The sequence below is a fragment of the Apteryx mantelli genome, chromosome 5, assembly GCF_036417845.1.
Source record: "Apteryx mantelli isolate bAptMan1 chromosome 5, bAptMan1.hap1, whole genome shotgun sequence".
NCBI classification, from domain to species: Eukaryota; Metazoa; Chordata; class Aves; order Apterygiformes; family Apterygidae; genus Apteryx; species Apteryx mantelli.
In genome coordinates, this window is record NC_089982.1 from 50836286 (window position 1) to 51124643 (window position 288358).

A 288358-nucleotide genomic window follows, 5' to 3' on the forward strand; every position below is an offset into this window, starting at 1 on the left:
GCAGGAACACAAAACTTAAAAGCACACAGCCATTATTTGTTGGCTAATACACACAGCAGTTAGCTGGGACTAATGTGGCACTCAGCGGAGCATTAATGTCCTCACCATACCCCATGCAGGCGCCTGATGAGCCCCTAAGGGCCATGCAATCAGTCAGGAGGAAAAGTGTTGGTGACTATTGCTCCTTGAAACAGGTTAAGCCTTGATTTTGCTGAGTTGCCATCTTCCTATTCTCTACTTTTTTGTTTTTAGGTTTTTCACACAGTATTTACCTCTTAGAGCCTTGAGTTGCCAGCTATTACCATCTTGACAACTTTACTTCTGTCCATGTTTTTACTTTCCTTATCTTGCTTAGCTTTAGATCACGTATTTTCTCACAGTGCAGCAGCAGCAGTTTTCTCAATAAAACCAGGCCAGGGTCACACAACTGTGCTGCACTTCAGGTCAGCTGAACCCTGAGGCCATCAATACACCAGTGTCCACAAGAAGGAGAGATGGACTCACAGCGAGCTATCACTGGTCCCTAGTCCGGTGGGACAATAACAGGTCCAGGACCAGACCTTGGTACAAACATTGCCCTGGAGACTAGGGCAATATTGGTGTGCTACCACCAGAATTGCTGTCTTTCAAATCTTTCTGCAGTTCAGTTTCTCAGGACCAGACCCCCTCTGAAACAGATTTCTTATGAAAATACTGCCTATCTTATCTTTTTCCTGGTGTGCGGGAATCTTCAAAAATATTGACCAAACTGGGAGAGACTTCACTGCTCCCAAAAGTGTGAGCATGCCAGCGAAATGCAGCACATCCAGTCCCAAACGCCAGAGACGAGGAGCTTGGCTTGCCACAAGCATGGATGTGAACACACATGATTAAAAAGTTTAGCTTTCTTTGGCAACTCTTTTTGAGCTTGTTCTATGTACTTCTGTCATATGTTTAGATTTTTTTCCCCAAAAAACCATGATGGCTAGAAACTTGCAATTTCTTTCAACCGAGGCAGGTATTAACACATCATTTAACTTCAGCAGCTGGGATTTGAAGGAAAACACTCAGATTATGCAACTTGAGATACAAGCCACAAGACTGGGTGACCCTGGCAGCTGAGCTGTATTTTGCCAAGGTCCCAGTCTGTGCAAGGCTGCCGCTGCTGCGATGGCCTGGGGAAGATGTTGCAGCTGCGTGCCTTAGCTGGCAGCCGATGTGAGGGGCTGGTGGGCAGTTGCCCACCTGCAGGGCTGCACCATGCTGTACATCAAGCCTACAGAGAGCTGCTGCCTTCTGTGGTGTCTCCAGGCACCCTATGAACTCTCCTCACTCTGCCTCTTCACCTACCTCATGAAATGAATTTGCATATCCTGCTTCCGCTGTCTGTGGGCAATCCTTTCAATCAGCACAAGGGCAGGCCAGGAGATGGCCAGTCCGGGAGAACCTCAGAGAAAACATTTCTACTAGCGTTTACTAAGGATTTTTGCTATAGCAGAAGCTGCATGTGATGGACTTGGAGCTTCCTGTAACAGTGTGTCTTCACCAAGCTACTATGATAATTCACTATATACATATCTAGGTTAAATGAATTCAGAAATGTGTCAAGGAATGTGGAGGGAGATATTATTATACATCTCTGAGCAAACCCTTGAGGACATTCACTTTGATGTCTTGGCTTGTCCTCTAATAGGTGGTCTCTGGGCTTGCCAGCACGTCTCAGTGGCAGCAGCTGCTCACAAAGGGCTGGAGTGATAATCAAGGGAGCCAAAGGGAATGGCAGCCAGAGTTCAAGCTGGAAACCCACCTTGAAATGATGGCCAGGTGTTTGAGGTTGCTAGGCCAAGAAGCCAGGCATCCATCATGAGATGGTACAAAGACATGTATTTTTATTATTTTATAGCATTAAGAAATAATAACTCAATTTCAAGAGGGTTACAACCTACAGGTCAACAGCTCCTAAGGGAAAGCTCTACCTGAACCAACCTAGTGGAACGAGGGATGACTGGCACAAGGCACCAGCGCCTGAGGTCTGTTTTAAGAGTTGGAAATTCACAGGTTTCCACTCAACAAATAACAAGAGCATAACGCCTGAGAGGGGTTAAAGGAGTATTGAGCCATGTAACCATGACACCGTACAATACGAAATTGTGTTTTGGCAGACAATCCCCCTGAAGAGTGGGACTGGAGCCAAGCAGTCTAGCTTGGCAGGGACAGACCCTAGCAGTGCATTTCGTCCCTGCCAAGCAATGCTGATTTGCTTTGGTTCACATTCATTTCTGAGCACCCTGTCTGCACAATGCCCCCAGATGGCCTTGGAGACTCAAGCACAACAACATTTTGATACAGATGCTCTTACAAAAGCTATCAGAGCCTGAGCTGGAGTCTGGGGACAACAGTTCTCACAAGTTAGCAATAAGACTGTGCTTAGGAAGAAGCATGAATAAAATAAGTAAATCCCTAACCTCAATATTGTACATGAGGAGATACCCCACTGATCAAAACTTCATTTGAGACAAGATTCTCATCACTTAGATTGCTCAACAAATCCTCTTGGCAAAAAGCAATTTTCCATTTTTGGAAAACTGATTCCAGTGTCCTTGAATCTCTTATATCTTTTTAATCTGCAGAAATCACAAGGACAACAATAGAAATGAAAGAAAATTATCCAGCTCATGCTGAAGGTTCAGTTTGGCTTGTAAGATGTATCAGCTTCCCCCACAAGCAGCTCAGTCTGTGTCCTTAGGTCCAGGAGCATACACAAGAACAAAAGCTGCTAAAAGCAAAAGATGGTTTCCTTTTTCCCCAGTGAAACAGAGTATCTAAAGGGGAAACTTGTCCTTCTTTTTCTTCTGGAAAAAAGACAAGAAAGAATAACATGACTCATTGTCAGCTTGCAGTTCCTCTTTATTTCCTGTTCTTCTTCCATGCAATAACAGTTAAACACCAGGGCAAACACAGCTTGACTTACTTGTTTTTTTTTTCTCTCTCTCATTAGAGAAGAAGGCATGGCCATCTTTAGACAAAAAAAGCCTTGAGGGGAAAGGTAAGTTGCTTGTGTTTCTTTGAAGAAGAGGAGGAGGATTTGTGTCAGTCTGAAGTTTTAAGGGCAGAATTCAACTGGACTAAGTTTCTTCTTCCTCCCTTTCCCACCAAATCCAAACCAAAAACATCACAGATTGTGCCAGCCCTTCTGCTGACTCCCGCAGAAAACCTCTGGCGCTGTACTGACAGAAGGTCTTATGATGGTAGAAGTCATCTGCTGCAGAAGTTTGATAGTATTGATTGCAAGCCTAATAATTTTGCATTGCTTTGTATGTTCAAAGGTTTAAGTCAGCATTAACAGCATCTCTGCTTCTTTTCTGCATGTTCTTATCAATGTTTCTGTATGGAGGGGCTCATTAGGCAAAGCACCTGCAGCTCCATCAGATCTTCTGGGTAATATTTAAGTTAAATTCAGTTAATTCTGCAACCTATTAGCATGCATTAGTTCAATCATGAGGAATTCAAGACATAGGAGATGTATTGCTTTTGCTGTCAATCATGTATGGATGTATACAACAAAGGAAATCACAAGTTTGTCGGTTACAGAGCATTTCAAAGGTAGAAACTACAGCTTTCCTGGACAAAAAGGGTAATTTTTCTCAGCTTCTTGACCCAAAGGTTTCCTTTAACATACCTGACTGAGATAAGACTTGCCTTACTGGAAGTGTCTACATGCCAGGTAGTGAGTACCTCAAACTGGGACAGTGGTGGCCCTTCTGGACAGTCAGGCTGGTTAAACATTCTTTGGAGCTTCTCAGTCTGGGTAGCTGTACTGTTTGGGGAGTAGCTCTCCAGATCCCTTACTCCCTCCTTCGCTGGAGCAGTCAAAAGTCACACAATAACTTTGCTGTTGGAGAAAAATCTAGTGAAGATGAAGAAACTTAACAAACCAGTGGAGATCCCTGCGGTGGTTTCTAGTTCCCTTGCAAGAGCTCAAGGATCCTCAGTGGCTCAGTGACACATTGCCAGCGCTGCCCTTCCCTTAGATGCACCCGTGATGCCTCTCTTCCCTTGAGGAACAGGTTGTGCTTCTATGAAATTAAATTAAATCAGCAGTGGCAGGTTCAAAACAAACAAAAGGAGGTGGCTTTTCACACCAAAGTGCCACTCAGGTGTGGACTACCTTGTCACTGGAGACAGTGACTGTTAAAATCATACATGGGACAAATTCACAGAAAAAAAGTGCATCAAGGGCTGAGAGGCACAAAAGGCCCAGGCAATGGTGGAGAAGTCCCTGAGATGCAAATTGCTGCAGGCAGCAAGAGAGTGCTGGGGACGCACCCATATGCACCTGCCCTGGTCTCATGCTTGTCCTCAGGCTGTCCCCGCCGCCTGCTGCTGATGGCAGGATACTGGTCTGGGTAGACCTTTGGTCTAATCCAGTACAGCCATCTTAGTGTTTTATGTTCTTATGAAGGGTTAAGAACAGGAATATTTATTTAGCAAGAAAACCTTCTAAGCACTTTGATTGGTGCCTCTCTCAACCCAGCTGTTACATGACCAGCACTCTTAGTGACTTTTCTCAGGGAATAACTACCACTTATTCTCCTCCTTTCAAAAACACATAAATCATCCAAACTGCTGCTGACAAAGTTCACAGCAGAGAAGGAAGAGAGCTGGGTGGAAGGCAGCAGGGAGCAACATCTCTCCAATGGGACCAGACAGGGTCACCTATGCCCTAAAGCCACCAGCTGCTACTGCTCGGGAAGAGGGGCCGCACATCTGCAGGGCTGAGGTGAGGAGCAGGCTGGATATAGTTCAGCATCTTGCGGAATAACCCCAAAACATGCGTGTGAGGAAAAGAATGTTTCGTAGAGCTAATGTGGGTTGAAATAGTGATTTTAACCTGAGCCCTGCAGAGCCGTGGAGGTCTGTGAATCAGTGCTTGTAGATCTATGAAAGGTAACCAAGAAGAATAAGCCAGTGGGCTTAAACTCACTGCACAGCAGGCCTGCTGAATTCGGCACAGGAGCTCCTCCTGCATAGCACAGCAGCTAGCCAGGCTGAGCACACGGCTGTCCAGCTTGGAGAGGAGATATCACCGTCTTGGGCCGAAACTGCTCTTCTGCAGCTTGTTCCTTCCAGAAGGTCTGAGTTTTGCTTGGAAATCAACCCATCTCCACCTCCAGTAACTCTCCAGCCATTTCTAACTCATGTCCCTGCAATATTATTGCTTACTTTATTAGCTCAAGACCGTGCTTGCCTGGACTCCAGTGTCTTGCAATGCAGGATTTTTTACTTCAGAGGGATTGAGGAACCCTGACACAATACATCTCTGTTGAAATCACTCTGTCAAGTTTGCTAGATGGCAAAAACAGATAGCTACTTCTAAACAACTGGCTGTTGCCTTCTCCGCTTTGTCTCTCCTGCCTGGTCGTTTCCCTGTATGGCAGAGGACTGTGATAGAGGATTTTACCGCTGCTCTAGAAACAGGGGTCAACATGCAACCTTTCTAGTAGGGGTGCAAACCTGGAAAGCTAAGCAAGTTGATCAAGATTAGTTAATTTATTCAGTATAAAAAGTAAAAACATAATCAGCAAGATAAAGTATATGCTACTTTAAAGTAAAGTATGTATCCTGCTGTCACACATACTTTTGTATCCCAGGTGGCTTCTCCAGAGAGCAACAGAATATTCTGTCCATCCACCAGCACCCTGCAAAACAGTTTCTGCCAGTTTATTACCCCATTGAAGCAACAGCCTTAAAAGATGAAAGTATAAGTTTAAAGCTTTAACAATCTCACAGCCACCTAGTACTAGTCAAATATAGACCCAATTCAGCAAAGTATTTAAATTTCAAGTTTTCCCATTAAATGAGTGGCAATTTGAGAGCCCAAATATTTGGTTAATCAGTGCCCCTGTGCCTACTTTGCACAAATAAAATAATAATCTCTGTTTGAGCTTTCTGGTACACTTCTGCATTGAGTACAAAAGAGACTTACGGTGTTGGTTTGAAATTAGTACAGGTTCAAAATAAATCATACAGGGCTAGCATAAAATGTTATTTTAAAACTCCTGAGTTTTTTGCACTTGGCATCTTTTACAGTGCTGAGGTTATACAGAGTTCAGCTATAACTTCTGACATCGGTGCTTAAGAACCATGGGAGCTTAGCTCACAGCGTGACATAGTAAAGAAAAAAGCCTGTATTCTGGCAGTAGTTATTTAAGCTAACCTGAGAATATTCCTGATTAGTCTACAAAGCCTGGCCTCTACCAGGCTGCCTGCAGTTCGCGTGGCCTTTATTCTCGAGTTTCCTCCCTGCAAGTTGCTGCCGGCAGTTGTCATTGCTTTTGTCATGTGCCACTTCACTATGCTCATTTGGACTTTCATATTTTTGATGTCATCGGTCCTGACTTTTAATTACCGTAACTCATTCTTCAGGAGGCATAACCTGGAGGTGAAAACACTCACCTAGAAGATACAGATTAAAGGCTTGGCTCTGCCCACTTTGCAGCAATGAGGAGTTTCTGTTTCTTATCTCATTGACTGGTGAGTCAGCTTTGGAGAATTTGCTTTCACAGAGAAGAGATGGTTGTTTTACAACACAACCTGTTTTGGGGCAGAGCAAAATCTCCATAATATCTATTTCCCAGCTTTGGGTGTTTCCTCATCAGCAAGTTATAAATTCTCAAAGCTGGTTTTTCTTTTGACAAGTGAGTGCCTCCTCTCCTCCTTGAGCATCAGATTTTCCTTTAAATACAGTCACAACCCTGTCCAAACACCATCAGTAAGAACATACTCTATATGATGGCAAGGTCATACCTTAACATCAGGGTCAGCATTACTGTCTGTCACGAGCTGAATGCTCAAGTTAGGAAATCCTAACATACCACTTTCGGCTTGTGCCACTCTCAATAACTGCAGGAAAAAGTCCAGGACTGGATCTTTTATCTGAGAACAGGATCTATGACAGTCCTCAGATTTGAGAGAAGCTGACCAGATTTTTCTACCCAGGTATTTCCGAGGTCCGTGTTCAAGATAAATTGCTCTCATTCCTGTCTCTTTTATCTCTGACTTAATGCATCCCATTCAGAGTCTACTTCGAATTCACCATGCCACGTCCGCATCCTGTTTCTGAATTTTCCCTACTTAGTGGTTTTAGATCATTGCTATTTTGCCACAGTCTTGAGATTTATAATCATATCTTCTAATTCCAGCAGTGGAGACTATCCATGATTTGACCATCTGCTCTTCACTTTTAAGTGGCTTCTTACACACCTGAATGAAATCATGTTTTTTTTTTTTCCTGAAATCTGTCCCATAAATACCGAGGGTGGTGGTTTCTCTTTAATACTCCTGCTTTAGTCAATATAAAAATGTTCTTCTCTTCATATGGACAACTTCAACCAAATATGTTTGCAACTGATCCCACCTTTCCTAAAAATACCTAAAGCTCTCTCCTCCACTTCCAATTTATGTGAAAAATTAGAAACACTGTGTTTCTGCCCACCCCGTTTCCTCTTCCTCTGTGAACAACCGGAGACTGCTCCAACAGCCAAACCAGCTACACAGGCCATCAAAACCATCCCTTAGCCCCGCACTCAGGGCTTTTTTGAAAGAGACAGGAAAAAACGAATCACTTGTTTACACTGATTTTTTTTCATTTTGGATTCATATTTTGTATCTCTTTTTATGTTCTTTATGTACCTGTGACTCCAGCTGACCGGCTGTGACTCAGCCGGGCTGAAACACAAGCTCCCTCAGCCTTGCACTGATCTGCCTCTGAAAGCTGGTGGTTTTTCTTCCACATAGGTGGTTGAAGGTGTCTCAGCTGGGTGCAGTTTCTGTGCCATCTGTGGGAAGCTGGACCCTCTGCCAGGCAGACGTCCTTCTCATTTCTGCAGCTCCCTCTCCATGAAAACAGCTTCTGCTTCCAGAGCTGGGCTATGGGCTGGCACAGCTTTCCCTCCAGGAGAGCAGAGCCAGTCTTCATACATGGAAACAAGTGGACAAAAAGTGTATTTAAAGCATGACTGTCATTGTATGCTGTTGCCCTTTTAGCCTGAGCAGTCAGCCACTACAGTGTGCTACTTGAGTTGTTTCCTTTAGGAGAAATTACTTAGAGGAGTTAAGGATGTAGGTAGTTTTGGGTGGCACTCCAGTTTATTTGTGAAGAAGCTAAATAAAGCTCTGATGCCTGAACTGAAGAGAAATAAACACTCAGAAGGTCTCCTCCTCCTTGAGCAAACCACCTCCCCAGCAAGTCCCAGGACCCAGAGGGCTTTGGTTGCTTTCTAGCTTCAAGACACTTTCCTCAGCATATGCTTTTTTTCAGAGTCTCCTCCAACCTCAGCTACCTGATTGACAGAGATTTTAAAATCTCCCTTTGGGCAGGGGGAAGGCTGTCATGAACCCAAATCAATGAATGGATTTGGTTTCACATACTGCCCTGCGGCAGCTATGCCAGCAGGTCCAAGGTTGGCGCAGGACAGGAACAAGTGGCCAAGGGCTGGGTGTCACCAAACTGGCACTGCCAAAAGTGTTCACCCACCAGAGACGGCTTATCTGTGTTCCTGCAGCTCCCTGTGAGCAACGAATCCCATGGAAATCCTTCAGCCCATCACCTCTCTACAGGGTCTGTTCTGCTGACTACTGCCTTGAGCAGTGACATTTGTTGCATTTGGTCATCACTTGCCAAAGGAGTATTTTATCCACCCTTTTCATTTAGTCTGAATGAAACGCTTGGCCTCTGAGCGTTCCTGAGCCACCGGACTATAAACTCAGGAACTGTAGCCAAGAACCCAGCCCACTTTACACAGACTTTTAGCTGAGAGGTGCTTTGCATGGCCCATTTAAAGCTGCTGGGCACAGCATTGTTTTTAAGGAGGAAAATAAATTACTGGAAAATTAGCTACTGCTAGAATAAGGGCCTCACTTTAAAAAAAGGAAACTTTCAAAGTTCTTCAGCTCAGTGTAAGACAACTGAATTTTAATACGACAAGCTGCCTTGACCAAATTTCTTCAGGTTTCAGGCTTTTGTTTTCAATATGCCCATACAGTTTTTTACAAAACACTCTAAAAAAAATAACGTGTAGCTCTGGCTCTAACAGTTGAGAAGCTCACACTTAATTTGCTTTTTGAGTCTAAGCCCTGTTCATTTTCTAGATTTCCCCTGTTCTTCAAAATGTAAAATACAGTGAAGAGTGACAAAGATGTACATCAAAATCATTAGTCACATACTACTAAAAATAGTCAAAACATTTAACGACATTTCTCTCCTCCCTAATTCTTTCCCTTCAGTGGAAGATGAGGTCACCCATGAGGCTCATGGGTGCCTCAAACCCAGAAACTTCCTGCTTACATCATTCCTCTTTTAGCAACAAAACAAATAGCATATGAAAAGCAAACATCCTGACCAGATCCAAACCACTTGCCATTTACTCTCAGCAGCCACCATGGAAAGGCATGGTAAAGTGGTGATTATTCTGCATTAAATATGAAATCTTTGCTGTCTGAGCGGCCAAAACTAAGTAGAACAGCAGCCCTGTTGCCTCCCCAACCACTGCCCTTACGTGGTCTCCCTCCTCTTCGATCCAAAGCCTCATAGCCAGGGGCTCCACTCTGCAGAGAGGTTCATGCTTCCCTGCACACCTTTTCACCTTGTTTCCAGGGAAACATGGGCTGTGTCTGTAAACGCTGCGGACCACCACTGTCTCCTCTGATGATATAATATCAGAAGTGAATTTACACCTTGCTTGGGTTCCAGCGGCTGAGACTGAGCTGCAAGAGCAGAATAAGACATAAAAAAGAGAGAGAGATCCCAACCAGACATATGGTCAAGGTTTATGTTGTCTATATTCTTGGGAAACAGAGCAATTCCCAGCAGGATGCAACACTGAACATCTTAATGTCTCCTCTTCCATGCAAGACCACACCATCTCCTTGCTATCCCTGCACATCCTGCTCAGTGTGCTGCTCTGTTAGAAACTGGGCAGAGAGCACCAGGGAGCTCAAGTTGCTCTCTAGCCTATAGACATGAGCTACCAATTAGTCACTGCCACTGCCAGATGGATGAAACCTATGGGTGCATCTGCAGTCATCAGCCAGTGCAGGCTCCTATGCCTCCTTGACACTTCTGGGGAAAACTGAGTTGAATGTCTAAGCTGGAGCCATGGCACCCCTTTCCACAATCCCCATGGTCCCTGCAGCTGGAGAAGGACCCACAGGCAAGTCAGCACCTCAGTCGCATGAATGGATTATGGTGGGAAGAGCTGCTAGTTGCTGTATCAAAGCTGGGACCAGGGCCACCTGCATGAGTTCATCTCTGCCATCCCCTTCCGCATAGGGAGGACTTAGCTTGAACCACAGCTCCCTGGTATTTTGGAGTCCAAACCTCACTTGAAAAAATTGTCAGTCTGCTTCTTGCTCGCCCTGGACCCTGCAGCACCTGCCTCACCGTGGCCAGGCTGCAGGCACCTCCAGCCGCTTAGGGCCGACACGGGTGTGCTTTCGGGCTCTGTAGTGCATCTTATTTTGGCACATTCCTGGCAACCAACAGCAAACTGGAGTGGAAGAGCAATGTGGCCTAGGTCACATAGGCCAAGCAGATACAACTCAGTGACGCTGAAGTGAAAAACACAGGCTGTTCTTCCATAACCTTCCTGAGGCATCTAGATGCCAGCAAAGCTCTCTGTTTAATCTATTTTAATAAAAAGCAGTTCATAATATTTTCTATGTTTTCCCTCCCAACATTACACTGATGTGCTAATCCACTGCATGGCAGCAAAAAAAGCTCAATTTTTTACAGTGCTGTCAGCTGCTGGAAATCAACACACTGTAATAACCTCCAGGGCCAATGGCCCAGTGCCTCTAACTCCCAGTAAGGAATTATTTTTCTTGGCACAGCCAACACACACAAAACCCTGCTCTGATAGTTTTATAAAGGAGAAAATAGGTGGCAAAATACTTAGCTCTTTCAAGGAAGTTTGGAAATGATGGAAAGTAACCTCATACCATGTGGAGCATTGAGTGTGGGAGCATTGAGTTTTTGCTTTCAGCAAAAAAAAAAGCAGTAAATCATTCTCTGAATGCTTGTCACAAGCACCAGGAACACCACAAAGAAGCTATTTTTCTTTCATCATGACTGCCTATTCAAGATACAGCACTGCTGCTAATGCGTTTAGCCGGTGCAAGAAACATTTGAAAATGGATATCTTTTTCTGAGAAATATGGTTAAGGGCTTGTCTGCTCTGCTGGTCTGGAGTTCAGCATTTTTGTTACCCATGGATGCCGTTTCCCTCACATGCCCATTGCATCCCACCCAGAGACAGCAGAGTCTCAGGGTAAACAGCAACATTTCAAGTACTCCAGGCATGAATTTATGAGGTGATTTAACGGGCCTGTAGAAAATCCGCCCCATTTCTGTCCGCTCAGCCCAAAAGCACCAGTGATCCTTGTCAGCAGACCCAAGGTAATGTCACAGTGCTGTCGTCCCTCCCTCCCCACGGTGCTGGTGGGAGCTGGACCCAGCTCCACAGTTACTGGTGGGAGCGCAAGGGGTGTGGCAGAGGTGTCCCATCCTGCCATCTTCATTCGAGCGGTGGATATGTTTTGGAGGAAGGAACTCAGAAACTGGCCCTATCTATGATATTATACACAAATTACAAAGTTTGATGTTCTCATCAGTGGGCACCAGGTTTTTGCCCCCAAGCAGGTGCTGCAGCCTCCACCACTGAAAAGCCGCACGGCCTTAAGAGAGGCACTTTGCCTCCGTGCCACTCCAGCTTTCTGCCAGCGCCAGGGGACAAGGCCTGCCGGGGCTGCCGGAGGCTGGCTGGGGCCGTGTTGGAGCATGAGACCTGTCTCCTGCATGCCCGTGGCAGCTGATCAGCCCCCGCTCTCCAGTGCAGGCTGGAAACCGCTCTCCGGCAGCGCTCTCCTTGCTTTCCAGGCTGCACGTCCCCAGCTCCCAAACCACTTCCAAGTTTTACGGCTGTTCAGGGACAGCACCTGCCAGGGGAAGCGGCCGCAGCTCACTGTCTTCACCGCGTCCTGCTGCCCTTCAGGAAAGCGGGACCAGCCGCATTTCCCTCGCGCCTGGGCGCAAAGCTGAAAACCATCGCCAAGCTCTAGCAGGAGGCAACGACCACGAGATGGTGCTGTATTGCCAGAACTATTGCGTTTTCTGAGCTACTTTCTGAGCTCTGTTTATGGTTACCCGTTTTTCCCCCCCCCCCCCCCCGAGAAGCCGGTGGCCACGCAAATCCAAGAATATCCCTTGTGTGCAGCATTTTCAGCATCCTGCATGATGCTCCCAGATCCCACAGGTAAATGACTACAGGAATGTGGGAACCAGCTGAGTTACAGAAAATTCACAGCCTTACAGGGCTATAAAGGATATCAGCTTCTGGTAGACAGTCGCAGAGACATAGTGTTTGGTGTTGCACTGTGTAGCATTACACCCAGCAAACCCCACCAATGTCCCAGCTGCACATGAGGCCACACTCTGCATCCGCTCCCCTTCCCTTCTCCTCTAGTTTCTGCAGGAAAAATGAGCTCTCACTCCCAGAGAGGCAGCATCCCTCCCTCCTCCTCTCCATCTTCCCAGACCCTGCAGCAAATCCTCCCAGCTCTGCCTGTTTCGGGAGGGTTTGAATGCAGGAGAAAACCCTAATAGGGCATAGCTGGCTTCTTGGGGTCACCAGTCTTTCCCATCAGAGCTCTTCCAGTTTGTGCTAGTCATTAGACCAGAGAAATAAAGCAAACCTGATACATGAGATTTCATACACACATTTTCAGAGCACTGACTGGGGGTTGCCTGGCCATGCCAATGCATAGAAATGCAGGTAGCAGCTGAGCCCTGGTTTTGAGGAGGTGAGAAGAACGTCCTTATTTTTAAAATTAAGGTTTGGCTTGATGGTCCATTTGTTTTGCAAATCCCTGGATAAACTGGTGTTAATGCCTATGGTGATGAGGAGGGTGGAGATGGTTAAATGGCTTAGAAATCTAGTCCAAGCTTAACTGAGCTGCAGAACCTTCAGGGGTTTCTGACACAGGCAAATACTGGGCATTTTAGAAGAAAAAAACTCTCATAATGTTCTTCATCGCTAGAGGTAGGATGGAGATACCTTCTTAATTCCAGCTCCTATTCAAGTTATGGTCTCAGACACAAGAATAAATAGTTAACTGAAGGCCAGCCTCACAGTTCCTTATTAAGTGCAGTTATTACCATTTAGCAGTCAGTGGGAAGGACGGCACATGCTTTCTTCTCTTGTCTGGAAAACCTCAAAGATTGCAAGGCATGGCCTTTTCCACCCATGACAACATACGTAGGCTTTAAATCATGCACCTGCATAGAAAAAGCATTGGACCACTGCCAGTGCTCGCATATCTTACAGCCATATTGTTGTTCATATCATCAGCCCCTGAGGTCCCCAAAGGAGCCCTCTCATCCCACATCCCAGCAGATTAAAGCAGCATGGTCTTGGCATGAAAGTTAGGACTCCAGGGGCTTCCTCTTTAGCACAGGAAGCAGAAGGAAGACAGCTGTATCTAATTATCAATAAAAAAAAGACTGCCGTAAAGAAAACTATCTCTCCAGGGAAGGGATTGCTTGGGGAAATGGCTGTTCTGGTCTGCTGAAGTAGTCAGGTTGCCTCATGAAGCCTTTTATTCTGTGTGCATTTCTGCTTATTTATGGTTGTGAGTCAGCTGCTAAGAGACCCAGAGAAGCGTTGAGGGCAGCACTGGGTTGGTGTTCCTAACCTGACCCAGCAGACAAGGTCTTGGTGAGTGATGACGTCTTTCCCCTCTTCCTTCTCAGGAACCTCTCTAGCTTTAGACTGAGAGGAGCAGAGCAACCGGCTGACTGCAGGGAAAAAGTTCATGGCACAGAGAGGGGAAAATGTCCCTCTCTAGAAATTTCCAGGATTTTCCTCTGCACCTTGTAGCATTACTGTGGGGTTCTCCCATTTTGAGAGGTACTCATGGTTCAGAGGAAGGGAAAAGGTTTTCAGCTAAAGTGGCTAAAATCTGAAGCATATGTTGCTGGATGAATGTTTTGAGATATATGTGTTCTGCCTGAACCAGTCTTTTCACCCTGACATAGCTGGGCAAACTAGGAAGCTGATTTTTTTCTCATTTGAGAATTAGTATTGCACAGGGGAGAGGCACATCCCTTGGGATTGACTTGGGATCAGCTGCCTTTCCCTGCTCATTCAGTCCTTGCCAGCAATAGTACTGCTGCCATGGTGAAATATGTGACAGGAGGAACCTGTTAGAGGAAAATTGGACCAATACTTCTTAAAGATAAATTACCAGTGCATTATTTTAAAACATATGACATGAGCATCTGCCAGGAAGAAACTGGATGAATAGTAATTAAAGATATATTGCATGAGCCATTAAACACTGTCCTAGTGACAGCGCTTCGAGCACATCCGAAGCTGAACTTGGTAACCTGGAGGGGAAATGCTGTTCATACCCCAGCGAGGAGTTGTTTCCTTAGAAACTCTCCATGCGGAGGGTCCCCAATACAACAGAGCTGCTACACAAGCCAAAAGCCAAGAGTCAAAAGTGCCTTGGGAACAAGTCGCCATCTCACAGCAGCTGAAAGGCTGGGCTGAGCAGCTTCAGCCACATGATGCTCATCAGAAGAGCCAGGAAACCTTTCTTCAGGTGACAAGTTTCAGTGAGGGAGCAGCAGACCTATTGTGGCAGGTGGCCCCAGGAAAAGCAGCCACCTGAGCCAGGTGCTGAGGCTCTTCGCATCGCGAGGGGGAGGGAGGAAGCGTGGCAAGAAACTCAGACACCAGCGCTGCCGCTCTCTGTGAAACCGGGGTGGCCGCCTTTGTTTTTAGCTGAAAAGCTCCATTCCAGCCATGCTGGTAAAGGAAAAGGGAAACAGCAGTTTTTGAGCCATACTTTCATTCTGGATAGCTCATAAGCAGAAACCTGTGGCTACTGGTGAAAACTGTGTTTTATGTGGCCACTGTGCATCTGTTAGTATCCCTTTCCTCAAAACCAAAGCATTGTACTGTTTTAATAGGTGTGAAACCAATGGTGTTTTGTAGCAATTACTCTAAAAGCATACATTTTAATAGAGAAGTGTTTTTGCCTAAATTTTTTGAGCCAGTGCACTGGATCTTATAGGTTAGGTGTGCTTTCAGATAGACCCTCCTGTCATGGCTTGCCTTTGCAGATGAAATTTGTCCAAGCTGGCACTTCTAAATACAGCTGTCTGGTGACAGAGCTCCTCGGAAAGAAGGGTTTCGTCTCTAATTCTTCAAGTACTAACAGGGCCTTTAGAATATGGCAGTCCCTGAAATAAGCCTGGGGAAACGTTTCTTTTCAGGTTTTGGCCCACAGTTGTATGTGCCTAGAACTTTTTGATGTAATGGAAGAGGATTATAAAAACCCCAAACCCTTGATCTGAAAGTATATTATTCATGCTCTGTCAGACCCTTTTCTCAGTAGGGGATCCACCATCATAATAACATATCCTTAAACATGGTGTCTGAAACGGAGGGAGGTCTGTTGATAATGAGTGCTTTCGATAACTGTAGCAGTGGGTGTAGGGCTGGTTCCCTTCCAGACCTTTGCTTGTAATGGCCATTTCTATATGCCAAGATCAATTCTCTGCTACTTTGGCTTTACATTGGGGAAGGGGATTGCAAACAACATGACAGCAGCAAAGAAAAATATTATTAATGTGGTGGTGAAGAAGAAGAGAGGCACTGGATCAAATATAAACTGTGACCAGACATGTAGACATGTATATATTTGGGCACTGCATGAAGTAAAATATACTATAGTTAAAACAATATGAGGGAATACTTTATCCTTAAATGGTTCACAGTTATATAAAGTATCCTCATGTACTTCCCAAAGTTCAAGTGTGTGTACAGAGCAAATATTTTCTGGTTGAATAAGGTTCCCTGCACCATCTGAACTTAACTACGAGTTCCCTGTTTGTCTGAAACTCCTGCTTGATGGGGAAACTGAAAGGAAAGCATTTAAAGGAGTGTTTAAAGACTAAATAGTGGTAGCAAACTTCCTGAATGTGAACCTTTAACAGCAGGGTGCCTGCGTGTCACTGGGACTAGAGCTGCTCTGTGACTTCATCTGCACCCTTTCAGAGCGCCAAAAAGACAACCCCTGCGTAAACACTGCGGACTTTGACTAACAGCTCTTGAGAAGTCCGCTTGCACAAGTGTCCCTCCCGGTTACACAGGGAAACTCTAGCACTAACACGTTTTCCTGTTCCTTCGCATGTCCATAAGCTTCAAACCCATTTCTGTGGTTCCTCTTTGGATAAACGCTCATTAAGTTTGGAAGGAAAGCTGCCCAAGAAAAAGGGGGTGAGGAGCAGAGAGGGGGACCATCTCTCAGGGTCTTCACATGGGGCACAGTTACCATTAGTCCAATAACAGTGCCCAAGGCTGTTCCTGAGACCTTGACCCAGTTGCATCAGGCACGCAGCATAAACATAAGGAAAGTCCCTGGCCTTTATCTTTGCGAGAGATAAGGCGAAGGGTTTGGGAGGCACTGTTCACGTCACCACGGAAAAATGAGGCACATGGCGATGAGGCAGCCCCAGAAAGTTCACACAGGCTGTTAGGCAAAGCCGAAGCCAGATCTGATTTCCCTGACAATGACTAAATATGGGGGCAGGATATGATTTTCTGAGCAAAGTGGCAACATTCCTGCCGATAACATCATGGAAAAATAAAAGCACACTTCCCAAACAGAGTTGTCCTATGTCCCTCTCTCCTCTCCCCCTTTTGTAGAATTTGGCAATCCCAAAGAGAGTATCTGGCTCTCAAGGTGGGGACACGGGTAAAGCTATATTTAAGAAAGAGCCAAAAACGTTTTTGCTTTGCAAAAGTACTCTTTTCTGCCTGTGCAACCTGGAAGCGAGATGAAGGCATTAGAACAGAAGGTCATGTTAGAGCGGATCTAGATCAAAAATAGAAAAGCATAGGTAAGTGGTGAGAGGGGTCATACCAGTATGGCCATTCGGGATCAAACCAAAGATTCATCTGTAGCCCAGCATCCTCTCTCTGACAATGGCCAAAGCCAGATGCCTAGGACACAGTATCAAAATGGGGTAAACACATAATGACATTTCTCCCAGATACTTTCCCAGCCTGCAACAATTCAGGGACTTTCTGAGCCAGAGATGGTATTTTTGCATTTAATAATCCTCAGCTAGTATCTTTTCCTTGAACTTGTTTGGTCATTCCTTAAGCCTTTAACATCCAAAGCATCTTTCAGGAAATATTTTCACAGTTAAGCTACATGATTTTCCAGTTCGTGTTTGGATATAAGATTTTGAGGGGTCTTGAGCACCCATATGAGCAGTTTTTCTCTTTCTCCTTCTGCCAGGCGAGCACAGCATTGCCCATCCCTGTCACACTCCACATGTCTGAGGGGCTGAGTCCATTACTGGCTTCCAAAAAACACTAAAGGTCTTGGATGAAAGTACCCCTGGAGTGAAACAGTAATATGGTGAACTGATTTGAACTTGCTCACTGGCTTTTGTGGAAAGATCTTCCAACTGGATGAGGGAAGGATGAGAGGGATTAGCCCACATGAGATGTGGCTGGCAAGCATGCAGTGACACATCAAGGCATCAGCAGTGCAGTTTACTGAAGCTCAACATACTGAATGCTTTTGATGGGATAAGTGCCTTGAAATCATATCCTACCATTAAAGAGTACAGCATGAAGTATCTTTCTCCCTGCAGCCTCTAGTGCTCAAGAGCAGCTGCTAGTTTCTGTGATGCTTCAAAATGGGGAGACAATAGCATACCTAAGCAATCCTAGCTGTTTTTGTGACTTCCAGGCCTAAAACCATTTGTTCACTTGTATTTTGATTGTCACATTATTATTTTCCTCTATAGTTCATCTATAACGGATTCTCACAGCTGATGAATCAGATCTCTAACAAACTTAGTAGGGGCACTAAGGCCAAGCAATGTCATCTTCCTTTCTCCTTGTGGGTCACCATTAACATGTTGGGAGAAATGAGTCAGTTGGTTTCCCAGCCTCATCCACGGCTGACACTAGATGTCAGCCCAAACACACAAGTGCTTCTGCGCCGAACTACAAACAGGTTTATGCAAATCCCTCGACAAATTGCCTGGGCAAGTGTTCAACTATGCTTACAATCTTGACCCCTAAGGGAAGGTGAGTCGTTAGGAAAAATCTGCAAAGTGGCCGAGCTTGTTTCTCTAGCTTTTGCACACGGCTTTGATGCTCCAGTTCTTAAATACCAGCAGGACACCTGAAATAAAGGACCCACCTTCCCTCTTACACTTGCTGCACTTAAATGGCAGCTCTGCATGCATAATAGCAACGAGCTGGATCTGACAGAAAAAAAGAGGAGGGTCTCACATCTTTATACAAAGTCCCTATGTAAGAACAGGTTTTTACATAAGCCGAAGGGAGCAAGATTTTTATGGGGTGGGAACCCCCGTGTGAACTTCTGTTCTTGTGTCAGAAAGTGCTGGAAGGGGATTAACACTTCACGGGAAAGATTAGCAAAAGCATCCCTCCTCCCCAAGGGCTGCTTTTCCAGCAGGTCGAGGCTGAAGTGGGGGCCCTAGTCCCACCAGGAAACACTGAGGACTTCTGGAGCTTTCTGCTATTAAAACTGAAAACAGCTATGGCTTTTACCACAACGAAGCTACTAGCTGTGAGCTGTCATGTGCTAAAACGATGGGGAAGACTGGGCACTTTTGGTTTTACTGTGAAGTGAAACTGCTGGCAGGGAACCAGGACTGACCAGAGCACTTTTTGTAATATGGATAATTTTAACTTTTAGTTAAAAGTTCAGCTCAGGTGTTTTCTCCTCATTGCATTCCTGTCTCGGGGAGTTTAGCTCACAGCCACTAGTTACTATGGCTTGTGTGTTGACTGAAAGCCCTGTAAAGACAACAGAGGCTCCCTGGGAGAGAAACAGCATTTCCTCTTATTTCCGCCCTGCCTGGGGACAAATGCAATTTCCCCTTCCCTTGTTTAGAAGACAGTCTTCCTGCTGTGCTTCGCCCCGATCCTCGATCCTCGAGGCGGGCCCCGCCACGGGCAGCCTGGAGGCAGGCTCGGGACGCAGGGGCGAGGTGCCCGGCTCCCAGCCGGGGGGTTAAGGTTTTCCAGGTTTGCTGGAAGTTATTAGTGAGCACCTGCTCCCACTTCTCTACTCCTGCAGTTTGACCTTCTCTCTTTTTTTTCTTTTTTTTTGTTAATGCTTTTCTTCATTTCCAGGCATGGAGGCCTTTAGTGGAAACCCTGGCTTTTCCTTGAGTGGTCCCTGCACACGCGGTGCGACGATGTAGGGTGCCGAGGCTCAGCAGCCAAAGCTGGCCGCGGCGCACTGCCAATACGTAAGCTTGGCAGCTGTCCAGCTGTGTCTGTGGGATGCCGCCTGGCCCGGGAAGTCCTCACTGTGGCAGGGATACTGTTTCTGAATCCCAGCTGGCTCACGCAGGAGGGGCGACGCTGCCCCAGCGCTTCTGACCCCTGCATTAATTCGCCATTAGCGGAGACACGTTTGCAGAGGTTTTGCAGGACTGTGTGTTTCAGAGAGCCCAGATGTCCCCCTAAGCAAAAGACTGGTAGAAGCGTGACTGTGGTATTCACCCGGCGTTTGTAGCTCTGCCCCCGCACGGGGCTTTGCACCCTGCAGGTGGGTCCCCGCCAGGTCCCCGGGGTCGCCCCACGCCGGGCCAGTGCCGCCCGAGCAGCCCCGGCCCTGCTGCCGGGCCTTGGCTGCTTCCAAAGACTCCCGGGTTTGGGAGGCAGCGCTTTTAAAAACACCTCCGTGCCTCGGTGGAGGGTTTTCCCGCAAGGCAAATGCAAACCACTCTGGCTGAGAGTAATCGCTGTTTTGCTCCAGCGTGGCATCCCACAATGTGCAGTCCGTTCGGTCGGCCGGGCCGCTTCATTATATATATTTCATTGTCTGAACCACTTCCTTAAAGAACAGTCAGACGAGCAGTGGATACAGTCTGTCCTTGTTTACCCGGGGGGGGGGGGGGGGAGGAAAGGGCAGCGCAGGCAAGCGCGCCGGCCGCTTGGCACGAGTGACTCTTCCATCCCCGAGGCCGGGGGGCAGCAGCACCCAGGCTGGTGCGCCAGGGGCCAACGGCGTTAAACAGCACACGTCATGCCATGCAGGAGGGGTGCTTGAATTTCAATGACTTGACATCATGCCTTTCGCAGTATTTATTCTATTTATTTATTTATTTATTTATCTATCCCCCCCCCCCCGCCTCCCCTTTCCTTCTCGCGCCGCCTTGCTCCTGGCTCGGATCCTAGCAACTCTTCATTACCCAACAACCGTTGCCTTGGCCACGAGAGGGGAAGCAGCAAACAAAAGCTGAGCGGGGCTCTGGGGAGCAGCGGCGGCCTCCCTGGACAGCCGCCGCGGGGCTCCCGGCAGCCCGCTCCTCACGCGCTACGCCCGCCGCCCGCAAGGCACCACCGGCCCGGGGGAGACGCTCCCCTGCAAGCGCGGCATGTATCTGACATGTGGCGGGAGCTGCAACTTTCTGCTCTAGAAATGGAAAAGAGCGCTAGAAAGCGAGAAAGCGGAGCGGCGGTGATCTTGCACCCCAGCTGGCGCCTGCGCAACGTGGAAGTTGCCACTGCATCCAGAATTCGTCCCCTCAGGACGGGTAGCTGCAGACATCTGTGTTCCGAAAGCTCTCTGTGCACGTGCGAGTCATGCACACGACGAGCAAAACCCAGCACCCAGCCATCCACGGAGGAGGACACGGGCTTTCCCGCAGAGGTGTCTGCACTTCTTGCTGTTCTTTCCTGCGCGTGTGCTGTGCTTGTGGCCCGGCTGGCAGATGAGCCCTGGCCCCGCCAGCGGCAGCCCCATGCACGGTGCGGCAGGACCTGCCCCGCTGATGAAGCATCTCTCAGGCTCTAGATCTGCTCGGACGGGGCAGGGATCAGCCAGCTGCTTGAGATCCCTCCCAGCTCAGTTTGCTGTGGCTCTGCGACTTACTGCACCACGAACGCTGGCACGCAAGTCCCCACTGCCAAATAGCTGGTGCGCTCGAAACGGGCCCCGTTTCGGGGTAATGTGTTCCCATCCCAGATTCCCTACAAGCAGTCCCAATACGGACCTGTATGTGAGCACACTAAACATAACAGCTGATGGGGTAAGTGACTCCCATCAGCTACTGGCCATGTAATTTTAAGTAACAAAGTCATGAACAGTGTGTACTGGAGTCTGCTCATAGATAGCTCCCATGCAGAAACGGGGATTTCCAGCGTGGTGCATCCACTCCAGCAAGGTGTAAGGTTGCATCACCCACCAACGGCTTTAATCAGGCCCCTGGCAGGGAAGCTGTGCGCAGTGCTGGGGCCGTCGAGGAAGTTACCAGCTGCAGAGGCTTGTGTCACACAGCAGCAGGTCTTGTGAGCTTCCTGCCCGTTGAACCTCTCTGCTAACCGCGTGCTGACCTGCCCCGGGAGACGGGAGCGCCTTGGTGTTGCAGATCCATCTGGATGCCACAGCGCGCTACGCACACGTGGCAGCCCCACAGGAACACCCTTCGCTCCCCACCTACTGCTGTGCTGGCGACTAAAGTTAAAAACGGGCAAGTTGGTCCAAGGACTTCCTGCTGGGGTAGTCGTGGAAATTGCCACCCACAGTTGTCTCTCTTGTCCCTTTGCTGCTGGGGATACTGGAGCAGGAGCAATGGAAACAGATCTGTCCCAGCTACCCAAGTTCACTGTAGGCATATACTTTTAACCTGGCATCAGTGACAGCTTAAATTTGCTGGTGGAGGGGAGGATATATGGCCTGCTCTGCTGCTGCCTCAGTTGTGCCAGAGGTGCAGGAGAAAAGACTGCTAACTTAAATCAGTGCAGCTAAATCAGCTAGTATTCATTTGCCAGAGCCCTTAGCTGCTCGTGCTATGTTCATTTTGATTATACTCTCTTCCGTAGAACTAAGTAGTTCTCTTCTCTTGCTGGCTTTACGCTCTAGCATATTTCCCATCCCTAATTTTACATTTGCTTGCTTGCTTCTCAAGTCAGTGCTTCCAGTGTTTCTTAAATCATGTCTGCTATTGTTTGAATCCCTTCCAGTTTCCTGCCATCTGTGCAATACCAAAGCGAACACAGTGTTCGAAATGTAATACCCGCTATGACACAGGGAAGGGAGCTCTGTGCCTCCGAAGCTTAGGGCTTCCCCAGTCAAAGAACATCAACACAAATGCACTCATCTTTGCGTCTCTGGTCATTGCACCTTTCTTCCTATGCTTTTAATATACAAAAAGGACATAGGATTTCCACTGGTGAGCTTTTAGGCCTTTTTTTTTTGACCTCTTCCCAGAATCCAGGGTTTGCACCTGCAGAAACCTCACTCCTCTTGAGTTAGGCATCCTACAGCCCATGAAGGCCAACCTTCAGACCTAAGCTAATCACCCTTTGTGCCATCTGTGATCTCTGCAGCATGATGACTGATTTTGAATAGCGTTTCTGTGCCTTGAGTTTCCTTAATTGCAACATTACTTCATGGCATCAGCCAAAAATGCCCTGAAATTGATCTTTGACCTCTGTGGCTCCAGAAATCCCAGACAGACCTCTCAGTTGTTCTGGACTCAGCTGGGGTCCTGGCTTATCGCAGCTGGTCTTTATTTTGCTTTCAGAGTGCCATGAGTAGCTGCACCCCTTACGAAATCCTGAGCTGTATGTGTCTCCTAGCAAACCACTGTTTTGATGGATCATCAATAACATTTTGCTATTCCCAGATGTTAATAAAATAATGTCCACAAAAATCAAGACAGCTAATCTTACTATTCACCATTAATTCCTGGAAATTGGGGAAACCACATGTTTTCTTTAATCCTACAGAAATAATTCTCACCAGGCCCTCTTCTTACATTTTTAATTGCTTATGTGCTTGTTGTAAACACGTAAGATTTCTATTGGTTAGCTTTTAGACCTTTTTTTCTTGACATCTCTCATTATGCATCTTCTTCACATCCAAAACAATACAGTTGATTATCAGGTACATGATTCACAAATCAGTTTTTCTCTGGGAAAGTGATACGCAAGCCTTCAGACTTCACAGCCGCTCACATCAGTTAGTTAGGTGATCCTCCCAGTTTATAAATGAATATATGCAACCACTCCAACTTTCTCAATACAGAATCAGCTTTTGCCACATCTTCCAGCAGGGCAAGATTCCTTCCCTCCAAAGGCAGTGTTGATTCTCAAGCCTGTCCCTCACTTAGCCACAGAGCTTCCCCCCTTTGTTGCTCGATATGTGGCATTTTTCTCTGAGATAGGTCATTTTACAGCCCTGTTGGCTAACTTCGGTTAAACCCCTTTCCCAGAAAAGTTTCATCATGATTCTCTGGCATTTTCCAGAACACAGATTCTCCTGTTTAAGCAGCTCACACGATATTATCAGCGGTGTGTTTTAACACAAAAAAATTGCTGAGTGATGACAAGCCTGAAAAGGACTGGTGGGATGCACTGGCAGGGCAAAGGATTTTTCTATTACGTTGTCTTTAGTGTATCTGTTCTGGATGCACAGCTGTAGATCTAGTGAGGCTCCTTTTCTCACCACTAAGATCATAAAAAAGAGTATCAATCAGAATTATGGAAAAAAGACAAAAACTATATTGCAGAGCAGGGTATCGGAAGAAGTTTGCTATATCTTCAAGTGAACTTCTGCATTTGGGTCATTAGTAATTTGAACTCGTGTTCAGATTTTGCAGTCTTCTACTTGTGTTTCCTCCTGTTTTTAGCTCGGCAAATGAAAGTAAGGTTGATGAGGTTAGGTGTAAACATCAGACTCTCTCTTTGTTCCAGATATAACTTAGCATGTAGGTGGGGAACGGGCCAGGGCTGAACTGCTTCTCTTTTAGTTTCTATAAACAACCTGAACATCTTGCAGCTGTCAGAGTGGGCCATAATGTCTCATAAACCACCTGTGAATCTTTATATGCTGATGAATATAAAAGGTACACAAAACAGGCCGTGTCTGAGACTTGTGCTCATTAAACCATCTGATAGCCAACATCCAATTCAAACTGCAATTTTTCCAACTGAATGCTGGTTTGGGGATATAGCAATGAATCATTAGACAGTCTTATGTTCATATTGTGAAAATGTACTTAAAGATTAATTTCTTGTGATGACATTCCTTATAAGAGTGACCTTAACATTCCTTGGCCTTCTGGTAAAAGCAAAGTGTATTGGTTTACTGTAACACGAGTCCTAAGACTATGAACAGATAACTTGGTTTTCTGGGAAAGCATATCCTGCTCCACAGCAGAGGAGACTAAATTCCCTTCTGCTCTCACTAGTGTTTCTTTAACACCTTGGAGTGGTTGGACTTTGTTATCCTTTCAAGTGCCAACAGTACCCTCAGCATGGCATGGCTCTCGCCCAAGGAGAAATGTGTCCCAAGCACAGCAAGCTGATGGACAGCAACTGATCATCGCAAAACTGGTGTAAAGTGGCATCAGCCATGGACTTTTTATGGATTAAGCTGGATCTTACCAGCTGGACTGCCCAGCACACAACTGCATTTCTCCATATCACAACAGATCTGAAACCTTCAGTCTGAAATCTTAGAAACAGTGAAAACATTTCACAGTGAAGGAAAATGGAGGTGCTTCCCGTTCAGCATGGCTGTATGCATTTCTTCTTCTGCAGTCGTCCCGCAGCCCCCTCGCGCCTCCTTGGGGTGCTTCCCGTCCGCCGCCACTGCTGCCTGCCACCCCACCACCCGCTGCGCAACGGCCAGCACCAGGGGAGGGGCTGTCGCTGCTAGGACTGCGTCTCGTCATCTCTGCCACCCGACCCGTTCCCTGATCCGACACTCCAGAGAGTGATGTATTCACAGGGGAGGCCCAGCGGTCCAAATGCTTTTCGTCAAAGAGCTCAGAGCCGTGCAGGTCCCAGGATTTCTTCGCACCCTGTTGTTGCAGGCAGCAGTTTTCAATTTCACACTCCTGGTGAAGCTCATGCACTGCAGTGCATTTCCTGGCATCCTCTGAAATGTCTGTCGCAACTAATTAGAAACAATTACTCAGTTCATATTTTGTTGGGCAATGTTCTTGAATGTTAGCCATTGTTGGCTGAAGCTGAGTCATAAAATCCACTGCTTCCCCGTGCGTCTCAGGCAGCAGGACAGAGCAGCAGGGCTCTGCTGCAGCCGAAAACCGATTTTAAATGGCACGTGGTTCTCAGGATCTGAGCTTCGGGAAATCAGAATGAGTCTCCATAAATTATTATTGGTGTTTTATGGCATAAAGCCAGTGAGAATGAGACTGACACCAGTCCTTCAGTTGATTTCCTCCCGTGAGTGGGACTTGTCGGACTGCGGGCACGGCATGTGCAGGATCGGACAAACAACTCCACGAAGCCCCTGTGTGCTGCCTTCTGTGTGTGTAGGGAGACTGGAGCTTGGACTCAAACCAAGAAAGCTATTTTTAAACCAGCTCTGTTGCATAATGCAATACGCGATTAAATTGCATCATGGTTACTGTTTGCTTACACTGAAACTGCAAGAGGCCGGATGGGTTGGAGCCAAGGGTAGCTGGGGAAGAAAGGCCACGCTGCCGCAGCCCTGGTCCCCAGGCAGCGCCGCAGCCCGCCCACCCCGGCTCCCCGCCGGCACCTCGGGGCTAAACAGCAGCTTTAGCACGGGCCCTTGAGCTGTGATAGCAAATTGTTCCACTGCGTGTTTCGGGGCCTGCCTACAGCCAGCTTTTCACTTTCTAATATGTGCAGTGACTTTTCAGAAAGCTTTTCAGCATGGCTTCTACTTTCTAAGAAGTGAGCTGAAAGGCAGCACAGCAGCCAGCCCGTCACTCAGAGCCTGTTTACCTGCCCCGGGGGCACCGCGTGCTGGCTGTGCACAGGGGAAAAATCCCTGCAGACCAGAAGGAGATGTAAAAATCCTGGCAGACCACTTGAGAGAGGGGCACGTGTTTTACAAGAACAATTTGATGAGCTCTCTTTTAAATTTTAGATAAAATGACAGGAGGTTGGGGGTTTTTTATTGCTACTAGGATTATTTTTCAGTTTGACCTAGAAATGACAAGAATCTCCAGCCTCAAAGGCTGGATTTAAAGAAACCCCTGTGTGGGGAGGGAGAAGTTATTCCTCAGTCAACAGGCAGAAGTGGACCCAGGGGCAATGGACAGTGCTCCTGTCTCCTTAGGTACAAAGTAGATGGAATTGCTTTTTATAACTACACCAAAGAGTAAATATTTGGGGTGTGAGACATTTATGTTGAAGAACAATGCCCATAAACTAACTAAAAATAAACTGGGTTTGGACTTTAGAAAATTTCAAATGCTAGAGATTTAGGATCAATCTTCCAGCAAGATCAGTAAAGGCAAAATTTCTAACTGCTTTTTTAGATGAAGCTTTATAAATTTATGAAAAAGATGATCTGGAGCATGGCTGGGAAATTAAGGGAATGGGTCTGATTGATAGGTCTCTTAGCCAGTCCTACAAGGATGTGGAGACCACTAGGAAGACAAAAGATGTGGGGGACAGATCACCATGGATTTACCTTTGCTCCGATCCCAGCTGCGCTTCCGCAAGGATGAAGGACCAGGTTGTGGAGAAAAAACAGTGGCTAGCTAGAAACTTTGATCATTTGCTAAGTGCTCTTTCGACACAACTGCATTTCTTGAGGACCTTAAGACATCCTGCTTGTGCTTATATCCACTCCTTTTCCTTTCATCTTTCTAGAACACTTTATAATTTTTAAAAGGTCAAAAGAATTACATGTGGAAGAGGAACACAAAGCTTTATGCTCCCTGCATCTCGTTTTGGGTGTTTTCCTCACAGAGGAGCCTGGTTGAGATGTTTTCTTTTCTGTCCACTGTGGACCTCAATTAGCAGGAACACAAACGACGACCTACCCGGGCTGCCTCCCTCTTGCTTCTCGTGTATGCTGCAACTCTGCAGCTGATGGGCAGGCTCAGCTCCAGAGCTCCACTTCAACACTGCAGCCTCGGCATGGGCTGGCTGGCTGGCTGTCCCACTCTCCCATCTGTGCCCACCTCTACAGATGTGCTCCAGCTATGGAAAGGGGTCTACACTAATGTCTGTTCCTGTGTGTTTCTTCGTCCCACTGGCGCCTCTTTCCACCCATTCCCACAAAACCTTACAGTTTTGCCCTGGAATTAAAAAGCTGTTTCTTAATGCATTGCCGCACTGGAGCCCTTTAACCACTTTCTCTGGCAGCTGCCTCCAGGAGCGAGGTCATGCAGTGCCTCGCATCCTGCCAGCAACGCCTGTAAAGCAGCACACAGCACACAGGACTCACTTTGCAGTGACCTGCCGAGAGTGCTGGCGAGGGCCGTGCACCTGCACGGGGCGGCGCGGCAGCACGGCGCGGCGCAGGGGGCAAAGTGGCAGGCCGCGGAGCAGGCGGGTGGCGGGTCGCCCCTCCGCGAGGCACAGAAGCCGTCTGCTCACGTGGGTGGCGATGCCTGCGCACGCAGCGGCCGCGGCCTGGCTCCGCTGGGGAATAGCTCTCACTGCATTTCTGCTGCGTTTCTCCAGGGAGCATCACTGACCGATCCAGCAACTGCGGCTAAGCCCGTGGGCTTCAGTTGTGTTGCAACAGGATCTTCACAACTTTTCTGTTGATGTTTCGGGTTGGTTTGGGAATTTTCTTTTTTTCCAGTTTCTCTTTAAGCAGATAGGCTGCAACAAAGTAGGACTGTGTGGGAAAGGGAGCTGTTCCTCGTCAGAAAGGGGTGAAAGTTAACCTTGGCCAGCCTCAGCCTGTCGCTTTTACAGCTGGGATGAGGCACCTTATTTCTTTGCTGACGCCTGCCGCGTGCATTGCTGTGCCGTGGCGATACGATAGCGCCACTTGCCGAGATGCCATGTGGAAACGCGGCTCGTGAACGCGCTGGCGTGGGGCGAGCAGAGCGCCAGGTGCACCAAGCACGTCCCGGCCTCTCAGCTGCGCCCCCCCAGCTATTTGGCGGCCCGTGTGCCCCGGCCCCAGCTGCTCCACGCTCGGGACCGGCACACCAAGATGCCCTTTTTGGTCCCAGGCCAGGAAAGGATGAGAAGTTTTTAGCTAACGTTTTTCAGAGGGAATTATATCTTCAAAATTCTCATCCTATAGAGGAAGAACAGCCCTCCAAAAAGTAGCCCTCCAGACCTCCCACCACCCACCCGTGGCTTTGGTTGCAGGGGGCACTGTCAGTTCAATGAAGGAGTTTAATTCATTCTTATAACCGCGCTCCTGCCACCCTGGTGCCCCCACCCCGAACAGTGGCCGCTGAGGTTCTCTCTTGCCCTTGTGCAAGTGGTCTCCCCACTGCCACCGCTTTCATTGCTGTGAGGCAGCAGAAAGGGCTTAGCCGTCTGCATACTGGAAACTATCTTATCTTCGACAAGGTGAATTAGCCCTCCTAATTATGAAATTTCCAGAGTTGTATTATGCGGCCGATCCTCTGTTTGTTTTTCATTTACTACGTACTCAGCGTAATGCAAGTATATCTAATAAGCTAGTTTAATATGATTCAGATGTAGTCCAATACTAATTCAAGTACATACTAGGGTATCTCAGGGATTTTAGAATGAGTTGTACAGGAGCCTTTTACAGCATAAAATAAAATATATGTCTGATAAGGATTTAATCTTATAACTGTCTTGGAGGAAAGCATAGCATGTAATATTCTGGTCTGAATCAGCAGCTCCTCAAGCGCCCATTGCTCACGCATCAATACCAGTGTCACCTGCACTGGCCCACTTTCAACAGTGGTTCCTGTTCCAATAAGCCAATATCCAACCAAGCACAAAGGTGCATATTTAATTCTCAACGCATGAACATTTCCATCAGTCCAAAGACATGCTGAAGATACTTGGTGCACTGGGCCAAATTTTGGTGGAAGGCATATAAAGTACATTAATTTAATAGATACACATTTTTAACTGGCAGCTTGACAATTATATATTATGGTTTGGTATTTGTACCTCTTTCAGTAATAGATAGCTAATTTCAAATCTTTGCTCTGATTTTCACTTTTTTTTTTTACATTGGTTCACATAAATGGACAGAATGTTTAAATGAGTCTTGGTTCCTGTACAAAGATGTTATGGTTGACCTTGCTTAATATAAAATCAATTATAAATTAGAGGATTTGGACTGACATATGATAATGCCTATACCTTTTACAATGCCAAGAGTTTCAGGATCATTTTTAGCACTGATGAAAATAATCCAGCACCATTTTTCACTCATACTTTCATTTAAACATGAAACTTTTTCCAGAAGAAAAACTGAATTTTTTTCTGATGCTTCTTTTTAAAAATAGTTCTACTGAAAAAAAATCATAGTGGCATATATATGTCACATTTATTGTGTGTATAATATATATTTTAAATAAAAATGCATTAGAACCTGCCTGGATCCATCTGAACCAACTCCAACCTGTGCACTTTCTGGATGATCATTTTTTACTCGGCTTTAACATGCGTCTTTTCACAAATGGCTTGTAGTTGAAGAACAGGAAAGTAGATCTATTGTCTATTTTTCTGAACTTCCTTCTGGATGCATCACCATTGCCTTGCATTTAACAAGGCTAATACTGAATTCATGAGATCTTGAAGTATTTCTCCAACCCTTTATTCTGTGACACTTTTGATTATAGGGTCTAGAAGTAATCATTTTTAAACCAGATTAAGCCTGGTTACATTGGATAAAAGAGTAAGTAAGGATCTGGATGGGAAGATCATGGGCCTGCTTTGTAGTCATTTTCTTTGGTTTTCAAAGGCAATGAGATATATTCAATTATACTCTGTGCATGTGTATATGGAGTTGTGCGTAGGTGAATGTCTACTTATCTGTCAGTTATGCCCTCAGGTTTTGAGCCTACAAGGCAATTTCAACAAAATTCAGCGAAGGAATATAGACCACAGAGCTATTCAATGCTCATGAAAAGAGGTATTTCAACTAAGGGGAGAGAGCCTGTTCATGCTCCTACCAAGGGAAAGCTTATATATATCCTGAATTCAACCATTATTGAGCATCAGAAAATCTTTATAGAAGGATCTCCTTGCCCAAGCAGATCAGAAAGCACCTGGCAATCCTCCCCAGCTAAGGTTTCTTTCCCAGACTGGGAAATCTGGGCCATTTCCAACCAAAAGCATTTTCTCTTTGGTTGGATATTAAAAAGGGAAAGCAGTGTGCCTGCGGAGGGTTTCCAGCCGACCATGCAACACAATCCCCAGGGAGATGCTGAGGCAAAGAGGGCGACTATGAGCTCCATACAGTGCATACCAGGAAGGTATTTTTATCCCTGCATGCACTGCTTGGAGAGCAGGTCCTGGAGCACTCCATCCCTTTGTCGTGGGGGAGGAACCCCACGCACACCCCAAAGAGAGGGCTCAGGACGCGGCATGGACGAGGTGCCCCAGCAGAGGCGCAGAAGAGGCTCAGAAGAACAGTCCCAGAGGGGAAACCGTGTGGCAGAGCAAGGTTCCAAATTTCCTCACACATGACAGTGGCCTGGTAAAAGCCAGGCCGGCATGGTCAGGCAGTTGGACGTTTTGCTGATCCATTAGGGGGATTGGTTGCCTGAATGCGAAGCAGGCAAGGGGGGGTCTTCTGTGAGCATTGGTCCCAGAGTAGGAGGGGGCAAACTGCCATTACGCTCACAGAGGCATCTTTATCTCTGCAATGTTTGGTTGCCCATCCCTGCATCTCCCTGTGTTAAGAAGTTTAAATTGCCATTTAAATTCATCTGTGAGTCTGATTTTCCCAGAGTTTTTGCATGCTTGGTTTTGACAGGTAATTGCAGCATTCCTGTAATATGTTTTACTCAGAGTTTATTAATCTGTTCCCGGCTGTAATTCTATCTTAGCCTAGTTTTGCCCGAGGAGTATGAAATACTCTCTTATTCTGTGAGCAACAGATGCAAATATTATCTGAAGGATGGGAAGCTTATCAAATGTCCAATACAATATATTGGCTAATATTTCAAGAAATGCTTTTTCCTGCATTTCTTCAAGTAGTCACACTGATTTTTGATGTGTGGATCAAAATAAAGTTTTAGCTTATTTATGGAAGCTGTGGGGAGCATGTCAGAATTTTCATTCACTTTCCTAAAGAAATGGAAATTACAGTGCATGTTTTTATAGATTTGTCACACACATTACAGAATAACAGTTGTTTTTAATCCCATTTTTTTCCCCTTATGCAGTCTGCAGTGTTTCCTCTTCTGATCGAAACTAATGTGGACTATACCTGGGAAATGCAGTGATCAAAACCAAAGAAACTGGAGCAGAGTCGGAGAGTGCCCTGCAAAATCTCCGAGGCCACAGGAGAGCCCAGCTCTGCCGCCTTGTCCCACACTGGTGGGCGATCACAACGGTCAGCGAACGCAGCGATGCAGCTCCCAGGCTTTCTGTTCACTGGGTATGTGCAAAATTACGCACATTACCAACAGGTTTTCTTTCTGGAGAAATCCTAATAAGGATTTCAGGCCAGATTTTCCGAATAGCTAGATGTCAAAAGATTCCTGACTTGTGAAGGCCTCCTGTGAAAATGTCACTGGGATTCTAGCATCTACCAGCTTCTCACTCTATGAAAGTTTCCACTATGCTGGTGTCTGCCTTCGCAAGTGCCTGCATTCATATGAAGATCAGGCCTGTGTTACTATTGTGTCAGGTGTTTTTGAGGGAAATTTCGGTTGCAAAATGTGATTTCACAGCCATAAATTTGGCCTCTGTGCATTTTCCTTCCTTTCTTTCTTCCTTCCTTCTATTCTTTCTTTCTTTCTTTCTCTTTTGATATCATTTCTATTTCTGATCTCTAATGCAGACACAGAAATAGTAAAAGGGCTATTTCTTTTTATGCTGAGACAAGTATATCATACTAACAATAGCAGGTGTATGAAGCTGAACCTTCCTTAATATAATGTTTTATTAATACCTCAACTCAGAACGCTAAGGTTTAAACAGTTTTGTAGTTTGGTTAAATTTCACTAAAGAGAGAGTCAGTGATTCTCCTGTCCATGGGAAAATACTAGGTGAATGTTTCATGTAATTTTAGCTGGTGTTTAACACAACTTAGCAACTGGAAATAAGCAGCTGAAACCGTTCTACTGAATCCAGCCATTTCTCCATAGACCGCAGCATGGGAACTGCCCACTGTAAGATTAGCAAGTTTACCATATTTTACTAAAAACTGTTGCTTTCATCTAAATTTCGCTTCTTCTCTCAGTTTTGTGATGATATAGTTCCAAAAAGAAGTTCCCGTTTCTTTTCTTTCTTTCCCTTCTGTTTTGTAGGGCCTGTGTAAAGCATCACTAGAGCGAGGTATCTGAGCACAGTGTTTTCCCCCTGCTCTGGCCATGTCCAAGGAGCCACTGCATTGAGCAATACCAGACATCTGCAAAAGAAGGGAAGTGGCTGCCACAAGCAAGTAACACAATACAGTGGCAATTTTAAAGAGAAAAGTCTTCATGGATTACACATCTAAATCTAATATAGAATACCTTCACAGGCTGATTTCTTTCTGCTGAATGCCCAGGTAGTACACTGATTTTTCAGATGAAAATAGGGCAGGATTTCAGCGTGCTAAAGCTTCTCTTGCCTGTGCACAAAGTGAGCTGTACCAGAAAGAACAAGCAAGGTCTTCAAGAACTCAGCTATGCATTGCATGGCACTTATGAGAAGCGATAAACTCTCATGGGGTGCAGCTACCCATTCCTGAAGCATCGAGAACATGCAGAGCCAGCATGAGATAGTCTCCATTAGATAGGTGAACAGGCTTAAAATACAGGGGATGATGTGTTCATTGTGGATTAGAGACTGCTGTGTTTTAGACTACTGTCTTAGCACCGTCCGGCTCTGCCCAGTCTCTCAAAAGGAGATGGCAGCTGATACATTCACCATATATCCTGTTCTGAAGCATTTTGAAATTGTCTCACTGCTGCTGGGGAAAAAAAAAAAAAACAATTTAGGCCTAAGCATGTCCTCCATTTTACGAACTCCAGATTTGTGGTGTGGCAAAGTAAAAATAAGGGAGTAACTCACAGTATTTTCTGGAGGTGCCATCGACAGCACAAAAACATCTGAGCCCAGTGGCTGTTTTCATCCAAGTTTGCAAGAAAGGGTAGAAGCCTACACACGGGGGGAAGGAGAGAGAAACAGCCCCTGCCATCCTTCTCTCCTCCCCCCTTCCCTTCCCTTCCCTTCCCTTCCCTTCCCTTCCCTTCCCTTCCCTTCCCTTCCCTTCCCGTTTACATCTAGGCTCTGTAGCTGAAGTTTGCAAGAATACTTAAGGTGCAAAAGGCAATACACGGCCACTGAGTGACAGTGACACTTGTTTTCAGCTCAGATAGCTCTGTCACCCTAGAAACTCATCTTTTGTCTCTGCTTTTTATCAGATAGAAGAGGGAAAGGCAGCTTGCTCCCTTCAGCTGGCTCTCCCCGGCTTGCGGTGAGCAAGGAGCAGTGTGGCCAGCCTCTGCGCGGATGCGCTCCTGGGCACCCCGGGACAGTGGCGGCATATGCGGTGGCGCGCCTCGCACAGGGAGCTTTGGAGGGGGCCCGGCGCAAGCAGCCGCCGCCGAGGACACGGCTTTCTGCCGGGGGGGCCGAGGCTTGCAAGCTAAGGCAATTCGTCCTGCAGCCGCCCCCCCACACACATGCACACCCGCCCACCGCAATATGTCTGCAAAAAAACAAATCCTCTGTGCACCTGCTTCCTCTGCAAAACAGAGAAAGTAACGCTCTTCACTGAAAACCAAACACCCACTGAAACACAAGCTTTCTAAAACCCCTCCGAAAGCGGTTTGTTCATTGCATGCCACGCAGGGGATTTGCACGCGCTGCTTCCCTCGCCGGGGCTGCATGCCTCGAGGCCGCGCAGGTGGCATAAGGAGTCCTCACTCACTCCGGCCGCCGGGAATGGCGGCGGTGCAACATGACGGGCAGAGCAGCTTGTGGGGAGCCAGCAATGCCCACGCACTCGCTGTCACTCGCCGCAGAGACTCGAAAGCTTCCCTGGCACAGGCAGGCGTTCGGGCATTTCCAGTGCTGCTTCTAGTGCACCTTTTGTGCAAACCCACATGCACTCGCTGCATCACAGTGCAGCTGGCCCTTATTTTCAGTCGCTCAGTACAGTTACTGCACAGGACTTCAGCTGCAATTGCACATCTCCGCTCGCTGACCCATTAAACTTAATTTTCACAGGTCACCGCCTGGCCTCCGACAAATGGGAGACCAGCTGAGTGTGCCTGAAGAGTCTTATTGAAGGTTTTCATTTGCTAATGCATTTATTAAGATCATCCCGGAAATTCACATGTGCACAAATTGTGCATGTAGTTACAGAAAATCGGAGCAGATGTGGCCTGTTTTCACTTCCATAGCCTTTATATCTAAAGGTCTCAGAATGATTGCTTTATAATGAAATTATCAGGCAATTGCTCTAAAGCAGTTGAATGACAGTACTTTTTCACACAGCATATAGCTGGACAGTGAAACTCCTTACCACAAGATAGCGCATTGGCTAAAAGCACAAACAGTTTCAAAACAGGAATTAGCCAACTTTATGAATGGTATGTCCGTCAGGACTATTAAGTACAGTCATGCAGCTGCAATCTGCAGCTCATAACTTCTCTAAATTGTTTCATTAATAAATGCTGGGAGGATTTACCAAGGAAAAATTCACTCTAAGCTTGCCCTGGTTCCAATAAACTTGTCCTAAAAACCTGTCCCAAGTCATTGCTGGAGACAAGATACTGAGCCAGTCGGACCAGTGCTCTGATGCATTTTTGCCCGTTCCTGTGTTGTAAAAGCTACTGGACTACTGTGTGGCTGTAATAACTAATCAGCTGGAAACAGCCCAGAACAAAAGAACAACACCATGGCAGTGAGCACGTGTTTACTTAGGAGGGGAAGAAGCAAAGAGAGGAGTTTCACTCCAGCTAGTGCCGAAACACCTACTTGGATAAATGAGAGAGGGGTGAGAGCACAGTCCCTATGGAAGATGTGGTAATATCCCCCCAACTGCAAAACTGCTCTCCGAGGTCGCTCAGAAAATGGAGCTGGGCCCAAAGCTCTTGAGCAGTTCTGGCCAGTGCATCGTAAACACACCTGTACCTGCGGGTGACACTTAGCTAGAAGTGGAGGCCAGAGAGGAATCATCTGGGTCACTTGAGAGCAGCGAGCCCTCCTGAGAAAATGCACTTTAATAAATAAATACATATATAAAAATTATATGTACAGCTTTAGTTTTAAGTGCAAAGTTAGGCAGCTTGGAAACAAGGCAGGCAGGCTCTGCCCTGGATCCTGGAAAGCAGCAATGATATAAGACGTGGGGTTTGCACAGGAGAAAGTATTGAATGCAAGTTTCCAGTGGGGTGCTCTGGCAGAAAGAGGTGCCGTACTCTTTTGGTGTGGACGGAGGTGTACAGGCTGCCAGATGAAAGGCAGAACTGAGTGACTGAATGATTCCTATCTCTGTAAAAGTGACTAGTACTAGAATAAGGGACATATAAAAGACCTTCAGCTCAAACTGAAGGTCAGAGGGAATTCCTAACAGTGAGGTCCTCACCAATTTGGTCTCTGTCAGTAATGCAGAAGAATTGGTCTTGGCTGGGAGTCTTTTCATGCAGATAAACTTCTGGGCATAAACTAGACATAAATTTTTAACCAACAGCATGATTTGCCCTTAGAATAACCCTACCAAGAAAGTAAGATGGTCCCGCTCTTTTCAAAGCAAGACCACATTCAGAAAGGGCCCAGGCTTTGGCCAAGCTCAGCTATTGCTGCTGCAGGGAGAGGCGCTGAGGTGAAATGTAGCTGGCTCATGACCTACAGGAGTAGGTGCCATAACGGCTCCCAAATGTGCTCTCAACAGGCCAGCTCGGGCAGCTGCTCACCAGCGCCCTGTGCCGTACGTGTACGCCTGAAGGATGGCGCTCTTCTCCAGCCCAGCTCCCACCAGGATGTCTTGGCATAGCCTAATGCTGGTTCACCAATGAAAGCGATCTTAGAAACGTTCTGCTCAGTCCTGTTAGCATCCTCCAGTCCCTTGTCTTTGAATCTTCCCTGACGTGTTTTTTTTTCATGTGTGGGAGTGCTGTGTTTCAAGAAGAAAGGAAGCTTTTGATGGGGCTTTCACTGAAAGAGCAGAGAAGAAGGAAGACGCTGACAGGAGAGAAGCGACTGTGATTGACTAAGGTTTGGTCAAAAAGCCATTCCTGAACTAAAAGTCTTCAGTCTCCTCAAGTCAACCCTCAATCTGGTTTGAAAACTGCTCGACCTCGGCCGAATGCCACCGAAGAGGCCAGCAGAGCTGTATTGGCTCCAGTTTGGGAACATGCCTGTGGACCTGTATAACCTTGTGTGTATCCATACTCCCACTGTACCACAAGGTACTTCGCTTACTCACGGCCTGCGTTCACAGGCTTGCTTGGAAATCCTCGCTTTAAAATCGCGCTCTGTCACAGCGCAAACAAGCAGAGGGAACTGATTGGGGGGTGGCACCTTGCTTGCTTTTCTTCATACCAGTCCTGAAAACTGAAGACTATCTTTGTGTCAACTTCTTTGAAGTTAACATAAGAAGAAATATTCAAAGGATGACAAAAATAAACTAGTTAGACGTACACCATAGAGCCTGGGCTTTCCTTTGTAAGGCAATCTGAGAGTCCGGTGTTGCTAGTCGCTTGTGTTACTTGTCATTTAGCACTGCGCTGCACTGTAAAAAAATACTCTGTTTACATCTCCATTGCTGATGGACAGCATGCATCTGGCAGCGGATCCTGTTTCCTGGTGAGTAGCTGAGGTTGTTTTTGCCGCTGCTGAGGGAAGGGAAGTCAACGCATATCCTGCTGGTTTTACCTGAAGTGACCCATCTGGAATGTTTTTTTTAGCTTGGCTGGTCTACAGGCACAGTGTGTATTTATGTGTATGGACAGGGAAAAGGGTAATAATCCCAACAAAATTGCTATGGATACAGCAGTGAAAGGAGGGGGGCTGAGAGAGGGCTGGGCCTGAACACCCTCCATCCCCTGGAGCGGTGAGAAGCTGCTTACACAAGGAGATTGTGTTCATTTAATTAAAGCATCTAAATAAAAATATTGTCACTCTGACCTACTGGGATGCATGTTCCTTTAGCTAATTCCCTTTGCAATTTTTTTCTCTTTCATCAAGGCTACATTACCTCAAATTAGCATTTGCTGCAGACAGTTAGAGCAGATCAGTGAGATGGGGAAACCTGTTCCAGTAGCTCAGCTTTCCGTGAACTTGATTTAGTATCATCTGTCTGCTTTTAAAGTCTTTGTTCAGACAGAAACCTAACAGATTTAAGTAAAACTATTTAGAATCACATTAACCAGTTTTCTGTGAATTAATGTGGACTTACCATAACCATAATTCCACACTATCTAATGCACTGTCCGGTTTTGGTTCTCTTCCATCTGATCTGAAGTCTGAAATTGTATAAAACCCTCAAATGAATGGACTGTGGTGATGGTAACTATTAATTAGAGTCTGACACATGGGCTGTGCGAAGGAACACACGCTGTTACAATATCTTGAGCTTTCACATGGTCTAAAGCTGAGGTTCTCACAACTTCTGAATTTATCTGCAAACCAACCACAGAAGCTAGGTTAACCTCACCAGCTCATGTTTTCCAGTCGCTGTTCCAGGCAGGGACCAGCGCATTGCTGTTCCCTCAGGAGACCAGCTCCAGCACGGGATGCTCTGCTGCACCCAGTGCCTGACTGCTGAGGGACTCGGCAGGGCGCTGAGCACACCTATTCCCAGTCAGCTTCCCAATGCAGCCAGAGGGGGCTGAGGATGGCAGAGCAGACCATCTATCTCTGGATAATTGATCCTAAATAGATCTTTTCTTTTTATTTTTTTTTAAGAAGGTCACACCGATATTTGTTTCATTTCTGAAGAGCCCTTTGAAAGACTACTGAAGAGGTCATATATCAGCTTTGCTTATGATCATCATTTACATTTTTCCTGTAAGTTTTGCTCTGCCAAAAAAAAGCAAGCTCATAAAGTCTCCCTGCAGTACCAAAAAACTTGTGTTTCCAAACAACAGTTGCTAGAGACATAGCAACATTCTCCCAAAATGCACCGCGCTGTGGCATCATCAGGCCTTAAGGCTAAACAGAAATCTTTTAATTCTCCTCTCGTGAAGTTTGGCAAATGCAAAGGAAGCCATGAAAAGTGAGTTCCTTTACAAATATCAGCATGAGTCATCCTGCATGTGCCAGGGCAGCAGAAACCTTTGGAGAAGCAGCCTTTAGGGAAAGATGTCTTAAACGACACCGTGTGCAGGGGACTCCTCCCTTGCGCAGGCGCTCGTGTCCCTGCGACACCTAGACGCGGTTCATAAGCCAGACTTACCAGCCAGGCTTCCCGTTACTATCCGTTGGGAGGAAAGGGAGCGGGCAGCAAGACGGGGAAACGCTGGTCTCCGCGCTGGGAGCAGGGCAACATCTCCCCCACGGTGAGGAACAAGGAGTCCGGCAGGGATTTCGTCTTTACCCAGGGGATGCCGGACACTCACGGCGATGCCATCATTCACCGCGAGGGAGAAGGTGATGGCTTTAACGTGGGCTTTTCCCCACGGGAGAAGAGACTTAAGAGAGGGGAAGGAGCCCAGGGCAGAGGAGCTAGCAGGTGCTCCCTTCCCCACAGCCGCTGGCCAGCGCTGCTTTTCCCACACTTCCCCTGCTTTCCCTGCTCCTGCCAGCTAATAAATGCTGGCCAGGGTCGGGAAAAGCTCCCAGCTGTTCCCTACTCTTGCCCCGCTCCCCATCTAAATGAAAACCTCCAGCCGATTCCCAGCACATCGGGAGCCCCTGAAGAGCCCCCCGGCGGCTCGGTCGCGGGGTGGCCAGGGCTCGGCCTCTAACTGCAGTGAGGGCCCGGCCGCCGCACGGGGAGGTGAAAAGAGATGGAAAACAAAAACCAATGCAGAAGCAATTCAGGTTAATGCTATGGCAGCTCTATGGACCCCTCCTTTGCAAGCCAGTTTGTAAGCTTGTCGTTTTTCTGCTGTAAGGGAAAAATACAAAAATTAAGATGATTAACATGGTAGCTGGATGACTATTTTATTTACATACTTCCTGTGCTTGTATCTAAGGATTTTAAGACGATGTTGAGGAGGCAGAATATGAATGTTGCGACTTCCCGCGAGCTCGAATGGCGACTCCTTCACCAGTTTGTTTTTAAGGTTAAGCGAAGCAGCCGAGACGCAGCGAGACGCAGAGAGGTGAGTTCAGCACAGCCCTGTGCGGTGAGAATGACTCCTCCACCACAGACTTTATAGCAAACATATTTTAATGTTTATTAGGCCTCCAGGGCTTGCATCAGAAACAAATCTGCATCAATATTTACATGTCAATATTTTCCTGCCCTTAGGAGAACTGTGTTCAGAAAGGTATCCAGACTGCTGCATCTGCCAGGTATTCGCCTTGTCACATGTGACAGGAATGAAAAATAGGCTTTAAAATATTACAGTGGGTTGGGTGGGGTTTTTTTAGTTCTTTGAAAAAAAAAAACAAATTTGCCTGAGAGCAAAAATACTACCGAAAACTGAAACCTGAAAACACTGACTGTGAGAGATAACATCTTTAATGGGGCACATGCGAAAGCATGTGCTGCAGCAAACACTCGCAGCACCCAGCAGGTTTCCTGCTGCTCTGCTAAGCTTCACCAGCAAAAGCATCAAGGGGTTAATAACGCAGCACCCTAGCAAAGCCACAGCACGCGCTCTGACTTTGAATGTGTCAAAAGTGATATTCTCCAAAGAAAGAGTCAGAAAAAACATATGCAAAGGCACTAAGTTTTCAAAACCTATCCCTATTTTAAAGAGCATAATAATGTGCATAAATCAACTGAGAAATCATACATTAAATAAACAGTGGAATTGAATGCAACACTATCAGGTATCCTCCAGAAACAAACTATAGCACTGGGGTCTGAAAGATGTTAGTCATTACAAAATTTAAGTAAAAATAATAAATCCAATTCTTCTCCACCAGCTCTAGACCAATATTATCCTGTGTAAGAAAAAAAGGAACTGCTTTCCATCAATGTTTCACCTCTTTATGCTAGTATAAAATTAGCTCCACACAAAAATGTAACTAGGAGGTCAAACAGCGCTCTGAGCTGCAACTGTGTGCAGCTCCGCCATGCACCTTTTAACTGCTGCTGAATTATTTAGACTACAGTCGTGTAATTGAGAGCAGAACTGGCCCAAAGGATCTACATATCATCAGCTACTCATCAAAAAATAACAAACTGAACTTGAATAGGACTTCCTCTGCCTTTGCTGATTTATTTAAAGCTGCCGCGCAAAGAAAAGCTCAGACAAACCTCTGTAATGTCCACTAGCTGAATTTTATGAAGCCCAAATGTGGCATTGCTGCAACTATCTACATCTCCTTAGAAAAAACAGGGCATCGGACAAAACGCTGCCTGTAGTAGAAGTAGCTGTTGGCCCCTGTGGTTTCCTTCCTCCCAAGAACGATATTCATTATTGTTGACAGAAAAATCCTGCACCTGTTCGTATTACCACAAAGGAGGAAACCCTCCTTCAAGCTTGCGTTGAAAAGGTCATTGGGCTGTTTCTTCTTCAGAAAGATCAGCAATGAAAAAGCGAAGCACACCGCTACCTCATACTCTGGCAGAAGAAACTCCAGCACGAGTGTGCGCAAGCCTCGACTACCAGTCCTTGGTTATGCAATCCAATGCGCCAAAACGGAGAGCAAAAGTAATTACCTGCAGTAGCAGGGATGGCTCTAACCCGGCCCATTGCCCACGTTACACCGCAGCGCCAGATGGGAGGCGTCACTGGTTATGGGGACCACCTTGCCAGGGTCCCACACCCAGAGGCCGCCAATGAGATGTAGGGCGAGAGCTCCTGAGGAGCAACGCCGCACCTCACTTGGGGGCTTTTGGACACTTGCTGGAAGCCAACTGCCCCAGTGAGGTGCCCAGGCGTCCCGTAGCAGGCAGGAGGTGCATAGGAACAATTTTGGGAGGCAGGGTGGGTCATGCTGGGTTCCCCTCCCTTTGCCCCACCAAGAGGTGAAGCGGCCGAAGGGGAGAGGCCGCATGGGAGGAGGCGGCAGTGCAGGTTTGCTGTCACTGGAGGAAGCCAGAGCTGTGAGCAGAATGAAAGAGAAAGAGGCACCTTTTCTCGTGAGTGGGAAAGCAGCTAACGGCAAAGTCATCAAAACGAAAGCAAGCTCTGGTGGCCGAGGCAGAAACCCGACAGCAAACCCTGCAAGCTGCGGGGGCAGAGCTCCGGCTTTCTCTGAAACTGAACTCCGAAGAGCCCTGAGGAAACTCAAAGCATGGACAGGCACAGACAGTCTTCAGTTTCTGCAGATGTGCCTTTCTCCTGAGTAAATATATTTCGCAATCCTGTGCCAAATGTGTGTGCATGCTATGTAAAACTGCATTCCCTGTGGGAATTAACCCGTAATCCCACGATAGCCAAAGGCTGGGCTTAGAGACGGGTTTCGGCTGAAAGGGAATGGGGCGCAGTCAGCTGGGTCCCGTCTGCACAAAGAGACAACTGTCTGGGAGAGCCGTGCCAGAGGTGCGAGGAGGCTGAAAGCCACCCAGATAAAAGGAGCTTTGACACAAAGGAGCAGTGTGTCGGGACAAAACCGAGCATCACAGCATGCCCAGCAGGCCCACTGCTACTTAGCACGTGTGTGTGCCGGGGAGGGAGGAGGACAGCCAGGTAATTACAAATAAGCAGGAACCAAGGTCATTGCTATGCACTGAAATAAAATAAGGATCCAATGCCGGGAGGTTTTGAGCTGACTCGCCTACCATCATTTTGAATGGTTTTGAATATGTTTGTATACAAGGATCTTGCTGTGCTCCAGGAGGAAGTCAATAGCAGCAGTCCCAAACCTCAGGAAGAATCTGGTTTATAACATTATATGACTCATAAACACACCTGGATAAATTTATGCTCGGGGTAATTATTTCATTTTTTCATGTACTCATTCATTTTTTCCATTATTTCAGCTGAGTTACAGAAAGGATGATTCTGCCTTGATGGGAGGCTTAAAGCGTCTCTCTCTGCCATTCCAAAACCAAGAAAAATCCATTTGCGTTCTTTAACTCACTTGCAAAACTGCATGAGAAATGGATGTGCCCAGGCTTAGCATCCTGGGCAAAGGAGCAGACCCCATTCAAATAGACTGGATCTAGCTTCCCTTACTTGGTTAGTCTATAATTCATCTTCCATGTACAAGTATATATTTCCCTTATGGAAGTGCCATCAGTGTCATCACACTGTACGCATCACCATCAATCAATCAGCTCTGAAAGAAGGGGACATGTTTTATAGATAAGAAGTTCCTACAAGTTTGTAAAAACAGAAAAACAGCTCTCACTAGCTCCTCGCTGAGGAAGAGGCTGCTGTGTAACTAACCCATTAGCTACTAGAGACTAGAAAATTTGTAGGGAGACAAGGTGGGAAGAGATATGCAGGCTGTAGGAATGCCCTAATCATAAGGAAAACTTCAGCATTACACCCCACTCCAGGAAATACCACCAAACGCAACCCAAATTCCAAGCAAATCAGTCTTCTCCCATTGGCAGCGTCCCTGGAGTGGGGCCAGCCGGCCTTCGCACAGGCCAGTGCGGCCCCGGGCTCAGCATGCTGGCTGCCAGGTCGCTTGGGCGCTATGCAGGCAAAACTTGCCCGTTAGCGCCTTCCCTGCCTCCACTCACAGGGATTTCTTCAGGCTTGTCTGCTGACCATGTCACAAAAATCGCACAAAGAGATTAAATTAATATTACTTACCAACAAACTGTCATGCTTTTAGATTCAAATTGGTGGTTGCATTATGAAAGGCTGGAGAGCTTTTTATGACCCTGCATAGCTTTGCAAGTGTGGATAACAAAAGGAGTCAAACATCATATTTCAAAATAAATGTCTGACTTCCTAGCCCCTAAGAAATCCTCCTTTGCATTTACATTATTCTGCAGTTGGCCAACTGCTTTTGGTCTGAGCAAGTTACAAGCACATTGCCGCCTTCCGAGCCACCACGAATATTCTCTTTGATGGATCAGTGTTATGGATACGTACAGTAACTCCCATGCTTGAGTATCACTTGGAAGAGCTTCAAACATAGGAGCCCTGGGAAGAGGAGAATTTACCAGGTATGTACACCATTCCCAGCAGTATGCATGTGCCTCCTACTGCACAGCCTGGGGGTTAGTGCTTTTGCAGTAAGTAAGCCGCGTTGCCTTCCTCACAGAAACGAGGGCAGATCAAGCCAAGTTGTCTGACCATCAGTGGCTGGTACTGACTCCTGCATGTAATGACCAGAGGTGAGATGTGACCACATAACTTGCTTTAGCTACATAAAGGCTAATAGATAGTTTAAACTGGAGCTCCCGTTCTCCACCAACTACTAATTTTCAGATGACTGAAGTTAAGAGCAGCAAATCCTTCTCCTGGCTAGTGACAGTTTACTTTGGAGACAAACATTTATATACCTAGAGAAACGCAGACAGCCCTTCTGGCACTCCGCTCCGTACCCAAGTGATAAGCAGAGCTTGCTGAAGCCAAGAGAGGCTGCGACTCTCACCTGCCGTCACGCAGGACACACGGCTCAGTTCTCACTCCTCTCCTCCTGCAGCCACGCTGGACGCCAGTCCTGCCGGGGTGTCAGCCATGCCCTGGCCCCATGAGCTCCCACTGGGCACCCTAGTGACCCCAGGAGACCGAGAAAGCTGCAACGTTTTGCACTAAAGGACAAGTGATGCAGGTGAGGGGCAGGGAGCTTAAATCACTCCTACAGATGAGGATAGCCCACATCTCTTTTCAAAGTATAATCCACAGGATACCATCATCTAATTTGCTTGTAGGACTGCCGAGATGTGCCAACATTTTACACAGACAAACTTAATGGTGAGGGGAAAGTAGGCCACCACTGAGGTAAACAGAAACCCTGCTGTCAGAAGAGCAGAAATCTAAAGTAAACAAAGAGCTGACTCTAGAAGATGCTTTCCAGCCCCCACACTACTGTATCTCTGGGCTTTCTCTCAACCTTAACTCTAAATCATAACACTAAATCCAGGCTGAGCCAGAAGCAAGAGAGCCCACTCCGTCCAGAGACTAAATATTCCTCAGAGGAGAATTCAAATGTCAGCTCTTCGTTTACATTACATGATACTTTCCAGCCCCATTCAACTGGGCTTTCTCTTAGCCCTAACCCTAACCCTAGGCTCAGTCCCACTGTAGGCCCTTCTTTTCTCACAATAAACCTTCCCAAGAAGAGAATTTGAGCATCAGCCCTCTGTTTACTTTGGCACCCCCTTCCCAGCCCCGATACAACTGTAACTATGGACTTTCTCCTCTCCTTAACCCTAATCCTAGGGTGAGCCTTGGATAAGGCACCCCAAATCTTTCTTCCCCACAATAAAATTTCTTTGAGGATATTCTTCTTCCAGCCCCAATTTTCCCTTGACAAATGCTTTCCAGCCACACTCCAGTTGCATCTCCCAAGCCTAATCCTAACTGTAACCCTACCTGAGGGTGAGTTACAGGCCAGGAACCCCACTCTGTCCAAAGATTCAATATTCTTCAAAGGATAACTCTAACGTCAGTCCTCAGTTTACTTTTGTAGACAGTAAGTATATTTTTTGACTTTTCTGGTAAAAAAATATAGGCTTTGAATGGACCTGGTGGCACAGGTTCTCTGGACTTGCACCTGGCTTTGTCTTCACCTGAGCTGGGTTTAGCTTTTTTCCCCACTGTGATAACCAAAGTTGGGTGGTCAAGTGCAGCTGTATATGGAAAAGACCTAGCAATGCTAGAAAGTCCAGTTTTGGTCCCCCCAGATCAACAGAAAGCTGAACAACTGGAGAGAGTCCAATGGAGGGCCACCGAGATGATTTGAGAGCTTGAGAACTTGACACATGAGGGAAGGTTGAAGGAAAGGGGTTGGTGCAACCTAGAGAAGGCTCAGGAGGGAGCTGATGAGTTTCCCAGTACCTGAACCATGGTCACAGAGAAGGTGGCTGCTCTCTTCTCATGGGTGAATGGAGACAGAAACAAGAAGCAACGGGCATAAGTTGCTTAAGGGGAAATTCTGTCTGGATATAAAGAAATAATTCTTCTGCTGTGGAAACAGTTAAACATCAGAATAGGTTGCCCAGAGAAGTGGTGGGAGTCTGCCTTGCTGGAAATATTCAAGACTCAGCATGACCTGAGGCCTTGTTTTCAACAGTTTGGACCCGATGAGCTCCAGGGGTCCTTTCCAACCCTGGCTTTTTTGTGATTCTGCAATCCTATGAAGTCATTGCCTGACAAACAACAGCCCCTTATGTGAAAAGGGGCTGGGAGAGGCTTTAGAGCAACTTTTAAGCTTCAGCTGGAAAGTTAGAAAACAGACTGTGTTAAGAAGGCGTAAAAATAACCCCAGGAGAACCTCAGGACTAAGGAAGATGAGACCTGCCATAACACCTCTGATGGCAAAGGACTCAGGATGCTGTAGGCTCATTGTAAAACCCCCACATACACAAATGCATGCACACACAAATGCACACACACAATCATCTTGAGGAAGACTGAACCTTTTGGCCTTTGGACCCATTGGAATGATGAGCACACAACCAAAGAAAAGGGGCAGAGACAATAAAGTTTATGCCTAACAGCTTTAACTGCTATGAGTTTTTCTTACATTAATTAAGTAATGTGGATTATTAGACTGTTAAAAAACATTAATTAGATTATCACAAATTCTTAGCACCATGTATGTTGTGTTCCCTTTTGTCTACAACAGTATTTTGAGTGCAACACTTCAGCAGCCCCTTTCGAGCCTCACTTCAAATATTGCTATGGGTTTTCTCTTCCTCCCAAGCCTAACCAAAAATCTAACCCACAGTGAGCCAGAGGACAATGGACCCTGGTCTGCCTGGAGACAAAATATTCCTCACAGGCAAAATTGAGCCTCTGTGTTCCCAAGCCACTGAGCAGTGGGTTTGTAACACAAAATTGCAAATTTCAGATGGACTTGTGATAAAATTTGGAGTTGTGATACGATAGCAGGTTAACGACACAGCAAAATCCTAGTGGCCAAAACCTTACCTGTGTGGTTTCACCGTTTAACAGCCAGTTAGCATGTCTCCCTCTGATACAGACATTTTTGTGCCTGTTACAGCTTACCAGTCAAACATACGTGCCACTTGATATGCAGCTTGCCTATCAGTCTAGTTAGTATTAGAATGATAATCGCATCTGAAGAACACTTTAAGTACAAGTGTTTTGCATACCTTGATCAATCCTTTTAACTACCAACAGCTTGAAAAACTGCAAGATGCTAAGTGGTCTCAACTTCTAACAATGCCAATGGCATGGCCGGCCCACCACCACCACACAAGCCACTACACACCCTTATTTGGATACTCAACAGCTTCCCTCAAAGACCCAGAGGAATCAGAACTTGCCATCATGTGCTGGATGCTGAAAGCCTTGGGGAATGCTTACTCGAAGCATGTTTACTTGACTTCTGATTCATTCCATTAATAAGGAGTTATTGCTTGGAACTCCGTAAAAAGAGAATCTTACAGACAAGGAAACTGAGAGCAAGCTAAACAAATATCTACCAGGAAAGGGGCAAGTACAGCTGAACCTGCTTTGGGCTGCAAATGGACTAAACGGTTTCTTGAGATCCCTTCCATGAAGTGACTTGCCCAAGACCCAACCATAGAGTAAGAGCAGAAGAGGTTCCCTGACTCCCAGCCTGCTGCACTTGAGGCCAAACTTGAGTATGTCACCTTTAAGCTCTAGTTCCTCTTTCCATCTCTGGCAAGCTGCCTCAAGCACAGTACTTCCCATTTTGTTAGATGGGTACTGTAGAAACTGTAAAGAAGGCTCATGCTAATTGTTCACTCTGAGAGGTCACATTCACCTATCAAACCCATGCCAGCTGGGGCTTCTGTAAGATTAAAAAAGAGAGACAAACAAGAGGATTATTAAAAATTTAACTATATACCATATTTATTATCAATCCACAGGATAATCTGATTGCTACATGAGCTCATAAAAGCTATTTCACCTTTACAAAATTAAAAAAAAATGTGCCACAAGGATGTAATAACTGCTGATAACCAAGGACTGAATCTTAAAATTATAAATTTGCTGTAGAAAAGATTAAAAAAAATTATATTCACTTTAGAATTTTACTTTGAATAAAATATTCCCCTGTATAAAAAATAAAAAAGCTTGCTCTGGTTAGAATTAGAGTATTTTTCTTCTTCTTTTTTAAATCTGGGAATTTGCATAATATCTCTGTAATAGTTTTTTTTTTCTTTTCTTCCTATTGTACCACGCGGCATTCAAGCATAGCAGATTAGAAACAAACATGAGAAAAGCAGTCTTAAAATGTATGAAATCCACATGGGAAGTTCTACCTTCCTTTCCTTTCCTCTATTCTTTGAAGACACTTTAGCAAGAATAGCCTTGGAAAAGAATACAGGTGGGGAGGGACCTTCAATGTGCCATTAATTAGAGCAAGGTAATAAAAGGCTTTTCGTAAGTGCTTTCTTAATAAGGTGCAGAAGCAGACTGCAACGTTGCTAGTACTGCACTATGTACAATATTCACAATAGATTTTTTTTATTTAAAAATATTCCAGCTAGTTCACATTTTCTCTTCCATTCTGAGGCTTTCAGTTCCATCACAGCCTTGACAGCAAGAAGCGCAGCAGCACCACTTCCCTTGTGGTCAGTTGGTCCTCTTATGAAGCACTGGAACCTGCAAGTGGGCCAAAGTTCTTGGTTTTTTTCCTACGTAGTAACCTTGGAAGTCCGTCTGGATTCAGGTGTACATACTGACGGCTGGAGTCCTGAGTTAAAAACACTCCGGCCCCGGAGTCGGACACAGCAATGTTTTATATTGCCAAGGCTTTACCTTAGATTTGTCTAATGTGCGTCAAGGGATGAACCTCTCCTAGAGAAACATAAAATACAAAACCAAACAAAATAAAGCTAAAAAACACACCGTCAAAGGCTTAGCAGCTCTTGACTCTCGACTGGGTGATGTCTGACGTTTTCTTGATGACGCTAGCCCGTGTCTCGCGGTCTGGTCGGCTGCTGCTAGTGGAGGCTGTGGACACTACTTGTGGCAGAGGGAGGTCTGGGAAGGGGGGCCAGGAGCTGTTGTAAGGCAGTGGGCAGCTTTCTTCTTTGATGGTGACCTGGAGGTCAGGCTTGTTGGCTACAAAAGTAGCCATGCTGGGAAGCATATGAGAAGTGTTCCTCATTCCCAGATTGCTCAGATATTGTTTGCCTTCAATGTTTTTCTTCTGCCAATGAAGTCGTCCCTAAAAAAGGGAGAGAAAAAGAAGGAAGAAAGATTATGTGAGTGAATGTGACTTGGTGAAGTGCTCCAAGGAACAAGATGAATGCAGGAACATCCACAAACTGCACAGGAGTTACCCTGTCACTACAGCCAGAGTCTATAGCTGCTGGCTTTGCATGTCTTTGCTCTCAGCCATTTCTCCCTTTCTGAAGTTCTGTGTCTTAACTATGTTGGCTCTCCAGCACTCAAGAGACTCTGCCTACTCTCCTGATGGAAAATGAAGGCCTTTTTCTCAGTATGTTGAGGACAAAAATGGGCACAGATGCAAAAAAGCTCAGAACTTCAAATGGAAAGGTTTCCTCCATTACCAGAGAGAACACCCTCCTGCCAATGGGCAGCCCACAGAGACTTCACACCTCTCAAACAGCACCACCTAAAACTGTCAGCACAAAGTCCAACAGCAGCAGGTAAGGCTGCCAGGAAAACCAGTGTCACCTGATAGTGTGTCCACTGTGACAGCGTGAGGTTTGCCAAGCGAAGAAGAGCATCTGCTTCTTTCCCCAGCACACATGTCACAACGGCATGTTCTGTCAAAGGAGGGTCCTTGCTGCACGTGTGGAGGCGGGGGACTCACTGCCTCTGCCACGACCGGCCAAGCAAGCTAGAAGATTCCCGCTCCCCCACTCTCCTCCTGGCTATACAAAACCTCCTGGGGAGTCTCACTGAGCTTGTTTTTCAAATGCCCATGGAAGCAGGGAAAAATTACAGCCCATACAGCCCTCTGGTACAGGGCAGGGGAAGAACTGCTGTTAAAACCGCACTAGTAGCAGGTAGCAGATGCCAAGTGCTAACCTAGCCCCTCTATCCTGCAAAGACCTATTTTTCTGTCCCTTGCAGAATTTCAGTGATGTGACAGTCATTGAAAAAGCCATTAGTGGCAGTCTGCATGCCAGCTTCACCCTAACCAAGACATGACTGATAAACCCAAGAGAGTTAGCCATGCAGTTACACAACTGTGCAACCTGCAGTTCTCCAAGGAGGAGGATTCAGAGGGGTTTCTGGGGAACACAGCAAGAGAGGGATTTGCAAGAGGCCTTTTGCAAAAATGCAGTTGACGCACAGGGAGCCTGAGGGCTGAAGTCCAGTCTTCAGTGAGCCTCCCCCAGCCTCTAAATACTCATGCAGATTGACAGGTCCAGTCACTTGATGGCAGCCACAAAAGAAAAGGTGGCTGCTGTTTTTGCAAAGGCACAGCTCAAAAAACATCCAGGGGGTGAGTACTTTCTCCATGGATCCCTTTCATTCAGCAATACCCAACTGATTCCTCAGGAAAGCTTTTTGCCTCACATACCTCATTCAAGTTGCATTCTATCACACATGTAGCCATTTCCTCCCATTGTGTGAGTCTACATGCCATTTAAGGAAAACAAAAGGAGTATGCTTGCAACAGACAAAATGCTCACTACCCAACAAGGTCAACGCATAAAGGGCACACACGTATACACGCTTACATGCACATGACAAAGCCCCCGGTTTGCTCCATATTAACAAACTAGCTGGCACTGCTGATAGTTCTGGTTCTCCAGAATATGATATATTTTCTCATGTGAATTAATCTGCTTGTAGTTTTGATAGATCAGGAGGAAGTCATATAGACATCAATTCCACTAGACAATCATTCAAACATTTGTCTCCCTTGAACCTTCCTAGTTTGTTTTTCTCCCCCAGCTATTACTAAAACGAAAAGAATAAAGAATAACTCAGGACACTGTTTTTGAGAATTTGCTCAGAAGTGCTAACAATCCAAAAAGCACTTACCTCTGCATTTTCTTCATCGCTTGGAACACTATCAGTCGTTTCACTTTCTGTCAAACAAAATAGAAGTAAAAAGGAAACTCATGTAATTCTATCTACAATAGCAAAATCCAGCTAAAGAGGCCCGATCCACTTCAAACAAGTACAATCAGAGTCAAGCCAAATAATCAGAAAACAACAGAAAAGCACGGACCCTCTGCCACAGTAATCTAAGGGCTAGGTAACACAGCTTCATTGAACAATTAGGGTAAGTTCACCTGGTTAGCACAGTCAATATGGATACACCCTGGAAAAGAGAGCAGTGGAGGCAGGAGAAGTGGATCTGTATTACAGCTTATATTTCTGGGTGGATGGGAGATCCCTGTCCTGGGCAGAGTCCCACAGGCAGGGAATGCCCTCTCTCCCTTACCCTCTCTTGGTAGCTTGAGGCCTGGCTAAAAGTAAAGTCCTTTCCAAATCCGTATTTTTATCTCCCTGCAAAATGAGCAACAACTAAACCCCAGAGGAGATAACAGTGTTTTTGTTTCATAAACTGTTATCTCAGCCTGCTGCCTCAAGGGCTTGTTGTCACTTCTTGTGTTTTATTACTGTTGTTATACCTTGCTCTCATTTTGTTTTCCGTCACCCTTGCCCAGCTTCCCAGCATATTTCTCAACCCTCCATTCCACTCAAGCACATATAGATGCTGTTATCTCCTGAGTACCATAGCCCTATCACGCACCTCTGTGCACACTGTTCACCATTTCCACCAGAGCACAACCACACACACACGCACACTCTTTTTCCCAAATAAGGGCCCATCCACAGCTAGTGCTCACTGTCCCCAGCAGCCTCCCAGCAACACCTCCACCCCATGCTCCTGCCCAACGCACCTCATTCCCACCTTCACAGGCTCACAGAATGCTTGAGGTTGGCAGGGACCTCTGGAGATCATCTAGTCCAACTTCCCTGCTCAAACAGGGTCAGCTAGAGCAGGCTGCCCAAGACCATGTCCAGATGGCTTTTAAATATCTCCAAGGATGGAGACTCCACAGCCTCTCTGGGCAACCTGTTCCAGTGCTCAGTCACCCTCACAGTAAAATAGTTTGTTCTTATATTCAAATGGAATTTCCTGTGTTTCAATTTGTGCTTATTGCTTCTTCTCCTGTCACTGGGCACCACTGAGAAGAGTCCAGCTCCATCTTCTTTATGCCCTCCCTTCAGATATTTATACACATTGATAAGATCCCTCCTGAGCCTTCTCTTCCCCAGGTAAAACAGTCCCAGCTCTCTCAGCCTCTCCTCATATGAGGGACACTCCAGCCCTTTAATCATCTTCATGGCCCTTCACTGACCTCACTCCAGTATGTCCATGTCTCTCTTGCACTGGGGAGCCCAGCACTGAACCCAGGACTCCAGATGTGGCCCCACCAGGGCTAAGTAGAGGGGAAGGATCACCTCCCTCGACCTGCTGGCAACGCTCTTCCTAAGGTAGCCCAGGATGCCATTGGTGTTCTTTGCTGCGAGGGCACATTGATGGCTCATGGTTGACTCGTCCACCAGCTCAACTACTAAAGACTATTGCTTCCGAACCTAGCACCTCCCCTATTCAGAGTCTCAGTTATAGCATGCAGTAAGCAGACGAGCTGCCTGAAACATTAAATCTAACTGTGAAGCCCTATAAAGTTAATACTGTGCAGGGCTTCTCATTCAGTGGCCTAGATAGAGATGTGACAAGGTGATAAAGTTGGCTAAATTAGCCAAACTAGGAGGAGGGAGGGAGAAGGCAGAAAAGTAATCTGTACAAAAGGAGAAATGGCCCTGGAGATAGAATCAATAGAAGGAATCCACAGAGAAACAAGAAGCAGATATTCCCTGACATGAAGAAACATGTGGTGACAAAAAAGGGTGATGCAGATGAAAAGGAATCCATCCTTGATGTTTATACATAACAAAATGCTGAGCAAGAGATAGCACTATAGTTAGCAAAGACAGGGAAGCTGGCCACTAGGGTATGGAAAGTTAGAGACGTTATTTGAATAACTGTCAAACACAAGATGAAGTTGACAAGAACAGCCTTGGCACTAAAAAAATTGGATTTCATAGACATCAGTGGAAATATGAGGAAACTCACAAAGGCCATTCATATCGTTTGCCTGAGCAACATCAGAAAGGAACAAGAGGTGTTTCTGAAATAAAACAGATTTATGTAGGACAGCTGATACCTCAGGCTACTTTTTTGTTGTTGTTTCAGAAGAGCTAAACTAACTGTTCCTGCACAGCTGTTATGGTCAAACTCTTTTCTCCCATTCAGCAATAGCACCTGACAGAGTAAGCAACTCTACCCAGCAAATGCATGAGCACAGAGTCAGGGCTCCTGTGGTTCTCCTATTGGATTTGCATGGAGCAAGATAAAGCCAGAAACAGCCACAAATGTGTTACAAATTTCAGGCTTCTATCAAACTGCAGACCCTTACCCTCACTCCTGCCCTGACTCCTAAAGTCAAATGCTTTAAAAAAAGAAGTTCATAGATCACTTCAGGTGGGAAGGGATCTCTGGAGGTCTCTAATACAACCTCCTGCTCAAAGCAGGGCCAGCTGTGAGATCAGACTAGATTGCTCAGGGCCTTATCCAAGTCAGGTCTTGCAAATCTCCGAGAATGGAGACAGCACAAACTCTCTGGGCAACTTGTTCCACTGCCTGACTGTCCTTGTGGTGAAAAAGCTTTTCCTTCCATCCTGTTGGACCTTCTCTTCTTTCAATTTACACCTGTTGTTTCTCATACTCTCACTGTACACCACTGTGAAGAGCCTGACTGTCTTCCGGATAACCTCCCTGTAGGTTTGGGCAGGCTGCTGTTAGGTCCCCTCGAAGCTGTCTCTCCTCGAGGCTGAACAAGTCCCAGGTCCCTCAGCCTCTCCTCACAGGGCGAGTGTTCCAGCGCCACCATCCTGGTGGCCCTCGCCTGAACTTGCTCCAGTTTGTTGATGTCTTTCTTGTAATAGGGGGCCCAAAACTGGATGCAGTATTCCAGATGTGGTCTAACAAGTGTTGAGTAGAGGGGGATAATAGCTTCCCTCCATCTACTGGTTGTGCTCCTGCTAATACAGCCCAGGAGGCTGTTGGCCTTTGCTGCCAGGGCACATTGCTGGCTCGCATTCAGCTCGCTGCCAACCAGGACCCCCAGAACTTTCTCCTGCAGAGCTGCTCCCCAGCCAGTCAGTCCCAGCCTGTATCGCTGCATGGGGCTCTCCCTTCCCAGGCACAGGCCTTTGCATTTGTCCTTGATGAATTTCATAATGTTCCTGCTGGCCCATTCCTGCAGCCTCCCCAGGTCCCTCTGGAAGGCAGCCCTGCCCTTGAGCATATCAACTGGTGCCTCCAATCTGGTGTCAACTGCAAACTTCGTAAGCGTGCACTCCACCACCTCCTACAGCCATTAATAAAGACATTAAACAGAACATGTCCCAGGATAGACTCTTTGCAGTACTCCACTTCTTATTGGCCTCCAGCTAGAGTTACCAGGATCCTCAAGAACTGTCTTGAAATGCTTTCAAAGGCATGTCAGTGGCATAAAATCATGTCTGTTCTATCCTAGTTATGGGTTAGCAGCTCCTGACATAAATTAGGTCAGCTGAAGGCCAGCAAAATAGTAAGACAACATCAAAGGATAACAGAAATACTTCAGTCGTTTCATTTCCCTTACGTAAGTTTGTTGCATTGACTGCAGCGGAGGCAGCACAGGACTCGTGCATGTCAGGGTGTTTCTCCTGTCACCAGATCACCCCCCTTTATTGTTACAGCCCAAGCAACAACTACCCCAACTCCCAGACCTTGATATTGACTTTTGTTTGCATTCCAAGTACTTAGATCCTTTAGCTGAGCTTAACACACCATTGTTGTGTTCACATATACATGAAAAGTTTTGCAAGAAGCATTTGGAAAAAACCCAAATGTTTCAAAGGCTGCATCTCCCACTGCTAATAAGTTAAAGCATCCCCCACCTCCTACCCCACCCTGCCTTACTCTGCAAACCCTTCTAAATGCTCTGGCCATTACAGACTAAATACATTGGGAAGCATGATCATATATCAACATATGTCAGACTAACACTGGAGGCAATTCAGAAGAACATCATACTATTCACCCTGGCCCAAAGATAAAATTCTTATATACATATTTTATAACAATGTGTCTGGAAGTAATTTGAGCATAATGATTCAAAGGCAAAAACATGTGTAAAATAATAAATCTCACAAGGAACAATTTAATATTCAAGTTTGCCTAAAAAGATGACATTTCTGCTTCTATCCCAGTCTCCTGAGCAACATGTTAAAAAAAAGGAAGGACAGGTTGGATCTGAAATTTCTTCTACTTTCAAATGTGGTTTTGCCTTGCTTCCTATGGAAATAAAGCTTATATGATTGCAGGGGCTCTATATGGTGCACCCATGTGAACACTTTGTGTTCAGCTTGTGAACACATTGTCAGACTTGAATGAGGGACAAATATGTGCCAAAAACTAACTTCTTACCAGTTCTATGAAAATAAGGGAACAGATAAAGAAGAAAACCCATTAGTACTCTGACTTGGGGAAAGGCTTGTTATCTCACCGCTTTTTAGATATCAGAGAATCCAGATGGGAGACAGACGTTAGAAGCCAGACTTCCACAGTTCTGCTGTTCACGGGACCACTTGTTATCAGTCACTACGTGGCTGTTCTAGTCTGCAGACTATTTGTAATACACAGATCCACTCCTCCAGGGCCCTCAGCTCCACATTTGCATCATGTATCATTAGTGCAACCCTTAGTACTCTGCACCCATGGTGCTAGGCACCAAGGAAATATATAGCAGAGATGATCTTTCATCTTTAATAATTCAGGGTGCAAGGGGGACACAACATATTTGCAGCATACCATTTGTACCATCGAAAATGCCCCTCTAATAAAAGATGCAAAGACCTCTCTGCATTATATCTAAAAAAAGGTTTCTTTTTCCATTAGTCACAGGCTAAAAACTGCAGCATACGTTTCCATCTTCAGATCATGTACTGCTGAATCGTTTCCAGAGTAAAATGGAGAAAGAGGACTACGAGTTTTCAAGCTTCATTAAAAATAAGGAAGGCAGCAGACTAGACATTTCTGAATCTTTGCCAGCTACCCTGGAATATCCCCCTTTTCCCCAGTGGTGACCTCTGCCTCCTAGCTTGGCACTCCCTATCAAGCCAAGTGCCTTCCAAACCTTTCCCAGAAGGCGTGTAAAGAAAAATCAGGATGCTTACCTTCATAGGACGAGACAGGGGAGATCTGTAGGGGGTAGAGCTGGCTCATGCTGAGGGGTTGTTCATCACTTTCTGTTGTCACCTCTACCACCTGGCAAACATCAGGAGGATTGGCAACTATCACCTGCTCCTCGCTGCTGCCATCAAGGTGCGGCTGTCCTACAACTTGGGGTTAGAAAAAAAAAAAAAACCACCACATTGCTCATAATACCTTGACCCTGCTGAACCTCTGATTGCTTATCCTTAGGGACTGGGTGGTATTTGAATAACCTGGAGCCTTTAATTCAGTCTCAGCACTTTTTTCCATGGCCATCTGCTTTCGGTGGGACTTCTAAAGGAAACCTGTGTGATTTATTTAGTTTCCAACACCTTCAAAGAAATTTCCTTTCCACTTGTGACCACTGGAAATGCCTAACTCTCCCCTGCCTCTCCTGGGAAATGTGTCCTTTGACATGACACACCAGCTGTCCAGATGCTTTCACAGGGAAGGACTTATAGACCTTGGCAAGCCAAGCTCCAGACTGACCAGAACATCACTTGCTCGGACCAGTGAGGCTCTGAACTAGTGTAAAAGTGGCTGCAGATTTCCCCTCCAAATCTCAGAGAGCATCACCACCCAGCAGGTTGCCAACATCCCATGGACTCTGGGTGCTCTGAGGTGAATTAGGCACTGTAAGAGTAAATGGGTCAGAACTGGCATGCAAACAACTGGCCACGTAATACCTAGTGGAACTCTGATTTACATATGACATGAATCTGCCAAGAATTTTCCTCCAATTAGATGTTTGTTGTCACAAATCCTTGCAGTGCCAGTGATGGCATATAGAAAAATACGGTCATACCTGTAGTCTGTAATGCTCAGGGTCTGTGACTGGAAGCTACAGTCTGGTTAGCTGTTAACAGAGGATTTTCCTATTCTGCCAGGCACATGATGTTTAGGACCAAATTAACACTATTTATTTCAATGGAGTGAAGGCAGCATGGGTGCTTTGCAAGTGTTCCAAAACACTTTCCAGACATTAATCATGCTACACAACACCGTTCTGAAACAGTGGAATAACCTGAGGTACCAGCAGGTTAATGGACAAACAAAACTGTGTTGAAAGCCAGAACCTCAGATCTCTACAGCTGCTTGAGACAATTTCCTCTGTGTTGTACAGCTCCATTTTTTACTTCAGCCATACGAACACAGGACAACTGCATTAATCCAGTGCTGAGCTGAAAGCCACTAACTAAACAGGAACAGCACACAGGCATGGTGCCATCTCACAGGATGACTAACCAGAATACACAGCTATCCAAGAGAAAAGGAAGAGCTACAGAGATTCTTTCACTGGAACATAAAGCACCAAGAGGAGCAATCTTCATACAGGCAAATTCCTACCAATTTCAACCAGCGTTTGGAAGGATTTTGTGTTACAGAAACTGGTTCAGATGCATTTGCGTGTTATGAACTGCTGTTAGTCTTAAAAGAACTACGCAATGATGAATGCAGTTGCCTATTTTAAGTTTTATGTAGGACCTATTCTACTAGAGTTTTGAGGCACCAACAGTCCATCCCACTTGGTAATACAATTCTGGAAATGGCCAATATTGGATGTTTCAAAGCACAGGATAGTTAATTTACCAAGTTACAAAGGACTGAGTCATTAGAAATTCAGACAGAATATTCTTTCTTGGACCCATGATGTACAAAAATGCAGGCAATGAAACACAATAGCTCTTGAAATTCTTCTATTAAGTGACCTAATTATTCTGATTATTAATAAAAAGATTTCATGAAAAGCAAAAGATAAAATCTTTTCCTGGATGAACTAAGGTACATATACATGAATACACATGCTTATGTACACAAACTATTCCTGCCTTGTTATCTTTAGACTAGGCTAGAACAAAACTTCTTGAAAAAAAAAGTAGCAGGTTTTTCTCCCAGGGAAAAACTGCATTTCATTTTGTTTTGTGAAGTGCTGAGTAACTCCCCCAAACTTGGATGTGTATTTCATGAGGCAATTCCAACAAATAGAAAATTACATAAATACTTGACAGTCTTTTTTTTTTTTTTTTTTTTAAGAAGCCTAATCACTACAATTACTACCATTTTGCTCTAGACATTTTATCTCCACTGTAACCAAACCTTTCCTGATTCTGAAACAATCGCTTTTTACTGAGCGGGGGAGGAAACACAGCCTCCCACCCCTCTACCCCTGTTCATTTTTATCAGGGAGAAAACAGTATTGTGCAACACCATCATGATAAAAGCAGACCATCCTTTTATCTTTCTCCTCAGTACCTGAAGAATTCCTACCCACCCCAAGAGATAAATTCAATGCAGCAAAAAATATTGCTCACTTGGGCAAAACGCAACTGCTTTACCTTGAGCTGTACTATGTCAGAAAACATTGCTGGTGCTGTTTCTGTTCTTCCTCCCTCCAGCTGACTTTCCTCATTTCTGCAGAATTAATCTATTCCCCCCCCCCATTTATATTAAAAACCTGCTTGGGGTGCTAAATAAGGATTTCTCTCTTCAGTTTGGATAAGCACCACACTTCATAAGCTATTAATTATGCAACAGAGGATCACAGTTACACACCCAAACCTTGTTGTTCTGCTTCTGAAAGTGGATTTGGAGCCTATTGACAGGGCAAAGGGAGAAGAAGCTAGCCAGAGATATCCCCTGTGAGTCCAAGGGAAAATGAAAGTCTGTAATGTGCAAATTCAGTTCTGCTCCTCTGAACATGTTGCTTGGTTTTCACGGTACACCTTTGACTACTCTCGTATGTTGATGCTGCTGTTATGGGTCCTGTCCTGTAAATTATTGAGGTCTCCTAAGGTGTAACATGCATTCATCTCATAATAAAATTTAAAAAAAAGTTCAGGATATGCTGTACTGCAGAAAACCAAGCTGTCTGCAGCAAAATGACTCTCAACTGACACTAGTGGATTTTGGATAACATCAGATACATTCTAAAGACTGTTTTAATTGTTCCCTGTTTGCTTCCAGTAAAACAAAGCATCAGGGAATGAAGCTTCTTCCCTGGGACTGTGTATCAGCCTTGGGCTATTTCAGATTTATTTATGAGTTAGTCAGGAAATATACTTCACTATTCCTTCAAGTTATAAAACCCTCTTTAATAGCAAGAGCAAAACCCATGTCCTAATATTCTTAGGAAAGCAAGGGCTGGTTAAATAAATTGCCATAAAGAGAGAAAAAGTACTCATAAATGCCTCAACCATAAAAATACTTGAGGGGATTGACTTTACACAAAGCCCTGTGACCTAAGAAATGGACATCAAAAATAGTCACTGCACATAATATCTGCCATTTCTGCAAACACAAGATTAACATATTTTTCAAACACCTTCTCTGTATGCAGAAAAGTGGAATTCTAGAGAAAGTGGTATATGGGTCACATTTCTAGGAGCCCGCATTGCAATGACGACCTTAGCCAAAAAAAAAGCTGTCAAAAAACAGCCCAATTATTCTACCAAGAACCAATTATTCACACTCTGAGATGACAGCTAATTCCTAGTGTACGAGTTTCTAAATACAGTCTTCAGTGATCTCTGTTGTTAGCTCTGTGATGTTAAGAACTAACTCTGCTACTGAGGTACCAGTAAAAAGAACTGAGTTCCTCCATTTCATACATACATTTAAAGTCACAAATAAAATGGCACCCTACACACAGCCTTTCCCGGAGCAATGGGAAACAGTGATCCAAATCCAGTGTAACTCCCCTGTGACACTAGCTAAAGTCCCCTCATAGCTAAGCAGCACTCTGTGGAGCGAGTTAATCCCAGGAAAGGCCACCTGAATGAAAAGGCTGGCAAGGCCTTGGCTCTCGGGAGATGCACTGTGCCACAGCAGCACCACTCACCACCTCTGTGAGGCCGTGGGGCTGGCCTGCAACCAGCACCTCATATGGGCTGGGCTAGCAAAAAAAGCATGGGTGTGATTATAACCGTGTTGTTTCTTGAAGTGCAAAATGATGCTGGAAAGGTCAGTTTGGCACAGCCAAAAGGCTTATTCTGGTATCACCTGTTTCACAAAATTGCATTTTAAGTCACCTGTATGCCTAGCACATATGAAAAGCACAGGAGTACTTACCTACAATGTTCACTGTACTGTCAACTTCATTTTTTATACTGGAGGACAGGAAATAGTCAGAAGTGACATCATTTAGCCCATTAATCCCAAAAGATGATTCAACTGGCTCTTGCTAGAATGAAAACAAAACAGTTGGGTCAGGTTTATTTTAGGAGCCTGGACTCAATTCATCTCTTTGTTCTGAGATGATAACAAATCAAAACACTTCTGCCTGACACGTACCCACTGCTCCCTGTTAAACACAGTACTAAGATGAACATTTTGGTTCTCTGAGAAGAAGCCAGAGTTTATTTCATTTCCAAATCTTCCCCTCTGAAACTAAAGTTATTTTTAATTTTCAGATTTAAAGTGATCCTTCAGAGAGCAAGAAATTAGTGTGCTATTTACTACAAGAAATTAACATTTGGAACAAACAAGGAAGAAACATTGCTTTAAAACAGTGTTCTATTTAATATTCATCCTCTTTCCCTTCCAAACACACTGCATCTCTCATCACTCTTTGAAAGGAAGCCTTAGCTTCTGTGTAGTAATTACTAAATTCTAGCCTTAATTTTTCTCTGCAGCAAGCCTGAAAGCAAACCAAAGTGTTTACACTAAAAACAGCCTTTTAGATCACATCATAAACATTACCATAGGGCAATAGTGTTGGGAAAACACCACCTGTTCTACATACACTGAGCTGCCCACAAGATGCATTTCTACACATCTGTTACATTCAGATGGGGATCTAAGAAACTCCCTTCAGAACAGACTGCAAAAGTTCTAATTCCATAATTTCAGGATTTCTTTAAAAAGCTATGAACACTTTTAAAGGATTAACTACAAAACCAACCTCCTCCCTTTTACTGGTTCCCTGACAAGGACTATCAGGTACAAAGTGTAAAGTCTTCCGCTCTTATTCTGGGCCAACAATGCCAACGTTGAAGTCCTGCATTGCTGTTGACCTAGAGACATCTGCAGAGAGCGCCATAACTGCCAGTCTGATCTGATGGTGTGTCGTGCCCATTTTTACTGGCCTAAAACACTTCAGCAAGTGTAGGGCAAAGGCAAGCCTCAAGCCTTGTGGTGTCAGCCCTTCACTGTACTAACCCCATAAACTTTTCTCATGGGGACAAAAGCTGTGGGGACAGTGTGACAGTTCTTTTCTGGATGCCACATGCTGCAACTGCAATCAATTCAATAAGAGCTGTCCCTTTGACACAAGTGTCTGCTTGTCCAGCCATTAAGCAAGGCCAAAATACACATACCCCGTTCCAAGGCCCCTTTGCAAACCAGAAGAGTGCAAAGAAGCTTTAGAAGAATGGCAGCTAGGTCTCTGATAAGCCACACCGGTTGTGTCAACCCACAAGTCAAAGAATTGGAGTATCCAATACAAAGCTGGAAAAGATAAAATTAGCTCCTACTGATCCATCAAGGATCATAGACTGCAGAGACAGATTAGGACTGTACAGAGGGGTCCTGAGCCTCCAGTGTTGTACAGTGCTCCTGAAAACCCTTGGCCAATACAGCAGCCCCCATGGGAATGCAGCAGGCAGAGCAACTTGCTCAGCTTTACTAAGGCTTAGTTATAAAACTATTTTGGTAGCCCCTTTAGAGCTGTAGAAATAAAAATACATCTTAGAACTCAGGTGATGGTGCCAGATCCACAAAGGGACTTGGACACCGCCACAGTCAGTGTTAAATCACCTAACTTTGCCGTGTCCAAATGCCTGATGGAAGACTAAGCTAAATGCATAGGGAAAGGTGCCACTTAGATTAAAAAAGGTCTGAATGGGGAGCTGCACGCACAGTCAACATGCAGCATCTCAGCTCTAAACTTTGTTTCAAAGGAAAGCACCTATTTTTATTTGAACTACTCAAATACTTACGGCCTCTTCCCATTGCTAAGTATTCATGTTCCAACAGAAAGGCCCCATCTGACCAAAAGCCCAGTGGCTAGGACACTTACCTGCAAGGTGGGAGACACTTATCTGCAAGGGGGACTGCCCTTGTCTAATGTAGAAGAGGAATTTGGTACAGCCTAGGTCTCACCTCCGCAGAGGAGACAGGCAGGGAAGTGCCCTGACTGAGCATCCTGCTCAAACCCAGCATCACCACTCTGCTCAGCAAGATCTGGCAGCATTGTTCACCCCAAGAGTGGTCACCTTAGGGCCTTGGGTGCCCACAGGGTCTGGCAGCAGCTACACGAGGGAGCTTAATGTTAGGCTTTGTTATGCTAGTGCCTTTGTAGATCTGCCCTCTGATCCTTAGCTTCTCCCTCTGTTTATGTTACCCCACAGAATTTAACAGGTAGATCATGGAACAGCCTCCCACTTACCTTCACTGAATAGAGCTTTTCAAGATAACTGCAAGGCTTTCAGTAAAAAATGGAGATTCAGATTGCAGGAATCCACATCACCAACCAAAGAAATTGTTAAGTAGGTTTCAGTGTTCAAAAATGGATATTTGCATTAACTCAACCATCACCTTTCCTCACTATTACTGCCTTCAATATTCAATAGCCTATCTAATAGTAGCTGAGCATAGAACAAGTATGTATTTTAAAATCTATGCATATTTGGAAGTCAGCTCATGTATACATTTGTTAGAATAATGGAGAACAGACAGGAATACCACTGGGCCCCAGATCAAAAACTGCAAGAGCTAACTGGCCATAACATAATTAGTGCTTGGCATATGCTCCTAGGTACCATTCGCAGGCGTATATATATATATATATATATATATATATGTACTAGAAGCATAGCGAGGTCAGCTTACTACTGCCATAACATTTGTGTGCAGTTCAGGGCAATTGAGCTGCAAGAAGGTGCTCCCAAAAGTTGAGAGCATCTCCCTGCAGACATCTACTCCCAGGCATAATGCCAAGAGTAATAATCTCCAGACATCACTGGAACTCCCTCAGTAATGAGTATTTGTGAGATTAATCTTAATGAAGAGGACAAGATTGTTCAAGCACCTCTATGGCTCTTCAGGTATTTAATACTTCGACTAAAAGAAAGATTACAAAGGAAGGGAACAGCAATGTGCTGCTGCCAGCTTTGAAAGGCATCATCTGCTGCTCTGCTCTGACAAACAGAGTGTACTGGCTCCCTTTGAGTGCAGGTTATGATCGGAGTCACATTATAACAAACAAATGTGATGATAAAATCAAGATACCATGGTTAAAAAGTGGTTCCTTAAAGTCAGTTTAAAATTACAGACAAATAAAGCAGTATTCTGATATGTAATTATACAAATCACGATTGCCAGAAGAGTTCCTTCCTTTCAAATCCAATTTTAATATAGGAATTTTTTCAAAAATGGCCTCAGCATTCATCTGGCCTAGACTACCTGCTGGCCACAGCATTCAGCAATGCCTTCATGGGCTGCATCACACAGACATGAGAACCACAGTCCTTGACAAGCAAATAGCAGAGGACTGAGCTTCTGTTCTGTCACCACACACACTGCTACATGCTACTACAGGCTGTGGGTTCAGTAATCAAATCCCAGATTTCAGTGAAAGATCCAAGAACACAAACTTTATTGAAGCTTGAAAGTCTGAAAGCTTTGGAATTTATTTTTGAAAAGCTGAAGCAAGTTCAAGTATTTAATACTGACCATTTCAAAGAGGCCCTCAGCAGAACTGCTAAAGCTAGGAAATGCCATGCTTTGTATGCAAATGTGAGTTTGGGTCCATGCTCTGAATAAGCAGAAACCTCAGATGACTGATGAGATTTACAACTGAGTTATCCTAACTTACAAAACATGAGCAGAACATGAAGCTGTGACAGAACTTCCCCCCTTGCCTAAATGAAAATGAATTTCCAACGCACTATGAACACAAATTAATTGGTCCAAAAGGTAGTTCCATTGTTCAGAAGCATTCCTTCCATAATTACTTTACTTCTACTTACACAGACAAACAAACGGCAAATGTTTTGCCAAGGCTGTCAGTTTTCCAACCTCCAGGCATTGCAACACAAGGGCTGTGTCAGCTGATGACGTCAGTCATGGCTGCAACAGGCTTCACGTTTTAGAAAAAAAAAAATCAAACATCCAATGTAACTGAAGCTACTTAAGGAAACCACAAGCATGGGAGATCTGCAAATATCCACCACAAAATACTGTTGGGTCTATTAAAAAAATTTGCAACAGATTGTTTTCACAAGCTCTCACATGATTAAACAGCCACTTCTTACCTTAATTTGTTTGAATTTGTCATCCTTCTCGGACTTTGTTTTTTTTCCTGCAACAACAGAAAGATTTCTTACAGTCCTCTGTACAATGAGATATTCTCCACTCCTTCTATATGTGCTAGGAAATAGCACAATGTGCCTCAAAATGGCAGCATCTCATAGGAAAAAGAGAAGTCATTTGGCTTAATTTTAAACCTGCTTTAAGGCCTGGGCAGTCAAAAATTCATCTTGAACATTTTGGCTTTGTGTTTCATTTTAGAAGGGCTACAAAAAAGGAGCACTGATAGGACTGATGGAAGCAATTTCAGTCAGAAAATAAGATGAAAAAATTGGAACTCAGAGTGACAAACTAAGAGACAAAGCCTAAAAAGGAGAAGGAAGGGGGAGAAAAATACTCCTAATGAAAAAAATCAAAATATATGTCTCATCACATTTGAGAGATGCTCTCACTGTAATTACAGTAAAAGGGAGATGGTTCTTTGATTTAACATGTAAAAAGAGATCACAGTTAATTTCAACAAATATTTTTGTAAATAGTTGCAACCTGGGGTGGAAGGGGGGGAGTACATATTATAATTAATGCAAAGTGGTTTATGCAACCATGCTGGATTTGAGAATCCAGAAAAAAAAACAAAAAAAACACATATAGCCCTCACAAAACCTCATGCTCCTTGGCAGGCCTTGACATTGCTGCCCCTGCTCTGACCTGAGCAGGCCCTGCCGTGGAAGCTGAGACCAGCTGATGGAAGCTGAGCTCTTCCCACTGTTTGTGCAGATGTGTCCCATGCATTTCCCCCATCCCTACTACAAGGTAGCACTGCGAATTAGAAATATTTGCAGACAAATTCTTTTGCTCTCACTCATACATGAACTTAGCCATATGGCATGCAGAAAGGGTGAGGAAGAATATATACAAGGCCCCAAATATGCCACAGATATACAGCAACTGGTGACTTGCTGCAGAATCCTCTCCTGCTACAGCTCCAGAATCTCAGCTTTCATTCTCAACTTTTCTAGTTCTTACAGCTATGAGAGGAACTGACCACAATGGAACAGAATACGGTTTAGGGAAATATGCCTGAATGTACAAAATACATCATAGACCAGAGATCAGAAACAATTTTAAAGCAAAATTTTTCATGCTTTTTCTAGATTGATCTTCCTTTCATAGCCTAGTTCTGCCCCATAAATGCTGGAGTTCCTTATCTTCATTTCCAAACACTTTTACTTAAGATGTTTCTTTTCAATCTGAGTTTAAGAAAGCAGCAAATTGAGCTATGGGTGAAATGAATCGGATGTTACAGCAAGACTGTGCATTTGGACTGCACGTTATCTTTTCATCCAAAATTCCTAGGCACTGTGGTCTAGAAGAATAAGTCAATGTTTCTAACTCATAAGCAACCAAATATTCATGAGGTTGACCTGGTGGTTGGGACCTCTCCTGGCATGTGGGAGACTTAATCCCTAAACTAAAGTTGGGGATTTAAACACAAGTCTTACCTGCTTTACCAAGTATTGTTCTGTGGGGGCAAACAGGACAGTCCTTGTCACTCATTCTGGTGGCCTAGTTTAGTTACTTAAGAAATGGTTTCATGGTTTAATGTTCTGAGGGAGAGATATATCCCCACGATGTCAAACTTGGGAGTTTGTTCCTTGTATGGAAAACCAGGATGCTGAATTTGCACTCCCAACTCCACGCAGCAGCTTCATCCCTATGTCCTTCTACAGAATCAGCTTTTCTACATTTGCTGTTCAGCTACATCAATATCTGCCACAGCTATGCTTAAATGTGCACTCCTCCCACTCAGTTCAAAAACACATGAGTTTATTTCTACCCTTGTTTGAAAACAGACAGCAGGATGTCTGCCTCCAGATTCTGAATGAGCTTTACTTTGTTAAATACACCGAGTTCTAAAATCCCCCTAATCTGCATCCTTGACTGAAGGGGTACTGTAAATGAGACCCAGTTCTCCCATGAGAGCTAGGGAATAGGCAGATATGGCTCTATGCTGCCTTTGTTCTTTAGGATACCTCATGGGGACTGTGATTTTGGAAGTGCTACCACAGATAAATGTAAAGGAGCTCTTCTCCATGGTATTCTCAGCCTCCTGAACCCGTGCTTTAATTCAGTACTCACATTAACACCTCCTTCAGAAAAAAATTTCTCCTGATTCAGGTTAAGGGTGTTTGTCACACTGCAAATTTTCAGCTGTTTACACTGTATCTCTGTCTCGTATTAAATCCTGGCCATTTGGCAGCATTTCCTTGGAACCCCAGAATTTAAACAAGCTAGGTACCTGGGTTGGAATCTAAACACAACACCACTGGCTTTAATAGAACTAAGACAATTTACATGAGATCACCAGTTTTGGGGGATCATATCTTGTTGATCCTCTCTCAAAGTATCTTGTTCTGTTAATGGAACATAGTCCATTTTTCACAGAGAAGTTCCGAACTTCTGGGAAATGTCTGGATAAAAGTGTCTGACATTACAGCAGCTGAAGGAAAACTGGCACATTTTGCAGACCCCAGTATCCTCAGTAGTTTTCACTGACAAAATCGTAACAATGTACCCAACACCCTTTGGATATTCACAAGCTCTCTTGTCTACCTTTTTTGGATGGTCTTTCAGATAATGGCAACATCCGGTACACCCTGAAGGCATTGTTTCCTTTCTTTATACTTTTGTCCTTCACTTCTTCTATATCAGGCAAAGAGTTCATAGCACATCGGAAGTTTGCCTTCCACGTTTTTGGATCAGGTTTATCTACTCCTGACTGGTATTTTCCTAAGCAAGAAAAGAAAGTTAGGTACATATGATGTATAACTGAAAACCCAAGGCAAATTAACAACATGAGTTAACTTCAGGGTATTAGCCTTCAGTTCTCAAGACAAGGATTCAAACAATAGTTTAGGTTGCAAGAGAAAATGAATGCTGTGATCTCATTCTCATGCACATTTTTAGAACACGATTAACAGTTTCTGCTCAAGAAAGACCTAGGGCACTGCAGATCAGATGCAACTCTACAACTGCGTGGAAAAGCTTGCACAGCATTTACCTTTATTATTCCTGGCTCAAATCCATAGAAACACATAAAGAGCCTAAGGGTCCAAGTCTACAAAGCACTGAGCATGCTCTACTCTCGGCAATTTTGAATCCAATCTTGTTAACGTTTAAATCAATTAAGCTTTACTGTGTTACACAATGCAAATGAGTTATGGCCCCTCAATAAAGCTGGAGAGTACGGACTTTGAAAGAAGCATTTAACCTCCCACAGATTTGGAAACTTAAATTCACTCTCTGTGTTACTAAAGCAAGGATATGAAAGAAAGATATCTTTAAAAGGGAAAAACAAAGTGAAGTCTGTCCTGAAAACAGAGTTCCGATACCTGTGTGAATTGCCCAGTTTCTAAATAAAGGAGCATCTTTTTCAACATCCCACCCGTGTCTTGCAGCATGCATCCAGGGAATCTGAAAAATCTTCTTCTCCTAGAAAGGAAAACAAACAGGAAATGCCAACACTGACTGACTTGAGGAATTTTCTGATGACTTTAAGTCACTTACTTAAAAACATACTTCCCACATCTGCAAGTGTTTTGCTTCCTTCTAACAGTGCTGCTGTCACTGAACTCAATAGGAAAATATCCACTGGCATCCATGAAGGCAGAATACAACTCTAAGAATATGAAACACTCAGATGCCCCTTCATGGACTATGAGGCTGGCAGCTTTCCAAGCTGACACATGGACAAAACATGCAGTGCTGCACATTTCTAAACATTCAAATGAAGGCTGGTTTTGGCAGCACAGACACTTTTATGATTAGAAAAATCAAATATGAAAATAAACAACCATAGGAACAGAGCTAATTCAAGGGATTTAGAATTCGGCCAGTAAAATACTAGCACAGTGAAGGAAAAGGATCTCTAAAATTAATAAGCCGAGCATATGGGTCATCTGAATACATCAAATATAGATATCTTTCAAGTGAAGATAAAAACCACAGGACTCCCATGTGCAGGCATGGGTTTAAAGGTAGGTGAACTTAGTTTGGAAACTTTGGGACAAGCTCTGCAAATATTGAAATGTGGATTTAAAACAATCCAAAGGAAGAATTTTTTCACACAACAGGTAGTTAAATCAGGGCATGCCTTATGTGGTGGAAGTATAAACTGATTCAGAAAGTGATCAGAAACTCATGGAAGATAATCCATTGGTGACTATTAAAGATGATAGTTCTGGGATGCAACTCCAGCTCAGGGAGCCCAGCAGTTTCCAGAGCTCGAACAGCACAGGAAGGGGAAGAATCCTATTACACCTGTCATATTTCTTATACTCCTTCCATAAGCATTTAGCACAGGCCATCATCAAAAACGGGCTATTGGACCAGATGGATCCTGGGTCAGATGTGTTTTATGTCATACAACACAGGAATTAATTCCTATGTACTGACCTAAAGGGTTACCTAAGAACACATTATGTTAATTTCTGCAAAGCCATGTAAAATGAATTTGTTCTGCAGTCTTGGTTTTTCCTCCTTCTTGGGAAGGTGATACATCTTATCTGACTTCAAATGCAGGCAACTTGCACTGTAAATATCATCACAGTTTGTCTAGATTCCCTTCATAATCAACAAGAGAAAAGCATTTTAAGGGCACAATTTGCCTCTTCCTAAGGCAGCCACCCGAACTCTGTCAACTGAACCACATCCCAAAAATGCCTATTTCTCTCCATTGACTACAAAGGACTCTAGTCAGGCAGCTCTCATTTCAGCACCTGTATTGCAGATGTCTAAGGTCAGGTGAGATGAATCCTTTGCCCTTTCCCCTTCCTTCAACAACTGCTATTCTTCCTTGTCTGTCTGGTTAATATTTCACTAAATGCCAAGGTTGGGTTTATTTTCCTTCCTTTCTCTGTGATCTTTTCTTTTTTTGAGCCTGCATTTTATGTCAACCTTCAGCTCTTTTCTTCAAACTTTTCTGTCGCTTACATTCACTTGTTTAGAACTGCATTATTCTCTTCTCACCTCCCCTCCTCTTTTCTTCAGTTTGGTGAAAGCACAGATTTAACATGTTCCTCCCCATTCCATCTCCAGCTCTCACACCCTCATTCTTCCTCTTACTCTATTCCCATCACTTCTCTCATGTCCTTTTTGCCTCTTCATTCCTCCTCCTCTCTATACTTGATCGTCCTACAGAGATGCTCTCCTCTTTCCCCAAGTAGAAGTTGCGGGTGGACAATGAGGGTGGAACAGAGCTCCACAGAAAACAATTTCTATCAACAAGAACTTCAAGAACTGAATAGATTAAAAAGTTTTCTCATGTTTGGGTATGGGGAGAGGCTTGAACCATCCTACACAATGCTATAGAGGCTACACTATTGATTTCATATTCTGCATGATAATTCAAAAAGTCCTATAGAGACTTCCAAACTGAACAAGACTCCCAGATATATCAAGTTTAGCACCCTGTCACTGTCAACAGTACTCAGTGCTTCAAAGGAATGTGCAAGGACCCTTTCAATAGCAGTCTAAATGTCTGTTTATTACAGAAAGTTCTCCCTAACTCCAGATGTCTTGAAGCACAAGGATTTATAGCAAACTATAATATAAATAAAAAATTGTAATATCTACCTGTATTATAACTTTTTAATATATACATAATTGTATATACATAAAAACTATAGATTTTGTCATCAGCTATAAAAATATCTAATCTCTTCGAAATCCCACAAGGCTGCTGACCACACCACCACCACATGGCCATGAACTCCACAGCCTAAACATGTGTTCTGCTCTAGTTTACCTAGATTCTTTTTATTTAACAAATTACTTCTCAATTTCACCAAAAGCTCTTCTCAGCAAGTGACTTCACCTATCTGTACTAACACAAAAAACACACACTATCAAACATTTACCCATATCCTTCTTGGGTCTGTGCTTATTAATAATGGCATTAATAGGAAAAGGTTCGTCACTGCTTTTCCTTAGACTCAGCTGCACCTGCAGAGCCCTATTTCAGCACTGTTCAGCCCCCTCCATCCTCACTCAGGGAATCACTGCTGCAAGTCACAGAGCTGTTTTGGTGAATCACTGAACTCAACATCACCTGTTGCAGCCAGGATCTGCCCCAGGTCAAGCTAATACGATAGCCCTGGAACAGTCTCCTTGTTGTCCTACTATCAGAAAGCACTTTCTGTCCTTACTGCCGCTGTATTTTCGATACATCACTGAATCCTTTAATCAACAACCACCCACAACACGAGGAGTCTCTTCCCTCTCTGGCCATATGGAAGTGTCTCCATGCCTTGGCAGGTTTCCATAACCAGCTGTGAACCCCCTACGACATCTTTCTTTATCCCAAAAGAACAAACTGAGGAACCCCAATTTATGTACAGGCTCTATTTTGCCTCTGCTATTTTCTAAACTATTCCTCCTACATTCTGGCTCTGGCTGTTGTTTTGTCTGCTACCGAGCAAAGCTTTTCCCTCCATTTTCCAGAATGCCTGGCTACTTTCAAACCCTGAAGTTTAAGATTTTCCATTAAGTTCTGTGCAGCTGTCCATACTGGAAGTGATGATTTCCCATTTGTTTTGAGAATACTACAAGATACAGAACAGCATTAGACCTGCTCAACTGTGTGCTGCCTTATACAGCACTTTATCATTGGACATTTGTGCAGAAGTCTGCATTTCTTTGAAAATCAGGCTCATTTAAAGTTGAAAAGCACAACCCACAAAACTAGTGCAGCAAAACAGGAATTGCTACCAGATTCCAGTGGGGACATCAAAAGGAAAAGGTGTCACATTCTTAGAAGCAAGCAGGAAGAGGAAAACAATACTGAACACTTGCAACTCTAACACTGCAAAATCCCCCAAGCAGGAGAGTGAGCATGAGACCACACACTAGCTAGAAAGTCATAGTGTTTTAAGTAGTGACATCGTCTTGATGGTAATAGTCCAAACAGCCAAAGCAGCAGGTTCCCTCTCTGCACCTCTTACAGCTACTCTGAATGCTTCCACTCAAATTTCCTTCTGCAGATCCATGAGGGACACTGACCTCCCATCATCCCCCTCCTCACACCACCTCTACCCTCTCCTCAACTGTGTAATTTCCCTCATGCCTCCCAGTTGTGTCTCTCTGGGAAGGTAAACAAATTCCCTTCGTCCTTCATGCCATTCAGCAGGATAAAATTTTCACCAGGGAGGCGCACAAATATTCATCTATTTTTTTCCAGCCTTATACAGAGGAGTGTGTTCTGTAGGGGAAAACATTAACAATGCAGTGCAGAACAAAGCAGGAAGAATAATGTGATCAGCTGAAAGTAGAGGAAGGGATTAGATAAGTCAGCCATTACCTGACTTGTCATTTTAACTGAGAGGTTTAATTCCTTCCTCTAGTATAGGAAAATCCCCAAGAAAAAAAATCCCCAAGAAAAGACAGCCCATGAGAAACCTAGAATATTACTTCCTGTAGTATTTAAATTTTATTTCTTCAAAAGCTGTGCACAAAAATGCCATTCTCTTCCTAATCTGACACACATTCTTTTTTACTGCAAACTGATTTACACCAAGTTCTGATTTAAAAATATAAGTCCTGAAATCCTACTACTTTCAGAGTCAGTTCTGTGTGTACACAAAGCTGTGATGCATATGATACTTTCTCACAGATTCCATGCATGGCCTTGTTTATGATCAGGACTTGCAGTAAAAATAGAAATATTTTTGGTTTAATGATTCATTGCTGGAACAAACGTTTAAACATTTTTAAACAGAAGCACTCAGAAATGAAATTAGCTTGTTGAGCACAATAAAGGCAACTCAGACGGGTTGTCAAATCTGAAGGTGGGAGTAGGGAATCAGTTTAATTAACCTCAATGCAGGCCATTTGGCCTGGTATCCTCCCTCTGGTAGGAGCCAGGACTTTGTTTTAGAAAAAAATCCAATTTCAAAATACTGTATTTGTAAGACGAGCATTGGTCAATATAGAGTATACTAACTAAGGACAAAACTTTCCAACCAGCTCTTGCATGCAAAAAGTTCAGGCCAGAAGAACCAGGCAGAAACTGCTGTAACAACATGATCAGGATAGTGGTAAACATTACATGACACGATATGCCTTGCAAAATGCCTTTATACACTGGTGGGCTGAACTTGAAGAATGAATCCCTTAGCACAGTGGCAACCTTTTCACACTGCAGAGCAAAGGAAGCAAGTATGTTTCTGGGGTGTACTGAGAAAGGTTAAGTGAGAGTAATCTACAAAAAAGGACAATTAATTTAACAGTAAGACTGAATCTGAAATACTGTGTCCTATCAGGCACAGAGAAACCATTTCAGAATCAAATAGAAATGTCCAGGGAAGGACACTAGAGATGGGCTGTCAGCAGGAGACAACTGACATAGAGGTAGAGATGGCAAAGGAGAAGAATCGGTAGGGACCTGAATGTGGTATTCAGATTACAAAGACAACAGTTAAAACCGGTCTCTTCCCTCCTTTTTAACTGTGACCCCATTATGCAAGAACAAGGACCTACTCAAATTCACAGGGCAGCTAACTTGGGAATGGATAAAGCAATATTTATTTACCCAGCCACAGCATGTGAGAGTCATTGATGCAGGAAGTTCCTGAGAAACAAAATGTGTAGCTGAAATTTAAAGGGCTCCTGATAATTTTATGGCCACTAACACTTCTAGCTTGGAAAGCTGAAATAAAAAAATATCTTAATGTCATTCCTCAGTTCTGAAAATGATCACCTGAGCATTGCTAATACTAGTGGAGAGAAGATACTAGACTAACTGGACCAGTGTCTTATCCAGATTGGCTATTCCTATGGTTCTGCACTTACTTTTGTACATTTCTACCATTTCAATAATAAAGTTGCCTTTTGTAGCTAGAACTGCTTCATTCTTTTCAGTGTGGTGAATTAATCTTTTACATACTATAGAGTACGTGTAATATTTCCAGGGTTTATTACTGTTCAAAGTCTCAAATACACTCTGTTCTATTGAGCCAATTAAAAAAAAAAATCTCATTAGCGCTGACATTTTGGAGCCCATGCTTATGTTCTCTGCATGTCTAACACTCTCAGTAAGAGTTCCAGACATGAAATATTAGGTTTGGGTCTGGTACAGGAAAAGTTATCCTGTTTTCTCACAGGTCCACTACTTTGAGAAGTATCAGAGAATTCACATGTGACTGAAAGAGGAGATCATCACTTCAACTCAGAGGTTAATGAAAAATATACTATTCCACCTCAGAAGAGCATTTGTTCAAATCCTTCTGACACTACTTGGTGAGCAATTTGTTCCCAGCTTAAAAACCTAACAGAGTCTTCAGAACAGTTGTTCTAACAACAGATAGTTGGAGAAGGAAAAATGCTTTCAAACGAGCCACAAATCTAACAGGCAAATACAAAGAGCTTCAAATCTTGAAGGTAAGGCCAGAAGAACAGGTTCAGCAGGAAGCATTCAGCTTTGCCCTTCTTCCCTACATAGCCCCTTTGAAAATCAGAAACACTTATTTACTTAACCCAAACTCAGACCCTGCTATAGACTATCCATGTAGCAAACACACGCTCACACACAGGCGCATGGACCTTACCTTATTTAGCCATTTCAGCCCTGGTATTGTGTTAGAATTTATTTGTTCTTCCAGCCACGGGCGCATCCGCATTCTTTCGACAGGCATTATTACCTGTGTTAGAAGGAGCTGAAGACAACAGGGGAGAATGTTACTTGTTTTCTAGGCACAACTGCAGTTCCCCCAGCTCAGCCCAAGAGACAGACAGACATACTTATTGAAGATTTGCAGCCATGTAATAACCATATACATAATACTGACTTTAACTTTGCGGGGGAGCCTCCCACAAGAGCAACTGAGATAATAAAGCCCTCTCTACCATAGAAAATGGTCTTCCAGTATACCTCTATTAGTAAACCCTTTTAACTGAAGACTCATCAAAATGGCAAAAGTTCTTCTGCTGATGGAGGCAGCCTACCAGAGGCACAAAGGAAATCAACTAAGCTCCTAAAGAGACCTCTTTTTGGCCCATGTACTTGCATTTGCACAGGAGGGTATTTTTTGCCAAGGAAAAAAAATGTAAAAAAAAAAAAAAGCGCAAGAGACATCACTGTACCAGTGCTGTATCTACTAACTATAGTGTCTTCAAATGGCTGTTTCTGTCCCATGAACTTGACTAAGATTATGAAAAAGTATTTTACGTTCCAGTAATTTATGAGACAACTTTGGTTCTAGCTGAGTAGGAGTGCCCTCCTCAGCTTTCTCTGATCAACCCAATCACTGGGTTTTTTAGCTGCTCTTTTACATTTCGATACTGCTTAGCTAGGAAGTGAGTGGTCTACAGCCATCTCTGCCGCACCAGGACACGTTATATTATTCAGTTAAGACTCAGACTAACTTCTTTCTCTCTCACACACACGGACACACACGTGACCCTGATGCCATTTCCCTGTTCAGACCTGTAAATTATTGACATTAGAGTCCAAAGTCTTGAACCTGAGACAGAAAATTTTAAAAACATTAACCTATCTCAGGCACCTCTTTGAAAGTGCCAACCACCACTATGTGCAGATCAAAGCACCACATTAAACTCCTGTTAAGCAGCCAACAGTGAATCATTTCCACATTCAAGTACTTGCATTTAGGCTTCTTCTTTTCTCCCCACTACACCAGGTTGGGCTCCTTCCTCTCGCCTTTCTTCTTTACATCTGTGTTCTCTGCATCATTCTGTACTTCTCTGCTCTGCTATTCTTGTCACCTTTGATCTTAAAAAAAAAAAAACAGAAAAAAAAAAGACTAGGCCGTATATTTGAAAGCACACAGCAATGACACAAATGTAAAGGGGTTTGTTCTTTTTTCCTATGGGAGTACAGGCTTTAGACAGACTAACAATTAGGCAGTACCAAGTCCACACCCAGCACGAGAGGAAGAAAGCGTTCGAAGTTTCCTCTCATTGCTCTGAGGACATGTATTTCCTGAAACTAATAGGGAATTAAAACCTGAGTACAACAATAAGGCTCTTTGACATATTCAGAGAATTTAACAGCAATTGTGCTCACACTAATTTCTCAGCAAATATAATGGCATTTTCCTTATCACTGTGGAGCTGGTCACTAGAGTTTCAGCCTCAACCTTTTCCACAGTTACCCCCTCCAATGACTAAGAATTTCTACAATAACTCAGAAAACAGTTGCAATTGCTCAGGTCCCTTTCAGATGAGGTTCAGATGCAAAAAAATAAACCTGACAATAGCTGAATCCTTGTGCAAAGCCCCAGTGCGTGTGAGCCCCGTGAGTGAAGTTGTTCTCTGAGTCATGGCAAAGTGGGCTCCGCTTTTCGCTAGAAACCCCTATGTACTAGCTGTCTTTTCTCAATCACTCAGTACCGTCACCCTCCTACTAGAAGCAGGTCAAAGCTGGAAAATGCAAATGGCAATGTACTAAAAACAAAAGTAAATTTCTATTCATCTGTCAAGGAAGACACATGTACAAGCAACTATCATTTTAGATATATTTAAAGAAATTATATGAAGAAATGTATGTGCACTTTGACACGGTTCCTGGAAACACTACGTATAATCATTAGAATTCAACATACGAGTGCTCCTACTTAGCAATGGGACACATCTTGTTTTCTGGCTAATGAGCCTCTAAGACACAATTTCAAGCCTACTTGAATGAACCAATTAGCCAAGAGGCAAAAAAGTAATCTTTAAGGCAGTAGCGACAAATCCTGCTTGGGGCAGTTAACCCATGGAAGAAGTAAAAACTGTCTCTATGAAAAAGCACTGTGTTCCAGGATGTGAGAAAGCTGCCAGCATCGCTGCTGCAAGGAAACAGAACTGGTGAGGTAGAGTTGCCTCTTCCCACTGTGTCCCTCAGGGCTACTCCAGCTGTTCCCTGCAGACGCTGCCATGCTCACCTCCTTCTCAGCAGCATCAGAGTCTTCTCGGATTAGCCTGCTGCTATCAGTATACCCCTTCACATCCATCACCCACACCAAATCAAATCAATCAGAAGTAATCAGCAAAGAGGTTGTGAGAGAGGAAGAGAGTGCAGCTCTAAAGATTTGTTTATTTGAAAGTAAAGCCAAACCCAACTGAAAATAACCCTTGATGATGTCCAGCTGGAGGGAACTGTGGGCATCTTCTGGAGAAACATTTTTCACAGGGGGTGAACACAGCACACTCCTGTTAATCAGGAGGTACCCCGTGCTTCCCTAAGCCTGTGTGCTGCAGAAAACAATGCTGGTGTCTTCAGAAGACACTCCCAGACCCTTCCTCTGCAGGACAGCACTGACCACATGGGCACTAAAACATACTATGTTTTTTGACACTTGTATGTCAACAGCTCCTTTGCAACCAAAAATACCAAGTCAACTGTAGCTAGCAACTGTCTGAATGAAACGAAGGTGCCACATCTCCCCTCCAGATCCATCAAATGCATGTTTTATTGTATAGTAAGATGCATCAAGTTCTACAGTGCCTTAAAAGTAGCCTCTGTCAGCCTGTATCTCAACACTGTCTTCCAGTAAGTATAACACTTACTGTTAGGAGAGTTAGGAGAGTTAATGCACCTTATTAAAAACAATTACATGGAAGAAAAAAGGTGTAAGAGTTAAATTTCCACTGGTTCCTCTCTGGGTTAGGGCTGGCATGATGTCGTTATATAAATTATTCACGATGTGCAACACAGTTAACAAACAGAGTATTAAGATTTATAGTCTCAAACAGGGCCATAAAACAGTGAGGACGTTCTCCTCTTTCAACAGGTCACCCTGAGGAGGGCTTGCATAGTAAAACCCCATGGAGCTTAAGGGAAGGGAGGGGGGAAATCTCAGAGGAGTGTCCCTGACCGAAACGCACAGGGCAAGCAGACTCCTAATGTCTCACATTTGAATTCCCATCTTTCCTCTGAGACTTTCCTACAGCAACAGGGGCTGACGGGTGCACTTGAGAGTCTTATTCTGGTAGTTCCTTTCCATGCTGGTTTGTTGTTTTTACTTTTCCTTTAGCTTCATATGGGATAATCCAAAGTCATCAGTGAGTAATGGGACAACCACTTTGTGCCATTAAAAGTAGTTCGGTTTGTAAAGACCTCTGAAATCCTCCAAAAGAGACAGCAAAGGCATGCAAAGTACCACTGGCCAGCACTTAACACCAAGCCAGCTTCACCCTACATCAGAACGCATGAATTATAAAACACACATACAAAGCCAGGAACTAAGGTAAGCCATACAAAACACTAGGCATGCCAAGTTTCTTCACTCCAGCTTCTCACTAGTGTTTACCCAGCAGAAAGGTAAAAAGCAAAAACAGTTGACCCTTTCCAGGAGAATGAAACATTAACATTTATAATCTTAAGCAGGCCTATAAAACAGGGAGCACCTATATACCTATCTCTCATTTCTGTTCAACATTAACATTGTACTTCCCACTCAGATCTAGAGCCAAGGGTGATAAGGTATGTTTAGGTGCCTATATTTTTTGTATAGGGACAAACAGAGTCCTACCAGTATTTTCAGAGCTGCCAAGGCATCCAATTTCTACTGGCTTCCCCTTCAAGCTAATGGGCTGTAGGTACCCATCCTCTGGCCTAAGCAAACCTCACCAGAAGCCTTTGCAGTAGCCACCTCTGTTAGTCTGAACCTTAGCACCCAGGTCAACAGGGAGAAAAACGGCCCACTTGGCACCAACTTCCTCTGCCTCAGGAGAGCGCTGGTAAAGTTGAGACTGTGCTCAGAGACGCCCGGGCTGGAAGGGGAGACCCTGGAGGAGCTGTCTGGGGCTGCACATGGACAGCAGAGCTTCAGTTGTGCTAGCGATGAAGGAGCTCCTCTTCCTCCACTCCGCCTCCACCCTTTGGGCCTATCCCAATTTTACAGCATGTTAACGCTACTCTTTGCACAGGCAGCTTTGTGCACAAGTCAGGCAACTCGTCAGGCTTAGAAATTACACCTCTTTCTGTAAGGTTTTTGTTTGAACCCGGATCAGTTCTCTCACCCTGTTCAAAACCCTTGGGACAGCACAGCTGAGAAGGGAGCATGGGAGCAGGAATGAGCAGCTGGAGGGAAAAGGCAGAAACTCCTTAATCCAAAAGTACTAATGAAGCCTCCCTGTTTTTAACTCACAGCTTCAAACTTGGACTGTATTGACCTCTAACATCTCTTTGGAGAGAGCACAAGAAAACACTTATCGCTCCCAGAGACCCATGATGAAATCAAACTTTCTGGCATTATGCTGAAAATACTTTTCATTTGTTTTTTCTTCTGGTTTATAATTATCCCATGGTGGGGGGAGGGGAACAATAATCACCAAGAAACACAATCAACTGCTAATGAAGATGGGAGCTAAGAAAGCATTTTTCTATCCTACAACAAAAGAAGAACTCATTTAGATGTGAAAGTAGAACTACCTACTGGGAATTCATTTTATGAACGCTTGCCATTCTTAACAAGACAACCAATCTTAAAAAACCACAGTTTTTGACCATATGCCTTAGAAATATATTAAGGCTGATAGCTCTGAGGATATCATTTCCCTTTTCTTGCTCATTCCTGTCACCCACCTCTTTCTTAAAGGGGGCCAGAGTCAGGGGCTGCTGTCTTCTCAGTGGTGATTGCTTAAATTAAGATATTAATAAAATGATTCCCAAAGAAGTGGCTGAGCATGCAAGACATTAACCTCAGCTCAGCAGCATTTGCCTGCAAGAAGAGGACAGAGGGAGAGAGGCACCCGGCTCTGCTGGGCTGCACCACTGGCATGGGGCCACGGGGTGGGAGGCAGTGAGAACAACAGGCCGGGGAGACATGGGGGGCTTGCAGGGCCTCTCCGAAATGCAGGCTTTCAATGGCCACAGGGGAGTCTGCAAGGAGCCCAGGCCCATGCAACAAGGGTGGTCCACAGGATGCTATGACACCACAGTTTATGAACTGATTATTTTGCCCATTTTTGAAGGTTTATTTATTGTACTAGTCATGCTAGCTCTGCAGTCAGCTCAGTTTTTTTGTTGCAACTAGATACCAGAAAAACATGGTGGAATCTACTCCCTGACAAGCTATAAACTGTCTTAATCCTGCAGACGTGACTCAGAGGAAAAGTGCTGTGGAAGAAAGACAGCACAAGATTTGCTGAAGGCAGGCCAGCGTAACTCAGTTATGCACTCAGAAGCCTGGAGGAGGCCAGTCAGGAACACAGTTTCTACTACCACATGTTGCATTTAAAAATGAACTTTCTATACTAAAATGATCACAACAGCAGCCTGTGGTCAAGCATACAAGGAGTCAACTTCCTAAGAGAGAGACAACTGAAAGAAAAGAGTCACAATAGTATAAGAGACAGGAGTACAGATATAACAATGTTTTTCATGAATAGTCAAAGATCATTAAGCAGGTAGCTGTCACTAAAGCATCCTTAAAATGTGACAAGTCATACTGAATTTCAGCTCTGTACTTCTTTGTAAAATGTATTTTGCTAAGAGGTAAGGCTTTATGTAAGACTCTTCAGAAGGAAATTCACATCATTGGTTTATTTTTAAGGAGATATCAGAGAAAATATTAGATGTTTTAAAAAGATACTAGAAAAATGTAAATGATGTTTGGGTTACAATCTATGTATATATATATAGTTTCAGATAGTTTCATTCAGTAATGTTCAGTAGAGCTTGTAGTCTCTCTCTGCTAAAACATTCTGCTGGCCAATAAATTAGACTTTTTTTTCCATGACAGCAGATAACACTACTGCCATACAGAAAGTATAACCTTTGAGAACGAAGAGCTCTTCACTAGAATTAGAGCAGCTGCAGAAAGAAAGTGAAAGCAACGGCATGGCATGTATTAAATCTGAACAATACAAGATGTTCTGTTCCCTTCAGTTTCGTTCTGTCAGCATCTGGATAAATGGAAAGACACAAAGGTTATCCCTAAAAGACACAAACTATTCTACTCCAATATCACTGTTTTTTAAAAATATATATATTTCTGCAGAAGCTAAAAAAAGGGGGGGGCGGGGGGGAATCTTCCTCCTCCATTGCAAAGTACCTGGTTAAAAGATTTGCCAGTATATGGAAATATTGTTAATAGTTGTGAGAAGGGAAGGCATGATAAGATGCTCTGAGGTGTGTATGTGAAGTAGATCACAGTCTTTCTGCACAGCTGCAAAAAAAATGTTTCCCAGAGGACTTGCACAGAATTTTGCAGGGTAACTATTTCTCTTTTCTCTATAAATACAGAACTGACAGTATTAGAGAAGCAGGTTCTCTTGTATTCATGCTTGCTAATAATCTTTTAAAGTGTTCTCTGTGTTTGCTAATGCTCATGCACTTCAGAAAAGCATCAACCACCCTGTGTGACCAAACAGATATGCTGAAATGAGACCATATTCTAATTTTAGGATTCAGAGAACCGGATTCTGAATTTGTCCCTGTGCCAAGACTGTTCCAGGATATAAAGAAACATGATCTTACTTTACAGAGCAATACTTAGAGCAAAATTCTGTCCCTTGATCATGTAGGATTTTGCATATAGGACCACCCTGGGTCTTTTCAAATATTGCACTGTGGGGGCCCATTTGAAAAATAAGTACATGTTTAACTGTATGTGCAGAGCCCTACTTGGAAGTCAAGCTTCTCAGAGTGAGCGCAGAAAAGACCTTTCAGGATGAAGCCATGGGCTTACGGTACCAATTTACTTTCTACCCCTTCAAATATTGTTATATTCATGTATTGGATTTGAGATACTTCTAACACATGCCAAGGTTCAGGAAATTCAGACTTTTCCTGTGTAAGAAGACCCGCTAACATGACCTGGTCAGTAATACTTCAAGAACGTAATCAATATTTTAACTGAAATGCATACAACTGAACTGCGCTTAACTCAGCTGCTCTGATTTCACACACATGAAATCTTCCTGTCCCCAGTTTCCAGACAGACCTCTGCCCAGGCACATGTCACACCTGCCAAAAGGAAAAGGGAAAACTTGCCACTGACATTGCAGAAGCAGAATTAACATGTCTTCTTTCTGATAACCCCAAATTACACAAATATACATATCTTTTTTGGAACCAAAAGCAAAACACTAGCAAATGAGAAAAACTGGGCATATCCATTCTCACAGCTGCAAGGGTTAAGGAAGCGTTCTAAATAAAACCCTGAAGCTTTCAGAGTTGTCAAATAGAGATAAGAGGCAAGAAAGTACATAAAACTCTTTGAAAGACTTTCTAGACTTTTGTGTAGCCAGGCGGCAAGACCTACCCTCTCTGGTCTTTTAATCTGAAAGTATGAATGGTGCCTCTTTTGTTCCTTTGGAATACCCCATCAGTGATACATTATTAAACAGGGACTGGGGAAATGTCACAACTCTGCTGGCTGATTTTCTTATTGCTAAGCACCTCTTGCCTTGAGCTCTCTTCCATTTAAAATGTACTCCATGACCGACTGCTCCACAGACCCAGCTCCTGGGCTTGGCCAGAATTCTGATCCCCACGGTAGCAATGCCAGTGTTTTTCCTGCTCTTTACTTTTAGTAATACTTCGGCGGCACCAGCAAAGAAAAATGGCATAAGCATGCTATATCCTTCCTGTCCATCAACAAGAAAAATACTTCACCACAGGCAGGAAAAATTGTATGGTATTTGCTCAGGTGTCTCCAGGAAGGAGGAGACTCCATAACGGCTGGAAAGACAAAAATTTGAGAGTAGGCAGGGTGGGAAGGAGCAGGTCCCTACAGAGCCGGGTAGGCAAACTGGGGTAAGGCATGACCTGGCCCCATTAGAAAGAACCTGCACAGGCAACCAGCCCAGTGCTCCCCTGGGCTCCCAAGCCAAACACAACACAGCTACAACAGGATCAGTGCTGGTGCGAGGAATGCTCTGTGGGTCTGCAGCACAACTGGGAACCCACATGGCTGCAATGGATTCAAGCTAGCAATAGCTACCCAACTGCCAGCAATAGCTACCAACAAGCCTCTTCTTAGTAAGGGCGGGTTGTGCCTAACCCTAAGGTGCCCACCTAGAGCTGCAGGGAGATGCAATGTAGATGGAGGAGGGAGGATGCCCCATTCAGCCTGCCCCTCTCTCATGCAGCAGTGCACAGGAAAGATGCACAAAGGTAAAGAGAAGAAAAATCTTTGTGTCCTCAAGGGCTGGAGGGAGAAAAAAAAATCCAACCAACCCAACATACCTTGCAAAAAAAGGCAGCAAACAAAGGCAAACAAAAAAAGGCAGCAAATACCTCAAACATGTATTGAAATCAGCATTATGGACTGCATGATAAACATGCCCAGGAAAACATACAATGGGAATTCATGCTGTTATATACAGTATGTTTCATCAGCCCTATAGCATTTCTGTTCCACCCAAAGGGTGTTAACATGCCTTGGCTGGGATACAGACATTACACATCAAAACAGATTCCTTCTTTTGGTTTCCATGCAAAGCTTATTTTCCCTCAGCAGCAGATACATGAGTTGTTAGTTTGCAGTGATCTCAGGCATCCTTAAAGGTAGCCATTGGATTTGCAGCCTAGAACTGACATGAAGAAAAGCCATATTATTTTAATGCACCAGAACCATTAGGCTGATTCTTGTTTCTGGACTTAGCCATTGAGAAACAATGCTTCAGCTTCTCAATAGCTACTATAAAATTACCTTTGCACTGGCTCCTACGTTCAACATTATCATAACACTAAATAATACCTGATGTCAGTCGTTCAGCCCATTCACTTTGGCATCACAGTGATTTGCATCACCTGGGAATTTGGCCCAGACTAAGATGAAATAGACTGTTAAAGACCACCTCTGCAGTATTTGTGCTACAACGACCATCTGGGCACACACGGATGTCTGCAAATCTGGTGAGAATACAAAATGGTTGTTTTACTTTCAACTTTAAAAGGATACTGTTTCCCAGGGGTTTCTGTTGTTTGCTTCCCACGTCTTATCAGATGGAGATGCCAGATTCTGATGGCATCAGCATGACAATGGGTCTACGCAACTGAGAGTCTACAGCATATGATTACAGAAAACTCTTCTACTGCCACCTTCTCCAGGAGAGTGCAATACAGCCATAAATTCTACCTATTTGTTTTACCTCTGATGACTGCTCAAGATTTGCTTTCAATATCTGCAATGGCTAACTATCTTTCCAAAAAAGTTGCCTAGAAGAAAAGGTGATAATTTTTCAGCAGTATGTCTGTACTTCCCTTAGACAAGTTAGGGAAGGACTTGTTTACAGTAAGAAATTTGCTGGCATGGTTGTCAAGGAATAATTAATTCCTTGCAATGGGAGCAGTTATCCCAAAATAAATCAATTTTATTCTGGAATTAAGTGCTCACACAAGAATTCACTCCTGAATAGCTGATGTCGCTCAGCCGTGTCAGTCAGTATCCACTGAAGCCAAACCCTGTGCAATCTTAAAAGCTGTTAGGAAAACTCAGCATTTGACAGCTGATTCATAAGGAATTTTCAAGGCTGGTGAAAAATAGAAGATTGTTAAGTGTCAAACAATTATCAAGAATTACTTATTTTGTCATAGCAATGCAACTCAACAGCATTTTTTAAGTCTCTCCATAGCTCTGTTAAGTTCAGTGCACTCTAACTGCTCCGTGACTAGATTTACCAGAGACATTGCTAAAATATTTAACAAGCACACCTAATTTCCTACATGAAACTTGGTCTCTGAAAAAAATAAGACCAGTTATAAGTGCAAGTATCTGCAAGATCAGGATCTTAACTTGTAAAAATACTTTTTAAAGCCTGGGTGGTCTTTATCTCCCTGTCCTGTCTACCACTTCTCTGACCAAATGCATGAACAGTGCTCTGTAGGATGATGCTACATATAGGAAAAACAGGCACTGTAAAACAAAAGCCCTTAATCTCAGCATTCCCTCGCTGGTGGCTTGTGAGGCTCAGGCAAGATTACAGAGAAGACGATTACAGAGAAGATGGTTACATTTTAAAGGCGCTCAAAGAGGCAGAAAAATTATTTCAGGTAGTGAACACTGCAAAATGTGTTCAAGGAAGAATTTTCACATTTGCTGGCCATGACCTGAACCTGATGTAATCCACCTTGCTCAGATTTGACTTGTTTCTCACAGCTAGCTTTGTTTGTATAACATACTGTTCTGCAACACACAGCAAAAACTATTTGCACACTACACTAAAGTACAATTTAATATTTGCTTAAAGCTTTCATTTTATTGTCTGGGCAAAGGCAGTTTCTACCACTGAAGTTAATAGCTAACCCACACCCATACTTTTGCTACAGTAACTTCTAATCACTAGCACAGCATCCAGATCTGAGAGCAAAAGGCATAAGCTACCCCTGCCTAGCCTCGCAGTGAGCACCAAGTCAGCCCTTTCAAGAAATCAGTATTCTTCCCTTCACTAATACCTGACTATAACAGTTTAGTTATCAAAGAAAAATATACGCTCTTTGGGATCTGCAAAAAAAAAAGCCCCTCTCCTGTTACTTAGAATGCTTGCTTTAAAGACAGACCACAAAACACACAGACTTGGGGGCTGGAATATTTTGAATCATCCAAACTGCAAGCTGGAAACATGTCTGTCACATGCACTTTTTTATGGTTACAAAAATAGCACCATGAAAGAAGCAGATGTGTGAACACAAAAAATAAATTGAATTAATTATTACAGAGATACTGGTTGACACCGGAGAACTTAACAGGGAAACTTCCTCCCTTTGTACACACACTTTGAAGGCTTGCATTTAAAGAAGTACTAAATATTAAGTCCTTAATACTGGCGATTGCTGAAAAAATATGACGTAACCCTTCTTTTTATAAAAATGTTGCTCTTTCCACTGCCACAGGACGTACAGGGACTTTTTAATTCATTCATGTTGAGATATGAATAGCTGGGATTGGTTATAAAATGTGTTCTTAATTTAAAATTTTTGTGTTGTTCAGAGACTAAGAGCAGTGAGACAGCCTCAATTTCTGATATGCAGCAGCTATTTCTATCCTGGTAGTTTCCTAAAATACCACTGAACTAGAGTAAGACCACTGAACTCATCTTTATTTCTGACCTAAGCAAGATAAATATTATTAAACTAAACAAAGTCAGTTTTCATCAGCTTCCCTCATGAATCTCAAATCTTCTGAACAGTTTTGGCATCCAAAGAATTTAGTTCTGATACACTTGATTATAATTCTTGTCAAATGTGTCAGAATAAAATCTCTGGAATTAAAACCTGTCATTCTGCCCTACTACAGCTCTAGCAAAGCAGTGATTGTCCAAGCTTCTCCTCCAAACCCAACAAACATTTTCATCAATCCAGGCCAGGAATGTGCGTTCCACACATGAGAAGACCATTCAAGCTTCTATGGCCACCCAGTGTTTGGCCATCTTTTGATTAATATGCCAATTAGTTGTCAATGTCAAAAAGGATCTTCTAACTGGAGACTTATCCACGGAACTTGAGTGAAACCATTCACAGTCATTTCATGTGACCAGCAAAGCTGACATCTGACAACATCTTTTGGTTACTGCTGATCTTTCCCAGATCTAAGTTGATGACCCAAAGGTGAAGAAAAAAAAAAACAAAAAAAAACACATTTTATAATCGATCCTATCAACCACTCAAATCTTAACATGCATAAATTTCAAGTACACCTACCAGCTGAATGATTCCCTTTCATCATACTGATGTCACCACCTTCATTTTACTCTGTCTATACAGTTGTCACAGCATTTAACCTCCACAAATGAAGAACAGACTGCTTTTAATACTGCAAGTTACCACACAGACCACTAGATAAGTGTCACCTGGATATTCAGGGGAAATAACTCTTACTCCTTATCATATACCCTGTTAAAAGAATGTTGTCATGTAAAAGTCAAAGTTACTAATAGATGAGTTAATAAAATAGAAATTATTTTTCAAGTTCAGCTCTCGTGCTTATTTCCTCTGTGTTTATTCTTTCATTTTTGCCAACTGGGAAATGAAAACCAATGGAGTCAGTTTCACTTTTGTTTATACTTGGTTTCAATTTTATCCTCAAGTTTTGCTTTCAGGTTTTTAACATAACAGTGTTTGGATTTCAGATCCAGCAAGAAAACTTTCAGTAATTTTAAAACATTTGTCTCCCATCCCCCCCCTTTTTTCCTAATGTGGTATTATTTTATTGTACATAAACTTTTTAAGATGTTGTTACAATTTTAGGAAGTTTTTGGTGGGGAGATTGTTTCATTTTGATTCTACAATTTATGTATGTTACATCAGATTTAATTCAAAATTCAATATTTTCCAGTTGATTCCCCCTCACAACTGCATATAAAACACATTTGTACAATTTAACAAAATATCTTAAAAGAGCAGCCAGCACACCAAATGCCCAGAAAGCTCACGCCATGCACTAAATGCATGTAACGTATATGCACCAAATGCATGTAAAGATCTAAATGTCTTGCTGCTACTTCAACTTACTGATGAAGTAAGGCATTATCTTGCATGGCTAAATCTGTAAGAGGTTTGCCTGTAAGGCCATCAAGTGATGTCCAATATCAATACAAATATTACAGGACAGATTTCATCTTCTGTGTAGTCATCAAGCTCCTCAAGTTACAGATATCCCTCTGTACATATCAAAAAGCAGAACTTAACCACCCTTTATGACTTTCTTGAACAAACCCTAAGTAATCCTCCCTTTGTTTGTCCTATACCAATATTAAGCATGGATCACTTTTAAAAGTACTTAAAATAATTTAAGAGCAAAAGGAAGATGGTTAGACATCACCCACTGTTGCATGCAGTTCAAACTAAGACAAATTTAAATACTTTTGCCACAACTTAACCCCATTCCTAAAACCAGGCATGCTGGTAACTAAAAACCAAACCTGTAAAGGTTATCTGAAAAACTATGAAACTGTACTCTGCTCCATTCTTTAAGGGGCAAGAACCAACCCACATTTATATGGGAATTATTGCTTCTAAGCTCATGGAGAAAGCTAGTAAACTGTATAGCAATAACTGAATGTCAGAAACCATTTAAAGTTAAGACTTAATTCTGTACCTTGGGTGACACAACACATCACATGCAGGTGGATTTGCTCCTGGCTGCCTGTGTCCAGGCTGTAACAAGAAAAAATGCCTGCTTTGTACTAAAGTGTGCTGTGCATTTGTCGCAATCTGCCCCCAAGCAAGCAAAGGGGTCAGAAGACTTCCAACACACACAAAACCTGGACTTCCAGTATATTACGCATAAGAAACCAAGTATTACTTTCTAGTTCACTATTTCTTTATTTTCTCACTAGTTCATTCAAAAAAATCAGTAACATTTCAGCAATTCACAAGAAGCTGAAAGCATACCCAGCACTAGCTGGAAGAACAAGTTTTAGAAGTGTTTTACAGTCTGTCAGTGAATAGCCTTTACTTGGTTCCTCAGTAATAGCCCAACAAACCTTCTGAAACAGAGGAATAAATTATTTAATTTAATTATATAATTGGAATGATTTGGTCCATAATGTCATTTATAAAGGAGGAACACACAGCTTAATAAATCTGTTCTTCTCATTCACTGTACTCAGAATCTTTTTGGTTTGAGGTTTTGTGTTTTCTTATTTTTTGTTTTGGTTTTGCACCTAGGATCTCTCAGAACCAAAGAGAAAATGTTTTATCCTAATCGCAGTTTATAAGCATCATAAGCTACAATAAAACTTCGTAAACATTATCTTATGTTTTATGTCCTCGATATCACAATCACTGTAAGCCTTTGAAGAATGGAGTTTTCCAGAGTCAATCTTAACTAGTCACACAGATAAGTAAGTCATACCAGAAAGAATAATACATGATTAGCTTCGCGTCTTTTTCTGTCCGAGTTATCCACAAACAGAACACAACTTACAATACTGAAGATCCACAAATTATAATCGAGGTTCTAATCCTCAAACTTCAGAAGAATTCTGCTGGGATCAGACTTCTATGTAACATTAAGTGAACACAGGATGAACTTAACCTGAGTGTAGCCTGTGTCAGGTTAACAAGCATAGATTATTAAATAGGATCGTCACAGAAACACTGTTTTTTTTCAGAATTTTCATAATAGCTTATGCCACAAGATTCACATAACAAAGAGCAATACATAGTCTTGCTTGTCTACGTCATTTACAAACAGATCATTTCTTATGTTCGCAGTGAAGAAAATAATTCTATGAGTTTTCAGAAATAATTCTTGATCAGTGTCTGCAGTAATTCTTTGTGGATATTCAGTGGTCAAAAATTGAAATTGAACTGTTCTGACTGCTGAGTTGCATAGCAAGTTTCTCTTCCACAGATTGTCTAATCAGTCATGAACCTACGCAAACTCTTGGCATCCGTAGCAGGCAGTGGCAACAAGCCCCACAATTTAGCTACGTATTGCATGACAAACACTTTTTGTTTTGAAGCTACCTCCCAATCGTTTTATCTGGGTTGTGTTTATCTGTATTATTCCCTGTTCCCTATTCACTTCCTTCATGACACTAATGATTTTACAGAACCATCTCACATCCTCTTCAGTCACCTCTTTTCCAAGCTAGTCTTAGTCTGTCTAGCACTTCTTTCACAAAACCTGTTTTATACCCTTGATCACCCTTGGTGCCCTTCTCTGTATCTCATCAAGTTTTACTGCATCCTTTTTCGAGATGGGGGAACAAAAATTGTTAATGCTATTCAAGAGAGGGGAGCAACATGGATTTATAATGGCATGATGATATTCTCCATTTCATTTTTTATTCCTTCCTAATCATTCCTAGCATGTTCTCTCCTTTTTTAGCAGCTACAAGGCACACAGCTTATGTTTTCATAAGTTTATCTATGCTTTTTTTTGCTGAGTGAAAATAGTTGGTTCAAACTTCATCTCTGTGTATGTAAAGTTAGGGTTGCATTCCCTTCCCTGTGCATTACTTTTCTTTAGTCTGTACTGATTTTCATCTGCAATCTTACATCCGGACTTTCAATATAATGAGATCCTTCTGACATTGTTGCAGTCAGCTTTTTCAGTTTTACTACTCTGAACAAGTTAGCACAACCAGCAAACTTGTCACATCACAGTTTATGCCTTTCTGGATACCTCAAACAGCATGGATCCTAGACAGACTCCCAAGGGGACCACTGGCAACCTCCTTTCACTCAGCAAACTGACCGTGACTCTATGACCTAGAGCAACCTGATCCAGCTTTGAAATTGGCCCTGCTCTGACCCCGGGCTGTGCCAGATCATCTCCAGAGGCCCAAGGAAAACCCAGGACTGTACCAACCAGACCACACTAGCCAATGTACATGCTCAAAGACGCCTTTACAGAATTCCACCAGACTTGTGATGCACAACTTCTCAACAAAAGTCACATCAAGTCACACCAAGTACCTGGTTACCCTAGAAACCTTGAAAAACTGACATCTCATTTGCCACCTTCTATTCCTGGAGTGCCAAGGCACTTTTAAGCAACAGAGTACATACAACAGGTAATAATGTTATCAGCAATCTCATATTTAAGTTCCTTTGGAACTCCTGAAAAAGATATCACCTCATCCCATCTATTTGTTATTCATTCATCTCCTACTTCAGCTTGGGAGATATCCTCAAAAAGGTTCACTCCAAAGGAAAAAAAAAGAAAGAAAAGAAAAGAAAAAAAAAAAAGCCTTGAGCAAGGGAACCTCCTTAAACTCTTCCTCAGTGAAGAGAGACTCAAAGAATTCATTTCACTCTTCTGTTACGACTTTATCATCCTTGGGCACTCCTTTTATGCATGGATCAACCATCAGCAGGCTTCCTGTTTTTGATGCTTTGCAAAGAGGATTTATTACTTAACACTTTTAACAACTTGTTCCATGACTCTTTTTGGCCTACCTTATTGTGTGTAACACAGATTTTATGTTCTTTTCCACCTTCCTCATTTGGAGACAAAGCTTTAACTTTATGAAAGATGACTTTTTACTTGTACTGGACTCCTTTACTTTGCTTTTTAGCCTGCTTGGTTCTTTTGTGTATTTCTGACTGATGCCATGCAACTACTCTGAGTCTTTACTACAGCGTCTTTAAAGAATTATATGCCACCTGCAAGTATTTTACACTTTTGGCTGCCTCTCACCATTTTATTCATTTTTTCCCTCATTTTCATGAAGATTTTCTTTGGAAAATTAAACACTTGCAATGGCCCTTGGCTTTTATTGCTGCTGAAACAATGCTGAATCTGAGTACATTATGATCGCTGTCACGTAGTAGCTTGCTGGCATTTTGAATGTAACATTTTGAACTAAATTCTTGCCGACCAAGACCAAGCCCAGAGCCGCTTTTTCTCTGTGGGTTCCCTTACAAGCTTTGCCTAGAAAGAAGTCCTTCACGGCATCGGAAAATTTAGTTCCTCAGCAAATTTCATCATGCAGCATGATATAATTCACGTGGGGGCAACTGAAGCCTCCCATTATCATTGTATTTCCTATTTTTGTAGCTTTTCTAGTCTCCCTTAGTATACGACAGTCCTAGTCCATACTCTTCCTATTTAAGCCTGAAAAACAGTTCATGAGATCCTGTGTGATTTGCTAAAACAGTTGTTTATTCTTTAACAAAAAGCACCCTACCTGATACACGTGCAAGCGACTCTGTCCTTTCTATGCCATCTTGTAGTCTGCTGTTACAATATCTGACCTTCCACAAACTTTGTGATACTCCAAGTATTATATCATGGGGATGTTTTAATATCTTTTTAATATTATGGGTATGATGATCCTCTCCAAGAGAGGATGTGTCATGACAAACTTTACATTCTTCTTCATCTGTCAGCCTTCCCCCACTGTTTAGTTTAAAACACACATATATACATATACCTATACATAATTTATATATAATATATATGTATGTATGTATAAAGTTTAACTTAAGTCCATAGCCTGTCTGCAAATTTATTTAGATAAAGCCCATTTTTCTTATGTATGTTCTTTCTATTCCAAAAATGTTTCCAGTTCCTCTTGAAACTTAGCTCCTTTTCTTGCATGATTTATCCAACCATGCATTAAGACTCTACCTCTCTAACTGCATCTGGTCCCACATACCATAGTAAAGATCTCCATACAATGAGACTTGGGTCCTTAACCCCCTATATAACAGCCTACATTTTACTTCCCAAACCTCTTACCTACCTCTGTATGTAACATGGTCTGTGAAGAACAGCTCTTCTCAAGAAACTAGCTGGACATCTTCTGAAGTCAGCCGCTTTTGCAGTGAGCAAGCAACTGGCTGTGTGCCACTGCAAAGATAAGTATGCCAAATACAATGGCTGATCACTCCAACTATCTTTCTGTATCGCCTGGGATCCCCAGCCTCAAATGGGTATCATCAGTGTCGAGAGACTGTTACCTTGCTGCGTTTGTAACTAGCTGAAGAATTGCAATGTGGAGGACGATCGCAATATCATGTCAGAGGATTCATTGCTCTCATACCTTCCACCATGTTTTACCAGCAAAAAGGAACCACTGCATACAAGGGCCACATGAAACAATTCACCATGGGACATTACTGATAGGGGAGACAGAGGGACAGCAAAGCCTCAGGAGGGGCTGATGGCAGGAAAGACTCTGATTCAGACAGAAAGTGCCTGCCTCACACATTAATTGTGCTGCTTTTATAATTATGTCACCATTTCCCTGTGTCACCATTAGGGCGAATTTAAATGTTGCTGCTACATTCACCTCTCTTCATGGTACTAACACGGGCATTCTGCAAAGGGTATTATATGCAAATCTGTTAAGACTCCTATAAAATAACTTTATAAATTTAAACACAGTGTTTCATCTCAACAAACTGAGGTTCTAGTTTACAATTGCTCCTGCATCCAGAAACCGCAGTCTAAAAGAACTTGGCACAGTAAGCTGGGCTATAAATTATAACCATACACTAACTGGGAGCAAAGTTCTGGACTCTGACATGGAAATCAAAATGATTCCTTTATCTGAGCACTGTGTATAAACAAATGAGCCTTAAATACTCAATTGTTTAGGTGCCTAATTCCCTCAGATTAACTAAAATGGGAGTTAAAGGCCTAGATATTTCTGGCAATCTGGACTGAGAGATCCAACTCCCGACGTACTTGCAACTCTGATCCCAGACATTTGCCCAGACAGATTAAGATGCCTGGAATTTGACCCACCACACTACACACAAAAAAAACTCTTGTTCATAAATTTCATTTGAGAAAGATGTCCAGGACTTGGCCCTTCACTTGCTGGTGTCCTCTGAGCTGGACAGTGTTAGTATATCAAAGCATGAGTCAAATCACTCAGAATGTGATAATACTTCACATAAGCAAAAAAAAAAAAAAAAAAAAAAAAAAGACACCATTCCTGCAAAACCAGATGGAGAGTACAGTTCAAACTCCAATCTTTAAATGATGCAAGTGTTAACACTGACCATCATGGATTCATTCAAATCACACGCTATGAAAAGAAACACTTGCTTTCTGTAGCTGTGTGTACATGTAATGTATACACACACAGGCTATAAAAGAGCCTGTGGAAAGGCCTGCTATGCAGGAACAGACCGGACTGACGAAATACGATCATCCAAAACCCTAAGAGGCCAACTGCAGTGCTTGTGCAGTACTTCACAGGATTTCCTCCTCCTCTTTTCCCCAGAGAAACCACCCAGGCGGGTGAGGCGGCCCAGGGGCACCTCGACCGGTCGCTCTGGGGCACCCGCTCGCCACCGCTGCCTGCCCCGACACCATTTTGGAGCTCGGCCCGCTTCCCCCCGCTTGGGCTGCCCCCACGCTGCCTCCAGGACATCCCTTGGCAGTTCAAAACCAGCCGCATCGCCGCGGCTCCCGCACGGCGCCACCGTGTGCGCGCCTCCACCTGGGGTGATGCAGGGCGCCGGGGCCCGGCCGCAGGGCCGGCGGCCAGGCCAGGCTAGGCCCGGCGCCCTGGGCGGAGGAGGGGAAGGAGGCATGCTAGGGTGCCACGGCCCAGGCCGACCCAGGGGCGCAGCACCGCTCCCCGCCAGGCAGCGGCGACCCCGCCCGGCCCGGCCCGGCCGCTGTGGCACTAGCTGCGGCCGGGCGGCGCGCGGGGGCGCAGCCATCCCGCCTCCCCATTGGCCGGGCAGGGGCCGCGTCACAAACGACCGCGGCGGAGCGGGGAGCCGGGGTGAAGGGGGGGGAGGGGAGAGGCCGGCGCTTGTGTAACGCGCGGCCCGTCCGCGCCGCGGGGGAGGGGCGCCGCCGCCGACCCCGCGCCCCAACTGCCCCTCGCAGCCGGCAGTGCTGCCCTCCCCGCGCCCCACCCCAACGGCTGCGCCGCGCGGCGCGGGCAGCCGGCGGCAAGGCCTGCCCACAGCCCTTCGCCCTCCACGGCGGCGGCGGCGGCGGCCCTCCGAGCTGGCCCGCAACAAGTGCAGGCGCGGTGGGCAGGGCGCCGCCCGGGCGGCCGCAGGGCCCCGGGCCCGGCCCGCGCAGGCCAACGGCCGCGGCCCGCCCTGCCCCGAGCCCCCGGCGCGGCTCCCCCGCGCCCGGCCGCGGCCCCGCCGCCGCCACCCCGCTCCCGGCACAGCGCGGAAATTTAACGCTGCCTCCTTTGTTCCCGCGGCGGAGCCCCGGGGCCGCCGCTCGCCCCCGGGACGCCGGCCCGTCAGCCGCTTCCCTGCCTTCAGCACAGCCAGAAGTGGAATTAACCTCCCCCCTCACCACACACACACGCTCCCTTTGCAGCAGCTTCGCCTAAAAGCCCTGTAATCCCCAGCAGCCTGACCTTTTTTCTGTTTTTTTTAATCAATGCGCATCTTTGCTGGAGCCGCGGACGCTTCCTGTCGCCAAGCGTTTTGTGCAAAATCCGCATACGGAAAACAGCAGCGATTAAAAAAAAAAAAATTACCTTGCTAGTCAGTACGTTTTCGCGGCACTTATATAATTCCTCAAGGTTACCGCTGTTGCCAAGGGAGGGGGGAGGACGCAAAAAAAAAAAATGGAAATGAAAACAAGGCGCTGAATAATCGCGGGAGCAAAACTAAAAGTTACTCCCTCCGCCTGAGCTGAGAAAGGTCCAGATCGAAAGCAAAACAAGGAGAGGAAGCGGCGAGCAGCCGGCGCTTGGAAATCCCCCCGCCTCCCCGCCGCGCCGGGGGCAGGGCTGCGGCGGCGCGCAGCGCCTCGCCTCGCCTCGCCTCGCGGTGCCGCGGCCCGGGCCCGCGCACCGCGAGCCGTGTCCGGGCCCTGCAAAAATCCACCTGGGAAAGAGTCTTCCCCCCTCCCCCCCAGCAGCAGGTGATTTTTATTTATTTATTTTTATTTATTTCATTTATTTTTAAATATAAGCCCCCGTCGATGCGCTTGGGCCGTCTTGGATGGCAACAGCAGTCCTCTTGGGGAGCGACCTTCTTGGGCAGTAAGGAGTCATGGGGAAGGGAGGGAGTCGTTGCCTTAGGATCCAGAGCAGGGCTTCACTTCCTCACCTGCCAGCAAACTTTTTACCCCCTACCTTCAGCTCAGCTGCTCCAACACCGATCCAGCCTCTCCCTGCCTCAGTTCCCCCCTCCTGTTAAGGTAGGGATAACTCTGTGGGGTAAACAAGCATGGCGGGATTCCCATTGCCTTAAAAAAAAGGGCATATGTCACAGTCCTGCAGCTTGAACAATTTCAGATCCAGTCTTTTGGACGCAGCTAGTCTCAGGCAGCATTAATTCAAGAGAAAGCTCTTGGATTTCAGCAGGTTTTGTAGAGTGTCTTTGATTGTAGAGTGTATGCCGAGACAAAAGGTAGTTTGCAGAACTTAGTTAATCTATTTGCAAACTGCAGAGTATAAACCTGACCGAGGAGAGGTTGCATGCATCGTTTCTAGCCTTACCCAAAAGTGATGAAGGAAGAGGCCACAAGCACTAGGGACTGTGGGAGCTATGCAATTCACTCATTACAGAAAGTCATATATGTAGATACAGAGAGGGATACACGTCTCTTGCATACATTACACATAGATGTGTATGTACATACACACATATACTCACGCTGCCAGCCAACCTTTAAAAATTCACATAGCTGATGAACATGAGTATCCCAATTAGGGGGCATGTGGCTAGCCATTGGTATAAAACCAGGAGCAAAGCAAGCCGAGTCCCAGCCCGGAGAGAGAGAAGCCCCTCACCCGGGGAGCTGGCAGAGGAGGGCCCCCCTTGTCTGCCACTGGTTTTGGAAGAGCACAGGACTTGGGAGCGTGCATCCCTTGGTGGTGAAATCACAGGAATTCAATGTCCTCAGATAAAGGACACGGCAAACGTTGGCAAGAGTCGAATAAAGAATGGTGAAAAACTGTCAGAAAAAATAGTACCGAATAAACAGTAAGATGAAGGGCTTGGGATGCCCAGCTTTAAATTAGGATGTTGACATAACAGATGTACTTGGAAAGGACATAATCAGCAGAACACAGCTATACCAGGACACAGTATGCATAGGAGAGGCAGACTGGGCCATGTCTGAAGGGAACGGTGCTGTACAGGGCCTGCTAAAAGAAACCCTCAAATCAGCTAACTCTTAGTGGCTAAAACAGACTTTTTATGGACTTACAGTCTAAATATGAAAATGATCATATTAAGATGATATTACTGACTCCCTGACCAGGTTGGAGACAGTTACTGAGTGTGCCAAATGTGATTAGAGAGCAGTAAAGTGATTTGAAGTGAGATGTTTCTTACCAACCTGTTACTACTCAGAAATAAGGTCTTGCAGTCATAACACTGTATAGAAGCATCAATTTGGCACTCAGAAGCTGCCACAGAGCTAAACAGAACGTTAGGAAACATCAAGACGGAGAGCGACAGGGAGCGTGCAGGGGTCTGCAGCGTGCCTGCATCTGATGGTGCCAGCCCTCCACTCCCCAAAAGGTATAATAGAAATAGCAAAGATTCAGAGAAAAGCAGCAAGGATAACCAGAAACATGCAATGGCTTCCATGCTAGGAGTAATTGCATAGATCAGGATTTTTTAGGCTATAAAAGTGATAACAGTACAAAAATGATAACCAAGAGAATATGATAGAGGCCTAGGCGATCATGACTAGAGAAGAATAGGGATGGATTATTTGCTTTCGTTTCTAATATAAGAACTAGAGAGACTCAAGTGAAACTAGCAGGTGGCAGGTTGAAAGCAGACAGAAGGAGGTGTTTCTTCACACAGCAGGTATTTAAACAGTGGCACTACCTGCTTTAAGATGCCGAAAGTTTACATAGGATCAAAAAGCAACCGGACACATTCACAGAAGAAAAAAACATTGAGTGCTATTAAAAGTAAAGACACCAACTCTGCATAAAGCAGTGCCTCGAGCAATCAACGTCCAGAGGCTAGAAGCTGTTCTGGGATGTGTCAGTCTGTCCTTGCCGCATTGTTATATCCTGTTGTAGGCCTGGGCCAGCAGTCGCAGCAGGCTACGTAGGTCTCTGAGCAAGCCCCCTGTGGCTGTTGTTGTATAGTCATATATTGGCATCCAGGAAATGGGAGCAGCCTTCCATGTCTTTTCAAACTTGTTGGTAAATCAGGGCACTGAAAACATATGGTAGTTAACAAAATGTTTTCCTGAAAATGCGGGCTTTGAGTCTTAGGGGCCAGAGGGAAGACAAATGGATTACTGATGTGGCAAAGGCATCCTTAGCTTTGCTTATAGCCCATGTTACCCTGCGACTTGCAAGAGTCTTTATGGGTTTACAGCAAATGTCAGTTTGGCAGGAATGACTTAATACAATTTTTTGTTCAACTACATTGTTCTAAGTATTGAAAAAGGCCTAACTGTGAATGCTTCCATGTTACTCAGGACGTGGGAGTTGCCCAGTGTTGCTCAGATGATTCCCACTTAACCAAAGGAACAGCAGCTCGGGGTATCTTATGCAATATTGGGTGGCTGTTGTCGTTTCTAGTGTATGCTTTTAATTTGTTTACAGAACGAGCTAGTTATAAAAGATCATAATTTGTGTATCAGGAGATAACTGTGGGGAAAATGATTACAATCATATTAATAATTTAATAACACACTCAGAAGACTGCTTATGCACAGATCAGCAAGAGTGTGAATGACGTTAATTGGGTTTGGTCATATAAAACACAGCTGGGCCACCTGAGAAACACTAACCAAACCGTTTAACAGAATTTGTAGCTCTTTCTCTCCATTTCTTCCTACTGACTTCATTTGATCTAGATGGGGCTCATTCAAGACCTTAACAAAGACATTTATCTCTATTGTCATCTATCATCAGAAGTTCACAGGATATACTAGAGGTTAAATCTTCTGTTGTGATCCTTTTATGATTTTGAAAGGTAATAGGAATTGACAGCTTCAGTTTTTTTAAACTTAACTTTCAGCAGTGATTCATTCCATCCAAAAAAAGACTGTTACCTTTAATGACTTTGCTGTTTCAGTAAGATCTGGCAACTTTGAAATCATAAAATTTTAACCAAGAAGTGTCAAATATCCAGGGCTTTTTCTCTGCAGAGTTGCCGAAGTTTGCAGCTTACGCTATTAATCATCTTCCTTAGGGATCTAGCTACTGGCATCAAGTGATTCCATTTGCGTCCTGGCTTTCATTCTAAAAAGATTAACGATTTTGTCCTGGCCTTAATTTCTGTGAGAAAAACCTGAAAATGTGAGTCCTTAAAGTTCCAGAAGGTATAAAAAGCCATCCAGCTTATTTTTAGAGTGTAACAATATTTAAGGAGATTTCATTTTTTGTGGGGCTTCACACCATCTTTGCATGGTGCTGACTATACCCTCATTATTTCAGTTCTTAAGATTCCCTGTTATAGTCACTTTTTACCTACAGAATTGAAGATGAGCGGCTGAATTTTCTCTCTGAGTTGAGTCCCAAGCTGATGTACTCACCTACAGCTGACCTGTTTTTTTTTTTTCTGATATGTTGAAGTAGGAAAGTTCTACAGCAGAAACCATGTTTGTAATTTTCATTTTGGGCAAGTGTTTATCAAAAAAAGAAGTCAGTTGCAAGATTCCTATAGTTATTATTTTAATACTATTACCCATGTCTTCATGAGTAGTACCATGCCTACACCCATTTTTAATTGTGATGCACAGTGAAATTTCTTAGCAATTTTAGTTTGTCCTGTAAGAAACATCCTGACACTGATGTAATCTGTAAAACTGATGTTTTTAGATACTAGTTAGTAATGGAGCCTTACTTATAACCAAAAAAACCCAGCCCCCAAACCAAACACTGAATTTCTGGATGTGGTTAAGAATTTAAAGCATCTGTATACTTTAGAGGAACAAAATTAAGTTTCATCAGGAACAGAAGGACAGGGTCAACAGCGTGTTCCCAGAGGAGTTTCTGGCGATCGTGGCCACAGCACTGGAAGGGGCACCGGCACCTCAGCAGCCATTGGGAATTGTCTGGAGTATGTAGCAGAGCGCTGGAGATACATCTGGAGTCTTTTCTTCCTTAGCCCAACATTTGTGGGGAAAAAGGTGTAACTCACTTAATTCCTGGTTGAGCAAAAATACTTGAGTATCTGCTTAAATGTAAGCACAGGCACAACTCCTCGGATTCAGAGGGACTCTTCACCCACTGAAGTTGTGCGTGCACATGGCAAGGAGCATGCCTCTGGTTGCCTGTGTTTTGCCTCATCCTTCACTCAACCTTTTCGTGCTCTCTCTTCCTTTCATTTCCCACTCGAACAGTTGCGGAGTGGCGTTTAGCTTGCTCAGGCTGCTTCCACAGGCACTTCAACTGAGCTGTGGTCACCTGCCCGTTCCTGGTGGGACCTGGATCATGTAAACTAAGGGGACAAACACCTGGCTCCATGGCTGCAGAAGCAGCAGCAGATCCCATTGACAGCAGCAATGCTGTATGCCAGCATCACCACCCCCCTACTATTCACAGCAGTGAACACTGAGTTTCCTTAATGCATTTCTGAGCAAATTCATCCACAAGATAATTCCTTTGTCTTCAGTTAGATTATGCCAGTGAGGAAAGCTGCCCCTGAGAGTCTTAAAAGGGTATTTAAATTATAGAGTATTTCTTAGTTCTTATATTTTTCAGCTGTGCTGATCTTCTGATTGCTAAGAATTTAGAGAGTGGGAGGGTTGTTTTGTTTTTATTGGTAATAATTACAGAAAACTGTTCCAGGATGGAAAAATCTATTTGCTATTTTAGTATTGTGAAAGGATGTTTCAGAGTGAACTCAGAACACGAATTTCTGAATTATTTAAAGAAAGTGTTCTGAATAAGATTTTTTTTTTTAATTAACACTTTAAACACACTTTAAACAGATCTCTGTACAGTGTCTTCTCCAGCCAGCAGTGAGTACAATTCTTGCAATGTGCCAACACCTACACCTAATAACCAAAAAACTGACCGGTGCGAGAATAAAACTTTCCCATTGCATCTCAAAGCATCCCACACTTTCAAAGCTAAGTGCCCCCATTAAGGTGCCACTTTATCTAGATGTTGAGGAATTTTGTCAGGAAGTGCCAAGAGACAAAGTAATAACCCTCAACAAATATCTTTGGTGTTAAGTAATTTTTACCTTCTGGATAGCATTGGTCTGGCTGTGCCCAGATGCTGCTGAGCAGGAAGACAGGTAAGGGAAGAGTCTGTCTTCTGAGCCAGTATATATGACATAGAAAGATACCATCGGTGGCTAGGTTTTCTTTTCATTTTACTTGTCACTGCTTATATTTTGCTGCAGTACTTCAGTTCCATCATTCTGCCAAATCAGCTACTGTGTGCTGTTTCTTATCATTTTCTTTAAGAGCTGTGAGAAAAGAGAGGAAAAAAGGAATTTGCTTAATACCAGTATTGTGAGACATTATTAGTTATTCAAGTCTGTTGTTCCTTACAGCAATTTTCAGGGGGGGAAGCAGTCTTTCAAAAACATGTACAGCATCTTAACATTTCAGGGCTGAAGCAGAGCTTGGCAGAGAAAACATGGACTAGAGCCAGATCGCTTCAGCAGGTCCTACCTGAAATTGATCTTTCTTACCCATTCTTTAATAGAGCATTTCACCAAAATGGAAGCTTTCATGGCAGCTTTTCCAGTGAAATTGAGGTAGAATAAAAAGATAAGTGATATATCTTCTATCAGCTTGACAAAGCAGAACAAATTCTTTTCTTCTAGAAAATAATGAGGTATTAAGAGCTTTGCCTCACATCATGTGTAAACACAGGCTTTGATTTAATGAATTCAAAACTTATTTGTTATTAAAATCAGGTCATATTTCTCCTTTTTATTTGAGAGGGAGGGGCTTTCTTCTCTTTTCACTGTCTGTTTTTAAAGGATTTTTGGATAAAAAATGCCTTTTCAAGGACGCTTGTCGCAGAAGAGCTCACTGGACATATTCTCTCATCAATCATCATCTGAAGCAGATAATACTGTTCAGCCAATCCTGCCAAAATCAATGGCTTTGGAGGGGAAAAGGTTCCATGTGGTGCTAGGAAGTGTTTTCTTCCCGTCCTGAACAGAATAACAGAGGGACTGAGGGAGCCAAGTGGTCTGTAGGACCTTCCTCAGGCTCCCTTGGGTGTCACTTAGCAGGCACTAAGGGCTGCCCTGAATGGAGTCAGACAAATGCACCCACTTAGGCTGAGCACCATGCAGGTGTCTCCTGGTGTCTCACCCCTGCCTCCCTCAGCCCGCAGCCTTTGCGGGGGACAGACCATCACTGTGCCCTTACTTACTCCACAGTGCGGAAAGAAGCAATTTAAGCCTTCTTTTTGGCCCATTTATGGGCTCCCTTTGGGGATACAGGTGCCACTTTGTCATGCTTGCTCTGTGCCAGAGGAGCAAGAAGCAGGCACTATGCTGAAGCAGCTGAAGGCTTCCCAGGTGTGTAAAAAAAAAAAAAAAAGAATTTTGCACAGACAATCCCAGAAGAAACCTGGGACAGGGGTTTGGGTGGAAATAGGCAGGTTGCAGAACAGTAAGGTGAGTGGGTTTGGGTTTCTGCAGGATTTCTAGGGGGGGGAGGCCATGTTAAGGGAGAGACATATCAGTGGGATTTGGGGGCTGTGGTGAAGGAAAGGAAGGAGGGAAAGGGAGTTGGAGAGCCTCTGGGGCCTCATGGAAGGGGCTGGAGCCAGCAGCGATGCCTGTGGCAGGAGTGGGGTGGCAGGGGGCAGATGGGGGACCAGGACCAGGGGAGGCTTCAGCAGGTTGGATCTGTAATCGCTGCCCTGGGAGAAAAGGCAAGGGGTGCTGTGAAACAGCCATCTTGCAAACCCCTTCTGGGATGGCAGCAACAGAAAAAGCATAAATAAGCAAGGGTTTCTGATCAGCCGTCCCGTGCCACTGTCTTCTTCTGCTGGTGAAACAGCAATGCTCTAGGCACCCGCCTGGCCGGTCCATGCCAGCAACAGGCTCTGACACTACATTTCTGTGTGGCTACTTAAATATAGTTTGAGCCTTCCCTCTTCAGTGAGATCTCCATCTCATACTACAACATAGCCTGGATGATAGCAGAATGTGAGACAATTATAAATGTTTAGTTTAAGGCTCTTCTATCTTAAGTTGTAATGGTCACTGCAAGTTACAAATCTATTTCAAAGTCAGAGCCCTCTTTAAAACTTTGGCTATTTTGAATTTTCTAATCAGTGTTTAATTATTAACAGCAGAGTATTTTTAATATAAAGAGTCCCATCTTCTGACTGCCCGCATGTGTTTGGACTGGCCACACCAAGCTCCAGAGTGCCTCTAGATGGTCTCTGCGCACAGAACTGCCAGTCCTTTGTCACTGATTTGTCTTTCCATAGACAAGATGGCATATCCAGGCCTAAAGCAAAAGCACATGCAACTCCTGAGCTGCACTGAAATAACGAAGGCTGAGCTCATTTACTGCACCTTTGTTGCCAGCCTGTAGGGTCCAGTAAGCTCATTTTCTGAAATGTAACAGCTGGGTTTGGTGAGCTGTTTCTGGAGTGTATGACTCATCTCTCTGAAGCCCATCTCGCTACACTTCTCTTTTGACAAGTCATTTCTGTCATTCTGACCGTTGCCCCGTTCTCAGATTTGCTAAACCAGCATAACCGAGGACAGACTATTTCAGAGGCAGGATACAAGAGCAAACAGATATCAGTGTCAGAGGCCAAACAAGAATCCTTTCATGGAGCCGTAGAAGCCAACATTAATTTGAAGTCATCTGTTCCCAGAATTTGCCATCATTACTGGGGTACTCACGTGCCATACTTACTGGGAAATCACTTTGGAGAGTGCTGCTGTAATGCAGCTGGAAAGGCACTGTATATTTATAGGGGTCCCAAAACCCTGGGTAAGGGATCCCAAAACCCTGGATTAGGTTACTTTATCACTTTAAAAGAAAGAGCTTGTGGGAGGGGAGGGAGGTGGAAGACTGTTGGCTATTAATAGAAAAAATGAATAGGAGCAGTATTTTGAATGGGTTATATAATTAGTGAAATGCAATGCAGAAGTAGGGCTCCCAATGCACTTTACCTGTTGACTTACCAAGTACAGATGAGAGAGAAGCAGACAGATAAAAAACATTACAGTGCAGGGGAGTTTTAAACAGGCAGAACTAAAATGCCCAGATTTGAAAATAATCATGCGATCCATCAACCTTATTCTGTGGAAGGGCGATACTGCCGAGTGGATTAAGTGCCAGCTCAAACTCAGGGAATGTAAGTGGTCTTCCCAGCCTTAAATGCCCAACATTAGGTTTCCCCATCACTCTTCTATGTTCTATACAGCACTTCTCCAATATCACATTATATTTGTACTTGTACTTTCAGGTATCTCAGAGAAATAAACAGCAAAAACCCAGAAGTAACTACTTACCCCATTTAAAGCTAAGAGAAGGCAGTGCCAGGTTTGCTTCCTTGGCTCTGTAAGACATGGCACAGTAGCTGAGCCTATGAACTGCCCTGGACTTCAATAGTAAAGTAAGTTAGTGGGACTGTTTAGAAGAGCCCAGCTCAGATGTTTGTGGTTATTATTTGCCTATTTGCACCTTGCTTTAAATAATTAAATGTGTGGTGTCAAACCCTTCTGCTAATGAAAGAAGAAAGGAATACTCCACAGGTATGTCTGTTATTGCACTGATAAGCAACAGCCAGCCCCGAAGGAAAGTTATAGTATGCAGATATCAACAGCAAAGGCAAGGGCAGACAGCTGCCAGTTCAAGGCAGAGCTCCTCCTTTCTGAGTAAAGTGGTTTTATGGGAATGCTGAGTCACCTGTTCCATATATAAGAGAGCTGGAGGAAAAGTAATTATGTATAATTTCATTACATTTCTTTTTCTCCTGCACCACCATTTCACTTTTGGAGTGTAGCTGGCTGAAGAGTCAAGAGTTCTGTCTTTTGGAAAGCATTATAGAATTACACCTTGGGCTAGATATGTAAATGCCTGATAAGCAGGTGTTAATAGTTCCCAGTCAGCTTCAAAGAGGAAGTAGTGTATCATTTCTTGTCAAGCAAACATTTAATGCACATAACCAATGGTAAATAGTTCGTGGAATACTTGCAAATAACATTTACACAAAAGCTATTAGCAGATCTGCTAGTGTTGCTCATACAGGCTTCCCCTCTTTGTTCCAATTAAGTATTTAAAGTTTTCACCTCAAATGTAATATTCTACACGTACACCCTGCCATATTGCACTCCACCTTCTTCCAGAAATAATTTCTCATCCTTTAAAATGTGAGTAAAAGGTGTCAACTGTGCTTTTTGGAACATTATTAGAATGGCATTATTCTTTCTGCAACCTGGGGAATTTCATGAGTGAAAAGGAGTGTTTCAGGTGATCTGCACATACTTCATCTGTCCTCAATTACTATTGATAAGAAATGTACAGCCTGTTGTCCAAAGCAGTTCAATTTTTAGGACCCAGCCCTCTCAGCAGCACCATCTCCCACTTCTCAAAGGTACTGCAGGAAGCATGTCCTTAACACCTGTATTTACGACCTGTCCTCCCCCAGGGGTGCACTCAGGGGAGCTCAGTTCTCCGAGGATGCCTGACCAGGCTGGCTGACAAGGTGGACCTCCTGTGTTGGAGGCCTCCTGAGATGGCCGGTGACCATCAGGGTGTATCTCAGCCTGTCTAGGCGAGTTGCACTGCTTCTCATGCAGGCAAAAACTGGCAACCTTTCTCTTGTCTCCGCTCTGCTTCTCCCCTTGTCTCTGGGCCAAAGCCAAATGCTGTAGTGTGAAACAGTCTCAGGTGCTCAGGGGAAAGAATGAAGAGGGAAGCTCTGAGAAGGACTTTTGATTTGGCCTCGTGGCCCATTCATTCACTCACATGCAGTAAAGTACTTCAGCTTCACTTAGCTCTTTTGTCCCTTGACCTGACAGAATAGCTAAAGGAATATTAATGAAAAAGAAGATCAAGATGCACTATTTTTTTTCCCCCAAGTCATAGTCTTTGGGTTCTTGTAGTCAGAACATGAGAAAGGGAAAAGGAGAGAGGGTGCTCAAAAGTGTCCATTTTCCCAGCTTTATTAGTCGTTTCAATGAAAGATATTACCTTGCTTTACAAGTCTGGCATTGAATGGTTGGTTTTCATCTCTTACTTCCCACCAGAATGAAGCTGCTGTTGCTCATGTGCAAGGTTGCTGTTTGTTATGCTGACTTGAAGGAAATATCTAAGGGACAAAAGCCACATATTTGAAGGGGGATTAGAGTGTCCATCACCATAGGGCTCCTTTTATCCACGGACCATCTTTATTACTCTGTGTTTATATAAACAACCATGTGAACCACAGTAACACCGTAAATATGTATCTTCATCCCCATACCAGCCCCTCGCCTTTGGAAGTGTGATCTAAATCTCTTCCTCTATTTTTCAATGTTGTTTTTGCCTCACTGGTAGCAATCGCAAAGGGGAGACAGTGTGGCATCACATCCGTACGGCCCCACCAGCGCCCGCCAGCATGGGGGCATGCACGGTGAGCGCGAAGGCCAGCACGGAGATGCCTGCAAACGTCCAGGGCTGAGTTGGGCAAGGGCTGGAGGGCTCCTTGGCTCCACAGTCAGCACATAATAACTGGGGACAACTGAGTCTCAACCCGCAGCAAACCCGACCTGACACAGCTCTCTTGATTTTAGCAAGCCAAAGCCAATTAATTGTGGCTGATAATTAAGCCCCTAGACCACAGTGAGTCCTTACACACTTCCATGCATCTCAGCAGTAAATGGAGATATACAAGTACAATCTGCTCTCTCTGCTCATCAGTGCAGTCCCAGTGAGGCCAGTAACATTGCCTGCCTTATAAAACCATGTTTATTGAAAACTGTGAGCTAAATCCTCCTTGACATTTTTTTTTCTCAGAATCACACTTTAATCTTTGAGTTTCTAATCTCATTAGATCTGTTTTCCATTTTCCTATTAACATTACCAAGGGCTCTCGGTGAGCTCTGCTGTATAAATTTTGCTGTGACCATACAACTGTCCTTCATATAAGCTTCAAAGTCTTCAAGTAAAAGCAGCCTGGAAATGGGCAGCACCTGTAATAATGTTTACTTATGCCTGCAATCAGTATTTGGCGTGTTTTGCAACATTTTGCGAGGCGGCAAAACAAATGATCCTCTGTTTTAGAAAGGAGGTAAATGGTGAACTCTACTGCAGATACATTATCTCTTCCAGTTATGTAGAAATCAGGATGTTAGTCAAAACAAGAAGCTTGGGATAGAAGAAATTTGCCTCTTTAATGTTACACTACTTCAAAACAAACCCTTGAGTTGACTTCCAGAGTTCAGTGACTTTTTGCTCCAATCTTCTGCAGCACAGAAATATGTTGTTGTTCAATGCTAATACCTGCAGATATGTTCTGGCACCTGAAAAAAATGCCTGGTCCACATTAGAATCTTATTTTCCAGCTTGAGCTTGATACCACAATGGCTTTGTGGTACACAAAATGCACAATCTAGTATCATGATTCAACTGCAGGTCTGATTATAACTGATTTGGATTTCAGTTATATCAGATTAAATCCAGAGTGATACCAGTGAGTGAGATAAATCTGTCACTCCTCAGTTCTTCATACTTGTAACCTAAATGCTAGATTTCAAAAGAAAAACAGTTGGTTTCATAGGTTTATTATAAATCACGTGAAATGTAGGTTTGGTGTATTTTGTTTTAAATCATCATCTCAGACATTAAAACAATGAATCCTAGAAGGTCATATTTTCATTCCACTGTTCTGTTGCATATATGTTCCAACACCATGTTAATCTCTAGAGTACTGGAGACCTTGCATGATAAGCAGTGCAAGAATAAATCACCCATGACTGCCGTTACTGTCATCCTCTTTCTGGAGAAGCGTGCACAGGAGCAGTTTGTTTTGATAATGGTTTGTATTTTGGTTTCATTTTGTTTTTCAGTCAGCTTTCCAAAGGAAATGAGGCTTGTGGGAATGCACTATGTTTTCAATCAATTCCCCTTTTCACTTTCCCTCAACATCCCCAACAGATTTTTAATCTGCTGGCTAATTTCAGTCGCACATCAAGGAGACGCACACAGATTAGCTCCTGCACTGAGAAAGAGGTTGCAATGGAAGCCCAACTTAGGCTGTGGACACCGGCAAGTTTAGCCAGAAGGTGGGCAGGACTTCAGAGTGCAGAGAAAGCTCTGATCAGAGCTTACCCTTATTACGCATGGCATAAAAGGAACATAAACAGGAAGCATAAAGCCACAGGAAATTAGACTTCAGAAGTTTCCTTGTTCATAGAAGCATTATTTTTAATAATTTAAGTGCTATGTTTTATGTCAGTAAAGAGTATCTGATTTCTCACTCTGCAGAGAGCTTGGAAACAAAAAACAGTCTCTTTGGTTTCTGGTCTGTTTTATCTTTTGATTTCCACAATGTTACAACTTGGTAACATTGAGTTGTAAATATTCACATCAGGGAATCTTGAAACTCAGCCACAGAAGCACGACCCCAAATAGATTTTTTGAAGAATGGCTGCATGGGAATAATCTATTGATTAAAAAATTCTTTTTAGAAGTTGGCATCTATGAAATTTGTTGTTGTGACTTCTGTTGTGAATGCACTTAGCTGTCAGTAGAAAGACATACTTCACTTACCCTCTATACACTTCAGTCATCAGAACAAGGCTGATAACTATTACTTTGTTTTGAAGTAAGGTAGAGAAAAACGTGCATTTTCTAGCATTTCTCAGAGTGTTCATTTTAATCTTTCATAACTTTTTTTGCTGCTTCTTTCAGCAAAATTCTATCATCCGTGAATTACACAGATGAGCAACCTCCTCACAAATCCTCCAGCTTTCAGCAGTGAATAAGCAAGGCTCTGTGCTTATCTTCTCCTCCTGTCCTTATACACCTTATCTCAGGATTCCTTCATCCACAGACAAATTTGACTGCATCCCATAATGCTGCTAACTCACAGATCCACTGTCAATTCCAGATGTAACTCTTCTGTCAAACTACAGACAGGTGGTCTCTCCAGTAATTCCTCTTGTCAGCAAAAACTTGATGTTGCTAAAATATTCTCCCTCATCTCTTCTTCCTGCCGCTTCCTTTCTTTATCACTATGGGTCATGCTCCATCCTGTCACTCAGGCCCATAACCTGAGAGTGATCTTTGACTTGGGCCTCTATGTCCTCACAGGCAGGACACAGAAAGAAACCTCAGGCTTTTAGGTTCATCCTCAGTAGTATCTGTCTGTCTGTAAACTGTCAGGAAACCAGCTTAGCTGAAATTCAGCCTCTGTCTAAACGAAGGACCAACCAGCTCGGGACACAGGCAGAGCTTGCCTGTACTTAACTACAAAATATCCTATAATCTGGCCTTTCCAGTGCATCCACACAACTAAAGCTCTTGCTCAAGAGCTCCACATCTTGGGTCACTGCCAATGCTTTTCTCAGGCTTTCTGCAGATGATTTTTCCCCACAGACAGCTTCCTGAAGGTAGCTGTACCGAGTGGTTTCCTAGCCCTTTATGTCACCCCATTCCTTCTGCATCTCTCTGCTGCTCCACTGTTCTCTTCCAAACATAGTTTTCTAATACAGTCTACTTCTCTTTGCTTTCAAGGCCTTTCTTGGTCCCCCTCACTCGTGCTGTGAAGCAATGTTTGCCCCATTGCCAAACAAGCACTCTTCCACTTTTTTCCCAGCTGTAACTCACATTTGAAAGATGCTCTATAGAAGTATCTGCAAGGCTCCTGTCTCCTTTCTGATTTCTCCTTAAAACTGTTCATCATGATAACTGCAGAAAACCACGCAGCAGTTTGACACCACTGTCTCTTCTACTGCTCAGCACCATCTCATTTCCATTTCCTTCCCCGATGGATCCACCTGTCATTTCGTATCTATGCCTAGTTTGTGAGATATTTGAGGCTGTTAAGTGTGATGACTTGGGGCTTTCCTGGAGCTGTGAGCTTACCTCTGCTCCCAGGGGCAGCACAGGTCCTGCCCAAAGCTGGCAGCTGGTACAACCAGCATCCATAGGTGCCTTTTGCGTCGTGGATCCACAGTGTTGCTGGCAGCTCTGAGTCTCCACCTGGACCAGGAACTGCCACCCTCTGCCCTGCTGAGTCACCCCACTCTCACACTTCCCCTCTCCTCATTTGCCCTTCTCATCCTCCCAAAATCCATCACATGCTGCCATTTGAACGCAAATTAGTACTGATGGCTTACCTGGAGGTTTTTACTTCTGCTGTTCAGGGCATTTCCCTGGTTTGGGATTTTCCTCTTTTAGTCTTTTTCCCTGTAGGGTGTTTTCGTATTTTAGCTCCAAACTGTCTGTTCACCCCATGCCCAATCTGCAATCCCCACCCTGAGCACTTCCAGTGACTGTCCTTCCCCCCCCCCCTTAATTTTCTCTGCTCTCTGGCCCCTTCCCCCATGTCCTTCATCCCCCAGTTTTGTAAGCCAGGCTGCTTCCTCCTTCTTCCCCTCACTGGTAGCATTTTCTGAGCATTTTTTTAACCACTTCCCTTTTTTACACTTAACATGTAGCCATAGATTAATGGTCATACAGCATCCTGGGCACACACTGGAGTAACCCTCTACTTCCAGCTGGCTGCCACAACACATTTTAATCTCATCAGCAACTGCACAAGCTATTTATAATCAGCTCTCTGATTACATTCCTAAGGTCAACATCCAACTTGAAAGACTCAGAGTGGCTGATATGCTGCTGTAAAGTCTCCTCTCCCCAGAAAGCTTTCCAGAGCTGTTGTAAGATATTTAAATGTACCAGTGTTACGTGCCAGCTCTCTCTCAGACCTCTCACCCCCTGTTGCCCCTGGTGCTTCCCCAGCTCTCCCTGCTACCTCCTATTCATCCCTCCACCTTGAAGCCCCTCTTCTTTTGTGGCAGTGGGAGCACCACCAGCCATCAGTGGGGCTCAGGCCCATTTGCATTCACTGGCTGCCCCTTTCAGACAGGCACCCATGGCACATGCATCCTTCCCTACCTTAAACACTCGCACAAAGCTGCTTGTGGCAATGACATCTTAAAACTTTGACTTCTGAGTTACAGCACTGTACGGTTATGCCACACCTCTTCCCCAGGAGGATTGCAGAGCGCCTTGGAAAGGTACTGAGCCAAAACCTCCCTCCAGTTACCTTGGTACAAACCCATTAGGCTCAAGGACTGAGACTCTGAGTTACTCTCTTAGGAGCCTCTAAGGCACTTCACTGTAGATTTACAAATTTTGGGCATAACCTCTTCCACCTTGATTTCTATCTCAAGTGGCAGTAACAATACCTACTTAAATCAATAGTGGGAAGTGTGGCAAAATTGCATCTCACTTGGCAGCCATATGCTGGAGCAAGGGGTACCTTAGAAAAAAGCTGATTAAAAAAATACCTGGGTTGACATGCTCAAGCAGGTCAAAACTGCGTTACAAACTGCACACCATATAAACCAAGAAGGCCTCTTCAGCTCACTTCATCTCTTGCCCAACCAGCCATGCCTTGCCAGCACCTCAGAGCAGGGCCATACTACTCTCTGTAGCCCTTGCAGCACACAAGTGAGGCGTAGCAGCACACATGGTAACTCTCCCGTTGCTGCTGTCCCTCCCTTATCTTTGTGGGAAGGCAAACTGGGCCCTACTGCAGTCGCTTTAGCAAACAACATGGCATTTCTGCAGCAGACAGGTGAGTCTTCCCTGCCTTCCACCAGAGATCCAGGCAGCTCCAGGTGGCTACACTGTCTTTTTTAAAAAGAAAAAAAAAAACAACAGATTTCAGCATGACCCAAAACCCCATTGTTTTTCAACAAGATTTAGGATCCAGGCCCTCAAAGATATGTCAGCTACAGTGAGCAACAATTACATGCTGGGTGCAGAAAAGACACCCTGGACACCCAAGTCCACCATCATCCTACTTTCCACACATCTTAGGAGCCACTTTTATCATAATAGTGCCGTATAATATTACCCTATGCTGGACAAGAAAAGATGAACTCTCAGGTGAACCTATGTCTGCATTAAATGTCAGGCTTGAAGGTTGGAGAGGCTGTACCTCACTTGCAGTTACTTACTGCCTTCCTGAGGTCTTACTATTAATAAAAGGCAGGTCGAACAGAGAAGGCCACACACTCAGAGTCACCAATCTTACCTGCAGTCTGGCCAATGGGACTGTGAGAACCATGATGTTTTTGAAAGGATATAACCCATGTGCGGTGAGTAAGGAACAGCCTTGTGGGTGCATGTCCAGGCTCAGGACTTTGCACAGCAGGACCACATTCAGCTGACCCATGAAGCTTACAGCTTCCACTGAGACAAGGCAGGACAGCAGAGGACGAAGAACCAGCAGGGGAAGAAGAAACACAGAAGAGCTAAGAGGCTCTGCAGGGGAACTGTTTTACCTAGATAAGACAAATGCTAACAAGGCAGGGTTACATCCTCCCGTTAACTGGCCTTTTTGCATTGTATCATGCAGAAGAGGTGTGGACTGTGTGTTTGAAGAAGCTGTTTTCAGCTGAATGGGATAAAGGGGAACCCAAAAATGTTCTCATTTTAACACCAGAAGTTGACAGGGACAAAAAGAGGAAACTGTGTCTGTTAAGAAGGATCCAAAAAAAGAAATTCTCATGTAAGGTAGCTGTCAAGGTTTAGTTAGTATTAATTATGTTTTTGTATAGAAGCTGCGAGCTGCAGAGCACTAGTCATTTCCACTGCTCTCTGTAACGGTATTGTAGTTAAATAAATGGAACCAATATTTTCTCAATGATTGTGAGGCTAATGTAGTACTCTTCATCTATATATACCTCTTTGCATCAGACCATCTCAAACTGCCGATTAGTATTACTATAGCTTTATGCACATGCAGACAAACCTGTTATCTGGTCCTTCTTTAGAGGTAATAAGACAACTTTGAATGGCCTTCTTTTTGTACACAATTTGAAGCTGGGAAGGCCAATTAGATCATCTAGTTCAGCCTTCTATATGATCCATGCTATTGAATTCACTAGCTAGCCTATATGAAGCTCATCACGTTAGGAAAGACAGAAACATTTTGGTCTTGTGTGCTGCAGACAGAGGCAGAGCCCCATCACTCATCCAGATAAGCTCTCTGAATTTTGGGGGCAGCAGTGGTGAACTACTGAATCTGATTCCAAATCTTACATGCAAACACTAAACACAACCTTTTGGAAAATGACTGCAGCACATCTTGCTTTCTGCTTGAGTTTCCTGAGCTGCTTTAATAAAGTGACTGTCTTCACAAATAACATCTTGGTCACTAGCAAGAAAAAAAGGTGTATTTTGTTTGTTTGGAAAAGTTAGATCTTAATTTTTGTTTAATGATTATCCAGGAAAATGCCAACTACACAGTTAGCTCTTTAAGACTCACAGACACAAAATTTGAGGACTTACAATACTAATTCTTATGAGAAACCTGTTTTCAGTAATCACCACCCATGATACAGGCAAAGCAAGCTATCACACTGACCTGCTGTTTAAATAACATCACCACAGGTATGGCAGAAATTTTGGTTTTGTTTTAAACATTATAGGACTACCTGTACATTGGTGGTCTAGTGGGGCTCTGCAGTAGGAGTTGCTCCAAATTTAAGTCTAGGTCTAGAATAGCAGAGAGAACCCTTTTTGCCTCAAAATGAACTGTTTCAGTTTTGCTTTGATATGTAATGAGACAGGCATAGGGGAGATTTTCTTGGAAATCAATAATGTGATGTTATGTATTTTGGGATGCAAGTCCCAGAATGTAATAAACACTCAAGCTGACAGACGGGGGGGGGGGAACACTTAGATGTGTGAAAGGGTTGCTTCATTCAGGAGTTTTTTTTTTTTTTAATTATCAAAGACTGATGCATTAATGTTATTTTGGAGATTATTGTGCTATCTACAGTGACACCGTGTGGTGATGAAGCAGTAGTTTATCTCTGACCCTGTTATCTCTAAAAAACAGAGAAGTTTTGCTATGACCATTCCACTGCCTGTATTCATTAACAGGAGAAAATATACAACTGAAAGTTAGTTTTTCCTACTAATAAATATCATTCCATATAGGATATGACTGCAGAAAAGTCAGATGCTGTTACTGTTACTATCCATACTGTTAATATTTCTAAAAGTGATTTCATGTGCATACTGCCCGGCTTTAGCAGAAAATAATGTAAAATTGTAGTTAAAAATATAAATTGCATATAAAGCTATATTTGCAACTGAAGAAATTAACAGTGTATGTGTCCAGATGAAGCCAATTATTATATTTGGGGTCTTGAATGATTTGGCTAGAGAAAGCAACAGTTGACCTGACCTAGTATTTGTGCTAGGGCTGCTCTGATCAAGCAGTTGGATGAGATGACCTCTACAGGTCCCCTTCTAGTCAACCTTTCTGTGACTCTGTGAGCAGTTACTAACCAGGGACATGGAATCAGTTTTGTGCTCATCAGACTCCCAGCCTTACTAGAAAGCTAATGATCCTGCCAGTAACACCAAATTCACTGGAATCAGACACACCTACAAGAGACACAAAGGTGCACAGCCATATCTGTAACTGATGTTTAGGAAATAATGACCATTTTAAGTTTATGAGAATGTTTACAAACATATCAGGCTAAAGCCAGTGCTACTTGTGCCATTATGCTCTTACTTACACCTTGTTGGTACAACTGAGTTATACAGATACAACAAAATTCTACAGATATGACTGGGAACAGAACGTGGCTCCCAAAGATTAATCTAAATCATCTTAGTAGCTGAGCCTGAAACCAAAACAGAATTTCTAGGTAGATTCAAATCTAATTCTTATGAGAAACAGTGTATTTTGTTGAAATTTGGGTAGTATTTGTTTTCACTTTGTGCCTGTTGGTTGTTGCTTTGTCCGGCATTAGCTGAAGGTTCAGAGATTTGTCTTCTTCAAAGCAAGCCAAGGTTTTTCAGGCAATGACTTGGCAAGTGTGCATATACATGAGTGTGTATGTACACAAGAGAAATGGAGATAAGATGCTAGAGAAAATTACCCCTAATGTACAGTAGTCTTTTTAGTGTTAATTTAAAGTTTCAGGGGAGTGCATATATATATACACACACACACATATCCAACAGGAATGCATTATATACTTACAAGGACCAAGTAATTTGTTAACCATTGTATATTTTGAGCAAGTTGCATGGGTTCTCTTTTATATCGAACAGATTACCAAAAATGCAAATTCTGTTCTCTTGGCAGCTCAAAGACAGCTTCCATGGGACTTACCGGCATCAATATTTGACTTGCCCCCCCCCTTTTTTTTTTTTAATAAAATCAAATTTGAAATATGCACTCTCAAAGGTTTTTGTGGGAAGAGGGCAGACTGACTGCATCAAATTTAAAGATTTGTGTAGCCAGAAGGGAACACTCAACCTAGTATAAAATGAGCAGCATGCACTACCTACCCTTGTCTCAACCTAGGTCTATTTTCTTCATTCTTCCATTGCTTAGTATCAAACATGTTTGAAGAACAACATTAAGTAAGCCTCATTTCTCAGTTTTGCTAGTATAAGCAGACAACCTTACTAAGAACAGTTGGGTCTCTCGTATGCCATCTTTGTTAACTTCATCATCGATTTATGAAAAGTTTGTGGTTCTGATGGCTTTTCAAATCTAAAATTTTCAAAACTAAGGTCTTTTCTGACATGATTTACATTGATGATTCAGTTAACTGTGAATACCTGTATCTTTAGTTTAGAACACTAGCTCATATTTAGCCTGGAAACGGCGATGAAGTCTGGCATGAAGGCCTTCTCCAGGAAAGTGGGCTATTTTACCTTCAGTACGCACTCTCTAAGAAACTGCCAGCTTCCCCAAATCCTTTATTAGTAAATTTGCTTAATTTGTTACTTTTCAGGGTTTTTTTGAGATCTGTTGTTAACTGGTGCTCTCACTTCTTTTTGTTCTGGAAGCTGTGAACTTACATTTTTGTCAGGACCAGTATATAGTTAGTAAGAATGAATATATGCTGTACTTGCAGAATGTGTGCAAGAATGTTTGTGCATAGTACTGGACAGCTACAGCCTATAGAATCTCTGAAGAAAAATGGTCTTGTGCAGGTTCAGCTAGTCCAATCATCAATACTAAATTATTGAGATATGAAAAGTAGCTGGAGCAGATAGTTGATCTTGCACAACAGCAATGCCACTGGTAAGACTGAGAAAGTATGACACTGCTGGTAAGCCTAAGAAAGAGCAATGGTGTTGGAGGTCAAAAGACGGTAAGAGAAAGACTACAGACTATATAATCCGTAAAAAGAGAGGCATTTGTGGATATTCTTTGTGTGAACATCCAAGGAACATCCTGTCCAGGCACTGGACAGAAGCCTAGGTCCAAACCCAAATGATGTGGCTAGCCACCAAGCAGCAGCGTGGATACCTGAAAGTAAACAGCAGACACAAAGAGACAACGTGTGAAGAGTGTATGTTTTTGTGCTTGCAAGTACTTGTTACTGTTTAATAAATATAGCCAACTTCTAAGGATGCGAGGTTTATGTATTTTTGGACACTTTAAATTCTCATTGCTGCTAACCATGGCTCAAGAAGTTAATATGTGGAGGCTGAGAGTTTGACTTGTTTCATTTATAGCACATTTCAGTGGAATTTGTATTTCTTTTAATATAATGAAGTGAGCCTATATTAACTGTGGTACAACATTCACAGCATCTCTTGGGGCTTTTTTTCTTGGAGGAGGAGGGCTGTCAGCTAAACCAAAAGCAGTCTAAAAGCTCTATTCTCGTTAATTGTGTTAAAGGTAGATGAAGGTGCTGGACATTCAATTTACTATTAATCACCTATTGTAGGGTATGAGCACAAAACTGCTGAGTAAAATTAGAAACAATCTTGACTTAAATCTTTGTCCTTCTTAAAGGGGAGGAAGGGAATTGTATTCAAACTTCAAAGATGCCAATATTTCAAGAGACTGCAATTCTTGCAAAAATGGGACTAAAGAGCAAAAAGAAGGACCAAGGTCAGAGCCTTTTAAATCCAAGGTAAAAATCATACCCAGTGACAGGACTTTTTCAAAGAAGAATAACTAAAAATTCAAAGAATCTTCATACTCCCAATTACTTTGAAGTAGATTAACAGAAGCACTGTCAGTCTTTTACAACATAACTGTGTAGCTGCTTGTTTTGATTCACAACCTACATGAGGAAATCCACATATGGGCTTTTGTAAGTGTTATTTTTAGGTATGCTTAACAGGGACCTGTTTAGTTTTTCAATAGAAATGTGGATCATAATTCTATCACTTAAAATAGAATAGACCTGTCTCACACTTCTATGAGAGAGAGATGAGGCTTCTCCTTTATCCAGCAGTCACCAGAGTACTCATCCAAGATGCTTAGAATTGCCTCCTTTGCATAACTTTTGAACCTGCATTTGCCATGTCTCAATTGCTACTCTTATTACCTGGCTATAAGGTATACAAATCATTAAAGAAGCCTCTCCAACTTTTCACGTAAAGCAGATGGTGAAGAAAAGGGAAAGCAGTATTTTGAAGAAGAGTGATGTAATTAAAGTGAAAATTAATTTGCAAAAGCTATCAGATCTTAAACAAATAATACATATAGAAACACATTATACAATTTAGGTAACAATATTTACGTTAAAAAAAAAATCCATATGCCTCTGGAAGTGAGCATCAATTTGCTAACCTTATTTGTGCTATAAAATTTCAAGAGTTTTAAGCCTTGTTTGCAAGCACCCTATATAGTCACTTACCATTCTGACTTGTCTTTTTCTGTTCACCGAAAGACTGTTACAAGCTGAAACATAAATATAAGTGTTTTACAATTTTGTAAAAGCCTATTCCATGTCTTTAACATTAGTCCCAGGTGAAGTGTGTCACAAAATTCGGAGTCAAAATTAAAAGATTTAAATTTACTGTTTGTTAATACACTTTAGCTAAAGTCTCATAAAAGACATGAGTAATTGTCCCATTTGATATTTAACAAAGTAAATCAAATTTCTCCAATACCACAAATTTAGGTTTTCACACAGATTAAAAGAGGTGTGTACCTAACACAAAACAGATCCTAAAAGACCTCTAATTTATGGCCAGAAAAAGGAAAGCAGATTATTCAGAATGCAGTCTTTTTGCACTGAATTTTGAGGCCCAAATTATTCCCAAACAGTATTAAGCATCCTCTCCTAAACAGCTGCAAAAAAAAGGCATTTTGGAAGACTGGTCCCTAAGTTACTCAAAGTCAATACAAAATTTCTTTTGAAATAGATACTGTGTTGATAAAATTGTTTTACCTGATACCTCATAGAAAAAAATGCAAAATAATCAGGACAAAATTGTCTTCACTCTAAGTATGCTACCTAACTGTATGTAGAAAATGAAACTGTCACTTTTCCACAGTTTATAATCTAAGTTATAAAAAAAAGCTTAGGTTAGTTTATAACCTAAACTTTAAAAACATGAGTTTTCTTAAGAAGAAATGTGCGATGACACTACTATCATATTACCATCATTACTGAGTACATACCATATTCCTTTATCTTTTTCCTATTGCAAAGATACGAAACCAAACTATTTACAAAAACTGTTTCTTTTCTCTGCCCCTTCAGCAAAGTGAAATGTAGCACCAATTGGAACTGATACATGATTTTACCTCTCTTCAGTTTTCTCTTCCTAATTTTTGCAGGTACTCCAAGCATTACTTTCAAATTTGCCTGTGCTTCAGCTACTCCAGTTTGCATTTCTGACACAGCCAGCTATACTTCTAATAATGGACACATCTAACTTTGAGATAGCTCATCTATGCTACACACAGTAGTGAACAGTAATTCCAATTTAGAAGTGGTATTCCATACTAACATTGTGTATAAGTTACAGATAAAAAACATAAATTGAAAAAAATCACAAAGTGCAATTTTTTTTTAGCAAGGGAAGTAAAACTCTTTGGTGAGCATAGAAACAATGCATGGAATCTGTTTCTTTGCATTAAAATCCTGCCGAGTTGAGGAGGATTCATATTCTGCCACTGTGCGATTTACTCGAGTTAAAATCTGCATGAGTTCAAGTTTCCTTGCATGTTCCCTCAGCATTCTACATAGTGACTGAATAAACCAGGAGCCTTCAGCTGCATTTCTCCAGGAGTAATAGCCTATGAAAGAGAGACGTATTAAATCGATCAGATGTAGCATCTTCCGACACAAGACAGGATAGGAATTAGAGGAACAATGCATTGTTTCCAATAGCAATTAGGGTTTGGTTTTTTTTTTCATTTATTTTAAAAACATATCCAGAAACCACTAACCCAAAGTTTAGATTTGATGACCTCTTCAAATTCTAACAGAAAAGACTTTTCTAATCCTCACGTCTTTTCTAATTCAAGAAAACTAAGTAGATGAAGAATCAAAGGAAGGAAAAATATGTCTCGCTGCAACAGTCTTAGCCATTAGTCATTCACCATTTCATTATGGATCCATATAAAAGGAGAGATGATAGTACAGACAGAGCCAATATACAAAATGGATTTCAGTGTCACTATCTTCAGGCTTACATGCATGAATTAAAGACTGGAGCCCATTTCTGCTGATTGAAAATTTAATGGGCATAGCAAGGGCTCTCCCACTACTAATTTTGCTTAACGGTGCAATGAAGATATAGGTGTCACCCAAATAAAATGCTGGTATTTATCACCAGTTCTGTATGTACAATTTTAGATATCTGATTGTCCTGTTCTCTCAAAAGCAGCCTACTAATACTACCTTTTGTTTCTTGCCATAAATTATTTGCACAACCCAGATTAATACAGATTGACGTTATAGCTAAACTCAGGTATGTGACTACAGATGAACATTTGAGGTTTTGCTAGTGAGAAAGACTTTTTTAATATTATATATATATATTTTATATTATCTCTATATATAATATAGAGATATTTGGTAGAAACCGAGAGTAGCAACTATCTCAAAAAGAAATCAAATCAGGGAAAAAAAAAGACTGAGGAATGAAAACTCATATTTCCCTGAAAGAGAACAAATGAAGTAATCAGCCACTAAAGAGTCCTCAATGATCAGAGACAACTGCAAATTGTCATTTACAGTATCAGTACCAGCTGATATCTATAAATAATTTCAGCAACAAACATTTTCTTTGCAAGTCTCTCACCTGGAGCAGTAGAATATGCATATAGGAAGTCTGCTTCTACAGGTATTTTTTGACACATTGGTTCATCTGATCCACTGTCTGTCTCAATACCAGAATCGAATTCTGTCCCTCTACAAGCCTATTTGGTAAGAAGAATGGAAAACAAAAACAAGTGAGAAATAAAGGCAGCAATAGTCATTAGAATACCGATTTTTTCAGTTTTAAAGTTGATTATTTCCCAATTAAAAACCTACAAAAATAATAAGAATTCATACATACATTTTCATTAGTTAGACTGAGAAGTAACTAGCATTTATTTAAATTAACTACCCAGTTTGATTAAAATAGTTATTAATTCAAAGGTATATTCAGAAACTCATTAAAATATTGGCTAGTGTTTAGAAAGATTTTGCAGTACCTTAATTCTATGGATTAAGTAGCCTGAGCTATTGCAAATACTGCCTAAGCAGGCCAGACTGTGCCACTTCTAGTCCTGAAGAGAATCTTATTCTGAAACTAATTCCATTTGAATCAAGTTTAGGAAAAATTAACTATTGGTTTTGCATCGATAATTAATGGGAAACATGAATTTTTGAAGTATTCAGATGATTTGAAGATCATTGTCCAGTTGTACATCACCTGAATGAAGAAGAGTTTGGGTTTTCCTGCCAAACTCCTGCACCTGTCACCTCTGAAAAGGCTTGTTAGTGCTTTCAATTCAAGAGGACCATCTGTACCATAGATGAGTCCTTCTTCACCATGGCTTAGCAATACACAAACGAAACTGCTTCGCTTGCTGTGATCTTCTTCAGAAGCTTGAAAGAAAAGAGAGTTATCTTAACTTCTTGCATTCCCCCAAAATCTCCAAACATTTGATACTCCCAATGTGACAGAACTCCTTGATTTCATAACAACTATTCCCAAATTTGGAAATCCAGAATCAGTTTTCACTTCTGAGTAAAAGGAGCCAGCCTACTTTACTTCAGCAGGTTGGACACAGAAATCCCCAAATTAAAGGCCAACCCTACCCATTGTAACATGGCCACAGAACTAGGCCACAAACATTGTAAGGAGACAAAGTCGGTTGGCTGTAATGATTTTGCACAGCGTCTCAAAGTCCGAATGGTACTCCTTGCTCTCACAACCATGATCAACAGTCTCCAGATGTGGGAACGGACCAACAGGGAGTTCTGCACTTTGGGAAAGGATAGGAAAGTCCTACCTTTCTTTTTAGTGTGAGAGATGTTTCAACTGCTTGGATTACATGGGAACTGAATGTAGCATGAATGCGGTTACTGCTGCAGGGACCTAAGTATTAACATTACCTCTCTCTCTCACCCTGCAGCAAGGTGTAACAAGATTTTTCATGACTCTGGGTTTTCTGCCTAAAGACCCCTAAGCTTTGGGTTTTTTTCCTTTTAATCTGGGGTGCGCAAAGAGCATAGAACAGATGCTCTATGGCCTCTTTTGTTGCCTAGGCTTGTGGGGACTGTACTTGAGGACTGAGATGTTTCTTTTCAATATACAAAGAGAAACACACAAGGCATTCGATCTAAAAGAAGGGATCCAAAAGGAATTCTGAGTGGGAACCTTAAGATGTAAAAGTTTCTAGAAGAAACAGGTAACATTTCTGAAAGCTGAAGTCTTTTGTTTTAAGAGCTATCCAAAATACTGAATTTCTATTTTGGAAACACTGAACTATTTTGATTTTCCTCAAGTGAGGCACATGCAGGCATTTCTATAATCCATGGACAAACACTGCATCCAGAAAAGTCAGGAAACAGCACAAACAGCTTCCGCAAGTCCTTTAAGGGACAGAAGTAAGCAGATTTACCTGTCTGTTTTTTGTGAATCTCTAGTTAGGCTGCAGTTTGCAGTTACATCGTCCATTTGGAAGCTTTATACCACAAGCAAGACTGGATTCAGGGAATGTCACTTCCTACTTTCAGCTACTCTCAACAGACAGGCTGCAACTATACTGTGCCCAGGAGAGCATTCTCTGACATAAATATTAACTGGCAATAAGAACCTGCCTTTATGTTAGTAAATACTAAAAAATAAATAAAATAATAATAATAAAATAAAAAACAACAAACACACTGCATGAAAACTGGCTATTGGGAATAGTCCCTGGAACACTTTTACCACTCAGCTTTGCCCACAAACAGTCTGGGAGAGTGCTAGTCGGCATGTGCCACAATCACATCCGAGAATGTTCCAACAATTAACTAGAACAGACTAGGTGTTCCAAGGCAACAGATTATCTCCAGGTACCATTAAATTTACTGGTCTAGGTGCCCAAACAAAGCAAGACTAACCCAAACAGTAGTATAAAGCTGTCACTTGAAAGAAGGGTGTTTTTTTCCCCCACAAGTCAAACAAAACAAAGGTTATTTTATTTCTCTCCAAGAGTAATTCAGGCCCTGCACTTGCTGTTCTGGTCACTTAATCAGAATACCTCTTGGGCCACACCACTAAGCACAGAATGCAGAAACCCCTCTCTACCCAATTAGACAAGTTTCTTTCTAACTCGCAGAGCTTCAGTGGTCCAAGGGTCAAAAAAGTCAGTCAGCGTATATTCAAGTTTCAGCCTTTTTTTTTTCCAGCCGTCTTTAAAGATGACTGTTTCCTCAGTATCCTTTTCCAAGTGGCACAAAAGATAGACAGACAATGATGAATAAATACAGAAACTACGATGTACATATGATCCTTAGCAACAAACCACTGGGAGTTATTTAGGTGTGAAAAATCATGGAAGACAAACATGGAAGAGAAGATCTGCAGGCAAGCAGTGTATTTAGAAATAATGGTGCATTTAATACACATACTGATCGTCTTATTACTTACTGTTTTTCAGTAATTTAAAGATGTCCCTACATGAAAGATCATTGTTAAGCTTGATTTTATATCCCAATTTCACAAAAACTTCTCTGACACTTGCAGCATCTGCATCTGTACCTGAACGAGGTAACATTCCTATACATAAAAGAAATGTATTATTTTGATATGATATAGACAGCATAGTCTGTCCGAGGCAAATGCTTTCTTACTTATATCTGTATCAGCCTGGAATATTATGCACACCATACCCCTCTCTCTGTACCTATTTTGGAGATTTATTACTTATTTGTATATCTACCTATCTAAATAAACAGAGAGAAAAGGATTTCATTTACAAACTATAAATTATGACTAAAAGGTAAGACAGAATTGCACTGTAGATCAGTTTTTCTCCCCATTACTACTATACCCTAACACATGCCCTCTATGCATATTTGGAAAAACACACTGAAATAAATTACACTTATTTAAACAGCTTAATTTTAGACTACTGTCAAAATTAGACTGTGTATTTAATTTTGAAGAATAATGTGCACAACTAATTTATCTAAACTAAAGAAAACACTTAAAAATTTGAATGAGATACCAGTCTCTCGGTGGAAGTTCTTGTTGTTTATTATTACACATTCTCCCATCTCTGGATAGTCCATTCTGTAACTGTAGTCTGGCAGCATTCCAGAGTCCATGGACTTGCTAACAGGCAGGCTCTTTCTGTATAGAAAGGAAAAAAGGTTATTTCAACAAAACCAATGAAAATGATGAGGTTTGCTACTTGTTCCGTAGAAACTATGTCTATGAAATCAGTGGATAGATCTGATCTAAGACTAATGGAGCACTGCGCTGGCACAGAGGCACTGAAATAACCAATAAGACTGCTTTGTATAGTAATGCTCCCAAACGTATGTTTCAAGTTCTGTAAGATGTACACATATGCAAATAAGAAACAACTTCACAGAAAGGCATTTGTATTTGTAGTAATCTTCTGTGCAACCTGTAACAAACTTAAATTTTAAAGAATTGAGGAAGAATTGTGTTTGAAATGATAATGCCTCTGCACAGGGGAATATAAATATTAATCTAAGGAAACCAGTGATTATACCAACAAGAAGTCAGGTCTTTTACTATTATCTTTTGATAGCCATGTACTTGGAGGCAAGATTAGGTGTAAGAATGTAAATCTACAGCTGAATTTTAACCAAAAGCCATGTTACCACTGAGTTTTCACAGGTGAACGTTCAAAAGCTAGGAAATGACAAAAACTCTATATGCAGCTGTAATTCTGCCTCCATGTGCATACTAGCTACAACAGCACTCATGATTTTAAGGCTCCTTTAAATTTTACCCGGTCAATACATGCTGAAGTTGGTATGGCTTTTCTCACTTTAAGCACCTGGTAAGTGGCTACGAGATTGGGACCCACAGTATCATATTACACTCTATAATTAAAAAAAAAAGTTTGTAATGCCCTTAAATCGGTTTTTCATTAAAATAATAAAGAAAATTATTTCAGAAACAAAACAACTTCCCAGGGAGGGTATAATTTGATGACAGAGGTATGCCAGTCTACCAACTAGTGGTCACCAGAAAGAACAGTCCTGCTCTTCCTCCCTTTCGCAGCTGAAGGCTGCCCTGCCCCTAGTGCTTTGGCACATCTAACATTACATTAGTGATTCTGCACATCTAACTCTACAGTAGGTCAGTTTAAGCAGCTGAACTGGCTGCCATGGATTCAGGTGAGCTCCAGTAGCAGCTCAAGGAAGGGTGTGCACATTTAGCCCAAGATGAGAAAGAGATTTCTCTTTTCAAGAGGAATTAATGACTTGATAATTCCGTTAAGGCTGATCTAACTTCACCTTAAGTGTTTTGCTTTTCAATACCTTGTATGTACATACGCCCAATTTTATCAGAGATTGTATACAGTCAAAGCCAGTAAACTAACTTTAATTGTTGTTTATGCTTATTATAATTTACCACAACTGGAAATTATTTTTAAACATTTCTCCTATGACTCTCACCTTCCGCAGTAGTACAAGGTTTCTCAAGACATTGCACTCAAGACTTAAACCTGAAAATACTTCACTTACCCTTTGGAACCAGGAAAAGATTTTGCATCTGCCAGATCTTCCCCCAACTGTCGTCCATCTCTTACATCTGTCATTGTGGCTCTTAATTATCCACTTAAAAACATAAGTAAATAGAAATGTAAGACAGTTCACTTTCATACATATTGCTTAATTTTTGTTAGGTTTCCTTAACTATAGAGAAAATATGAATAGAGACATTCACACAGAGTAACTTTAGCCTAGGAATATGAGTATTGGTAGACAAAGTTAGCATTTCTGAGTAATCCCTAGGTAACTTATATTGGAAAGAAGAAATCGAATATTTTTCTAAATTATTGTATTTTAAAGTGTAATAACTCTGAAAAAAAAAATCTGCAAACCGCTGGTAGCAAATGATTGAAAATGCCTACAAAAAAGCAGGATGAGAGACACAAAGAAACTGACAGCAATCTTTAAAATATTATAATCTCCATACATGCATTAATAGCTTTCTTAAAATTATGAACAGTGTCATACTTGGCTCTTTCCATCTCAATGAGATGGAAATTCTCTTCTCAGAGAAACTGAGATCCAAAAACAAGCAATGTAAATTATATGATGTGTGCAAAGATTAACATACAAGATTAGATACTAAGGCAAAGAATTTTGTGAAATAAGTCATTTTTCTGCATGCCATTTCACAAAAAACATCACTGCATCCAATTGCAACTGGGGTAGATGGAAATAAATGCAGTAAAAATAACATAGAAACCCAACATCATAACTGTAAATAGTTGATGGAACAAACGCTACACTGTGGGCTGCTGTTGACTTTTGATCAGAACATGGGCAGGGAAACGATGAATGATACCAAAGCAGAAACCAATTTAAAAACAATAACCCTCCCTCTCAGTTACTCTGTCTATACTCAGGGAACACATTCCTACAAGTTATCTTTAACTCAGCATTCAGAAAAGGATTAAGCATTACATAAAGTTAAATCATCAGGTAGGACAAAGTAGTAAATGTTTAGACCAAGAAACTAAGCAGTACAAGGCAAGAATTTTAAAGAAACTTGCTTAGAGGGCAGATTTATGATTAAAAAGAGATATATAAATAGCCAGAACAAGTAGTAAGATTTGTTGGACTGACAAGATGGAGGTTCTTATTTAAATCTATGCGAGGCTGGCAACTATATTTGCCACCTTACACAGTCATATTATTGTCTGTTAATTTCATACTTATACTCTAGCTTGCAACCACACATTTTCCATGACAATAATTACTAATGCATCAGAAGCACCAATCGGAGTATATATAACCTTCTCTCTTTCCTCATTTCTTAAGGACAAGCTTATTTATATTTTAGTGGAGTCAAAAGATGTTCAAGGTTGCTCTGAATACCGTTCTCTGTATCTTGGAGCGCTGATGCAATTAAGAAATCCTCTTGCTCACAAAATGATTCCAGACCTGTGAACTATATCATATAAATTAGCAGCACACAGGAGATTCCCTGAAAACCAAATTACAAAAGTATCAAATAAACGTGACACCTTATATTTTAGAAATTTACTTTAAAGACAATAGCATAGGGCAGGAACTAGGTCTATGGTGTTGAACATAGATCACGCCATCACTATGATCTGGATTCATTCTTCCTAACTTGGAAGTTTAATTCCTTATAAGTTCCCTATGTAAAAAAAAAAGACAAGCACTTAAAAAGGGTAAGTCAAGTACCTGAGATCTGAATCACTCTTCAGAGACACCTCTTTCTCTTGATTTGACTCTAGAAAATCTGGAGTAACCGTATTCTTGCCTGTGGTACTGCAGTCATCCAGCCCTATGCCATACCATCGGGCAAGGAGTGCTAGTGACAACTAGTGCCTCTTGAGTGACAACCTCCTTGACTTTGTTGCAACCTTAATTTACAACTGCTGTCCTTGATCCCAAGCCACAGAAACAATGAAAGTTGCAGAAGTGGGTAGCAGAGACTAGAGTTATAACGAATTATAATACTTTGTTTTCAAAAAACACAAAACATCATAAAAATATTTTTTACTAAGGCCTTTGCAAGCCCCGTTTCAATTGCTTAATGAATTGTTAGAGCTTACTGCATTCTATTATTGCATCTTGAGTGGAACTTGTCTAAGTATCTGTATAGAAGCTGGAGAGATACTGAAGGAAAAACTCGGTATAATGCCCACTCGCTCAATATTTGAACATTAGGTATTTACAAATACATCTGCTTCATCTTCAGAATAGAATCTGTAATTTAAAATCCATGGACTTTTGAGCACCTTAAAGCACCAATTCACCTATACTTCTTTAAAGAACAAAAGACATCCACAAAGAGGTATCTGTCTTGTTGCTGGGCTCTCAAATGCATGCTTTATCAGCAATACTTTTTCTGCCTTACAGCACTAATGTCAGAGTAGCAGCAATGCTCTCAGAAGACAACACTGATTTTAACTGAGTACTAAGAATTACCTCATCTTAGTTTAGATAATGCAATGAGTTCATACTCCGTCAAGCAGAATACCCATTTCCCTGTAGAGGATGATCTCATGCTAGTAGGGATGGTGGGGGTGGGGAAATCTTCCAGGAAAATATGTTAACAATTTAATTAAAATTGTTATTCTGCTCCTTGATATCCTTTTCTCTGAAAGCTTAGGTGAAAAGAGCTTTCAACTATAAGGAAACTTAAAGATCAGGTAGCTGAAATGAAGAATAGCATTTTTAATCCAGCAGAATATTTTCTGTAAGTTTTAGGAAGCTTATTTTGATAGCTTTTTTTTAAACGCTATTTTATTTGGAAATTTATAATATTTAAAAACCCTGTGAGGCAGTGATAGAAGAGGTAAATAAAGAAAATCTTACAATGATCTTTGGAAGTATTAAGCAGTAAAGAATAAGCTGGTTGAAAGAGGTCCAAAATTTAGAGCTGTCAGCAAGCTCTGAGAAATGACCAGACTAATAGTTTATCTGCATAGCAATAAAACCAAAAATATATTTTGCCCTACATAAATACAGTTGTTCTAATTCTTTTATTTTGACAGGATAATGATAAATAAAACAATGTATTTACTCCATTCCAGCCTCTTATTCCACCTGGACCCAATGAAATTAAATTCACATCATCATTTATCACTATTGTCATATAAGAACCATCAAATTTTTATTTAAAGTAATATTTGTCCAAATTGTGAACCATACAAGATACGTTAATGATATAGTGATAAAAGTAATACCAAAGCTTCTCAGACAGGAAAGGAAGCAAATAACTCATCTCTAGTTACAACCATACCCTGAAATATGCAAACCACAGCAGACAAGAGAACACATGTTCAGTATAGGCCAGCTGCTACAAAACAATGATCATAGCAGTACTAAAATACATGTGCAAAACAGAATCTAGTATCATAAAACATGTCTATAAAGATTGCAAAAGGGCACAGTTTTCCATCTCACATGCTGGCAAAATAAAACGTCAAGCATTCAAGGCAGCTTTTTTTTAATGTACACGGATAAGGTACATTGTGATACCAATGCAGACATGCAAAATGAATAATTTTACATTATATAATGTATATGGATAATTAGATAATTAAGAGCAGAAGGAAAACTATATGATGACTATATGAAAAAACAAAAAGCATTTGAAAAATATAATGATATTTTCTGTGCGGCATTACACCAATATTAAATACTGCTTCCACTGATGGAAGCATGCCAATATTGTGACAGCACTTCACACTGCTTCTGGTCTGGATGCGGTTGCTGGAAAGCACTGACACTGGGCCAGCACTCTGATCTTCCAAAGACAAACAGAATTTTAGTTAATCAGCATTAATCTGCAAAATCAGCAAGTCGCAAATTTATTCCCATAGGACCCTTGCTTATTCATCCCTCTATACCCATTAACTACATTATCACCACAACCCACAACATTAAGGAGCCTGACAGAATTCTTGGGGTAAGGTGTATATTTTCAAACCTGCCTACTAACCATAAGCAGATACTTAAAGAACTACAACAGACTGATGATACCTTGGACAGGGATATCTACATTCTATAAAAAGTTAAGATAACAATTTCTGTCAAGTGAGTGACTCAGGTATGTTGACACTTTTCCCTGTATTTGCAGGATCAGTATACTAGAGGCAAGCATCCTTACTACTGCACCTGTGAATCTGATCTCAGGATGAATCTTAGCTAACACACATCCAACATTTTGTTAAGACCTGGGTCACTGCACTACCATTTTTCAGACGAGACTTAACCTGTTGCCTCCAAAGACTTGTTTTGGTAAATCCAAATGCAGTTTTTGGCCCTAGGTTTCAAGTTAGTAGTCTGTCAGAGGGACACAGGAAAGCAGGGTTTGGAGTTTTTTTTCCAAAGTAATCTTTTCCACCCCCCCCCCCCGTGAAATTAACAAATGGTTAGGTTTTAAGCTTCTGGAAAAATCAGTAACCAAAGCCCAGCGTTTTCCTACAGCAAGGAGGGAGCCGGGAGCTCTGGGAAGCGCCATGGCTGGTCCCGTCCCGCCGCGCGGCCGGGCCCCGGCTGCCCGCACCCGGCTGCGGCCCCCCGCGGCCACGGCCCATCGCCGAGGCGCCGGGGCTGCTCTCGCAACGCCGCCGCCCAGCGGCCGGGGCAGGGCCGGCAGCCGCCGGGGTGCGCCTTAGCCTGCCTGCCTGCGGCCGCCGCTCCGCGCTGCGCCAGCGAGAGCCCCGGGGCCGCCGCCGGCAGCCGAGGGGCGTCGCTTTGCCTCGGTCCTGCCCCGCGGAGCTGCGCCGCGGCCGAGGGCGCCGGCAGGGCCACAGGCCGCCGCGGCGTTGTCCGGCCCAGCCGCCGCGCCCCGGCCCGCCCGCAGCCCGGCGAGCCCCGCGCCTCCTCCGCCGCCCTTACCCACCAGCTCTTCGCCGGCGCCGCGCTCCCGGCCTGGCCTCTCCCGGCGCTGGGCGGTGAGGGAAGGAGCCGCCCGGCACAGCCACCGCTTCGTGCGAGCGCCCCACGGGCTCCGCCTCGCGCGGGGGCGGGGGGGGGGAGGGGAAGGGGAGGGGGGCGGCTCAACGGCGGCGCGTTCAAACGCCAACGGCGGCGGGCAGCGATGAGCCCGGGCGCTCGCGACCGTTGGGAACGTGGCTGAGGGGCCGCCCGCCCTGCCGGCTCTTGCGAGGAGAGGCACCAGGTAGGTACCGGCGAGCTGGGGCCGGGCGGCCGTTGTGCGCGCGCGGCCGCGCGGGGGGGGGGGGGGAGAGGAGGAGGCGGAGGCGGAGGCGGTGCGCGGTGCTGCTCGGGCGTGTGACCGCGGCCCCGCCCCCGCCGCGGGCAAACGGCAGGTCGGGAAACGGCCGGTGGCGGCGGGGCAGGGCCGTGGGGGGTGACGAAGCGCCCTAATAACGAGCTGTACGGTAGGCAGTTTATATTTGAATTAGATAAGCGTTAGCTCCTCATTTTAAGCTTTGCCAGTTCCCGTGAGTGCTCTAAACTTGTCAGAGCTGTAGATTTTTTTAAAGGAGATTTTTTGTGAGAGTCTCATAATTTCCCTTGAACTAAAAAGGAGGGGAAAAGACACAGTGTGGGACCTGTGCGTGCCCGACAACGTGCGGCCCCAAGGCTCAGCAACCAGAAAGCAACAAAAGGATCTCACAGTGTGTTATCTGAAATGAAATAATTTTTCATGCATGAAATCACGATTTTCAGGCTTGTCTTTTTTGACTCGTGATTTTTTCATATTTGGACCTGGTGATGTTCTTGTTACTGTCACCAGTGCAACTGTGCTAATAATTATATTCTAACTTATATTCTTAGCATAAAGGCTTCAAAAACTAGATGGAGTTCCCTACTGTTTTATAACATTCTGACCATGATAATGTTTTAAGTATTTAAATATGGTCGTTGTTATAGCTTACAAAGAACCTAACTAAGTCTGTGCTGTCACATGGGTGAAAAATAAGCAGTCACGCATTTTGATTGCAATTGTGTGTGCATTGCACGTGAACCACAAGTGCAGAAGTGCCCAAGCAAGCTTTGAATGGGCTTGCGTGCTGGGCCTCTTACAGTTGCCTGAGCATGAAACGTGGTTATTTCCACTGTATGCTGCAGTGAAAATATGTCTTGTTTGTGTCTGAATTTGCATAACCTGGATATGTGTTTTGTTTCTGTTCTTCTGTGTGCTGAAAATTTAATGTGTTTCTGACAGTCCAAACAAGTGGTTGATTATGATCTTAAATAAGTTGCAGGGGATGTTTAGCATATGAGAGGCCATCTTTCTGATTTCAGTGATCTAAAGAAATATAGATGCACTGAACTGTATCAGAGCAGGCACTTCCACTTATGATGGATTTCTTCTTCCATTGCTGTGTGAAACTGTACAACTGGGCAATGAATGTAGTCTGAATCCCTTCTTACTAGAATCTGAATGCCCTGCAATGTACTCTTACACAATAGCTGTTTGAATATGAGGGCTAGTTCCAGCTTCATTATGAACTTTAGGGTGAGTTGTTTACTTTTGTATTTGTATATTGACCTTTAGAAGCAAAAAGCAGACTAAGTTCAAGATTAAAAACTAAATTTTCCAATAGGCACTTGCCTGCTTTTTGATAGTCTTTCATTGAAGGGGCAAATGAAATACAGAGTTTAAATGATCTCCCAGGAGATACCTTTTCTGAGTGTCTTCATGTTCGATCAAAAACAGTGAAGTCCAAACATGTTGGTGACAAAATTTCTTTCTGGGAAGCGGAATGTAAATAACTATTCCCATTACTTCTGGTGGGAAAGAATTGATGAAAATGGAGTTGGATTTTCCCTGTAAACTCAGAAGGCTTACTAGTCTGTAGGTGTAAATTGTACATACTCTAAGCAGATGTGTTATGTTGGATATCTTTGGTATAGGAGCTGAAGTTATTTTGAAAAGACCTGAGACTGCTGAGAATCCATGAACATTTGGACTGAAAAAAAAGTGACAGATCTCAGTCTAAAGTAAGAGGCATCAACCTTTGCTCAGATTCAAGTATCCCTGTAGAAATTGTTTCTGCAAAAAATATTCCTAAATAGCCTAAATAGGAAGTTTTAAATGAGTGTAGAATTATGGGAATTCTCCTTCACCTCCCTTCTTTTTAACTGTCACCTTGTGAGAGGGTGCTGAGATAGCATATCTGTATTGTGCTTCCACACTGAGTTAATTTACAGCAATGCCAACAATATCAAAATGAAACCAAAGATTCTGCTGGCACTTCTGAGAAATGCTGATTGCAATCTATGATTTCTCTTTTCATTTCCAAAGCAGAAATTGATTGCATGAAAAGGAAGGGGGTGGAGGAAGTTCATAGGTCAGCAGGCTTTCAAGATCTGTAGATATGATATGTTTGGCCCCTATAAGAGAAAAAAGCATTCTGTTATTTAGACTTGACATGGGCACTAAACCTTGAAACCACAGGCAGGTTTAAGTGTACTGTGGGCATAAATGTAGGTGTTCAGAAAACTTCACTGCGGAAACCTTGGAGGGGGAGTCAGAGGATCTAAAATTTGGGTTTCGGTGCCCACAGGGATATTTAAATACTTAAATTCACCTTGTGGATCCAGTCTGTTAAAGGTATGAATACTTTTGAGTATAGTTAGTTTTGTTTTCTCTTTTATTGCAACTGGGATGTTGTTATGAGTACCAAGGATTGGTAAGTGGTAATCCTAGGCAGAACAAAAAGATACACCTTAATCTTTTTCACTTCTTGTCCCTCTTCTTCTGTTTCAGTTTCTTAGAAATGCTCTAACTCATTTGTAGGCATTTTGTGTGGCAATAAATTTTTTCAGAAAAAAAGATAGTAAAACTTGCAAATAATTATACCCCTGTTGTGTTAATGTACTTTTGTGTTTTACATTGCTTTACAGCATTTGGATTCCTTCATGTGATTACAAGTTTAAAGGTTGCATGATGGCAAGCATTATTATCTCACATACCATTTCTTGAGAACAGATAGGATTGCTATTTTAGGTTTGCAAGGAAGCATAGAAAACATGAGATTTTTAAAGTAGGTGAAAGTATTACTAATCAATAGCTAAGGTCAGCAGCAAAGAATGGAGCACTCATTTAGGATTTCAGTTCTTTTACTTTGAGACACAGAGCTCAGAGCTTAGGACACTGAAATCTTAATTTTTGCTCAGGAACTCAAGTGATTTATTACCCATGTAAATCAATTACCTTGTTTTTTTTTTCCTCTAGCCATAAAGCAGAAATGATAGTATTTGCCATAAAGCAGAAATGATAGGACTTTTGCACTCGCTACTAATGGTGTGAGGCTAATTAAGATAGTTTTGTGTACTTTTTGCAGAGTGTAATACTGTTCTGTAAATAAAAATGAAACTTCTTATGCATTCCCTTACTTTGTCTTTTCTGTGTGTTGATCTTTGATTGAATTAATATGAAAATAAATTATCTTTTATTACCAAAACTGGATGGAAAGATTAAATGTTAAAGGGAATATCATAGTTAAGTAGGGTGGTGATTTTGAGTATTGGCTATTCTAAGTGAATAAATAATGTATGCTCAATAAATACAGAATCAAAAGCAGAGATGGGTATAAGGTATATTAAAATTGAATCAATTCAATCAAACAATTGATACTGATTTGGCTATTTGTAATTGCTTTAGGACAAATGAAGAGAAAATGGGAAGAAAGACTGAAGAAAGTTGAAGAACTAGCATCTCACTATGAAAGAAACCCTCTTCTTCCAGTTTACAGACCAAAACTGTCCAAACCTTTTCAACCATCCCCTGTTTGGAAAATATTTTGTCGGCAGGCTGAAGCTTTTCACTATGTAAAAACCTGTGAAGAGGTAAATTCTTTGTCGAATGTTTCTACTCTTCGAGTACTTTCAATATTTGACTTCATTTAAAAGCCTGGTTAACAGTAAAGTCTTTAGCAGATTGCAGGATCTTTTTGTTTTGAAATCCTGAAACACCAAGTAGTTTTTTAAAATCTTTGTGGAAGATCATGATGCACTGAGGATAACTCTAATAACTACTAGTTCTGACATAAGAATTGATATTTAATGTTAACTTATAACAGCAGAGGTGCTTTTTGGCAACATTGTAGTGATAGATTGATTCCTCCTTAAGATAAGCAAGCTGGCAGGGTTGGCAGGAGAATAGGAAAGAAGAAGGAGTAGGGTAGGAAGAAGGGAGAAAATATGAGAGGAAAAAAAAAAAGTAAAAACAGGAGGTAGAGACTTAGCAAAATAAAAAGAAAAATAATACACCTCTCCACTGAGCTCAGAGTAGCAAGTTCACATATTGATAAGTAATGAGCCACATAAATAAACGTTATGTGAAATGTGTCCTCTATTTTCAGTTATCTGCATTTAATACTTTTCAAATTGATTGCTTCTTTTAAAGAAACTTAATGCAATGTACTATTTTTTTGCAATTTTAGGTGTTCAAGTAATCCTGCAGGTCTGGATTTTATAAATATAATTACAGTAATTTGCTAATTCCTCTCAGAAATATCCAATGAAAGCTTCTGTTGATTATGAGACATCTGCGACAGTGTATACTTGGTTAGCAGAAGAACCTAGTAATCTTTATATACGGGTAATTTAATTACCTGGACTTTCCATGTTTCAGTTACTTGGGAGTTCCATACTTTAGCGAACATTAGAATTAAACAAACAAATCAGTCTTGACTGAAGCTTTCTTTCTTTTTTAATTGACTGTTTGGTTGAAGCTGTCCATTTAATGACCGCTTATATCACTATGTTTGTGTATCAGCTTTTTTTCTTTTTATGCTTTTTCATTGTAAGATAAACCTCCTTTTCTCATCTATAGACAAGGCTGCAAGGAAAACTGAATAGAGATCACATCCATGTAGACCTTGTGTTACAGAAAATTTTTGAAGTATAGCAAACTATACATGCTCAAAACTTACATAACTCCAGAATAAAAACCTCGTACAGAATATTTGTGTGTATTGAGTAAGCATTTGGAAGCAAAGACTCAACAGCAAGAGGTACTATTTGGGTATCTAGTCACTTAAAAGGATGTACACTTAAATGTCCTGCTGCCACAGATTTCCTGTGTTGCTGTGGACTAGACAGTTTAAATCTGCCTCTAGTCCCCACATGTAAAAAAGGCACAGTTTGTGTTGTCCCATGATGTAGGAGATACAGGGTCTGTTACGTTAAGAGTGTAAAATATTCAGATACTGTGACTTTGGGGGCTTTTAAAATAACTCATACTGAAAGTCCGTTTCTCTCAGTCTCTTTCAGACTATTCTGACAGTCGGTTTTCCTAAATATATTCTCACCAGCTTGGCAGTGGTTTTTTTGGTTTTGTCTTTGGATTTCTATTTTTGCTTTTAAATAATATAGAATCTAAGGAATATTTGTTATAAAGCCACATGCAGCCATCACATCAGGAAGACTATTCTTTTCAGAACATTGTTTCTACTCCCATTAAATGAACTCGCATCAGAAAAAAAAAATTTTTATTGAGAAAATAGAATTTACATTGATGTGAATTCATCATAGGTTTGTTAATCTCAAAGAAATTCTTCAAATTTATAATCACATAACTGAAATCAGAAAGAAGTTCTTAATTAAAAACAGTTGCTTCTTAGGTTAGAAAAGGATAACTGATGTACTTAACATTTTTTTTAATATTTCTACTAACTTTTGCCCAAATAAATTAATGTCAAATAGGAACTTCTGAAAATTTTAATTAATTCTCTAAAATAAAACGAACTTAACTTTTTGTTTGTTTGAAAGGATGTTCATGTATTTGCCTTGGAAAAGAACACACAAAATGGACAGAGGTTTTTCCTTGTGACAACATATTATGAGCTTTGGTTTTATTATACGTGAGTATTCGAAAAGGAGCCCTATACTTTGCTGGGGGGTTGGTCAGTCCAGCTGTGAGTAGCACAGAGCTGTAATAGGTTGCCTGAGGTTTGATCTTGGCCCTGGGGAAAATCTACATAATGAAAAATCGTTCTATTATATAGTGTTTTCAACTTTTTTTTTTTTTTTTTTTTTGAGTTGCAGACCTCCATTATTTCCTGTGAATTAAGGTCCTCGTGCCTAGTGAACTTAAATCTAATAGCAGTAGATTTGCTTTTCCTGACAGCTTTCTTTAGGGGACTACACTGACACACGATACAAATATATTTCCATGATTAGTGATATATCAGTTTAAATGCATATTAATATAAATGTCTGGTTAACAACATATGGTTTGGCTTTTGCTTCATGAACAGTTTCAAGTATTGACAATTTGATCATGTGCTGAACACTTTTTTTTTCCCCCCCACAGTAAAACATCTGGTTATGAAGCAAAAAAAACTAAGTCTTTTTTTGTTAGAACTGTAAATTTGAATTTTTTTTTCTCAACTCGAATATGGGAATATTTTTTCTTAATTTTTTAAACTAAATTAAAAACTATAAATCATTTTTAGTGCTTAAGTCATAACAGTGATATTTTTACTGTAGTTTCCATCATTCCTTAAATTCTTAACAGCATTTCTGTTGGCAGTATGTACTGTAAGATTTTGGGGGTGGGGTTATGAATCTAAATCCTAGACCACACAGTAGCAAAGTTTCTAAAGTTAGTTAGAAATTTTTCAGAGCAGTATAGGGCTGTTACTTACATTTGTTTTAATACAGGTAGTTGATTAAAAAAAATAAAAGAATATTTAAGACTTGTGGGGTTCTTGTTTGCAATTAATAAGTATGTGTAGTGTTTATTATGAGAGGCTGTTATTTGTTTTTGTTTTTCCTTAGCAAAGATTATAAAACAAGTCTTATGCATTGCTATGAAGTAATTCCTGAAAAAGATGCTTGTAAACTTTATTTTGATTTGGAGTTCTACAAACCAGCAAATCCTGGAGCTGATGGCAAGAGTATGGTTGCCAAGTTTATTGAGGTAAAACTAGAACAAAGCCAATGCATCATGTGTAGGTTAATATTAGTTTTTGGTTTAATATGAAACCAAACTATTTACCACTTTATTTTTTTGATTGTTCTGTAGTAAAATAAAAAATGATTATGTAGTTAGTGGGTGTTTTTAATGAAGTGAAAAATATGCTTTTAATTAAAGCAAAGGTTTCCTACTTTAAATGACAGGGAAAAAAACAGAGGATGGTGTTTGTTGGAAGGCTTGTATTCACTATAGGTTTCATTGACATGGTGATTTTGTTTTTATAGAGTCACACTAATGGTTTATGTGCTTTGCCACTTAAGGCTTAGATATATCTCTCCTAATTTTAGGCACCTTCATATGGCAGTTCATTACAGTTGATTTAAATGATTACATAGAAAACCTCAGGTGACTGCACTCATCATTTTGGTACCTAAAGTTTTGTTAATTGTCAGGTAATAAATTATCAAAACCTTTGATAAATATCAATTTTATTAAATAGTGCAAATTCCCAATTAACTGCAGATTTGCTCAGAAAATGAGCTCAACTGCAATTTCCGTATATCAGAAGTGGAAAATAAAGCAGGTTTTTAGAACATCTTCTGTTCCAATAAAATCTCTTTCTCAATGACCATGTATTTGTGAGGCTTCTGATACTTGTATGTCTCAAGCTAAAAAGGAGGAAAAAAAAAAAAAAAGATTGAGGTCTTTCCTCTGTAAAGGCCCTTAGCTGATATGGGAGAATTTACTCCATTGTGGATCAGTTACAAAATCTAGATATTTCTAGGGTTGAGAAGAGATCTTTGCATTTGCTGGGTGGAGGATTTGAGATACCCAAATCCAAAGCTTCTGGACTCTTAGGTTCTGAATCCCAGTCCTAAACATGAGTAATCGCAAACTTGTAGAGGGTTTCTACAGCTGTTACCTGGTTCTCTGGTTATTTAGTGTTCATTGGTATTCACTGATCTGTTTAGCCTCTGTCTTAGGTTCGAGGTAAGCCTGCCTTAGAAATAACATCACTGGGTGGTTGAACGGCATTGTGGACAAAGACAATTTGTAGATAAAGCCACTAAATTAGACTGAGCTGAAAAACTGAAAATTTCCTCATCTTAGCAGTGTTAGTACATTCAGTCACCTGCTCAATTCAGGAGATACAATCTATGTCCCATTTTGGTTAAATTTGGAAAGTTTTGAAATTTTGTGGCTAGTTTGAGTTAACTAATTGCATGTTCAAAATGAGAAAAAAATGTGAAAATAAGATGTAGAATCTGTATTTGTGTTAGAATTTAGACATCTCTATTAAAAATGCTAGAGAAAATAGCCTAATGCATGCATATAATTTTCAGCTTGTCAGCCAAAAACTAGAAGAATTTTATGATGTTAACTGTTCAGCCAAAGATGTCTTGAATTTAGATTCCAGTACTGATGAAAAATTTAGTCGACACTTGATATTTCTGCCCCACAAGACTGTATTTAAGAATAATATTCATGTCGGTAAGTGTGTTCTTTTCTCTTACACACTAGAAATAAAAGGTGAGGTTTTGCTGTTTTATAGTGCGTTGTGGCACTTGAATATTCATTTTAACAGAATTATATATGGAAACAAATATGTATTCCCAGCAAAAATGACTACATATTTGTATTTCATTAAGCCTCGTTATTCCTCAACTCATCTTCTACTTTCATTCTCTATGATTAGCTTTTTTGTTCATAAAAATGTAACCTCTGTATGTGTGTATATGGTGTATTTACACAGCTGCTGGTAAGACTGGACAGTACAATTGCTTAATTTTCAGATTAATATATGTCTTAATAATTAAATCTAAGATCATTGGCCCTAAATACAGCTGGTTTATGCTCAGCACAGGGTCAGAAAGGCAGGGCAAAGGCAGCTTCAAGCCACCTGTGCAAAAAACATGATTTAAGAAAAAGCAGAAAACAATTTTAGTTGTTGATGTAAATTGGGGTGTTTCCTGGGATATAGCAGCTCCAACACAAAAAATTGCCAGTTCAGGGTTGTCTTGATGCCATTTGTAGAATATTATCTTCTCACTTCACAGAGTGTTTTGAACTTACTTACTCTAAAATACTGTTTGTGAAGCACTGAGGTGTTAGTAATGAGCTAAAGAAGTTAATGTTGATATTCATAATCTCTTGGGAACAAATTTTGTATGGTGTGCAGTAAAGCAGGCTTATACACATTGAACAATTAAGACACAACAGAATATGAATTCAGTCTGTCTGAATGAAGCAGGAACTGATAGCAAACAGCTTGCCCAGTGATGGTATTAAAACCCGAATCAGCTTGCTAGTGCAAGAAGATTGGGTTATGCACCTGCAGCCTTGATTTTTGGCATTTCCTAATATTTGAGTGCTTGATTTTGAAACCTTTGTTCCTTATTGTGTTTATTTTAAAAAGGCAAATCTGAGGAGAGAGAGAGGAAGTAGAAGTGCTGTCATATGGCACTATATTAATAATTTCATGGGTTACTAGCAGGGATGAAATTTAGCTTTGTGACACTGAGCTCTGCCATTCGTGTGCAAGATTAACTGTGACAACAGCAGCGGAATTGCATGTGCCAGAAAGAAATTATGTCCTTTGTTGATGGGTTTGCAATGGCAGCAGAATAATGGGAAGAGTTGAGGTTATTGCTTTCATAACTTTGGGTCCTTTTCTGGTTCCCACTTTCATTCTTCTGTCTGCTTGGTCATGACCTACCTGGCTGTCTTCATGCCCAGTCTTCCTTTTCCTTTCTCACCTTTATCTCCTTTCTCAGATAGTTCCAACCTCAGCACCTTCCCTCATTCCAGTCTTGAGTATAATTTACACTATTTCTTCTTTTTTACACTTCCTATATATGTAAGGTAGCTTCTACCTGTGTGTGTGCTAACAGGGAATTAAGGACAGCACAGGGAAGATGGGTTCTTAGCTTTGTGCCAGGCCCCTTTTTAGTGCAGTACAGCATTAAAGAAAGTCTTATTTTCCTTTTGGATTGTGTCCAGTCATTTTGTGGGGACAACACATGTACTGTTGCGTCAGAGTTGTGTGGGGATGGCACATTTCTTCTGTTGCTCTAAGAAATCATGTACAAAAGGTCTTGTCAGCACAAACACCAGGAGGAATAAAGTAAACTCTGTAAGGAGAGGCTGGATCCTGTAGGCCTCTGTGTGCATATACAAAATCAGTTTTTGTTTTGTTTTATTTTTCCCAAACATTCGTAATATAGGCACATGGTCCTTGGCCTAAAGGTCACCTGAGAGCAAATTTCAGATCCTTACTCCAACACAAAGAGGCAATAGGATTTCTCAGAAATAAAGATTTTTAGATTTTTTTTTTTTTTTTTAAGATTAGAAAACCTATTTCTCATTCTTAGAAGCAGTGGAATCTGCGTTCCTAGAACTTTAAAGAATAGCTCAAAGTAGACACATGACAAGCTAAACAGATTGCCAATATAATAAGCAACTGCTTATAATACTGGCTGCCAGCTCAAAACGTGACACAGAGTAGTTATTTCTCATGTGACACCGTACTGTCAATTAAATAGGATCATAACAATTTTTTAGCTCAAAAGCATGGTCCTCTGTCACTATACAACTCTTAAGTAATACATGCAAGACAAATAATTTGGTATGACGGCAGTTTTAGTCTGTGATCTTGGTAACTAAATTACATCAGTCAGTTCTTTCAGTAAGAGCGTGAACTATTAATTCTAGTCCATTAGTTAAGTGGTTTGTGTCTCCACTGTGAAGTGGATTTGGTATGTTTACTGTCATAATTAAAATGTATTTAGAGATTGCCTATATTTAAAAAGTCTTCTGCCTTTGCCTTTTCAACAAGAGGTTAAAGCTGCAGTGAAAATTGATTTCTAGAATTGTGATATGTGTCAGTGGTAAATTTGTGCATGTTATCAATGAATATTACACTTCAGACTACTCATTCACGCATTTTAGTAGCCAACTTGACAAATCTGTCTTGAAGCTTATTAGCTTGGTACTTCAAGTATTGTGAAAGGACTCTGACATAGTAAATATCTAGACATGTAGATACCTTCATAAAGTAATTTCAGAGCATCTGTATGAAAATGCATGTAGTCTTGGATGTGACAGGAAGACCTTGTCTATTTAATATTTAACTTAAGAGTTAACATATTTTTCAGACACATTAAAATGGGTTTTTTTAGTTGGTCATTGTGAAATTATGTCTAATAAATATTTTATGATGAATTATTCTGTGATATTACGAATCATACCTTTCTGTCCTTTGTGATAAACTAGAAAATGAACTATCACATCTTATCAAACTTTATTATGTAACCTTTGGAATTAGGTACTAATTAGAATTAAAATACAGGGATTGAATTCATGGCACGTGTAAGAGAGCACAGTGCTGTGCAAATCAGTGAATTTACCTTAATCTATGCAGATGACACATCCCAAACATAAAAATACAAAATACAGCCAAGAATCAAAAGTGCGAAATGCAGGGTTTCATTCCCATGCCTGGCGAGTCTCATCAGTTAGAAGAAATGGGAAGAGGGAAAACAAAGATGTGTGTGAATCATAAAGAAACTAATCCCCCAAATAGTCTTTTACTGAGGAAAAAGCTTGCTATACTGACACCAGAGTGATTGTTATTTAATTACATGCACAAAAAAAATGAAGTGCTCAACCAGGACTTTTAAAGACACTTTCTGTTAATTAAAATAAATTTCAGTTCTGAAATAGTTTGAAAAGAATATTTAGTTACTTAAGGGAGAAAGTAGACCTAAGAAATTTTTGCATGCGCATTGAACGTAGTGGCTTAAATACTGTCTGTGAGTGTGAACTACTGCCAAATCATTTGTGTGCTTTAGTAGTTCTGTGAAATAATGAATTATGAGGCTGGTGATATTAATGCTTGAGATACTGTCAGTGAGTGCTGTCAGTCATTCTGCTGATAGGCAGCATAGGAGGACCAACAGTACTTCATATTCCTTCAGTTTCCCCACTGAAGCTTCTTCCAACAACTGAGAATCTTCCTTGCCAGTATTCCTTCCACTTCATAGTTTTCCTTCCGTATCCATATTTATTCTCCTCTTTCTCCTTGCAAGTAATTTGGCCATGCTTTTCATTTGTCTGTCTTTGGTTACCATTTAACAGAGCCTGGATTACAATGGCGGTATACTGAGAGCTGAGAAAGTGTTTACAAAATGACTTTTGTATAGGTAATTTGTCATTCAAATAAGCCCTGATCAAACTCTGTTACATCAGTTAAAATAGTATGAAGCTCCAAATAAAGATTTTTTTAATCATCCTAAAAGTGAAATTAAGGAAAGCAATAGTGAAAGGGGTAATTGCAGACTCTTCAGAATCTTAAATCTGATCCTGGTAATGTCATCTCATACTGTCATTAACTACTGCAAAAATATTCAGCTAAACAATTAAAAACTATACCTGTGGCTGGATATAAAACAACCTGTGTAATAGCAGTGCTATGTGAATGATTTATTCATTTATTGAAGTGTTTCAGTAAATGGTACTTAATATTTTAAAACAAACTGTATTTTATAATAGACTGACTATTTTTACTTGTTTTTTGACATCAGTCAATAACAAGGTGATGCATATGTGTATGTATGTATGTAAGCATATGTGTAAGTCCTACTGTTAAGAGGTCTACTTCATATGCAGAAACGTGCATAGTAAGTTAACATGAGGATCTGAATTGAACTTGTTGAATGTTTTTGGCATTTTTGTGGAAAATTCAGGTTCACAGAAATTTCAGTCTAAAAAATCTTCCTTATATTAACCATTAAGTCAAGATCATTTATGCTCCAAGCATGGGAGCAACTCACAGCCTTGACTGTCAGTGGCTGTAATAACTGTGATAGTACAGGTGTTGTGATGGGCAGGAGCTACAAAAAGCATTTATTTTATTTTTGCACCTTTGGGACTTTGAATTAAGTTCAGAGTTTAGAAAATGGTAGTGACAGTCTGTGCATTTCTGCTTCATTATTTTATCTATTTCTAAGGAGGTAATGACCAAACCAACTCAGTTCTGTACAATTACACAGAGAAATATGCACCCTTTCACTTATTTTGTTATGGTAGTAAAATTGCAAAGGGGAAGATAGTGGTCATATTATACAACTAACACAGGAACAGTTCTTTATTTTTGCTTGTTTAAAAAAAAATAGTTTCAGTTAAATTCTTGCCAAACGTGGGTTTCTTAGATACTATCCAGAAATATTTTGTGCACTGTGCTTGTCCAAAAGATTTTTGTTTGTTTGTTTCTAAGGAAAAATCCAAAGGGGGGGAAAAATGCCCAAACTCCAACCACTTCCACCTTGGCTGTTTTGAAAATGTTTGTACAAGAACTATTAAGTTCTTTCTTGACTCATGAATATAAGAAGTTATCTGGTTTTGTTTTTAAGGTAACTTTGTGAGAACCATTTTGCAGCCTGCCATGGCATTAATGGAGAGCAACGCTGCTGCTCTGATTCCAGAAAAAAGAACAGGCCGTGTTTTTCAGTGTTCTGCACCAACAGGTGGATTAGATGGTTCTCTTATAAACCTCTCAGCAGTAGAAGATGCTTCTAAGAGTTGGCCATCTATTGCTAACAAAACAACAGAAATTGAAACATCAGACCAGGGAGAAAATTCTGAATTTTCCTTTCTAGTAGTAAATGACAAAGAAGGACGCAAGCAACTTTTTGTGGATCTAGGTAAATATAATAAGTGCTTTTAAACCTGTTTGGAATGTATATTGGAATGCAACAAAGGTTAAGAAATAAGATATTCCTTAATCTTTAATTACAGCACTGCATGTTCTTGTTGTGGTTCTGAAGTACAGAGTTTAAGCCAAATACCAGACATGCTGAAACAGTAATCATAAAGGCTGTACTTTAAAGGAACTTTAGGTTCTTGGCACATAGAACTCTTTATATTACTTCATTTAATAATATTGTCCTGAAGTTTGAAGAAATTCTGGCCACAGAAGACTTTCTTTTTCTTAATTTTGTTCCTAAGGACTTAGTGCTCTTTTTATTTATTTATTTATTTATTTATTTTTATTAAAGGAAGACAGCATGCATGGCATTTTACCATTTCAGTTGAGCAGCTTAATCCTAGAACAAGTCTTACAGGTGCGGCCTTTTGAATGGTTATACACGTATGAATTTAGCCTTCTTCCTGCTTTTAGAATGGCAGTTGTTATATTGTGATGACAGAATAGCAGAAACTGGAGCTGGGCACTCCATATCCCAAGGCAAGTCAGGACCAGCTGTACTTCGCCTATTCATACTATTAAAATGTTAAAAATCTCCAGGATCGCAACTCCCCCAGGCAAACTAAACTTGCAGTTTGAAAGTTCAGGCCTTCCCCATACCCATGTCTGGATTCTGTGCCTCATGCCCTGTCTCAGTGAAAATAGCTTATCACATTTTTGTTCAGCAGCCTCTTATGTACTTGAAGGTTGTTTATCATATTTTCTCTCAGACTTCTCTGAAGAACCCCCATTCCTTCAAATTCTTCTCATGAATTTGAGAAAGCAGGACTGAATCATTTTTATTGCTGGCCTCAAAAGTCTCTCCAGTATGTCTGATTTGTTGAAATGTAATCCCAAAGTGGGCCCTAGATGAGGCTTTTCCATTACTAAATCAGAGGATTACTTTATGTATCTAATATATAATGCTACTATTAAAAATTTCTTTAAGTGTATTAGTGAATAGATTTTTTTTAAAAAAAGTTGATTTTTGTGCTGTTTAACCTCACCGTCTAAAAAAATTTAGTGTTGTGCCAAAAAACGAAACCCCCTCGATAATTACACTGTCCACATTACCTCAAAACTGGAAGGCTAGAATCAAAACAACTGGAATATGGCTGCAATGATAGAATGGGATGTTATATTCTAATTGTACAAGCTCTATTAGTGCTTTCATCTTTGTGAGAATTAAATGCAACCCCCAAATTAAGTACCCATCTCTGCAAAAAATTCTTAGATCAATTAGGCAATGTTTACTATATCCATTTGGCTTTTCTTTATGTGTTATTTAGATGGGGATTAAACTTTTCTAATACATACTTTGAAAAAGTGGTGTCTAGTACACAGAGAACAGAAAATTTGATGACTATAGAATCATTTCAGAATAAAATAATTGTGCAGCTTTTTATGCTTGGACTCTTTTCAGTGGTGCCCGGTGACAGGATGAGAGGCAACGGGCACAAACTGAAACACAGGAAATTCCATCTGAATATAGATTTTATTTATTTATTTATTTATTTATTTTGCTGTGAGGGTGACTGAACACTGGAACAGGTCGCCCAGGGAAGTGGTGGAAGTCTCCATCCTTGGAGATATTCATGGTCCTGGGAAACCTGCTATACGCTTGATCAGTCTTGAGAGAGTCGGCCAGAGATCTTCCTGAAGTGCCCAGAGAGGCTGTGGAGTCTCAGTCCTTGGAGATATTCAAAAGCCGTCTGAACACAGTCCTGGGCTGCCTGCTCTAGGTGACCCTATTTGAGCGGGGGGGTTGGACTAGATGATCTCCAGAGGTCCCTGCCAACCTCAACTATTCTGCGTCTGAACAGAAATTTTAAGCAATGATAGTGTAAAAACGATAAAAAAGGCTATGTAGAGGTGTTGAGTGTTTGTCCTAATTCTCCTGTAATATGAAAATGTGCATTTTGTTTGATCTCGCTTTGCTGGCGTTTCTATGGAGGTGCATTTTCTGTGGGAAGTGAGCTGAAATCAGCATTAGTTTGTGTCCTTTCCTTAGACCCTTAGCTGTGTCTAAGAAAAATTGTTTAACGCTCAACTACTAAGTATCTTAAATCCTAGCCAGCGCTAGTATGTTAAGAAACATTTGTTTTTCTGTAGGAGTTTATACAAAGAACAGAAATTTCCGGATGTATAAATCATCAAAAGCAGGAAAAAATGTGATTCTGAAGATCGCAGAGGATAATAAGTTTGTCCCTAAACGTGAAAAGAACGTTTCTTTGGAAGAAGCGTACTTTCTTTCCTCTTTGATCTGCAATGTTGGGTAATGGTTTACTTTCAGTGGAATTTAAAATATTTTTAAAGACACATTTCAATAATTTTTCTCCTACAGCAGATATGAATAGCAATATTTAATTGGCAGGTGTTCCATGAACATTGTTACAGTGTAATGTAAGAGTTTCCAGTAAGATGCCTTGTTTTTGAAGGAAAAATTTGTTGGGAATCCATTCTCTTCACCTAGCTTCGAATGTCCTGCAAATTCAAAGAACGCAAAGCAGTTGAGATCGTTTCTGAGCTGTGCTATGTTTTTCTCCACACACTCAAGAGTTCTGATTTGCCCAATGATCTTTTATTGAAAGTGCCAAAATTCAACCATTTTTAAGTTTGGACAGATTCCATATAGTTCTGAAAGGAAAGATTACAGATTTTCAGTCAACTAAATATGAAAAATATAAATATGAAAAATAATTTGCTGTATATTAATTTGAAAGGATTTTTTTACATGTTTATTTGCCCATCAGATTTCTCATTTTTGTACACAGTTTCCTCTTCAGGTTGGATACTGTTTAATATAATAATCTAAGTTTTCTGTATCTAATCTAAACCGAAAGTATCTTGTCATTAAGATGATCCTAAGAACTAATGCAGCAGAAAGAGGGTCAAAATGTTAGGGCCTTCTACATTTTTATTAAAAACTTATATTTGTGGTAACTTCAGTCTCTCTGTCCCAAAATGTTCCTGTTCCTGAACTGATGTCGATATCACCATAGCATACACCATGTGGTATATTCAGATAGTAGGTATCAGCTGAGTCTGTCATAATTATGGATGAGAAATTACGCTTTGTTGAATTTAGCCTTCTGTCATGATCTGTCTTCCAGCTAGTAATACAGCAAGGAAAAGCAATTCATTGCAGATAGCAAAATCATGGTTGAAGACCATCAACAGTTATATATGCTCAAATGTTATATCTAGAGTAAATACTACTGTAAGACTGTGGACCAGAACCCTTTAAATGGCTGGATATTGGGATTTTGCCAGGAAAACAAAATTTGCCAGGAAAACAATCTGCTATTTGGAAGGAGGAAACCCTGCCCTCTGCTGGTGCAAGTCAAAGGAAACTGTCAAAATGAGGGGGAAAGAAAGGGCGGGGGGGGGTGGGGGGACCTGTAGGCACAGTGAAAGGTTCTATGTTATAAGAATTGTATGTTTTTCCCTTGCATTCCCTCTTTTGTTCAGGTCCAAGGACGACACAACAATTCTGACATCTGGCTCCTCAGAAGAGGAAAGAAAAATGTCTGCTTTTTTAAACAGTAAAACTACCAGAAGTACTAGAGGTACCTCAAGCCTTTCCTACTCTACAGAAAAAAAAAGTCTTAAATTAGCTGTATTGTGACATGTATATCTGATAACCTGTGTAAGGCCTTTTCTTCAGCTAGCTCTTTGCAGGTGGCGGAGCCCAGCTGTGCGAAGGGCGCTCTGCAGTGCTTGAGTGCTGTTGCTCCTCCCCACCTGTCCCCACAGCCATCATGCTTCAGCCTGGTTCCTTCTGTCCCTGGGGTGGGTGGGTGGGTGGGTGTCAGAAAGAAAGGGGATGTGGGGATCCAGCTTCCTGGTGTCCCTTTCAATTCTCCTTTTCTTCTCCCTCCCCCCCGCCCTGCTCCCTGACAGCACCCAGAGGGGTGCTGGGGAACAGCTGCCAGGCATAAGAAAGGGTGTGGGCACTGGGCAGTGCTGCTCAGTGCCCTGGCTAGGTTGTCCCTCGTCCTTCCAGGCACGTTTCATGGCACCTCAGCTAGATACGAATGCAGTCGGAGCAGCCTGGGTGCAGCATGTGTGTGTGTGCGCACACACAGCCACGCATTCTTGCTGCCTTGTTTCCTAGCTCCATTTCTTCCATCCTTTACTCATGTGCAGGGAGACAGAGGCATGTGTGTGCACATGCGAGTGACTCCCCCTGCTTGATAGGCTCTGCTCCCATTCTCCCTGCAGTGATTTCCCTTGGGCACTCCCGGGGGCGAGTTGGCCCCGTGGGAGCAGAGTGGGCGCTGACAGCGGTGCTCCCCTTGTGCCCGTCACTGTGAAGCGCTTGGGTCGGGCCACACCAAGTCTCCTAGCTGCCGTGTGCTTACACCGAGAGTAAGAGGGAGCGTGTTTTCTGCCCATCCTTTGCCTTGAGGCATCCCCTCTTAAATTAGAGGGCTTTTTTTTTTTTTTTTTTTTTTTTTTTTTGGATCAATGAGAAGCTAACACTGGATTTATACCTGCTCTTATGTAAGGAGTTAGCATGATTCACATGTTTTCTATCATCTGTATAATGTGTAAAAATAATACATGTGGTTTTTGTTTTAACAGATTCCATTGAAGGTTATCAGGATTCACCATATCCAGAAATTGATTCTTTTGTTCGTTCTTTGGTTAATAAAGATGGGGTGCAAGGAGGTAAAAAAAAAAAAAATCACTTTGCTATTTACAAATAAGTATTCTACAGCACTATTTTTAAACAATTAAACAATTATTTCTTTTCCAGGGATACGTCAATGGAATTATTTCTCTCTGGAAGAAATAATTGTATATGATATTTCTGGTTACCGTTGGTGTGAAAATATTGGGAGAGCTCACAAAAGTAACAATATAATGTACGTTCTTTAACTATTCACTGTTCACTTCAAAACAGCTGTATTTCGTATTTTTCTGCTCCAGTGTTACTCTGTAAAAATGCTGTAAAGCTCTTATGGACAAAATCAGCACCTGTTACAATTTCTGCTCTCTTGCTCCATGGAGGTACAACTCATTTAAAAAAAAAAATCTCTTATCCCTTAATTTTTTCCCCCTCATTTTACTTTGTGACAACCGAGCTTGTATTTCTAATTTTTCTAAGATTTATCATCATGCTATTTAAAGCTATTAAATGACACTATGCTTTGATGCTTCTCAGCTAGGATGCTGAACAATAAGATAAAGAAAACAGACCATTTTAAAATTCATACTCAGTGTATCTTAAATTACATTCTTACATTATTAAAATAATAAAAATAACTCCTGCCAGGATTCCTTGCCAGGATTGCCAAGATGAGTTTTGCCAGTGACTCTGTGAGGACTCTGACTTCTCCTCGTAGTTTTAGCAACACTAAGCCTTGAAAAGTCATGGTCTGTAGATTACATCAGAAATGCCAGTAGATTGTTAGTAGAAATATTTACCATTAAAAACAAAAATAGTTCTGCATAAGCAACATTCAAAACAATTGAAAGATAAGGAATGTAATTTTGAGAAATGTGAGTAGGAAACCCCCCACAATTAACTAGACTAGTTGAACTCTTGGAGTTACTTGAAGCTTGGTGTTTCTGTAGCACATCTGATGATTGATAGACAACTCTATCAGTTGCAAAGAAATAATGATTTTATCTAGCTTTTATAATGAAATTATCTTTAACAACAACAGCAAAATGTTACCCTACAGTTAGGTCATGTATGCTAATCTTGCTTTAGTGACTTGTAAGGAAGGTGACTAAATGTCACTTGATCTTTTAAGAAATGTATTTTTAACTTAAGCATGAAGTTTATTGGAAAAATAACAAGACTGTGTTCAAAGCAAGCATGTAATGAACAGGTCAGAGTATGAAAACAATATCCGTAGTTGAACAAAACCTGTTCATTTAGTGTTGGAGTTTCATTTTTGTATTTATTTAGTTATGTACTGTTACTAAATACCATATTATTTTTAGGATTCTGGTAGATCTAAAGAATGAAGTCTGGTATCAAAAGTGTCACGATCCAGTCTGCAGAGAGAAAAACTTCAAATCACAGAGTATGTAATGCTTTCAAAGCAATTAACACTCCAAAAAGTATTAATTATAACCTTATTAAATACCATGTATTTGTTTTAGGTTTTCCATTGCCACCTAGGATATGTCTCCCTTTTCTTTTCAAAGAGGTATGCATTTTGTTAACATGTTAAAGTTTTTATGAGTAAACCTTTGTCTCTAGAAGTCTTTGAAAATCCCTGCTAACCCAATTTGTTGAACTCCATTGAGCAGCTATGCTGGTGTAGAATTGCTCCATAGAGCATCTGTGCTGGTGTAGCAGCTCCATATATTAATTTTTAAGTTCTCCTGCAGCAGATCTAGCACAAAACCTGACAACATAGATTCAGTTAGGCCTAACTAACTGAGCTAAGCTAGTTATAACCTAATTTCATCTGGGGCTAAAGATTTTCTTCTCTTTTCTTCTGGAACAGCAGTTCCCATTAGGTAAGCCCCAAGCCCAGTATGGGTGTGCTATGGGAAAAGCTGCCCAAGTTAAGCTTACTATGCCTGTTTGTTTCACTTCATACTAGGCCAGCTAAAATATTTTTAAGTGCTCCTGGAACACCTGAGTGGGTCAAAAAAAAAAAAAAAATCATGATTCTTAGGTTTGGCTGCAAAGCTATCAATCAGCATTAGGAACAAGATATCTTAGACATGAGGCAGGGCAAGAAGCAAAACTCAATGAGACCACGCATCAAACTACCAGTGTTCTCAAAAGCCTGGCAACAAAACTTCTGAGCAGGCAGAACAAGGGTTCTAACACAGGATTTCAGTTTCCAGTGATGCCTCTATACGAAATGCTTTTCTTTCATCAGTGTTAGCAAAACAAGCACACCAACTCTTTTGGTAACTTAAATATGTGTGTGGATGTCTCTTAAGGATTTAGAATTAGAGATATTTTCAGTGCTTGATATACTACAATTGATTTATTATGTTAATTTTAAGTCAGTGACCCTCAAATGTTAAGTTCACTTAACTCAATTATGTTTACCCACAAAAGTAGAATATTTACATTGACCTGATGTCATCCCTAGATCCCAAGCCCTGAACACACTAGTCCAAAGAGTAGGTCATAAAAGCTTAGCTGCAATGTTTACAGCTTTTAAAATTCACACTGCAAAATGGTACATCAAGTTCTACTTAAACAAATTTAAATGCATTTTCAGACCTTGATATATCCTTAAATAGACACTAAAATTAGACTAGTTGTAGTGTTCTAGAAAAAAAACAGCAGGTTTCTATTCCTATTTAAACAGGCTTCCATAGTGTACTGTGGCTGTAAATTAATCTGCTAGAAAACTGGCTTGTTGCCCCACTTTCTATAGTATCCATTATATGCGACACTTGCAAAAGTCCAACACTAGTTTCAGATTTTCAAATCAGAGCAGTTAAAAGGATGATCATTTGCATATGGAATAAATAGTATTTTTGTTTCTAAAAGGAAGAAGAATATATGCTAATGGATGGAAGTGAGAACGAAGAAGAAAAAGTAAAACTGCATTCTAACCGTATAGATTTGTCAAAATGCTCACTGTTTCAAGAAAACAGCTTGTCTAGAGACTTCCTGTTGTCAGACACTGTGTGGGGCAATGCAAGTGATGATACCTCGTTCCTGGAAGCTACTGATGACGTGGAACTAGCTGAAGCTGCAAATGATAGTCTGCATTGTGACACAGAAGAAATTCCTGATGAAGTTCTTTTGGAAGCTTTAAGGAAACAGGATACTTGTGCTAAAGAACACAGCTAACCACAGACTTGGCTAATGAACAAACCCCTACCAGTGAAGCTTGCTTTAGTACAATGTGCCTGTCACATGCCTTCCACGAAAGATACTGCAGTATAGTCAAAAGCTCTCTTCCTAATCTGTGCAACAGAACTAAATAACTGCTGTAAATAACAGATCCTTGCAACTGGATGATCTTAAACAGGGATGAAAAGATCACGGAAGGTTACACAGGGGCTGAGCAGTACTGGACTGAAAACCCTTCATGAATGCTACTTCAAGTAATTTAGTACTTTAGTACTTTAATACTTACTGCTGTGTGGTTTCCTATTTTGTTAGCTGTATGTCTAAATTTTATTGATGAGCTATGTAAAATAACTTCTTCAATTCCAGAAGTGAGAGGAATTTATTTCACATACAAATTTAAGACAAAGCTTTGTCTATCACTAGATCAACCAAAGTCAGTGTGTTCTCTTTTAAAGTATATATTGGTTTCAAAATTACATTACTTACATAGCCCAAGGAGATTAAAAACTGATGTTCTTAAAACAGCATAGAAAAGTTTTGTGACGTTAACTGGAATTGGTATCTCATTAATTTCTACTGACACTCTTTGAATAAGTTCTTACATAGACTATTTAACAGTAGAAAGATACAGTTTCTGATTAAGTCACTAATTTATGCATTGAAGCCAACGTACAGCAACAATGATTAAACATACTTTAATCACTGTCCATTCTAATAATTGTTCCCAGTTAATTTCAGTAAGTCCATTAAAAAGCACTTAATGTTTCTTTGATAACTTCTCTCTTTGTACATCCAGTGCCTCTTGCACTCTCGCATTAATATTCTTAAAGTGTCTTTCCACTCCTAGAATTCTCCGTGATTCCACCAGAAGAGCAGGGAGGCTGGAAGTTCCATACTGTTTTAAAGAAATAAAGTTACAAGACAATGTTTTTAACTCATGAAAAACAAACATTTCCATATCTGTGTTTATTTTTTCTCTATCTGAAATGGTGCGATGTGACTTGTAAAAGTGAAAAACAGCAAGTTGTTCAGAGAGTCTCCTGAAGTGGAAGGATTTCCATTAGACAAGGCAGACTTAGTATGGTCAATAGAAAGTATCACACCAGACACCAGGTCATGAGCAGAGCCACTGTAAAAGGGGAAGGAGTTCCAGGACTACATGAGAAATTAGTCTAATGATGAAATACAACCGTTGGTTTTACTGAGCATTAAACATGTTACAGAACAAATATGCAAGTACCAGAACTATCCTTACCTTTGAACAACAACAAAGTTATAGTTTCTTACGGCTAATCTTTCTTCAAGTTATGTTTCTATGTCCTGGACATAGACATAAAGGTTTCAAAAATCTCTGAAATAATTTGGTTTCTAACATGAGACAAAAGTGAATGAGCCAGTGCAGTATACCTACAGCAGTAATTCTCAAGTTGGTTCCACAAAAACATATTAAATGGTGATATTTCGTTAGCTATTAATAGAAGTGCTTGTCAATCCAGGAAAAAAAAATAAAAAATCAGGGGTTGATCCAGAAACAGTTCAGAAACACATGCAGAATTTTTACTTACTACTACTTTTTCTTTAGGGTTTTCTTCTCTGTAATCCAAGCAGTCTTGCTGTAGTTCCTTTAAATCAGTAAGGAATTGAGTTGCATGCCTCAGGGAAGATTTCCTCTCCTGTAACTGAGCATACTCTCTCTGTAGCTGTTTCAGTTGTGTTTCAGTTCTGAAAAGATCAATGCTTTGATGACCATATTTGAATATTTGTTTCATGAGTTACTGTGAACATACTTCCTCTGAGGAAGACTTAAGAGGTTGGTCAGAAATATTAAGAAATATTAACCATAGGTTAGTAAGACAAACTGTATAAGCAGGGCAAATAGCATATTATTTAAACAGGTGCACGGGTCCAAACCCACAAAAAAACTGGTTTTCCCACATCTCAGTTTAAAGGCCTAGTCTAACAGTAGCTCTAGTCTCTCTTAAACACTTAAGTTTTTGCCTGTGAAGTTTCTTAAATACCTGATATTCTGCTTCTGCACACGTTTGCTTATAGGCTGAGCTGTTCAGTACTTACCGTGAAGCATATCCAGGATCTCTAAACTAGATACTCCTCTGCCTAAATAAGCTGAAGGGCTTAATCCATCAGGTTGTGTTCAAAGCATGATTAGCATTGCACAAAACTGAATAGCAACAGTCGTTTTCACTTAATAGTGTGGCCACAGAAAAGCTTTCTTAAAAGAAAACCCATACTCCTGAGGGATACCTTTAATTATTCCTTCTAGTAAAGTTGGTCCATAATACTGTAAAGAAAACAAGAGTCACACGGCGACAGAGAAGGACTTAATATGCCTTCGTGGATCCAAGTCCATGTATGTGATAGGCAGCTTCAATACAAAGCTTGTCACTAGTACCTAACTGGATTTGGGGAAGTCTAAGAAATGGTTCTTCTGAAGAACATGATTTTTCTAAGTTTGTGTGTTTTCTATTTTAATGATACTTAAGTGCCAAGTTAAAGAAGGAATTGTATGGCTTAGTGAGATACCATGTATTCAAAGGCATCCCTGCCATACTGCAAAGAGGTGAAATACATTCTCCCACCCTCAAGAACAAAACCCACCACAGCACCTTTGTGAATTCTGATTCATCACCTTGGCAATTCCAATTATGTCATGAGTGTTTTTCTTATGAACATATTGGCTGAAATACACCCCAGTAACTGAAGGTAGCAAAGAGAGCTTGTGAAAATGACTATATCTAGGCCACTGAAATATGGGAAGGAAAGGTTATTCTGAGCTTCTGATAAATACGGAAATGGATATAGAAACAGGACTACAGAGTTTCAAAGTAAAATGAGAGAACAAAAGTTACTGAGTTTTAAAATACCAGACACTGACTCTGTAAGTTCTTCAGGCTATTACCGCACAATGCTAGAAACATACCCGATTAACTCTTCGCTAACTTGCAACAGCCGCTGCCTTTTCCTTTTGATGTCTGTTATTACCTGTAACAATTAGTAAGAAAAGTGTTTGAAAACTTTCTAGAACTTCAAAGGCAAACAACTTAAACTTCATTGGCTTTTTTTTTTTCTTTTGCATTTTGTGCTTCTGATTCTAGGTATGGAAGATTCCAAGATACCAGACTACAGTATTTAAAACAGCTAAAATACTAATTTCAAAGAGCTTTAGAGTGTCAAAACTCTCATCTCCATCCAAAATTCTCTTAAGGAGCACTGGCTTTACAGGTATACAAAAGGAGTTTATTGCATTTTGAATGCAAATATGCCAAATCCAGCAGGTTTTTTGTTTAAGAGTGCATACTAATATGGCTGTATGTTTGATATGATTTCCATAACTAAGAAACTAAGCAAAGCTAAGCTTTCTTTAATATGACATCCCATTTTTTAAACACCTTGCTATAAATTTAAATTTAGCAACTATAAAACTGAGTTGCTAGTGTAAAACAAATGTGTAATAGGGGCAAAACAAGGATAACTCTCCCTGGCTGAGAATGCTAAATGCATATTAAAAATTTCATTTTAATGAAAGAGTACACTTACTTTATTACCTCAAATTAACAAGACTTTTAGGACTTCACCTTTGGCCTATTAAATGCCACGTCCCAGAATAAGCTTTCAGTTGACTTCACTTGTTTACTGAGGAGATTAATTTGTGTGTGCTGTATGTGGTTGCTGAATAGGTTAAAATTGTGTAATAATTAAAAAAAATTTACATTCAAGAAATAAAGTAGAAACTTCAATATTATATGTTTGGTCCAATTGTTCTTTTGTGTTTCCAATTACAACAGGATCAGAAGGCTCTTCACAGACTCACAGAATAGTTGGGGTTGGAAGGGACCTCCAGAGCTCATCTGGTCTGACCACCCTGCTCAAGCAAGGTCACCTAGAGCACATTGCCCAGGACCGTGTCCAGTCAGGTTTTAAGTATCTCCAAGGATGGAGACTCCACAGCCCCTCTGGGCACTTCAGGAAGATCTCTGGCCAATTCTCTCAAGACAGACCAAGCATGCCTAAACTGCATCTCTGGCAGACAATGCCTAATCTGCTCTTAACTATATCTACTGTGGGGCATTCACCACTTTTCTAATTAAGCCCCTCCAGTGCTTTTCTGTTCTTGTACTAGTTCCTCCTACTGTCTAGATCTCCACTGTTGCATTTCAAATGGATTACTACTTGCTCTGAATGAACTGGAATTCTTTATCACCTTCCTCTACAGAAAAATCTTTCATATTTTTATGAAATTTATTTCCTTTAGTGTCTCCCTTTAAACTAAACAATCCAGTTCTTTCCTCTCAGGTCATATATTCTAGACTTCCAACGACCTTTGCTGCTCTCTTCTGGACTTTCTTATGTTCATTTATGTTTCTTGAAAGTTAGGTCCCAGTGTTTAATTGACACTCCAGAGGCCTCACCAGAGGAATAATTCATGTGCCTACACATCCTAATGTGTTTTCTTTTTACACTAGTGTAACAGTGATTTATATGCAGTTTGTGATCCGTCATATTTCCTCAGATCATTTGCAAAAAACTCTGGTGGTTCCCTGTACTATATCTGTGCAACTGATTGTTTAGTACAGTGCACTTGTCTCTGTGAATTGTTTTATCTACTTAGTTGACTTCTCAAAATTTTAAGACTCACCTCTGTATGCTGTACACTCACTCTAGTGATAGCACATCTTTCAAATATGTATTTACCTTAGCATTTTTTCTCTTCATATTCTTTAATTCCTGGACTTTCATTATCTACAGAGAAAAAGAAGCATCACAGATGGACAGCAGACCCCGATTTCTCTATCCTCATGAAAACCTGGCTGCAAGAACTACTTAGGAATCATATGAAAAACGACCTAAAAAAGACCTCTGGTTCAAAGAAAAATCATAAGCGTATCAATTGTGTATCAATTCTTTCCTCTCTCCCCATGCCAGAGGAAGACTGTTAACAAAATGAGTCATCTTGTACCAGTTAGTGCAAGTAATACTCCCTAGCTTATCTTTTCCATAACTTTACATATAACATATAAATCTAGTCATTTTAAAACTTGTTTTAATGAATCATTTAAAACAGAACTACAGTTTTAGTACTTACTTATTTTACTTATGACAACTCCTACAGAGTTGAATTCCTACAGAATTTCTTCAACTTGCTGTGATTAGCTGAGAGGAGTTCTTTGTCTTCCCAGCTGGGTCTTTTACAGTTAGGTCTGAACTGTTATCTAGGACGGATTATTCTCCATGAACCATGTGCTAGAGGCCTCTTGAAAAAGTCCTGTAGTCAGGCTACTACACACAAGAGTGGCTGAGATGTAATATACAGCATGATTACTCAGCCTCTGAAAAATCCAACCATGACCTTTTAAAGCAATGCTTTACATAACTGCTTGTTCGCATTATGCAAATCTCCAATTTTACTGTATAACGCTTTAGATATGACAAATACTTCAAGATTATTGGATGGTTCCCTGTTCTCAGAAGCTGAAAACTTTGCAATGTACTTGCATGATAGCAGTGTTTTGTCTAAATGCAATTCTTATGAAAGTCAGCACAGAGGCAGCAAGTCATAATCTACATACAGTTAATTGTGCTTTTTAATTATTTAACCTAACAAGTGATACAGATTTTGAAGTATCCCAAAATGTACAGGTAAAGCATAGGCATTCAACTACAATGTAATACGCAGCCCTATAATCACTGCCACAAAATTGTTCTTATTTACTGTGTACTTACCAGATCAGTGATTTGGTCCTTGAAACCAGAACAGAAGCCATCAATAGCTTTTCTGCAAATGTTAGAGTCTACTCTTTGTCTGGAGAAGTCAGAGGGATAAAACAAACCCATTTGGTTTAGTAAAAGAGAAATCTTCTGAAAACATTCCTTTGAGTAACAGTATCAATAGAATCCAATGTTAAGTCTTTAGCAGAGCAGGCAAGTGCAGATCTTTTAGGTACTAGCAATAACCTAATTTCTCCACTGAAAAACATCAGGTGAGATATGTTATTCTTACATTTAGAAAAATATCAAATCCTTGGAGACCAGCTCCCTAAGATCACATATTAAAAAAGCATTTGTATCACAGAAATCTGACTATCGTTAAAATAACAATAGAATATCACTACTAAGAATGTCATTTCCTAAATGACAGCCTATTAGCAAAAATGCATTTATTTTGTTTTTAAAACTTTGAGTATTCAGCCACAGGAAAACTATATTTACTTGTAATCTGCTGCTATCTTCTCAAATTCAGCAAGAACAACATCCAGTTCTGTAATATCTTTAGGAAGTCTCTTCAGCCCTTTGGGACACCAAACTCGTACAGAACCTGGGTTATCAACAACTGAAACAACAGAATAAACACACACATTACACAATGCAGGTATGTGTTCTAAAATAATGTTTCTATTATGTGCCCACTGTTAAAATAACCTTCTAAAAGTTACGAATATCTTAACATGAAACTTGGAAAAGGGGGAAATATATTAATTTTTTCACTTGTCTTAGGCTGAAAAATTATAATTGATTATTCAGACTTTGAAGTGTTTTAAACAAATCCATCATGTACAATTTATTTCTCAGTTTTTCATCATTTCAACAAGAAAGCCTAGGAGCACTTTATTACACTAACTGATAAAGAACATAGCATACTTTCAATTTTAGTTGTCTGTCCTGTAAAGACTATCAGCCTGAGTTTGGACAATCTGCTTTACTCAAAGGAATCATGAGTTATTGTAACGTATCTGTATAAATTTCACATTAATACCATACATGTTTCAAAAAAGCTATATACCAATATGTTTCTTTAAGCTTTGCAATACTAGTAACTAATTTCACAAAAAGTTAAAACATATTTCTTCATATACTCCCAAATGGAAAGCTGGGTACTTGAATGTAACAGGACAAAATCCAAATGAAGCAAGAGGACATCTGAGAAACAGTTTCTCCCTCCCCCAAAATGCCACAGTCAAAGCTCCATATCTCAAAGGTCTTCAGTGCTAGCCGCTGTGGCTACTTAGTAAGGCAGGGGCACAGCTTGGAGTGTCCTGGCGGCTCCAGTCACCCAGGCCAAGGGACATACTGTAGTATATTACTGCTCTGTACCCATGAACCCAAATTTCCTTTCAGAGGAGGCCAGACTGTATGTAAGGGATAACGCATGCCTTGGCCTTACCACACTGGGGGGGTAATAGGCCAGGCCATGGATGTGAACCGCAGGGATCAGAACTCTGTGGCACACTAGCCCCTCAATTTAACCACCATTAACAGGTGTCAAGATCCAAAATAAAACTGAAACCCCCCATTTCTAGAAGCAGTATGCTGCTACATATCAGAAATTGAAACCATTGACTTATGAAAAAGCATTCATCATTAATGAGGAAAAGCTATACAGAAGTTATGAAAAGTCTACTTTACCGGAAGTGTCTAATGCACTCTTCTCTGAAGGCCACTTCTTCCTTTTCCCTGGGAATTCAGTAGTATTCCAAGCCTTCTGTAACATAAAATGCAGGTTAACTTTAAAAAATAAGAACCAGGTTCGCTCATTTAAAATTTTGAAAGATGGCAGTTAGGTAGAAGCAGGAATAACATGACCGAAATTTTAGTAACGTTTGCTTAGACCTCTCTCAACAGAATCACAGCACAGTGATTACATTGCCAAGGGACAGCAGCTGCCTGGCTGCACTGATCAACTGACATGTCAGCATTGGTCATGCAGGAGGAGGAACATTTTAAGGAGCATAATACCTCTCAGTTCAGCCTTCCTTTTACCTTGCTCTGGCCAAAAAGCTACTCCTCTCTTCTCTTCCTTTTATGCACACTACTGATTAATGAAGAATCAGGCCCTGGAAGTATTTCTGTTATTCGAGAAATCTGTACTTGGAACAACTTTCACCTTTTGGACATTCATCTTTTTTTTTTCATTCAGTTTGATGTTTTCTGAAGCACCATTCCTTGATGTCAACGCAGATGGTAGCTTAGGTTTCATTACAGTGGTCCTGGATAGTCTCAATACCTAAGCAGAGAACAATTCCAAGCTAACATTAACATTTTAAAACAATTCTCAGCAGGAAACATTTTGTCTAATCTGAGGATAAAAAGGTGTGGTCACTCCCAGTGTTAACAGTTCTCTGATCAACAGCTCCTCCTTACCTTTTCTTTCACCTATATCTGTCTCAATTCCTTCTCTACTTTGGGTGCTTCCCAGGACACCAGCAGTAATTCTACAATAGTGCTGCGTACATGCAGTTTACTGATGAAAGACTAACACTGTACTGAATTTTACAACCTGAATTTCAACAATTTCAAAGAATTTCAACATATTAAGAAAAAAAAAAGGCTTTTATGCAAACTACTGCATAGGTTCTTACATCATATGCCTACTTTCTGAAGTATGCAGATAGGTGCTCTTTCTCTGTGTGTCTGTAAGCTAAGTGGGCCAAAAACATTTTACAGTACTTACAGTCTAAGTGTGATAAAAACACTCAGATGAAAAAACACCAGTTTTGAATAATTCCAACATATATTCAAAATCAATTGTATCAATGAAAAATTCAATCCTCTCGTAAATATGTTCTAACTTCAATACTGAAGAAGTATTAGGAATTTATATTCCATTTAGTGTTTCATTCTTTAAGAACATATATTCCAGATATAAATATACTTATTTGAAATAAAAAAGAACATGTTCCACAGTAAGCAAGAGAATGGACTGCAGGACCCAGAACAGCTGGTTATTATATTACCTGCTGACACACCCAGTGTAGCTTTGAGCACTTCACTCAATACTTGGCCATCTCACAGGAATACTTTGAGGATCAGTTATTCAGGATACGATCAAGATTAAGTACTAAGGAAATGCTAAGAAACAAATGAAAGGTCTCCCCCTCCCCCCCACGTCTAAGGCAAGCGAGGCATGAACTAAGTTAAAAATAAATTGATTGATACACTCATGTGACTTTTTTCAATACCATATTCTCCTTAAAGGGCTCATCTTCTGAATCACCTGTCTTGAATTTGTAAACATCATCTTCAGACATTTTCAAGTGATGTGTTCTTTTACTAGAAAAAAAAAAAAAAGACATGTAAACCCACTACACACCTAGAAAGAATGGTCTTCAACCATATAAACAACAAAATCTTAGGTTTTGGGGAACATTTTGTAGTGCTGTGTCAGAGTCTGTTTGGGGCTCCTAAATCAACTACATAAAGAGCATATAAAGGGAACAGAATCTTTATCCCTCACCAGCAACCCTTTGGACAATTTATAAAGCCAGTACTAACTGAGCACTAAGAAAGCCACGTTGTTTAGAGGAGTGTGGAATCAGGAGAGAATTCGGGAGGAAAGGAAAGGGGGCACAAAGGAGAAACAGCCCGTGGCAGACAAAGCACACCACCCTTTTGCAGCATGAGTAACAAGCTAGCTGGTGAAGGCCAGACAGCTTGTTCCAGCTGCACAGCGGAGGAGGGAGCAATGTGGAGGTATCGCGGTCCGCCCCGACCACAAAGGGTTGCATACCGAAAAAATAATGGCTGCTCACGGACTGAGTGTTGACCTACAGTACCCCTAGCCTCATTATCCCTGATTGCCATATTAAAAAACACACCCTGTGCTGCATAATGATATGTAAATAAGGGGGGCATACCCCCAACAACTGCGCAAATGGCAATCTAGCCAATGAAGTAGGACTGCCGCACTTCCACATCCCACCTTCAGCAACTGTAAAACAGAGGATAGCTCACCAAAGTTTGGAAAGGGAAGAAAACTGGACCCCTGACCTGTTCACTGGAGACTGCTGATGAGTGACCCTCCTTCTCCCTTCCCCAAACAGGGACGCCTCTTTGGTAAGACTTGCGCCTCTGACAAACGTCAGATGTTACCCGGGGAAATATATTATTATTGAAAGCACTTAACTGTTAGTTTGAGCTCATAGAAAGAAAATTTGTAGCAGCAAGTGCATTTATCAATGGCAATTCTGAACCTGTTGTACCTGTTGCTTTAATAAATTCTTACTCTTTTCTACTTTGCAAAATTGACTCAGGGAAAGTCCTTGAACAAGGGGTTCTGGCAGACAAATGTAAATTACCCAGATAAGGAAGGGCATTCCTTCCCTCCCTTCACCTGACAAGGAGAAAACTTAGAAACAGGGTCAAAATTACTACAGAGGGGATTTTAGGAGGAATGCAGAAGGCTTCCTTGGGGTGTGTGGCAGGGGGGAAACACCTTCATACAAGCACTGTTATTGTCTTGTTATTTCATTCAGGTAAAAATTATTTCAGATTTAAATCAATCTCTTTTAACAAATAAGAAGCATTAAAAAACCCTTGCATTAAAAGGAAAATTTTTAAACCAATTAAGCTATATCTAACAAAGCAAATTAGTTTACCTATTTTTCAACATTTTCAATTTTTAAACTTTAAAGACAACAGTATTTAGAGGACTAACACCTCTCAAAGGTATTTTAAAATCCTTTCACTAGATCCAATGCAATCCTTTCATTCAAAAATGCACAGCAACTATTTAAATGTGAAAGTCAATATACTGCTTACATCAGGCAGGCCCTAAATTATTTTCCCATTTCTTTTTTAATCCCCCAATCCTGCTCTTACTTATTCTTTAGGTTTGTCATCTGGGAGGTTTTATGTTTAAAAATATCTGTTTAATAAGCAGTTAGTGAAACCTGACAAACAGAATGCTTTTCCTGTTTAACCTGAAAAATCTAAAAATTAAATTAAAGGGTGGCAATTGTTTTTTCACCAAACCTTTTTTCTGTATTTTTCCTCTGTGGATCTGACAAATGACGAAGTGACTCATTCTCTGCATGTTCTTCTCCATAAGCATCCACAGCAGTACTGTGCAAAGGGTGATCTATAAAGGAAAGAAAATAAGCTGCAGGAAAATTGTTCCCATCTGTTCAGGCAAAGACTATGGACGTAATAGCACTGCCTGCCATTCAACATTTACTTAAAATTTTTGTGGTTTGCTCACTCTTACAAATTAAGTCTTGTTAAAAATATTATTTGAAGACTAGGACAAAAGTTATTTTATAACACGCATATAGTATAAAGCTTCATAGCTTATATATTCATCTACCTGCTGTTCCTTAACAAACAGAAAGCAGAGGTGCATGAAAACTCAGCACGTACATACGCCATATAGCAAGCAAAGCATTTTGTGCTGTTTATTTAAAGTATCTCTTTTTGCTATGGCATGTATCAATCTTCTGTACCTTCATAAAGCTACTTTCTAAATTCTAACTTTTCTCTCTTTAACTGATTTTTAGCTACTGTATTGCATGCTATAAGAAGACAGTTAACAGATGCTACAGAAAGCTTGTAAAAATTGAGTTCTTGCAGATAACCACCAAAATAGCTTAAAACTCCGAGAACCTTAGTTTGCCTTCCATAGCATAGACTTCTTTTCATGCACATAGCCAAGAAAATTTAGTGTTAGTTTACATAAGCATCTTTCTTTTTATAATTTTTAATCCATACCATAAATGTGAGGAAAAAAAAGAGCTTTCCATTTTGTAGCTTTTCCCTCATGCCACTCCCCTTTGCTATGCTTTGCTTTACAGTTCACTTTTTAATACTGTTTCTGGTAGTTTCATATCTATTTCTACAATTATCTTACAAAGAGTAATAAATATCACAGCTGAGAAATAGCTCTGAGCATTTTCTTGACAATTTCTAATTGCACGGTTCTTGAAAGATTTCTCATTGCCACTGAAATACAAGATTTACAAATAAAGAGGACCTATATGCAGAAGCTCCTATTTCATCTAAATTAAGAGATTCTTCAGCACACAGATGTCTCATGGCATGAGTCCAATATGAAATATGGAAGTGGTTTTAATATTTCACCAAAACTAATATGTTCTTGTGATTTAAAACTTTCTTTTTAAGTGACACTTGAAAGTGGCAGGACAATATCCTTGTGAACATTTCAGTTTGCTATCATATACATTCTTACAATAGCAAAAGTTTCCCTTCACAATTTGCGTTATCTAACAGAGCCTAACTGAAGAAATGGAACCTTCTCTTTAAATGTAAATTCTTACAGGCTTGCAATGTCACATTGCGTAAAATTTTGGAGTTCAGACTATAAAACCTGAATAGCCAGTGTTTTTCATCAATTTTTACCTGGCACGCATTACTGCATTATTCTGGTTACTTCCTAAACAAGAAAATGTAAAACTCCAAACAAAACGTTTTCCGTCTCTCCTCCCCATAATTTCCTTGGCAAAGAAACAATACCTTTTTCTAGGTAAACGTTGAGATATTTTGCACATATGGTTAGTTCGTGAAAATCATATGTTAAGTGATATTTAAGTTAATACCAACCAAATGAATCATCAGGCTCCCCAAGTTCCTCAGTTTCCGCTACCTTCAATATCCTTGAAACATCTGGTTCGTCAGGAGGATGTAATTTCCTTTGAGGATGGGAGCTGACTTTGTATTCCTGAATGGATATTAAATCAATATCCAGTTCATCCAGCTTTTTGAGTGCAAGACACATTAAATATGACAACAAATTTCAAGAACTTTTGACCAGAAATACAGTTAACTTGGAGCAGACTGACTACTGAGCTGCAATATAAAGTATTTGGAGCATATTTACATATTTTTGCCTCAGGCTATATTTTTTCCGTAGGAGAAGTGATAGTATAAAACTGGTATATCCTGCTGTTTTTTTATTACACTGTAGCATGAGCTTTACCTTATTTTAAAAACTCAGATGTATAAGCTTAGAAATCTTATAGCAGTCCAGTAACTAGTTTCTGTGATGTCTGGCCTATTTCTTTTCAGACATTAAACAATGTTTTCTCTCATCCATATACATACATAAATTTCCACCTCTGTCCAAGTTAGTCACGTAGTGGCACCTCAAAAGTTTTGCTATGGCACTGAATACAGACACATCAAATATTTCCTCTTTAAGCTGCTCTCTTTACTTTTACACAACTATTTCCAAATTTTTGCTGGTTTGAAAACCAAGGACCCATTTTGCCTGATCAGATACTATTACCAAAAGAAAAAAAAAATACACCCCAAACCTGCAATAGTACAGATTCGAAAAGAAAGTTCTCAAATTCAGTGTGAGCAAAGCTCTGGACTAACATATGCGTATTGGCCTACAGAATCGATGCTGTAATGGTATGGCACATTTGACTTCGCTGCTTTAATCAAGTTCAAAGTAACAAAACTTACATTGAATTTATTGCTGGAATTTCTCTTCATTTTTTTCTTTGAGGACATTTTGCTATTAAATGTATACTGTTAAATATACAATTGAAGAGAAAGTTACTGAAAGAGAGTCCCCAATATAAATCCACTTTCTTTGTTTTGATACCTGCAAGGGGCAAGAGAAGGAACTATGTGTTAATTCAATGTATTTAGTGCAACTTCTTGTTTGAGTAGCCAAGCTCTTTTTGTATGGCCAGCCTGACGCTTCATACAGCATGCAAAAGCTAGTAACAAGATGTACTTACTAAAAGTCAAAGCATGGTGGTATTTATACTTTGATGTTATTTCATTTCTCGTAACTGACACCATTCAGAGCTGGCTTGGACGAGCAACCTCAAACGCAAGACAGCGCTGTTCGCGGCCTCCCACACATAACACAGCGCACTGCCGTGCCCGCAGCACGGACGCGACGGCTTGGCAAAGGTCAGCGCGGCAGCGCGCCGCATTACACGCTGTGCGTGCTCCAAGGGATGCCCAGTGCCGGGGCTTGCGTCAGGCCAGGAGAGTGCTTTTGAAGCACGCCCCCGGGTCGGTCCCGACCAGATCCCGCACGTCGGTTCCCATCGCGGGGCAGCGCCGGGACATCCAACGGGGGCTCCGCGCGAGCGAAACCGAGCCGGCAGCTGCGCTCCAGGCGCCGAGAGGAGCTCAGCGCACAGGCCCAGAGCAGCGCTCCTCCCGCCACAGCCGCGGGGCGGACACGGGGTGCCCAAGACCGCCCTTTCCCTCCGCAGCCCAGCCCAGCCCAGCCCCGCTGCCCGCCGCGCCGCGCCGCGCCGCGCTCCCCTCCCCCGCCCGCCTCGCGCCGCCCAACCGTCGCGCCGCGGGCGGCGGACACCGAAGCCCCCCGGCGCGGCGCGGCGCGGCTCCCTCGGGGGATGTCGCCGCAGGCGCCCTCGGACTCACCAGCCGGCAGCGGCGCCGCCTTCCCGCCACGATTCAAACGGGGCTGCCGGGACCGCCCACACCGCCGGCGGGGGGGGACGGGGAGGGACGGCTCTTCCTCTCGCCGCCCCCGCAGGAGGAGCCGCCCGGCGGGGCGCAGCAGGCCGCGGGAGAGGAGCGGCGACACCCGCCCTTCCTGAGAGCCCGAGCCGAGGCGGCGCCGCCTGGCGACGGGGAGGAGACGGTTGCGCGGGCGGGCGGTGCCTGGAGGCCCGTGACGTCGTAACGGTCCCGGCGCGCGGCGGCCGTTGTAACGGTGCCCGCGGGCCGGCCCCTGGCACGGCGGAGCGAGGCACGGCCTCTCTCCACGCTCGCAGGCCGCCGGGGCCGCCAAACCCGCCCTCTGGGGCCACACGGGGGAGAGGAGAGGAAAACGTCGGGCGGGTTTCCGCGGTGCCGGCCGCGCCACACCGGCACCCGTGTGGCCGCAGGGGCCTCCCCTCCAGCTGGAAGTTAGCTCGAATTACACAGGATGCTCCTTCTAGGGGCAGAGGGGGACGGCAGCTCTGTTTTCCTTAAGCAGTTTATTGCTTGGCCCAGTCTAATTCAGATGAGATCCTAGCAATCGATTGCTATGATGGAAGGTGGCATAAAGCTTATTTAGGCAGCAAACATCTTAACAGTGGTAAGTGTGGAGTTGGAACATGCTCTGCTGCTGGTACCGCTGCCTTCCTGAGCGCTGGGCTGGTTGTTTAGCTCGGGAAGTTCTCTAGGTGCTGCACTGCTCCCTCCTATGCCCGATTAAATTTGTAATTGGTTCAGGCAGCTGCTCTGGGGAGCTGAAATGGGAAAAAGCGCATGGCCGAGTTGTTGCAAAATGGTTGGGTCATATTCTAAAAATAAAGGTAGTTAGCTAGGCACTGCATGCTTCTTGGGACAGGTAGCTGTGGGCACTGTGAACTGAGCATGTGTGTGCAGGGCTTTACGTGAACACGTGCTAAGCATGGAAGAGGACACACACACTTGTCAGCTATAGCTTAAAGGCACGCCCCCATGGGACATAGTGAGTACTCATGAAGCAGTGGGCAACTTCCTAAACAGTAACTACAAAAATAATACTGTTGTTGAGCTAATTAGGAAATTGTAGACAAGCAGTGTCTAACTAGGAAAACAACTGAGTGAGATCACTTCAAAGATAATCTGCAATCTGAGGTCAAAAATACAGTAGTTACAAAAAAGATTCAAAATATACTACAAAAATATTACTTGGTATAATGGTGTGTCAAAACAAGTCAGATTAAGATTTAAAAACCATGCAGTTCCAGCTCTCTGGTATTTAAAATATAAACCAGGGTGTAGCCATTTGTCAATAGAACAAGGTCCAATTTCTAAATGGTTGAGAAGGGGAGAGAAGACTTTGCTTTTCATGCCACGACTCTCCTTTATCTACAGATAAAGTTGTTCTTCCAAAGACTTCCTCCCCCCCTCCATCCAATCTAGTAAACTAAAACACATTGAAATGTCACTTTGGAAGTGACAAGTGACTTCTCTTTATATTTCTAATTTGTTAGCTGTAGCTGGTAATCCAAGGCAACAAGCAGTAATAGAGAGTACAGCTGTGTTTTTTGTAATGATAAATAGCTCCTTCAGAATGCTTTCCAGCCAAGATTACCAGGACAAAGAAAGGTTTTTCTTTGATGGAATGGGATGTGTTAAGAACATATATCTCAGATCCAGCTCTCAAGTATCACTTGGCCATTTTGAGCTTAGCTCCACTTCAGTCTGTCTTTCCAAACAGCATACATGCATCTTCAAAAGCAAATTTTTCCCAGTCTTATTCAATCCTATAATCAGGTTCTTCCAGTAGCAAATTACTAACGTAACATAGGAACATACAAAGTTACTCAAAAGTATGAAGTCTACCCTGGCGAGGAGCAGAAGCGTTTATTTTACAGTAACATCAAGGCTGCTGTAACCATCTTCATGGTGTTTCATTGTGATGCTTCATCTACCCTGGTTAGATAAATTTGCCTATACAGTTTTTCATTCCATACCCAAACTGGAAAGCCAGATGCACAGTATTGGGGGGAGAGGGAGAGTAAAGGGAGGGAAGACTAGGCAGATGGGAGAACCCCAAAGCAGCTTAAGAGTTTGAGAAGACTACAGATTTCACTCAAAAAAAAAAAAAATTGCTTATGATGACCAATTTTTTTGTTTGTTTAAAGAATACTGATGAAACAGGCTACATATGAGAACATCCCTTTCTTACAGATATTGGCCAAGAATTAATTTATACATAAATATCAGATCAAAGCAGAAAGTTACCTTTCAAATGTAAAGTGTCAACAACCAGCATGTATCCTGTATTAAGTAGTATGTTTGTAGTAGTGAAGTTTTACAGCTTGTCGGAGTTACCAAATTACACCTCAGGTTGTTAGTCAGCAGCATCTTTCCTTGATAAAGGCACGCATCACTGAGTTGAAATGCAGAAATATTTATTTTGGTTTCCTTCATTGGTTTTGAAAATTGTTTTGGTTTTATAAAACATAGAAATAGCCAACACTAAGCAAACATTTGAATTTCAATGTAAAACTACTGCTCTAACAGTTGACTTGGATTTGTGTACCTTAATTGCACACATGTATGAAATTACGCTACAGAGTAGTGCATTACAATCACACACAAATCTTAGTGCAAACCTTGTTGTGCTTGTATTTTACATATATCCATGTTTTCAAAAAACAGCAATGAATGCTAATGCAAAAACCAACTCTGTTAAAGATAGACTTATGATGTAATAAGGCTTATTTCTGCTGATTCTCAAACAAAAGATGGACTAATAATTTTGTATTTTATCTGAGAATTTAGTTTTTATCCCTGAACAAATAGCTAACCTGCACCAACACACAATTCTGTTGGCACTTTTGAATACTTCCAATTGTTGCAAAGCATCAGGCAGAAACATTCTACCTGACCTATTTCAGTGAAGAATACTCAGTGGCTCATTAAGCACAGAAAACCTCAGGTTATGTCAGAAGCTATTCTGCTTATAGAGGATCTGGCATATTTAAAATAATGCAATTTAAATGTATGTTCATTGCAGGGGAACAAGTGGCTAGAACAGGTGCATGTTCATCTGACTGTTAGCATAGCCCAGCCTCTTGAATGGTTTTATTTTTAGATCTCTAGTTTTCTTGCCAGAGTTAGGATCCGTTCAGTTACAGGGCTGGCATCTCTCTGGAACTGTGTTAATGTAGCAAAGGCTGCATTGCTTAATTAACTGCATCCACACTCCTAGTGCAGGAAAACCAAATGCAGACTTACTCTGGAGAACTTACACGAACCAGTCTCCTTTGAGTGAAGTTCTGACTTCTACCTTACAAAAGTAAGCCTCAAAACTCCTGGCTGGGATCACAGAAGGGAGAAAGTCACTCTGATACCTTGCCCCAATTAGTATTAGGGCTAATGCAAGATGTGATACCAGCTATACAACTGTGTTTTTACAGATTAACTAATCCTTCCCCAGATGCGAGATACTTAGAGGCATTTTCAAACCTACCAAATCCTTTTGGAGTTGACAACCGCAAGATACACTGCAGACAGCAAACATGCTGGCAATAAGGAAAAAAAAAAAACCCCACAAACTTAGCTCCTTGGTTAAGGAGAGTCCCATTTTTGGCCAAGTAAATCTTAAATAACTTGCACATAGTTACCATTTATACTTAAGGCTCTTTTTGGAAATTGTAGGTCACCATAAAAACAATATGCAACACAACTTGACAGTAAGGCAGTGTTCCATTTCTTCAGTGTTCCTATGGCAAGTACCCATTATTGTACAAGTTAATGATTGCACAGTTTCCTTCCTCATGTTTGCTGTAGTCAAATTACAGATATGAAGGTCAACAGTAAACATCAGATGTGTGCCGCTTTCCTCAATCCATTCTGTTACATTTTGGCATTAGCATAGAGTTCATCTATCTGTGACTTGAAGTATTTTCGTAGTTCTGGTCTCTTTGCCTTCAGTGTTGGTGTCAGCAGGCCATTTTCAATAGAAAACATTTCTGCATGCATGGCAATGTCTTTGACCTGGAAAATAAACAGTTACTAACCAAGCTATACCCCCTTGAAAAGACAAGGTGGGGGGGAGGAAATGCTCAGACATCATAACGAAGTCCATCACATAAAAACTTCCCATATGCTAATTAAAACCAGTTTTGGAAGATCTGGATTATATTGTTATATTGTTTTGAAATGCTAATAAGAACAGAATACTTCATTCTCTAAACAGCTTACCTGTTCAAATGACTTCAAACCAGATTCTTTCCCAATCCTCACCATGTCTTCCAGAATGAGTTTTTTGAGGTCCTGTGGATACAGGAAGATAATACATTGTATATCTTGAAAAAGTTGATGCAGAATAGCTAACTATTTGGTTAGATATGTCCCACCTTGTTTTTGCATAGCTCTTCATATGAGCCTTCAGATCCCCTTTTCTTGGCCCAACTGCACAAAGTCTCTGGATCAGGTACCACAATAGCTATTAAGAAGGCCTAAAAAGAAATATTTTGTCAAGTTTGTTTTGTTGCTTTTTATTTTTAAAAATCAACTTGGGTTCCTGCCCACCTTTTACTAGTCACTTCAAAGGCAGTTCTTATCCTGCTGTAAAATCAGCAGCTTTCTACTGCTTAAAAGTTCAGTTCAAAAGCTTATGTTTAATAGACTTACACTTGTTACGACCTATGTTTCAATTTACACTTATAAAAATGTGAACATAATGTTATTTGAGTTTCCCCACATGCTGTTAGCAATTTACATATTGTCATTAATACTCAAAACTGAATTAATCTAGGTCCACTGCTCAGTCTGAAACCAAATCCAGAAACATGCAACTCTTAGTGTCCAAACTGGATTCGGAGCCAAAATATGTAACAGTGAAAAATTCTAAGATTTCAATCCCATGAAAGTTTGGGGTGGGGGGAGGGAAGAAAGGAAGGCTTTTCTGCAGCCTCCTCTTGCGCTCATTTTAAAAATTACCTGAAAAATGCTTACCTGCAGGCTCTCTCCATGAACAAACACCTGAGCAAGTGGTTCACTTCTCAGATACACATTTTCTATTTTCTCTGGTGCTATGTACTCTCCCTGGGCTAATTTAAATATGTGTTTTTTCCGGTCAATGATCTTCAGTGTACCATTCTGTTGACAGAAATAGTTTCTACTCAGAAGAGGCACTTCACACAGTAATCGGTCTATACAGCTTAAGCACTCTGTGATAGATCATGTAACACATCAGAATTAAAACGTATGAACAAGAGTTTGCTTTTACGTATTTCCACTTCAGACAGTACTGGGAAACATTTGCAAGTCATCTTCAACAGACCAGAAGTGTTACTGCTTAAATTCTGGCTTAATAGTAACTTAAAGCTGTATGGGGTGGGGGGGGAGAGAAGGCTTATTAGCAGTACCTGTTCTGAGGCTCTCTCTAGTTTACATTAGGTGGGTGCAGAGTTGGATGTGTCGACCAGTGCCTGTTTTCTTCTCACATTAGTTTTACAGGGCTCTGGCTCTAGCAGTATTTTACTTTATTATGTAATCTAACTTGTATGAAGAAACTGTCTTGGATCCTTCACATTGTTTGTTTCATATACAACAGTACCAGTTGTAAGGACTATCCTCCTCCTAAACTGATTTGTCCCTTGCCCTAATTAGTTATGTTTATTACAAAATACGTAACTTAGCAAGTGAAGTTAGCAATAATAACCACAGAAGTAGATTTCAGTTACTCAGGTTAACTTACAGGTAACCATTTCCCAATATCTCCTGTATGGAGCCAGCCATCTTTGTCCAGAGCTTCTGCTGTTTTTTCTGGATCTTTCAAATAACCATGAAATACGTTTGGCCCTTTCACGCACACCTGAAACAACACTTTGTTAATTTATGCCACTATGAAGGAAAGTTCATGATCACTATTTGCAAGGAATGCTTTCTCCAACAGATCTCAATATCCCTCATTTGATCACTAAAAAGACAAAATGCAGTTTATGCATTAATACAGAAACCTTTGTTCATATGTTTGAGACCTGACATTTTCATTATAATAAAATATAATAAAAAGCAAATGGAAGCATCTTTCAGTCCAGTAGCAGTGTTTCTACTTGCTATTTGAATAATCTGCATTTATCAAGCCATTAATATCCAAAGAAATTCTGCTGGTATCTGGAAATACTACCTCTCATAGTTAGGGAACATTTTTGATTTGGCTTTGGTAAGCAGCAGGGGCATTATTGGAAAGCTAGCTATGAAAAAAGCTGTAGATCAAGCAATCACTTGTTTGTTATCCAAAAGTAAAATAGTATAATTAATCCCTTCAGGTTTAGAACACTCGAAACTTCTCCATTTAAAAAAAAAAAAAAAAAAAAAAAACACACACACACACACACCACACACTAGAATTCCTTTAAATTGAAAGTTGTCAGGATTTGTATACCAAGTAAAAAAAACAACAACTTTTCTGGATTTAACTGGATGCAGGGAGATTAAAAGAATCAAATAACATGCTTACAAGGAATGAGAAAAGGACCACCAACAACCAGAAAAATCAAAGGTACCGAGGTGAAAGGGTTGCAAGAGAGAGTCAGGTCAGACCTGACAAGCTAAGTTAAAACAAGTAGTTAACTGTCTGTCAACAAAATAAGGAATGTGAAAATAAAGCAATCAGTCAGGAACATAAAGTAGAGTCTGAAGAATCCAGAAACGGTCCCAGATCTAAGTATTTTCTTCTCAGTATAATCCTCAAGGTTGTCAAGGTGTTGTTTCTTTTCTGAAGGTTTCTTATTCTGTTATTTAAGGACCAGCAGGACAACAGAATACCTGCTGGAAACCAGGGCACAGACATAGGCAAGATAAACAAGATGCAAGCAAACTGCGGAGATCCCCAACACACAGCTGCTGAGCATCAGGTGCCTGAATATTGCAAAAGCTCTGCACAGAGCACTCAAAACCCAAAGATTTCTAACAGTTGCACCAGTTTGAGAGTGGTTTAGCATGCTTGCCTATTATGCAATAAACAGTGGTCTGAGCAATACTACCAAGACTCTACAATAAGTCTGGAAGAATGAGATAGAAAATGCAGTTTTAAGTTTCAGCCAAATGGGTAATAAATATTGATAAAGACTGATAAAATACTAAGCCAATTATTAGTATAGGAGATTAGTGCAGTTATAAAATGAGCACAGAACTAACTAAAGAATCTTTAAACACTTATCAATTCTGAGACTAGACAAAATTAGCAATATTTAAAGACCAACTCTTGAGAAACTCACCCTAAGTATTTTCACTGCTTACCTTGGCATAAAGTACAGATCTGGTCCTGAACAGTTAATTAGAATACAAAATCCAAAAGATTTAATCAATACAAGGGAGATCAGAATATTAGTGAGGATTATGGTGCCCTTGTAGAGATGGTACCAAGCTAGTTATAAAGGAAAAGTCATGCTTTACGAACTAATAGTCATTTCTGCTATAAAACAGAGCTTATCTGGAAAGGAATGAGCAAAGGAGAGCTCTAGCTGTCCCAGTCAAATCAAAGGATGACTGATCCAATGTTTTTCATAGCTCCTATAATCACAGGATGGCAGTAGGTGATGGCTCTTCCCAACAGAGACAGCAGACATTTATCTTTATCCTGCTAACTGGCACTAACACTTCATCTTCATATGCAATTCTACTTACAAATGTATCCTTGAACATGGATAACTGGCAAGAGTGAAAAGAAAGGCCAACAGAACTGAGGAGATTGAAAGCCTCTTCTCAGAAAGGAGGACCAAAAAGTGTGTTTAACCCAGCTGAAGATAAAAACTGAAGAGCAGACAGAGGAGGAGGCAGATCTACTTTATGCAAAGGATAATGAGAGCCAGTTTACAGTTATGTGCTTCAGTGCTGTGAAATAAGTTAAAACACTTGCATTTGTTCAATCCAGAAGAGCTTGCATTGTGAAGTTAGGACTGAATGACCAAGATATGGCACCTGATAACTTTAAGGGTTTATTATATTTATTCAAATCCAAAGTAACTCCTCATTCGGCAAGCTTTCACAGTAAGTGTAAAGAAACCTTAAAAAAAAAAAAGCAGCTTTTTAAAAAAAAAATTACTTAACTATTTCTCACTATAATGATATATATTCAGTTCCTCTAGCAGACCAAACTTAAAAAGCATGTTTAAAATGTATCAAAAAACACTGATGAAGACTAAAGATGGGGTCATATGCAAGACTGAGAGGAACCTAGACATTCTTCTTCACTTGCAGCCAGCCAGCCTCCCACCTCCATTCCTGACTAGATCCTTAAGTAGTTCTGGGACTTGAACAAAGCCCAATGATTTGTAGGGGGTGAGGAGGGGTGCCTCTGGTCTCAAACAAATCATGACATTTCCCCCCCCCCCAAAAAAAAAAAGCGTTGTACATTGTTCTGTACATTGTTTGCAGTCACAAATTAGTTACTTGCTTAAGGTACTTTTTATTTATCATCCCAAAGGCTCTCAAAAGCCTATGAAAGACACCACAATTACTTTCAGGGCTTGAAACAACCATAAAATGGAAGTCTGTTCAAAGTCTATACACAAAGTGTTTATAGCTATACTTAGACAAAATATTTAAAGAGTAAGAGCATATAGCATTATATACAAAACTGGGTTCTCAAAGTACAGTCTGTAACATGCATGAATGTATGCATTCGTTTTGTGCAGAAGCATATTCACGCAGTTGCCACAAGTGAACGGCAACCTTCTTGGCAGTTTTTCCATTTGTCTTAGCACTGGTTCAGCTATTTTAAGGTACCTCACATTACCCCAGGATGCATGCTTACACATCACAAGCTGGATAGCAAGCTAGTGCATCAGTTGTTCCATAGCACCTGGGGAGGTGGGAAAGGAGGTCTGCTAGTGTTTACTGAAGGACACAGGCAGTAGGACACAGCCAGCTTCTCCGCTGAATTGAGGGTTCCAACCCCCATATGCAACACAGCATGTTCATCACATAACTGTTGATGCATAGCAACCTGTTATCCCACAGTAGACTTTTTCTTCCCTTCCAATACACTAATTTCTGGAAGATGGAAAAGTTTAGATTTAGGTAAATACAGTACATAATGTGGTACACTGCACAGAGCTGAAGACAATTAGATAAAGAGATTGTTTCCAATCTTGTATTTCTGTAAATCACTCCAGCAAATTTCTTCCACCCCCACCAACATAAAAGTTTAGTCATTAGAGCAATATACTGCTAAGTTTTCAAATCAAGTCTGTAATCATCTGTCTGTTTTGCTTCTGTAAATTGCCTACATGCAAGACAAGTCACAGATTGTTGGCTGCAGGACAATTTTACTGAACTCAGTCAGTGATTTGTTATTTCATGAACTAAAAGAAAAAACTTCCAAGATTTAAGTGGCTTGTATTGACCTTTAGAAATCACTCACCTCACCCTCTCCTTTGACAGCCAAGTAATTCATTTCTTCTACATCAACAAGCTTTATGATATTACATGGCATTGGTGCTCCAACATGACCTATTAAACAGGGAAACAGTTCAATAGCCTCAATGAGTTTTTGGCCAGGTCCTTATACCAATAAGCTGTCTACATATTTAAGTTATCCAAAAGAAGGAATACCAGTTCCTGATAATATATTATACAAATACAGTAGTTGAAATTTCTTAGTACTGAAATATGTAAATTCTCAGATATCCCCAGAACATTATCAACTTCTGAACCATGTATTCAGGCTTTTTACTGTTATGATCCTCCCTCTATTGACATACTTCAGTAGCAAAAATCTCCATATAACTTCAAATATTAAAATTATTTCAGGTAAGGAACTAGAGGTGTAACAGCTGTGAGAAATGTAAACTGCTCTGACACCAAAAAATGCCATTTAAGTTTCCAAAGCTGTATTTATACACAGCAGATCCCCATTCTCCAAGAATCACATCAACTTGCTACTATGACCTCTTCTCTTCTACATCCATTTCAACTTACAAGGACAAAGTTCATTAAAAAATTTGGATTGTTTAACACTCCTAGCTATTTAGAGGTAGGGACATCAAGAGATCTCTTCTGAACTTTTTTATTACTTCCCTGAGAAAAACACTGTCTTATGCTTTATGATAGTTATAAGGAACACTAGATGTGATCAGCATCCTGAAGTCTCAGGGACATGCAGACCATTAGACACCATACCTGCTGTCCAGTCACCAGGCAGTGACAGCGAGCATCCAGCTGTGCATTCAGTCTGTCCATAACCTTCATAGAACTAGGAAGTGAAGCCAAAAGCTTACTTTAATCTCTTGCTTTTTTAATTTCTTTGTTAAAACAAAATTAATATTTTACTTGTTTTTCCAGTCAGGTTTAAATTTGAGTTTAGCATAATTCTCAGCATTTTCTAAAAAAAGGAACACCACCATATTACAAAAAGTCTTATTAAAATACACAATTTCAAGTGCTATTATTTCACCTTCAGTTCTGATATTTACTTAACATTTCACTCCAGCTCACACACTATACTACACCTGCACAGACCAAAATAGAAACCAACAGGGAGAATTCAACAGGAAGAAACTTTAAGAATAGGAGAACATAAGTACTAGCAGTGACAGTTTTGTCCAAGACAGTCAGGAATGGAATCCCTATATCCCGTCACAATTCTGTGGTTATTATATACAGGACAGACTTCCCCTTTATGTGCAAAACTCGCTGCTGCAACAGCACAGAAGTGAAAAACTTGAAGTCAGGGCAACCCCATATATTTTAAAGTTACAAAGAGTGTTTTAATGTTTCCAGTTGTTGAAGCTTATTACAACACATTTGTTCCATTGTGTGCAAAGATTTATTGAGATTTTTACCTCAAAAAGCATATACTTTGAAGAGGTTCTTTGGTAAGAATAAATGCAGTTTATGCAAAAACATTAAAGTTTACAGCAGCCCAAAAAGTCTTTCCCTTAAGACAGTTTGGTTAGTTACTTCAGTATCATAAAGACTTTGGGGTGAGTACAGAAGCCTCAGGGAATTAAGAGATGAACTTTGTGAAGGAATTCAGTTTGTAAATATGCACTTGTATAGCCTCCAAAAAGAATGCTAAAAAGTTATCCATGTAATCAGACCACTAGAAATGCCTCTAACAAAAGTTTGAATCAGTTACTAGAATCTGTATGTTTTGGATTAAAGCCAGGAAACTCACCTGACAGCCAAGAGCTGTTCTTAAGAAGGTCAGTACACTTGCAGACACAGGTGCTGCTCCTGTGACCATCAGCCTTACCTTTCCTCCCAAACTTGCCTACAACAGACACAAGATACTGCAGACACCAAAACCATTTTGGAGAGAGGTTTCCAGAATCTTCCCTCCCACCCTCAGCCACTACTCACCTACAAGTGCCACCCAAAAATGTTAGAGGTTAGAGTTTAGTATCCTATAGCAAGTTGTCTTTCTTGGAGTGTTTTACTCTCATAGGGGCTGGAAGAAATCATATCTCAAATATGCATTACCTACAAATGCTACCTGTGGTGTTACTGCACTATAGACTCAGCCAGAAGTCTAAGGAGCATAAGTCATGGCCCTACAGCAACAGGTTTGTATTCAGAGCAGTCATACTGTAAATCCATCTTGTACCTACTTCTCATACATCCTGAACGCTATAAAAATCAGCCTCAGGGGTATGTTGTACAACCAAGGTTAGGGCTATAGCAAGTGAACACCATGCATAATACCAGGCTTACTTACAATTTACCAACAGTGGGGAGGCTGTAGGGGCAACAGGTGGCACTAAGTAACATTTAGCTTTTCTCTTTCAGAAAGACAGTATTTGCTTTCAAAGGGGTAAGAGGGAAGAACCAGACTGTTTCAGAGTAACTTCCTTATTACAATTAACAGATTATTAAAGCAAAGGAAACTGAAAGATTAAGGTGGAAACAAAAAACAAGACTGCTTTGAGTTTTATTCTGAATAGCCAGGCAGTCTTTAATCATAGGGATGCAAGTGCATGCCATATTATAACCACTCATCAAATTCAGCTATTGCAAACTGATGCCTATAAACTACTAAGTAGATGGGATCTATATGGTGATGCTTCACACTTTCACTATTAAAATTACATGTCACTCTGCTGTTTTGTACCATAAAGTAAGCATATTTGGAGGTCTGTTCCCAGAATAATCATCATTACCAAATAATGAAGTTATCCCTCTTCCAATATCTGTAACACAAAGGGTCTTAGTAGGCAAGCACAGCAACTTTCAAGCATACCTGTATTTTTTGGAAGATGAATTTATCCCAGAAACTGTTATTTCTTATTATACCACTTCTAAGTTCGGCTTCTTTCCTCTTCGAAGCAAAATCCAGCATCCACCTCTTCAGTGATGTATTTGCCTGTCCAAAAATCTATTAAGAAAAATGATCTTGCATTAGAAGACTCAGACTACCATTCCTTTTTTCTTACAGTAGCATGCATAAAGACTCTTAACAGTGAAACACAGGTAAATTACATGATCTTTACTGGTAAACTGCTTAATTCTGGAAGGAAATGCTTGCGGATTTGAATTTTGGCCTCTTAACCTCAGTTCAAAACCTATCCACCAAAATCAGTGCTTAACTAGTTCTCAATTCTCATCCAGCAGCGCGTATTGCTTTTTTGGTGTATTGTTCCTTCATTAAAATGAAAGTGGATGTTTGCTTGTTTTGCTATCCCAGTTTGATTTAAATTTGAGTTCAGCATAATCCTCATCATCTTCCAAAGATTATGCCACCATAATATGAAGAGTAATAGGCACACTGTTAACAAAAAATAAATAAATAATCAGGGTTTTCCAGGGAGATGCAGATGCCTTCAGAAATTTCAAACACAGATCTGTCTAGCATATAAGAGCTTGCTTTTCAGGTCACTTTTGAAAGGCTCCTTATAGTTGCTCCCAGAAAGCCACAGAGCAGACTGAAAGACAGACCACAGATTAGCATATTCACTTTAAGACAGACCCAGCAGCTCCCAGCATTACTGGGGTCCCCACCTCAATTTCCTGCTTTTGAGCTTCACATGCCAGGTTACTGCAAGGCTGGGTGGGGTTGAACCTGTGCTGTAAAAGTGTGAAAGCCGCATGGTGCCAGAGACGTCAAGCAAGAGGATATCGGGAAAGGAGAAGATAGTCCCAAGTTTTGGCTCTGTTTCTACAGCTCCAATACAGAATGCCTGAGCAGAACGGTGGGCAAGTTTTAAGCCCTACAGATCAACAGGCAGGTCTCAGGATTTTGTCCCCTCCAAATGGATCAGTCACGCTATTTGTTCTGGGGCCAAACAGAACAAGCATTATACTACTTGCTGTTTCAAAGTACTTTTCCAACAGGCAAGGTCCTTGCCTGATCCTTGCCTCTAGCCTCAGTTAGGACACTCTCCTGGCTAAAAGGGCATAGGACAGGTCTGCCATTTGTTTAGCAACCAAAAGAATATTAGCGTTATCCTCCAACTCCTCTGGCTGTGTCCTAAGATCACAGAATCACAGAATGGTTGAGATTGGAAGGGACCTCTGGAGATCGTCTAAGTCCAAACACCCTGCTCAAGCAGGGTTACCAAGAGCATGTTGCACAGGATCGCGTCCAGGCAGGTTTTGAGTATCTCCAGACAAGGAGACTCCACAACCTCAAGATTAGTCAGTCATCCATATATAAGAGGATAATTTAAAATCCTAAATGCAAAAAAAATCAAATTCTTAATTCCCACCTCAGATGACCCAGCTCAGGATAACAGGCAAACAGCAAGTACAGCTCAGAATGGGGCTGCTGACACACCCTCTCCCCAGCACTCCTGACTGGCTGGTTTAGGTCTCCCTGCTAGATATGCTGGCTCTTGTGTAGGAAATTTGTACACGTCCATGCGACCATAGGCAAACACTTGACCTGGGTTTACAAATTCCACTCCATGAGTCAGATGCTAAAAATGTGGCATGCGAACACTAAGCGTCATGTTCGTGTTGTAGACTGGGCTTAAATAGCTTGCTCAGAGCAAAACATTAAGTCATTGATAGAGCTGGACAAAACCCAAGTCTCCTAGTCAGACTTCTCTACGCTAGTATTTGCTGCCTGGAAGTGCTTTAATACAACCAAATACTACTTCCTATACTTTCAGGCCTGTTTAGGAAGGGAGACAGCAATTTGTTAGCATGCCAACTGAACATCCCAGAGCACAGTTACTTCTACCATGTCAGCACAGACTTCAGAAAGATCTCTTAAAACCCTGCCCAGTTCTAGGCTCACACCTTTAGACTTACCTTGTCAAACATTCTGTTCAACAGTCTTGGTACTACAGGAAATACAGTTGGCTGCAGCGTTTTTAGGTCATCCATAAGTAGTCTGATATCCCCTTGAAAGAATCCTATCCGAGCTCCATGGCATAGAATCACGCACTGTTAGAAACAAGGAAAGTGCCTGTGAAAACTGTACATGTAATTTCTTCTAGCTGTATCTGCGTATGAGTGTCCTATGTGGGGTGGACTGTGCAGGGTCCACCTTAAATCCTCACAGCCTCTGGACAAGTTCTACAGCAATTGCAGACTACAGAATAGGATAGGAAAGCTCAAGTAGCAAGACATGCCTGTTGTACCCAGGCCAAGGACTTTGATATAACGAGATACTGTACAAAAGCCTTTATCTGAAAGGGCAGCTGCCCAAATAACGCCATGCCAGTGACGCAGAGGTAGCAAAGATTGAAAAACAAAACTTCTCTATTTTAAAAATTCATTTAACAAGCTTATTAAAAACACCAGAACTTTGTTCCCTGCTATACACACCAAGAAATTCTGCATTTAAGTCAGCACACGCTATGTATTGGTCCAGCAGGAATTTCTGCTGTGTAGTATTTGTTTTAAGTTCTCTTACATTTCAGTTTTCTTTCCTGTTTCACAGCATGATTGACATGAGCAAAGGATTTGCTGTTAGGTGATCAAGACAGTCTTTGGGAGATTCTAGCAAAAAGAGCCAATGCTAATTTCTGCATCACTTCAGACCTACACCCAAGGAAGGAAGGCTTAATCCTGTAGTGTTCCATATTCTTTCTGGGATCTTCCCCTACCCCAGTATCTACATATCCAGGATTTTTGTTTCTTCCGTTTTCTTAGTATTTTATTTATTCTTTTTATTAACATCCCTACTCTTTGTGTTTCTCTATACCTGCCCATTTTATTTCTTCCCCTTCCCCCATAACACCTCTTCCTTCATTTCCTGCCATCCATTGTTATGCTTTCCACACATGAGCCTTGCTAAAGGCTCACTTTTCCTCTCCACCCATGCTTTGTCACCATCTACTAAAAAGGAGCAAATGCATCAGTCCAAATGGAGTGAACAGCAACTGCCTTTGCTTGGTGGGAACACACATGGCCTGTCACTTCCTTTGATCCTCTAGCTTCCTCAGGAAGCAGAGATCAGAGACCACCAGCTTTGCAACATTAGCAAGGGACAGGCTTTAAACACAATTTCTCACAGACCCTGTGTTCATACCTATCCCCAACAGTAAAGAATCTTTTCTCCTTACTAGAGACTGAAAGCTTTTTGCTTAACCACCTTAGATAGATACACCTCTTTCATAGGGACCACAAACAAAGGAATACTGAGATCCAAAACCTCTGCTTCTCATTTTATTTTTTTAGAGCACAAGTTTCCTTCCTGTTTCTACTGCATAACCAAGAGCAGAGTTGTTCCCTAAAACAGAGCTTGCACCTTCTGATGCAAGACAGAAATCAATAAAACAGACACTGAAGCATAACTGGTGTCCATGTTACCAGGAAAAACAGTGCTGAAAGTCTAAGGGCAACTGTACACCTCAGTCAAGTTGTACCTATTCCCAGGCTTCATAACAAATGTGTACATGTGTGTGCACACGCATGTAAATAACAATACACAGGCAGGCATTGACCTAACCCTTTCAGTAGAACACTCAGGATTTCAAACTGAAACCACAGGACTCAACTTCTGGCTGCGTATGTCTTTGCATACTTTACATGGAGGCGGTTTTGTTTTTTCAACACTTGGGATACACACTACTGAAATCATGCATGTGTATGCTGAAGGTGGATGTATCACTTCATTATGGGCTCAAAGTTCTTTATTCAGACTGCCATTACTGAGCCAGCTCTGAGGTTTCTCATCCTCCAGAAATGGAGCCCCAAGTTTTGCCAAATGGTAAAACAAACTATCCAAGGGACTGCAAAGTTTGGCACTTAATGCCATTACAAGCCATTTTCTTGTGGGGTGGGGGAACGACGACACAGACAAAAAACAAACCACCCTACTCCACCGAAACAAAATCCCTCTTTTTTTATTGAGGTGTCTTGGAAGCAATGGTAAGTTTAACTATTTTAAAATTAGTTTTGTGTAAGTGAGCAGGATGCCACATTAGCCTGCAAACAGTAAAGTTTATTGTATAAGAATAATAAGACAAACTTAATATTGCACTGGTTCTATTGGGGAATTTCTAGGCAGTTTAAGTGTGCTAAGGGATTTTCTCACATTCTAGTAAACCAGTTTCTTATCAACTCTAGCTCTAAGGTTAAGGCTTATATTTAGGTATGAAAACAAGCTGTCTAGTACTCACTGTTTATAGGATGTTGTTTTCCTGAACCTTACCTCAACCAACCTTTCAAACATGTGTGCAAGAGGCAAAAAGGAATAGTGTGTATCACTGGGATTCAAGAGACACGCATTCTGTAAGAAAAAATAAATTTCAATAGTTCTGTAGAACAAACTGATGCCTACCTCAACAATTCTCTCAAACATATGAGCCAAGGGCAGGAATGATATCAGAATGTCTTCAGAGGAAGGTGTGAATGCTTTCTGAAAGTGAGTGTTCAGCAAAAGAGAATTAATGAGAATTAAGTTTACACACTATTGTGTTTAATTAACAAGAATTAATCAGACATCTCAGCTCTTCAGCTTTGTCTGTAATGAAACCACATTGTTTTTCTTTCATTAAAAATATTACATGCATTAGAAGTCATTGCTGTAAAGAGACATCACAAAAATTGTAATCTTTTGTAAGAGTTGAGTGCAGTAATCATTCAGCTTATTGCAACTTATCATTTGTATGATTATGAATAGAAACAATTTGAGAGAAGCCACAGAAGATTCCTTTATAGGCATCGTGAAAAGAGAAATTAAAGTAGTATGCCTTAGGAGTACAATATTACAGTCTAGGTCATCCTAGGTCAGGAAGTTCATTTGTCCAGTTTGCTGTAAGAATTATGCTGTAAGATTTATAGCAAGAGCATCTTATGCAATATAACCCCAAGACGAGTTGCTTAATTTGATTCCATATGCAGAGTACTTGACAAAACAAATATGGTTGTATTTTTAACTGCATCTGGTTTTGTTTGATCTTAGAATTGTCTTCATAGGTAGCCTGCAAATGAACTTTAGTAGCCTACTGTAAACTAAAAGACTGTACTAAGTACAGATACATGGAGTTATGCTTCTCACACATTCATGCAAGTACTTTAAGCATTTCAGGGGTTAAAATACCTAATACTGCCTTTCCACCCCCGCCCCCCATTCTTAACACAGAACATCAGTCTCTATGTAGACTCTGATATAGAGCTTGCATTGCTGACAAACACTTTGACTCTGTAGCAGAATATAATGCATATTCCCATCAGAATTTCTGTAACATCAGACCAAATCTTAGACATGGCAGAATGAGACTCTGCTTTTCTCTCTATACTCCCCGACTACCACACCTAAGTGGAGAGGCTACACCTTGGGACTGGGGGAGCAAACAATGCTCTGCCCATAATTCCCCATCAAGGCAGCAGCATGCAACACCCATAGCTCAAGCCAAGGCACTGTTTTTGGCTACAGAAAGTAGACTTCAGTAGCAGTGGAATTACTTTATTCTAGACTTTTTCCATACTGGTCAACATCTAGAGGAATGGTTTGAATGTTACCCCACTGCCCAGCTTTGGGCACATCCACACAGCCCAATGCAGTACGGTATTACAAGTTCCCAAGTTGTGCCAGACCAGTGATTGTTATGCAGCAATATTGGCTTGGACAAAAGCGAACAAAAACACCCCAAAAAACAGCCGGTAGATCCGCACTGATCTGAATGCAGTACTGTGCTGTTGAGCAGCTATTTCATTTCTGGTCCAGAGTGAGTTACATTCAAGAGAGACTAGGAGAGTTCCCAGTCTTGAGAGAAGAAACCAGTAAGACCTATGCAACCAAATCTAATCAAATCTAGAGCTTAGAGTTTTATCCACTCTTGCATGTCAAGGCATCAAAAACTAAAACAAAAAACCCACATCTGTCAAATTTAACATGAGTCACTATGCAACTCCTCACATATCTGAGGCCCTTTTCTTTTGCTTTGGAAGATAAATGCTGACTTCAGAACTAGTACTGACAGAGTACTTGACTTGCTATCAAGTTTCATTTTCACTTGGATCTTACTGTGTTAAGACCAAAGTTAATGAGATTTCAATGTTGTTTTTACTCCTAAGATGCTTCCCTTCTTGTTAAATTATATATTAGTACAAATCCACAATGTTAACCTCACAGTTTACCTCTGTAGCTTTCACAAAAGCTGAAGTATTGCTGACTATATTTTGATGAGTGATCATAGCTCCTTTGGGGTTTCCTGAGGAAGAAGCACATCAGGATGGAACAGTGAGATTTTTAGATCCTTGAAGTCATCAAGCAGAGGTAAGACTAAACAAATAGTATTTCAATCAATCAGCAAGTCCCTTCTTAGATAATAATACCCTTCTTTGTGTATTAAACAAAAGCAGAGAATGGGCTAACGTATTTGCAAAAATAGCTTGTAACAGTTAAGGTGTGGGTGTGTTGAAGTCCTCATATTATTTATGAGACCAAATCCTTAAGAAGCCATCATATCTCTTGGATAGATTTCTGTTATCCAAAATTCAATACTTCTGTGAAGATCCATCCAACTCAGACAATTTTCTTTACTTAACTCTGTTTTAAAGATGTAACTAATGTTGTGCTCTTCCCAACACTCTCCCCAGTGTTGGATCCTGTCACGCACTTGACATTTGATTCTCATCCAGGCACTTGTCTTTCTCTTTTGGTCCTACAGCAAGCTGCATAGTGCATAAGAGCTAAGAAACAGATCCTGCTATTACAGTTAAAAAAAAAAAAGATTACCAAAGAACTGGAAGTCTGAAATATGATCCAGAACCCTTATTGTAATGGAAATAAAGTTTCAGTACCTATTTCTGAGCCCCAAAAACGTAACCTCTCCCCTTCCAAGACATAGCAACTCTGTATTGATCAATGGGAAAAAAATCAAAGGGAGCCTTACCATAAAACTTCCCCAGCTACTACTTGCCAAAAAGATGCAGCAGCAGGGGGGAGTCTGGGGGGGGGGGGGGGGGAAGGTAGGAATGCTTCTGAATTAGTTTTGCACATACAGGATAATAAATTCTGCATAATGTAATGAGGTGTACCTGTCGTTCCACTGGTGAAACAGATGACTGCTAGATCTTCTGGCTTTGGAGGCTAAGAAAGTTAAGAAAGTATTAGTACGGTTAAGATAGCAAGGAAAAAGATTTTCCTGGATAAAACACTGAAATACTAGCATTACCTTGAGCTATGGGAGACAGGTAAATTTGCTAGTTTGATCTACAGAATGCTACCCAACTCAGATTAAACTGATTGAACTAATTTCATACTTACCATAGGTTTTTGCCTGTGTACTCTTCCCAGCTCCTACAGAAGGGGGAGGAAGGGAAGAGAGATGGTTTAGACATGGAAGCACTGCCTTTTGCTTTAAGTTTACCAGACAAGATGTTACCAAACACTATAATGTTTTATCATTTAGACTGTTAAGGCATTTTAACTATAAAGTGTTGTGAAGGCTTTAAAGCAAAATTTTAAAAGATGCAAAAGAACAGATGAACTAGTATGTTCTACAAATACAGAAGTGATAGCTAATCTAAAATACATGTATACATTTTCATGGCTTGTCATGACAAGCCATAACATGTAGAAGACATGCCACTGACAGCCATTGAATAGATGAAGCAATACTCATCTTAGTAGGCACCTCACATGTACATCACTGCTTGTGAGGAAGAAGACTGAAGCTTCTGGTGAAAGGTCATTGGTGGTCTGTACTCCTTTTGCACTGAGGAGTGGAGAGTATAAAATTCTCTTCCCCCAAACCTCCGTTCCTTCTTTCTCCCTCCTTACCATTATTTAGGCCAGACCATTAAGGATACCACAGATCTTCAGGCAGAGGGGAACAGATACTAAATATATCCTTTTACCAGTAGAGGACATTATGATTAAGAAGAAAGATTTGAAAGGCTTAAGCTCAGTATTAATTAGCTTAAGTTTCAAGTCCAGACTTGTTATTTTCGTGCCTATTTAGTATCAGAAACAATACTAGTTTAGGAACTTATGCAAGATGGACCTTTTGTTAAGTATAGGTTTGGAAGCACCCTTTGAGGGCAGATACATCACTTCATCATTGCCTTTACGTTCTAAGTATACAAAGACAATTACACATCCATTTACTAGCCCCCTAGCCTTACTTAAGAGGTACCTCAAAGAGGTTTTAGGCAGGGGAAGGGAGCAAATATCAGGAAAAACAGTTAACATTCCTATGCCTGAAAGTTTGTCTTTTTGACACTGTGCCATTGCACAGAAGTTTGCCCATATGACAACACCGCCATCTGTCGAAACAGCATCTGCATTCCAGGTGCCACTAGAAGCTCAGTACTTCTCTACAGCTTGTTTTAAGTAAGATCCACTGTTTACTGAATATATAGCTGAGACCTCTACCCACTTCTGTTGATGTCCTAGGGGAGAACTCTAACATTTCTTCCTGTTTAACATCCATTTATTCACAGCTACACAGCTCTATAACTATACCACACATACAGATATTAGGCATCAGAAACCAAGCTTACAGCATCTGGGAGATGCCCAGAAGGACAGGTCAAATAACCTATAAAGCACAGATGAACAAAAAGTTCAAGCCAGAAATCCAGAAAGTAAGTACTTAAAGCTAGAATAGTCATTCTAATCTAAGCTCCTAAACAGCTCAGAGGTGCTTTTTGGGAGCAACTGAAAGTCCCCAGCCTTTAAAAAGGGGTGACAAGAATTTATTCCTGCTCACTGAAACTGTTACAAATATTTAAGCTTTTTTGCCTGACTTGTTTGAGATTTAGACAAGGGGCTCTTGTAACTATTATTACTGTGTGCATCCAAACACCAAGTGTTGGAGCTACAATAGTATAGTTAAGTCAGAGCTACAAGATGCTTCTCAAAAAAGTCTCTAAGCATCTAACTTAGAAGAAACATTAAACTTTGTTTTTGTTTTTCCTGCAGCTAGAAAGATCCAGGGGAAAAGCATCTTTCTGTGCTCCCCCCAATAAAAAAAAAATATATGTGTGTGTGTGTGTGTGTGTGTGTGTGTGTGTGTGTGTGTGTACACACACACACCCCTTGAGGAAAGGAGCCAGTTTTAGCATACCAACCTTTTCTTGCAGTTTTGGCCAATCTTTTTTTACCTTTAATCCGACCCTTTTCCCAGTCTAGTATAGCACTGTACAAGTCACTTATTCTGTGTGATTTCTCTAGTCCCATTTCAACCTGGCAGTCTTGCTGAAGCAGGTTAACTAAGATACAATTAACTGTCTCTTAAAAGACATGCTGGCAATTTTTTCTCTTTACCAGAAGGTGGCTCCATTAACACAGAAAACTGCTGTGAAAACAAGTTCAGTAAAGAAGTTTAATGAAATTTGGCAATTTATGCCAGTTACTGAGGCATCTGCAGAATTCAAGCATGATTATTTGGAAATGCTAAAGTCTCAAGTTAGCCAAGTCTTGACAAGAATTCAAGTTGGAAGCAGGCTAAACCCCGTTTCATAATTTCACAATAAAAATGTACTTCATGCAGTTTACACCTGGGACAGATTTCTCCAAAAATGAGACTGCAACAGAAGATCCATGCAGACAAGATCACCACAAGCACAACTATAAGCCCTTGAATACTAAGTAGCTAGGCAAGACAGTTTCTGCTTCCAAAACCTGGAAATCACATTCCCTTAAATTACCATAAGCTAATCTTGGAAAGATTGACTAATATTCTCCTCCTCCCCCAAAAAACATTTTGTAGATTCAGTGCACAGGGCAAGATACCATTTTTTTACCACAAACCCCAAACCTACAGAGATTCTTATTGAAATCAGTATTTCTGAAGTATTATTAGCAATGTGTAATTATCACTTCTTACTGCTTCACACAGACAAGTCAATGTTCAGATCTGATGTTCTCTCTGGACTACATTAACAAGCTTTTGTATAATTAGCTTGGCAAACATGGTTTTACATTTTGCACACTGTGAAATGCCATTAGCAAGTTGTTTTCCTTCTTTAAAAATATCTTTTTAAAAAGGATTTGTGTAACTACCTCTTGAAGTTTAAGTATTCTGAACCTAATCCACCATATTTTGTTCAGAGTCCTGAAACCTGTCCAGTAAGTTTGTTTACAAGGAGATGAAAGCAGTAAAGCAGGCTAAGTCTACTTACCTCTATTTCTCTCAGGCTGAAGACTTCCACCCCACACTTTTTGCCACGTTCCACAAGATCTATGCCAAAAGGCTCCATGATAACAATGGTGTTGAGGACTGGAGTTTCCCCCTTTTCCACACTGGTTAGCAGAAGTTTGGCCTTGTCAGGTTTGTCACAGAAAACCAATGACAAGTCAGCTGATTAAGGAGAACAACAATATTAATATGACAATTTGAGTTTAGACTAGATTCATACTTCAGGAATTGGTACTAGAAGACTCTTCTGAAGAAGGCTATAGTTCTATCCTCTGTCAGCTCTGCCATCATACATGCAGTTACTAAGCTACTGAAAACATCCTACCTTTGTTCACAATGTAAGTAATTGCTTCAGTTCCCAGCGTATCATAGAGTGGCACCACCACCATGGAGAATGCATAGCATCCCTGTTCGATGATAACCCACTGCACAGGAAGAGAAGAGATGCAAGTCACTCTGTGTTTACTGATCAAATCACACCTCCAAGAATAACTCTTATTAGGATTCTGACGAGAAAGCTATTAGGGCAGAGCTCATTTGGACAAGTCCTAAAGTGTGCATATGTGCATATAATTTGTTTACTATAAAAATCTACTAAATTTTTATCTGCTGGAGGAAGAAAAAAAGTAAGTAGCTATGAGAAGTCCAGTTTGAGTCCTACTGAGTCCAATAAAACTCAGCTCTGTCCCTAACACAGACTACGTAAGTACTTTTTAAACCAGTTAACATATATGATCTCTCTTAACTTACCTGTCAACAGAAATACATTTTGAGTACTCTGATACTGTTTCATGTTTTCATGTTATCAGGTAAGGCTTCACAGCCTTGGATATTCTATATTACCACAGTATGAATTAGTGAAGGATCTGCTCATGTCTTGACATACATTAAGTTTCTATACACACACTATTCTTAGCTCTACATAGCTGCCTCTCATTTGATGGCCAGACATGCAACATATACAGTTAGTGTATGAGCCACCAGAGCTCTTTGGAAAGCCAGACCAGAATGTTGTTCAGTATCTGTCACCACTAACCATTCCCCTTTAGAGGGGTCTAATCTGAAGATGCAGTTCTATGTGCACAATTTCTATGAAAAAAAAGCAGAAGACATCCATCCCTGCAAGCTGCATTAGAAGGATTTGCCTGCTAACAAGCATGGTACTCAAGAAACATAAAAGATACCTGTGTAATGCAAGCTGATGATGCTTTACCTGATGCTGCAAGCCTGATTTTATCCAAAGCACTGTTAAGTTAAGATAATCATGCAATTTTTTTCTGTACAGTAGTTATTTGGTAACGCCTGTACACAACTAGCTACACTAAAATATAGGCATGTGTGTGACTCCAGAAGTGGGAGACACTGGACACATGAAGAGTCCAATGAAACTGGAACAATTCAATTTTTCCCCTTGAAGAAGGGCAAAAAATTCTCAGGCATAGTACCTTTAGGCAGTTCCAGTTAACTGAACAGAACACCACGCACCTTTAAGTTCACTGAACTCATGATTCAGCAAGGATTGCAATAATAAGGGCGTTGGCTTTCTCCCCCACCCCCGGTCTGTACTTGGTCAAACTTTTCAGTGTTTTTGCAGGACGCTGGCCAATTACTTCACTGACATGTGCTGCTGGTTATTCCATATAACATTTAGTATAGAAGATACATTAACAAAAGTTGCTAAGCCTCAATTTCATACAGTGTTTATTAAGGGCAAGTTTCCTAAGCTAAATTTTTCTGTACTGGTCGAGACAGTCAGACTCAAGGACTTTTTGCAAGGCATTTACACAATAGGCAAGTTGTACATTCGTTCCCAAAAGAACACTTCTTATAAAGCTAGCACAATGACAGCTAACAGTTAACCAGTTTCATGCAAACATTAGACTTATCAGTAAGGCTAAGCAGGCATACCTACATCAGCCATGACAGGGATTACTGAATATTTTTGCCTAGAGAGCATCCACCTGTACATGTAACAAGGGGGGGGTCACTGTTCAGCAGCCTGATGTCTAGTAGCTAATGGGGTGTCTGTTACAGCAGATGTCAGAAGCAGCACGCAGTAGCAGAGCTTCCCATTCTCCAATAGCTTGTGCTCCATGATTCTTAATACAACAACCATCTTAATTTTCTGGACTATCAGGAGATCTTTCTTCCATTCAAGCTCCAAAAGTTAAAACTGTATTTAAAAACAAATAGTAAATCTCAACATCTGAGCTCTCCTCTCAAAGCCCAAGCGAGTATCTAGTCAGATACAAACAACAGTCTGAAGGTCTTGATTTGTTCTTTGAAGTGGCTCTCATCTTCTGTTAAGAGAAACTATACTTAGCTGTCCTGGTTTTCAATCTAAAACAGAAATTCCTTGCTTGTGGAAGGAATCATCTGTTTTCCAGTTACTCAAAGAGAAAGTCTTATTATTATTTATAAATCCAAGATCATTTAAGCAAGTGACATACTAGGATTTTCCCCTTTAGGGATTTTCCCCTGTAGTTGTTCCCTGAACTGAGAAATGTGAAATCACATCACAAAAATCTTCACACACAAACCCCTGTCTGGATTAGTGATTATGTTAGGGTTGTCACAACACCCATCCAGTCATTTTTGACAGGGAAAACCCCAGACTTAGAATTGCTGGCTTAACCAAGTCATTCCAGCTTGTTACTGATCCAAGTCAAAGCCTGCTGGAGCCACACAACTCAGGCACATTATGCCTGTGATCCATGAGCAGACCACACTGCAATGCTCTCCTTCAGAAAAATCCACTTAACCCAGGAATCAAAGATCAAATCTTCTGGGACAAAAAAATAAATCTTGGGAAAAAAAACAGCCAACTAGTTTCTCTTTGCACTCAAAGGTCTATAGAACAGCAGTTCAACCTGGTAAGACACTAACATCTGGCCCCCTTCTTTCTTACTCCAGTTCATACTGCCATAGCACAGGAGACAGAACTGAAGAGTCTGATGCCTTGTCATTTAGCAGCTTCCTTGTTGGAGACATCCCAGCCTATTTATAACAGAAATAACTGTAGCTCTTAGAACTGGAACACCAGATGGAAAAATCCAAGCAGGAAGTTACTGCAGATTTAAGAGCCGGAAAAAACATTTTCTTCATCTGTACCAGGCTAGGGATAGGGTTGGGGTTTTTTGTTTGTTTGTTTGTTTTTTGGGGAGGGTGCAGAGGAGACTGGCTATGTCACTTGTCACACAGTTTGTATTTAAATGTTAGCAGGGAAGGGCTGGTGACAAACTGAAATCAAAAGAGATCCAACAGAGATCTAAACCATTGTCCAATATTGAGACACTGATACAGCTTTTAACCATGTAAACATTGTAAATGGCTCCAGATAATGGAATCCAGTTAGGGTCTTTCAAGAGGGGAGTTTTGTCTAAAATATAGCATAAGAACCCTTCTCCTGTATTAAGATACAGGTCTGGATTGGAGTTAGTTTAATGAAGGCAGGACCAATTCAAATTCTTAAGCATGTAAACATAGTTTAGAGAAATTCAGTCCTACTAAATAGATTCAGTAAGCAAATCCAGAGAACAGAAACTTTTACTCAATAGCTCATACTGTTTTTTAGCAAGTAACAGTTACCAAGAACGACTCTTGAGTCAAGATGGAGAAACATTAGCTAATCAATCTAGACCTCCCCATAGTTACCTGAGGTTCATAACATGATTTTGCTTTGTCAGATGATGTTGCTTAATTATGCCACTGTCTTTTTTTTGGCTCTTAATTATTAACTTTCAAGTAGTTTTCAATTTTTGCCTTCATTGTCAGGTCTCCCTCCCAGAATCTTGGTGTTTAGGGCATCCTTGGTGGTGACAGAACTACCACCTTCAGCCATCTTCTCTTTGTCCAAGTATTTGATCAAGTTGTTTCTTTTGAAGTGTTTAAACATCTTCTTGTAACTTAACATTATTGGTAACTACCCCTTAGTTACTGGATACACACTCATCATATATACTCTTTGGGAAGAAGTACCCAGGACTTGTTTCCACTGCAGAAAAGGACCCCCAACTGGCAAGTTTGACAGTTCAAAAAAAGCTACAAGGAACCAATAAAGTGCTGGTCTATAAACTAACACCACGGCTAGAAACTGTTTACATCACAGCACAGAGTTTATTCCTGTATAATGAAAGCTTGTTTGGAAGGAAAGATTCTATGAAATCATAAAGAATCTTCATGTTTGTGCTGTTAAGCAAGGACTTTCAAACAATTTCAACCATTAAATATGCCAATGCTGCATTTTAAGAGAAAGTAAGTGTGGACTACAGTCAATTAAATACCATAGTAGCTTTCTATTAGACAGGACTTTTCTATAAACTGGGAAGGGGGGGGGGAGGGAGGGAGTTGTTTCAGATTCCCTGGTTCTCTTATTGCTCTACATGCAGCTCTGGGAAAGAAAAAGAAATAAAAGACTAACTGTTGTGTCAATTGTCAGTTTTGGTTCTTAGCTGAAGATGCTGTGTGGATGGCTTGGGGGCCTATGACATTGGCCTTCAGCTCTTTCCCAACCCCAAATATGTTTCTTACTAGGGAAGCTTGGTACACTGCCAAAAAGCAGTAGATTTAAAAGAAAAGTGGGCCATTTCAATAGCAACTAGATCACTAGTACAAATGCCCTCATTTAAATTACCTCAGGTCTGTTTTGTGCAAAAATTCCTATATATTGAGCTTGAGACGGTTTGAAGCCTCGGTAAAGTAATGCTGAGCCCACACACTCTGCTCTGTCTAAAGCCTGAAAAAGAAAGTCAAATTAAAAAAAAAATTAAGAGCAAGTTCATCAGTACACTTGGAACATTATTTTACCTTAAGTCTCACCAAAAAAACCAAACACCACCACCAAACACCACCCCCCAACAAACAACACCCCCAAACCCCCCAAACCCACAAAAAACAAAAAACCCCAAACCCCCCCAAACCAACCAAATCCACCAAACCCCCCCAAACCCACCAAACCCCCCCCCACTACAATAACTCATATGAAGTAGACAGATAGGTTTACTAGACTGTTTTGGTGTCCTCCATGACTTCAATTAACATTGCAATGCCATTATACTGCACTGATTCGATATACTGCACTTGCTCTCAATATGCAGCAGAAGAGACTCCTAACCCAATTAGACTTGGAAGCCTAGGTTTGTATTTGAAGCCGACAAGCAGAGTAAAGACCGTTTCGTTGCATTTGTGGTAAACCACAGAAACAATCCTGGAATGATTCAGCTTTATATTTCTGCTCAACAGTCATAAATGCTACATGTCATGCTTCTGCATCATTCTTCAGAAAAGCACTGAACTCCCAGTGCCTGTGAGAAACTGGGAGATCCCAAGCAAAATCCATTCAAAAAGAAGTGGAAGAATAAGGAGGCAAAACCCAGTTAGTTTTATAAACAATGACTCTGGGAAGGCAATTATCCAGTCTCTCTTTCTATATAGCACATGATCTGAATCTATGTTAGTCATATCTTTTACGAAAGAGCTTTATTAAAGAAAGGTTGCATCTAACAAACACCCGGCAAAATCACCTTGAAAAGGTGAGTTCTGCAGCCTACAAGAGGTGTTTAATGACCTTAATTGTATGCACTAGGCAAGCTTTACACAAGTTTGAAGGCATCAATTGACTAAATCAGGAATGATCTGAAAGTACACAGCTGTTAAAACAATTTGCATAAAGATCTATTTTTAGTGAACATGAAGAGGTTACCAGTTAAAAGCCTATCTATGAACACCCTATACAACTACCATTCATCAGCATGGAGATAAATCAAAAAGCACAGGTAACGTATGTAGACAGAGATCAGTTTTACACCAGGAAAAGTCCTCAGAAACAAGCAACCACAGTAGGAGCAGTTCGAGCTCCAACCCTGAATACCACTTCAAAGCTGCAGCACTTCAGAGGCAGTGTACAAGTTTTAAGCAATTCACATCAATAGAGATACCCCAAAAACATTCAGAAACATAACAGTGAATAAGCTAAGCACAAGAAGTGCACTTTTTCTCCCCAATTTGCACACTTTTTAAGGCTGTTCTTTTAAAGTATTCTAACAGGAACTAGAATCTTTTTACAATATTTCAAAATAGTAAAAGCAGCTTAAGATACAACTTTAAAACAGTTACAAGTAATTAAGACTCATTATATCACATCACTGGATGTTGTATCAATGGTCACAGTAAGCAAAAGCAGATCTAGCACTAAGCTAGAGAGGCTACTTACCTCTTTATAGGAGATCCACTCATACGGCTGGTTTGGCTTTCTAGAACCCAGACAGGGACCATTATCTACAAACGACAACCAAAAGTTACTCAAGATGTAAAGCCTGCTTTCTCTGCCCTGACATCACAGTAACTACACTCTCGCCAGTGTTAAGCTGACAGCCCATGAATTCTTTGCAAACACCTTCAGAAGCCAAACTATTTTGGGGGGAGGAAGAGGAGGAGGAGAAAGGAAGGGAGGGAGAAAGGGGAAGCACCAGGAGGAAAGCAGGGGAAGGACATGGAGGCAGCCAGGTTTGATTTAGAATATGGAGTACAGCACAGACTTCACTCACACAACCCTGCTTCACAATTGGTCACAGTCAAGTCTGCCTTCAAGAAAGCCCACACCCAATACATTATCTTATTGCTAGGTAGACATCACATACCCCCCAATTGCATTTCAAAAGAGTCCAGACCTTTAGTTCTTAACATACTGTAGAAAATTTCATCTTTAAACTTACTTGATACATGCACACCCCTTCGGAAGATATCATAAACTGTTCTCACATCATCATAGTAGTAAATCAACAGTTCATCACTGTTAAGGAGAGAGGACCTTCGAGCATGCTCACTACCCTAGGTAAAACAAATAGAAAGGTTAGGCGCATCTGTTCGTTAAAGATCAATAGGAAATTTATATTTATTTCAGTTAAAAAAATTTTTTTTTTTGAAATATTGCATTACGAGCCTTAGAAAATTCTGCTCTAAAGATCTTTGGTTCATTTCACCACAGGAGAGGAAAAACCCTGCAAAGTTTCCCAGGACATACATGGTTAAAAAAAAAAAAAAAAAAAAAAAAAAAAGGCCCAAGTCTCTCCTTACATTTTTAAAGCCTGTCAGGCAAAAGTCTTGTCCTCGGCTACATATGATAGCATAGATCAAGCCTGAGGAAAGCGTAATGCCCTTGGACACTCCTTACTAGATAGATTAAAACATTTCTTAAGTAAAAAATACTCTATTATTGCAGTATGCAGCATAATTCCATCAAGCTTTCCAAATCCCTCCACCCTCAGTAAGGACCCCTCTCTAGGTATGACAGCAGAGATCCTATCTACTTTTCTTTTTCTAATTAAAACTAGAAAACATAACTATGCTTCAAATCGAGGTTTCAAGAAGTGGACTGATTAAAATTTTAAGGGCAATCAACAACACTCCAAACACATGTTCTAAGTAGTAAAATATTCTGTACCAGATAAAAATCAAGTCATTTAATCCACTTAAAGTTCCACCTTTTTACAAGAGTTGTCTCCTGACCTAGTTAGAGAGAGTCAGGACAATATCACCTTGGGTTTAAAAAAAAAAAGAAAAACCCCAAAACAAACAAAAAACCCAAAACCCACCACACACAAAGAAAACAACCAAACACCCACAGAAACACCACGTTCGAGCAGACTAGCATTTACATAAGCTATAATTGGGAGTCAGCATGAGAATGTAAGAGTTCATAGTTTTAATATAGCCTACTTTAAAATGAGATTAGATAATCAGTTATTATATTACAAATTAAAGTTTCACAGATTACAATTACACAAGTACCATTAGGCCATGTTTATTAGTTCTGCTCAGATGACAGAGAGGTGATGACAGAGAGATGCCTACAAAATATTGTTAGCAGGGAGAGTATAGCTGGTCAAGCAGTGGGTCCCCTGCAAGCATCATATAAGACTATCTGAATCAGTGGTTGGAGTCAACTCCTGGCTTTTTCCACGTAGCCAAATCTTGGACTAACTAAATCTATGGTGGTAACCGATGTTGCTTGCAGATAACTGCACAAAACCTATTCATAAGCAATTAGATATTCTTCCCAGGCTATTGGTTTGTGCTCAGCACTTTTTCAAGTACCTCACAAGACCAGAGAGCTGTTCCTTAATGTATAAGCCAGATATACATATGTTTATCTGCAGAAGATGTCATGTTGCACATGTCCACAGAATGGAGCTAGCACATTGATGGCTCATCATGTAGAGAGAGACAAAAAAAGCATTTTAATGCTAAAACAAGTCTAACTTGTTTTAGCAAAACTCCATATGCATAATGCAGTGTCTGCCACTCCTTCGACAGCAAGCAGAAATGTACACTGAGAATGCAACTCAGAACAAGTTAATGACTAGCCTACCTCTAAACATTCGTAACATTAGAAATATTCAAGAGCATGCTTGTACTCAGAGACCAACATCTATTCTATAGGAAATGAATAAATCACTAAGACATGTCTCTGCTAGGAAAAAAATAAAAATAAAAAGTCAAGGCTGCTTGTTTTAATGCACTTGTTTCATGGACCTTATCCAAAGTCAGCTTCTAGCTTGCCCAAGTTTCCCACCTCTGGAGCTAGCTGGAGAAAGGTCATGCCATGTAGTTCACAACCACAGTCACAGGTAACATTTGTAATGCCATGCATCAGTACTACGTTTAACATGCTACAACTCCAATTTCAGGTAAAGTATCACATTCTAAGCCATTTCTCGGCAACGGTCAATAAACTTGTTTTCTCATCTGAACTACTATTTTGTTTACATACCCCATTACTCAGCACCACAAAAGCAGTTTTTGCAGGGCCTGAGGCACAAACTAAATCTGAGGGTGAGACTTCTGAGAAACAGCACACAAATACAGGACTGATTGCATGTCCTTCAAGAAAAAACAGCAACTCTGTTACAGGCTATTAAAAGACCAAATCAGTTCTCCCAAGTCATTTCAATAAAGAAAGGGAAACAGAACCAACTTATGGTCCTGCTTACTTAACTCTTCTTTCCAAAGTAAGGCAAAATTAACTCAGTTTCCAACAGCTCAGTAATAAGAGTTGCCACTGAAAAACACTTAGCTCCTTGTGTGAAGATCATCATGAGTTCAACGTTACTCTTTAGAGACGCTGTGAAATATGCCAGTGCTGCCAATCAGAAGTCATCTACCAGGCAACATCATGGCATTGGTCTACATTTGGCTTCAGAACAGAAAGGACTACTTAAACTACACAAATATTTTATTAGTGTTAGGGGAAAAAAAAGTGTCAAGATTTTAACAGTCTGGGCAAAGGGTCCTTATCCAAAATGCGTGCGCCATAGCAGGAAGAGTTCTGCTCACAGCAAACTTCTCTAAAAAGCAACTGCTGCAGCACTAGTCACTCCAATTGCCAGATGTTTCATCTCAGAACTGGAATGCTTGACTGATTTCATGCAAGTTATTTGAATGGGATCTAACTAACAGATATGCCTAGTACAGAGGCAAGTGCTCGAAACAGTTGTAGGTTTTACCAAAGTGTTTTTGAGGGGTGAAGCAGTAAAATTGTATTAATGCCAAGAACAAGCTTAGGTTACTGGAATTTTTTGTGTGTGTGTGTACACATTTCAGCTATTGCAGCATGTCAAGGAGTTGCAAGAAGCTAATCCATTTTACAGCAAGTCCTTGGAATTGGTTTGGAATAGCAGCATCCAAACAAGCCAGGTTTTTCCATAGAATAGTCCTGTACTATCTAATCTATCAATGCCTGTTTGTGTCATTTAGCACAAATGAGGTAACTACTTCTGTTCAAGACATGGGCTTGCTTCTTGTTGGTAATGGCTGCCTCAGATTAGCAGTACTGTCAAAATGTATGGTTGTCTCCACCATGCCCCAGAGGCAAGGGAGCTAATTTCTGTTTTCCTGAGAAAAGCATTTTCCTGAGAAGGCAAGCAATGCTTAAGTTACCAGCATGTATATTCTGAGCAGCAAGAAGTATAAGCTAAAATTCTCAAACCTGCCATATAATTAAGCAACCTAAACCCTCAGTAAGTACACAACAGTGACCATGAGATCGTGGAGTTCAGTATCCTGCGAGGAGGCAGCAGGGCACCAAGTAGGATCACAACCCTGGACTTCAGGAGAGCAAACTTTGGCCTCTTCAGGGACCTACTTGGAGGAATCCCATGGGTTAGGGCCCTAGAAGGAAGGGGTGTTCAAGAGAGCTGGTTAATATTCAAACATCACTTCCTCCAGGCTCAAGAGCAGTGCATCCCTATGAGTAGGAAGTCAAGCAAAGGAGGCAGGAGACCTGCATGGATGAGCAAGGAGCTCCTGGCAAAACTCAACCAGAAGGAGGAAGTCTACAGAAAGTGGAAAGGGGGACAGGCCACTTGGGAGGAATATAGGAACGTTGTCAGAGTATGCAGGGATGCGACGAGGAAGGCTAAGGCCCGTGTGGAATTAAATCTGGCGAGAGATGTCAAGGACAGCAAGAAGGGCTTCTTCAAATACATCAGTAGCAAGAGGAAGACTAGGGAAAATGTGGGCCCTTTGCTGAATGGGGTGGGTGCCCTGGTGACGAAGGATGCAGAGAAGGCAGAGTTACTGAATACCTTCTTTGCTTCAGTCTTTACTGCTCAGGCCAGCCCTCAGGAACCCCAGACCCTGGAGGCAAGAGAGAAAGTCTGGAGGAAGGAAGACTTTCCCTTGGTGGAGGAGGAGTGGGTTAGAGATCATTTAAGCAAACTTGACACCCACAAATCCATGGGCCCTGATGGGATGCACCCACGAGTGCTGAGGGAGCTGGCGGACATTATTGCCAAGCCACTCTCCATCATCTTTGAAAGGTCATGGAGGACAGGAGAGGTGCCTGAGGACTGGAAGAAAGCCAATGTCACTCCAGTCTTCAAAAAGGGCAAGAAGGAGGACCCAGGGAACTACAGGCCAGTCAGCCTCACCTGCATCCCTGCAAAGGTGATGGAGCAGCTCATCCTGGAGGCCATCTCCAAGCATGTGGAGGACAAGAAGGTGATCAGGAGTAGTCAGCATGGCTTCACCAAGGGGAAATCATGCCTAACCAATCTGATAGCCTTCTATGATGGAATGACTGCCTGGGTAGATGAGGGGAGAGCAGTGGATGTTGTCTCCCTTGACTTCAGCAAGGCTTTTGACACTGTCTCCCATAGCATCCTCATCGACAAGCTCAGGAAGTGTGGGTTAGATGAGTGGACAGTGAGGTGGATTGAGAACTGGCTGAATGGCAGAGCTCAGAGAGTTGTGATCAGCGGTGCAGAGTCTAGTTGGAGGCCTGTAGCTAGCGGTGTCCCCCAGGGGTCAGTACTGGCTCCAGTCTTGTTCAACTTCTTCATCAATGACCTGGATGAAGGGACAGAGTGCACCCTCAGCAAGTTTGCTGATGATGATACCAAACTGGGAGGAGTGGCCGATACACCAGAGGGCTGTGCTGCCATTCAGAGAGACCTGGACAGGCTGGAGATGTGGGTGGAGAGGAATCTCATGAAGTTCAACAAAGGCAAGTGCAGGGTCCTGCACCTGGGGAGGAATAACCCCATGCACCAGTACAGGTTGGGGGTTGACCTGCTGGAAAGCAGCTCTGCGGAGAAGGACCTGGGAGTGCTGGCGGACACCAAGTTAAGCATGAGGCAGCAATGTGCCCTTGTGGCCAAGAAGGCCAATGGTATCCTGGGGTGCATCAGGAAGAGTGTTGCCAGCAGGTCGAGGGAGGTGATTCTTCCCCTCTACTCAGCCCTGGGGAGGCCACATCTAGAGTACTGCGTCCAGTTCTGGGCTCCCCAGTACAAGAGGGATGTGACACTACTGGAGCAAGTCCAGCAAAGGGCTACAAAGATGATTAGGGGACTGGAGCATCTCTCTTATGAGGAAAGACTGAGAGAGCTGGGCCTGTTTAGCCTGGAGAAGAGAAGGCTGAGAGGAGATCTTATCAACGTGTACAAGTATCTGAAGGGAGGGTGTCGAGAGGATGGGGCCAGACTCTTTTCAGTGGTGCCGAGCGACAGGACGCGAGGCAACGGGCACAAACTGAAACACAGACACTTCCATCTGAACATGAGGAAAAACTTCTTCACTGTGAGGGTGACAGAGCCCTGGAACAGGTTGCCCAGAGAGGTTGTGGAGTCTCCTTCTCTGGAGATATTCAAAACGCGCCTGGATGCGATTCTGTGCAATGTGCTCTAGGTGACCCTGCTTGAGCAGGGGGGTTGGACTAGATGATCTCCAGAGGTCCCTTCCAACCTCAGCCATTCTGTGATTCTGTGATTCTGTAACAGCTAAAATTGATTACTTAAGATTAGACATGCACTTGTCTTTTTTTCAAGAATAACTTGTTAGAGACAAGACAAGCTGGAGCAGTTATCAGAAGAACATGAGGAGGTTTAAAAGTTACTTCATGAGTGGAATGGCCCTCTCCATATTTGAGTATTTTTTCTGAAGAAAAAAAGCTGAAGTTGCAAATCCAAACTCACGCCACTAGAGGGTACAGATATGCTAGCATTCATCTATATGCTATCTTTCTATATGTTCTAGTCAAGCTTGACCCAAATAGCAGTATTTTCATTTTTAAAGACAAATATATATTTGATAGCCATGCAGCTTGCAATAAGAAACCAAAAAACACCACACACACCCCCCACCACACACCCCCCCCCCACAATAGCCAAAGTTGTTCAAATATCTATCACCAACTGGAAGAGTAATCTGCAAACAGAACCACATCTGCCTGCAATTACAGACATGATTAAGGGTGCACCTGAGCTTTGCAAAATACAGCTGTAATGCCTTATTGTTAGCGTTCTTGTAACACAGTGAAATTCCCAGCAATACTACCGTATAGCGCACAATTCAGTATAGCGTAATTCTTGGCAATACAGTCTCACACTAGTTAGACTTACTAAGAATTACTCTTCATAAATCTTATCTTCCTTCCTACAGACAATGGATTCAAGTGGATTCCAAGTAGAGATTCTCACTGGTACCTCTAAAAAAATTCACCCCAAAAAAGACTAATGTCTTCAAAGCTACCAACCTAATGTTTCTTACAGAAAATGGGATTGTAATACAAACACTTTGAAGACTGTACTCCACATATTTTAATTGTGGCATCTACTTTAAAAGCAAGCCGATACTTTCGGTAGCTCTCTGAACTGACATTCAACCCAGCGTACAATCTTTATGTTCACTCAGTGATGGTTAAAAGGGGTCCTTGGGTGCTGACCTGCCAAATCAAAGCTTTCCAAAGATGGGAAGCAACAGGGAACAGCAATACACAGGACATTTTTTCTTCCCATAAGAGGTTCTGAAGACTCATCATCTGAACATTTAGAAATCTTATTCCAATCACTGGCTTCATTTGACTTTGTCAGGGGCCAAGGAAGCAAGTCAAAAGTGTGCAGATATATCTTATTGACAGAGTTCAGCAGAAGCATGTTTAGAATTCAAAATTAAAATAATTAATGAACAGGTAGATCTGCTATTCAGAACAATAGAGAAATGGAATTGCTTTCTGCTGAGCCTTTTTGGAAAACACTGCCAACTCCCATAGTCCTTTTAACATCTTTTCTGGTTAAACAATACAATAAGTACATTATCTGAAAGCAGTGTTAATAAATCTGTAGGAGAATGGAAAGTACATGATGCAAGATCCTAAGCAAGTTTATTTAGGGAGAAACTGAACCCCAAACACCATATTACACTCTTGTTACTGTTACAAAAGTACCAGTTCTGGCACATGCTTTAAGTTTACTTCAATATACATATTCTGATTTGATTACAATTTGGTACAGTTTACAATATTACATTGTCAGGGGCTGTATCTTACAAGTGCCAATGAACAGGCTGGACAGATTTTGGTCATTTCAATCTAGGTCCTCAAAGTTTGAGATGTACTAACATGTTCAGCTGCTTTTCATTTGAGTTTTACTATTAGTAAATCTTTCTATTAAAATGCATGCTCTGAAGATGCAAGAAAAAAAAGTAAGTGCTGCTTCACCTATCTTACTCTGACAAGAGAGCTGATGTTAAATCAGTGCAATATGGATCAGTTACACTAAGTAGTTCAGCGTACTCTCCTACTACAGGATGATGATTTCAGACACAGAATCCAGCAGTGATGAGCTAATTTAGCTTGAAGAGGTTAAGGGCAGGGAGCTTGGAGACTGTCAAGCATCTCCAGTCTTCAGCAAGTAAGAGTTTGTTACTGGTTCTGCAGCTAGGTACGAGCCACTGTTTTACCATCTTCCAATGCAAAAAAAAACCACAAATCCCCTTAAGGCTATACTAAGCAGTAAGGCCCTCTATGTCTGGAAAACTTTTACTATAATTTCATCCAGCCACCAGAACACACTGCTCTGCAAGTCTTTTCCACACACTGTCCTAATGGCTGCTGTCAGGATTGGGAAAGCTCACCGAAAGAAATGAGAGCTAGTCTCTTGTCCTTACACCACATGTGTTCCTTGAAAAGAGATACTTCGGAAATTATCAAGTTGCCAGAACACATTTATGTCTCCCCTTTGCGTAATTCTAAAAGTAAACCATTACTTGCTACATTTTCACTATAACACTATGAAGTGTCAATGAGCTTGCTATATACCACACTGGAAAGACATTCAAATAAGAAATAAAATAGTATTAAATAAACTTTTGAATGAAGTGCCTAGCTAATACTTTATTCTTCAATTTCAATATCATGAAATATTGCAAAGAAACTGCCTGTTTTGTAGCTATGACAGGAGTCTGGTTTGTTAAAGTTCACAGAAGTTTACCTACCATAAATTTCAGACTGCTCTACACCACATTTCTTTACATTAGTTTGCAGTTACATCTACTCTTAATGTGGCATTAAGATCATTTGGTTTTGCGCTTGACTGCATTGATTTAGGAGAACTAGATGTGGTTTGTCCACATAAGCCTCTGTGGTAATGGGAGACTTCAGCTGCAAGTACACCAGAACAAATGGACTAGAGCGATCATCAACAGTAATGCAAGATTCCTCTATTCCCTTCCCTTTCAAAGAAGCAGTTAGAAGAAGCCATGATTCAACTAATCCATGACACAGGGAAAGAAGCTGTCACCCTTACATTCCTACACTTTATAAGCATCTCCCTTGAAGATTATAGCTATTCAAACCTGTCTCCTTCCTTCAGGAAAGGAAACATGTTATGCACCCTGAAGAAATACAGAAGCACTCTTGGAGGAATCAAGTCAACAGTAAAATCTTGACTCTGTAATAAAGAAGGGAATTGATAAAACTGCTGTTCAAGAAACTCTAGCTATGTAATTGTTTGCCTATATTTGCTTCTAAGCAACAGTTTCTCCTAGTCAGACTGTTTCCTTATCTTCACTATTAAGAAACTATCACCCAACTGCAACACTGTCTCTACAAAATCACAAGACAAAAGCTAAGCTATCATATCCAGAGTTCAGGAGGTAGCTGCTTTAACTTCAGCTTAATCTACAGTTGGGATCTCTTGGCAGAACTACTATGTATTTCCATGGATCATTTCAGGACAGTTACTACCCTCTTCTTGCTTGTAACCTGATACAAAGTCTCATCTGTCAGCTATAAGCTAAATATTATAACAGAAGAGTTTTAGCCTAATCAATATACTCCAGCATACACAGTCCAAATCCTAGACCTAACTTAATAGGTCATCACCTAACCACGCGGCTGAGGAGCAAAAACTACATTGGGTCTATTCTAACATTCACAGGTTTCCCACCACTCAGATCAGAAGCTCACTTTTCTCAGAACAAAGCCTGTTTCTCCCATGCTAGTTACCACCACAATCACCTTAACTCTCAAAGTAGAAAAAGAATTCAGAAAGCCAAGAAACAAGTTCAAGCCAGATTTCAGAGAAATGCTCATCCTGAAACGTAGAGCCCATCACACCACACTGACTCTAAGTCATTGGTCGCTCTCTCTCAATGTCTAAACTTCAAAATACAGTGAATGACAGCATCAATCAAGTGACACTTACCTCTACTTCCACAGACTGCATTGCTAAATCACATGGTGGTTTTAGTGCTTTAGGTCTTGTTGCATACCAGTAGGTAGTGAGAGCTGCAAAAGCACCAAAACCCATCAGCGTATTTGTTGGAAGGGTGCGCACATACTGTCTGACATCACCAAGTTCTGGCATTCGCAGATGTCTAAACAATTCATGAGCTTGCATTGTAGTTTAATGTGGCTGTCCTGATGCTGGAGTCTGTTGACATAAGAGAAAAAAGTTACACACAAAGATCTGAAATTCCCTTTTGATTCACTGTTGTTGTGGGAAGAGTGATGTGTGCCTTGTCCTACTAGCTTCTCACTACCAGAATAGTTTTTTCTGAAACTAAGTAGGCAATTCCTTCAGCCATTCATAATACAATTAAGTAATAAGCAATTACCAGCTCTAGAAAAATGCTGGGGCTGACAGGAGGCAGTTTCTTCAGGTTTTAAATACTGCTTTAACGGACGCTGCATTTTAACAGAACTTTTGCCTTATTTTTTGAAGAACAGCATCTGACAGATGTAAAATAGTTACTTGTAGAGTAGCTGCGCTGTATGTGCCAAACAGGGAAGGAGGGGAGGGAAAGGCTATGGGAGACATGACTTTCCTTGCATTAACGTAACAGAATTGCACCATAAAAATATCCTAATTCTACAGCAGCACAGTAGTAAGTAGAGATTTTTCATCTCTTAAATCCAATAAAATAACCTCTCCGCCTTCTCTACTCTCCCTTCAGTCTTGCACAGAAAGCTTATTGCAGCAAGCTGCCTTCACAGCTGACATCTTTCCATAGCACTGCTGTATTAGCTAGCTTCCTATTTCTCCCAGCGTGATACCAACAGTTCATCTTTGGTCATAAAGCAGAATAAAGCAATATCTAAAGAGGTTTAACGCAGCAACACACAGCAATATAAACAAGCACAGGAAGCACATTTTATTTGTCATGTTCACACAGAAGAAAAAAAGCTAAGAGGAGCCTACTCCTCGCCAGTGCCTCCGTGTTAGCCAACATGGATATTCCACAGCAAGAACAGACCATGGAAAAAAGCATTGCAGTCAGCTCAGCTGGTGCTTTTCTCTATAGCCAAGGTCTCCCAGGACATTCGTCACATGTCGAATCCGGCAGCTCCTGCCCACTAGGTTAGAGGTAAGCAGCAGGCAGGCAGTCTGCCCGGGGGCCAATTGCAACCCGCCCTGCATCACCCCACCGCGCTGAAGGGCGACCGCCAGCCCTGTGCCTCACGGGAACTCGCGCCTGGCAGCCGCGCTCGCAGATGCCTGTCACCAGCTCAGCCTCCTACCACCGGAGGCAGGCTGACAATAGGCTCTGGGGGGCGGGGGGGGGGGGGGGGGGATAAAAACAGCAACGGTTATTTGTGTTAAGTTCCCTTTGCTTCAAAAGCTGCAAGTTATTTATTCCAGAAAATTTGGGTCAAACCATTTCCTACAGATAATAAAGTTAGTTAAAAAACAAACAAAAAACCCACCACACTGAAGAAGGCCAGACGTGTTTAAATAGCTAGAACACACTGTGTAACAATACACTGCCGGAAGATAGTAGGGAGGCAGGCCGGCAAAATCCAGTCAGGCAGTTACATGCATATTAGCTTTAAAACCAACTATGCCAGGTTAAGATTTCACATTTCTACAGAAAAATCTCAAGTCTACAATCTGCTGTTGAAACCTCCATTGTTGCAATCAGTTATTCAACTGGGTAACAGGAGAGTTGTCTAGTTCATAAAAAGCCTAATCAGTATTTGGACAAGGATTTGCTAAAGACTGCAAAAAAGCCATAGAAATAGTCCAAAGGGCCCATGTTTTCACAACATTAGCAGAAGGGGAAAGGACCAGGCTGGAACAAAGGTGCAGGTGGTGCGGAGGTGGAAGCCAATTCCAGCCTAGCAAGGGCCATGGACCCCTTGAAAGTCCCATAGCCTGCGGCCACCTCGGAGCCTCCCTTCCCCCCCCCTTTCACTTGCTTTTACAACATGGCCTCAGGGTACAGCACTGCATCACCTAGAGCAAAAAGCCTTTATTTCACCTGTTTGTACTGTGACACACAGCAGACTACATCTAAAATCTGCAACAAGTTGAACTGAACCAGGGGAAGGTAAAAGAAGAGCTCCTGAACATATTAGGAAGAAATCTTTTCATCTTTCCTTGGCAGGGGGGGAAAAATATTTATATAAATAACTGACTCAATAGTAGGATTACCATGCTTTTGCTTTTTTATGTATAAAATCATACTCCTATCTTTTCAGGTTTTAAAGATACATAGATGAAGGAGAATAAGAATAAAAAAGCCTTTCCAACAACATGCTTAGCTAATAAGCCAGTTTCAGGTAACCTAGTATATATCATGTTATGAAACTAGAAGGGGGGGGTATTATATCAAATGGGTAATAGCAAGCTTAGCTCTTTCCTCCTCAAGCCACACAATAACCACCTCTGACTTTTAAACAGATATTTGATTTCCTCTCTGCATTAGTCATGATGTGTCCTGCATATGTACTGTATGATTTAGGAATGCAACATAATTAGAGAATTACTATTTTGAAAGGCTGTTGTGCTACTACAACTAAGAATTTAAATAAGTTCAGTTCATTCACATAAAAGTCCTATTGTAGTCAAAGAGTTGGTATGATTTAGGACTAGGTAAAGAGGAAAAAAAACCTCACATTCCACCACTTTTCATTTTCTTGACCAGCTTTTGTAGAACAACCTATAACATAAAAATTAAGACTCCCTCAACATAAACAGAGCAGTAAAATACATTACACAGCTTTGATAAAGCCATGATATAACTGCTTAAGAATGTTTTATTACACCTTCTGCCTCATCAACACAAAAAAACAGGGTTAGAACAAAGTTTTCTGCAAGACCAAGCAATTCCTATCTTTAACACTACATACTAAGTCATATCAACTCTTATTTTCTGTACTTAAGACAAAATGAGAAGCAACAGGGAGAACAAAGTCACATTTACAAACATTCCAAACAAAAACAGCCCCTCAAAAGAGGCAGGAGGTTTCAATGCCTCTCAGCCTTCTTTGATCCATCCCCACATTTGCTTGGCCATGCTCTAATTACATCTGACCCTCCAGGGTCTTTCCCCAAGACTAAGAGGAGCAGTTAGAGTCTTTAGATCTAGATACAGAGACCCTCTCAAGAAAGCTTGGATCTGGCTTTCTGTTGCCTTCCCCAGGAGCACTGTACTCAGTCGGGGCTGCTCACCCAAGACAAGCAAAACAGCCTAGCAACACTTTATAGAATTCACTCCCCTTCATTACTTCCACCCTTCAGCACCCAGACTAACTTATAAGAGACCTTTCAGTTTATACAGTCTACTCATGCCTGGACACTCCCAAATCCCTATCTACATGCCTCCATATTTTTGAGTTTCATTAAGATCTTCCCCCACCCTTCATTTTGACCATTGGTAGACTAAAGAAAGTGATCAGTAAGCTATTAACTTTTGCTGCATATCAGCATGAACCATCCACTTGGAAAAAAGCACTTCTAACTACTTTGCCATGGGAAACCTGTCACTTAAGGAGGCTGAGTTGTTCTAGGCTAACAAGACTAATTGACTTAAGTGGTAGTAACACCATGCTTTTTGCAGACTCAAGTACTGCAATTACTTCTTATCCAGATGGGATCTACACTGCAAGTACTGTACTGAGAAACTTGGTTCTGGCACAAGACAGTATGTAGCAATTGATTTTAAGTCATGGCTGGAAACCCCAAGGAAGCAGATCCCCAACGAGCATCAAAGACTGGCCCTTCTTAAGTTGCTACATGTAGCAACAAACCTGGAACAGAATGGACAGTATTTGAGAACCTGAAAAACACACTCTCCCAACACAAACCACAACCAATTGACCTTTGTTTGTTTTTAGTTATGAAACAACACCTGATACACGAAAGAGAAGCTCTAAAGAGCAACAGGACAGAAGAACTACTTCAGAGATAATTACCTGTCCTGGCCACATCTAAGGCAACTGCAGTTCCCAATATTCGGCCTGTGAAAGTATCCCTCTGAATTCATCATATCAGTTCAGTTAGAGTCCTGCACCACTCAGACAAAGAAAGCTCTCTTTACACACACACACACACACACACACACACACACACACACACACACATCCTGCAACACCCAAGACTCATTCTTTACAGCAGAGCCAGTATCTCAAGGCAACGACCCAAGTTGGCAAAACTCAGTCATTCTTTGCTGCTCCTACTCTCAGCGTACAATGGGCTATTTACAGAGGGCAGCAGTCTCCCCATTGTCTATCCATAGGCAGACATCGTTCGAGTGTAACAGAAGAGAACAGGAGAGCAGCCATCAGCTTCTTTATTGCAAAGAAAACAACCCCCACGAACCAATGGCTTCTCTTTATCTCCACCCTTATATTTAGATGAGCAGTAGACCAGCACTGAGGTGGCTTGCAATACTGGAAAGTTCACCACATGGTATAAGAGGAGAGGATGCTTTATTTCTGTGGCCTCTTACAAGCAGAAGAAAGCCACAAGGTAAGCTATCTATCTCTTATTATGAGTAATAGGGCCCTAAAGTTCTCTAGACTTTTTGACTATGATATGCTGGAATTGGGGACCAACCACCCACATACCTTCAGGTTATCCTGGTAACCATTAGCCATTACAGTTTGTTTTTACTGTTGCAGGTTACTCTGTAGAGCTCCCAAGGACTTCTGCAGTACTGAAGTCCTTCTCCACTCATCCTTTAAAAGAGCAAGTGCAGCATCATATTCTACCTTCTTTACTGAGTACAAAAGAGGGTGCAACAAATAGCTTTGGCTATTGACAAGAGAAATCCTTTTGTCTGAATAAAACATATAATCCTAATCTGATGGTGCAATTTATGATCAGCCTAAATTTAAAACAGTCCAACCCATCCCAGATACATTACATGTTCCCACAACCCATTTTGTGCTGGCCGGGCACTCATCTGGTTGCACAGTCAGATTAGGGAGGTGATCTAGCACAGAGCAATTTGCCTGGAAGAGTTTTGATCCTAGTTCTCAGCTAGATCAACTCTCTTGTTTTGATACCCAGATAGCCATTAGCTCCCTGGAGGAAACAAGGCAGCATAGCTGGGGGAAGGATGGGATGGGCAGTTGTAATACTGCATCTTAAGCATGCAACTATAAATACACTGGATGCAAGTCCTCTGAGGATTTTCTCCCCTGTCCCTGAGTCAAGGAAGTAACTTGACTGAGGTCTTGCAACTACCTACAACACAGCCAAAACTGCAACCAGAAGAAGGGAAGCCACAACCACCCTCACGATGCTGCAAAGGAACACAGGTTAACTGAGACCTGAAGGGGATTCCCCAGTTTAAGCCTCCCATAACATCAACTCTACAACCAGATGTCTCGCACAGTGCAGCTGAAGGTTGTCACATATGACATGTGGGTCTGGCCTCAGCCAAAGGCCTTTCCTGAACAAAGGAAATATCTTTTTGTTTAGGAAGAGCTCCACTGTTGAATTGTAGTATGGTCTAATCCACTACTCTGTCCTCACCCTCCTCCAAATTAAAAACCTAAGTCTCATTTTACCTGATGTGGCCTAGACTCGCCCTCAACCATGTTTCAGAGCTATAAACCCTCCTACACAGCAGTAACTGCCAGATTCACTTTCTTGCAAAGGTGAAGAGGAAGGAACTGAAAACCTGTTATTGAGGAACACATCCCACACCTAGGCAGCAGCCAGGAGGGCCCCCCCCCCCAATCATTTGCCCACTTCCACCCTGCCACAACAGCTCCACAGTCAGGCTCTGAGCAAATACAGCCAGCATCATGCAGTAGTTCAGGTTGCCTTTGGTGGTTCAGCTCCTGCTCCTGCACTTAGGACAAGCCAGAGGACTGAAGGGAAACTGGCTGCAAGCTAGATTCAATCCCCATCAGTTGAACAATGGCAATTTACCTTAAGATGAAACTGAAGAAATTAAGACTCTTGCTGCAGCCTTTAAGAAGCACTACAACTGACACTGATGTGTCAAGGCTCTGCCCCTCTGCAAGGGAAGTCACGACCCTGTCCTCAGATGTTTGGCTGCAACCCTCTCACAATCACATGGAACACCTGCATTCTTGCCCCTTAATGATGTCCAACCAGTAATATGAGTGCATGCCAATGAGGTCACTGGAGTTTATTCAAGTTCATGAGCTGAACAACATGACAAGAGCCAGCTCAGTGTCCTTTTGTGCACTTAAGAGTCCTTTAGGTGCACTGGTAACACCACATATTACAGACAATCAATATGTCCCACTAAAACCCTTAAGACAATAATCAATTTAAGACTTTCCTTTGATCTGAGCCTATACACATCCTGGATCAGTAAATAATCTTATAATTTTTCAAAGACAGAAGAAGATGCTAAAAAAAAAAAAAAAAAATCTATTTTGAAACCTAAATTACTATTCCCATGAGAACTGCATCCCTACAGCTCTTAGTTGTCAAGTTCTCCTGTGGCACTTGGGCAATTAGGGCACTCCTGTGTTAAGATCTCTCAATCCAAATACAGTTTAGATGGCAATCAGCCTACAGGGGTAAATTGCTACAAGCCAGCAGTTTCCTGGTGGTATTAACAGCTTGAATAGATTATAATTTATTCACTCTAGTTATTCCAGGAAAATGCTACTATTCAAAAAGCCCAGTATGCACATCAAGTTAACACACGCTTCATGTGCTCACCTGAGACTGCGCAAGAATGAATTTGTTGCCTGTATTTCTGTAACCTTAAATCTTGCAGAAGGGTAACTGGGTCAGGCACATTTAAGTGACGTTGTATCACACAGGGTAGTGTTTACATTCCAAATCCTTAGAAGGAAGTAAAAAACTAAGATACACAACTTGTAACATTAGGACACCAAATAGATCAGTTAGTACTTACTAAAAGCGACTGGTTCACCAGACAGTTACCAGCACCACAAGAAACAGTAAGAGAAACCAAGCAACTCCTTGACCTCAGGTATTAAGGCATCACTCTACTTCCTTCCAAGTCAGTGATACTAAGCATTTTCTTCCAGCTTTCCTAGGAAACTAATCCCTCCTCACTAATCTATTAATGCAATTCAAATGCAGAGGCCAGGTTTTTAAAGCAAAGCAAGTGCACTATCAAACTAAAAAGCTTAAGAGTTTTAGATTTAAGAACTGTAATTCATACAAAAAGCCAGGAGTCTCTTACTGCAAACAGCTTTTTGCACAGGACAGTGTCATGCACTTCTGCTACAAGCCTTTAACAAGGGCGGTCCAACTATAAAAAGACTTTTTTCTCCAAATCTCTGCAAAACTGTAAAAGCTGTTTTCAGGCAATAATGAACAAACCATCAGTACTACCAAGAGCTTGAAATCAAAATGAGTGTTTTAATATCATATTCTGTCATTTGAAGATGAATGAACTCCCAACATAAAATGAAAGGCAGCAAGGGAGACCAGAAGCCTTTGTGTTAAAGTGTCCTAGCTTTAGATCAGATGGATCTGCAGAAATGCAAACCCCTCTATCTGTAGCCAGGTTTCATACTACAGTCTTTAAAGGTCAGTGCTGTACAGCAATGCTTCCTTTCCCAACAACACAGTCAACGCTCATGCAATACTATTTATTAGTGGACAAACTGCCTCCCCTCCTATTTGTGAGAATTTCTGTGGAGTTACCACTGGTTATATTTAACATATAAAGATATTCAATGAATTTTGACTTGTAGAGCAAGTTAGCAATACTTGGAAGTCACCTGTGATGCAAAAATTGGCTTCCTTACTCTATCAAAGTCCATGATTTAATCAGACAACATCTCTCCTTCAGTCACAAGCTTTTTCTCCCTCACTGCTGCACATCTGAGAAATTTGGTGCTATTAGCCCTTACTGAGCCTGTTTCAGTCAACTGTATTCCTGAGACTAAGGAAAAGCCCTACTGTATTCTATTGCTCATGTTAGCCCAAAAGTGCCATTCTCTTGGTGGGCAAGAGAGAGAAGAGACAGTTTACTGTTCCCCACTCACAGTCAATAGACTAAGGAGAGAGAAGTTATAACCAACCTCTTTATCTCCTCAGAAATCCAATGCAGTATTAATTTCCAGTGGACTGATTAGGTAGGAAAGTCAGCTACAGGGGCTTTACTCAAAGAAACAGGAGAGTTACTTACCCAGATAACTATTAAAAAGAATTTTCTTTCATTCCCTTTTGAATTAATAGTTTTGCTTTTCACCGATACCAACCTTGTATTTGCCCTTGAAGCTAAAGGCTGCTGGGGGGTTGCTTCTCAAGAATTGATGACCTACTTCCAACCTCACGTTGGCTGATTGGTAGTTGTTAAACAGTATCTTCCAAATTCAGAAGTTGCTTTTTACATTCAATATATTCGCTGAAGTTCTCAGAATAGGCTAAGGCCATTTGCTCAAGATCTTGAATTGAGTACACTACACAACAGCCACTTGTTATTACAAGCTTTAGGTTTTCCATTAGCCAGTCTCAGACATTTTCATATTTGAATATAAGCAAGCAAGATATCTTTGGACTTCAAAGAACCAGCCAGTAACAGTACAGCTCCATGAGGAACTTGGTGTTTAACACAGAAAGAAGTTTTCTGGACAACCAATACAGTTACTGCTGATGAAGGGAAATATATATATATATATATATATTTTTTTTTTCCTTTGAAGTCCACTTTCTTGCATCCAAAAGTTCTTGTATAATCTGAGAGTGTGTTCTAAAGGAGTGAGCACTATTCCCTGTAGAGCAATACAGATGAAAACCTGCTAATAAACACATGGAGCAGTTTTCCTATGTAGGTACAGATCTAGAGCTAGGGAGCTTCAAGTTACTTTAGACTTCACTCTTTCCTACCACAGGGTCTGATCAGTGTATCTTGAACTCTATCCCAACAGACAGATGTGCTTAGATGGATTGAAAGGTCCAAAGGTGTTTCTGCAATACCCCAGACAGCTCACAGACTTGCCCTTCAGAAATTCAGAAGGCTTTAAGTGTTGTAATTCCTGTTCAACAGGAAAAAGAAATGTATGCACCTTAGAACAAAAGCGCTGTTGAATCAGGATAAATCCCTACACTGTAGCACTGCAAGTACTATCTAACAGCCTGAAAAGCCAGAGTCACTCAACCTTCAATTTAAGAGCACTTTGCCTCACACTATGTTACAGTATGCACTCTCAACTGTATCTAAACAAACAAACCCAGATGCTTCAAGAATGCACTCTACTTGAACATAAGAGAAAAACCCTTCTTGAGATATACAAGACAGGGTCCAGCAGCTAAATATTAAGCTGAAGCTTTTAATATTCTGCACTGCATGCACTAGCCCATTCCCTGTTTCTCAGTTTAGGGAAAAGAAAATACAGACCACAAAATTATACTCTTGGAGCAAGGAGCCGGCTAGGGTAGAACACATCCCGAAGCTGAAGTTGTTTATCTCATTGCAGCCGTGCTGTACTACAGGAACACTGCAGTGCTTGAGCTGGAAACAATACTCTGCGAGGCTCGGCTGTAACAATACTTGAAGGAGGTCAGAGACAACAGCTTTTGTAAGAGATTTTTGTGCTCAGTGGAAACTAAGCTGACTTAAAATTCCTACTTCAAAGGGATACTTATCAGTGCATTTCGGGGTGGAAAAACAGAGCCACAGAAACGCAGCCGAATTAGCTTGGCGCGGAGAGCCCGACTGGGGGAGGACGGCGAGCACCGCCGAGCCGCGCCGCGCCGCAGCGGATCCCGCCTCAGGCGAGCTCCGCGGCCCCCAGCCGCCCCCCGCCGCAGCGAGAGGGGCAGCGCGGAGCGGAGCGGGCGGGAAGCGCAGCCCGGCGGGGCCCGGTCCCGCGAGCCCACCCGGCCGCGCCGCAGGTGACAGCACGCCGCGCAGGCCGCCCCGGCCCTGCGGCAACAGCCCCGGCGGAGGCCGCCCGCCCCGGCAGGCTGCGGCCGGCGCCTCCCGCACAGCCACGGGCGCCGCAGCCCTGCGCCGCCCGCGACCGCCGCAGGGGCCGGGGCCGGGGCCCTGGCCTCGCTTGGCTCGCCTGGCGGCGGCACCCCCGAACCCCGCTCACCTCCCGGCTGCGACGGCCACGACGAGCGAGGCGCTGTGCGCCGCTCTCCCGGCGCCGCCCTATTTAAGCGGCGCACGGCGGGAGCGGCGTGTGCGTGTGCCGAGCCCGCCCCGCCCCGCCCCGCCCGCCCGCCCGCCCGCCGCGGGCGCTAGGGCCCGGCGCGGCCGCGGCCGCCGCGCCGCTCGGGGAGCCGCTGGGGAAGGCCCCGGCGCCGCCCTCCTGTCACGTTTTCTCACATTCACCCCCTTTTCTCGCCGACGCCGGGGCAAGAAGTGGCAGCGCGGGCACAGACGCCAGGATCGTTTTGGTAGCCTCCGAAAACCCGCAACTCCGCCGCGCAGCGCGGTTACGGCGCTTCTCAAGCTGCCACCCCACCCAGGGCAAAAGCCGGGGCGCCAGCAGCGCTACCGCGAGCCGTGCCAGGACGTGCCTCCTGTGCCAGCTCAGCGCACCGGCACCCGCACCGGCACCGGCACCGGCACCGCGCACAGCCCGTGCGGGAAAGCATCAAGCATAACCACGTGCTACTCCAACACTTCCCAGGGAGGCCTCAGAGCCGCCGAGAGCACTGGGCGCAAATTTCGCGGATACTGTTTAAGAGACTGACGGAGAGGAACCCAGAAGGATAAAAACACTTCACCTCCCTTCAGAGGTTTAAAAGCTGTCACTTGAGAGCCTGCATGGATCCTTCTGAATAAACGCCATCCTCACCAGTTGCCTTGTACTTCTAATACTTGTTTGCTCGTAAGCCTTTGAAATACTGAAGGATGCAGAAAATCATTATATGTAGCATTTAGTTTTGTCTATTACCTCCAATGCCAGGTAGCATCATAGCTAAGGAAGGGCACTTCTGTCCTGGACTGCCGGTCTATGGGAGAAGCAGCCTTGCCAGTCACACGCTGTGCTGCAGTGATTGGTACAAAACCCTGCTGAGGTTGATGGATGCACTGTGTGTGTGCACACATAAATCACAGAAAGCAGAAACAAATAATACGAAGAGCGTGCTCACTAGAGGGTGCATCTCCTCATACCTCATGGGTCTGAGATGACAGCTTGTAAGGGAAGTTTTTCTTACGGCTTTGCAAAAGGCATCTGCATCTGGTATAAATATGATAAAAAGATCTATGCTTCAATTTGAAAGCATTTGAAGAGGGTGATAAACCTTTAATCCACTGGAACAAGAATCATCTCTCAATCACCATTAAATTTTGTTTGTGAGGGAATCACAGATTTGCAGGGCATTCTGATAAAAGAGAGGAACTTGGGCTTACTTCAATGATCTCTGCCCTCAGATAGTTATCTTAGTTTGTTCTGTTTTGGCCATATACTTCATTAGCCCATTCAATTTGTAAATCATCAACCCAAATCTCAAAGTTCCACATATTGTACACTTTGCATTGCACAGTTTTGAGTCTCCTGTGTTTCATGGATATTATTTGGGTTATTTGAAGTGGGGGGCAGTTTAAGACCATACACTTTCATTTACACACACACACACACACACACGCACATATATATATTTTTTAATTAAATTGTCAGAGGGACTTCTGTTTCACAGACACCACCATTGTATCCTCATGCTTCAGATTATACTGGAGTACGCCAGTTTCAGGACTTCCAACCAAACAGAGTTTTTAACAAAGGAAACAGGGAACTACTCATGTTTTAGTAAACGGGAAGAGCACGGCTGCTTTTGAAGTGAAATCTCCTGATAGTTCCCACTGAACTGCACCCAGGTTCACATTGTGGAGGGTCTCAGAAATGCAAAATAGATTCCTTTCTCAGAAAAGGAAATGGAAGCGTGTAACCCAGGAGTGTATCTAACACACTGCAGCTGCTAATGGACACAGTGTCCACAGCACAGCTAGAGCTTGTCTGCATTAAGGCCTGGAAGCACAGATAACATGGACATCAGCTACTCTGCAACAGTTTCACTTTGCCAATTTGTTCCTACTGCACCACACTTCATGGTGATGTAGATATAGCCAGAATTTGTCAAGTGATTTCTGCATTCATCCATGGTTTTGGATGAAGGCATCAAGTGATGTAGAAATACACCATCTCAGGCACCATTGACTTAATTCCTTTTCTGAGCACATCTAGCTTCCATCTGCCAACCACCAAAACTCATTATGTGTTTGTTTACTCTGCTAAATAATCCTTCATTATCATGACTCTTCTCCACATCTGGGTTTCCAAAGGCCACAAATCACATTTTTAGTCCCTTCCCAGAGAAACTTCAGTGGAATGACTTTCTCTGGTCTCCTACCAGAAGGAGGGTTTCTAAAAAGTGTGTGTGTCTCACTTGGATGCACCCTTTTGTGAATCCTGTCACCAACATGAAAGTGCAAACCTCTCAGCTAAGTAATATTTGAATATGCATCTCACCGATGCCAGGTATCATCTCTCTATTCCTACTTGGCATTTACCTGATTATACATCCAGGGACCACATGACTCTGAAATTGGCTTTATCCAGCAGATTGGAAGAGACAGGGGACCTAGGCTTAACCAAATTACTTAGAAAAACATATAGAACATAGGGAAGAAGGAGCTGTAAATGGAGCACACAAAACCCGTAATGACAATGCTATACTATCTTGCAGAGGGCAGTTAAGAAAACTGGCTCCTGTGGATCAGGGTGGGCTGGGACCCTTTAGCAACTACATATGCGTATTTAATTATACTGGAGACATATCACCAATTCTTTTTAGCTGCACACAGGGCATATACACTCTAAACCTATTTCACTACAGAAAGCTGCTCTCATTAAGTACATTGAATAAGTAAAATAAGTAAGTAAGTAAGGAGATCCAAAAGCAGATTCTGGCTTCCTGATGCTGCGCTGCATGTGCAATGTCAGAATCACAGAATCGTTGACACTGGAAGGGACCCGTGGAGATCATCTAGTCCAACCCCCCTGGGCAGAGCAGGGTCACCAAGAGCACGGTGCCTCAGGACCATGTCCAGTTGGGTTTTGAGTATCTCCAAGGATGCAGACTCCACAACCTCTTTTGGCAACCTGTTCCAGTGTTCAACCACTTGCACAGTAAAAAAGGTTTTTCTTATATTCAGATGGAATTTCCTGTGTTTCAGTTTGTGCCCATTGCCTCTTGTCCTGTCGCTGGGCACCACTAAGAGCCCAGCTCCATCTTTTTTACTCACTCTCCCCATCAGGTATTTATACACATCAATAAAATCCCTCCGAGCCTTTTCTTCTCCAAGCTAAACAGTCCCAGCTCTCTCAGCTTCTCTTCTTTAGGGCGGATGCTCCAGTCCCTTAATCATCTTTGTGGCTCTTTGCTGACCTTGCTCCAGTATATCCACATCTCTCTTGTACTGGGGAGCCCAGCACGGGACCCAGCACTCCAGGTGTGGCTTCAGCAAGGCTGAGTAGAGGGAAAGGATCATCTCCCTCGACTCAACTTGCTGGTAACACTCTCTCTAGTGCAGCCCAGAATACCATTGGCCTTCTTTGCCCCAAGGGCACATTGCTAGCTCATGGTCAACTTGTCCACCAGGACCCCCAGCTCCTTCTTTGCAGAGCTGCTTTCCAGCAGATCAGCTCCCGGCATGTACTGGTGCCTGGGGTTACTCCTCCCCAGGTGCAGGACTTGCCACTTCCCTGTATTGAACTTCATGAGGATCCTCTCTGCCCATTTCTCCAGCCTGTTGAGGTCCCTCTGAATGGCAGCGCAACCATCTGGTCTATCAGCCACTCCTCCCATCTGAAAATTTGCTGATGGTGCATCCTGTCCCTTCATCCAGGAAAGGAGATGCTAAACAGTACTGGCCCCAGTATCGATCCCTGGGGTATATCACTAGTGACCAGCCTCCAGCTGAACTTTGTGCTGCTGATCACAACTCTGAGCCTGGCAATTCAGCCAGTTTTCAATCCCCCTCACTGACCGCTTATCTAGCCTGCACTTCATCAACTTGTCTATGAGGATGTTATGGGAGACAGTCTCAAAAGCCTTGTTAAAGTCAAGATAAGCAATATCCACTGCTGTCCCCTCATCCACCAAGCCAGTCATCTCATAACAGAAGGCTACCAGGTTGGTCAGACATGATTTCCCCTTCATCAGGTTCCCTGACCCATTCAGCAGTGAGCCCACATTTTCCCTTGTCTTCCTTTTGCTGCTGATGTATTTGTAGAAACCTTTCGTGTTGCCCTTCATGTCCCTTGCCAGATCCAACTCTAAATGGGCATTGGCTTTCTTAACCCCAACCCTGCACACTCAGACAGTGTCTCTATACTTCTCTCTGGTCACTTGTCCCTACTTCCACCTCTTGCACACTTCCTTTCTATGCTTGAGTTTAGTCAGAAGCTTCTTGTTCATCCATGCAGGCCTCTTGATGCCCTTGTATCATTTCCTGCATGTGGGGATAAGCCATTCTTGAGCTTGGAGGAGGTGATCCTTGAAAGTGAACCAGCTCTTCTGGGCCCTTCTTTTCTCTAGGGCCATTATGTTAACAGGAAGATTATCCTGTTAATAGGAAGATTATCCAAAAGAGATGATTTCCACTTCAGGAGTGTGTAGATAATTTAGAATTTTTGATACTAGTATTTGCTTTTCCCAGTAATATTGTTATTGAATTAGCGTTCTTATATATGTACATTAGCTATCATTGCTGAAGGAAATTAAGTACCCACCAGACAATCACTCAGCTTTACTCTTCTCACTTTGATTTATGAGGCATGCACATCACTGTACTGAATCAAGTCTCTCCTCTTTGAGAGCCATCCCAAGTGCATAATTTTTATACAAAACAAACTCTCTAGCCTTCTGCTGTACTGTAACTGCATCTGCTTACACTTGCTTAGAATCTCAAGAGAAGAAAAAACAAAGAAATGTTTTGTAAAGAAGCACTTTAAAATGTCTAGTGTATATTGTAATTAAAAAATACAAACTACTGGATTCCTGGAGCAGACATAGTTACTTACGTCTTTTCAACCCTCCCTCTAGTGAAAAATTGAATGGAATAATTTCTATTTTGCATTTGTAGATGTTTTTTACTCTCAACAAAGGGATAAGTCCTGATAGCAATAGCCAGGGAGCAGCAAGAGGGAGGCTGTTCCATACAGGAGAACAAGCAAGGAGCCATGGGTGACTCCAGCAGAGGCAATGCCCTCCCTGCCAGGGCGCAGACCCACAGCACTGAGGCAGGGAGGGCAGACGACAGCCCAGACAAGACTGCCAGGCAGCCTGGACAGGGCAAGGTGATGGTCAGGGCCAGGGTCCATCCAGAGGGCCCAACAGGGAATGACAGGAGATGGCACCAGAAACAGGACTGGAGGCAAGGCGGGGATGCAGGTCCAGGGCTCATCCAGAAGACAGGGCTGGAGACAAGCTGCCTACAACATAGCTCCAGGCTCCACACAGGAAAACCAGTCAGGAAGGCGGGGCAGCAGGGGACAGGACTGGACGCAGTGGCACCTGTGACAGCTCTGGCCAGGTCTGGGTGCCCAGGCCAGAGCCTGAATGGAGCACCCAGGTCACTGGGCAGAGGGTGCACGGGTGGGGATCCCCAGTGCAGCTGGTCAGGGCCATTAAAGCCTTTTGGTGACCTCTTGGCCCTGACAGCAATACCAATGGGCCTCCACTCTTACAGAAATATGAGACATGTTTCTGGTTGCATGTCAATTGGGTATTCTTGACATACATTGAAAAAACAGGGAACTGGGAACTAAGTTTCTCTGAGATTACATGACAGCTAGAGTTGGAAAAAAAGGTACTGTGTGAAGAAGAGTCTAGAATAAGATATAGTAGGCTTGTAACAGATGAACTCGTTTGTTTAGTACAACTTAATCTGTTTTTATGCCATTTTTTCCAGTTCTATGTCATTATATAGGTACCTTTTTATCTCAAGAAGTAACACATTATATCATGCACAAAAGCAAACATTCCAAAGGTAAGAGCCACAAAAGAGCCAAAGGTAAGAGAGACAAATTTATTTAGCCAGTACTCAAACAGATTGATGTCGCAAATGAGCTGTACTGGTAGAGTTCTGGATAAAGGTTCACAAAGAACCAGTCTAACCTATGCTTTGGTCACATTCATTATAATAGTTCTTCAACTCAGGAAGAGAGAAGTAAGGAAGCCATGAATTTAATGAGTTCCATGAAATGCAGGTCTTCTGAACAATGATACACCTAAACAGGAAGAAAAGATTTGTAGGAAATCCTCTGTATATAAAAACAGAAAAACAAACCCTTAGCAAAACTTCTACTGCAAAACAGAAAAGAAAAATTATCTATATACATATATGCACGTGCATATGTGTGTGTGTGTGTGTGTGTATACATGAGAGTTTTGGGGGGAAAATTTTTTCAAAAAATGGAAACAAAACTAGAAAGCCAACCTAAAAATAGCAGACGTATATATAAAACATACTATTACTTTGTTGGGTTTCGAGGATTTTTTTTCTTGTTTTGTTGTATGAACGGGCAAAAACCCCTTCTAGTTCACACTCAGAACATTAGAATTACCATTTCCACAGCACTAGAGTGTCAATTTGAATTACAGAAAATATGGAGATAGAGGAATCTTATTAAAATAGTATTCAGTCCAAATAAAAAGAAGAGAACACAGACATAACTGATTCAGCTCGCTTATGTCAGGCTGACAGAATGTTATTTCCTCAAATGACAAGGTACCTATATAATGACATAGGACTGGAAAAAACAGCATAAAAACAACAGCCAGATTAAATCGTACTAACTAAAGCCAGTTCATTTGCCAGAAGTCCTGTTTCCTACTCTGAACTTTTGTTTACATGGTGAATTTTCCCCCCTTCCTTCTCCATGCTGTACATAAAGAAATTTGAATATTCAGCAACATGAAACAAATAGATCATTGGGGAAATAAGTTTGCTACTTGCTTCATATGAACAATCAGCATGAAGCTTTTCAAATTTGACAGTCATTTATACAAAACCACAAACATAAGGATGTTTTGCTGTTTGTTTTTGTCAATGTAGTACAAACAAGTCGAGTATGCTCATTTGTTGACTTTTCCCAGTCACTGTTCCTCAGTGCACTTTTCTGAGGGCCAGTTATTGGCATCACACAAAAGAGATAAAAGATTACATTCTTTACTGCTAAAATGAACAGACGCTACAAAGTATAAAGCTACATCATAGAAATAGGTAAATTGATGATGTTCAGCATGCTTAACTGAACATTCAGTAAAATATTACACAGAGACAACCAGAGCGAGGAGGTTCAGAAGTTAAATATTTATTATGTTTAAACTCTGAGTAATGAAGTATCTGTGGCAAGAAATAAAATACCCTATCTTCAGTTGGAATGTATCCTGAGTATAACGTTTTCTGGCTGGCAAAAGGAGTAAGCTGTTTTACTTGGTACAGCTTATAGCTCACCACAATATGTTTAATACAGAAACTAACAGCAATGCCCAAAATAATGCAAGACTACAGTATATTGGGAGTACTTGCTAGAAATGACCTCCAAATGCACAGCATGTTTTCACATTCTTCACATATCTAAAACTCCACCCAACAATGAGTATTGGTGCACTAGTACAAGTTCAGGCCCAGGAGCCAGCCTCATGTCATGGTAAGAAATATCTGCTTTTAAAGGATTTCTAAAGCTAAGTGTTCTCACTTCCCCAAACCTGCCAGCCAAATAGTGCATTCCACCAACTGTAAGGATTCATTTAGACTCCTTCAATTCAATGTTAGTGCCTACAGGGGCCAAAAAGCAAACTGAGAAAGAACTAATGAGAATCAAGCTCATTCTAAAAGATGAAGAGCTTGTATAGTGATCTTAATGCTTTTAATTTTATATTAGTGCCTGACATTAAAAGAAGTTTCAGCAAACCTCCATTCTTAGAAAACATTCGTGCATACTTGAACACATGTATAAATTCTGTCATTACCATTTTCAAGTAGCATACATGTCACAATAATTAAATGATGCATGCAAACAAAACTAAGGTTTTGAAAGTATGGCCTTATATCCCATCTGTACACATCCATAAGCCAAATGAGGGGAGCCTGCAAATGCCAGTGTGAGATGCCGGGACAGCAGGCCTTGCAGATGAGTGGCTGCATTGCTTCACCACAGAGACAAGACTCACAGAAGCCACCTGCGTAAGCCAGCAAGTGTAAAAAGACACTGAATTTTATCATTTTGTCCCATTTGCTACAAGAATATTCTCAGTTGCTACACCTCAGTTGGCACAGCTCCACACACGAGCAAGCACGGACTTCTGAAAAATTCCTTCCAATTCTTGTGTGAAGTAAGTCAGTCACGCTGAGCTCTCCCAAAACACACTGTGGAAAGACTGGCTGCCCTGGCCCAGCGCTTGAGAACTGTGGGAAGGGAAGACTAAGTGCAACATGCTCATGTTGGCAGCTGCAATAACTCAGGTTTTAGCTTATATTCCTTCTTTGCTAGAGAACTGAAGTCACACACTCCCTAACACTTCACTACAAGTTTGTGTTTAGAAAGAATGAGAGTTAGAGCCAACACACAGGTTAATGCTAGGGGAAGATAAGCCTTGGGAATATTTTTAACAAAAGGCTTGTGAATGCAGATAAGATCAGCATGGCCAACATACGTACTCTGTTGTGGAATACTTTCATGGGGTGTAAGTAAGCTATTTCTTTGTTTGGAATAAAAGCTGATATCCAGGGATTAAAAGAACATCTTGTCAAAGCCCTTCATCATAAATTACCTGCATGGATTGCCTCTTGAAATGGGTAGAAACAAATCCACTCTCCTCACTCTGTTGGTATGATTCACCAAGTTAGCTGCACAGTAAAACAAATAGGTCTGGCTTTTGAATAACAAACCTCCCTATTCAGAACCCCCTGCATAGGGAACTGACATGAAAAATAGGCTAAATATGCCTTTTCTTGGTAAAATATTATTAATAAGCAGAAAATAAGCACGTTTGGCTTCTCTATGTCCTCATGAACCACCATTAATCAAATTATGTGTTGATCATATATCCAGTTGTCTACATAAAACAACTACTAATTACTGGCACGGTTTCCTTGCCAGTAAGCACCGGATAACGTGGAGTTTGGCCTAGTGCCTGGACCCAAGCAAGATTTAGAGATGGGACACTGAGTAGTTTTTTGAAATGAAGGTTCCCTGTCCCCACTGATGAACAGCATGAGTGGTCAAGCCATGCACTTCCAACCTGGAGCTTCCCTGGCCTGCACTACTGTCCTACCTATGACACTTCCTTCTCAACCAGGGCCCCAACTCCCCACCTCGGAGACCTCACTTTATCACATGCTCCGCTTTCATAGCGCTGGTCATTTCTGCCATCACTGCCACTCTGCACCTCCTCACGTCAAGTCATGGCCCAGCCTGCACAGAGGGAGCCCTGGTGCAGTGCAGGAGCCTCTGCCCCGCACAGGAGCGCACTCACCCCTGCCAGTTGCTCTCCCACACGGCTTGCAGGAGTTTCCCAATTTTCCAGCTCTATCAGTTTTCCCAACTGAAAGAAGCTAATGTCACCTTCTGGGGGGTAGGGGCATGTCAAACTTCACACTGAAAGAAGTTTAAACCAAATGAGAAGCAGGACTGGCTTAACATTAATTTGCTTGTCTACAAGTACCACCATATTGCAATGGTACCATATCAATAGCCTATTTTAAACTGGTCAACAGATTATCACTCCTACTCACACAGCATTCCTTCACATTAGTTTTCTACAATGCCCACCATGTCCCCCTGTTTTCTTTTCTCTCATTCCTAAACTTATTTCCCTACCTCTCTTGACCCACACATCCCTCACAGTCACCTGATGACAAGGAAGTAACTGGCTCTCAAAACTACTGTTTTTGTCATTTATTTGGTCCATATTAAACTACAAGAAAAGGCACTTACTTGGTTTTTTACTTATTCTTTTATTTCTTAGCAACCACTTGTTTCATCTCTGCTTCTCTGTTTTCTGCACAGTGATCTTTTATTCCTCTTGATTAGTTTGCATAGCATCACCTCAAAATGCTAACTAGGTTTTCTCCATAGTAGTAAACTTTTTTCATTTTATGATACTCTTATGATAATAAAGTCTTGCTTTTTATTGAAAGAATCAGTAAGGATGATGGCCCTTGCCTCTATCAAACTTCATGATCTCAATTAGGAAGCAGAAGTAGGACTCACCAACCAATTCTAGAAGCCCTAGATGCCACCACACAACCCAGTAAAATCATTGTTTTATAAAAGGCTAAAACCTGTTCACAGAGTTGTATAGTACCTCTGAAAATAAATGACGAGCCAGAAGCTGGGTCACTATTTAGATACATTTTTCACAAGGAATATGCAGCATATACATAATCTCCCTGGCTGAAGAGAGAAACAGAGTTAGGGGGTAAGAAATTAAGAGACCAATAAGGTGGGTGAAGGAAGCAATGACTTTCAGTTCAGATTAAAACTTAAAGTTTAAAGTAACAATTATTTAGGTTTAAACTTGATTAAGCCAAATGCAAGTTTAGATTAGCTAAACTAAAAGCAGTATTTTACTTCAAGATTTATAGACATTTTACAATTTCTTTTCCTATTTGACCCCCCCATTCATGATTTGTTATTTTATGTTAATCAGTATCATAAAGATGATTAAAGAGAACTCATAAGATTGATCCATTTTAAATAGTGATATTAATTTATGCTCCCTGAAAGAGCAGCCAACACTGCCTGAAATATCTGGTCATGGTAACAGTACTTGTGGATGCGGACACCTCTGAGGCAGCATTTGGAAAGCCAGCAGACAAGTGCTCTTACCAGAGACGACAACATGTAAAGAATAGGGTTCTTGTGTCAGTCAAAAGCATTTTTTGTACTCTAAAACAGATTGCTCTACGAGGGCACTTCAGTGCTCTACTGGGCTCTGTTTGCTTCTCTATTGCGAGGTCAGTACTTGCTCTTGCTGGCACACATTGCTTTTGTGTAAAAAGGGCAACAGGTGGCAATGCTCACCCCAAGGTCATGGAGAAATACGGTCCATTTGCCTGGTCACGTAGGTGATGAGTGAACATCAAACTGAATTCACATTCCCACCTCACCTGTGTGACAGCAGGTTCTGCTGTAGTTAAAGTTGCAGTTTCCATTATAAGAGGATTTGCTGACCGAACTTCAAAACCACACATTTTGGGTAGATATTTTTCTCTACTTTTATTTGCCCAAAAGTGACTGTGGAGAATAAGGACCAAGGGGATTAGTGTGGAGAGCTAGAAAAAAATACCATGACTAAAATAGACTTGCAGCTGAAATTATTTGGAGTTGAAATACATTATTTGGCACAAATCACTGAGGAACACAGCAAAATCAGTTTGGCTTGACTGAGTTATGGCAAACTGAAAATTATCTAATAAGCACAGACATCTAAGGTTTTGCTTACTTGTTTTCGTGTTTAGGTCACTAACTGCACACCTATAAGGTTAACTGCATCTTGCCTAACTGCTCTTTCTAGTAAGAGAAGAATGTGTATTGGCTAGTTCCCAGCATGTCTTCCTGCTAACCCCCAAACTTTCCAGTTGTTTAAGAAATCTCAGATGTGGTAATAGGATCTGCAGTAAAAGGATCTGCGGTAAAAGGATCTGCATCCTTTTACTTCTCCTCCTGGTTTTGCCACCAAAGGAAATGGCAAATGTGCATCTTGCATACACTCTTTCATATTTTAAGAGAGCCTAAGCAAAATTCCCTCTGCTTTCTTCACAGAAAAGAACATAGCAGCTTACAGGCAATACAATACAGAGGTAACCTTTAGTTAACAGTTTAGAGATTAGCTGTTAACAAAATGGCTAAAGAAAAACAATCCAAGAGCTAGCAACTTCTCCAGAAAGTGGGATAGCATTTTTCCCCTCATAGCAACTGCTCTGTAATTTTCTCATTATATTAAATTCTCTGCCATGGCACAGTTCCACTCTGCCTTCAACTGGCACATTATCTTCGCAGATCTGGCTTCAGCACACTCTTGTAGGTAAGTATACATGGTCTACACTTTCTCTATACCCTTTGAACAGGAGCAGAAAAGAAAGTAATGTTACCAGGCACATCCTGCAGCAAGTCCTCTCACCAAGCACAGGCTCATCATGAAACATCAGTGATAGCTGCTAAAGCCAAAAGGTGTGTTTTAGCTTTTAGAAATAGGACTTCATTTTCATTCAGTATACTCAGTGTTCTCTTTTTCTATTAAAAGGCTTGTAGAATGTCACTTCTTCTCAACTATATCTACTCCACTAGGTGCAGAAAAAAAACCCTATCAAACTCTAGGCTATAAACCCTAGAGCAGTCACAAACTATGCCAAGTTATCAGATATCTTGCTTTCACAGGGATGAAAGGATCTCGGTCACATTCCTAGAAAGCAGTGGAGGACATGGTTTTGCCCCATGCAGAAAGAGTTCTTCCTGTCATGAGAATTCAGCCCACTCTTGCATAGAATGCAACAAAAATTTGACAGCATCCAGCAATGCTATTTAGAACATGAAGTAAAAACTACATCTTCCTGAACTTCAGGAAAATCTACCCAGACAAAACTTGACAACAAATGCTCCCTGAAATTTGTTATCACCTACTATAGCATAGGATCGCTAACTACAAAGAAATCTCTGATGAGTTAATTTTATAAGAATTATGAAATATGGAAACACAAAAAGGAAAGGAATTAGGAAATCATCTTCAACCTTTTTCAACAAGTCCAACACAGCCCATTTACAGCAATGGTCTTCTCATTATCATTATGGTAACTAATAAGTCAGGATCAATTTTTAGCATTCCTTTAGTGTGATAATCTATGCACATGAACACACTGGTGTTAGCCAATAGTCTCATCCAACTTCTACTGGAGTTGATGAAAGTCTTTGCACTAACTTCAACAGAATTTAGATTAGGATATAAATAATTCACAACGGGTGTAGTGTGCTACTTAAATCTATTGCTATTTAGTGAGGTTTTACTTACAGTAAGATGGCACTGGTTTTCCACATTCCTAGTTATATCTACCCTTTGTACTATAAGATTTTAAACTCATGCAGACCTTAAGAGTGCTTACATGTTTTAAAGTGCAAGTAACAGATTTCCTTCAGCATCCAAAAAGGATTTACGCAGAGTTTTATAGCATCACTGCAAATTGGTTTGACCTAGGTTTCTCTGACAATCTGACTTCAAGTATCCAAACTCTCCATGACATAAAAAAATACTTCTCAAAGAATTGTTACTAAACTTTTCCACTGACACAGCCAATATAGATGTTTCTCCCATATTAAGCCCGTATGTTCTAATGTTCCTTACACACACAAGCATGCACACACACAATATATACATGCATAGAAGCAAGTCAGCTGTGAGACAGAAAATACAGTAATTAACATTTGAATTTCTGTCTGCCTAGTAGGTTATGTCCTACTAGCAATTTTCCTGCTTTAGTTTTTAAGTTGTTGGGATAGCAAAATAGATTTTCCATTCTTTTCAGAAATCTTTTGTAAGACATTCCCCTGCATTCTCATATGCTGAATACAAATCATCAAAGGATGTTCAGTTTGCTTTTTGTCTGGCTTGATGGTACCAACACCACAACTTCTAACAACATTGGATATTAGGGATTCTCAATTCATAAAACCTGAGATATAGTTCCCTATTATCCACCATCATCCACATTTCACAGAGGAGGAGGTCCAGCACACACATGACCTTGCTTAAGGTCATAGACTGTTTTGTAGAACCAGGATTTCCGCTCTAGTATTTTGAAGCCATGGCCCATTCACTACCAACAAGAATATTTGCTTGTCTTTCTATTTAGGGTCAAAGACAGACACTCACCATTTCTTTGGTAGAGCCTCTCCTCTTTCACTTATCTGATCTATGATCAGCTTACATCAAAGGAAAGGTTTCCAGTGATAGCACTGAATATTGGAATGGATGCCAACACAAACTGCACACAGGATATGGGATTACAAACACAGGCCAGTTCTGGAGTAGCAGCACTGTCCTCCAGAGCAGAGACTTCTTTACAAAGCATGCAAACATAAAAGGGCCTTCTCATCAAATTGGGTAGCACCTCTAGTTAGAAAAAGAGCAGTCTAGATTTTGGGAAGCAGAACTCTAGATACTTTTTTTGTTTTCATGGTTTTGATTCATTTGAGGTCACAACTGCCTAACTAATTAACTATGTAATCATCCTCAAGAAATAAAACAAATGCATAGTGAAATGTCAAAAATATTGTTTCAAATTCATAGGAAGTTACTTGCATCTTTCAGATAAGTATAGCACTCTAATTCAAAGATTTATATAATTATTTTGCTGCATCAAAATTCTTTACAAAAGACTCCCAATCAAATAGGAACAAGCTAAGTTATGATGTTCAGAGATTCTCAGGATCTCAGACAGGTTAGTCTGATAATCTCAGTCCTACTTCCACTGAAATCTAAGACAAGATACCCACTGCTATCAACACAGTAAGGTCTGGTAAAAAGAAGATCTCCTCCAATTTTTTTTCACATTTCCCCATTGAACCAACGACTCCAAATCTAGCTTAAATCCCTACTTAAAAAAGAGTTTGTTCTTCTTCCTTAGACACTCTTGTTCAGCTCAATGCACATTTGTTCCTTCTTTCAGTAATTTTCTGGCACAAAAGTGTTCCAGCTTCTGCGTAATGGAAAGTGTTCCTTTATAAAACCTCAGATTAGGGCCATTTTTTTCTTGGAAGGTGGGAGAAGGCCAAAGGAGAGAAGTTGAGGTCAATGGGGAGAACTGGGGGGTTTTTTTAAGCCCTCTTAAATTCCCCTTTCTCCTGCAGGAGTCACATTTCTGGTCTGCTTCCTTCCAAACAGAAACTTGATTCTTTTCCAAAACAAGCAAACAAATGCATTTTATTTTAGTCCTTCAGGTCATAGAAAAGCACTTGCTTGTGACAGATAAGTCAGGATTAGTAATTTTCCTTCCTGTTTGCAAATATTAGAAATAAGCTTAGAACTCATATGCTGTTTCAAGGTTGTCATGAAACATTCATTTTCAACATGATCCCAACTTGAAGATTTTCAGGTTCCTTTAATTGTTTTATTCATATATGGTTTGTGTGCCTGCATTTGAAGTAGACTTATTTAGAAAGCTACATGCATTTCGTAATACTAGACTTGCTACAGATTTCACAAGCAGTCAGAATACTTGGGTTGAATGGAAAGAAAAAAATGCTCAACTAATATCCAGGCTTGTCAAATAACCAACACAGTGGGGAATATTCTCGTTTATATGTACAACATCTGAAAGTACATAGTGGACATGACATTCAGAAAGATTAAGGAGTGATGTTTAATCAAAAGATCTCTGCATAGCTTAGAAGCATGCAACTAGTAGCATTTTATCCTGACTGAACAGGTTCACAAATAAGAACAGTACATAGTGACTATACACCTTATCAGTATTTCAACATCATAAGTAAAGCATCAAGTATCTAAGAGTATATCCATCTTAAATTTCATCAGGCTGCTTGTTATCATATCTGGGCACTTTCCAGGTAAAGTCAGTAGCAACAGCAAAATCTTTGCATTGTGGATAGAAAAAGAATCTTGTCAGGGTAAACACAATACTTTATGAGAAGGAAGTGTGTTAACATCTTAATTATCGTTTCCTACCTTGTTTTTTGTTCCAGTAAGAGCCTGTGCATTGGTGTTCTGCATGTCATTATTACACTGTAACCACTTTTGCCAGGAGGAACCCTTTCCTCTGCTACACTGCTACCTCAATACCAGATCTTCCATATCTGGACTATTGGCCAGTCTTGAAATCAGCATTTATTCTACTGCATTAGATATTATCAAATTTATATATGCATAGTTTCCATAATATATTGGTAAATTGTGGACCAAGTCCAAAGATGAAGAACGTTCAAAACAACATTTAAGTGAGGCTCCTGTAGGGGGCTATGTTTTGTAACCAATAATAGGCTTGAGCTGACGCAGGCACTGCAGGATAATCCAAATCCCAGACAGAAAAAATAGCAAGCCAGTAAGGACTTCTGAGACCAACATCACCAGGTTACCTAAAACTACCCATAAACCCAATCCCTTTTTGCAACAGGGCAGCAGAATCCCTTGGAGAGCTACCATCACATCTGGACTGTGAATCATTTTCACTTTGGCTCTCAGGAGCATGGCTGAGAGCCAGAAGAGATAAATCAGAAAGGAAGACTTTCATGTGCAGCTGGTGGGTTAAGCAAGGTTATAAGGAAAGAAAATCAAGGACTTTTCTGCAAGCTAGAGGTAATCATCTTTCTCATGACAAAGCTGTTGATCCCCATGTTCAAAACTATGACCCAGGAAAGCCCTCCAGAAGCTTTTTGTCCAGGCCCCACAGACAGCTCATTTGCATCCTAACAAGGTGCAGTAAAATAAAGGAAGTATAGCTATAAAGTAAATAAAACCTACCCAAGTGAGTAAGGGCTACAGAAACATCTCTTAGCTAGTGCTATCAGTGGCACAAAACAATTAGATAATTGGCAAAATTAGCCCAGAGGTGACATCCTACTTACATAAACCAGTCCAGATGACTTTGAACAGCTGATTATCCAGCATCGTTATATAGAACAAGCATGACATGAGAAGCTCAATGAACACAGTTCTCTCTCTGCAGACACTAAGAGCTAGAAAGGTAGCACACTCGGCCTTCAGTGGCCATTTATCACCTTGTCAGAGTGGAACACAGTACAGTCCTGCAGACATCTCTGCTAGCCAGTCCCTGGGTCCTAGACTGTGATTTAGATGTATTCCCCTTCCATAGGGCAGAACCAAGACCCTGGTTAGCAGGTTATACAGGACTGAGTGCAGATCACCTCTAAGTGAACAGCAGCGGATGAGGAATGAACGACTTGCCTTTGCTTTCAGCTCCAACCCAGCACCACTGTATGAGTGTAGAGGGTTGTTGTCATTTGCTGCCATTGTAAGACAGAAGTCAGTTACTGTTATTCCTACCTTCCTGCACAACAGAAAATGTTGCAGAGATGTCTCCAACTCCAGGGAATTTTTTCAACATCGTTTGGCCTCTGTAGCATCCCTGACTGTCTGGCAATGCCTTAAGGCACAGTCGAATGCCAAACACTATATGTCATTGCATTTGATCCCTCCCCAATTCCTTCAAAAGGGTATGCAGTTTTCTCCTCAAAAAACTTACAAACATTTGTATGAATGACTAAACTTCTCAAAACCTTTAAGTTCTGGAAGAAATTAGGATCAATAATTGTTCTTTCCAGCAGTCTTCTCTCCTACATAATGAGTTGAGCCCAAAGTGAAGTTCAAGCACCCCCAGGCCTCCAAAGACACATGAAATCACACTGACCTTTTGCAGTCACAGGCTATTCATCCCTAGCCCACTTCCCAGCCTCAGTTACACACCAACTTCATTTCTGAAACTTCATACAGCATACCATGCTGCTTGCACACATCTCCTGTTGAAAGGCCAAGCAACTGATTGTTACTTTGCTGGAAAGGCTGTAGTACTAGCTCATCTTGATATTTATATTTTGTTGGTTTATGTTCCACAAATCTGTTCGTGGAAGGACATATTCAATCTGCACATCCAAAACGGGCATCAACTTACATTGTACAATGGGTGGCTCAACAACCTCTGGACTCGTGAGTTCCTGGCAAGCTTCCTTATTTCGCTTTTACCCCCTTACCAGTTATGCTACCATCATACAGGAAATGTATTTGCACTTTCATTAGGAAATAAATAGTGCAATGCATCCACAGATGATTTATGAATTCCGAGTATAATATTCATACCCATATCTCATAAATACCTAGAGCCTTTTACCATCAAAGCACTTTACAACCATCAGTGATAAACCCTCTAGTGAGACAGGAGTGAGTAATACAGTGTTGGGTTAGACCTAAAGACAGACAGCCCCAGATGCCTTCTGATTGATAGGAAGGGCTATTCTGACAGTGTTACATGTTAGCAAACAATCAACAATCTTAATTATTTATGATTCCCTTTTTATGGTAGGTCCCAATGGGTTAAAATGAAAACCAGAACATTATTATGAAGGCCTTATCACTGAAACAAAGAAACAATCTCATGCATATGGGAAGAAGAACACGGGGGCTTGGGTGAGATGGACAAGGGAAAAAAAGCTATTCTGATTTTCAGTGGATTGTGGCATTTCAACAGTGGCAAGGCATATGATCACTAGCTCTTGGGGAAGACAGCACTGCAAAACCATGGAAACCTAAAGGGAATACCCACAACAAGATAGGGGAGCAATGTTTTAAGAGCTGAGACATAGTGCCTCACACACAACTAGCCAGACCATAACAGCAGGGGAGAGCATGGCAGTGAAGACAGTCACGACTATGTCTCCAAGCCCTTACTCCCTATAGGTAGTAACCACAACTATGATCAACCCTTTAATGTGGCTCTGTACACAGTAGTCCATCACTTAGCTCCTGACTAGCCCAGTTAGCAGGGAAAAACTCCACGACTACCCAAACAAAATGTTAGCCACAGTATAATGTTAAAAGAAGGTATTTAAGTAAAGCTAATCCAGTGGAGTAGGAGTTATCAGCTTATTCAATGTGAATTTCTAATGCTTCATTTTTATTACCCACTTACACCCACAAGGCACAGGTGTGGTGTCTAATAGTGGAGTAGGGAACCCACACCGCTACAAAGTAACTGAAAGATAACAGGTTGGAAATTATTTTCCATTTTAAACTGTAACTGTCTGGTAATTATGTATCTCTTTCTTCCTTTTTCGTTAATACAAATGCCCATAGTGATGGGGACTTCATTAGAGATTTAGCCCCCACCCCCAACTCTAAATCCACCACGTCAAAATGCAGCTCTTACATTTCTGCACTACTGACCACAGTCATCTTCTGCATACAACAAGAGTGGCAGAAGTCCACTGAATCTTTGGCACTTACCCTCCCTTCTGGGTAAAAATTCTATTTTGGAGCCAGTTCAGGGATTTTATATGTTAATAAATAGTGAAGGAGAAAAGTGCTTAGGATTAATTTGTTTCCAAATTGGCTATTCCCTTTTCTGGGTAGAAAGATGAACGTTAGTGCATGAGGATTGTTCATAGAGCAGACATCTCTTCAGAAAGGAATGCTTTACAGAGGTTCAGAGCAGGCTGCATTCTGAATTCACCTACTCTGGCTGCAAGTTTGTTCCATAGCTTCACCACTAACTTTACAGCCACATTGCTCATAAGCACTTCACGCTGAAACAGTTTAATATAACTAGAACTTCAACCATATGTTCATTCATCAACGTGTCTTGCAAATGTCCAAGAAAAATAATATTTGTTAAGGTTTTTAAATGCACTGGCATATTTGTTCAATGAAATGTCAAAGAAACAAAGGGTCCTGGGCTGTCCTCTGAAGGAGGAAGATATCCAAATACTAGAACTGCCTTTACGGAGGGATTCCTTTGGTTTGAGAGAGCTCTTATGGTCTAAAGCAGGGGTCTGAGTTGTGGCTAGATCACACTGTGGTACAGCAATCCTGAGAAAGAACTGCCCTGACCAGGCTTTAAGCATTCAGATCAGATCAGCTAACTTGCATGTAAGTGGTGGAGGAAGGGAGAAAACCTTCCAATACCATCAGTCAGGAAGAAAGAATAAGAAGCAAAAGACTCCTAAGCACTGCAATAAGGTGGGAAAAGTTTGCACACACCTGAACAGCAAGTGCATAGGCTATATATTTAAAGTACCAACTGCAGCTCTGAAACAGAAACATAAATAATACCTGATGCAGAAATCAGGAATTTGGAAGACAGGGTAGTTCCTGACCTTTGTACAAATCTAGATTATAAAACTTGGTCACTGATGTTAATGATTATGTTTTAAATACAGCTATGTAGTTTAAACACTGGTCAAATAGTAGCAGATACATAGTCCAGCTTTTCCTTTAGACCCCATAGTGACTGTGAGACAAATCACCCAACTGCTGAGCCTGTGTACGTCTTTCCAAGCAGAGTCTTAGTCAGCAGAGGGTTTTGCCTTCCCTTACTCCCCAAAATTATGTTGGATCAATAATCACAAATTCTACTTCTACACCAATGGCTCTCTCCTCCAGTCACCCTCTCTTTGCAAGTATTCCCTCTTCCTTGTTCTTTATTCTGAAGACTTACGCTCCCTCCTGGCACTAACTTTGAAGTTTCTTGCTTACCCTCTCTAAAATTCTAGTTATCTAATCCCTATTCATATCCTATCCCTTGTCACACTGAAATTTTCTCCCAAGCACAGCATCAGCACGTTTTGCACACCCCAGCTTCAAGAAGACAACCTTCCAAATTGCTATCACCCTTCCTCCCTCCAAGCAGCAGTCTGAACATATATAGGGGGAAAAACACAGCAGGAAAAAGATCTCTAATGCCCCTCCCACTTAAGATCAGAATTTGAACAACACATTTTTGGGAGCAAGGGCAACGCTAGCGAGATGTCGGTCTCTGTTTTAAAAGAACTGACAGTGCTTCAGTCAGAGCAATGAGGACATCCTGGGGAGAAGCCAGAGCATTAGCATTAAAACGACTTTCTCTTTCCAGCTTTTTCCCTGAGTCTAATTCCCATTTGTGCTCTGGTTTCTTAAACAGGAGCCCTATGTTCAGTGACATTCGACCTCCCCCTCCTCCCTCTTCAGTGAGATAAAAGGGTAGGCACCAGCCCATACCACCCTAAGGCGATTCAGTCAAACTTGATAAGGAACAAAGTCTTGCCATTTCTCCAAAGACAGAAATATCAAGCAGAGCTCTGATCTGTCATACTGGTACAGCTCCAGAGTAACTCTGGGACTAACTCCTGAAGATAGATCTGCAGCAGCCCCCAGGAGAAGCCATCAGCTTCCACTGAATGGTGCAATGGATCATCATCTCTCATGTGATGTAGTAACAGCGAAGAGGAAGCTCTGACCCATTCTGCGTCAGCACAAGTTTCTGATATGTTAAGAAACATTCTGGGAGCCGTGCAGTCAGCCAAGTGTGGTCAGTGGAAGTCTGCAAATCACAATCAGTTAAAACTGAGACAATTTTCAACTACAATTTAATTCCTTGAAATAAGAATCAGTTCTCTGCAGACCCCATCCTACTGCAAGCACCATCCAAAGAAAAACTGAGAGTATAGCAGTTACATCAACCAGTGCCTACTCAGCAAAAGCTCTGCTACAGATTTTTTGCAGGGTGTGCATGGTGAATGGAGGACTATAAAAAAGTACTTGTGAGGACACCATCCTCCCAGCATGATAGCTCTTGTAATTATGCAAGGGAAAAGTTAATATCAAATAGACATCTCAGCGGCTAATGGATCCTCACTTGCTTGTTGTTAATCTCCCTTACTCGCTTTTTTCTTTAAGGCTTAGTTTCTTAATTTCCTTTATTTTCCCTCCCTCACTTCCTAAATTTCTCTCCATTCTTATTGACAATATCTACTGAATTTTGCTAACTGAACTCCAGTAAACACAGCGCTCTCAATTTTTAGTTTTCAAGGAGCATTTAATGTTAGATCAAAGCCCTAAAGTACCTTTTAAAATATAATACAATATAAAACAGCCTGCTGGTATTTGCCCCACTGGGAGAAATCTTTTTTTTTTTTGCAAAGATTTTGTCTGATCTGTTTTTGCTGCTAAGTTAGTTTAAAAAACATACAGTCTGCATATAAGTACGAAGTGGAGCTATTCAGATATACTCTGTTTCTTTTACATCACAGAGGAAGAAGAGCAATAGTATAGGAGCTTAAAAGCCTCCATTCTGGCAGAGAGAAAATTTCCCACAGTGCAGATATTACCGGCAGGTATAGCTATCTTTCCAGTATCTCTTACAGTCTTACTAAAATGGAGGTGGTGGGACTATAAACAGACTGCCCAAACTCTGCTGCCCAGAGGGCAAGTTTGGGTGTGACTGACGAGAAGCTGGTATAATTGAGCCAGTCTTTCAAGAACTTCCTTTGAAGTTGAATATATCTTCTTTCAAATCTTTAAAGAAAACAGTCAATGCTTGTTTTCCTACAGAAAAGAGGGCCATCATCTCCTGGTGCTCTGGTCAACAGTTCTTTCACAACCACATTTCCTCATTTCCTTTCAGATCTGTAACTACCACAGGAACAACCACAAGACAGTTACACTGACGATTACATCAAGAGTGCAGCCCTTTCAACAATGCAGATTTTTGCTAGTATTTCATAGCGTTATCATCACTAGTAGAAAAGTCACGATTTCAGACTCACCCTCCTGAGGTCAAGTTTTCTGCTGACACATACCCAGACCAAACCAGGACTGTTCCCAACTAAGTCACAGTGATACTGCCTCCTTTAGGTTTCTGAAACTCCATGGGGATTTAGCTCATAAAGGCATTTCCCAGACACCTCAAATCACAGGGCAGCACTACCTCCATTTCACATATTGAGAAAGAGAGGCAAAGAGAAGTGCCCTGATTTGGCCACACAGCAAATAAATACCAAGAATATGAACAAAAAACAAGAAATGTTCAGGTCTCTATGCCTGCTGCTAGGACTCATTGCTTCAATGAAAAGTAGCAAGATAAAAGTAAGTACAGACTTGTTCTCTTTTACTTATGTGTCTACCAGTTACAGAATAAGCCTGAAAAAAAAAGCATTTTTACTTCTATTTCCAATGAAACAGATCAAATCTATGTTGCAAAACTTTCCTGACGTAATTCAGGGAAAGGTGGCAAAAGATACAACTCCATATCAACACAGTTTGGCAAAGATCCCTGGCACCAAAACAGTGACACTCAGAAGAGATGATGATTTATTTCACCCAAACCAATAAGGGTCATGCCCACACTCAGTGTCTTGACAAAACATTACTACCCCAGGCTTGACTGTCCTGTGCCACTCCAGATAGACTGTTGCAGATGATACTTTCAGAACTCCTTATAGTGCTTAAGTCAGTTCTTGAATACTAGTTAAAAAATAAAAATAAGAACACCAATCTGAGCTTGTTAAAATGAGTCCTAAGTGTTTCAAGGCCATACAAGCAGCCCAGATGACCTCTCTTTGCTTCTGTTTGTCCTCAGTTCAGTCACTGATGAAACATTTCTATGGAATGATCATTTAAGGTCATTCCTGAGCTTATCCTGTCCTTTCTGGAGCTGACCTCCCACGTACCACTCCTGGACATTCCTAGGATCTCAATGACATATTAAGATATTTAAACATGCATATTCTCTTTTTTTTTTTTTTTTAAAGTTTTCCAATATGAAGTATTTTTCTTATAGAACACCAAAAAGTGATAAAAACAAGTCAAAGCAGAATAACGTCAGTGCTCTAGTTTTCTTTGTAATTGTTAGTATTGACCTTTTTCACTGTATAAAATGTATCTGATATCTAAGATTATCACAATAGTAGTATAAATAAAAAACAGTCTGACTGCTGCAACTGTAGCATTGACTTTTTTACTCCATTGTTACTCACAAATTGACAAACCCCTGAATTTCTTTTCTTGCATACATCCTTAGGAATGACGTAGTGACACCACAACTCTAATAGCATGGCAGACTCAGTATCAAGGCTAGAGGGTCTCACATTCAAGTGCACAGCAAAATCATGACCTTAATCCTTGGACTTTCCCTATTTATTTTAAGGTCTCATATTTCTAAAGTGATACTCAGACCTTTGTGCCCTCCATAACCTTGCAGGATTGCCACAGTAACTGAAACCAGAGCACAAAATCTGCTCATTCATCTTCATACAGTGATTACAACAACAGGAAGCTAAGAAAGATTCCCTCTTCTAACTGCCGAGGAAAGGTCTACAATATCTGCATTCAGGCAAAACCTAGTGGTAGGCCAAGAGTTTGTGCTCTGGGGATTTTTTGTTTCTTTAAGAGGAATTGTGTGATAAACCTGGTATTTTGTCTGATGTTTCTCCAACAGAAAACCAAAATCAAACATCCGAAGGCATGAAGCTGAGGCTGAATGTTCAGTGGCTAGTTGCACCAACACTGAGCTAATGCATGACTATGCTTCGACTTATGCCGAAATATCACACAAAGCTCTCCTGTGTCTTGTTCCTCTCGAGGCTCGCTAAGAGCTTTCAGCAGTACTTGCCCTTTCCAGGATTAGCCTGAATTAGGTCAGACTTTATCTGAAGGGAGGATGGACCGTCTCTTCTGCTTTCTGTTTGCATGCCACCTAGCATAAGAAGGTCCTCATCTGCAATCAGGGCTCTTTAAAGTTGTCAAAATAACAAGTAGTGTTAGAATATGTCAGACACACTTGCATAAATCCAGAAAACTCACTGGAGTTAATGATAATTCAACGATGTGAGGAAAACTTTGGACGAATTTGGAAGAATGAAAACAGACTCAGACTCCTTCTTGCACCTACAAAACCCCCAAGGTAATAGCACTTAGCTCTGAGAATTATTCTGCCTTCAAAATTGTGAACAGAAATCTGTGTCTGGCCTGGAGCTCCAGTGTAACACTTCATTTTTGTCCTTTCAAAAAGAATTGTTCAGGTAAAATTGGGGGGGGATCACTTGTGCTGAAAAAATTCAAGTAAATTTAAACTCATTTGAACTTTGAGATAGAGTGGAAAACTTGTTCAAATTATTCTCTCTTCAAGATAAAGCCTCAATCCTACACGGATTCACTACAGATAAACCTCTTGGCCAGCATGGAAACCTGCCAAAGTTTCAGAATGAGTAACTTACAGGACCAGGACCTAAGAAAGCGGAGTTAAACGAGCAGCTTCAATTTAGTTGAATAAAAACAGCACTGTGCCACAAAAAGATGTGGAGGAGCCCATGTAAAGTTCATATGAAAGCAAGAGTAAAAGGACTCCTACAAGCAAGGTTTGTCTAAAAATGGAAAAGGACAGACTCTTGTGTGATGGGAGGTTCCCCAGTTCTTTACACTGGTGTTCACCAGACAGTTGTTCCACCACTGGAACAGCCTTGTGTCATTACTACACTGGACACAGGAAGAACAGCAGATATCATTACAGGAACAACAGGGTTTTGGGAAAAATGTGTGAGACTGTTTTTAGATTTGAGATTTACCTGAAAAATATTGGAGGAGGTTGGGCAGGAAAGAGGGAGAGGAAGTCAAATACAGTCATGCAGGAAGTAGTAAAAGTGAGCAAATATAAATTTAATTTATACATACAATGCTGCCTTCTCACAAGCAGAATATGAGTCATGTTCATTTTGAACAGAAAAACTACTTAAAAAAACACACAAACTGTCTAATAAATAAAGAGAACATAATGAATTGAAAATCCGTATCCTTCAGAAGATTGTAAAAATCCCTCCAGGTTACTAATAAAGCAACTCTTCGCAGCTCCTCAGATATTTGACATTCAGTGCTGTTCATAAAAATCCACAAAGTGAGAACACTGGTAAAAAAAAAATAAGTACAGAAATTTCACACAGTTAAGTATGTGCTGTGAGAACCTAATTGTCATTAGAAAACAAGCAATGCTCTTTTGAAGGTAGCAAAGTTACGGCCAGACCCATCCCAACCCTTCAAGAAAAAAAAAAAAAAGAGAGAGAAAAGAAAAAGAGGGGGAAAAAAAAGCTACATCTTCTGAATGTCACTGATCAAGGTCACTTTGGTGCAAATCATCCAAGAGATATTAGTGAAAGTGTACAATAATTCTAGGATTATAAAATAGGTAGTGATTTAGTCCAGAGGAATTTTGGATGCAAATACATTTCAATTTTACTGTTTTGCAGAAAATAATGCCATCATGTTCAAGACAAAGTAGTTTCTCCAAAACCACTTATTCAAAAGGACAAACACTACATAGGAACTTGCATAATAAAGCAGTTGTCAACATAAACTAATGTAGATGCCTGTAATCCAAACCACTGCAACTGTTCAACTGTTACGGTTTTCTGGAAGCAATATGCCTTGATAATCAAAACCAAAAGCCTAGCAAAATAATCAGTGAGTAAAACACACAAAAGCTGAGATTTTGGACAGTGTAGTTATACAAGGGGATAATAACTACATCCAGAAAAGTTATGTGTAAAGTAATTTTAAATCCTTTTTACTATTGTTTATTTTAGTGACATAAGCTCCCCTCCAGCAACCACCCATCAAAACAACAACAACAAAACAAGTGGGAACTTCTGTTTTCACTGAAAACATGTAACATCTACTCAGCATTATCCCAGCACAATGGCAGAAGCAACTGTTCTGGTCTAAACTATTACACTGCACAGGTGCAGCCGCCACAGGTATTCAGCCCTGCAAAGCTGTACTCATCAAGCTGTCTCTTCCCCAGCTTTTAATGATGAAGGACAGGGAGCTGAACTCAAAGGAAACCAAAAACATGTAAGACCTGAATAATTTCAAAATGTCTTTGCTAATATACTACCAAACTGATCTGCCATGATAGAATTTGATTTCTGTTTTAGTTCCTCTGAAATTTTAGGGTCTGTTTTTGCAGATGATACACCTTAAGGGGAGCAATCCTGCTGTCTGCAGTCAGGTCACTTTTATGAATAAGGGTTTCTGGATTGCGCCCTTAACCAGAAAAAGACTCATGGTACATACAGAACGGATAAGAAAGTAAAGTAGCTACAGTATGGTTTTGCAACTTCATTTCATACAGCTTGCCATCAAATGATTTTTCTTCCCACAAATACAAGCATACATTATTATTGCTTACAACTAAGATGTGTAATAATGTACAGTTTACTAAACAGTTAAAGGATTTTTTTTTTTTCATTCCTACAAGGAAGAGGCTCCCTACCCACTGCCTACAGTGATTTATGTAAAACACAGCCAGCATTTTTAGGTACAACTTATTATCAGGTTGTTAAACTCCTGTTAAGAGTAAGTCTGTTTGTTCTTTTAAATCAGAATGATGTTTCTGTAATATCCATTAGCGGTCTACAGAAATCCCAGATTCGCTAAGGCCAAGTGCTCTTCTTCCTACAGCTCAGCATTCCTTCCTAAGGAAAAGTCATCTCAGAGGGTAAAGCTGAACTGGGGATTATCTTCATACAGCAAGATCTTGGCTGCATGACAGAAAAATTAAAGGAGCCTGCTGATGAGCTAAAATACTACAGCTCAAAGTATGTTTGGATGACAGCCAAAGTCTTGGAATTGTTTTGCCATGAAATCTGCTTTTAGACAGGAAGAACAGGAAAGTTTTTAGACTGGAAAAGGTTTCATGATGAAAAGCTTGGAAATCAAGCCCATTATTCACATCCAGTCAAGCCTGTCCCTCCCCGCTTCTTGCTTCCCCCTCCACACCACTGGCACGCCCATGCATACAAGTGCACCCTGCACACACTCTGTTCCTCTTACACACTTTCAGAAGTTGTTTTCAGTAAGCCGCTCAATATTTAATTCAAAATTATATTGCTGATTGGCCATTTGAGTAAGCTGTGTTTCATTTATACAGTATAGGTCATGGAGATGACTCTTCTTTTAAATAAGTTCTTTGCCCATACTACATACACTTCCTACTTCAAACCTCCTGGCTCCTCAAGGCAAACTAAGTTCAGATGCTACTGAGAGTCTCTACCTCTTTTTTTCTGTATTCCTGAAGTGCAGCCTTGGGCTGCAGTTACATTTCAGACATCACATACTCTATCTTACATGCTGTACATTCAGTACAGCATAGATATGCATTTAAATGTAGCTGACATATCTAGAACTATAGTGATCCTGTGGCAACCAAGTATAATGTAGGGAATTCTTCACGGCTGTTACTGCTAGTGAACTATTGCAATCATACTCTCATTGAAGTCAGCAAGAATACAGTCCAGGGTCTAAGCCTGGAAATCACAGGCAATTGAAAAGCAGAGCCTGCACAGCTGTGAAGCACTCTCTGAAGCAATATATCTGGCCAGCTTCGCTTTACTTGGGACATACAAGAAGTGCCCTCACTCCTACCCAGGCCTGCATTTAGCTGGGCATTCCTCTTTTGCACCCAGCGAGGACTGGATGCGGTGTAGTAGCAGCCCTAGCACTTGCAAGAACACTTGCTCTGCAGCAATCCCATCTTAGGTCTCATGCAAACTGTTCAAGAGGCTTTCATAATATCAACTGTCATCACCCTAGATATTGGACTGTGGTTTCACAATACAATAAATCTAGTTTTACAACTGCTGCTATCGAATCAAAATTACCTTGCATCAGATGGCGGCAGCGCAGGCTTTGCTAAGTCAAACTTCTTTCAGAAGTTCTGACAATTTAACTCTGCAGTGGCAGGTTATAGACTAGCTCAGGTACTGTCCCATCCTCCTTCAGCTGGCATCAGAGAGCACAGATACCATGAACTTCATGTCAGCTGCTCTAGTTCATTTGACAGAAATGCAGTTGCATGTCCTCAACTGATTTGTGTTATTTTTTTTGTGATATTAATGGAACAGCCGCTTTAGTCTGCTTGAACTGTTCTTAACTGGTATACATGCCTTTCTGATACCACTGTGGCAAGCAATGATCATTAGCACAGGACACTGCCAAGAATGTTCCAACATACTGTTATCTGATTTGAATCCAAATCTGATCAACTCTGTCTCACGCCCTCTCTTTCCCCACCTCCCATTTTCCGTCTCCCTCTTCCTTCCCATTGATAATTTAAAGTGGATCTTAATTCTAAATTTCAGATAAGCCATTCTTTCCTCACCTCTTCAGAAGCGTTGTATTAGCCACTTGATCTAGTAAATTAACTTTATTAAAAAATTCCTTGGTGTATTTTACATGATCGAAAAACAGCTTTTAGATCAATAGCTTCAATAATTTCCAGTGATTATGTAGAGACCATATGCCTCCAAGTTATTTTTGTTCCAAGTTTGAAAGGGCATGAAAATTCTCATATATACACACATAGTAGGGATTTTCTTCACTGAAGGTTAAGTATGACTGAGATACATTTAGGAAATGCTTTGAAGACTTTTGTCTGTACTATGTCTATACATAGCAACATATAGGCAATTTCACAATCATAGTTTTATATAACTGTTTCTAGAAACACTTGCAGCCACTAGAGAAATACTGATGCAATCATACAGCCCCTCATGGTTTTGATAACTGAACAGAGTTCATTAGGACCCCAGCCAGAGCTAGCTCACACTTATCGAAGAGAATTGTCTTCTCTGTATGACCCTCTTCACAGAGCCCTATCCCAAGAGAATTTGTCACCCCTCCCAGCGGAAGAGTTAGGGAGCCCAGCCCTTCAAACAGCATCTCCTTGGAAAGCCGTGGGAGGCAAAGTCCACCTACCTTCGCTCACAGCAAGCCGTATTTCCGTACAACCGTCAGCTGCTTGGTCTCAGTTTGTCCCTTCAGCCAACAGGAGGAAGAGAGTCTGGAGAAAAGATAAAACAGTTTTATTTCATATTCCTGAAAGAGGCTTACAGAGTTGGATGAGTAACAAGTTTTGTATGTCCCTACAACCTGAACCCCATAAGTGTTCCTTCGCCTGTTGCCCAGGCAGCATATTCTCACCTAAAGCCAGGCCTGATCTTGTGTAGAACATTTTACAGGCTTAGAGGAAGTCAGTAGTTCCTTATGAAACCCCTTCTGCATCCTTTGCATTTGGCTATATACTTCATTTATAAGCCTCTCTCTCTTGTTAGCCATCAAAATCCACAGATTTTAAGCACATACATCCTAAAATATTATATAATTCATCCAGAAACATCAAATCCATCATATACATTACATGCACAAAACCAAACAGCCACTACTCATCAGAATAAGCTCTATCAAAGTATAAACAAACACTCAATCAAAGCAGAAAAAGATTTTACAGGACAACTTACCCACCTCTTTCTTCTCAATCCTGACCTTTTAAGAAGGCCTACAAAATACTTCAAAAATAAATGTGGGAACTAAAATTAATAGATCTACCAGCTACTAAACACCCCAGACTCACAGAGACAGTAGTTTCACAGCACATCTCTTTGCCATCTCCTATTACCACAAATGATGTCTGTTTGATCCCTCCTCCCCTACAGGAACTCATGACTTTATCACTTCCTCCTTTGCTAACATCCCTCTGTGTTCTACAAGCTCTTTTTTTAATTGTCTAATTGATTAAGCCAATTAACTTAGCTCAGAGCAATAGCTTTCAAGCTATAATTAGCTTGAGGTTTGCTGCTTCTGTTTCATGCATAAAGGATGTGTATGTCTGAAAGCTTACCAGTTTCTTCCAACAGTATTAGATAGCCCAAGAGAAGACAGTTATATCTTAATACAAATCTTGCTTCTCTCCTATGTTTACCAGGCACTACATCACATTTTCAGATGGGTCTTAGACCATAAGCATTAAGACACATATAATGGTTACAATAGCATGGAAATCCTAACATATCACTGGACTAGGCTATATAGACCGTCCTAAAGACTTATTTGAAAATGATGGTATAGTAACAATCAACAATCTTGAATGCTCTTCCTTAGTCTTCTTCAACTTCCAGTTCTTGAAAAAGTAATGAATTGTCTTTGTGCATGGAGAATATTCTGCACTCCATGGGAGGGTTGTGAAAGGCAGGTGTTCTAGCACCTTAGCAGCTTTACCTTACAACTCTCTAAATGCATTAATATGCCAGGTAATACCAGACCACTGGTGAGCTGGGTGGTAATTTTCCATCATGCTGCCACTATAGTCTTTGAAAGTGATCTTTCAAGCTAATTGCATTCAAGTATCCTAGAGTTCCAGGGAAAACACAGAAACTGCAGGAAAAAAAGTGCTAAGAATTCACTTACTAGAATTCTTTCTTCCAAAGCACGAGTTACGCATCCTATTAAGGCACAATACACTGTAGCAAACTCTTGCCCCACCACGCTTGAAAGAAATCTCTGCTACATAATACATTTTTCAAATTCTTATGCCATTCAGTCCAGAAGAGTGAGTAAAAAGGGTGGGTGGCCACACCACACTGTAATCTAGCAGTACTCAACTAGCACATAATACCAGGCTCTCCTCATCCACTCTGGATTAGAATATCATAGATTTATGAAAGGACTGCTATTTTGAAGATAAAATAAAGTGAAGCATGGACCACTTTCAAAGATACTAATTTTGACATCTTGGACATGTTCTTAGAACGTTCTCAGAAGCATTAAGGGGAAATTGCCTCTATTCCTGACCTAATTGTGCTGGGAAACCTGTTTATGCTGTCCTGAAATCTGCTTGTATTGCAAGGGATTCTTCTTGTTGCAAGGGTGCCAAATGTATGAAGTTGATCACTTACTGACAACTTCATGTTACACAGGGTGACATGCTTTTAAATTAACTACGCATCTGCAGGGAATATTTTGCTCATGAAGTTATTTTACTGCTTCATGACTTCTTTTTGATCCTGAATATCCTCTGAAAAAAAATATTCTATTTGAGTGCCTTGTCCTGCTTCTGAAATGTACAGAGTAACTCATTGCAAATGAGTTACTCTCAGTAACTCAAAGTGTTGTTTATTTCCCCTGAGCTCCAATAACTACAGTTGTCTGAGTCATAGCTTTTCTACCTGTTTTAAGTCTCCATTTTAACTGTTGTCCCTAAGTGATGAAGTCCACGGTTCCAAGTCCAATGGTTATTGTTTCCTTCTTAGGTGTAGCCACAGATTTGACTTTGCTCTGGCAGCCCTATTTTATCAATTACAAATGGTTGGTCCTGAGTGCTCAACATTTCTCAGCAGTCTAGACAAAGCTGCTTAGAGCAAGCAAAATTCATTATGCAGAATAGCACATTCTGTTCTCCCCTTTGGAGGGGGACGAAATTTATTTTTACAGTGGTGGCAGAAGGGCTCTGACAGACACTGCTCTCAGAGGCTCAGGGTGCCACAGCTAAGTGAACTCCCTGATTCCAGTAATGGGAAGCCATGGTCTAGCTCAGCTCCTTGCATGCCTGTATACCCACAGTATTTAGCCTATGCCTATTCCCCTCCTCAACACCTGCAAAATACATATATATAACGCTGTTAACCCTGGGAGAAGAGAGGAGGAAGAACAGCCAACCTGCAGCCCCTCATCATTCACGTGACCTGTGAGCTTGAGATTCAGAGGGTCTGTCTGCCTGTTCCCCCCCCTCCCTCCCACACACACTCTCTCTCTCTCTCTCCTTCTTTCTTCAGAACCTGATTTTCCCAGCCACATTAGTTCAACCTGTGGGCAACTGCCAATTTTGCTGGCATCTAATGCCAGGTTTAGATAGCTCAGTTCTTTGTACTACCAAATAATTTAACACACTATAAAGGGCCAGAAATTAGGGCATGAACTTGACCCTTAGGGTTATCTAGGGACTCTTGACCAAGCCACTCAGTATCACTTCTACCATCCTCTAAAGTTAAGCATAACTACCAAGTGCTGCTTTGCAGACCACTGAGGCACTACTACATGAACAGTGATAAAGTACTCAGGTAGACCAGTAACAGACATCACAGAAGCATCATGTATTTACTCCTGTCTTCAAGAGAGATCCTTTTTCCTGGTTTATTGATTAGATTTGTAGTTATAGGATGACATTAATTTTATGCTTCCATGTCTTGGTACTTATTGTTCTCAATGCATTTTGACATAGTATGGTGCAAACAGATATGTCTCTGCACAAAAAGTGAAAGTTTGCCTGAACAAATAAATCAAATTCATTAGACTAAATAGGTTTCTAAAGCCATTTGATAAATTAGCTTGTGGACATTATTAAAGCTGTTTAAGAACACTCCGGCTTACATCACATTTAATACCAATATCAGCCTATTCACCCAAAGGAGTTCAGTTGTTGAGCTATTATGTATTAACAGATGCTATTTTATTAAATCAGATTTGATCTCAAGAAGAGGTTGAGAAAGAGAAGGGATAGGGAGTGTAAGGTTACTATCATTCTCTGCATCTTTTTTGCATTGTCAGGTTGGTTTATTGCATGGTTATTTGAGTATTCTTGCAAAACCAATTCTAATTTACTGCATAATCCTATTTGTTTACTTTGGTTCCAAAGAAAAGTTGACTGTAACATGACTGTAACATGTCAGTGTATATGTTCTCAACACTGGAGCTCTCTTACGTGTCACCACAGGTATATTTTATCTTAAAGCAGGCATCGACACATTTATTTTATTTCCCTGAAAGTGTTTCAAAGGGACAAAAGAAAAATATTTGTTCTGTTTAGAAGTCACAAAGCAAGCAGGAAAAACTTCAGGGCAAATAAATGTATTCTATGGACCATGAGGTCAAGAATGAAAACAGACATGTTTTGTTTGCAGTTAAAGTCCAAAACGATCCCAAATTATGCCAAAACCCAACCCATTTTGGCTGAAAGAGTATCACTACATTTGAAAACGCATTGAGAAAGGGACGCTTAATCACACTTCATGCTTCTGCCTTCGAGCACTGTAGCTAGATTTACAAAGACAAATATACCTTGACCTGAAAATCCAGTACAGTATCTATGTTTTCTCACACTTCTCATCCTGGATCGAACCCAAGAAAGGGAGAAGGAGAACAGACTTAAGGAGGTGGGTAGTCTCCTCATGTATTAGTGCTACCTGCAGTATGCACTATCTCCATCACCCCTAAATAGCCCTGTACAATCTCTTCTCTGCTGTGCTGGTATTACCTGAACTTCACCTAGGTCTTTCCTACCAGCTTCAAGACTTTCCTTCCTCTTTTCTTCTAAATTTGTCACTATCATCGACAGCATTTTCATTTTCTGCTTGAAGAACCACCCTGTCCCTCAGCTCTATGTTTTATTATCATCACAACTTCATCCAACTTGCAGACTTCTAGTTTTAACTGTTCTGTTCACAAGAAGGATGTTAATTTCAGATGTCCTCTGCAAACAGCATCCTCTCCAATTCCTCTGTTACGTACACTCCTCTGTGGCCACCAGCTGCTGGCTGCACCCCTGAGACACTCCCTCACCCTGCAAGATCCAGACAGCAAACAATGCTTACACTTCAGCCCTTTTTCCTTGGCCTCACCTTCTCTTATCCATTAGCATGGTGCTATTTCTCACCATCCTGTATCCTCTTCCCCTTTAGATTCCTTTTCTCTTCTTTCCAGCTAACCCAGCCCTACTAGCCTACAAACACCTGCCTCCTGCATTGATGCTACAGAGCATCTCTGAGAGCAATCCTATAACAAGGGTGATTTTCTTCACTACAACAGCATTCTCTCCTCTTCCAGAGTCACCACATTCTTCAGTTTGGCTCCTGCCCCTACCACCAAGCCTTTGCACATGAGCTTGCTGATTTCACCCAAGAAAATTTAATGGTGCACATTTCCACACAACTCTCCTTTCATTCTCCCATATCACCGGATCAAAAATTTCTCATCTTCATAGAGTCTGATCTTGCTTCCAGCCTAGGACAACAAACACCACTGCTACTCAATAGGAAAACAAAACAAAGCCTTTCAGATAGAGCTTATTCCATAAACAGGCAAGAAAAAACATTCAGCTCCCTGAACAAAATACCTCAACATTCTTTCAGACCAAGCAGCAGTGCTTCCCTCCAAATAACCCAGCAGGGGAAACCACCAACTAGAAACATAGTTCTTCTACAGGACCACTCCTCAAACAAGCAAGCAGTCCTGATAAGAGCCACTAATCCTATTTGCTCCATCTGTGCTGAGGCCTAGTGTATCAACTGAGAATTATGTTCCTGGGCTGATTCCCAGCACCCTGTGCTGTTTTGCTGAACAGGATCAGCTGCTCCCCTATGTCCTTAAAGGCCTTTACTCCCTGTTACACTGCTCTTTTCTCTAACTCTTTGCTTGCCCTGGTGACTCCAGCCCATCTGAATGATTGATGTAGCTCACACCTGCTCCATTCCCTCCCCTCACCCTGCACTTCCACCTGCCATTCTCTCCTCCCAGTATGCACGCTCCAGCCCCTCCCAACCACTGATATCCACGCTTATGCACTGACTTCCCCAAATGCTTCCATTTGCAGGATCTTTGTTTCAGCAAGAAAACTGAAGCCATAATTATTCCTCTCTCCATTTTTTTCACATTCTCATCAAATCAAAAAAATATTATTAGAACCACTGCAATCTGCAGGCAATCGCCTCAGGCTAAATAGTACACCATCTTTTCTTTGTTTCCAGTGCTGCAAAGCAAGGGACAGATTTTTTAAAAAACATCTATTTTCACTATTATTTTTCCACCTACACTACTGATACAATTGCCATAGGTATCATGCCTTCAGCAGCCCATATTACTGAAAGCTGCTGGAGGAGAATACATGAGATGCTCTCAGATGAGCTATGGTCCTCCAGGGGACGAGCTGTACAAATCTCCGGTAGCCAAGAGCAGATCTGCTAGTGAGAGGCTGCGTGGGAGTCAGCTGGGCAGCACGAACTCCTACACATGAAATGGGGTCCTGGAGTTCCCAGACTTGGGGCTGGGGCTGGCCATGCCTGAAAGTGTCCTGCTCACCCAGAAACCTCGCTGCATATTCCTGAGTGCCATCTGGTGGCTCTGTACCTTTTTGTGCCGTACAGCTGTCTCAGCACATCTCGGCAGCACAGCGCTCCCACAAAATGCAGACATGGGGTAGCTTGCCAAAGGACTGCACCTGCACAATGCTGCCCAGGCAGAACACACGACAGATGTCCTTGCAAACTCGCAGAACCGCACACCTGAGTGGATATTAGGTAACCAGTTAATTATTGCATTCAAAAAACAAAATGAATTTGTAGGGTTGAAAGGTGCCTCTCCTCCATCAACCTGCTTTGTGGTATCAGTTTTTCAACATTTTTACCTGTCTAGTAACCTGTCTACTGCTATTGTTTGTCTATTCAGTAGCAATATTAACAGGGCTAAGAGAAACCTCTCCGCTCATTCCACTTCTGCAGTCTAATACTCCCCATGTATTTGGCCACATCTCTATGACCTATATGTGCAGCAGCCAACATAATTCAGGTGCCCTTCCCACAATATTCATCAGCGCCTATTTAGTTTGTGTGAGCAGACAAGGTCAGGTTTAAGAAGCTTGGCATGGACACAAGCCATACTTTAAACATAGCATTCAGCAAAACCCATCTAACGTGTATCCTGACCTCGCAAATCACATTAAATCTGTACAACTAGAATGAGCTGGGCTCCTTTCTCTGGGTCACTAGCAACATAGGCAATAGGGGCATGATAAGGTCTCCCACACCTCAGACAGACTTTTGTGACCTTTACACTTTCTGAGGCTCCACCAGATTATGTTTCAGTGGGCCCTGTCTTGTCCTCTTCACACTCCCAGTGCAGTGTCTGAGACTCACCTCTGTCTGACTTGCAACACTGCTTTTTCCACAGCATTTCATCAGATTGTTGTGGCAATTCAGGCCCATACTCTTTTTCAATCTTTCTTTGCCAATCCCATTGTGACACTGCATCTTGGAGCAATATGTACCCATGCATAAACTATAAAACTATTCAAAGTGTTTGTATCTGCAATTTCTTAAGTAGCTAAGACTGCAAAATCATGTGTCAGGCAAGATTGCCTTCTGCAGCTAAAAAGTATAAGAATTTCCTAGGAAAACATCCCAGGCTTTCTAATCAGAGCATAAGGTATATACAGCAGAACTGAATAGTAGCAGTTATTGGAAAAGTTATGTAGGTAAAAGGTTAAAATAATGTCATTGGCTTGGGTTTCCTGCAAGAATGCAGAGAGTTATCTGAGATCAGAGTTAACCATTCACAAATGCTGAGGTGCCCTGAGGGGACAAAATAGCATTGCTTTGCTCTCATTGGCAGAGATAATTAGAGGTTATTTGGGAGATTTGGGAGAGAATAATTGAGGCAAGAGATGATAACTTAATAAAGAAGAGAGCTGATTACAAAAGCTGACTCTCATTTTCACAATAATTGTAAAATATGCACAGGGTACCCACGAAGTGATTTTACACATAATATTAATATCTGCACATTTCAACATGCTTCCCATACTTCTCACTGTGGGTCCATGGCCCACCTAACCATATATTAAATATATTTAACATATGGGTCCCTAAAACTAAAGGCTAACCAAATCAGAACACGTTTACACAATCCACTCAGAGACTTTAGGAGCCCCCACGCAGCCATCTGACAGCTGAAGCTACTCTATGGTCTCACTGAATTTTTTTTAACAGCCTCTACTTCAAACCACAAAGTGTTCTAAACATATCGCTGAGCAAAATTGTACATATCATGCCAATTTATACAATTTTAACTGCAGTTTTCATACTAAAGTACACCATACATGTCTACTACTTTTTAAAGTTATTTGTATTATATTATTTTTGTACAATCTGTAAAAGATGCTATGAGAATTTAAAAAACAGAGGTTTACGCTATTGCAACAGAGGTTTTAGCACCATTTCATGATGGGATTTTTTAACTTTTTTTTATAAACAGACTTAAGGTTAAAAAATATCCATTCATTTTAAAAATCCCTCAATGTTTTTAGATAATTTTTAGAAGAAATTTGAGGTAAAAATGCCTACATTTTATCTAAAAAATGCAAAATGAGGACTGATTCCATCAGGATAATGTGTATTTAGCTAAAATTCCTGATTTCAATGACAGAGTTTCTTGAATAACAGTAGAGGGCTAGGTACCTAGTTTAAAACCTAATTTCAAAGAAAGTAAACAAACCAATCAAAAAAATCAGCACACCTTTCTTACTAGGAGAGTCTCTAGTTGCAAGGCACAGATCCAGAAAAACACCTGGCAGGAAATTCAGAAGTGGCAATAATTCTAGGCATCCCACTTCAAGTAATTCGTAAGTAACCCAATTTTGTTCACTGAGGTTTTCCTGAATAAAATACTGTGCCCCATTAAAATCAATCCATCAGTTCCATAAACTGTTCCTTGAGGAGTTAGCCAGTTCACCATGCTACCGACCAGAATTCATCAGTCCAACCACACTTTTTCCACAGCTCAGTGTTCCTCTTGAGCCACTACGCATCCCTCCCTTCCCCCTGTCCTCATGGGACTGCCCATCACATCTGTGCGGATATCGAGAGGGCATAAGCAAGATACTCTTGAAGGGAACCAGATCTTTAATAGGCTGCTGCAAAACTAGTCCTAGGCTATGGGTGTAGAGCTCGGACACCAAAAGACACAGACCTCTGTCAGAGTCCTGGCTCACAGTGATTACCAAACCCACGAAAAGAAACTAAGAGAACCACCTTGCAGCAATTTAAACTAGGCTTTACATGCAAGCACTGAGCCCCAGCAAAAAGGAGGGCAATCAGAAGGCAGCCTAATTTTTGACAACAGACAGTTCAAAAGCACTGTGTAGGAGTTTCCAGTTAACTGAGGCAGGTGAAACCAACTATGAAACTTTACTCTAGAAGAATGAAGAGTAAGGTGCCTCATAAAATTGAGACCCATAAGCAATATGTTTTTGAGTACAAAAAGAAAGGGAAAACTATAAAAGAATCTGTGACTGGTGGCAGATGAAGAGCTAGTTTGGGGAAGCTCAGCAAATCTTTAACAAGAGACCACACTGTAATTTGGATCTGGGACAAAAGAAATTTAGCAAGATGCTACTGGAAGATCCAGAATTAACTTGGGACAAAGCAATGAAAATCTTCCTACCAAAGAAGGGCTCCCCATCACGCTGACACAGACTAACCTTATAGAGCATGACAGCACTCTGATACTGCGAGCACAGCCAAATATCTAAAGTAGTACAAGAAAGGAGATGTGAATCAGGAAGACATGAAGGAGACCAAAGACAAAGTGCACATGAAAGCAGAGAATATTCTGGAAGATGACCAACACCAAGTATTTTTCTACACTTGATGTGTAAGCAGGCTTCTGACAGGTGTTGTTAGCATGCCAGACCATTTAATATCACTGCCAAAACAGCCTCCCTCTCCCTCCACTCCCTTGAAAAAGTTGACTTTTTTCATCTCCAAATAGAGGATTTGTGATTTAGACTATATGCTTATATATAACACGTAGAATGAAAGATCAGTGAAGAGCAAAGTCCAGAACTGAGTTTACATGTCAATCCAAGTTAAATACACTCTGTTTGGTCTCAGATGAACTGTGAACTATAGTTGTCAGATGAACTGCTCTTGACCAAACCTTGTAAAACATAATTAAGTCTCCCAGTACAGGATGGTATATGGTCTACATTTTCTCTGTCATTGCTATGGATTTAAAGAACTCTCAAAATTAAATAGATTTCGTTTGAAGGCATCAGGAGGTTGATTCATAGCATGACACATTAAAAAGATGAATGGCAATCATGCAGAATTTGAAAAATCTCAGTGAAATACCTCAGCTGGAAAGCAACATGGATGGAGCCGTAGAAGCAAAAGTACCCAACAAAGAAAACAACACACACAGGAAAAACTATTCAAAGGAAAGCAGGCCTCAGTGCATTTGTGTCAGAAGTAATGTAACCGCTGTCTCCTATAGGCTTAGTGAGAGTAACTACTGGGCTGTGGTCTAAAAATGTCTTGGCTCTGGATCCTGTTTTGAGGGACCTAACTTACCTCACGCATTGCACAGGGAGCCCTGTGATTAATTCCAGGGTCTGGAGTCTACTTCTCCAGCAGGACACACCTGGAGTGAGGCTCAAAGCTATTTGAGCCTCAGCTCCTTTATGAATGTATAAGCACTAAAAAGGTCAGATAAAGAGAATATGATTTTTTACCAAAAAGACGTAAAAATTAGGTCAAATAGTGGAAAAAATCAAATTCTTTTTTTATTATAGATCTAATACCAGCACAACAAGTCTGTATCTGTTTGAAGAGCTTTCCTCATTCTGCAGGAGATACTCCTGATTGTTCACCAATCTTCACAGTATGTTTAAAGATCAGATTGTATCACCTCTCATGCATGTGCTTTTCCAGCTTATTTAGCTGTTTGGCTACTTTCTTATTCAGCTAAGCACTTACAGAGAAACCTTTCACACAGATTTAAGAGTACAAATTCCACTGAAAAATCCCCCATCTTAAATGTAGTCTTATTTAGAAGAATATTTAAAGAAGTACCTGAGCTTAACTGACTTCGAATTTCTACAGATCCTAAACTTCATAGCAATATTCCTCATGGATATTTAATACTGGCAATTTTCCTTCAGCAAGTCTGTTACAAAATACACTTCTGTGTGTCTAGAAACTAAAATTTACAATGCTAAATAAAGGCACAAGAACTCCTGAAATAGTGCTGGAGGATTAAGCTCTCAGAAAAAGAGGGAGAACTGTCTGACCTGAAAAATTTATAACATCTGCTATCACAGTCACTGCTGTTAATGCACAATGATCAGTGAAATAATAGAGGTTACAAATGGAAAATTGCTTATTAAGCAACTTCTCCCTTTTACCAGGGTTGGACAGTTCCCTACAGTACTCTCCTGAGTTTTCTGTTCGGTATGTTTAAAGATGACTCTGTTAATGCAGCTTCCCTGGAAAGATTATGTCTTAGTATAATAGATTTAATCAAGAAAATCAGGCTGCTTTTCTTCCTAAAATTTTTTCTATTATCTTCCTCCTTCTCCCTTTACCTACTTTCCCTGGGGCCACTCTTTATCTCCTGCTCCAACTGCTGCTTGATAACACAACAGCAGCAAATGAAAAAACATTCTGAGTAAAAAAAAAAAAGAAAAGGTATGTACTATGGTGTAGTAAACAAGACAATTTCCAATGAAGAATGTCTGTTTTCTGAACAGGGTATAAAAGCCATGAATAAAAGCTGCTGCTTTTCCTTTTCTGAACACTTATGGCTTTTCAAAAAGCAAAAAGAAGCTGAATATTTACAGTAACACTGGGTTACTTCTAAGAGACCATGAGAAAAGTCTCTTCTAACTAACTGTTACACTGTTAACCCCCAAGCAGTACTGGGTTAGAAGTTCCTAGGTATTTCTAGAATGTGCCATATAGCGGGGCCCCAAGATGTCCATCCTGGTGAGCAGGCTCTGCTGCTTCCAAGACATGAGCTAGTATCTCCATATGCCACCGTGGAGCAGACATCTCCACTGGTGCTAGCTGTGTGCTCCCTGCCCCCTGCCTTACTGCATGGTACGTCTTCCTAGACCTTTGGCTCTCTCCTGGATCCTACTCCTTCTGACATCTCTCTGGCAATTGCTCACACAGAATACCAGCATTAGAACATATTTCTGCAGCTCAACCAGCCTTTTAGGCATCCAGGAGCTGCAAACAATGGAGAAATCTCTTTCTCTGTTACAAAACAGATCTCTTAAGACCTAATTTAGAGCTTCTGCAACATTGCAGTTACAGACTAGACCTGATTGATGGCTGCTTGGAAACATTTGCTCAAATTTATCCCTAGCGTAAAGTCAGTAAGTTCAACAGATTAACAACAGAGGTGAATTTAGCCTGTTGATTCCATATGTATCTGAAAAACAGTAGTCTTTTTCAGTAATCGGTTGCCTTAAAAAATTGCATTTTTCTTGGGCATAAATATTTACTCAATGCAAAAAATCAATATCATTAACAGGAAAAGTTTGTATTTACAGTGATTTTAACTCCTTATCTAGAAAATCAAGTATATGAACATGCAAGAATAAAGAAAAACATTAAATAGGCTGAAACTGCCAACATGCAAAGAGACTTTCAGTGCTGTTAGAAACATAATTTAATGCCCTCTGGTGTTAATGGGATGACTCCAATAAATTCACACGAACTATTGGAAATGAAAAGGAAATAGTGATTTTGGAATAAAATCACTTTCATTCTGAAATAGAGTGCCCAAGACCAGATGTGACAGTAGCTATGGCCCCTTTTCTTCCATCCACTCGTTGCCCTGCACTGTGCAACAAATATACCCCTGCATCACAGCCTGCAGTATCTGCTGCCCAAACTTGAGTACTCCTCTGTACACAGGAGAGAGGCACCCAGAAAACTTCCCTATACAGACAAAGCCTAAAGTCAAAAGAAAAATATTTTATCCTATATTGTAAAAGCTAATGCCATAACTAGAGGGATTCCTAATAAGACATCTGTAACAAACCGAGAATGGTTTGAGAAACACCCAAAGAGAGGCAGGTTACTGGAACGCTAACTCATGCAAAGACCATAAATAAAGAATCAGAAACCCTGCCTGAAATGACAACTTGAGGGTCACTCCCTTGGATAAAAAGTAGCACATAATATGTATTGAATCACTCCGTACTTCTAGAATTCTTCTGTGAAAGGTATCCAGTATAACTTTTAAATAGTTGACTTGACTGATCATAGTTAAGGACTTCCCTCAACCGTGATCAAAGCACACCTAAAATACTCCAGTGCAGACATTAGTAGCAGAATAACTTGATCAGTGGCACCCTATCTAGTCGACACACCTACTGTAACGAAAAGCTGAGATTTTTGCATAACATATAAAAAGGGAAACATCCATAGACCAAGGTTAGGTGAGGATCCAAGTAACAGAATGTACAACACAGGAACTTATAAAACTGTGGAGGAAACTTCTGCTTGACAAAAATAGTACAGCTGTAATTTAAAATTAAACAATCCTGTTCCAGGTGCCATCAGGCATGATCATGTCCATCTAGCCTCTCTGTATTCCTGGACTCACTTCTTCCTGTCCCTCACTCCTGCCACAACAGTCAAAAGGACAGCAAGGATTGTTTCCTTGATGCTAATACACAATTAATAAATACTTCATGTAGCTAAATGTGCTTCACAGTCCTTTAGTAGTTATTAATCTATTGGTTCATCAACCTATTTCCTGACAGTCTCCTTCCCATCCTAGAGAGCAATGTCATCTGGCTAATAAGACATTTTAAATAAAGATAGTTTTATTACAGCTGACAATACTGAAAGGAAAAAAAACTGCACTTTTATCATTTATTCCACTTGCAGATTCATTAATGCCTTTAGCTTTCAGCCAGTTAAGTATTATGAGAGAAATCAGCTGATGCATGCTACAGAAATAACTCATAAAAGAAAAAACATGACAATATTATTTCATATTCCCTCTTCTGAATTTATGCCAAATTCTGTTTATTTTGTAGTTCAATTTATACTGATGTATGGGTATTAAAAACAAAATTGAACCCACAAGCAACGCTTGTTTGGCACAGGAAAAGCACTGAAATGCATCTCTCAGCACTGCCTGTGCTTGTCCATGCCTCTCAATGTGCGTTTTCTCTTGAGTACCATCATGCTGCAAACAGCAACACGATATGTTTTCCCATTATTTTTTCAGAACAGATTCTTCTCAGCCAGACTCAGGTTAACATTCTCTAAAGTAAAAACTTGCAAAGGTGCACGCTGAATCAATAACTGTTTCTACTATACTGTCTTTGACAGCCTGCATCCGTAATGGTCATGGCTTAACGTATTACACCTTTCCAGTCACTGGCAATGAAAAACGTTTTCGCTGCAGGTTTTATATCACACGTCCAACACAAAGAGGAAAGGCTGTGAACAAATCTGATCAACTTCCATCTCCCCCAAAACTGGCAAGAGGGAATGGCAATAAGCAGAAGAACTTGTGCACATCCCAGGAAAGAGTAAAGGGATGAAGGAGTGGAGAGAAGGATTCTAAAGCACAATAAAAAAGCAGAAAGACAGGGAAAGGAAAATGGCACAAAGATACTGGGAAAACGGTCCTCCTGGGAAGCTCATTGAGCTTCCCTTTCAGTTTACCTTTCATCCTTTTATCTCTATATCGTGTGCCTGTGAATGGTGCTAAACATGATTTAGTACATCAATATAAAGATGCTATTTGAAATTTCTCCGGACATCTTGTTACCATGCTCTTAAAATGCAGTTTTTCCTTTCTGCTGATCTGCAGTCTTTTGGTAATTTTCTCAGACTGAGATTCAGCGCTTAACAGAAGCTAGCAAGCAAGACAGCTTCAAAGCAAACTGGCAAGTTTACTGTTTACATACAAATAGTTTGCACACAGCCTTGTGTACAGCAAGTGGGAGAGAAAAACTTTCACTGAAAACAAGTTTAAACACTAGCTACTGTCTTAGTTTTAATTTTATCTCCCATCATACTTCTTGTTTTTCAACTGGCTAAGCAGAAGCGCTAACTTGCAGGAGGGCACCTACTCTGCTGTGCATAGGGTGACTTGCACCCTGCTCCCATTGGCCTCCCCAGTGGAGTGATAGGTTGTGTAACAACAGACCAGCCCAGTTAAGTCAGATCTGCTTCGACACGATTCCTTTCTTACCCAATTTCTTCACATAGGATTGCCAATTGTTGAATTAGGCAGAAGGGGTAAGTTAGAAAGATTCAAGTGCAAAGATTAAATTCAATTTTTAGCATTTGTTAATTATTAAAGGGTTCCCTCCTTCGCAGGCTGTGTACATTGGCAACCAGGAGCAGGGAAGAGGACAGAGTGTCTGAAGACAGCCTGACAAACCATGGGGCTCTGCAGACCACTGTCTCCAAAGGAAGGAAGAGACTAGTCATAAAGTAGGAGAAAGCTGTTAAGATGCTGTTCCCTGAAATGAACTCCTTCCCTCCTTTGACTGTGTGGTTTTAGGTAGCAGTTCATGCTCTGTTAACTGCAGTGTGTTGGTCTTGTACATTTGACTTGTATGCCAAACATCTGCAAGTTCTTCCACAAAAAACTACAGAGTGGGATGTGCTCAAGCAGCAGCAGAGTCTATCGCTTTGTTGAGTTGCCGTTTATCAGGTTTCCAACCATTGGGGCAATTCTTCTAAGGACTTCTAGTCGCTCTCAGAACTTAGTCATACTGAAGACTGACTGGTGGATGTGGAACAGCTATTTGTCCAAGGTGACTGGGATTTTACATTTCAGATATTACACTCCTAAAGAAAACAAAGACACTCCTCTCTATCTAGTATCCAACAGCATTCCTATGGGCTGATTTTAGTGGAAATCAGGTTTTTCCAGATTCCTAGCTTTTACTGGAATCCAGATGATTCTGGTAAGAGTAGGAAGAACAAAAGTTCCCTCTGCACAGATCTATCTGGCAACAGAGGAAGGAGGCTGCCAGGAGACACCTGGATGAGACAGAAAAAAACAGCGTGATTCAGGACTAGCCAGATTAAAGGGATACTCAAGTTACCCTAAAGTTACTGCCTTATCCCATCACCTGGAAAATTCTGCTCTGCTAGCACAGTACTTTGTGAGATTCACCTTTTTGAACAGCCAAACTTTGAGTTTAGCAGAAATGAGACTTTCCTGCTTCTCCAATTGTCAGCCAAAAATTATGTTTTGTTCAAAGATACCTAAGACACACTAAAAATCATAGAAATTGAGAGGCTGCAGTTTGCTAGGGTACTATATAGCAGCAGACAAACATCATCTTCCAATGGGGACGAGGGTAAGAGCACGGCTTCTCATGGCCAATAATTTTGCTGATGACTTAGGGAAATTACAAAAGAAACTGGCATCTCCAGTGCCAAGCTATTTTTAGGACCATTCAAGATCATTTCAAGACATGTGATGCAGAATTTGGAACACTCCTCAAAATCTGGAGTAGCTGTCAACATGGTCTAGGCATAAGTGATTCAGTATCTGAAACAGTATCCGAAACATGCTTTTCCCCTATCTAAACATTTTTACATCCATATCCTTTCACTCTTCCCCCTCCCTCAGCTGACTGATGAATCACTATCCTCTGACAATCTCATGTTCATGAAAAATCATTTGCTCTCTATTTGTTCCAGAATGTTTCCTTATAATTCATGTAAAACTGGGCTTTGCAAATTATCCTCACATATTTATAAGGTATGATCCTATAAAATTCTCTGAAAGATACTATTTTAAAACAGGCAATTTTTACTCTATAGGAAGCAGTCAGATCAGTAGATAAAGCAAACATTTTATTACCTAAACATATCTCCAAAAATGACAGTAAATTGCACAATACAGACTCGACTGCTGCTGCTGCTTTCCTCCTACATCATACGGTAGATGCCAAGAACTTTAGTAACCTTTGCCCTACATACTCTATTTTCTGAACGAGAAGTGACGAAATAAAAAGCTGTTGTACCTAAAGATGATGATAAGCAGTTTTTATTGACCTAGAAGCAATAGAACAAAAGGTGTGACAGAGTAAAAGGGCTGCACTGTTCACATATGTGATGGGCTTATGCCTCTGAATCAAAAACTGAATTTGTTTGTGTAACTTTGGAGAGAATTGAAATACATTCATTTTGCTAAGTTGTGTTGCCCAAAACAAGTCAAAGCAGTTAAACATTCAATTAATTTTCCAGGACAAAAGTAAAGGTAACTATCTTTCCTTGTGTGTTTATTATATAGTCCAATTAGCTCAATATACTTGTTGCTCTGCAGATTTTGTAATTGCAGCCACTTTATCTGCAAAACCACACAGCTGTCCCTAACGTGGTTATTGATGTTTGCTGATGAGCAACATAGCTAGACGCTAAACTTAAAGAGACAGCTTTCAGGGAGTAAGCTCAAACCTCTCGGCTGACTGTACTGAATTTAGCCAGGGCAATATAACAAAAATATCCATATCCTAGTCTGCTTCAAATTAGATCCTAACTAGACTGGTAAGCAAAAAATAAAATAAACTCTCAAGACTGCCCTCTAATGCCAACAGCAAAACTGTTCAAACAGCAGTTGCATTAGACTAACTGGATGAGAATTTAGTCAGGGAATGCAGGTATTTTGAATCGATAACTTGTGTGAAAAAAGCATATACCCTACTTTTTAATTATGAGACAATTATTCATTTTAGGGTAGAGAAAAAAATATGAAGAGAAATTTCTAGTTCTACTGACAAATTCTCAATTAAATCATTATTTGAAGCAAATATTTTCCTATTTCCTGTTTCTGTGCTGTTTTTTTCCCAATAGTTGTTGTTATTATTATTATTATTACCATTTTGAAAGGAGGGCGACCTGGGAGGCATCAGGAAGAGTGTTGCCAGCAGGTCGAGGGAGGTGATTCTTCCCCTCTACTCAGCCCTGGTGAGGCCACATCTGGAGTACTGCGTCCAGTTCTGGGCTCCCCAGTACAAGAGGGATGTGGCACTACTGGAGCAAGTCCAGCGAAGGGCTACAAGGATGATTAGGGGACTGGAGCATCTCTCTTATGAGGAAAGACTGAGAGAGCTGGGCCTGTTTAGCCTGGAGAAGAGAAGGCTGAGAGGAGATCTTATCAACGTGTACAAGTATCTGAAGGGAGGGTGTCAAGAGGATGGAGCCAGACTCTTTTCAGTGGTGCCCAGTGACAGGACGCGAGGCAACGGGCACAAACTGAAACACAGACAATTCCATCTGAACATGAGGAAAAACTTTTTCACTGTGAGGGTGACAGAGCCCTGGAACAGGTTGCCCAGAGAGGTTGTGGAGTCTCCTTCTCTGGAGATATTCAAAACACACCTGGACGCGATTCTGTGCAATGTGCTCTAGGTGACCCTGCTTGAGCAGGGGGGTTGGACTAGATGATCTCCAGAGGTCCCTTCCAACCTCAGCCATTCTGTGATTCTGTGATTCTGTGACATATTTATTATCAAAACAAGGTGTTTAAAATGTAGTAATGCTTTTTTAAGGACAAACCAATCAAGAAGCTCATTCAAAGCCAGGCGTATTACTTTGTAGGGAAATGGGAAAGTACCATCTTAGGTGGTAATATAAATACATAACAAGGCAGTACGTGTGGACTGTATTTTTAGAGATGTGGTGGCCACACTGAGGACATTCCATATTGTCACTTGGTGTAAATCATGAGAGCTCTTGAATCGGGCACTGTTTCATAACATCCAATTTAATGAACCTGATCATACACAAAGGTAATTTGTAGCAACTTGATTAGGGAAAAGAAAAAAAAAGAGTTGGAAATGTCAGAAAATCATGAAATGTATTTTATCACTAGAGGGCAGTAGCCAACCCCTAATCTCACCAGACTTTCTCACGAAGGAATACACTACTCACAGAGTAGTCAAAGTGATAACAATGAAATGCGTGTTAATCAGAAAGAATGTTTTGCAAATGGCATGCTTCTTAATTTTTTTTTTAAATCCACCTTTTACAAATAGAATTGGGAAGTCCCAAAAGAGAAGGAGAAGGCTGAACCAGTTTTCCCACTAAAGGTGCAAATACTGGAATGTGTTATATAAGAAAAGAATTCTCTCTGCTTACTATGATTGTTAATACCTCTCTACTTTAAGCTATTTTTTAAAGCTTCTGGTGAAAAGCAATATAGGTAATGCTGGTTTTTCACCTAATGGTACAAGGCTGTGCCTGACTGGCACCACAGAGGAGCTGAGGAAGAGCTAGGAACAAACTGTGAGCCTGACTCTCCACTCCCTTGTATCTTGTCAGTCACTTACACACGTATCATGGGATACAGTGATGCCATTCCTAACAGACTGCATTTTCTATCAGTCTTCGTATATGTCTATACAGCAGTGCACAGAGTAGTACTTTATATATGAAGGCCAGACATATAATTGTTTCAGTCAAACTATACCAGAATGGTCTAAAGGAGTTCTGCACCAGCTTCAGCTTCCCTAATAAAATTGCCATTTGAGTAACCTCAGATTAGACCCTGATTCAAAAAAGCACTGAAGCACACACTACAGCCTCCTCAGTTCAGGGCAGCACTATCAACGCATTCCTGCATCAGGGCCACAAGAGATATGCACCTTACACTTGTGTACACTCACAGTATATGGAGTGCAGAAGAGCTCTACAAACTCCAAATCCTTCTGGCATCTGAAACAGACAGACAGACAGACAAACACTACTGCAGCCAGAAATTATGCAGTGACAAGACAGTCCAGAAACACTCACTTCCAGGAAAATAATACTATCTCAAATAACAATAGTTCATAGAAGTGCACCACTGGGTAGAGATCATAGACTAAATTTAAGTTCTACTTCTATACAGGTGAAGGTTTGGCCCTTCGCATATATAACAGCCACTTGTGCCCTTCATTGATGTCTTCAGGTTTATGGAAAGATCCTGTTTGGATATGTGAATCCAGTGTTTGGCATTGATAAATCCACTTACTCTTCCCAGCTCTCCTTTCTGGCACTGACAGATCGATTGCTTGATGCTTGATTTTCATTTCCCCATCCCAAAATTAGAAAGTAACGTCAGAAGCTCCATGACAGGCCCAGTGTCCAGGCACAATCCATTCTGTGCCATTATCTCTTCTTCCGGAGCACTGGCAAAGAATGACTTTGTGTCATCAAAAGCAGCAGTGCCTGGAGCTCTGTGCAGGAGTCAGCATCCTGTCATAACCTCCCATTCCTCTCTCTCAAACTGAGGTCTTGCAACTTCTAATGCCTCTGCAGAATAAGCTTTGCCTCCACTCTGATGCTGTACTAGTCTGCACCTACACTGCATCTACCCCACTCACCAGAATCACTTGTTAAAAATATCCTGTACTCTGGAGAAAGTCAGTGTTCTGCAGTTCTTCCTAAGTTTCTCATACCACTACTCCTTTCTCATGTATTTCCTCTATTCTTTGAGGCCATTCCAGACAAGGATGGAAAGGGAAGGGAAGAAAAGAAATCTTCTGGCAAACTTCAAGGAGGATGGGTGTGAATGTGAGGGAAGAACAGAGACCTATGTCAAATCTGCCCAAATTCTGCCGGAAAAATGGTCCTACCAGGTTGGACCAGAGGACCACCTTGCCCCATTATCTTATCTCCAACATTAGATGGCATGGACTAGGGAAGAATGTAAGAACAGGGCAGGCAGAGAATGATGCTTACCCAGAACACTTTCCCAGCTTTCAAAGATGGCTTTTATATTTAATAGCCATATTTCTCCTGTGTAGCAGAAGGGGTCTTGCCTTGCTATGGCTAAAGGTTTACATGTGCAAGAAATGATTGTTTTTAGGCCAGGACATACAATGTAATTTCACAGTTGATTCTGAGAAATCTGTCCGTTCTTCACATATATCATAACCTCTGAGATCATCTTTGGGCCACAAGCTTATAAACAGGTGAGGGCTCTTGGCAGTGTTCAAATACAAAGAATTTGGCTTGAAGGAGGAAAACACAAACTTTCTAGATGCAGGAAACTTTTTCAGTGTTCAGCCAGAAAGGCAGGACTTTCACAAAATAAAAATTCAGATAGCAATGGGAGGCCTTCAACTCTTGGAACTTACATTTTCCCTGAAGCAAAAATAACAGCATCTCTCAGCTGGGTCTCCACATGAAACAGAATCCAGACCTCCCTTTCCAGTCGTATCCACCTCTCCCTTACTTGAATAAACAAGATGTACAAGGCATTGGATTACTCAAAGCTGCTACAGGATTTGGTGCTAACTTTCAGAGGAACACTGATGATTCTGTCTTCAGCAACGAGAACCATCGGTATCAAGAAAAAGAGCCACCCTCCCAGCAATAATAATGCCACAAAGGCAACTGGATGGGGCTTGCTGCAGGAATCCAGAGGCATCAGCCCCTTTCTCTCTTCTACTTAGCAATATAGAATATTAACTTTAGATGCCTTCACAAACAAACTCTCTGAGCTGTTACACTGATCCCATTTGCCATCAGCTGGCACTGAATAAACCCTACAAAAGCCAGTCATTAGCGTGATGTGCAAGACCAGCCATGTCACTGATTCTACAGAGGAAAGGAAATAGAGGAGATGGTTCCCATCATTTAGCCTCTTATTGCTGTGTTTCTTTGTGCCATGGCTGTTTTAAGCCCAATATTTAGACTTAAAAAGCTGAGCATAGCAGGTCCATAATGAGGTCCCAATATCATATATCTCTTAAGAGTTAGCAACAAAGGTACATTTCAGAAATAACTCTTTGGAAGCCAATGTAACAGAGAGTAGTTGGTCCACTCAGCCTCTGGGAAGTTGGAACAAAGATTGATCCAAAGACTATCACTTTGCTGCAAAGAATTCCATTAAGTTCTAGCCCACACTTCAAGCTCAGTACTGAGGGTCCATAATGATAGCATGCTTGAATTATGGCATTACTCAATTAGTAGAATTTGCAGAATCTGCTAATCTCTCACAGGGGAATCCTTTTCCACTTCAGTTAGAAAAAAAGTCATGGCTAGGACTAAAGGACTCTAGAGGGAATTAGGCTCTCAATTCCTATTGCATTAGTATTGTTTACAAAGCAGTCGTAAGTATAATGAAACGTTAATGACTCCTTAATGAGTCAAGTTATAATGCAACACATGGTTAAGTACAGTAAACAAAAAGGCTGTATTTCCCTCACATTTATTCTGCTTTACACAGGTGTAGAAGCCCTGAATCTAAATGAATTACATCCAATTGAGAATAGAATAAAAGAGCTGAATCTGGTTCGTAGCTCAAAAAAATTAAAATACACTTCCTTTTTGCCAAGCAAAACTGGGAGTGAATTACATCCGTACTAAACATACATACAAGCAGCTATTAAGTGAAAGTCTTTACTTTGCAGCCTAAGATATGGGGGTGGGGGGAGGGCAGATATTTTATTATCATTACATATGTGACTGCAGAAAGAGCCCCTGTAGTTTCCTTCAGTTTCTATTCAGACCAGGAAGCTACTTAGCTATCTAGCTAGGTATACCATCTCAGTCACAAGAAATCTAAGTTACACATCCCCAAAGATACAGGACTACCTACCTAAACCCCACTGAAATCAATGTTAGCAGGAAAAAGATAGCCAAGTATGAACTAGGCACCCAAATACTTCTGAGAACTGTAATATCTGCCTAGAGAGATTTTGTTTGTCACAAATAACATTAAACACTTTTATTATAAGAATCATTACCCTGGGATTTCAAAATTAATTAATCAAATTAATTTTTTAAAAGAAAACAAAAAACTCAATACTGAGAGCTGTATTCTAGTGCTACATATATTCCAAGAACTGTTTTGCATAATAATGCAGCCCTTTCTTAATTTTTAAATACACACTGGGATTAAAACCAGGTAATAAAAGAGGAAAGAGGGCAAAGAATGCAGAGTATACAAGAAATGGCACATATGTTTATGAAGACGCTATCACACTAAGCTATATAAATGTGCAATAATATCCATCCATTTAATTAGTACATCCCACAGATAACATCATTTACTGTGCACACAGGCAGAGTAACATGGGAGGGCTGATTTAATTTGTCTCCACTAGAACATGGCAGTACCAACAGCAGTGAGCTTGTTTTTCGCCCCAAAAACATGGATGGCACTAACAAAATTTTCAAGGCATGCTTTGTCTGTCAGGCCAATTCTAGCAGGATTTCTCTTGCAATGGATCTACCTGCCAGTCTATCTGAATGCTAGTGTTCTGATGCAACCAGCTTGTGGCTGGTTTCAGAGAGATTCAATCAATCTCCATTTTAATGGATTTTATTTCCCACTTTAAATTCTAATCTGACTGTAACTCCATGTCAAAATTAGAGACTTGTGAGTTCTCACAAGAAAGGATTTATCTTTTGTTTCTATTTTCTGTGTTTTCAAGTAAAGATTACTGCCCTGTTAAAAGTGTGCCTAGAGACCTGTGCCTGAGCCAGTGCCTGGATGTGTTTAGGTTTGGTCTGTTCCCTTATCTGGTGAATGTCCAGATATGGACATTCAGATATGAAATCCGGGCTGAAAACTGACCAGCCTCTAATTCTGACATGCTCTCATTAAAAGAGCTACTTGTCGCATCTCAACAGTGATGTGGCTGAGAAAGTAATTGTAATGAGGAAAATTTTAAGTCTCTCTCTGCCACTTTTGGGAACGCATCTTGTACAAACACACAGCACATACTGCCTCAATTTTTACCATACATAGAGAAACATTTGACAGGTAAAATCTGTGTCAGGTTTTGTGTCAAAATGAATCACCTTCTGTCATTGGCTATAATACTTGTAACTATACCTGTTTTTAATTAAATGAGCATTTTTTTTCCTATATAATTCTGTATACACTAGCTATATTATAAGCCTGAAATTTTATGTCTCACTCAAATAAAAGCCAAGAAAATGAGATATTAAAAATTACAGAAACATATGAGAGAATGATTCCAAAATAAGCAATACTCCAAAAATCATTACATTTTGAGGCATTGTTTTCTGCAGGTGCCATTCAGCAGTCCTCTTTTCTAACTTTTATTATACAGGATATCCTGTCAGATCTTACAGTGCTGTTATGCAGACAGCCAAATAGGGCATCTCCAGAAAGGTGGTTAATACAAAGATCATAGTCAAAGCTCAGCATATAAAGGATGAGACCATAGGCAATGTTTACCTCTGTGTTCATATTGAGAGGGTTGACCAAAGCCGTCCTGCTTTGTAGGGGGGATCTGTATGCCTCTTGAGGTATGTTTGCATCCAGTGAAACTTCCCCCAGTCCTGAAATAAAATGGTACTTTTCAAGATCCCTTTTGTCAATCTTCCACTTCAGCCGCCACAGTCATCCACAGAATAATGGTGCTGAAGCTGATGTACAGACGGCAAATTGTAGCGTGTGTTAAATCAGTAAGGCTGAAAAGGTGTAAAATTATGGAGAGAGGTATTTACAAATATAGAGTGTAAAATTACTGAAAGGGGATCTTTATGAATATAACAATCATCTAACTGACACTCACATAAACCAGAATAACAGATTTTAGATTTACAAAGGGCTTTTAATCCCAAAGAATAAAATGTGTGACATTGGAATTACAGTACTAAATATACTTATGATAAAATGCACCTCCTTCAAGGGTGGAATGCAAAAGGCACACAGCAGCACCCAGAAGCATTAGCGAGCTGGAAGAGCGTGGCTAGGACTCCTCCTGCCTGCTACCAGAAGTACCGAGAGATACTTGATGACTTCATAGTGTAAGGATCAAAGTTCCAGAGCACTCATGCACTATGGCATCACACAGCACCAGGCCACCGCTGACTGTGAGTGAAGGACATCACCTCACGAAACCTGAGCAGCACTTCCTATAGCCTCTGGGCTTTTGAGGACAGTGCCTATAATCAACCCAGCAGGAGCAGCAAGCCATGACTACAGGAGAGGCTGGTTCCGTGAAGGACCACCTTTGGGAGGAGACAGACGAGTCCTGCCAGGTTCATCACCTTCTCCCTGCTGAAGCAGGTGAGGAAAAAGAGCAGCATCAAGGTAAGAGGTATCCCTGCAGCTGGGGGAACAGGATGACAACAGAGTAACCCCAGATCTAGAGATGGAGAGCAATGAGAGCCAGCTATGAAAGGGCTGGAAATGGCTGCTCCAAGGTGGGCATCCCAGCAGAGCCTCACCTAGTGTGCAAGAGTAAGCAAACTCACAGCCAAAGCCACAGCAACCTCCTCTAGACAGGAGGAAGTAGCAAACCATCCTCCAGGTAGGATCTGTTGCATCTTCTGCGTTTTTCTAGTCTCTGCTAGCCATGAGAGTAGCCAAACAGAACCAGAAGTGTGGCTGCCTTTCTGTTACATGCCAGGGCCTGCAGTCACACTCAATTTCTTAGAGTCTGTGCAGCCTCAGCTGGTTTGTTTTTACACTCAAAACCAGACTAGACCAGTAGGCAGTTGGCCAACTGCAGCCCCAGTTATATATGAGCTTTTTTAAAAAAAAACAGAAGAATATAATTTGGAGACAATCTGTTTCCATAAAAAAGGCAAAAGTAGATGCCGTGCCAGAGAAGCTGAAAACCACCCAACAGTGTTTGCGGTGAAAGAGGTGCCCCCTCTGGTGAGGCCCGGGGCCGGGCCAAGAGGGCAGCAGTGCTAATGCCACAGTGCAAATACCGATGGCCTCGAGGACAAGCTGTACCTGGGCGTGCAGAGCCCCGCGGAGGCGGCCCGTGTGGGTGATGCCGAGTGGGATGCGGCGGGTGCCGCTCCCCACCCGGCGGTGCCAGGCCGCGCAGGCCCCAGCGCCACATCCCGCACCCCGCCGCGGGCAGCGCCGCTCCGAGCCGGGGCCTGGCCGGGGCGCAGCGGGGCACCGCCAGGGTGTGGAGACGGGACCCGGCGTTGCTGCAGGGGACGGTGCAAAATGACGGCTCCGGCCCGCGGGAGCGCACGGCCGCGGCGCGCGCCGCCGCCCGGGCGCTCCCCTGAGGCGCGGCGCCATGGAGGCACGGCCTGCGCGGGGCCGGGGCCGGGGCCGGGGCCGGGGGCTGCCGGGGCCCGGCACGGCCTGCGCGGAACGGCGAGGGGCCGCCCTCGCGCCCTCCGCCGCCCGCGGTGCCGGGGGAGCGCGCGAGGCAGCGGGCGCCGCCGCGAGGGGCAACCGTTGGGGCCGCCCGGTGACCGTTAGCGCCGCCCCGGCGACCGTTAGAGTCGCCCGCCGACCGTTGGGCTCCCCGGGGGGGGGGGGAGGGGAGGGGTGCGCCCGCGCTGGCCGGCTCGCTCTGCCCTCGGCGCTGTGGAAAACCCCGCGGTGGCAGCGGCCGCGCTGCAGCCCCTGGGGCGCCCCCGGCCGTGCCGTGCCGTGCCCTCCCGTCCCGTCCCCTCGGCCGGCACGCCCGCCCGGCGGGGGCTGCGCCGCGGCCCCGCAGCAGCCAGCGGGGAAATAAACAAGTTTCCTGGTGTAAAACAGTTGCCTTGCGGGTGCCTGCAGCTGGCGGTTAACACAGGCAGTAAGAGGATCAACTCCAACTCCGCTAGCGGGGGGAAAGAAAAAAAAAGGCTTATTTGCTATTCAGCGTTTAGTTAATTTGGATGATAACGGTTAGTATTTAATCCCATTGTAGGAGAATGAATATAGCGCAACCTACAAGGCTGCCGGCAGGAGAGCGCCGCTCGGCCCCGCACGCGGGCGCCCGGCGGCGCGGCCCTGCCCTGCCCGGCGCGGCGGGCAGCGGAGCGGAGCGCTGCGGCGCCCCCGGCCGCCCTGCGGGCGCGGCGGTGGCGGCGGCGGCGCGGGGACGGGGCTCCCCCGGGCCGCCTCCGCCGGCGGACCGCGGGCACCGCCGGTGCTCTCCACGCAGCACGGAAGGGCAGATGGGGTGGCGGCGGTCTTCCGCGTTTAAATTATAAAGACCAAAACGGGGAAAAACGCTTAAAAAGAAGAAGTGGGGGGGGGGGGGTAGGAGGAGGTGTCCGGGCGCTCCGCGGCGGCAAAGAAGGGCGTTTCCCGGCGTTTCTCGGGCGGCGGCGGCGGCGGCGGGCGGGCGGCAGGATGAGGCACGGGCGGCCAGCGGGCTCCGCGGGCCGGGGGACGCCTCCTCCGCGGCCCCCCCCGGCGCGGTTCTCCTCCCCGGCGGCGGGCGGCCCCCCCGGCGCGGGGCGGCGGCGGCTGGGCCGAGCCGGGCCGGGCCGAGCCGAGCCGAGCCGGGCCGGGCCGGGCCGGGCCGGGCAGCGGCGGCGGGTCCGGTTCCTTGCGCTCGCCAGGCGAGGAGCGCGGCTGCCCGGGCGGAGGGCCACGGAGAGGAAAGTTAACAATGCTGTGAAAATATGTTTGCAGAAAATAGACAATTGTTGGATTAAACGTATTCAAGTATGAAATAATGCCTTTTTGTGTAAAAAACTTCAGCAATGTGAGCGTACAAAAGTTCCCCTGTGGCAGTTACTTGCTCCCTTTGTGAGCTTTGCGCTCCGGCGTCTCCACTTGGCGCGTTTAACTCAGAGCCCCCCTTTAAACGCGATTGTTTCTTTCTTTTTAATGACATTTACCGGATCAAAACATGCTGTTAATTCGATCAGAAAGCTTTACCCTCCCTAACAATGCCACAATAATTTCTCCTGAAGTTTGTTAAATTGACCAAAATTAGGCAAATGAATAGGGGGTCTGTAGGCGACCCCGCTTGCAGGTGACACCGAATAATGCACTCTCGGACCAGCTGCGATCCCCTCTTTATTTGCCCCTCTTTTCTTTGACCCGCATTATTAAAATTTAGGCCCAATGAAACTATTCATACTTTTCAATGGGACATTTTCCTATAGGATAATAGGCTACAAATTGAGCCTCTCTAAAGGGGGGAGCAGGGGGGGCAAAACAACAACACCCAGACACACACCACACAAAAAGGAGCGTCGTGTGCCAGAGGCTGGCGAGAGCCTCGGCGGCCGGCGGCGGCGGGGGGGGTCGTGTGCCAGCCCCCGGTCCCACACCTGCCGGGGTGTCCCCGCCGCATAAAGCGGTGTAAACAAAAAGCCTCGCTGCCATCTCTTATAAAGATGGACGTGTCACCAAGTCGTGTGAGAAAAGCCTGAGAACAAACGGGGCCACTCCGTCTCCAAGGGCTCTCCCTTGAACTGGGCGGAACAGCCTATTAAGGGCTTACTTAATTACTTTAATGACTCTGGACAGGCTTTAAAATGCAGTCAGCGCTGGGGCAGGGGAGGGGCAGCGGGGGGAGCCGCGGGCTGCAGGCTGCGGCGACGCGCGGGCCGCGCCGGGGCGCGGTGAGCGGCGGCCCCGCGCGCTGCGCCGCGCCGGCCTCGCTCACGTGCGCGCGGCCCCGCGTGGGGCGGCCCCGCCGCGGCGCCCCGGCGGCGGCGGCGGCGGCGGGGGGGACGGGGGCGCGGAGAAAGCCGCCTTCCCCGCCTCGCCCCCGTCCACGCTGATCTTTAATGCATGCCTCTCCCGAGCGCCGCTCTCCCTAATCCTGCGGGAGCGGGCGGCCCCGCGGGTGCCCCCGTCCCCCCCAAGGCGCGGCGGCTTTATAAGCGGCCCCGCGGCGCGCAGGGGCCGCAGTGCCCACCATGGCCTCCAAGCTCAAGGAGCGCAGAGTGAGTGGGCGCCGCCGCCGTGCGCGCCCGCGGGCCGGGGCCGTCGTCTTGCACCGGCCGCGGCTCCCCGCAGCGCTTTTCCCTTAAAAAAAGGAAAAAAAAAAAAAAAGCAAAGCGAGCCGCCCCCCGGCGAGGCTGCCCCCGCCCGCCGCCTGCCCCCGCCCGCGCGGCGCCCCCGCCGCTCGCTCGCCCGCCCGCGGGCGCCCGGTGCGCGGGGAGCCGCCGCCGCGGGCTCCGGGGCTGCCCCGCGCCCTGGGGCTGGGGCCGGATGCGGTGGGGGCGCCCGGGGCCGGGTGCGGGGCCCGCGGAGACGGCGGGGCCCGGGCGGGCGTCGTCGGGGGCGCTAACGGCGCCGCTAAAGCGCCCCGTGTGTTTTGCAGAGGACGCCGGTGTCCCACAAGGTGATCGAGAAGCGGCGGAGGGACCGCATCAACCGCTGCCTCACGGAGCTGGGGAAGACGGTGCCCATGGCTCTGGCCAAGCAGGTAGGCTTGGGCGGCGCAGGGCCGCGGCGCCGCCGCGCAGCAGCCGTGACGGCCTCTCCCCCCGCGTTGCAGAGCTCGGGGAAGCTGGAGAAGGCGGAGATCCTGGAGATGACGGTGCAGTACCTGCGGGCCCTGCACTCGGCGGACTTCCCCCGCAGCCGGGAGAAGGGTAGGTGCGCGGGCGCGGCCTGGATGGGGCGCCGCGGCGCCGGGCGCGGCCCCGCACCCCCGGCCGGCGCCGGGGCCCGACCCGGGCCTGAGAAGCTCAGCTGCCTCTTGCTTTCCAGCAGAGCTGCTCTCCGAGTTCGCCAACTACTTCCACTACGGCTACCACGAGTGCATGAAGAACCTGGTCCACTACCTGACCACGGTGGAGAGGATGGAGACCAAAGACACCAAATACGCCCGGGTCCTCGCCTTCCTCCAGTCCAAAGCCCGCTTCGTCGCCGAGCCCCTCTTCACCTCCCTGGGGTCCCTCCCCGAGCCGGACTTTGCCTCCATGCCGCTGCACGCCGCTCCCGAGTGCGCCGCGCACAGCCCCGGCGAGGCCGCGCTCCCGCCGCCCGCGGGGGGCCCCTTCGCCTGGCCCGGCGCCGCCCGCAGCCCCCCGCTGCCCTTCCACCTCCCCGGCGGCGCCGCCGCGCCCCTCGCCGGACCCGGCCAGCAGCGCGGCGCCTTCCTCCCCTCCGTGCAGGGCCTCGACCGGCACTACCTCAGCCTGCTCGGTCGCCCGCACCCCGGCGCCCTGGGCCTGCCCGCGGCCCAGCACCCCTCCCTGCTATAGAGACTGCGCCCCGGCTCACCCCTATTTATCGCTGCGGGCCGCGCCCGGGCCCCCGCCCGCCGCCGGCGCTCGCCCTGCGCGTGCGGGGGGCTGCGCGGCGCCGGGGCGCGCTGCGCGGGGCCGCGCCCGGGACCGGGACCGGGGCGGCCGCCGCCCGCCCCACCTCCGCGTGCGGTGACTGTACGCGCGGTGCGCGGCGCTCGGAATAAATGTTTATAGCGACTCCCCCTTCTTGTTTCCGGGAGGGGACTCCAGCGGGTGCGGTGGGGGGCGGGGGGCTCCCCGCGCCCCGCCAAAAAGAAAGGTAAAAGCGAGAGAAACGGTGCAGGTGAGGGTGCGGCTGGGGCGCGTCCGCGACCCGCGACCCGCGGCGCTGCCGCGCAGCTGCGCCCGCACGCACCGGCCGCGCTTCGGCACCGCGGGCGGGCGGGGAAGGCTCGGCCCGGCCCGGCCCGGCCCGGCCCGCGGTGCCGGTGCCGAGGCGGGGCAGGGCCGTGCACCCGCCTGGCGTGTGCGGCGGCTCCGCGCCCGGCGTCGGGAAAGGCCCCGGGGCTGCCGGGGGCAGCGCGTCGCGTCCCGCCCCGTCCGTGCGGGGACGCTCGGGGAGGCGCCGCGCTCGCTATGTGACGGGCGTCCGGCGGCCCCGGGCGCTTTGCCGGCCGCTTTCCTCTTGCTCAGAGGACGGGAAACGTGGAGAGAAGGCGGCCGCTACACAGGTGTGGGGCGCCCAGAATAAAGGAAATAAAAGCCCTCGAGACCGATCCCTTGAAGACCCGCGACGGGCGCTGCGCTGGTGGCACAGCTTGCTCCTGCCTTTCTTCAAAGGGCTGTTTCGGTCGCACCTGAACCAAGCGTCCCCAGGCGTCCCCAAACCCTCTCCCAGGCTGGGCACAGACCCCGGCCGCCCCCCAAGCGGCGGCTCCCGAGCCACAGCCGGTGTCCGGCACCGGAGCCGAGCCGCGCCGAGCCGCCCCGGGGCCCCCGCCGGCGCTGGGGGGGCCGGGCCGGGCCGGGCCTCCCCTGCGGCCCGTGGCGGTTTGGCTTTGCCCCGCCGTCCCGGAGCTGCTGATAGGTAAATTAACTTATTCCATTCGCTCGGGAGGCTTTGAGGAATTTGTCCCGGGCCGTTTGCCCAGGTCATGGAACGGGCTGACCCACAATTTGTAAACCACCCAATGTTTTATCCAGAGACAGACGAAAAGATCTTCATTACAATGAATAAAACATATAGTGTGTATCTTCCATTTAAGCTGTAAATACAGAAAAACCCTGCTATTTCAGATTAGTAGGAAAAAGGTCATATGACGGGATAATGTAACGAGGCAGGCAGAGAGGGGGAAAGAGCCCTTTCCTCAGGACACCTTTAGGATCTTAAATCCGGGCAAAGCCAGTGGGACCCTATCTCGTCCTCAGTGTACACAGAGCAATATGGGATAAACCAAACGTATTCAGTGGCAGAAGAATGGCTGGTGCCTATTATGAAAACACGTCTTACACTCATTTTCACCAGCACTGGATGCAGAATATGAAGAAAATCCTACACTATTTTTATTCTGTGAGCTTTAAGCTATTGTGAATCCCCTTCAGCACTGAAGCATTACAGATATAGTGTTTCCCTGGAAAAATAAATTATTAATATATTCAGCATTTTGGTCACTGTTAACCAAATCAGACAAAAACTTTCCTTTGCTAAGTAGATTTTCTCTCTGGGATTAGCAGAGGGCCACCACGGTCAAAACTGTGGTTATTTACATATAATTTTGCAAACTTGCACTGGTCCATGACAGTCTTTGTGTCTCCAGTGTTGCTGTTCTGGATTTTTTGTTCTTTTCGTTTGCGTTTAGCTGTGGAGGATAAACCCCGCTTTGGCTTTACAATGACTTTCGCATAAACGTCTCCCCCACAGCCGCCGCACACACGCTCGCTCTCTCCCTTTCCGCCTGTGTGTCTCTGCAGGGCTCCGAGCCCGCCCCAAGCCTGCAGACCCCATTTTTGCCCAAAGGTACTTCAACTTCTTGGGAAGTGCGGGGCAGCCCTGGCAGCAGCTGGGTGCGGGAGCCTCCAGGTGTTGCCCCACGCACAAATGGATCTCCATGGACACTGCGCTACCCTTTCCTACAGTCTTGCAATTTCTGTACGTTGAAGGCAAAGATTCACTTTGGGATCAATGGACAGCAAAATAGGAGCTTACAGTTCCGAATGTTATTGATTCGCACTTGTTCGTTACTCAAACAGTAGAAGAGTCTATATTTCTCTTGGTAATATTGCATTATTTAAAACATCTCCAACTCACTAATTTATCATGAGGATTAATTATTTGCACTACCATGGAAGTAAAACGCCATTAATAAGATCAAAGAGACATAAGCAGTCTGTGCACAAACTCTGCCTGGAGGACTTACACTCTGAACAGGCAAGACTGGCAAATTTGGGAGAGAGTGTTACCGTTCCACTATTACTATTTCCATAAGTAGAAAAGGTTTATAAACTTTGGACGTATGCAACACAGATCAGAACTTTTATTTCTTCCCGTGGTTTTGCAATGGAGTCTGAAGCCATCATTCAAAGATGATATAGCAGCTTTGGTGGCAGTGCTGCATTGGTGGTATGTAAGTCTTGTTGCCACGCTGCTTTGTGGGTGCCGCTGTCGTTCCCATTCCCCTGCGGCTCAGAGCAATCCGCATGATTTGACCAGGGTCATGCCAGAAGGGCTTAGGAGAGCAGAAGAATTATACATGGGTCTCTCAGGTATCAGGGTAGAGCTACCACCCTATCCAGATCATCCTCTTTCCCTGCTACCACATTTTAAAAGATAGTTAAATAGTCTCTAGCAGCCCAGATGGGTGTTTTACTTGGATAAAGTGACGCTAGCATATGGAGGAGAAGTCCTGTTTGCCTGTGGCTCTCAGGAACACTCTGTGTGTTAGAGGCACTGCTGAAGTAGCTGTACTCCTGTCCAGCAACTCCTTTGCAAAGGCAGTCTGTTGGAAAGAAACCTTCTGGCTGGCAGTTTCATACCTGCTGAGGAGGAGCCTGCAGAATCTGATCCCACAGCATTCACCTTCTGCTTTCGCCAAGCCCATCCCCACTCACAGCAGCAAATCTGCCCACAGACTGGGCAAAGGACTCGAGAACAAAGGCTGTTTTAGGGAAAGAACACTTTGGCAAGGTGTATCAAACCTGTATTTTAAAATGTATATAGGTTAAAGCTCTGACAGATACCCACATACCACACTGCAGAGTGGCATGTTAAAACAAACAAAACTCATTAAAAAAACAGAGAGAATACCACCAAGAACAATTAGATGCAACATCAAATGTGAAGAAAGAGGAGTAATTTGGAAGATTCAAACTCAGAATATCAAATCCAGTTCAGTTCACAAAATAAACTATTTGACGTTAATCTTCAAGCTACAGAAGTTGAAACGAGCATTGCATTTCATCAACAGTAATACAGTTAGGATAATTAGGCTAAAATGAATGCTTTTGCTAACAAAAAATATAAACTTTTGCACCTATGCTCTAAAAAGTTTAAAGGCAATTTTATTTTTAATTACTATAAGACTACAACACCTAAAAGTGCAGTCCTAATCTGTGTAATGATTATGTAATTAAAAAAATAAGGCACCTTCATTAAGGGAGCCTTGCAAGGAACAGGGAATTCATGACAGGACCTATGACTCTGTTGTTATGCTTTTGGTGAGCGTTATGACAGTAGTTTTACCCCTGCTGAGGGCTTATCCCAGAGCAAGTAATAGGAGTTACATCAGCTCACACCATGGTCTTTTATAAAGACTACCTCATACTCCTGCTAGCTTTACAGAAACCTTGCCACTTCTGGGCTCTGAGCTTATCATCTCTGTCACTTCTGAACCTCTACACCAGAATTACACTCTCAGTCCCACGAAAGGTGCAGGTATTTAGAGTAGGGTGAAGGCCAACTGAATCTCTTAAGGCCAGGATTACCACAGAAAGTGCCTTCACTCTGATTCAATAGCTTGTTCCTCCATCTCCCAGCTCTTAGTGCCTAGCCTGAGGTTTGGACATTTTCCTAGGAAGGTGGAGTCTCAACTTTGAGGCTAAAACTTGGGTGTCCCTCTTTCCTGGAGAGTGCTCTGACTAGTATGCAAGTTCACAACCTGTCTGTTGTAACAGAGCCACTTCTGTTGTCTTCAAAGGAAACAGGGTGCCCTGGTTAGTCCTTTGAAAGAAGACACTAGATGACTACCATCAGCAGAGGGTTTGATCTAGGATATCAAGTGGAAAGAGACATTTGATTTAGGGCTGCATGCATGAAGCTGAGGTCCAGAGAGGCACAGGGTTTGAGGCCTTTCTCCATGCCGGAGAGGAGGGGAAACTACTACCTTTGCTCCTCTGTTATCATCCCTGGGAGGTATATGTGCTCTGATTCTCACTGCATAGGCTCTCCTCCGTAGCACAGCGGGATCCAGGTTTGTTTTTCTCAGTACTTCCTAGTCTAGCTGGTGGTTCTTTGCTTAAATGTGGGTTTCCTAGATCATCATAACTTCTCACATGTGCTACATTGGTGCTATTCTAGGGCATGAATTCTCAGAGCTTGGCCTTTAAAAGTCAGTCTTTTATGACTAAGCTGTAGTCTATTTCTCTTTTTCCCCAGAACTAAAATGTTCTTTCATTTATCCTTGGGCAACCCCACTGAAAGGACATTTGAAACACCTGTACATTACTACAATGGGTGATACCACTTTAGCTGTGGGTAAAAGTTAGCCTACAGAGTTTTGCTATCAAATGATGTAGGAAGGAAAAAAATTCTCCCTTACTATCAAATCCACGGCTGCATTTTAAGGATTAGGATCTGTAAAAAGAACAACAACAACAACAAAACCTACAGAACAAACCCCACATAACTTTTCTTCAGTTTTAAAATGAGAAAAGAATAATAGGGATCAATGAGATTCAGCAAGCACGGATGACAAATTTTCAAGAACCTCAGGAAAACCTGTGACAGTATATACTACATATAACACAACTATATATTGTCATGTTCTATGGAAATCAATATACCCTGAGTTTCACATACTCTACTATAAAACCCCTATTTTAAATAGGATGTAATAATACTTTTCCTGTGCCACAAACTTTTGTCATGTATTGCTTTCCCTCTTTTTTTTAAAAAAAAGAAATGAGAAAAAACTTTTCTTGGAGTTTTATTACTGAAGGATTGCAAAGACTCCCTGCTGTCTGGAAAAGCAGAGAAAGTATTTAGAAAAGGAGCAAGAGCAGGAGTACATCCACTTCTGTATAATGCCAAAATTCTTAGACAGCAAACATCTATCAAAACCCATAAAATGTCGCTTAAAGGCATCACTGTTTATGGTAGGTAACAAATGACTGTTTGCAGGAAAGCTGGCACATTAAAGCAAATAAAAGACACTTTCATGCTTGTTACCTACGTGCAGATATTGTGGGCCAGATCCTTAGCTATTGCAAGTGAGCACAGCTTCCTGGAGCTCCTTGAAGCTGTAGCTGCTTACCTGGGGAGGAGCTACAGTGGAGGTGCATCAGCAGAGAGCTGACCAAACAGGTAAATGACACATATTTCAGTGGCTACTCATCCTCATTTAGTTCATTCAACTCTGCAGCCAGATGTTCATAAAGATGTATGGCAAGTAAAGTAGCCTAACCTGGTCCTAAACACACTCTGATCATAAAGGTGAAGTCATATAAAGAAAACCTGTAGAACAGGCTTTATTGCCTGTTGTACTCAGCAGACAAAATACTCCTTTAAGAAAAAAAGAAAACACAACTATGCACAATAATTTATACTTACGTGAAGGGTCAAACCCCAGCTACATGCATATTCAGGGTGTAATCCAACTCCATGAAGTCGAAGGAAGTCTTTTCTATTGTGAATAGGACCCAAGCAGCAAAATGGCATTCTATATGTAACTGAATATTTCATTTTCTCAAAAATTATTTGCATCGCTCTATGCTTCACTTTTGCTTCTCCTTTTCAGAAAATTTGTTTTCTTAGTAACACAGTGCATTGTATATTAAATACAGTTCAGCAACTGTGTTATATTCAGCTTTGCTTTATGCTCTCAGAAAGAGCTTCTACTACCCCAACACACAGCAACTTACAGTATTGTGGCAAACAACAAGTAGACAAGTGATGTGCACCGCTAGGAAAAGCACATGACTTAGCTAGTAGGACAGGCTTCTGGGACAGCAGAAATGCTATTCTCCTCTTAGTCACAGGAATATTCTACATTAATTTATAGCAGGTTTGCAAAGGGATTTTTGGCTGCAGATGGCCAGCTTTTTTGTGAGCTTCTTCCAAAAAGATTTGCAATCAGTTTGCTGTTTCAGATTGGGATCAAATTCAGAGGGAAAGTGGCAAACTGCATCCTCATCTAGCAGTAAGCTACAGAGCTTCAGGAGGGATGGGAACTGTGGCAGGAAGAGCGAACCCCTGCTGTCAGCAGCTGCCTTCCTAAGGCCCTTCAAAGAGTCTGCCAGTCTCCTTTTAACTGCAAACAGACAAAAATCTATGCATTAAGTTATTGCAGGAAAATAACAGTCATGTGCAAGGATCCAAAACCCCTTTGAGCAGCTCATCAGACTTGCCAAGGTGTAAGGTTAGGATGTAGCATGCTGTAGAGTCTGTAGGGCCACAGACTGGATGCTAGCAAGAGTCGTCCCTACTCATAATTCACCCTTTCTCTCACATGCCAGAAAATGCTCTATAATCTTTCAAACAAAGATTAAAAAACTGGTAATGTAAGTTAAACTCTCAGATTCATAATAAGTCTTCTGTGCAAATAGTTTCATGTTCAAAATTTCCAAGCTGTTGAAAATTCCATTAAAATCAGTGGGAGCTCTTGGCGTATTGACACTTCCAAAAAAAAAAAAAAAGTCCATTCACTTAGGATGGTGAAAATGGTGTTAGGAGTCTTGTGAAAGCTTTGTCTCTAGAGCTCAGCTCTGCCTGAGTCTCACCAGACTGAAATACAAGGATAGGAAGGGACCAAGAGGATTTTTTTTAATTTGTTCTTCTGAAAAAAAATTTTGTCATAAAGCAACATCATACCATAAAGGAAAAATCTTTGTCAGTGGTCTGATAATAGAAGAATGTCCTAAAATTTGTAAGCATCTGACATAAAACTAGATGTTAGATGTCCAAAAGATAGAGGTCTAAGAATGAATTTGTCACCCTAAGCTTCCTTGCTAGTCAAGAATGACAAACAGGCACCTCCAGAGGGCGATTTGCCAGACTGATTTTAGACACTCGTATAAGGAGCTGATTTGCCTTAGAACGTGCCTCTTCCCCCTTTTGAATCTAGAGGGAAGGCAGGATCACTAGTTCAGACTCAGGGATCTGGGGAGGGCAAAAATTAGGGCAGCTGAATCCTACCCTCTCTGCTGCCCAGCAAGCAATCTTAGCTGCTCAGGTATTTCAAAGGGGCTGCACATCTCCATGCTAAAATACAAAGCACATACCAAATCAAGAGAAGTTTCCTTCAGCTTCCCCTGACTCAGCCAGATAAAAGCTTCTTTTTTCATCTCAACTGCTAGGCCTGTTGCCCATGACCAAAAAAAAAAGATCCCAATTTTTGTATTGATTACACAGACTAGAAGATGTAGCAAGTCTAGCTACTGAACTGAAACAGCTGATGAGTGTTTAAGGGTAACCCAGTGGGTGGTTACCAGCTGATATTTTGAATGCACTTGTTGCATATACTGGCAGAACAGTTAATAACTCATATTTTAGATTTGACATATAAGCTATTGGAAGTGGGGAAGAATTGATTTCTACTAGTTCCCTCCAGCAGGCACTATTTCCCACAAAACCATTAGCCGTTCACTGAAAGCCAGCGTACCCTTCTCTGTAGTATGCCTGTTAAACCGTCAGGCCCCAAAGCTCGCATTCCCCCATGGCACCGAGCTGCTCTGTCACAGGTGCCTGCAAAATAGCAGCCCTGTCACTCCCACTCTTCCCCCTTTGCCAACATGAAGCAGGGGGCTTAAGAACTCCAAGTTGAAACACTTGCATACAAAATCAGAAAATCAATATCGTAAATGTATTGTACATACATACAATTTATTTTTACATATAATAAATTAATCAACAATATAGTTTTTTTTCCAAAACAAAGAATCCATTTAAATATTTTATAAAGTACATTTTTAATAATTTAAAATTGAATACTGTAAATGGCAAAACAGAGGGGTGAATATTCAGCTATTCTGCACAGTAACATACATTTGGGGGCATGCAGATGGTAAGGTCCATTTTCATAAGTGTCTTTCCCTCCTGTTCATTACAAAATCTACCTCAGTGCCACAGACATACATTTTAGGAGCAATACCACTTGAAGAAGTTGCATTTCAGTCCTACTCAGTACAGACACCTTGACACTGAAGAATTCATGAACCAGCTTCAGATACAATACAATAAAAGGGAAGAAAGAGAAAGCTACAGGAGGACAACATGGACAACGTTGTTTAGATTATGTAGTCATTTTTCACAGAGATGTCCATGGTCCTTCTTTAAAATATGGAAGACCTAAAATAAAGCACTGTGGTAGGCAAGGGGAACGCAGAGTATAAGAGAGGACAAGTGAAGCCAGAGCTTATGAAGAGGAATGGAATTAATGGGAGGAAAGACAGCAACACACAGATGAGGAGAAAGTAAGCTTGTGAGGGGTAGATGGCTGTGGGGAAAAGGCTTTTAGTGGATGGAGATTCAAAAACAAGTTTGAGCAGAAATACAGCAGTATGAGATGTAAGAAAGATCCTAGCAAAATCCTGAAGTGTAAGTCTTGCTCAGGGAAACCAAGGGAGAAGTTTGCCACTGATTTCAATGGAGATCAATTCCACTCACCCCTCCCCTCCCCTCCCCATCAGTGACATTTCCATCCTTTAGCTACTCCACAAACTGTAGCCATCATTTAAATATGTTTTGATTATTGAGACAAATTAGAAAAGCGTGATTTTACTCTTTCCTTTGGAAAAAATAGCTATCTTTTAAACACATAACCACACCCAAACATACAGATTTAATAAGTATGCCAGAACTGACAGCTGTCATCAAACTTCTCCTAGCATGAAACACTCATGATTAGATTCTGCAATAATTCACCCCTTCCATGGGAATTTAAAAAGTCAGAGAATCTAGAAACTCAGAGTTTAAACTCAGAGGAATTTACACTGATGACCTAGATTTATGAATTGCCAGTATGGAATTAATAAGTGGCAAGTCTGCATCCCCCTTCACCTCCTCTTTTTTTCTCTCTCCATTATAGCTCAGAGAGGGGTTCGGAAGTGCAGAGCCGTCACCACCTTTTCCTTCATTTTACTTATGATCAGCCACCTCACCAGCCTGAGCCTGAGCTGAGAGCTAAAACACACACCCAAAATAGCTTCACACAGTGCAAAGTGAGAATGATGGAAGTTTGAGGTTTTTCGGTGCTCCCTATGTTATGTGCTGATTTATTTGAACAGCACTGTACACATTCCTGTCCACCTAGAGATGAGGCAAAGTAAAAGTCCTTTGAAGCCAGTGCTATGCCTCTAGCTAAGAGTGGGAATGGGACATCTCCATGCCACTCTCAGTGCAACAAACCCACTCACCAGCCCAAGCAGGCTGCTCCTTTAGTTGTACCTTAAAAAAGTGCACACAAACTACAGCCAGTGCTAGTTCTTAGGTTAATTCTTTCCAGCCTCATCCAAGCTGGCCTGGCCTCTGGTGCAAGGAATGAAACAGGGTCTCCCCTCTAGTCAGTGCCAGCCTTCTCCCTACCTTTCCCAGCTTCGTGACAGCTCAGGGGCTCCTCTGGTCCCCGGGTCCAGTGAAGTCGAATACCTGCATTCTCAGATTTATGCCTCTGCAGAAGACTTCCCGCCTTACCTAAATCTTCGTCTTGTCTTGAAGGCTGTTTACCTTTTACTCTGTTAAGTTAAAAATAATGAATTTTTACCTGCTCCATCTGCTAACATGAGCAGAATAATGCTGCATTCTCATGAACGTGCTTAGGAACAGCATTCCATCACAAACAGAGACTTCATAGGATAGATCTGACTGCAGTCCACTTCCTTGCAATCAATGGTTAATCCCTTTTTTAGAAAAGTAAAGGCTTTTTTTTTTTTTAAGATTCATCATCAGTCTGTTTTGTTGCTAGGGAGCATTAATGTCAGATATTTTCCCTAGTGTATGTAATAGCATGTGTTTCATGCATTAAAAAAAAAAAAAAGGCTTATCTTCAGCCAGGTGCTATTTTGGCATTTAATTCACTATTCTTCCACTTTAGTTATATTTTTGGAACAGGCACACCATGTTAGAACACAGTTACACAACCATCATTTTTCTGAACTGAAAGAACATATGTTTGCTTCTGCCCTGACCACCAGGATGTCAGAATCACAGCCGAGCTTTCCAGAACGCATCCTTAAGTTACTGTCTCCTTTTTGGGGTCGATAATGTGTGGCACTGGGAAACATGCAGAGCCAGGGGAGTAGTCAAAATGTCCCACAAACTCCAGGAAATTCAGTATGTTGTCCTGATTTGTAATTAAAGTTTCCCCTGGCTTGCAGATTTCACCTTGTGTTATTTCAGGTTGGATGTCAAACTTTCCATTGATACACCAAAAGACAAAAATGTAATGGCACGAAAAAGAGCAACAACAATAGATAATAATTATTATTCTGAGTAAAAATCGGAAGTCATTCTAATTACCGGCCAAATACTGTGTACTTACTTACCCAGCAAATTCCCAGCAAAGTCACTTTGGGGATTTTTCTAAGGATCATAGTTCTATGCTGACAGACATCAGACTGCTAAAATGATGCTTGCTCAGATAGAAATTCCTCTGAATGAAGGATAATGAGTGGAGCTCCAAGAACATCACAACCTACCATGTTTTAGCTTATTTTTAGCAGGATTTCCAAGGTCAGATGTCTTACTGCTTCAACAGAAGGTACACGGTCTCCTGAGTAAGAAACTGGGAGTTCATTTCCTCTAAATCGCCAGTCTCCATCTCTATTGCTGGGTAGTGTTTATTCAGTAAGCTTTTAATACTCTTGTATAGCTTGGGGGAAAGGACATTGATGCAAAAAGTTATAAACAAGATTTTGCCTATTGTCGTGCTGATACCAATTTCTCCTTGTAATTTTTCTCCTTGTGTCTTCAGTTGTCTCTACAGATATGATATATCACAATGCCATGATTTCCATGTAGTCCCAATTATAAGCTCCAGGATCCGCTGTGGAATGCAGTACTGAAGTTTTCCACAAAGTGAGATTACCCAAGTACAAAGAAGAGTGCAATGAATTTCAACAGCTACCCGGTCAGCAGAGGTAACTTCTATAAAACACCTGATTCACTTAGAAACAGAGAGCAGGTTGCTCCTGACAAAAAGCCCACAAGTCAAGATCAAGCTGTATCTTACTGCCAGCTCGCAGTCCAAAATTCCTCTCTTATTTCTGATTTCTCCATGCATCAGTACAGTATGGAGAGCCAGAGGTAAATTATTGCTGCATATCCCTATTGATGATTTCACTCTTATCCTTCTTTCAAATGATGCATAGCCAATCCAGCTGCTATCCTTCAGACCATAATGTAACTACCACCTTGTACTTACGGAGCAGTTCACATAGCTTCAGCATTATTTTATACTATAGTCAAGCCACAGGATCCCACTCAGAGAATTTATGCCAGCAGAAAGAGTAATGCAGTCTGTAGCGCTGACCCTGCAGAGATTTGCACACAAACTCAGCCTTATGCACCTGACTTGTTTTACTTTACTGAAGGCTACGCAGGTCCATATGAGCGTTTTCATGAGCACAGTTCAGTGGCATTCTGTAGCTAGGACTTGAACAGATCATGACTAATAAAGTGTAGATCATAGCTCTGATTATTTACCCTTCATTCCCATGCCCAGGAGCTTTAGAAGCCTGTAGCATTGCTCCCTTTAGTACTACTTTTATAGCATGGAAGATGTGTATGGTGCTGTACAGGCACAACAAGAAGCATGAGGCATACATTCTGCTGTCATTTTTCTGGCTACCAATCCATGAACAAACACCACAGGTTTCAGGGAAGAGACTCTAAGCTTGATATCTAGGAAATATTCTGGCAGAAGACTCTGATCCCCAGGAAAAAACTACAGCTTTCTGTAGGCAAAGGTATATTCCTTCATCCACAACTGACTTTGTCACCACTGTAAAAAACAGATGGAGGTAAAGTGCCTGTTTCACTCAGATTTCACAGGAACTGGCAAGTCAGGAAAAGAGATTTGGCCAAAATGCTGGGCTCTTTGAACCTATCAAAGACAATATCCTGTGGCCCTTAAACTGTCAGGACCACGATCAATGGCCAGAAAACTGTCATCTGCATGCTTGGAGCTGTTCTCAGCGGCAGTCCTCAGCATTCCTACCAAATTCTAACCCAGGAGGGATAACAGGCACTTCTAGCACAGTGGAAGACAAGCTACTCTTCAGGAAAAAGAGAGGTAGTATTGCAGGACCGAGTCACATACGTACCTGCCAGGGAAATCTTCCACCTACGTTGTTCTCTTTCTGATCCTCCTTAATTTCCTTAATTTCCTTCTGATTCTGTGCGTCTTTGTCCTCTTTAGGCTCAAATCCCAGACTGAATACAGATATCTCATCAGAGAGACCAGGTAGCCCTTTTCTGAAAGAGAAAACATTATCAGTTTGATCCCATCTCGCTTTGCAATTGCAGGTGTCTTTTGTGAACAATTATCTCTAAGGCCTTTCCTTACCAAATATATCAGAGCCTAGGTAAGTGAGAGACGTTCATTGCTGTAATACCTGCCAGTATGATTTCAAGCTATTTTTCTTCTTTAAAGGTAACCACAGGTACAGCATTACTGTATGTTGGGCAGCACTGGTTAAATACAGTGGATCAGATGCTGTCTGATTTATAACCTGTGCCAGGTCAAGTGAATGCAGGAGCTGGCAACTTTGCACAGAGGGGCAAGGTGCCTACATATACTGTGCCTGAAGAGGTGTCTTAGGTATGATATATTGTTCCCTTGACAGGCAGTTTCTCCAGGCCACATGCTCAGGAAGGCAATTCAGCTTCTAAGAGAACAGTATTTACCTTGATGCCTGAAAAAGAATAAATGGGGCAGGGCATAATCCAGCCCAGCCAAGGCAGGCTTTCAGTGCTGTACATGCCTTCGTCTTGCAAATCCCTCTGATGGTAATAAGGGTTGCATGACTGAGACACAAACTTTGATTTTATATTTTAATCACAAAGCACAAAATGTGGAGCCTGTCAGCAGCTGGCAGCCTTGCCTGCCTTTCCATCCACACCCTGCGACCATGTAGCTTCAAAGTACAGCACACTGAAGTGTGCACTGTTCATCACGAAGTGGAGTGTAAACTAGCTTTTGAAAGTATGAAGCATCTCCAGGTGGAGCAGTGCACTGAGATACAGTCAATGTCTGCAGTGGGCATAACCACAGTCCAGCAGGGTTAAAAGGGAGGCTGTCCAAATTCATCCAAGACCTGAAAATCTTAAAACACGTAAACCCTACATGCATCAGATAAAGAAGCCAGAAAGAAAGGTGCCCCCTAATGAGTTTTTTTTGCGCTTGGGTGAGCAAAAGGGCTGCTTCAGGAGGCTAATAACTGAAAACCTTCCAGGCTTTTGTCCGGAGAAATGGCAGGCACTTTCCATCCCTTTGAAAAAAAGAAGGCCTTTCGGAGTCTTCACGAGAGATGTGGATTTTAAGGGCAACCTTAGGTCATACAAAACTAATCAAGCGAAAACAATAAGAAAATTAGACTGACAGTCAGCAAGTATCTGAGGACTTTATCAAAAAGAATTAGGAATGGACAAATTCACTGGGAGCAAAGGATCAGATCTGCAAGGTGGCATTGTGTGGTGGGATTAAATTATTTATTCATTGTTAATTTATTTATTTATGTATGTGCAAATGACCTAGCTGCTGCAGGTGCTGAGGAGTTTCTGAAAAGGCCCAGTTTTAGAGCCAAGGCTAGAATATTGGTCCATTTAACTCATTCTTTTCCTTAAGGCGATCAAACAGTGACTTTTATCTAGGAGATAGAGGAGGAAAACCATATGTGTACTGGGAATGATGCGGGGTCTGAGCAGCACTAAGCACCCAAGTATTCCAGTCTCATTCAAGAATGCTGTGCAGTTTAATGTCCAGCAAATTAGCAAATGAATGCTTATGTCAATATGTGAAAAATCCCTAGTTGGTTTAAACAGATAAAAAGCCTCTTGGGAAATGGCAGAAAATGCAGGCTTTCTCTCCCTGTCTTTTTTAAAGAAAGAAAGAGAAACAGTACTTAATAAGTTTTCCTGAAACTTATAAAAAGTTGCAGAAAACAACTGTCTGTATGGATGCTTGATCTTATATATGCATGAAATACTTCCAGTGTGGCTACTGCAGAAATATAAGAAGCTTTTGCCAGGCTCTCTTTGAGTCACGTATTTGCTATTCAGGAGAAAACAGCTACAATCTGGGACAGCCACAGAGCCTGTTAGATGCCATCCTGCTACCCCTCTCTTAAAGGTACAGGAGGTTGAAAGCCTTGGAGTGGCCCTGTCTTTACGTTTTGCCCTGACTTTATAAAATCAAGCTTGAAGACGAAATCCATAAAGACCTCTCGTTTATCCTTCTCCAAATTTATTCATTAATAGGAAAACGTAAAAATTGTCATCTCTTGTTTCCCTTGACCCAGCAGAGCAAAGCCACAGTGGGGACTCTGTGTAGGACATGACCCTGGGGAAAAAAGGAACACAAGATCTCAGCATGGGGGTTGGAGGCAAGAAGTCACACGTATCAAAAATGACAGCATCACGTCAGCTAATGCCATGTGATAAGGATGTCCCTTTGGATTTTATGTCCTTCTGCAGGGACACAGTTGAAGGTTGGCTGCAACTGGTAAGGAAGATTTTTCATTAAATCCAGGAATGGGCTGTGGATATTTCAGCAGGACAGATCATAAAGGATTGTCACTCTTCAAGACAATCATCAACAGCTAGTGCTGGGTATGGTAAAATCACACTTGCCTCATGAGATGAACGGAAACCTATTCGCCTTGAAACAAGACATGCAGGTTTATGAAGAATTCCAGTTTACATACTTCTGCTTCAATCATAATATTTCTCTTGTCTTGGCTGTTCTTAGGCCATCATCTAAAAAACAGTCTTCTTTATGCAATTTTAGAGTAAGGCCTACTACAGAGAAAATAGAAGGCATTTTAAAGATCAAATGTCTTTAATAACACTAAATTTAAAACATTACCTCAAATTAAAAGTTCAATGAGAGAATTTCCCAGCCCACACAAAAAACTCAGGCTATCCAGAAGAACTGCCTACTGCCAAAAAGTCCTCCTTTCTCCCTCTGAATGCTAATGTATGAGGATGAATTCAGTCAATACAAAGGCTAGCAGTTCACTAATAAGCTACCACTTATCTTCTGCAGCGTACTGAGAGCTGTGACACATGGCAGTCAGGAAGCCTGCTGAGCTACAGTCCTACCACATGGGCTGCCAGGGTGCCTTCCTGAAAACACAACACATGTACCTGTAGAGCTTGAGATGGATGAGACTTTGTTTCATCTGATTTGATATAGATCGGATGGCCCCTTCTGTTCTATTAAAAATCTATATACTGCTAATCTACTAGGACAAATTCCTGTGATCATTAGTTTTCAAAATCTATTGTATTTATAGATATCCATCATAACCTCTCAGCATTGATTTTGCTAGTTTAAACAAATCGAGTTCTCTAGTCTCTTCCTGTATTGCTGGCTCACCAATCCCTTGGACGTCAGCATGCAATCTCAGCCCTTTTCCAGTTTAAGCTCATTTTTGAAAAAGGCCCATCTAGTTCTTGGCTATATCAACTGAGGTATTCCTAGTGGGAAGGGGAAAGTTTCATACCATTTTAAAAGGCACTGGTGAGCCCTAGACTGGAATGCAGCGATGAGAATTGTACATAGTATTGCACATGATTCTCAGGGAGCCTTTCAAAATGCCGTGAGCCAACAACTGCACCTGCCTTTCCCTGAGCTACGTAACACCGATAGCTCAGTCGTCTCGGGAATGAGTGGCACTCCCCAGGCCTCTGCTCACTCAGCATTTCAAACTCATGGAGTCCCTGCTCATAAGGGAAACGTTTACCTGTAGTACGCAAGGGCATGATCTAGTATTATGTCCTACTGAACTTCGTATCCTTAACACCATCCAATTCTCCTTCTGTGCTGTCTCAGTTTTCAGCTATACTGACAATGTTTCCTAGCTTTGTCTCATGGTCAGATTTCACCATCACATGCCTACTTTTGGTGTCATAATCATTAGATAAAATATTAAAGCTCAAGCTTTGAAGAACTTCCATTAGTAGTGGGATGCTTTCAATAAGATGATTTTCCACCTCTCTCCCCACCAATTCATTTTAAGATTTCTCTATTATTTCCCAAGTTTTCCAGCCTCAGTGATCATGTTCCAAATTGTGGAGAACCAAGTGCTTTGCCTTCTAGCTAAATGAAAAAATCACATTAATTTTAATTTGCAAAATCAGCTATTATTCTTGTCTCCCTGTACTGCAATTATTACACTGGATCTCAAAAGCATGGTATTTATTTATCAGCTTTACGAAAAAGTAAGGATACACACATTTTAAAGGTAATCATGACATTTTGATTCGGGAAAACCTTTTCTTCAATAAAGGATTCCCCAAAATTTGTAAACTGTCATTTAAAAATGAATCTCTTCATTTAATCAAAAGTAAAGTGCCTGAAAATCCTCTAAATATTAGGAAGTTTTTTAACTAAAATAGGATATAAAGAATGGCTGTGAAGATGAAGATGTGCCAGTCAACTTCTGACCTGACCACAAAATACAGATATATAGTCTGAATGGTCTCTCTTTCCTACATAAGAAAACAACAAAACAAGAATGTTTCAAATTATATTATCAGAAGTATAATTGGTGTCTCCTCTGAAACGGTCTGAGCTCATTATAAATGCCAAAAGACTTCCTGCTATCTCTGCTGCAGAAAAAGCATAAATGACAAGCCCCCGAGAATCAGAACAGTTGCAAACTCCATGTAAGCACCTTCCAAGCCAATTTGACGGTTAAATCTGTAAAGCTCATGATAAAATGGAATTTATGACAGGAACACAGTCTTAATCATATAGTGGGGTTGGTGGAGAAGAGCAAAACTGCAGCTACTATAAAAAAGAGAGCTCAGTTTTGAAATCTAACTCATCTGACATCTTGTACATGCCACATACTTTTCTTTAACAAACCCTAAAACCCCGAACAGAGATTTTATTCATTGTTATGTTTTGGGTAACAGGACAGGCAGTTTCTTTAAGAGCTCAGAGCTCATTGCCAGCTCATGGACATCAGATCCATCTGGGATGTT

General features: G+C 42.1%; 6 protein-coding genes across 25 annotated transcripts; 2 read left to right on the top strand and 4 right to left on the bottom strand.

Annotated features, from left to right (window-relative positions):
* Nucleotides 1-46965: 46965 nt before the first annotated feature.
* IRF2 (interferon regulatory factor 2) lies at nucleotides 46966-93742 on the bottom strand. Of its 5 annotated transcripts, XM_013942140.2 has the most exons (11): nucleotides 93531-93742; nucleotides 74317-74442; nucleotides 73259-73366; nucleotides 67049-67148; nucleotides 66270-66446; nucleotides 63662-63708; nucleotides 59478-59589; nucleotides 55373-55537; nucleotides 50114-50160; nucleotides 47996-48317; nucleotides 46966-47749 (listed from the first exon to the last, which is right to left on the bottom strand). In XM_013942140.2, the coding sequence occupies exons 3-10, from the start codon at nucleotides 73343-73345 to the stop codon at nucleotides 48006-48008; spliced, it is 1047 nt and encodes a 348-aa protein (XP_013797594.1). In that variant the 5' UTR covers nucleotides 73346-73366; nucleotides 74317-74442; nucleotides 93531-93742; the 3' UTR covers nucleotides 46966-47749; nucleotides 47996-48005. The 5 variants fall into 5 exon arrangements, with proteins under 5 accessions (XP_013797594.1, XP_013797590.1, XP_067154061.1 ...); XM_013942136.2 differs by having other exon boundaries at nucleotides 46966-48317; XM_067297960.1 differs by lacking the exon at nucleotides 93531-93742 and adding an exon at nucleotides 93408-93473 and having other exon boundaries at nucleotides 46966-48317.
* Nucleotides 93743-95860: 2118 nt separating this feature from the next.
* CASP3 (caspase 3) lies at nucleotides 95861-128064 on the bottom strand. Of its 8 annotated transcripts, XR_010884415.1 has the most exons (10): nucleotides 127952-128064; nucleotides 123082-123174; nucleotides 121584-121708; nucleotides 121004-121132; nucleotides 118796-118971; nucleotides 118178-118295; nucleotides 115777-115820; nucleotides 104117-104234; nucleotides 99172-99399; nucleotides 95861-96183 (listed from the first exon to the last, which is right to left on the bottom strand). XR_010884415.1 is itself a non-coding variant. In XM_067297964.1 (8 exons), the coding sequence occupies exons 2-8, from the start codon at nucleotides 123153-123155 to the stop codon at nucleotides 99364-99366; spliced, it is 702 nt and encodes a 233-aa protein (XP_067154065.1). In that variant the 5' UTR covers nucleotides 123156-123174; nucleotides 127952-128064; the 3' UTR covers nucleotides 98768-99363. The 8 variants fall into 8 exon arrangements, 6 of the variants coding, with proteins under 6 accessions (XP_067154065.1, XP_067154067.1, XP_067154064.1 ...); XR_010884414.1 differs by lacking the exon at nucleotides 95861-96183 and having other exon boundaries at nucleotides 98765-99399; XM_067297964.1 differs by lacking the exons at nucleotides 95861-96183; nucleotides 104117-104234 and having other exon boundaries at nucleotides 98768-99399.
* Nucleotides 128065-128083: 19 nt separating this feature from the next.
* PRIMPOL (primase and DNA directed polymerase) lies at nucleotides 128084-153669 on the top strand. Of its 5 annotated transcripts, XR_010884416.1 has the most exons (15): nucleotides 128084-128230; nucleotides 129937-130023; nucleotides 131690-131874; nucleotides 133801-133892; nucleotides 134812-134953; nucleotides 136294-136441; nucleotides 141361-141651; nucleotides 143805-143967; nucleotides 145164-145261; nucleotides 146280-146366; nucleotides 146455-146563; nucleotides 147651-147733; nucleotides 147813-147859; nucleotides 149173-149735; nucleotides 152595-153669. XR_010884416.1 is itself a non-coding variant. In XM_067297967.1 (14 exons), the coding sequence occupies exons 3-14, from the start codon at nucleotides 131695-131697 to the stop codon at nucleotides 149476-149478; spliced, it is 1746 nt and encodes a 581-aa protein (XP_067154068.1). In that variant the 5' UTR covers nucleotides 128084-128230; nucleotides 129937-130023; nucleotides 131690-131694; the 3' UTR covers nucleotides 149479-149744. The 5 variants fall into 5 exon arrangements, 4 of the variants coding, with proteins under 4 accessions (XP_067154068.1, XP_067154070.1, XP_067154071.1 ...); XM_067297967.1 differs by lacking the exon at nucleotides 152595-153669 and having other exon boundaries at nucleotides 149173-149744; XM_067297968.1 differs by lacking the exons at nucleotides 128084-128230; nucleotides 152595-153669 and adding an exon at nucleotides 128416-128453 and having other exon boundaries at nucleotides 149173-149744.
* CENPU (centromere protein U) lies at nucleotides 150162-163828 on the bottom strand. Of its 3 annotated transcripts, none has more exons than XM_067297972.1 (13): nucleotides 163636-163828; nucleotides 162694-162835; nucleotides 161827-161944; nucleotides 160246-160351; nucleotides 158454-158544; nucleotides 157379-157498; nucleotides 156901-156973; nucleotides 155707-155827; nucleotides 155221-155299; nucleotides 154192-154239; nucleotides 152420-152481; nucleotides 151047-151203; nucleotides 150162-150376 (listed from the first exon to the last, which is right to left on the bottom strand). In XM_067297972.1, exons 2-13 carry the CDS (start codon nucleotides 162739-162741, stop codon nucleotides 150239-150241), a joined length of 1161 nt encoding a protein of 386 aa, XP_067154073.1. In that variant the 5' UTR covers nucleotides 162742-162835; nucleotides 163636-163828; the 3' UTR covers nucleotides 150162-150238. The 3 variants fall into 3 exon arrangements, with proteins under 3 accessions (XP_067154073.1, XP_067154072.1, XP_013797589.1); XM_067297971.1 differs by having other exon boundaries at nucleotides 156901-156976; nucleotides 163636-163827; XM_013942135.2 differs by lacking the exon at nucleotides 163636-163828 and adding an exon at nucleotides 162975-163458 and having other exon boundaries at nucleotides 156901-156976.
* A 2264-nt stretch (nucleotides 163829-166092) lies between these two features.
* ACSL1 (acyl-CoA synthetase long chain family member 1) lies at nucleotides 166093-212301 on the bottom strand. 2 transcript variants are annotated; one of them, XM_067297974.1, is made up of 21 exons: nucleotides 212272-212301; nucleotides 202184-202411; nucleotides 192914-193028; nucleotides 192412-192476; nucleotides 190834-190935; nucleotides 186526-186625; nucleotides 186184-186362; nucleotides 183323-183355; nucleotides 183094-183145; nucleotides 182191-182264; nucleotides 180389-180466; nucleotides 177910-178044; nucleotides 175898-176032; nucleotides 174836-174931; nucleotides 173839-173911; nucleotides 173081-173169; nucleotides 169409-169525; nucleotides 168664-168807; nucleotides 168063-168164; nucleotides 167908-167979; nucleotides 166093-167700 (listed from the first exon to the last, which is right to left on the bottom strand). In XM_067297974.1, the coding sequence occupies exons 2-21, from the start codon at nucleotides 202376-202378 to the stop codon at nucleotides 167560-167562; spliced, it is 2097 nt and encodes a 698-aa protein (XP_067154075.1). In that variant the 5' UTR covers nucleotides 202379-202411; nucleotides 212272-212301; the 3' UTR covers nucleotides 166093-167559. The 2 variants fall into 2 exon arrangements, with proteins under 2 accessions (XP_067154075.1, XP_067154076.1); XM_067297975.1 differs by lacking the exon at nucleotides 174836-174931.
* Nucleotides 212302-269992: 57691 nt separating this feature from the next.
* Nucleotides 269993-270981, top strand: HELT (helt bHLH transcription factor). 2 transcript variants are annotated; one of them, XM_067297137.1, is made up of 3 exons: nucleotides 269993-270167; nucleotides 270240-270336; nucleotides 270455-270981. In XM_067297137.1, exons 1-3 carry the CDS (start codon nucleotides 270150-270152, stop codon nucleotides 270949-270951), a joined length of 612 nt encoding a protein of 203 aa, XP_067153238.1. In that variant the 5' UTR covers nucleotides 269993-270149; the 3' UTR covers nucleotides 270952-270981. The 2 variants fall into 2 exon arrangements, with proteins under 2 accessions (XP_067153238.1, XP_067153239.1); XM_067297138.1 differs by having other exon boundaries at nucleotides 270458-270981.
* The last annotated feature ends 17377 nt before the right edge of the window (nucleotides 270982-288358 follow it).

Bases quoted from the DNA above. Each gene is read 5' to 3' on its own strand.
- ACSL1 (XM_067297974.1), bottom strand. From the start codon at position 202,378: ATGCAAGCTCATGAATTGTTTAGACATCTGCGAATGCCAGAACTTGGT. The intron at 169,526-173,080 runs GTGAGTGATTTC...GTGTTGTTTCAG, and splicing joins CTGTCAAAGGAGAGGGTGAG to GTGTGCGTGAAAGGGCCAAA. The intron at 167,980-168,062 runs GTGGGACATATC...CTGTATCCACAG, and splicing joins AAGAGCTATGCAAAAACAAG to GACCTCAAAAAACTCATTCT.
- CASP3 (XM_067297961.1), bottom strand. From the start codon at position 123,155: ATGACAGATGTAAGAGATGGACGACAGTTGGGGGAAGATCTGGCAGAT. The intron at 121,133-121,583 runs GTATCTCATTCA...TTTTATGTATAG, and splicing joins GAACTTCCACCGAGAGACTG to GAATGTTACCTCGTTCAGGT. The intron at 117,168-118,177 runs GTGAGAGACTTG...TCTCTTTCATAG, and splicing joins TGCATATTCTACTGCTCCAG to GCTATTACTCCTGGAGAAAT.
- CENPU (XM_067297971.1), bottom strand. From the start codon at position 162,741: ATGTCCTCAAAGAAAAAAATGAAGAGAAATTCCAGCAATAAATTCAAT. The intron at 160,352-161,826 runs GTTGGTATTAAC...TTTCCTTTATAG, and splicing joins GGAGCCTGATGATTCATTTG to ATCACCCTTTGCACAGTACT. The intron at 156,977-157,378 runs GTGAAAGTTGTT...TTTATGTTACAG, and splicing joins AAAAGATGAATGTCCAAAAG to AAGGCTTGGAATACTACTGA.
- IRF2 (XM_013942140.2), bottom strand. From the start codon at position 73,345: ATGCCTGTCGAAAGAATGCGGATGCGCCCGTGGCTGGAAGAACAAATA. The intron at 67,149-73,258 runs GTAAGGTCCATG...TTTCCTTTCTAG, and splicing joins GGCTGAAATGGCTAAATAAG to GAGAAGAAGATTTTTCAGAT. The intron at 59,590-63,661 runs GTAAGAAGTGGC...TTTTCATTCTAG, and splicing joins ACAAATTCAAACAAATTAAG to CAAGAGCCAGTTGAATCATC.
- HELT (XM_067297137.1), top strand. The intron at 270,337-270,454 runs GTAGGTGCGCGG...CTTGCTTTCCAG, and splicing joins CCCCCGCAGCCGGGAGAAGG to CAGAGCTGCTCTCCGAGTTC.
- PRIMPOL (XM_067297967.1), top strand. From the start codon at position 131,695: ATGAAGAGAAAATGGGAAGAAAGACTGAAGAAAGTTGAAGAACTAGCA. The intron at 131,875-133,800 runs GTAAATTCTTTG...TTTGTTTGAAAG, and splicing joins ATGTAAAAACCTGTGAAGAG to GATGTTCATGTATTTGCCTT. The intron at 147,734-147,812 runs GTATGTAATGCT...TATTTGTTTTAG, and splicing joins GAAAAACTTCAAATCACAGA to GTTTTCCATTGCCACCTAGG.